At 38.8% G+C, this 288,358-nt stretch overlaps 10 protein-coding genes, 1 long non-coding RNA gene, 1 pseudogene and 9 gene segments (V, D, J or C); 12 read left to right on the plus strand and 9 right to left on the minus strand.

Moving 5' to 3' along the window:
• The first annotated feature begins 8,758 nt into the window (after nt 1-8,758).
• On the plus strand, nt 8,759-9,867 carry LOC127434693 (immunoglobulin kappa variable 3-15-like). The segment is given in 2 exon segments: nt 8,759-8,857; nt 8,961-9,867. Coding segments are annotated over 2 exon segments (399 nt in total).
• An 89-nt stretch (nt 9,868-9,956) lies between these two features.
• Nucleotides 9,957-10,800, plus strand: LOC127434694 (immunoglobulin kappa variable 1D-13-like; annotated as a pseudogene).
• A 997-nt stretch (nt 10,801-11,797) lies between these two features.
• LOC127434550 (Ig kappa-b4 chain C region-like) lies at nt 11,798-13,226 on the minus strand. The segment is given in 3 exon segments: nt 11,798-12,260; nt 13,077-13,128; nt 13,221-13,226. Coding segments are annotated over 3 exon segments (375 nt in total).
• Nucleotides 13,227-13,577: 351 nt separating this feature from the next.
• LOC127434702 (Ig kappa chain V region S211-like) lies at nt 13,578-14,241 on the plus strand. The segment is given in 2 exon segments: nt 13,578-13,724; nt 13,860-14,241. Coding segments are annotated over 2 exon segments (375 nt in total).
• A 4,399-nt stretch (nt 14,242-18,640) lies between these two features.
• Nucleotides 18,641-19,178, plus strand: LOC127434711 (Ig kappa chain V region 3547-like). The segment is given in 2 exon segments: nt 18,641-18,723; nt 18,835-19,178. Coding segments are annotated over 2 exon segments (387 nt in total).
• Nucleotides 19,179-22,943: 3,765 nt separating this feature from the next.
• On the plus strand, nt 22,944-24,656 carry LOC127434708 (Ig kappa chain V region 3381-like). The segment is given in 2 exon segments: nt 22,944-23,069; nt 23,171-24,656. Coding segments are annotated over 2 exon segments (369 nt in total).
• Nucleotides 24,657-36,005: 11,349 nt separating this feature from the next.
• On the minus strand, nt 36,006-37,550 carry LOC127434551 (Ig kappa-b4 chain C region-like). The segment is given in 3 exon segments: nt 36,006-36,464; nt 37,393-37,444; nt 37,545-37,550. Coding segments are annotated over 3 exon segments (375 nt in total).
• Nucleotides 37,427-38,548, plus strand: LOC127434701 (Ig kappa chain V region 3547-like). The segment is given in 2 exon segments: nt 37,427-38,040; nt 38,176-38,548. Coding segments are annotated over 2 exon segments (375 nt in total).
• Nucleotides 38,549-40,052: 1,504 nt separating this feature from the next.
• Nucleotides 40,053-41,806, minus strand: LOC127434710 (Ig lambda-3 chain C region-like). The segment is given in 2 exon segments: nt 40,053-40,482; nt 41,365-41,806. A coding segment is annotated over 1 exon segment (291 nt).
• Nucleotides 41,807-50,389: 8,583 nt separating this feature from the next.
• Nucleotides 50,390-51,041, plus strand: LOC127434698 (Ig kappa chain V region K29-213-like). The segment is given in 2 exon segments: nt 50,390-50,555; nt 50,691-51,041. Coding segments are annotated over 2 exon segments (384 nt in total).
• A 5,848-nt stretch (nt 51,042-56,889) lies between these two features.
• On the minus strand, nt 56,890-69,766 carry LOC127434596 (E3 ubiquitin-protein ligase CHIP-like). Its single transcript, XM_051687436.1, has 8 exons — nt 69,523-69,766; nt 68,741-68,975; nt 68,057-68,255; nt 63,620-63,785; nt 63,447-63,525; nt 62,239-62,295; nt 59,640-59,756; nt 56,890-59,151 (listed from the first exon to the last, which is right to left on the minus strand). The coding sequence occupies exons 2-8, from the start codon at nt 68,852-68,854 to the stop codon at nt 59,026-59,028; spliced, it is 858 nt and encodes a 285-aa protein (XP_051543396.1). The 5' UTR covers nt 68,855-68,975; nt 69,523-69,766; the 3' UTR covers nt 56,890-59,025.
• Nucleotides 69,767-71,338: 1,572 nt separating this feature from the next.
• LOC127434593 (putative RNA-binding protein Luc7-like 1) lies at nt 71,339-87,473 on the minus strand. Of its 3 annotated transcripts, XM_051687431.1 has the most exons (12): nt 87,280-87,430; nt 85,576-85,643; nt 85,221-85,301; nt 83,326-83,420; nt 81,465-81,563; nt 81,143-81,253; nt 76,733-76,876; nt 76,206-76,382; nt 76,011-76,099; nt 75,864-75,893; nt 73,490-73,642; nt 71,339-71,987 (listed from the first exon to the last, which is right to left on the minus strand). In XM_051687431.1, exons 5-12 carry the CDS (start codon nt 81,558-81,560, stop codon nt 71,864-71,866), a joined length of 924 nt encoding a protein of 307 aa, XP_051543391.1. In that variant the 5' UTR covers nt 81,561-81,563; nt 83,326-83,420; nt 85,221-85,301; nt 85,576-85,643; nt 87,280-87,430; the 3' UTR covers nt 71,339-71,863. The 3 variants fall into 3 exon arrangements, with proteins under 3 accessions (XP_051543391.1, XP_051543390.1, XP_051543388.1); XM_051687430.1 differs by lacking the exon at nt 85,221-85,301; XM_051687428.1 differs by lacking the exons at nt 85,221-85,301; nt 85,576-85,643 and having other exon boundaries at nt 87,280-87,473.
• Nucleotides 87,474-90,421: 2,948 nt separating this feature from the next.
• On the plus strand, nt 90,422-105,707 carry LOC127434587 (protein FAM234A-like). Of its 4 annotated transcripts, none has more exons than XM_051687418.1 (13): nt 90,437-90,503; nt 91,668-91,739; nt 95,426-95,700; nt 96,051-96,158; nt 97,949-98,131; nt 98,792-98,937; nt 99,151-99,283; nt 100,579-100,711; nt 101,101-101,241; nt 103,262-103,343; nt 103,426-103,572; nt 103,649-103,736; nt 103,893-105,707. In XM_051687418.1, the coding sequence occupies exons 3-13, from the start codon at nt 95,451-95,453 to the stop codon at nt 104,129-104,131; spliced, it is 1,650 nt and encodes a 549-aa protein (XP_051543378.1). In that variant the 5' UTR covers nt 90,437-90,503; nt 91,668-91,739; nt 95,426-95,450; the 3' UTR covers nt 104,132-105,707. The 4 variants fall into 4 exon arrangements, with proteins under 4 accessions (XP_051543379.1, XP_051543378.1, XP_051543377.1 ...); XM_051687417.1 differs by having other exon boundaries at nt 90,488-90,503; nt 91,604-91,739; XM_051687419.1 differs by lacking the exon at nt 91,668-91,739 and having other exon boundaries at nt 90,422-90,503.
• A 2,631-nt stretch (nt 105,708-108,338) lies between these two features.
• LOC127434603 (cytochrome c oxidase subunit 6B1-like) lies at nt 108,339-110,034 on the plus strand. Of its 2 annotated transcripts, none has more exons than XM_051687444.1 (4): nt 108,339-108,505; nt 108,996-109,140; nt 109,393-109,493; nt 109,780-110,034. In XM_051687444.1, the coding sequence occupies exons 2-4, from the start codon at nt 109,035-109,037 to the stop codon at nt 109,831-109,833; spliced, it is 261 nt and encodes an 86-aa protein (XP_051543404.1). In that variant the 5' UTR covers nt 108,339-108,505; nt 108,996-109,034; the 3' UTR covers nt 109,834-110,034. The 2 variants fall into 2 exon arrangements, with proteins under 2 accessions (XP_051543404.1, XP_051543403.1); XM_051687443.1 differs by having other exon boundaries at nt 108,341-108,505; nt 109,022-109,140.
• A 2,385-nt stretch (nt 110,035-112,419) lies between these two features.
• Nucleotides 112,420-149,584, minus strand: LOC127434580 (katanin-interacting protein-like). 2 transcript variants are annotated; one of them, XM_051687404.1, is made up of 27 exons: nt 149,505-149,584; nt 146,336-146,421; nt 143,971-144,164; nt 142,560-142,654; nt 141,389-141,490; nt 140,972-141,073; nt 140,546-140,765; nt 140,267-140,395; nt 136,191-136,408; nt 135,668-135,741; nt 135,481-135,568; nt 133,748-133,957; nt 133,433-133,570; nt 127,731-128,646; nt 125,633-126,346; nt 124,104-124,312; nt 123,581-123,659; nt 121,317-121,494; nt 121,061-121,226; nt 119,766-119,965; nt 119,508-119,572; nt 118,705-118,815; nt 116,369-116,508; nt 116,068-116,169; nt 115,549-115,709; nt 114,670-114,755; nt 112,420-113,019 (listed from the first exon to the last, which is right to left on the minus strand). In XM_051687404.1, the coding sequence occupies exons 1-27, from the start codon at nt 149,514-149,516 to the stop codon at nt 112,961-112,963; spliced, it is 4,854 nt and encodes a 1,617-aa protein (XP_051543364.1). In that variant the 5' UTR covers nt 149,517-149,584; the 3' UTR covers nt 112,420-112,960. The 2 variants fall into 2 exon arrangements, with proteins under 2 accessions (XP_051543364.1, XP_051543362.1); XM_051687402.1 differs by having other exon boundaries at nt 135,668-135,744.
• A 1,586-nt stretch (nt 149,585-151,170) lies between these two features.
• On the minus strand, nt 151,171-162,408 carry LOC127434594 (DCN1-like protein 3). 3 transcript variants are annotated; one of them, XM_051687433.1, is made up of 4 exons: nt 162,003-162,408; nt 159,024-159,090; nt 156,773-157,338; nt 151,171-153,230 (listed from the first exon to the last, which is right to left on the minus strand). In XM_051687433.1, the coding sequence occupies exons 3-4, from the start codon at nt 157,210-157,212 to the stop codon at nt 152,741-152,743; spliced, it is 930 nt and encodes a 309-aa protein (XP_051543393.1). In that variant the 5' UTR covers nt 157,213-157,338; nt 159,024-159,090; nt 162,003-162,408; the 3' UTR covers nt 151,171-152,740. The 3 variants fall into 3 exon arrangements, with proteins under 3 accessions (XP_051543393.1, XP_051543392.1, XP_051543394.1); XM_051687432.1 differs by having other exon boundaries at nt 159,024-159,094; XM_051687434.1 differs by lacking the exon at nt 159,024-159,090.
• Nucleotides 162,409-162,487: 79 nt separating this feature from the next.
• LOC127434602 (LYR motif containing protein 1-like) lies at nt 162,488-167,845 on the plus strand. The gene is made up of 5 exons (XM_051687442.1): nt 162,488-162,618; nt 165,743-165,901; nt 165,982-166,042; nt 166,184-166,215; nt 166,844-167,845. Exons 2-5 carry the CDS (start codon nt 165,752-165,754, stop codon nt 166,955-166,957), a joined length of 357 nt encoding a protein of 118 aa, XP_051543402.1. The 5' UTR covers nt 162,488-162,618; nt 165,743-165,751; the 3' UTR covers nt 166,958-167,845.
• Nucleotides 167,846-171,021: 3,176 nt separating this feature from the next.
• On the plus strand, nt 171,022-176,865 carry LOC127434585 (uncharacterized). Its single transcript, XM_051687414.1, has 9 exons — nt 171,022-171,410; nt 173,374-173,634; nt 173,752-174,296; nt 174,409-174,490; nt 174,981-175,167; nt 175,409-175,530; nt 175,626-175,854; nt 175,944-176,090; nt 176,286-176,865. Exons 1-9 carry the CDS (start codon nt 171,111-171,113, stop codon nt 176,540-176,542), a joined length of 2,130 nt encoding a protein of 709 aa, XP_051543374.1. The 5' UTR covers nt 171,022-171,110; the 3' UTR covers nt 176,543-176,865.
• A 1,635-nt stretch (nt 176,866-178,500) lies between these two features.
• LOC127434604 (uncharacterized) lies at nt 178,501-180,739 on the minus strand. Its single transcript, XR_007896065.1, has 3 exons — nt 180,526-180,739; nt 180,240-180,397; nt 178,501-179,708 (listed from the first exon to the last, which is right to left on the minus strand). It is a non-coding gene; the product is annotated as an uncharacterized LOC127434604 (long non-coding RNA).
• Nucleotides 180,740-244,199: 63,460 nt separating this feature from the next.
• LOC127434590 (ATP-sensitive inward rectifier potassium channel 12-like) lies at nt 244,200-251,042 on the plus strand. Of its 2 annotated transcripts, XM_051687426.1 has the most exons (2): nt 244,200-245,352; nt 248,229-251,042. In XM_051687426.1, exons 1-2 carry the CDS (start codon nt 244,264-244,266, stop codon nt 248,268-248,270), a joined length of 1,131 nt encoding a protein of 376 aa, XP_051543386.1. In that variant the 5' UTR covers nt 244,200-244,263; the 3' UTR covers nt 248,271-251,042. The 2 variants fall into 2 exon arrangements, with proteins under 2 accessions (XP_051543386.1, XP_051543385.1); XM_051687425.1 differs by lacking the exon at nt 248,229-251,042 and having other exon boundaries at nt 244,200-245,873.
• Nucleotides 251,043-257,915: 6,873 nt separating this feature from the next.
• LOC127434579 (trichohyalin-like) overlaps nt 257,916-288,358 on the minus strand; it is a 69,175-nt gene continuing 38,732 nt past the window's right edge. For 3 of the 5 annotated variants that reach the window (XM_051687398.1, XM_051687400.1, XM_051687401.1), the window contains 18 exons: nt 284,638-284,797; nt 284,197-284,304; nt 279,767-279,823; nt 279,341-279,409; nt 279,154-279,243; nt 277,102-277,211; nt 275,993-276,031; nt 273,492-274,239; nt 272,975-273,091; nt 268,139-271,879; nt 266,879-267,026; nt 266,581-266,686; nt 266,306-266,465; nt 266,009-266,116; nt 265,830-265,916; nt 265,233-265,398; nt 263,647-263,723; nt 257,916-259,162 (listed from right to left, as the gene is read on the minus strand). In XM_051687398.1, coding sequence (XP_051543358.1) covers nt 259,091-259,162; nt 263,647-263,723; nt 265,233-265,398; nt 265,830-265,916; nt 266,009-266,116; nt 266,306-266,465; nt 266,581-266,686; nt 266,879-267,026; nt 268,139-271,879; nt 272,975-273,091; nt 273,492-274,239; nt 275,993-276,031; nt 277,102-277,211; nt 279,154-279,243; nt 279,341-279,409; nt 279,767-279,823; nt 284,197-284,304; nt 284,638-284,797 — 6,163 coding nt within the window. In that variant the 3' untranslated portion in view covers nt 257,916-259,090. Of the gene's footprint in view, nt 259,163-263,399; nt 263,467-263,646; nt 263,724-265,232; nt 265,399-265,829; nt 265,917-266,008; nt 266,117-266,305; nt 266,466-266,580; nt 266,687-266,878; nt 267,027-268,138; nt 271,880-272,974; nt 273,092-273,491; nt 274,240-275,992; nt 276,032-277,101; nt 277,212-279,153; nt 279,244-279,340; nt 279,410-279,766; nt 279,824-284,196; nt 284,305-284,637; nt 284,798-288,358 lie in introns of all 5 variants that reach the window. The other 2 variants (XR_007896062.1, XM_051687399.1) reach the window with 2 other exon arrangements.

Here is a 288,358-nt window from a genome sequence, read left to right on the forward strand (position 1 = left end):
GGCCTGTTTGAAGGCATTCAAACAGAAAACAGCGGTTCCACTGAAACTTTCAGAGGCTCCTGGGGCATATGGCCTCCTCAGCGGTGGCCACCCCGCTCGGGTTGATGCATATGAGACCACTTCAGCACTGGCTTCAGACTCGAGTCCCAAGATGGGCATAGCGCCGTGGGACACATCGCGTGGTCATCACACCGGTCTGTCACCATCTTTGCAGCCCTTGGACCGACCTCTCATTTCTACGGGCAGGTTTTCCCCTAGAACTGGTCTACAGGCACGTCATGGTCATGACAGATGCCTTTAAAACGGACTGGGGCGCTGTTTGCAATGGGCACGCAGCCGCCGGCTTGTGGACGGGCCCACGACTGCATTGGCACATCAACTGCCTCGAGTTGTTGGCAATTCTGCACGCCCTGCGGAGGTTTCAGCCGTTGATCCAGGGCAAGCACGTGTTAGTTCAGACTGACAACTGCCAAGACGGTCTGCACTCTCATTGTATATCACAACTCGCCCGCCGTCTCCTCCTCTGGAGTCAGCAGCACTTTAATTCGCTGCGAACCTAACAAGGTTACCCTCAGGGGGTAGTGGGGACTCCATCCACAGGTGGTCCAGCTGATTTGGAATCGCTTCAGACAGGCACAGGTGCACCTGTTCGCCTCCCAAGAATCCTCACAATGCCCTCTCTGGTACGCCCTGACTGAGGCCCCCCTCGGCATAAACGTGCTGGCACACAGCTGGCCCCCTGACATGCGCAAATATGCGTTTTCCCCCAGTGAGCCTACTTGCACAGACCCTGGGAGGACGAGGAGCAGGTCATCCTGGTAGCACCCTACTGGCCCAACCAGACATGGTTCTCAGACCTCACGCTCCTCGCGACAGCCCCCCCAGCGAATTCCCTTGAGGAAGGACCTTCTTTCTCAGGGATGGGGCACCATCTGGCACCCACGGCCAGACCTCTAGAATCTCCATGTCTGGCCCCTGGACGGGACGCGGAAGACCTAAGCAGTCTACCACCCGCGGTGGTAGACACGATCACTCAGGCTAGGGCCCCCCTCTATGAGGCGCCTGTATGCCTTTTAAGTGGCATCTGTTCACTAAGTGGTGTTCCTCCTGACGGGAAGACCCCCAGAAATGTGCAGTCAGACCAGTGCTTTCCTTCCTGCAGGAGAGGTTGGAAGGGTGGCTGTCCCCTTCCACCTTGAAGGTGTACGTTGCCGCCGTAGCAGCACACCACGATGCAGTCGACGGTATGTCCTTAGGGAAGCACAACCTGATCATCAGGTCCCTGAGAGGTGCCAGGAGGCAGAATCCCTCCAGACCGCGCCTTGTTCCGTCATGGGACCTCTCTTTAGTTCTTCAGGGTCTACAGAGAGCCCCCTTTGAGCATTTGCAGTCAGCTGAGCTAAAGGCACTCTCCTTGAAGACTGCCCTCCTGACTGCACTCACTTCCATCAAGAGGGTAGGAGACCTGCAAGCGTTCTCTGTCAGCGAAACGTGCCTGGAGTTCGGTCCGGGCTACTCTCACGTGATCCTGAGACCCTGACCGGGCTATGTGCCCAAGGTTCCCATGACCCCTTTTAGGGATCAGGTGGTAAACCTGCGAGCACTGCCCCAGGAGGAGGCAGACCCAGCCCTATCATTGCTGTGTCCGGTGCTCACTTTACAAATCTATTTGGATCGCACGCAGAGCTTTAGAATCTCTGAGCAGCTCTTTGTCTGCTTTGGTGCACAGCAGAAAGGAAGAGCTGTCTCCAAGCAGAGGATCGTCTACTGGCTCATTGACACCATAGCTATGGCATATCACGCCCAGGGCGTGCCGCCCCCAGTAAGGCTATGAGCCCATTCCACCAGGGGTGTAGCGGCCTCCTGGGCCCTGGCCAGGTGTGCCTCTCTAACAGACATTTGCAGAGCAGCAGGCTGGGCAGCACAATACAAGCGGATAATCCTGGGATAGCTGGCCGGGTGTATCGCTTGCACATAGTGCCTTCCACCTCCTTTTGAGCTGAAGATGTGCGCCATTTATTCCCTGAAGTGTTCACAAGCTTTGTTCCCTGGTTGACTTCCTCCGAGCCCTGTGGCAGTCGAGTTCGTGGAGAGACTCGCTGCCAGCCCAGTACACATGCTAACTAAGAATCCTGTTCTGGGGTAGGTGCTCCGCATGTGGCGGTTCCCTGTAAGGCTAACCCAGTGCGATATATATCTTCCGCTAATTTGTTTCCCTGTTGGCAAACTGTGTCTTCCTTGGGCAGAACCCCTCTGCCCAAGTCTCCATGTTTGTAGTAACTCCTCCCCCGTTGGGTAGGATCTACCTTGAAGACTCTCTACATGGTTGGAAAGACCATGTGATGTATTCTTCCACTTAAATATCACCCCCTCTCTTTGGGCGAGGTGTGGTCTCCGCGGTGTCTAGACCTGGCGGCCCAGTCAGATAATCCCCCTTCTTTTTTAGGGAGTGGAAAAAGAGAAGGGGAAAAGAGGCCACGACTGGGTCAGCCTGTCTCTATCTTTTTGGTAGTCGACTTGTCCCCAAAGGGCCGTTCGACACTCATAACTATGTTGGTGTGCTGACTATGAGGCACACAGTAGTCTGCCCACCACACACTGCCAGTTCACTTAACACAGTTCAGCCGGTTGTGGTGTTTCGTATAGGGACCCCTAGTGTCACTACATCGACACAATGTAGAGTGAGTGACAGATAGGGAACATCATGGTTATTTGTGTAACCTCCGTTCCCTGATGGAGGGAACAAGACGTTGTGTCCCTCCTGCCACAATGCTGAACTACCCGCTGAAATGGCCGGACCTTATATCGGCTCCTCAGCATAAAACCTGAATGAGTGGTTGCATGCCAGCTCCTTTTATACCCGTATACCCGAGGGAGTGGCATGCAAATACCACTCTCCAATTTTCATTGGCCTTTTATCAAAGACCAGAGGTGTCTCGCGCTCCCAAGAGTGACCCCTAGTGTCACTACATTGACACAGCATCTCATTCCCTCCATCAGAGAACGGAGGTTACACAAGTAACCATGATGTTTTCCAGCATCTTCTGCATATTTGACCCCTTTCCAACAGTGACTGTATGATTTTGAGATTCATCTTTTCACACTGGGAAAAATTGATGGACTCATACACAACTATTACAAAGGGTGAAAACATTCACTGATGCTCAAGAAGGCAACATGATGCTTCAAGAGCCGGGGGGTGTAAACTTTTCACTTACTTTTTCCAGAGCACTGTGAATGTTTAATGGGATGTGTTCAATAAAGACATGAAAGATTATAATTGTTTGTGTGTTTGTCTATACTTGTGATGAAATGAAATTTTATGACCAATTAATGCAGAAAACCAATTAATTCCAAAGGGTTCACATACTTTTTCTTGCCACTGTATGTTCTATCCCCTAATGCTAACCCTCACAGAAAACTTTCTGCATTTTTACATTTAAAAAATCCTTCATTTAGTAAGTTTTTTTTTAAAGCATTTTGCTTTATGAAGACACTTGAGTGTTTGTTTATAGCATAATTATATGTGTATAATATAGAATAGGCTTTATACTCATTTTCTGTCATCTCTTTGTTGTTCTCTCCATCTTCATGGCTGAGTAAATAGACCAGATGTTTCACAAAATATATATCTTAAATCTGCATATCCCTAATCTGTAATGTTTCTTGATATTGTTTAAAGTGTCATGACATGAGGAATCAAATTTTCCTTGATCTTTTGACACATAAGAGGTCATTGTATTATAAAAACCTCCTGTAAGTTTCAGAGCTTAAAATCCTCATTCCTCACTGCAAAAATAGCTTTGCTTAAAGCAGGTTCAACAGCCCGTTTGGAATGTGTGGGGCCTGTGATGTCACAAGGACCAAAAGATATTTGCATATGACTGTCTCTTCAGAAAGACAGATGCCTGCTTTTACATCATTACACCCTTGGCCCCACTCACTGGCTCTCTCAGTCATAAACAAACTGATGAGGAGAGAAGGGCTGATATTGAAGTCTTAAAGGGCAAAAGAGCTAAAAACCTAGCGTTTCAGTCAGAGAGCCAGAGACAGGGTGGAAATTATACTATTTACTAAATTATGACTGTTTCTGGTGAAAAAAAAAAAAACTGTATTAACATTACAAATGTACCTCAGAGAAAAAATGTATATGGTAAAAAAAAAAAAAAAAAAAAAAAAAAAGAGTACGTCATGACCCCTTTATATCATAATATGCTGTGTCGCAGTTCCTACCTGTTCTCTCGTCTGCATTAACAGAGGATCAGAATCAGCTTTATTGCCAAGTATGCTTAAACATACAAGGAATTTGTCTTGATGACAGGAGCTTTCAGTGTACAACAATACAAAAACAGCAGCATGACATAGATAATAAAAAATAAAAATAATTATACACATACGTACATACACAGACACACACATACATGCATACACACATACACATACGTAGTGCAAATCTAATACAGATATGTTATCTGTTATGTACAATGCAAATTTTTGTTTTTGTTTGTTTGTTTGTTTTTTCATTGGAATTAAATGGCAGAAGAGGTTGGATAAATATAAAAAAAGACTAAACTGTGTATTACACATAGTTATTGCTCAATGGGGCAATTTAACTGTTCATGAGATGGATAGCCTAAGGGAAAAAAACTGTTCCTGTGCCTGACGGTTCTGGTGCTCAGGGCTTTGAAGCGTCGGCCAGAAGGCAATAGTTCAAAAAGGTAATGGGCAGGGTGAGTGGAAGTGTATAGTTCTTGAAGGGGGGGCAAGGGGCAACCAATAATCCTCTCAGCAGTCTGAACTGTCCTTTGTAGTCTTCTGATGTCTGATTTCGTAGCTGAACCAAACCAGACAGATACTGAAGTGCAGAGGACAGACTCAATGACTGCTGAGTAGAACTGTATCAGCAGCATCTGTGGCAGGTTGAGCTTCCTCAGCTGGCGAAGGAAGTACAACCTCTGCTGGGCCTTTTTCACAATGGAGTCAATGTGTGTCTCCCACTTCAGGTCATGTGAGATGGTAGTGCCAAGGAACCTGAATGACTCCACTGCTGCCACAGTGCTGTTTAGAATGGTGAGAGGGGACAGTGTTGGGGGGTTCCTCCTAAAGTCCACAATCATCTCCACCATTCTGAGCGTGTTCAGCTCAAGGTTGTTTTGACTGCACCAGACAGCCAGTTGTTCAACCTCCCTTCTGCCGATGACAGTGGTGTTGTTTGCAAACTTCAGGAGCTTGACAGAGGGGTCCTTTGTGATGTAGAGGGAGAAGAGTAGTGGGAAGAGCACACATCCCTGGTGGGCACCAGTGCTGATTGTACAGGTGCTGGAAGTAAGTTTCCCGTCTCACAAGCTGCTGCCTGTCTGTCAGAAAGCTGGTAATCCACTGACGGATAGACATGGGGACAGAGAGTTGGTGTTATTTATTCTGGAGTATAGCTGGGATGATGGTGTTGAAAGCCGAACTGAAGTACACAAAAAGGATCTTTGCATATGTCCCTGGTCTGTCCAGATGTTGCAGGATATGATGCAATCCCATGTTGACTGCATCATCCACAGACCTGTATGCTTGATTAGCAAATTGAAGGGGATCTAGAAAGGGTCCACTGATGTTCTTTAGGTGGGCTAACACCAGTCTCTCAAATGATTTCATGACCACAGACGTCAGGGCGACAGGTCTGTTGTCATTAAGTCCTGTGATTTTTGGTTTCTTTGGGACTGGAATAATGATTGATCATTTGAAGCAGCATGGGACTTCACACTGCTCCAGTGATCTATTGAAGATCTGTGTGAAGATGGGGGTCAGCTGGTTAGCACAGGATCGAAGACACGCTGGTGAGACGCCATCTGGGCCTGAAGCTTTCCCTGTCATTTGTTTCCAAAAGACCCGGCTCACATCATCTTCACAGATCTTAAGTGCAGGTTGAGTAGCAGGATAGGGGAGGAGGGGGGTTGCAGGAGGTGTTGGTGTTTGTGTGAAGTGAAGGTAAGAGTGGGTGTGGGGTGTGAGATTGGGCCTATCAAATCTGCAGTAGAACACATTCAGGTCGTCAGCCAGTTGATGGTCCACCACAGGGTTGGGGGTAGGAGTCCTGTAATTCATAAGTTGTTTCATGCCACTCCACACTGATGCAGGGTTGTTAGCTGAAAATTTGTTTTTCAGCTTCTCAGAGTATCTTCTTTTAGCCACTCTGATTTCCTTGTTCAGTGTGTTCCTGGCCTGATTGTACAATACTTTATCTCCACCCCTGTATGCATCCTATTTGGCCTGACAAAGCTGCCTGAGCTCTGCTGTAAACCACGGTTTGTCGTTGTTGAACTTTAAATAAGTCCTAGTAGGAATGCACATAAGAGATACAGAAACTGATATATGATGTCACAGTATCTGTAAGCTTGTCCAGATATGTGGCTGCAGCCTCAAAAACACTCCAATCCGTGCAACTGAAGCAGACTTGTAATTCCAGCTCTGCTTCATTGGTCCATCTCTTTACAGTCCTTACTACTGGTTTGGCTGATTTTCATTTCTGCCTGTAGGTTGGAAGAAGATGAACCAGACAGTGATCAGTCCCAAAGCTGCTCTAGGGACAGAGCGATATGCATCCTTTATTGTTGTGTAGCAGTGATCCAGTATGTTCTTGTCTCTGTTGGGGCATGCAATGTGCTGTTTGTATTTGGGCAGTTCACGTGTGAGATTTGCTTTGTTAAAATCCCCAAGAATAATAATAACTGAGTCCGGGTATTGTTGTTCTGTGTCTGTGATTTGATCAGTCAGCTGTTGCAGCGCTGTGTTCACACACGCGTCTGGCGCGATATTCACACTCACCAGAATAAACGAGGAAAACTCCCACGGCGAGTAGAACGGCTTGCAGTTAATAAAGAGTGCTTCCAAATTAGGACAGCACATCCTCTTTAACGTTGTTACATCTGTACACCAACTTTCATTGATGTAAAAGCATGTTCCACCGCCTCTCGTTTTCCCCGTTAACTCCGCAATGCGATCCGCTTTGAACAGCTGAAAGCCCGGCAGATGTAATGCGCTGTCCGGAATGGCTTCACTCAGCCAGGTTTCTGTGAAGCACAAGGCAGCAGAGTTTGAAAAGTCCTTGTTTGTGCGGGTGAGCAGATTTTAATCTCCTCAGTTTCTCTCGAATGTAAATCAAACGGCCATTCACAAACATACCGCGAGATACTTGGAAATGAACTGATATTAACGTTAATCACTTTGTCCTCTCAGGCAACAACATTAAATGTTGATTAATTTCAAGACTTACAGTGATAAAAATGATAGGTTAATCTTACCAATCTCTGTTTATCCACTTGGACGTTGCTGTCCTCATTATAATGCATTGTTTTTCATTTTTTGTTCTGCGCCCCAGAACGCTTCCCTCCTTCATTTTGGTCACGTGACTGTGTCTGTGATAGAATTAGAGTAATGTTGGAGGGTAAGCGGTTGACATGTAATCACATGATATAATAAAATACATTTTTGAACTCATTTAAAATGCTAAACCAAAGTTAAATAAAAATGTTTCCTTACATTATTTTTTTAACAAATAAGCTTTTGATTATTTATAACCTTTTATGAAAGAAGGTTTTCAAAGAATGATTTTGGCACAAGAAAAAAATCTGTCCAAACTTGTGGACCTACAGTACAGAAAAAAGTCTTCATCTCGTGTTACAGATGAGCTGGTGCAGTTTATTAGTTGCATAAGTTTTATGAAGATGTCACTTAAATAACTTCATAACTGTCGAACGACTCAATAGAGCAGAAGTGAAACTGGTGTGTTCCAGTTCAGATCATTTAACCAATCAAACAGTGAATCTGAGAGTGTGAGGTGAAAATCACATTTGCATTGTCAGAGTTGAATGATTCTGTTTCTCTCAGAATAGAGCAGCTCTGTCTCCAGTGACCATGTTCAAACCACAATTTTAGTAGTTTAGTTTTACCAGCAATCGCACCTTTTCAGAACTGTTCCATAATTAAAAAGTTTCTCTGTTCGTAAAAGACACTTTGGTTAAAGTTCTGGAACACCAAACAAAGAAATAAAACATGATGAGAACAAAAATCCTCATAGGGACAGAGAGTACAATTGCCCCCTGTAACTGAAGACAAAACTTCAAGCTGCTGTTTTCATTCATTTAGTAAATTAATTATTATAACATTATTCATTGACCAGTTATTCTGATTTGCAGATTCACACTGAAGACATTGAAGCTGACAATGTGAAAGGAGATTGATATTTCACTGCAGAGGGAACCTTAATTAAATGCTTAAAATAAAGTACAGTGCATGTAGATTATTGTTTCCAAAGGAAAAACATATAAAATATATCTTTATAAAAGTTATGCAATATGACCTTAAGGTAAAATTATGTACCCAAAACAATATACTACTGGTAAAAAGGGTCCCCTTGAAGATGCTGCCCCAGTCACGGCCCTTGTAACTTATAAAGGTAGAGTTTAGTACTGTTTCTGCGAATGAATCATTTATATGTTTATTTTATCATTTTTATTTTTACGAGTAAATACAAAAAAAAAAAAAAAAAAAAAAAGAGTATTCCAGAAAATAAAATTGCAGAAAATGAAAGTGCAAAAAACTTCAGGAGTGACAGAAATGAACAATGACTAACATGAGACGTGTAGAAATACAGATAAGAGTCTGCAGCGTTAGAAAGCAGCTGCAAACAAGAAGATTATTTTCATAAAGTCACTTTGCATTGACAGCACATGCATCAGTGATCTGAGAGCATTTATACTGCTGTGAGTTTAACATTTCATCACTGAGACTATTAAGCAGAATACACAATAATTAGAAATGATATTCATTACCATCCTCACGTGTATCATAGCAATCCACTTTCAAGGTAAAATCATGTAAATAGAAATTGGCTAATTTGATTCATTTGCAAGTACAATAAAAAAAAATAAAAAAAATAACTAATTTAATTTCTTCTAAATGTTCCTTAGATTCCACAGGACAGGTCACTGTAACTCAGACTCCCACAGAGAAACATGTTCAGATCGGACACACAGTCACTCTGACCTGTAAAACCAGCAGTTTCATTGGACGCCAGTCAGATGGTGACTGTAAGACTTGTGTTTCCTGGTATCTACAGAAACCTGGAGAAGCTCCAAATAATTTAGTATACAACATCAAAACCCTTCACACTAGAACTCCTTCACGATTCAGTGGCAATGGAGCAGATCATGGAACTGATTTCACTCTGACCATCAGTGGAGTCCAGACTGAAGATGCAGGACATTATTACTGTCAGAGTTACCACTGGATTGACAGTCAAGGTTTATTCACACAGTGATAAAGAGTTGTACAAAAACCATAGCGACTGCACTGATACACTGACAGATACTGCAGCTGCTCACACACACACACACACACACACACACACACACACACACACACAAACGCGCGCACACGCACACATCAGTGGAGACATTAACATTATTATAAAACTGAACTTAGTGTTTCAGTCACAACGAGTGCTGCTTTAAGACTAGAGGATGCTGAGGAATGTAAAAAAGTGGGGGCTCGTCCGGGATTGATCAGACTTGGATTGGCTGGAGCAACTGTAAAGAAAGCGACACACACAAGAAAAAAATCCACAGTAACATATGCCTTGAGGGCGTAACACCAATCCTGCGTGGATACAGGAGTCATTTTTGTCATAATGATGTTTCTGTCATTCATACACAGCTCAAACATCATTAACAGAAAAGCTGAAGATTCAGACAAACTAATCAACAATTTTCAACATGTCAGATGCACACTGTTCATTCTAGACTCATTTGACTTTGTTTGGTTGACAAAAGTTGAAACACTAAAACAGAGAGACTGAGGAATATTTTTAAGGAAGAATGCATGAAAAATTCTCAGTTACATATTGTCTGATCTGCAAAATGTCTTGGTTTTTGAAGGTAATTTAGCGAGTTTAATGTCACATGATCATAATGTATATTAGACTGACAGCATATAAGCTTTTGGAGACTGTTTGCATTATTTTGCATATTCAGCACATGCTTCAGTGATCTGAGAGTGTTTATAGTGCTGTGAGTTTAACACTTCATCACTGAGAACTTTTCTTCATTATAACTGAACAAACAACAACAAGAATGAATTTCATCAGCGTCTGTATCTGGACACTCGTTCTGTCTGTTCAAGGTTCAGTTTAAATATTATTAAAACTCAGTGTTATATGTATGCATGTGTCTGGTAGAAAACAATGTATGTATACTGTATTTTTAAAGTTTCATATCGTTCTTTTCTGATGAACTTTCTTTAACAGAAATTACAGGACAAATTTCTGTGACTCAGACTCCAACAGTAACAACTGTTCAACCAGGAGAATCCATCACTATAAACTGTAAAACTAGCAGAGGAATCGGAGATCGTTCATGGGGCTGTGGTAGCTGTCTCGCCTGGTATCATCAGAAACCTGGAGAAGCTCCTAAACTCCTCATTTACGACATTAGATCACTGCAGTCTGGAACTCCATCTAGATTCAGTGGCAGTGGATCTGATTATGAACTGATTTCACTCTGACCATCAGTGGAGTCCAGACTGAAGATGCAGGACATTATTACTGTCAGAGTGCACACTACATCAGTAATAGCTGGTTGTTCACACAGTGATAAAGAGTCGTACAAAAACCTCTGTCATTCACACTGCACTGATACACTGACAGATACTGCAGCTGCTCACACACACACACACACACACACACACATACACACACACACACACACACACACACACTTGTTTTTATATCATTGTGGGGACTCTCTATAGACATCCATGCATTTTATGGATTTTATACAGATCTACTGATAATTTCTCTCCCCTTACCCTCACAGAAACCTTTTGACATTTTTACATTTTCAAAAAAAACATTGTTTAGTATGTTTAATAAGCCATTTCCCTCATGGGGACCGCTGGCTGGGCCCCACAAGGTAGTATAAATATGTGTACTCATACATACACACACACACACACACACACACACACACACACACATATTGGTACTTCTATCATTACGAGGACTCTCCATAGACATGATTTTTATACTGCACAAACTACATATTCTATCCCCTAAACCTAACCATCATAGAAACCTTTTGGCATTTTTATTATTATGTTTATTTATTTATTTATTTGTTTATTTAATTGATTTTAAGTAATATTGTGTTATTTTGTATGATATTAATGTACAGCACTTTGGTCTATATTGTAGTTTTTAAAGTGCTTTATAAATAAACTTGAACTTGAACATTGTTTAGTGTGTTTTTTAAGCTGTTTGAATTACAGGGACACTAGCGGTGTCCTCATAAACTATATTTATAGCATAATAACCTCGTAATTACTAGTTTATAATCTAAAATATGTGCTTGTAAACCACTCACACACACACACACACACACACACACACACACACACACACCAGTGGAGAACACTGGCATATCTAAAAAATATATTAAATTAATTATATCAATAAATTATATCAATATTAACTTTACACTTTATTTCAGACTTTTGGACCCCACAGTATTTATCTCCTGTATGTTTATATTTCAAAACCTCTTAAAAAATTGTGACATTTACTGAGAACACTGTGTGTATGAGTTTCTTAATTTGACTACATGATCTTGTTTCATAAAGTCTCTGCAGGTGTTTTCACGGTTCATTGAGTGAAGTTTATTTCTAAAGTGTGAACTAAAGCCCTGATCTTATAAATCAGCTGAAATGTTGAAGTACTTTTTCAAATTCAAAAGACACCAAAAGGAAATCAAAATAACTGAATATTATTTCATTTATTGAATTTTGACAACAGAAAACAGCACTGAATAACAAAAGCACACATATACTTGTCTGAATAGAAGTCACTGTTAGTCTCCATGTGAGACATGAGTGAGAAGAGCAGAAGAGAATCCAGAGGATCTACTCAGAACACTGATCTCTCCTCACTTCTCCAGTGACTGACGGCTGGTCTTTCTGTCTGGCCTCACAGCTCACTGTGACCGCCTTCATCCACTCCTCCTGAGAGAGAGTCAGACTGCTGCTCCAGCTGTACAGACCGTCCTTCTCCAGGACCCCAGCACTGCTCTTCTCAGACCTGCTGCTCCCGTCCACCTTCCAGTTCAGGCTCCAGTCTGAGGGGAAGCCCTTGTTGGCCACACACATCAGTGTTGCTGTGTTCTTTGTGGAAATCTCTTCACTGGAGGGCAGCAGGACGCTCACGGCAGGACGAGTGTTGCCTGACAAATACACAATAGACAACTTAAAAAAAGAAAAGATTTCTATCTCCAGATTAAAATGGAATAAATTACATTAATAGATTTTTTTATAATGATAGGCTACTTAATAAAATGTTTTATAATTATTATTATTATCATTTTGATCTATTCGCTCAAAAAAAAAAAAAAAAACTAAAGACTCTGAATGACCAAAATGTCAGTTTGACGATCTGATGAAATGATCAATAAAGTGCACCATAAATTTGTATGTTTGCAGCTAGATTTACACAATAGTTGAAGAATGTCTTTCCGTCATATATTTCTCTTTACATTAAGAAACAATGAAAAAGACATCGCCCGACCTCAACAGTAGGATACAAAATATTCTGTACAATACTTCACTTTTAACAGATAGTTTGATGAAAATTCCTACAGTAATACTTTATATCTTCCATATTACATTAATAAACATTTCATATTGAAGGACCATTTTTATGAACTCATGATAATGTCAGTAATTTAAACAGAGGCATGAACAGCTACAAAAACTGAATCACATCTCACTTCTGTACGAGCAACAAATTCACATGTGCTGACAACAAATACATTAGCCTAAGTGTCTTAAAATTTCACGTTCATTTCTTGAAAAACAGACAAATTATTAAATGATTCTAATCAGGAATTGCAAAAATAATTATAAAAATAATGAATAAATACAAAATAAAAAAGTGAGACAAATCCCTCAACTCATAGTGTTACAATCACACATAAAACACACATTCAACATAATTATGAAACATATGCAACATTAAAAGAATGATTTGCTGATTTACTTACTGCCAACATCCAGTTTGGTGCCGCTGCCGAAAGTGTACCACAGTGATACAAACTAATAGAACAGCTGTACAAAAACCTCTGAGCGCTTCACTAACTGCACTTTAAACACATGATCACAAACACATCTTTACACAACACACATACAAACATACTTTCATTTATTTTATTATTCATATTGTGGACAACTGCTAATAAAAATATGAATAGTTCATAATATGCATTTAAAAAAAAAATATAACATTGTTTTATGATTGCATGTTTTAACTCCTCATAACTCTTGTGATGAAGTCTGTGTTGAATGTTCATGAGAAATCAAAACATTGAAAAAAACTTCCTGAGAATATCCACTGACTGGAATGCAATGTATTTAATAACTTAGAATAAAGACATACTGTTAATATTCATAAATGTAATATTCTTTTAATAATGTATTCTCATCGCTGCTGTTCTCCTGTAACAGTCACATTTGCTGGTGAGAGGAAACAGTTTTGAATGTGTGTCCCACCCCTCTGATTAAAGCACAATATCAGACTGTCTGTTAGTCAGGACTGTCAAACCAACATCACTGTTCCTTCAGTTCTCACTCATTCACAGTAAAGATGACAGCACACGCTCTCATTATCTGCTCTCTTCTGCTTTTCACTGCTGGTGAGAATCTATTTCAGTGCTAATAGTCAGTATATTTTACACATTCAAACTAAAATGATTTTTTAATCTTCAGGTGTCAAATAACTATTCTTGAGATAGTGAAAACTTCTGTGTTTATTATGTCATGTGTTTCAGAGTGTGATGGACAGATCACAGTCACTCAGAGTCCCTCAATAACAGCAGCTCAACCAGGACAAGAACTTAAAATAAACTGTAAAACCAGCAGTAGAGTGTATGGTGGTGTTAGTTTAGCCTGGTACTTACAGAAATCTGGAGAAGCTCCTAAACTCCTCATTTATCTGGCCAACAGAGTGCAGTCTGGAACTCCATCTAGATTCAGTGGCAGTGGATCTGATAGTGATTTCACTCTGACCATCAGTGGAGTCCAGACTGAAGATGCAGGACATTATTACTGTCAGAGTGTACACGAGGTCAGTGGCAGCTATGTGTTCACACAGTGATAAAGAGTCGTACAAAAACCTCTGTCAGTCACACTGCACTGATACACTGACAGATACTGCAGCTGCTCACACTCACACAATAACACTCATTTTTATAATTATTATAATTATTGCATTCATAGTTTTATGTATGAATTTCATAAGTTATCTGTTCCCCTCTAAACTGAACTGAATGAACGATATAACAACTAATATTATTTACTACCCTGCTGTTTGTTTGAACAGTCAAACACTGATGATTGACAATCAAATAAAAGAATAGTAAAACAAAGCTGTGATTCACAGAAAACAATATATCCTTGATGATGGACATCATTAAACTGAACACTGTAAGACTTTAGTTCAGTGTGATCAACTGAAAGTTTCCAGAGATGATAAACAGGACAAACACTGAGCAGATGTGTGTGACACAAACAGCATCATTGATATTGAGTTTTGAACAGTTGATTGAAACATTCAGAAGGTCAGTATGACTGCTGAGATCAGCCTCAGAGTAAACTGATGAATATGATCAAAGCTCATCTCTCCATTAGTCAAACTCAACTGTCTCATTCACACAATAAAGAGTCAAACAGTGAAACTCATATTTGCATCATCAGGGTGGAGTGATTCTGTTCCTCTCAGAATAGAGCAGCTCCATCAGCAGATGTTCACATCGTAATACCATCAACACTTCAAATAAAGATGTGAACTCATTTGTGCAAAAGATCAGATTTCATAGTTTCATTGAAGAACACGAGATGCTCTTTGATACATTCTCAAATCGTGCTGGATAACATGATCATCAGATTTTGAACAAACGTTTGGAGTCCAAACCAGCTCATGCTGTCATTGAAACTAAATGGAAACATTTAAACATACAATTCATGCACATCTTTAAATTCACCTCAAATAGTACACATAATATAATTTGCAGATGTGGAATGTAATGAATTATAACCACTCTCACAAATTTTTCTAAATAAATCATAGTACTTTTGCTTCAGTTGATTAAAAATGATTCAGCTTCACTACATATATTTTTTAGCTTCCACTAATTGCATCCGTACTCCGAAAGGAGATATTCACAAGATGGGGGTTCCCACATTCCTTCTGTTTGATCAGGGTTCCCAGTTTGTCTCTGTTTTCAGAGATCTGTGTGAGACTTGGATGGTAACTCCAAAGGTCACTACAGTTTACCATCCCCAGACCAATATGACGGAACGGGTAAACCATACCTTAAAATACATGATCTCGTCTTATGTTGAAGAAAACCACAAGAAATGGGATGCACACCTTCCCGAGCTGAAGTTTGCCATTAACTCAGCAGTGCAGGAAACAACTGGAGTGTCACCAGATGAACTTCAGCTGGGCCAGAAACTTCAGAGTCCCATAGATCAATTATTTCATTAATTAACTTCCACTAATGATGTGGTCCATCGGCTAAAACAAATGCAATCCAGTGTTGCAGAATGTTCAAAAGGAAACATGTTTTAGACCACAGCTGTCAGCTGATAAAAGGCGAATGCTTCTGTGTAGTTTAAAAAAACGTCAGTTGTTCATTTTGGGTTGATATTACACTTTTTAAATGAATACACTACATGTCTGAGTGTATAGTGCATATTGTGAGTGCATAATGTAGCTATTGTAGGTCATTTGACACACCGCTACTGTGTTTTTATCCAAAAGAGAGATTGTTTGATGTGGTGAGGACATGCGGCCACTGTACCACAAATGGAATTGCTTTGCTTCTCTTTTCTAATAGTAAATATAGGCCTAATTGACAGACTCGTATACACACCCCAGGAGAGAGGAATAAATTAAATTGCCATTTCTGACCACAAGGGGGAGACACAGCAGCTGCAATGCTCGCCAGTGTCAGTTTCTGTCCATCAGTAACCTCTCTGAAACCTTTATAGAAAATTATCAAACATAATCATGAAAAATAAAGAATGAAATAATAATGAATCTGAATTTAAAAGATAAATAAAAACCTGAAATAACCCATTAGAGAACATTCTGTACGTCTGAATGAAGGAACTGCTGAATGTCTCTCCTTGAACACTGAAATTGTGTAATTTACCTAAACATTTAAATCTTTTGAAGATTTGAAGATTTGTTGGATGTGCTAATATTGAAACCAGAACAGAGAGTAGAAAATTACTTAAACATCACACTCTACTTATAAAACTGGATTTAAACATTTATACATTTGTATATACTGTAGGGCCTTTGTTCTATGGTCAAAAGGAGAGACATTGGACTCAGTTTCCCAAGGTCCTTCACAAATTCACAACTGGATGCGAAGTCCCGCCCATGGACCCAGGCTTAAACGCCATTGGTCGAGTGGCCTACGACCGATGACGTCATCTCGTCAACAAAACCCGCGGACAGATGAATTTCGCTCTCTCTGTGCTAAGCTCTGCCTGGCTCTAAAGGGACATCTGTACTGTGCACGTACTGAAGGAGTTTTCCCTCCGTTTGGACTGAGAACAAAGTGACCACGTTTTTCTAACCTCGCCATTTGGCCACGGTAGAGTAAGATTAACTTAGCTTTGTTCAAGTCTTATAGTATACTTATATCAACCGGTTCAGTTTCACTGTAAAGCAAAAGTGAATTCATTTTGAAAAACGGAAAGGCGACCTGTTTCCCTTCTCCCTCTTTTTCATTCAACGTTGACTATCTGCATTCTTCCCCACCGCTGAATCCGAAGAATAAAGCAGAGACGCGTCTTTCCGCTGACGAGCGTAAGACAAGGAACCATCCAGACCGTTTCTCCTGACCGCTCAATGCAACAGGATTTCCAACAGACAAACCTACTGAAATCACACAGGATTTCCCAAGTAAGGCTTGATATCTGGGCAGATTTAGTTTAGAAACTGTGACTTTCCTTGTGAATCTAAATCGTATTTTTGATTCTAAATGCTGATGTTTTGAATATATATATATTTGTATGTTAAACTCTGCTCGCTGTTTCAAGTGGGGATATTTGTTTTAGTTTCTTTTGGGGTTACGTTTGTTTTGTTGAGTGATTTGAACTAGTAATTCAGTCCCGCTGTTACGAGCGGTTACCCTTAACTAAACTGCATGCATTCTTCCTCGCTCCCGCTCGCTCTCACTCTCTTTCTCTCATTGATATTCATTGAGTGAGCGGCGCCGCGGTTTGTGTTCGACTCAGGCTGGTGAACCAAATTCTCCCGCCTGTTTCGTCAGTTCCTTTGTGTGTCCGCTCATTTCCATTCGCACATGGGATCAGCTCCATTTTGGACTTAACCCTCCATTCTGAACCTGATCCTCCATTTTTTTGATTCCTTTGTTACCACACCTGGACACACACACACACACACTATCATATAGCTCCACTGTTAGCTTAGGATATCATTGATTTTATTTTTGGATTATATTCAGATAGTATTGGCTGTGTTCACTGGCTGGCCGCCAAATTCTCCCGCCTGTTCCGTCAGTCCCTTAGTGTGTCCGCTCATTTCCACCCGCACGTGGTATTAGCTCCATTTTGGATTTAACCCTCCATTTTGAACCTGATCCTCCATTTTGATTCCTTGGTTACCACACTGGGACACACACACACACACCCACACACACACTAGCATATAGCTCCACTGTCAGCTTAGGATATCGCTGATTTTAACTGGATTATATTCGGATAGTATTGGCTGTGTTCACTACTGCTTGTTTATAATAAATCTTGTTATATTATAAGTACTCCTGTTTGTTTTTGTTTGAATGTTGTGTTGAAGCCAACCTCTGCCACATGAAGAACTCCCAAGTTACCTCAGAGTACTATTATGTTGTTGGTATTAGAAACTAACTGAAACTAGATTACTGTTGGATTTGTGTATCAAAATAATTGAACTAGGTTTCCCCTTTGATTATTTTGATTAACAATTAAGATACTCAACCTACAGGGTAGATTTTATTCTATGAGACTCAGTCAGTAACTTGCTATCATTTTTCTCTTTTCAAAGAGTGGTGCCCCGAGAATAGAGTTTAATGAATTAAATTCTATTTAATTACTATTTAGCTACTTGATTATTCCATAATTAATAACAATTAATTATTGACCATTTCTGGAGAATAGTTTGTTAAATTCTATTTAGTTATTTAATTGTTATTTGATTATTCCATAATTAATAACAATTAATTATTGATTATTTCTGATAGTAAAACTGATTTAAACAACCAGTAGCACCTACAATACTATACTATTATTATCATTAAATTACAGTGGAATAGATGTTCAGCTGTTTGCTTATTTAATTGTTGAGCTATTTCATGTTGTTCACGCTCAGAAATACCTTGTGACATTACTAAATATTTAGAAATGACCAGAAAAGGACCAGTGGAGTGTTGTGTACAATATTTAAATCCAGAATGAGTCACTTTACATATTCAGCACATGCTTCAGTGATCTGAGAGTGTTTATAGTGCTGTGAGTTTAACACTTCATCAACACACAACACAATCTTCATCATCACACAACACACAACAATGATATTCATCACCTTCTTCATCTGGACTCTCACGGTGTTTGCTCGAGGTTTGTAACATATGACTTTTAAAATTAGAAGTTTAATTGTGTGTTAAGTATACATATTTTGTCAATTTAAAATCAAAACTTCTTGGTTTAATTTATTCTGATTTATTTCAGAGTGTGATGGACAGATCACAGTCACTCAGAGTCCCTCAATAACAGCAGCTCAACCAGGAGAAGTTGTTAAAATAAACTGTAAAACCAGCAGTAACGTCTACTGGGAGAGTACTTATGGCTCCCGCTTAGGCTGGTACTTACAGAAATCTGGAGAAGCTCCTAAACTCCTCATTTATCTGGCCAACAGAGTGCAGTCTGGAACTCCATCTAGATTCAGTGGCAGTGGATCTGATAGTGATTTCACTCTGACCATCAGTGGAGTCCAGACTGAAGATGCAGGACATTATTACTGTCAGAGTGAACACTACATCAACAGTAAAGATGTGTTCACACAGTGATAAAGAGTCATACAAAAACCTCTGTCAGTCACACTGCACTGATACACTGACAGATACTGCAGCTGCTCACACACACACACACACACACACACACACACACACAGTGGAGAAAATGTGCATTGTTGTGAAATGTATATTTGATACAGAATGACAGAATCAAAAATGTTTCTTTGTCCAGCACAGCAGCAGCAGATCACTGCAAAGACATTTATTAAAATATGATGTTAATATGAAGGATCACACTTGATTTAGAGGCTTCAGTTCTCGACAAGAAGCATCAATCTGAACACTTACACAGCAGATGGATCTTTCTGGAACTATTTAAAAACCAGATGAGGACTTTTAAAGAACTTGGGGCGCCATGAAAGCGGGAAAACCCAAGTAATGATGGACAAGAGTTTGTTTGATGTATTTAATGATCTGTGGTTTTCATACTGAGAGAAAATATTGAGATTAATATTATGAACTTTAATTAATTAATTATTCAGTGTAAAAATAATTGATGTAAAAAATCTCACACTAGTTTATTAATTTAGGTGCACTTTGATGGTTTTGATCATGAGTAGAAATAATCACCAGAGAAAACTTTTAGTCGGTCTTGATTAAAGTTTTTCATTCCAGCCACATAAAACATCAGATCTACAGTGCACAATCACAAACAAGACAAGACACACTTCACAGACATCTTACATTAAGAGAACACTCTGTAATACACACACACACTGTAAACAATACATATATACTCTTGTAGACATTACAAACAACATATAAACAATAAACAGTGTACGAGAGTTTGAGAGTGTTGCTATGCAACTGAATTATTCATGTTTCATGGTTAATTTGGCACTGCAAACAGATCTAACAGAAATAAAGATGAACCTACTGTAATACATGACTCAATGCAACCTAACAAACAAACAAACAAACAAACAATCTGTAAACAGACCATTGAATATTAGTAATATTTGTGTATCAATTAACAGTAGCTTATTTTCCTGAACAAATCAATCAACTCTCTAATAATGGTGTATACTGAAACACTCAAACACAATATCGACTACTAGAGTTCAAAGATGACCTCTGACCTTACCCATCATAGAAGCTTTATTGAGGTTTGCTCATTTGTCAGGATTATTAATCATTTCACACTTCAGACGCACACTTCTTCATCTAGACTCATATGAAAAGATTAAAACAAGTTTATATACAGTTCATACAAATTCTCTCCTGCTGACAAATTAGGAGTTAAATAGAATAAAAACAAAGGTCTGCTCATGTTTTTGCTGTATGAATGATTGATTGTCCATCTGTTTCTCCATCAGTTACTCTTGAGTTATCAGTTACTTGTCCACTCAAGAATTCAGCTCCTGAATTAAACATATTAACCACTTCACACAGTATAACCACTAAAGTACTGAAAGACAGTGGACAGGCTCATATAAAGGGAGAGGTGATGTAACATACATGTTGTTCAGGTATTAAAATAGATTCATCTAGTGCTGGAGTCTCTTGTTTGATCAAGTGTGTGTTGATAAAGTGATTTTTCAGGAGTCGCTCAAATGGAAGTTTCTTTAAGACAAGACTTGAGGAGAGTCAAGAGCACCGATATCAAAACTAACTCTAATAGAGAGACAGCTCTTCTTCAAGACACTCGACTCCTCATTTCTCAGAAGAATAATGGAAAAACACATCCAAAAGAATAAAGAGAAGTCTCTCCCTCCCTCTTTCTTTCTATTCTTATTTAACACACAATCACACACTTGACTTCAATACACTCAACCACACAGCACAATTTCACTCAATATCAAAGAACTACAATTCACTTCACAGTCAAACACTTCTTCCTCTCTCCATGGAAAGACACAAACTGAGGGGTTTTGAAGCCTCTCAGTAACCTGTAACATCTGCCTCCACTAATTATCCCTCATAATGAAGCTCATTAGTGGCTTGTACATCTGAAACACCACCAGCAGAGGAAGACAAAGAGAGAGAAAGTGCTGTTCCAAAACAGAAAATACCTGTTGAATTACACAGAGATGGAACAGTATTCAGTTATTGATGTGTGAAAAAAAAATTGAGTGGGCCTTTATATTTGATAGTTCATGTCAGTTAAGGGAAAACGACAGATTTTATTTTATTTAGAGCAGATATATTTGTTAGAGGAGGATTTTAAGCTGTCATAATGGTCATGTTACAATGTACAAAGTTCCACCTACGGGGCATGTTGTGACATTCCACTTTCCTTTTTTCCAGGTAAATGGCAATACAAATTTTTACACTTTATTCATAAAACAAGACCACATATTTGTATCATACATGCGTAAAATTAATGTGAATAAAGAAAAATACTTTGAACCCCAAGTGCATTTACACAAACTAAAGAAAAACAAAAAGTGTTAGTTTGTGTCCCGCTCTCCCCTAATAAAAGTATGCCGTTATATCAAAATGTGTTATGGAAACTGGACTGTTTATTCTACACTCCATTACATGTAAAACACCAAACAATTAAAACAAGGAAGTTTCTAGGATTTTATGCTAAAGGTTAGTCTCACTTAGATTTTTATTTTACACATTTTAATTTCATAACAAAATTTCATCAAATTGAATTGAGTAATCTTTAAAAAAAATAAACAAAATGAGTATTTGAAGTTTCATTAATTTAGTTTAAACTTACACAATTAATTTTGCTGGAATTTTGTCATGAAATTGGAATGCTACATGATCTATGCGTAAATTTCCAATTAAACAATCATAAATAATATGTTTTATATCTTGTATGATGGCCAGAAATATGTTTTTCGGTCACTGATCAGGTGTCCAGGAGTTTTGTAGGGACAAGATGGAAACTCTTACATGGGAAATTTTCCTCACATTAGGCCACCAAAAGAATATGTGAGGAACAAAATCACCTGTTGTTGTGCTCAGATGATGTTGTCTATTTAAAGAGACAGTACAGATTTAGCATGTGTTTTGATAATCAATGTTAATAATTGTAACTAGAACAATTTATGCATGTAAACAATAAACATGTTAGAAATATTTATGCAATATAATAAATGGACACTGTAACCAAAATGTACCTATATGAATTGATATGGAATAAAATCAGAATCGTATCGAGAGCTTGTGAATCAGAATCCAAACAAATCTGGAAATCTGTAACAATACCCAGCCCAATATCAATCTAAAAATGTTTGTACTGGATACTATCCCCACCACAAACCTCAATTGTTCAGGGGTCCCTAAAATATTTCTGTACCCGAGGCCCAAAATTCAATTTTATTGTATAAACCAACAGAGCTCAAATATTCTTCTAAAAATCTTTGTTTGTGTTTTTCAGAAGAAAGAAAGTCATACACATCTGGTATGGTATGAGGGTAAATAAATGATGAGAGAATTTTCATTTTTGGGTGAACTGTCCCTTTAATATCTAAATTACTGCGACACATTTACTGAATGTTCTCACATTTACTGCAAGTTTTAAATGCTCAAACACCATTATGCAGCACACACACACACACATACACACACACACACACACACACACACACACACCATCAGATCTCCTGAAATCCATTGAGTATCATATCTTCAGTGACATTCTGAGCACTTTTATGTGTGTTTTTTTCACACCTGTCCAGACTGTATAATGTCAGTGAGAGCTCTCTGAAGAAATAAACACTATTAATTCTATTGATTGATGTCTGTTTTACTCAAAGAGGGTATTTCCAGAGAGAGTCACTTTGCATTGACATCACACGCTTCAGTGATCAGAGAGTGTTTATAACTGTGAGTCAAACACTTTATAACATATTGCTGTTTTTCATTGTACAAAACCAACAAACACAAAAATGAATTTCTTCATCTTTATTTGGATTCTGGGAGCTTTTATTCCAGGTAACATCAAATGAAATCTTCTCACTGATTTACTTATTTTTAAGACTTTCATATACAGTAAATTTAAAGATTTTGATCAAATGTTATTTTCTCCTGATCAGAATCCAGAGGAGTCACTGTAACTCAGACTGAAGTTGTAACTATAACTGAAGGAAAAACAGCCACTATAGAGTGTAAAACTGATGCTGGAATCAATGGCTGGGGTTTAGCTTGGTATCAGCAGAAACCTGGAGAAGCTCCAAAACTCATCATTTATGGTGTAGATGCTCGGTTTGGTAATAGTTTTCAGAGATTCAGTGGAAATGGACAAAGTGGTGGAACTGATTTCACTCTGACCATCAGTGGAGTCCAGACTGAAGATGCAGCACATTATTACTGTCTGAGTGAACACGTCATCAACAGTAAAGATGTGTTCACACAGTGATAAAGAGTCGTACAAAAACCTCTGTCAGTCACACTGCACTGATACACTGACAGATACTGCAGCTGCTCACACACACACACACACACACACACACCATGTGGAGAATCAAAAAGGACATTTAAACAAGGATTGAACACATATTTTGTTGGTCAGTATTTTTAAAGATAATCATTAGACATCGTGTTGATGTGATCATGATTCTTCAGGAGTAATTAATGGTCTCATGATACTTTCTGTCCATCATTGAACTGAACACCTGATTTCAGATGCTGTGTTCAGTCATTTCTGAACTTGATTTGCTCATCAGACATTTTTCCATCTCTGTTCAATCAATGACTCTGTTTCAAACCCTCCTGAGCTGCTTTGCTGTCTGTAGAATACTAACTAAAAATGAAACCTCTTCAGTGACTGACATGAAACACTGATCCACATGAGACTCATTTTAAACTTTGTGAGATGTTAACATGTTGCCAAACTAATGATGCAACACACTAATAACCTCAAAAATACATAGCACACACAAACACTTGTTAAGGAATTATATTTTAACTGAATATTAAATGAATGACTTTATTTCTTCTGTGGAACACAAAAGGAGATTGTAAGTCTCAGTCACCATTCACATTCATTGCATATTTTCCATTTAATTAAAGCGAATGGTGACTGGGGCTGAAATTCTGTTGAGCATCTCATTTTGTGCAGGGGCGCAACTGCACATTTGCTGAGGGGTATGTGCAGGGATGGATTATGACTTGCAAAGGCCCCGGGGCCAATTATCTCCAAGGACCCCCCTCCCCTCCCACCATTTTTTCCTGTTCTTTCCCTTAGCTGCACATTCACAGTAATAGAAAGTGGAAGTTATGATGATCATGAATATTCAAAACGTTCTTACTCCGCGTCAAATGCCTGCGCTACCCCAGCGCTAAAAAAGCATTTGTACACATTGAACAGGGTTTACAGAGTCAAGATATTTTTCTCAACAAATCTAATATTAGCTACACAATGAATAATCAACAATGACGCAAATTAAGGCGTATGAAACACACTTCTTTAATGAATTAACTGTCAAATATACACGTATTTAATGCATCACATGAATCAAAAAATTATGTCACCATAAAACCACCCTGTTTTCCCCACGCCTGGCCTCAAAATACTGCTCTTATGTGAACCCGTCCTTAAAAATCAAACTAAATAATTAAATCTATAATGCCACATTTGGCACCCGACGATATGAGGGTAAATTAACAATATTTAGAGGTTTTTTTTTTTGTTGTTTTTTTTTGGGATGAATTAATGAATACATTCAGCGGTAAACATATTTAAACCATCTTCGTTAACAAATTAAAATAACTAAGCAAGAAAACACTGAAAAAGATAGGATAAACTGAAACCGAAAGTGAAAACGGAATTAAAAATGGAAAAAAAAACTAAAATTAAAATTAAAACATTGAACATTGACAAACTTAAAATAAAAATAAAAACTAAATTAAAAAAAAATAAATTCACAACTATATTAACCTTGGTCTGAAGCGCCTGTTTTATGTTGTTGCTGTGAGTGGTCTGTGCCTGCCGGTTTGCGGGAGATTTGAGGTACCTGCTCTGAGACTGGCAGCAATGGGAGTTGGATCTTCGTGGAATTATCACCACATTCACAAAAAGTGGTGATATCCTCCTCTTTTTCTTCCCCAGAATGGGAAACGGTAGCAGCCCCTTCCCTTCTAGTGCAAGGCTCTGTGCTAATGCTAGCGATTTCCTCGTTGTTGTTGAAATCCAGTGGGTTTGCAAAGAAATTAGAAATTGATGGAAAACTCTTCAGAAAAATAGCTTCCTTCGCTTCCCTGAACTTTTTGGATTTTCTTTTAAAAGGACCACTTGTTTTCCTTAGATCCATTGTTATGCATTAATTAGCAAACAAAAGTTACGTGAACGTTTCAACATCACTAGTCTAGCGGTAATAGGCATTACAATCTGATTGGACCAGTCATTTCAAGCGCCTTAGCCACTAAAATCTGATTGGACCAGTAAAAACAGAAAAGCTGTAATTTCAAATATACACCCTACTTAATTGGCTGTACTTCTATATTTGAAGGAGGGTCTTTTATAGTCATTCAACCAACTGTATTAAAAGTGTGTAAGTTTTGACAAAGTTTTGACAGAAAATTTTAAATCTTAACCATGCTAACAGACTCTATTTCTCTCTCTCTATGCCCATTTTTTTTATTTCCATTTAGAATAATCAATTTAGGCAAAAGAAAAAAAAGTGATATTCAGGTGGTGGGCACAGCGTCTCCATCTGTCTTTCCCTTCTTTCTTTATACAGTTATAATAATAATTGTATGTACAGGTGTGCTATTTGTACTTGGCACACCTGTACATACAAATGTGTCTATTTTACTATATACATACATACATACACACACACACACACACACACACACACATACATTTGTATCTTATTCACATATCTTTATTTTTATTTTACTATCTGTGTACTGTTGTTGTCTCTGTGCACTAGAAGCTTCTTCTGTCACCAAAACAAATTACTTGTGTGTGCAATCATTTGCAATAAATCTCTTTCTGATTCTGATATAGTACTTTTTCCTATACCCTTCACACAAAGAAGCTCAAAGAGTGGTTCAAATAAATATAATTTGAAACAGGATGGGACAATGGTTCTATAAGAGGTTTGGAGGCATTCATATTCACAGGGCCCAATAGTAACAGGAGTGCCAGTCAGGGAGCCCTCATAGACCAAACGTGTTGTTTAAGAGGCCTTGTATAGGCTATAGGACCCATATATTCAAGCATAAATAAACATTTGGTTTCATTGTTGATGGGTTTTCTGTACCAAACTGGATCGTGCATCCTTAAAACCCATCTGATCTTCATCAAAGTCACAAGTATAGACAAACACAATGTGCTTCAGCTAAAAACACACAATTATAATCTTTCATGTTTTTATTTAACACATCCCGTTAAACATTCAAAGTGCTGTGGAAAAAGTAAGTGAACTTTGTAAGTGACTACCTTGTTGTTGTTACCTGGATTATCCACAACAGTTTTTTAGTTTTGTGAGAGTTGTTCATGAGTCCTTGTTTGTCCTGAGAAGTTAAACTGCCCACTGTTCTTCAGAAAAATCCTCCAGGTCCTGCACATTCTTTGGTTTTCCAGCATCTTCTGCATATTTGACCCCTTTCCAACAGTGACAGTATGATTTTGAGATTCATCTTTTCACACTGGGGACAATTGATGGACTCATACACAACTATTACAAAGGGTGAAAACATTCACTGATGCTCAAGAAGGCAACATGATGCATCAAGAGCCAGGGGGTGTAAACTTTTCACTTACTTTTTCCACAGCACTGTGAATGTTTAATGGGATGTGTTCAATAAAGACATGAAATATTATAATTGTTTGTGTTGTTATATTAAGCACATTGTGTTTGTCTATACTTGTGATGAAATGAAATTTTATGACCAATTAATGCAGAAAACCAATTAATTCCAAAGGGTTTACATACTTTTTCTTGCCACTGTATATTCTATCCCCTAACGCTAACCCTCACAGAAAACTTTGTAGGGCTTTACTGGTTGTTTAGATCAGTGTTACTATCAGAAATAATTGGTAATAATTTCTTTAGTTATTAATTAATATTTAAATTAATTAATTGAATATAACTCATTAAAACCTCATATGGGGCTCCAGTAAATGTAGTGTGCTATGTTTAGGAGCGGGTTTGGTTATTAGCAATAATTAATAATTGTCAAAGATAATTATTAATTATTAAAATCAATAGAACATTGATGAGAATCAATGTTAGCTTTTTTAATCCTTTAAATCAACAATTATCAAAGATAATCGTTAATTGTTAACATCGATGAAATGTAAATTAAAATTAACACTAGCTTATTGATCATTCAAATTCAACAATCATCAAAGATAATGATCAATTATCAAAAAATCAATAGAATATTAATAAGGATTAACATTGATGGGGCACCACCCTGGAAACAGGGACTAATAACCAGACAGTATAACAGTCTCTATATTAGATTGTTTTCTTAGGAAACTCGACATCCGAAGAATATCGATTTTCGGGAAAAAACAATGAACGAAGGCTTGAATCCGAGCACTGACATCCCGTCAGCATGACACAGGCATATGCAAAACAAACCAAAACACTTCTCTTTGTAATATAAACAAAGTTTATTTATGCAGTAATATCAATTAATAATTAATACAATGCAGTCAATAAACTTCCAACTTCCAACTACAAACTAAACAGTGATATGATTAGATATGGGAATCAAAATAATCCTGTAACACATGAGGGTGTGTGTGTGTGTGAGAGAGCGAGTGTGTGTGTGTGTGTGTGTGTGTGTGTGGTTAGTGCGAGAGAGAGAGAGAGAGAATTAAGTGACGGCCCTAAAGCCAATTTCGCGATCGTGGGAGAGAAAGCAGCTGTTAGTTTATCGCTCAGAGACGCGGTGGATGGCTCGTAAAAGTCCCACGTTCTTTGACTCTTTAATGGATAAACTCAGTTTGCCGTTCTCATCCGCGATGGCGGAAATACACAACAGTCCAATTTGGTTGGACCACAATACAGCAAAACAAATTTGTGATAATTAATACCCTGAGTATTAATAATGAGCGGATATGGCGGTCTGTAAACTGTACAAGTAAAAACCTTGAAACACAAGAATAACACACTATAATATTCTATCTCTGCCCAGACGTAAACCTCTTACTTGAATCGTATGAGGATGTAGAATGTGTGTTCATCCGTCCTTTAACTCCGACCCGGTTCCTTGAGGCTCAGGTGATGACAGGAGGCCGTTTCCTCGCTCTGTTGGTGGCTGCTGATTCTCGGCGGGCTGGCAGAGAACTCTTTAGAAATTTTAAATCTCTTCACTTCTGCAGGCAAACGGATGAAGATGCGGATTGCTCGGCGGTCTCATTCGGATCCGTTAGAGTGTTCGGTTGAACACAGAGTAATCTCAACTCGTCCAGCGAGATGGAGATTATATGGCCACAGTTTCAAGTCGGACGTTACTTCCTTGTGCCACGAGGTTGCACCTGAGAGCAGCAATGAGCTACGTCTATACACGGTGAACAAAGTTGCTGGAAGCAAATCCCGGAAGCATTTCAGAGGTATTTCTACTCCTGATGATGTCATGGTTTGAGGGACGTTCTGTTGTGTGCCTCATCCAATAGGAGTTGAGAGTTCGATCCTTTAGTGAGCAAGGCTTCATGGGATTTGTAGTCTGTTTTGGACTCCCTTTGTTTGATTTTGGCGCGATTTTTATCAGTATAATTTATGACCTGGTATGTTGGGGCATGAGTTAGGTTTTTACTACTGTGTTAGGCCTGCCTTTGTCTTCTCTCTGAATACATGAGGCCCAACATCTTTCTGCATTTTTACATTAAAAAAAATCCTTCATTTAGTATGTTTTTTTAAAGCATTTTGATTTATGAGGACACTTGAGTGTTTGTTTATAGCATAATTATATGTGTATAATATAGAATAGGCTTTATACTCATTTTCTATCATCTCTTCGTTGTTCTCTCCATCTTAATGGCTGAGTAAATGGACCAGATGTTTCACAAAATATATATCTTAAATCTGCAATACCCTAATCTGTAATGTTTCTTGATATTGTTTAAAGTGGTCATGACATGAGGAATCAAATTTTCCTTGATCTTTTGACAAATAAGAGTTCATTGTATTATAAAAACCTCCTGTAAGTTTCAGAGCTTAAAATCCTCATTCCTCACTGCAAAAATAGCTTTGCTTAAAGCAGGTTCAACAGCCCGTTTGGAATGTGTGGGGCCTGTGATGTCACAAGGACCAAAAGACATTTGCATATGACTGTCTCTTCAGAAAGACAGATGCCTGCTTTTACATCATTACACCCTTGGCCCCACTCACTGGCTCTCTCAGTCATAAACAAACTGATGAGGAGAGAAGGGCTGATATTGAAGTCTTAAAGGGCAAAAGAGCTAAAAACCTAGCGTTTCAGTCAGAGAGCCAGAGACAGGGTGGGAAATTATAATATTTTACTAAATTATGACTGTTTCTGGTGCAAAAAAAACTGTATTAACATTACAAGTGTACCTCAGAAAAAAAATTAATATGGTAAAAAAAAAAAAGAGTAAGCCATGACCCCTTTAAATCATAATATCCTGTGTGGCAGTTCCTACCTGTTCTCTCGTCTGCATTAACAGAGGATCAGAATCAGAATCAGCTTTATTGCCAAGAATGCTTACACATACAAGGAATTTGTCTTGGTGACAGGAGCTTCCAGTGTACAACAATACAAAAACAGCAGCAAGACATAGATAATAAAAAATAAAAAATAATTATACACATACGTACATACACACAGACACACACATACATGCATACACATACGTAGCGCAAATCTTATACAGATATGTTATCTGTTATGTACAGTGCAGTTTTTTTTCTTTTTTTTTTTTTCATTGTAATGAAATGGCAGATGAGGTTGGATAAATATAAAAAAGACTAAACTGTGTATTGCACATAGTTATTGCTCAATGTGGCAATTTAACTGTTCATGAGATGGATAGCCTGAGGGAAAAAAACTGTTCCTGTGCCTGACGGTTCTGGTGCTCAGAGCACTAAAGCGTCGGCCAGAAGGCAACAGTTCAAAAAGGTAATGGGCAGGGTGAGTGAAAGTGTATAGTTCTTGAAGGGGGGGCAAGGGGCAACCAATAATCCTCTCAGCAGTCTGAACTGTCCTTTGTAGTCTTCTGATGTCTGATTTCGTAGCTGAACCAAAAAAGACAGATACTGAAGTGCAGAGGACAGACTCAATGATAGCTGTGTAGAACTGTATCAGCAGCGCCTGTGGCAGGTTGAGCTTCCTCAGCTGGCGAAGGAAGTACAACCTCTGCAGGGCCTTTTTCACAATGGAGTCAATGTGTGTCTCCCACTTCAGGTCCTGTGAGATGGTAGTGCCCAGGAACCTGAATGACTCCACAGCTGCAACAGTGATGTTTAGAATGGTGAGAGGGGACAGTGTTGGGGGGTTCCTCCTAAAGTCCACAATCTCCACCGTTTTGAGCGTGTTCAGCTCAAAGTTGTTTTGACTGCACCAGACAGCCAGCTGTTCAACCTCCCTTCTGTATGTAGACTAATCTTGGATTAGGCCGATGACAGTGGTGTTGTTTGCAAACTTCAAGAGCTTGACAGAGGGGTCCTTTGCGATGTAGAGGGAGAAGAGTAGTGGGGAGAGCACACATCCCTAGGGGGGCACCAGTGCTGATTGTACAGGTGCTGGAAGTGAGTTTCCCCTGTCTCACAAGCTGCTGCCTGTCTGTCAGAAAGCTGGTAATCCACTGACAGATAGACATGGGGACAGAGAGTTGGTGTAATTTATTCTGGAGTATAGCTGGGATGATGGTGTTGAAAGCCGAAATGAAGTCCACAAAAAGGATCCTTGCATATGTCCCTGGTCTGTCCAGATGTTGCAGGATATGATGCAATCCCATGTTGACTGCATCATCCACAGACCTGTTTGCTCGATAAGCAAATTGAAGGGGATCTAGAAAGGGTCCAGTGATGTTCTTTAGGTGGGCCAACAACAGTCTCTCAAATGATTTCATGACCACAGACGTCAGGGTGACAGGTCTGTAGTCATTAAGTCCTGTGATTTTTGGTTTCTTTTGGACAGGAATAATGATTAAAAGTTTGAAGCTGCATGGGACTTTACACTGCTCCAGTGATCTATTGAAGATCTGTGTGAAGATGGGGGCCAGCTGGTTAGCACAGGATCGAAGACACACTGGTGAGACGCCATCTGGGCCTGAAGCTTTCCTCGTCTTTTGTTTCCAAAAGACCTGGCTCACCTCATCTTCACAGATCTTAAGTGCAGGTTGAGTAGCAGGATGGGGGAGGAGTGGGGTTGCAGGAGGTGTTTTTGTTTGTGTGAAGTAAAGGTCAGAGTGGGTGTGGGGTGTGAGATTGGGCCTTTCAAATCTGCAGTAGAACACATTCAGGTTGTCAGACAGTTGTTGGTCCACAACAGGGTTGGGGGTAAGAGTCCTGTAATTTGTAAGTTGTTTCATGCCACTTCACACTGATGCAGGATTGTTAGCTGAAAAGTTTTTTTTTTCAGCTTCTCAGAGTATCTTCTTTTAGCCACTCTGATTTACCTGTTCAGTGTGTTCCTGGCCTGATTGTACAAGACTTTATCCCCACCCCTGTAAGCATCCTCTTTGGCCTGACGAAGCTGCCTGAGCTCTGCTGTAAACCACTGTAAGGGGGTTTAGAGGAAAGGAGGAGGCGAGAACCGGCTTGACAACTTAAATAATAATTTATTAACCAAAAACACAACCAAAAACACACAACTAAAAACACAGCACAGCTGCCTGCAATTCTCTCTCTCTCTCGAACTGTCGTCCCCGGCCGCCTTTATCCCTCGGGCGCCCCATCAGGCTGATTGGGGACCGGGTGTGTCTCATTCCAACCCGGCCCCGCCCTCCTCAGCTCTACACTCCTCCCGGCGTTGCCTCAGGCCGGGGAGCCCCCGGCATGATCTACATCCCCCCCACCCTTCCTCTCCGGGTGGGGGGCGTGCCTTATGCCCCGACTGAGACAGGAGGGAAAAAAACAACACAAAATGGCGAGAGAAAGGCCAACACGGAGCGGCAGAGAGAGAGAGAGGAGAGAGAGAAAAAGAAACTCACCGGTTCTCTGATGCGCCGTCCCGTGGTCCTCGATCACTACTCCACCCTCTCAGGCGGACTGCGGCCGCTCCTCCCCGGGCGGACCGGAGTCAGACCTCCGACCCCCAACGGACAGAACGCCCCTCCGCGTTCCCGGCGTCCCGTGGGGACTCTCCTCCGCCCCTGGCAGCGGCCCTACCACTCCAGGCGGTCGGGGAGTCACTTCCCTCCTCCCCCCCCCCGCGGACGGCGGTCTTCTCTCGACACCTCCACGTTCCCGGGGGATGGCAGGGCACTCCTCCGCCCCCGGCAGCGGCTCCCTCGCTCCAGGCGGTCGGGGAGTCCCGTCCCCACTCGCCTCGCAGACGGCGGCCGTTCCCCGCGTCCGGGTAGTCGGGCTACTCCGTCCCCCGTCGGACGGCAGCGGCGCTCCCCTGGGTGGACGGCAGTGTCGAGGATCCTGCGACGGGAATCCCTCCTCCTTCCCGGGTTTCGGCACCAGTGTAAGGGGGAGGCGAGAAGCAGCTTCCCTGGTTCAGGTAAGGGTTTATTTTCTCTCTCTCTGCAGCACAAATTACAGTCTCCCAGTCTTTGCGTTATGCACAAAGTTAATCAACAATCACACACCGCTTCACAAAATAAACTCTCATCATTTGTAATAAAAACTCTTTGCTTCTTGCTCGGGTCTGTCGTGCCCAGGCTCTCTCTCCCTCCTATTTGCGGTGTGTCTCTATTTATGCCGCTCTCCCCGTGCTCACTGAAATTAGAGACAGGTGTTAGACATAATTTAGCTCAGGTGTAAGCGCCCTTACCGCTTTTTCTCTCTCCGGAGAGATGCTTGACCACGCCCCCGCTGCCACAACCACGTTTTGTTGTTGTTGAACTTTAAATTAGTCCTAGTAGGAATGCACATATCCTCACAGAAACTGATATATGATGTAACAGTATCTGTAAGCTCGTCCAGGTCTGTGGCTGCAGCCTCAATAACACTCCAATCCGTACAATTGAAGCAGACTTGTAGTTTCAGCTCTGCTTCATTGGTCCATCTCTTTACAGTCCTTACTACTGGCTTGGTTGATTTTCATTTCTGCCTGTAGGTTGGAAGAAGATGAACCAGACAGTGATCAGGGAGTCCCAAAGCTGCTCTAGAGACAGAGCGATATGCATCCTTTATTGTTGTGTAGCAACGATCCAGTATGTTCCTGTCTCTGGTGGGGCATGTAATGTGCTGTTTGTATTTGGGCAGTTCATGTGTGAGATTTGCTTTGTTAAAATCCCCAAGAATAATAATAGCTGAGTCTGGGTATTGTTGTTCTGTGTCTGTGATTTGATCAATTAGCTGTTGCAGCGCTGTGTTCACACACACGTTTGGCGTGATATACACACTCACCAGAATAAACGAGGAAACTCCCGCGGCGAGTAGAACGGCTTGCAGTTAATGAAGAGTGCTTCCAAATTAGGACAGCACATCCTCTTTAACGTTGTTACATCTGTACAACAAATTTCATTGATATTCCACTGCCTCTCGTTTTCCCCGTTAACTCCGTGATGCGATCCGCTCTGAACAGCTGAAAGCCCGGCAGATGTAACACGCTGTCCGGAATGGCTTCACTCAGCCAGGTTTCTGTGAAGCACAAGGCAGCAGAGTTTGAAAAGTCCTTGTTTGTATGGGTGAGGAGATTTTAATCTCCTCAGTTTCTCTCGAATGTAAATCAAACGGCCATTCACAATCATACCGCGACTTTTTTCTTTTTTGAACGGAGATACTTGGAAATGAACATATATTCACGTTAATCACTTTGTCCTCTCAGGCAACAACATTAAATGTTGATTAACATCAAGACTTAGTGATAAAAATGATAGGTTAATCTTACCAATCTCTGTTAATCCACTTGGACATTGCTGTCCTCATTTTAATGCATTGTTTTTCATTTTTTGTTCTGCACACCAGAACGCTTCCCTCCTCCATTTTGGTCATGTGACTGTGTCTGTGACAGACTTAGAGTAATGTTGGAGGGTAAGCGGTTGATATGTAATCACTTGATATAATAAAATACATTTTTGAACTCTTTTAAAATGCTAAACCAAAGTTTAATAAAAATGTTTCCTTACATTATTTTTTAACAAATAAGCTTTTGATTATTTATAACGTTTTATGAAAGAAGGATTTCAAAGAATGATTTTGGCACAAGAAAAAAATCTGTCCAAACTTGTGGACCTACAGTACAGAAAAAAGTCTTCATCTCGTGTTACAGATGAGCTGGTGCAGTTTATTAGTTGCATAAGTTTTATGAAGATGTCACTTAAATAACTTCATAACTGTCGAACGACTCAATAGAGCAGAAGTGAAACTGGTGTGTTCCAGTTCAGATCATTTAACCAATCAAACAGTGAATCTGAGAGTGTGAGGTGAAAATCACATTTGCATTGTCAGAGTTGAATGATTCTGTTTCTCTCAGAATAGAGCAGCTCTGTCTCCAGTGACCATGTTCAAACCACAATTTTAGTAGTTTAGTTTTACCAGCAATCGCACCTTTTCAGAACTGTTCCATAATTAAAAAGTTTCTCAGTTCGTAAGTTCGTGAAGACAAAAAAACTAATTTAATTTCTTCTAAATGTTCCTTAGATTCCACAGGACAGGTCACTGTAACTCAGACTCCCACAGAGAAACATGTTCAGATCGGACACACAGTCACTCTGACCTGTAAAACCAGCAGTTTCATTGGACGCCAGTCAGATGGTGACTGTACGACTTGTGTTTCCTGGTTTCTACAGAAACCTACAAATCATTTAGTATACAACATCAAAACCGTTCACACTGGAACTCCATCACGATTCAGTGGCAATGGAGCAGATCATCAGTGACCATCAGTGGAGTCCAGACTGAAGATGCAGGACATTATTACTGTCAGAGTTACCACTGGATTGACAGTAAAGGTTTATTCACAATGTGATTAAGAGTTGCAAAGAAACCATAGTGACTGCACTGATACACTGACAGATATTGCAGCTGCTCACACACACACACACACACACACACACACACACACTGGTACTTCTATCATTACGAGGACTCTCCACAGACCTAATAATTTTTATACTATATATTCTATCCCCTAAACCTAACCCTCATAGAAACATTTTGGCATTTTTATTATTATGTTTATTTATTTATTTATTTATTGTAGTTTATTTAATTGAGTATTAAGTAATATTGTGTTATTTTGTATGATATTAATGTACAGCACTTTGGTCTATATTGTAGTTTTTAAAGTGCTTTATAAATAAACTTGAACTTGAACATTGTTTAGTGTGTTTTTTAAGCTGTTTGAATTACAGGGACACTAGCGGTGTCCTCATAAACCATATTTATAGCATAATAACCTCGTAATTACTAGTTTGTAATCTAAAAAATTTCCTTGTAAACCACTCACACACACACACACACACACACACACCAGTGGAGAACATTGGCATAGCTAAACAAAATATATTAAATTAATTATATAAATAAATGATATCAATAATAACTTTACATTTTGTTTCAGACTTTTGGACCCCACAGTATTTATCTCCTGCATGTTTATATTTCAAAACCTCTTAATAAATTGTGACATTTACTGAGAACACTGTGTGTATGAGTTTCTTAATTTGACTACATGATCTTGTTTCATAAAGTCTCTGCAGGTGTTTTCACGGTTCATTGAGTGAAGTTTATTTCTAAAGTGTGAACTAAAGCCCTGATCTTATAAATCACCTGAAATGTTAAAGTACTTTCTCAAATTCAAAAGACACCAAAAGGAAATCAAAATAACTGAATATTGTTTCATTTATTGAATTTTGACAACAGAAAACAGCACTGAATAACAAAAGCACACATATACTTGTCTGAATAGAAGTCACTGTTAGTCTCCATGTGAGACATGAGTGAGAAGAGCAGAAGAGAATCCAGAGGATCTACTCAGAACACTGATCTCTCCTCACTTCTCCAGTGACTGACGGCTGGTCTTTCTGTCTGGCCTCACAGCTCACTGTGACCGCCTTCATCCACTCCTCCTGAGAGAGAGTCAGACTGCTGCTCCAGCTGTACAGACCGTCCTTCTCCAGGACCCCAGCACTGCTCTTCTCAGACCTGCTGCTCCCGTCCACCTTCCAGTTCAGGCTCCAGTCTGAGGGGAAGCCCTTGTTGGCCACACACATCAGTGTTGCTGTGTTCTTTGTGGAAATCTCTTCACTGGAGGGCAGCAGGACGCTCACGGCAGGACGAGTGTTGCCTGACAAATACACAATAGACAACTTAGAAAAAAGGAAAGATTTCTTTCTCCATTTTAAAACTAAATTAATTACATTGATAGATTTTTTTTTTTTTTTTTTTTTTTTTTTATGATAGGCTACTTAAAAAAATGTTTATTTTTTATTATTGTCATTTTGATCTGTTCACTCAAAAAAAGACTATTTTTTCCCCCCAAAGACTCTGAATTACCAAAATGTCAGTTTGACGGTCTGATGACATTATCAATAAAGTGCACAATAAATTTGTATGTTTGCAGCTAGATTTACACAAAAGTTGAAGAATGTCTTTCCGTCATATATTTCTCTTTACATTAAGAAACAATGAAAAAGACATCGCCCGACCTCAACAGTAGGATACAAAATATTCTGTACAATACTTCACTTTTAACAGATAGTTTGATGAAAATTCCTACAGTAATACTTTATATCTTCCATATTACATTAATAAACATTTCATATTGAAGGACCATTTTTATGAACTCATGATAATGTCAGTAATTTAAACAGAGGCATGAACAGCTACAAAAACTGAATCACATCTCACTTCTGTACGAGCAACAAATTCACATGTGCTGACAACAAATACATTAACCTAAGTGTCTTAAAATTTCACGTTAATTTCTTGAAAAACAGACAAATTATTAAATGAATCTAATCAGGAATTGAAAAAGATAATTATAAAAATAATGAATAAATAAATAAATCACAACATTAGAAGCAGGTGGGAGTTATAGGCTACATTTTCTTGTTTAGTGACAAGTTGGAAACAGAAAAATATTTGACCAAAACAATTTAAAAAAGTGAGACAAATCCCTCAACTCATAGTGTTACAATCATACATAAAACACACATTCAACATAATTATAAAACATATGCAACATTAAAAGAATGATTTGCTGATTTACTTACTGCCAACATCCAGTTTGGTGCCGCTGCCGAAAGTGTACCACAGTGATACAAACTAATAGAACAGCTGTACAAAAACCTCTGAGCGCTTCACTAACTGCACTTTAAACACATGATCACAAACACATCTTTACACAACACACATACAAACATACCTTCATTTATTTTGTTATTCATACTCTGGACAACTGCTAATAAAAATATGAATAGTTCATAATATGCATTTAAAAATAAAAATATAACATTGTTTTATGATTGCATGTTTTAACTCCTCTTAACTCTTGTGATGAAGTCTGTGTTGAATGTTCATGAGAAATCAAAACATTGAAAAAACTTCCTGAGAATATCCACTGACTGGAATGCAATGTATTTAATAACTTATAATAAAGACATACTGTTAATATTCATAAATGTAATATTCTTTTAATAATGTATTCTCATTGCTGCTGTTCTCCTGTAACAGTCACATTTGCTGGTGAGAGGAAACAGTTTTGAATGTGTGTCCCACCCCTCTGATTAAAGCACAATATCAGACTGTCTGTTAGTCAGGACTGTCAAACCAACATCACTGTTCCTTCAGTTCTCACTCATTCACAGTAAAGATGACAGCACACGCTCTCATTATCTGCTCTCTTCTGCTTTTCACTGCTGGTGAGAATCTATTTCAGTGCTAATAGTCAGTATATTTTACACATTCAAACTAAAATGATTTTTTAATCTTCAGGTGTCAAATAACTGTTCTTGAGATAGTAAAATATTCTGTGTTTATTATTTCATGTGTTTCAGAGTGTGATGGACAGTACACAGTCACTCAGAGTCCCTCAATAACAGCAGCTCAACCAGGACAAGAAGTTAAAATAAACTGTAAAACCAGCAGTGATGTGTATGGTGGTGTTAGTTTAGCCTGGTACTTACAGAAACCTGGAGAAGCTCCTAAACTCCTCATTTATGGAGCCAACAACCTGGAGTCTGGAACTCCATCTAGATTCAGTGGCAGTGGATCTGATAGTGATTTCACTCTGACCATCAGTGGAGTCCAGACTGAAGATGCAGGACATTATTACTGTCAGAGTTTACACTGGCCTGAAAGCATTCGATGGTTTACACAGTGATAAAGAGTCGTACAAAAACCTCTGTCAGTCACTCTGCACTGATACACTGACAGATACTGCAGCTGCTCACACAAACACTAACACACACACACACACACACACACACACACACACACACACAGTCTCCCAATAGTTTATTAATTTAGGTGCACTTTGATGGTTTTGATCATGAGTATAAATAATCACCAGAGAAAACTTTTAGTCGGTCTTGATTAAAGTTTTTCATTCCAGCCACATAAAACATCAGATCTACAGTGCACAATCACAAACAAGACAAGACACACTTCACAGACATCTTACATTAAGAGAACACTCTGTAATACACACACACACTGTAAACAATACATATATACTCTTGTAGACATTACAAACAACATATAAACAATAAACAGTGTACGAGAGTTTGAGAGTGTTGCTATGCAACTGAATTATTCATGTTTCATGGTTAATTTGGCACTGCAAACAGATCTAACAGAAATAAAGATTAACCTACTGTAATACATGACTCAATGCAACCTAACAAACAAACAAACAAACAAACAAACAGTAAACAGACCATTGAATATTAGTAATATTTGTGTATCAATTAACAGTAGCTTATTTTCCTGAACAAATCAATCAGCTCTCTAATAATGGTGTATACTGAAACACTCAAACACAATATCGACTACTAGAGTTCAAAGATGAGGGTGAAATTATTTCTGTTGTTTCTCATAGTGCTGCGGTTCTCTCTCATTGCAACTCTGTCATTTCGATCACCAGAACACCTGTGTGACCATCACACTCATTTACATGAACACACTTTGCATTGGCAGCACATGCTTCAGTTGTCTGGGAGTTTTTAATAGTTCAGTGAGTTTGAACACTGAAGACTGAGAACTTCTTCATCCAGAATCTAAATCCACAGCAATCATGACTTTCATCACCATCTTTATCTGGATGTTAACTAGCTACTGTTTTAGAGGTAAGAACAAATAAAAAATAAACTCATTCTACACTATATGACTGCTCATGTGTGCTATCACACACACACACACACACACACACACACAGTGGACAAACAGGAATTAAGTCAGTTTTATGTAACTGATCTTCTACTGTCACCTCAAATACTTCATTAAACTAAAGTCCAGTTTTCAGCCACAGTTTGTTATAAAATGCCAGTCAAATGACTTCAAATCAGACGAAACACTCCATTCAGCAGAAGTGAAACTGGTGTGTTCTAGTTCAGATCATTTAACCAATCAAACAGTGAATCTGAGAGTGTGAGGTGAAAATCACATTTGCATTGTCAGAGTTGAATGATTCTGTTTCTCTCAGAATAGAGCAGCTCTGTTTTCAGTGACCATGTTCAAACTACAAGAGCATTATTTTAGTTTTACCAGTAAACACACAATTTCAGAATTATTAAAATAGTGAAAACATTGTGAATATCTAAAACTCTACCAAAAGGACTTTAATGAACCATATCATTAACAAAGCACATGTTTTCTCTAAGTATAAAGTCACATTGATTAATGATGCACTTTAACTCAGATGTATCTTGTTCAGAAGCTTTATTGAATGTAACAAACACAACACATTGAAAGATTCAGTAGTAAATCACTGAAGCTGCGAGACACTCAGATACGGCTCATCTTCAGGAGAAGCATCAACATTCAGCGCTCTTAACAGCGACTCTTGCGGAACGAGACCTGATGAAGATCTCCATCATGAGTTACTCTGCAGACGAACACCTCTGCCTCTTCCCAGTGTGCTTTGCTGAGGGTCAGGACACTATTGCGGCTGTAGCGGCCGTCCTGCTCACTCTCTGCACTGGTCAGAACCCCCTCTGTGACCTCTGACCCGTCCAGCGTCCAGCTCAGCAGCGCCCCCTGTGGAGAGTAAGAGCTGATCAGGCAGAGCAGTGCGGCTGAGTCTCCAGAGATCTGCAGAGAGGACGGAGGCAGTAGAGTCATAGAGGGCTTCACTGTGGGACCAGCTGCAGGACACAAACACAACACATTACTAAACACACATAACAACATATTCTGCAGCTCGGTCACACTTCAGATTTTCTTGACTTATCTTTTTGTTCATAGTCTTACTAGGGGTAGAGAAAAAATTAGTCATTTAAAAAAAACTGCAATAAATACTGTAGCAATACGTTTTTATTCCTATTAATATAAATCTGACTATCAACTTTGACTTCATGTGTCATGATCTTGATATCAATATAATATTGTCTTGTCAGGTCTCTGTTAATTCTATGCTGTAAGCGATTTTAGCATTCTGAAGCTTTCATGTGACTGAGCTGTTGAATCAGCCACGCCCCCTTATTCCAAAACCCGCCCTCCAAAAGATACGTTTGAGACCAAAACCGAGCAAAAAGAGCAGTGTTGTTTGTTCCTGTGTAGGAACATTTTTTGCACACTTTTCCAAGAAAAAATAAATAAAATAAATCGCTCACAGCACCTTTAATTCCAGTAGTTCTTATGTATATACAGTATATTCACAGTATATTTCTTAAATATTTGTTTCATGTTTGACAATTCATAGATGAAAATTATCTAATAATGACATTTTCTGTAAATACAGAGAATTGATGTATAAATAAAACAGTATAGAAATAAATAGTGGACATGATAAGCCTGCTATACTGTTAAAAAACTCACAGTGAGTGACAATATCTGAAGTGTATTTGGACAGGACCTTGTACAGAGAGAATAACTTATTTTACATTTCAAAGAGTCCACTGTATCAAACTTTTCATAATTTTGAATAATAAATAAAAAAAATATTGTCTTCAACTGTTTGTTGAAATAATCACAAATCTACAAATATTTAAAAACACACATTTTTGGGATATAATTTGAAAACTTACTTCTGAGCACCAGTTTGGTTCCTCCACCGAACGTGTACCACAGTGTTACATTTTACTGAAACCGTCGTACAAAAACCTCCGTTACACCCTGAATACAAACTACATCAGAGATAGATAAAAAAAAAACAATCTTTTGAACATGACTACCACCCCTGGAGTCGCGAGATTGAATCCAGGGCGTGCTGAGTGACTCCAGCCAGGTCTTCTAAGCAACCAAATTGGCCCCGTTGCTAGGGAGGGTAGGTCACATGAGATAACCTCCTGGTGGTCACAATTAGTGGTTCTCGCTCTCAATGGGGCGCGTGGTAAGTTGTGCGTGGATCGCGGAGAGTAGCATGAGTCTCCACGTGCTGTGAGCCTCTGCAGAGCGAAGGCAACTGAGACTTGTCCTCCACCACCTGGATTGAGGTGAGTAACCGCGCCACCATGAGGACCTACTAAGTAGTGGGAATTGGGCATTCCAAATTGGGAGAAAAGGGGATAAAAAATAAATAAAAACACATACAGCTGACGGAGATCTGCAAGGAGAAATGAGCGAAATCTCTCCGAGTGACATTGTCTGTGCTTACCAAATTCAAACCACTGCCCCCAGTGGCCGAAGCTGGAAGTGTTGTAGACCAGTTTCTGGGTGAAATGTCCACAGGGTGGCACCATAAGAGAGTTGCAGAGGTGGAAAGTAACGAATTACAACTACTCGTTAAAATGAACATTTTTCCAATTTTTCTACTTCAAGTATAAATAATAGTACTTTTACTTGAGTTGATTAAAAATGAAGTATTCAACTTTGCTACAGTTATTTTTCACCACAATTACAAAGTACAAAAAAGGTTTTGGGAAGAAGGTTATAAGCGCAAAATTGGTTAATACACTAAAACGCGCTGTGCGCGGCACGACTGAACACTCAAAATTACATTAAACGATAAAAGAGAAAACATAAACCCATATCTTGGGGTTCTAAAATCTTTTTAAGTCTATCCAAAATATAAATTAAACCTGGAAATAAAGTTTTAGGATTTTGCAGGTGCGATTCACTGAAAAGGGCTAATAGTTGACCGGCTTGTGATGCTCGAATGGCTTGCACATGCAGCGCAAGTCTCATCACACTTTAATAATGTTTAGCCTCCCATTCAGCTGATGAAAACATGCTGCATGATCATGAGGAAGGATTACATCAAGATATAGATTGGAATGCTGGTGCGAAAACTTCATATAAATAAAATAGCCTGCTTCTCTCTCGCTGTTGCTTGTGTGCTAGTGATTACCCCTCTGCGTGATTTTGAAAAATGTACGAAATAATATAAGAAATATTTAAGATTCCACACAATTTCGTGATCAGTACTCAAATAAGCAAATTTGTGACATTAACTGTCTTAACTCATTTTGTATAAAAGGACTGGTTCTGCACATTAGTTTTGTACAGTATGTTAACTTAACAGCCAAAATAATTGGACATACGTGAAAGAGAATAACCTGAAATAGGAATGTGTTTGTCACAATGCACATTATGTAGTTTAGAGACGATTTAGAGACATTTACAAATGTTACAAATGGCTATTTATATTTAAATAAATGTTGTATTCTTAAAATTTTATGTTTGTCCAAGGATCCTCTTGCAGCAATGCAGGTCTTTGGTATTTAGAAGCTGCTAGTTTAGGACCTGTGAGGAGTCTGTTTCTCAAACTAGAGAATGTGATTTACTTGTCTTTTTGTTGTGCATCTGGCCGTCCACTTCCCTCTCCATCCTGGTTAGAGATTCTTTTTTTCAAAACAGTAATGCATGGAATAGCCTTCATCTCTCTAAAACAATGGACTTTAGGAGAAAACAGAATTTCAGGAGAAATGCGTTTCTTTCTGCCTATTTTTAAACCAAAAATTGACTGTTTTGTGTAAATCAACTTGTAAGAACTCAACACCTCAGCAAATAGGGGGGAAAACACTGTATTGTGATTTCCGCATGGTAGCGCACCCATTTTCAATTGTTCTAATAAGAAAATTTTCTTGAGTACCGAATTAGCACTTTAGAATGCATTAAGGAATAGGTGACACATTATTTGTTTGCCATCACAGGTAAAGAAAAAACGGAATAAATACCTCTTAAAACAATTATTTCAAGCCATAATAATAAATTTGCATTGAATGATTTTGCCAGTATTTCTCAATCTAATGCATCCTTGGTGAAAGAAAACATCCTGGTTACTTGCGTAACCTCTGTTCCCTGATGGAGGGAACGAGACGTTGTGTTGATGTAGTGACACTAAGGGTCACTCTTGGGAGCCCGAGACACCTCTGGTCTTTGATAAAAAGCCAATAAAAATTGGCAAGTGGTATTTGCATACCACTCCCCCGGACATACGGGTATAAAAGGAGCTAGTATGCAACCACTCATTCAGGTTTTATGCTGAGGTCCCAACCATTTCAGCGGGTAGTTCAGCATTGTGGCAGGAGGGACACAACATTTCATTCCCTCCATCTGGGAACGAAGGTTACGCAAGTAACCAGGAGATTCCCTATCTGTCACTCACTCGACGTTGTGTCAATGTAGTGACACTAGGGGTCCCTATACAAAACGCTGCAACTGGCTGAACTGTGTTACGTGAACTGCCGGTGTGTGACGGGCAGACCACTGTATGCCTCATAGCCAGCGCACCAGGCCAACACGTAACCTCCCCCAACACTGTTATGAGTGTCGAATGGCCCTTTGGCACAAGTCGACTACCCAAAGGTAGAGATGGGCTAGCCCAGTCGTGGCCTCTTATCCCCTTTTTTTCCACTCCCCCCAAAAAAAGGGGGATTAACCGACTGGGCTGACCAGGTCTAGTCGGGGGGGTGGGGGGGTATTTAAGTGGAAATACGTCACATGGTCTTGCCGAGCTATTTCGGAAGTATGCCATGTGGAGAAGTCCCATGGTAGGTCCTACCCTACGGGGGAGGAGTTACTACAAGCATGGAAACTGGGGCAGAGGGGCCTCTGCTCAAGGAAGACGCAGTTTGCCAACAGGGAAACGAATTAGCGGAAGAAATACGTCTCATGGGGTTACCTACGGGGAACCGCCACATGCAGAGCACCTACCCCAGTACAGGGCTTAGTTAGCACGTGTACTGGGCCAGCAGCGAGCCTCTCTGAAAACTCGTCTGCCACAGGGCTCGGAGAAAATCAACCAGGGAACACAGTTTGTGAACACTACTGGGAGTTAACGGCGCACGTCTTCAGCTCAGGGGAGGTGAAAAGCGCTATGCGCAAGCGATACACCCGGCCGGCTGTCCCAGACTTACCTGCTTGTGTGTGCAACTACATGGGACGAAACCGGTTCCACCCGGAGGTTGTTGAACCTCGCAATGGTGTTGGGTATTGCCCAGCCTGCTGCCCTGCAAATGTCTGTTAGAGAGGCGCCCCTGGTCAAAGCCAGGTTATGGCATCAATGAGCCAGTGGGCGATCCTCTGCTTGGAGACAGCGCTTCCTTTCCGCTGTCCACCAAAGCAGACAAAGAGCTGTTCAGAGACTGATAGATGTGTAAAGCGTGCACCGGACACAGCAATGTCAGGGCTGGGTCTGCCTCCTCCTGGGGCAGCGCTTGCAGGTTTACCACCTGGTCCCTAAAAGGGGTCGTGGAAACCTTGGGCACATAGCCCGGTCGGGGTCTCAGGATCACATGAGAGTAGCCCGGGCCAAACTCCAGACAAGTTTCGCTGACAGAGAACGCTTGCAGGTCTCCTACCCTCTTGATGGAAGTGAGTGCAGTCAGGAGGGCAGTCTTCAAGGAGAGTGCCTTAAGCTCAGCTGACTGCAAAGGCTCAAGGGGGGCTCTCTGTAGACCCTGAAGAACTACAGAGAGGTATGAGGGAATGAGGCATGGTCTGAAGGGATTCAGCCTCCTGGCACCTCTCAGGAACCTGATGATCAGGTCGTGCTTCCCTAAGGACTTACCGTCCACTGTGTCGTGGTGTGCCGCTATAGCAGCTACATACACCTTCAAGGTGGAAGGGGACAGCCGCCCTTCCAACCTCTCCTGCAGGAAGGAAAGCACCGATCCAACTGTGCATCTCCACTTAGCGAACAGGCACCACTTAAAAGGCATACAGGTGCCTCGTAGAGGGGACCCTAGCCTGAGTTATCGTGTCTACCACCGAGGGTGGTAGACCGCTTAGGTTTTCCACGTCCCATCCAGGGGCCAGACATGGAGGTCTGGTCGCGGGTGCCAGAGGTCTGGTCACGGGTGCCAGATGGTGCCCCGTCCCTGAGAAAGAAGGTCCTTCCTCAGGGGAGGAGTGTTAGGTCAGAGAACTATGTCTGGGTGGGCCAGTAGGGTGCTACCAGGACAACCTGCTCGTCATCCTCCCTGATCTTTCACAGGGTTTGTGCAAGTAGGCTTACTGGAGGAAACGCATATTTGCGCAGTCCAGGGGCCAGCTGTGTGCGAGCGCATCTATACCGAGAGGTGTTTCGGTTAGGGCGTACCAGAGCGGGCAGTGGGAGGATTCTTGGGAGGCGAACAGGTCTACCTGTGCCTGTCCAAATTGACTCCAGATCAGCTGGACCGCCTGAGGTTGGAGTCTCCACTCTCCCCTGAGAGTAACCTGCCATGACAGCACATCCGCTGCTGTGTTGGGGTCGCCCGGGTGCTGCTGACTCCAGAGGAGGAGACGGCAGGTGAGTTGTGACATACAACGGGAGCGCAGACTGCCTTGGTGGTTGACATATGCTACCGTTGTCATGTTGTCTGTCCAAAATAACACGTGCTTGCCCTGTATCAATGGCTGGAACCTCCACAGGGTGAGCAGAATTGCCTGCAACTCGAGGCAGTTGATGTGCCAATGCAGCCGCGGGCCCATCCATAAGCCGGCGGCTGCATGCCTGTTGCAAACAGTGCCCCAGCCCGTCTCTGTCATGACCACGACGTGCCTGGAGTCCTGCTCTAGGGGAATGCCTGCCCGTAGAAACTCGAGGTTGGTCCAAGGGCTGAAGAGGTGGTGACAGATCGGCTTGATGACCACACGACCATCAGGACTACCGCCGCGAACCAATCTTGATGCCAGACGCTCGTGAGAATGCGTTTTTACATCAGCATCTTGAACGGGAGTGTGTGTAAAGCCCGGTTCAGTACTCGCAGGTCCAAGATTGGCCGCAACCCACCGCCTTTTTTCGGTACAATGAAGTAGGGGCTGTAAAACCCCTTCTTCATCTCGGCCGGAGGGACAGGTTCTATCGCATCCTTCCGTAGGAAGGTAGCAGCATTTTCGTCCTTCACCGAGGTGAAATGGATACTGCTGAACCTGGGCAGACGCCTGGCGAACTGAATCGCGTAGCCGAGTCGGACGGTCCGGATCAGCCATCGCAATGGATTGGAAAGTGCAAGCTACGCATCCAAGCTCCGAGCGAGGGGGACCAAAGGGACAATCTTGTCAGACGTACCGGCAGGTGGGGCCTCATGGCAGGGCGGATCCCGAGGTGCCACACCATGTTGTGTCCATGCTGAGTCCAGGGACATCGAAGCACTTACCTGGCTCCTTGTGACCACCCCCGGAACAGCCTGGGATGGGGGAGGAAGAGGCCTGTCCTCGTGACCCGTGGAGACTGTCACATCGGGGGTGGATTTGTTTCACAGCTGGGTGCGCAGGGGCAGGGAGACCGGCGTTGGAGCGCCAACCCTGCAAGGATAAAAAGGTGGACGGTGGTCGTGATTACGGCTGTGCACACCGGTTATGTGACCCAGGGAACGAGGAAATCGCTCTTTTGCTGAACTGTTGGGTACCGCAGCAACTTGGGCATGTGGCGAAATAAAATGAAAAAGCAACAAAAGATTCTCCTCCTGGCCCTCCACAAGTGAATGGAGTGGTCTGTTTACCAGCACAAAGGTGGGTTTCGTCGTTGCTGGGTCACCCGTCTCAGGGGTGCTTTGAAGACTTCCATGGGTTCTTGGCAGCCGACCACGAGACGGGTGGTGTCTGCTTCCTGCAGTGGGCTCCATGCCGGGGCTGGGATGAAGGGGCAGGCTGCGGTGGAGCCAGTGCAGTCACTGCAGGGGGATACCCTTCGCGACGAGCAGGATGTGCCGGATAGCCTCCGTCTGCAGCTTCACCATTGAGAACTGCTGGGCAAAGTCCTCGATGGTGTTGCCAAATAGGCCAACCTGGGAGACAGAGGCAGTAAGGAACCGTGCCTTGTCGGCCTCACCCATCTCGACCAGGTTGAGCCAAAGGTGGTGCTCCTTGACCACTAAGGTGGACATCGCCCACCCGAGAGACCGCGCCGTGACCTTCATCGCCTGGAGAGCGAGGTCGGTCACTGAGCGCAGCACCTGCATCAAATCTGGGGCGGAACTACCCTCATGCAGTTCTTTTAGCGCCTTGGCTTGGTGGACCTGCAGGAGAGCCATGGCGTGCAGGGTGGAGCCGGCTTGTCCAGCGGCAATGTAGGCTTTGGCCATCAGGGATGACGTAAACCTACAGGCCTTGGACGGGAGCTTTGGGCATCCACGCCAGGTGGTGGCGCTCTGCGGGCATAGGTGCACCGCAAGCGCCTTATCCACTGGGGGAATCGCCGAATAGTCCCTGGCCGCCCTGCCATTGAGGGTAGTGAGGGCGGGTGAGCTGAAAGATCAGGACCGGGCAGTAAAAGGTGCCTCCCACGATTTTGTCAGCTCCTCGTGCACTTCCAGGAAGAAAGGGACTGGAGCGGGGCGTGGCTGCTTTGAGCAGCACCGCGAGCCCAGGAACCAATCATCGAGCCGCGAGGGTTCAGGAGAGAGCGGAGGGTTCCACTCTAGCCCAACGCTTGCGGCCGCCCAGGAAAGCATGTCCATCATTTCCGCATCAGCCTGTGACTGGGCAATCGTGCCCAAGGGGGGGAGCCCAGCTGAGGCATCTGCATCCGACTGGACGAGCCCGCTCTTCGATGCTGCGCTCAAGAGCTCGTTCTTACGAAAGCAAGCCGCAACCGCAACGTTGCCATGATCATGTTCTCGCAGTGAGTACATGATCCATCCATGAACGCTGTCTCCACTTGGATTGCGCCCAGACACGAAAGACATCGATCGTGACCATCCGAAGTTGAGAGGAAACGACCGCAACCAGGAATAACACACAAACGGAAAGGCATCTTTAAAAAGATGCGTCTTTAAAAAAGACGTTCCGTGTGTGCCGCTCTTTTAGAAAAATATACTCTCTTTTTTCTGCCAAAGCGCCCAGGGGCATTCTCTGCAGTGCACCAGTGCAGAGGAGGGAGAAGCCACTGAAATGCACCGTCAGATCCAGCAGAGGTGAATGAACAGTCAGCTCAGTAAACATTGACCGTTCAGCTCTAAAGAGAAAATCTGAATGAGTGGTTGCATACCAGCTCCTTTTATACCCATATGTCTGGGGGAGTGGCATGCAAATACCACTCGCCAATTTTCATTGGCCTTTTATCAAAGACCAGAGGTGTCTAGGGCTCCCAAGAGTGACCCCTAGTGTCACTACATCGACACAACGTCGAGTGAGTGACAGATAGGGAACATCAATTTCTTTCAAGAACAAAAATGTCTTTGATTTCTAAAAATGGAAGCGTATATACTATATATAATTTAATTTTCATAAAGTAACTTGTAATTACTTGATTAGTTTTTCGGCAAACTACTTATTTACTCTCAAGTCATAATATTTCTCAGTACTTCTACTTGTACTCAAGTTAATTATTTCTTCAGTAGCAGTACCTTTACTTAAGGAAAAAAAATCAGTACTCTTTCCACCACTGAGTTTTAGTTGTAAATGATGTAAAGTCAAAAGGAATGCATATTTTATTAACCCTTCCCCCAAACCCCATCCCCAAATATAACTGTCAGGTGTAAAAATTTAATTTTAGAGCAAAAATTAAAGGATTAGTTCACCCAAAAAAGAAAATTCTCCTATCATTTACTCACCCTCATGCCATCCCGGATGTGCATGACTTTTTCTTCAACAGAACACAAACGAAGATTTTTAGAAGAATTTCTCAGCTCTTTTGGGCCATACAATGCAAGTGAATGGGTGCCATATGACTCCAGTGGTTAAATAAATGTCTCCAGAAGCAATATGATAGATGCAGGTAAGAAACAGATCAGTATTTAGGTCCATTTTTACTATAAATTCTCCTCCCTGCTCAGTCAATGCCCACTTTAACTTTAACTTTCATATTCTTCTTGTGTTTTTGGTATTTCACATTCTGCATGCATGCACCCCCTACTGGGCAGGGAGAAGAATTTATGATAAAAAAAAATAATGGACTTAAATATTGATCTGTTTCTCACCCACACCCATCATATGACTTCTGAAGACATGGATTAAAACACTGGAGTCGTATGGATTACTTTTATGCTGCCTTTATGTGCTTTTTGGCACATTACATTTTTGGCACCCATTTATTTGTATTGTATGGACCAGCAGAGCTGAGATATTCTTCATTTGTGTTCTGCTGAAAGAAAGAAAGTCACACATCTGGGATGGCATGAGGGTGAGTAAATGAGAGAATTTTCATTTTTAGGTGAACTTTTCCTTTAAACCTTCCGAATCGCACCCACCAGTGTTTATGTTATGTGAACACGATTAGTCACAGCTAACATTTAATCCTCATGCACTATTCAGCAGCTGCTCCAAATGGTCCGACTCTGTGATGCGGTTTGGTGACGGCCTCAGTTTGAGTGCTCACATCATCCACTCTTGCACCGGAAAATGACTCAAAATGCCTTAATGATTGGCATTTCTATATTCGCTTAAAGTTCCACATTTAAAATTTGAATGTCTACATTATCTAATACAAAAACACTTTCAAAAAGATGACCTATGACTTCTGATCTTTAACCTCATTCATCATGGTGATCACAGTGATCATTCTACTGTTTCTTATGCTGATGCCGCTCTCTCTCATACTGCATTTAATTGTGCCATTTGGAATACCAGAATCCTTTAGCTTCAGACAAATATGACAAAATGTAAAAATTTTCAGATGCAAACTCATTTTTTTGTTTTGTTTTTGCATTATCTGACGTGACCATCACACTCATTTACATGAACACACTTTGCATTGGCAGCACATGCTTCAGTTGTCTGGGAGTTTTTAATAGTTCAGTGAGTTTGAACACTGAAGACTGAGAACTTCTTCATCCAGAATCTAAATCCACAGCAATCATGACTTTCATCACCATCTTTATCTGGATGTTAACTAGCTACTGTTTTAGAGGTAAGAACAAATAAAAAATAAACTCATTCTACACTATATGATTGATAATGTGAGCTGGAAATAATTTCCTCCTGAATAAAAGAAAAATATTTTATCCACACAGTATACTGATATAATTTTTCTGCCTTCTGTTAGAATCAAGATGTGCAGTGACAGTCACTCAAACACCTGCAGTGAAATCTGTTCATCTTGGAGACACATTTACTATCAGCTGTAAAACCAGCGCTGAAGTTTATCAGAGTTGGGGTTATCAGCCTCTAGCCTGGTATCAGCAGAAACCTGGAGAAGCTCCTAAACTCCTGATAAAAAAAGCAAATGAGTTAGAATCAAATACACCGTCTAGATTCAGTGGCAGTGGATCTAAGAGTGATTTTACACTGACCATCAGTGGAGTCCAGACTGAAGATGCAGGACATTATTACTGTCTGAGTGTACACTGTCCTAGTAGCTGTGTGTTCACACAGTGATAAAGAGTCGTACAAAAACCTCTGTCAGTCAGACTGCACTGATACACTGACAGATACTGCAGCTCCTCATGCAAACACTATCACACAGAGAAACTGAGTGGAGTTCAACTCATATTTGCATCTTCATAAATATTTCATGCAATATCTTTAAATTAAGCATGTCAAATAAAAAAATAAAAAATTCCCTTCTGTCACTCTCACACCAGTACAAAAACTTCCGCCCCGTACAAATATAAAGATATACAGCACCCTAAATGTCTAACGGAGCTGCACTTTAAAATGAACATTCCCACACTCTATTAAGTGTATGTCTCTTTAGACTTAAACTGTCAAGTTTCTAGTTAGGCTGCATTAGTCATGTCATACAGTACATGGGACAAAACAGGCTACAAAACTGAAAGTGAATGAATAATACAAGTTTATGTAGAGGAATTATTCTGGATTAGTCTGTTCAACATGGTCTGAGGCATTCATGTTTGGGTGCAGTCTCATATAGGCAACATTCCAATCAGAACAGACACGTTAGAGCTCAAGTAAATAACACCAGCTTAGGTGACCTTGTTAATTAAATCTAGGATCTCTTCTGACATGTATGGATGTCCAGCCAATGGAAGAATCCGTAAAGACAAACACAGGGACCATGTCCTATCCTAGAGCAAAACATTGATTCAGCATGGTGTCCAGCATGGGGATCCCCATTCAGCCAACATTCTGGTCAGAGAAGACACCTCAAAGCTCAAGATAATAGACATGTGCAAAGGGGAGCTTCTGAATATTTCTGGCCATACAGTGAACCAGATGCTGCTAATGAAAAAACCTCCTATAAAGCTCCCCACATCTGTATGAGTGGTTTGAGGAACCAGATCAGTACATCATGATTCTGTAGAAACGTGGACCATGTCAAAACTTTAAAAGGCATTACTCAAGAACCACAGGAGATCAACTAGATTTTAATTTAATAATTAATTTTCTTTATTTATCACACATTATACATTTGCACATATACGGTGAAATTCTTCTTTTTCACATATCCCAGCTAGGCTGGGGTCAGAGTGCAGGGTCAGCCATGATACAGCGCCCCTGGAGCAGATAGGGTTAAGGGCCTTGCTCAAGGGCCCAACAGTGGCATCTTGGCAGTGCTGGGGCTTGAACCCCCGACCTTCTGATCAGTAACCCAGAGCCTTAACCGCTGAGCTACCACTGCCCTAGATGAGACGTTGACAAAAGATGAGGCTGCAAACATTGCCTTCAGTATGGTGTCCACCACAGGGATCCCCATTAAGGCAACATTCTGGTCAGAAGAGGCATCTTAAAAAGCTAAAGATAATGGACTCATGCAAAGGTGAACTTGTTCATATTTCTGGTTTCACAGTGTACCAGATACTGCTAATAAAATTTTTTTTTTAAAAACTCCTATACGTTCCATTCCAACAATAGATCTGCATGTTTGAAAAGGGCCTTTGATACTAAGTGAAGCCTGACAAGACTCAAGTGAAGTCTTCTGAGAATTCTGAGGCAGCTTCAGCAGAAGAAAGCTGGACTTTTGTGGTCTTGGACAGAAAAAAAAAAAGAAAAAAAAAAAAGACTGGCTCCAGGAGTCTCACATTAAATATTCCTTAAAATACTGGACTGAAAAATATAGTAGTAAAATGTGACAACACAATCAAGAAGGCTTTTCTGGAGTTGATTTTTAATCCGCCACAAGGTTGAGAGGCTTTAACTTATCACTAGTTTATTTATTTAAATGGTCCTGCAGTGTAACAAATTAATTTTTAAAACTCAAAATATTCTTTATAGCCTATCAATTAATACAGTCATAAAAAAAAATATAGGGGAAATCATAAAAAAAAAAAAAAAACACTCATGAAATCTGGCAATCAACAAAGAAAATGCAAAGAAATGAGCATGCACTCCTAAAAATAAAAGGGTTCCCCAAAGAATATTTTGCAAAAGGTTATTAAAAGAATAAACTTTAAAGAATCTTTTGTGCAGTGGGAAGTTTCCATGGATGTTAAAAGTTCCTCCATGCCGATAAAGTATCATTATTTTTAATAGTGTGAGAGGTGTGAATCAGTAATAATATAAAATGAAATATAAATTTCTGCCAGGGTATGCAAACTTTTGAGCACAACTATATATGTGTATATTATATATATGTGTGTGTGTATATTATATATGTGTGTATATATATATGTGTGTGTATATATGTATGTGTATATATAATATATACACATATATAATATACACACACATATATATATATATCTCAATTATATTTTTTATATTTCAAATTTCTTTTCCCTTGTCGACTGTTTCTGTCACTACTAGTGCTGTTTGATTTCAGAAATTATGGAATAGATTCCAGGTTTTTGGAGTTTTTGGATTCCAGTGTAATTTTTTGGATTCTTATTCAAAACACGAGGCAAAGATAAATCTTATAATAAAACTGATAAGCATCATCTATAATTGACAGTATGAATGACAAAAGATCTTGACATAAATTACTAAGAAAATATTGCAATAACAAATATGGGTCAATGCATCAAAATGTGCAATGCCTCAAAAGGATGAATTTGATGGAAAAGTTAACTTACACAAATAATATTAAAAAAGACCATTTCGCCTACACATTGAAATTGTATCATCACTTATTAGTAGAGCTGGGAGTCGAATAAAAATAAGAATCAGTTCTTTCGATTCCAAGGATTGGAAATCAAGGGCTCCAAAATAAATGTAACATTTTATTGTGATAGCATTCACTTAATTTGGATTCAAATGAAGGAAAATATTTAAACGAGATCATTCCATTCCGTAACTAGGAATAAAAGAATGTTTCCTGTGTTTTAGTTTTTTCAAATTTTCAAAAAATTATTAAGGGGTTCCTTTGTTTTACACTTGTAAGTTTTCATTTTGAAAAATGTATTGATGGTGCCATTTTTCACTACCACATACTTTGCAAAAACCAAGGCTTTAGAAACTGAAAAAAGGTCAACTGTTTTCTCAAAATGAGAAAGTAAAAAAAGAAAAGCAACAAAACTTTATTAAGAGAAGAGCTTCTCCCTCTTTGTCTCTCTTATACTTTTTTTTTTTTTTTACTCCTCTGGTCCCCACTTTCTCAATAATCACACAGCAAGATTTCACATCCACACTCAAACTCTGCTTCTTTCTTTTTTTCTTTTTTTTTTTTTGGGGGGGGGGGAGCCATAATTCGAGGGGTTTTTAAAAGCCTCACAGTAACCTGCAGCACCTGTCCTCAATTACCCCAACCCACATCAAATTATCCCATTAGTGAAAATCCCCAAAACCACCAGAAAGAGAGAAAGTGTCTTCCAAAACAAAGCATTGCATAACTGTTCATTGCATGTTTTTAAAAGTCTTTTTATCCAAGAACCATATATATTTCAAAATATTTTCCCTTGTTTTGCTGTTTCCATCACAAATGGTGTTAATCTGTTTGATCCCATACATTTTAGAATAGACTCCGATTCCAGGTTTTCATAATCGACTCCAAGAGTTGATTCCAGACTAATTTTCTCATTTTTAGCAAAGTGAAATACTGTGAAAATAGTGATATGCATGATCTATAATTGACAGTATGAATGATAAAAGATCTTGACATTTTCTAAGTAATAATTAATATTGCAAAAGCAAATATGGGTTTATGCATCCCAATATTTTTTAAACAGTTACCACCTCCCCCTCTGGTGGATGTGCTCATATATTGTTTGTGCATTTGTTTTAAAGTAGTGGTGGTGCCTCTGGTAGGATGGTAGAATTGTGGAAGACTCTTGAAGACAAGGCTTGAGGATCAGGAGCACAGATCAATCAAGCCAGTTCTAATGAGACAGCTTTCCTTAAAGCCCTGGTCAACTGATTCCTCAAAATGAGAATCCCCCTTAAAACCCAAAATAAAACTTTACTAAGAGAACAAAATCTCTCTTATCCCCTCTTTTCCCCACTTTCTCAATAATCACACTCGTCCCTTCACCACACAATATCACATCCACACTCAAACTCCCCAACTTTTTCTTTTCTAAAAAGCCACTAACTAAGAGTATTTAAAAGCCTTGCTGTAACCTGCAACACCTGTGCTCACTAATTAGCCCAACCCACATCAAATTAACCCAGTAGTGAAATACCAAAACCCACCGGGAGGAGGAAGAGAGAGGAGAATTATGTCTGCAGAACAAAAATGGGCTTTTCCCAATCAGTGGGCGTTTGCAAACCATTGAGATTCCCTGCTTTCATTGGATAGTTTAGAAACGCCCATCCTGGTTTGGAAACGCCCATTAATTTGTACTCTGAGATTCCCTTCATTGGATAGTTTAGAAACGCCCATCCCGCCCACAGATCTGAAAACACCCATTACTGTTCTGCAGAGACCTAGAGAGAGAAAAAGTCTTCCAAAACAAAGCATTACACAATAGTTCATTGCATGTTTTTCCACTGATCATGTTAATTTCATGAGGAAACATTCTCACATCAGATCGATCAGATTAGGTCCGGACTTCACTGCCCATCAGTGTGATGTCCACACCAGCTGCAGCGCCCTAAGGACGGCTCTGGCCTTTATCATGGCCAGTGTTCACATATTTGACATACTGCATACTGTATTCTGTACTACAGATGGTGTGCAGTGTGCTACAGTCTTTGAATGTTTCAGATAATGTCAGATAATCATCAGGGCCGGATTGAGACTCCTTGGTGCCCCTGTGCATGAACATATAGAGTTTTCTTATATACAATGATATATATATATATATATATATATATATATATATATATATATATATATATATATATATAAAATCTTCAGTGACTCATGTGCTATTTTCAATGTTTTCTAAAGTCATACAATAGCTGTATGTGAGGAACTGAAATTGCAAAACTGTTTCCTTTGAGACACAAAATGTTCTTCCTCCAGGGGGCACTTGACGATTAGAAAAACGGACCCTCTGTTGATCTGCATTCAAATTTCAGGAAGTTTTTATCTAATTGGAGACATTTTACACGACATAGTACATTTTTAATACAAAAACGATAATTGCAACGATTCATACCTGTGGATGGAAACCCGCTGCAGCACTATCTATACAATATTTTCTTAAACTCCTCATCATTCCAGTAATAATAAACAACTGTGATTGGTCCATCCTGACCACCTCTGAGAAAAGTAACAGGTGCCACGTGACATCACCATTTATGTGCTTCTTCAGCAGCGATAATAAAAAATAAATGAAAGAAACGCAGCCCTGGACCTCTGGACAATAATTTACAGCCGATTAATAATATTAAAACGTTTTGAATAATTACTGAATTAATACAAAAAATGACAATTGCACTGTTTCGTACCTGTGGATGAAAACGCCACAGCAGTATCTATACAATCATTTCTCATCCAGTGATAATAAACGGCTGTGATTGGTCCATCCTATCAGTGCTGAATGTCACGCGATAGTACCATGTATGTGCAGCTCCAGCAGCAGTCTGGACCTCTAGACAGTAATAAAATATTAAAAGTTTTTGAATAAATACTGAATTAGAGATTCAGTGCACTGCACTGTATTGTGAACTGTATTGTAGGTTAAGGGGCCATTCAGACCAAATGCGTTCTTGCACTAAAAAAGCTAGACGCAGTGCAAAGAATACAACAGAACGCAGGGGTCTTGAGATGCGTTTTTAAAAGTTGAAATTCTTTTTAACTTGACATTGCGTCTAAAAAGTGCAAAAAGCAGTGCAAAGGTCAAAGACATCCATCTACTGTATGTTCACATAGCTTGAATTTTCTGTAACTATAACTTTGCAACATAACCAAGGCTTGTGTGTGCAAAGAAAGACTTAATTCAACACATTATGTACAAAAACAAAATAACATTTATTTTAACATGCATCCATCTGTTACACTTCAGTAATATTTGAACTGTGCCAGATGCACAGTTTTGGAAACCGTAATGTCCAGCTACTAGCAAGGGCTGTCTGACCCCAAAAAAAAAAAAAAAAAAAAACTCAATACTGATACTAAACAGGAAAAAATTGTGTATGCGCCAGAAAAATAAACTCAGTTTCCCCAAAGGTAAGATAAAAAAAAAAAAAATCAATAGCCTGATCACTCACCTCTCTCTCTCTAACACAGACATAAAGTGTCACTAACCGTATAATACACCATAACAATGATGATGTCATCTGTATGACACAGATTCTCAAATTGTTTTGATTGGCAGCCAGTAGATGCATTAATGTCAAGATATATGATGTGGATTACACGCTCATTACAAAACTTTATAATCAACATCCTGCTCTAACCCAAGCTTTAGTATCTTAGAAACATTCTACACGTTTATAACTTTTTACACTAGCATCTCGCATTCATTCTGCATATAGATCCCTAAGGTGACTGGTAGTCCCTAAAGAACAAACTCTCTCTCACACACACACACACACACACACCAACCTGCGTAACGCTGACATGTTTCCTCTTCTTAACGAGTGTCTCATTTATGATGTTTTCATTTCACATTCAATAATGAAATTACAGCATTGTCTTTTGCTTTAAACAGTAGGATTATTCAACTGTTTAACTATTATCTCGATGACAGCCAACATTAGCCAATGTTTTAGACTATCTTTGTTGAACATCTGAACAAAAATCAATGTAAAGGAATAACTGAACATGCCTGTTAAAGGGATAGTCCATCCAAAAATGAAAATTCCATCATAATTTACTCACCATCATGTAGTTTCAATTCTGTATGATTTTATTTGCTCTGTTAAACACAAAAGGAGATACTTAGCATAATGTCCAAGCTGTTCTTTTCCATACTACTTCCATACTTTGCATAATGAAAGTGGATTTAAACTGCCAAAAAAACACCATAAACGTTATTACAAAGGTACTTCATACGATGTGTATGCTTTATTTAAAATCTTCTGAATCCATATGACAGCTTTGCACGAGCAAACAGACTGAAATTTGAATAGTAATTCACTGAAAATCTCCCCTCCGCCGTTGTTCTCAAATCTCATTCGCATGCGTGTTCGATTCAAAAACGGTGCCTTAGGACACATCACACCATGTGACACAAATTATGACACTTTGTTGCACGTCTGCAAATCACGACTTCAAATGAGATGTCGAAAGGCAAGATCAATGAATGATGTAAATTTCGGTCTGTTCCTCACACAAAGCTACTGTCTTAAGACTTGAAATATAGCGCACAAGTTGTATGAGCCACTTTTATGATGTCATTGTGTCGTTTTTGGAGCTCAGCAGTATAAATCAACTTTTCTTAAAGGAATTGTTCACCCTAAAATGAAAATTCTGTCAAATTCTGTCATTTACTCACCCTCATGTCGCTCCAAACCTGTACGCATTTCGTTCTCACAATAAAAGTTAATCGGCCCATTGACTTTCATTCTATGCACAGAAACAGTTGAAACATTCTTCAAAACATCTTTTGCGTTCAGGAGAAGAAAGTCATACAGGTTTGGAGTGACATAAGGTTGAGTAAATGATGACAGAATTTTCATTTTTGGGTGAACTATCCCTTTAAATGAAAAGCAGAAGCTTGGTCACTCTGTCAAGGATCTCCTTTTTCATTTCACAAATGAAAGAAAATAATACAGAGGCCTGGAACGACATGAGGACGAGTAAATGATGACAAAATGAGCAATTTTTGTGTGAACTATCCCTTTAAGGCCAGATGAGATAGCATGGGTAACATTCACAGCTACTGCATTGTCATTCCAAGTTAAATCACATTGGAGAGACCGGCGGGGATGATCCAAAAGAGTTTGAAAGAGCGACAGACAGAGAGGCCGATGTGACTCTGTAGGCAAGATATTCCACAGCAGAGCTCCACTGATTAAAGTGCATGAACATACGGGGGTTCATTCATTCTGTGTATCGGGGAACTCTGCTACAGTCCACTCGAGTGTGTGTGTGTGTGTGTGTGTGTGTGTGTGTGTGTGTGTGTGTGTGTGTGTGTGTGAGTGTGAATGTGTGTTTAGTAGTCCTCCACCCAGCCATTCTCCTGGATGAAGGCATCGATCACTTCCTTCATGGCCAGATTGGGGATCAGCTGATCTTGTGTCAGTGAGCTGCGGGTGACCGGGTCAAAATGACCGACACGCTAAAGAGAGAGAGAGAAAATATGAAAGATTTTCATGCTGTTGCTGTTCATGCAGTTATAATCTGATCATTAGGGCTGAATTAAATTGGAATTTTCTGCCGAAATATTACAAAATTATGAATTATATTAAAAATACATTATTTCAGGTTTACAGATCTGTCCACAAGAGGGCACAGCGAATCAATTTAAACCAGTCAGCACTGTGTTATAGTGATTGTTTGCTGCAAAGAACATACAGTATCTGGCTGTTAACAAAAGTGCGAAACATGATAAATTCAAAAGATTTAGCCGGTTCAGATTCACAAATCTAAAGTAAAAAGTAAAACGAGAAAAGAAATGCTTCAACAGACAGTTCCATCTTTCTCTCTCCTGTCCGTCATAATCCATCTCTCATATTTTTTCCATTTTGGAAAATTGCTATAGTTTCGCGTTCCAAACCCAGCGATGTGAGAAGTCCTTAACGGAAAAGGTCGAGACTCTGTGCATACCTGTAGATGCTCCTCTATGTCCTTGCGGTCGTAGGTTATGCCGCTGGGCGTAATACAGGGTTCTCTCATCAGCTCAAAACTGATCTTTCCACACAAGTAGTCTGGAATCTCTCGCTTCTGCACAAAGACACATAATATTATACAAGATAAGCAAATGTTCCTGATCAATTGTTATGCAAACTTTTATGTACTGTTATGTTCACTGTCCAGCAAAAAGTACTTGAAGTATTTAACAATTTCAGTTCATGAGTTTGAATATGAATTTTAATGTGTATCAGAAAATTCCACTAATCCATTAATTCTCTAAAACAGGGGTTTTCAAACTTTGATGCTAAGGACCTCCAAATATGATGATATTCTTGCGAGAGTGTGAATGTGTCAACCTTTTCCCCCTACATTTTTACACTTATTTATTTTCATTTTCTGTGGACCCCCCTAGTCCCCCCAGGACCCCTGCTCTAAAATATTACTCCCCCACAGTTAATATTTGGTCCATAAAATGAAATCGAATTTATTAAATATAATTAAACAGATATAAAATACAGTTGTGCTCAAAAGTTTGCATACCCTGGCAGAAATTGTGAAATTTTGGCATTGATTTTGAAAATATGACTGATCATGCAAAAAACTGTCTTTTATTTAAGGATAGTGATCATATGAAGCCATTTATTATCACATACAGGTGCATCTCAATAAATTAGAATGTCATGGAAAGTTCATTTATTTCAGTAATTCAACTCAAATTGTGAAACTCGTGTATTAAATAAATTCAATGCACACAGACTGAAGTAGTTTAAGTCTTTGGTTCTTTTAATTGTGATGATTTTGGCTCACATTTAACAAAAACCCACCAATTCACTATCTCAAAAAATTAGAATACATCATAAGACCAATAAAAAAAACATTTTTAGTGAATTGTTGGCCTTCTGGAAAGTATGTTCATTTACTGTATGTGTACTCAATACTTGGTAGGGGCTCCTTTTGCTTTAATTACTGCCTCAATTTGGCGTGGCATGGAGGTGATCAGTTTGTGGCACTGCTGAGGTGGTATGGAAGCCCAGGTTTCTTTGACAGTGGCCTTCAGCTCATCTGCATTTTTTGGTCTCTTGTTTCTCATTTTCCTCTTGGCAATACCCCATAGATTCTCTATGGGGTTCAGGTCTGGAGAGTTTGCTGGCCAGTCAAGCACACCAACACCATGGTCATTTAACCAACTTTTGGTGCTTTTGGCAGTGTGGGCAGGTGCCAAATCCTGCTGGAAAATGAAATCAGCATCTTTAAAAAGCTAGTCAGCAGAAGGAAGCATGAAGTGCTCCAAAATTTCTTGGTAAACGGGTGCAGTGACTTTGGTTTTCAAAAAACACAATGGACCAACACCAGCAGATGACATTGCACCCCAAATCATCACAGACTGTGGAAACTTAACACTGGACTTCAAGCAACTTGGGCTATGAGCTTCTCCACCCTTCCTCCAGACTCTAGGACCTTGGTTTCCAAATGAAATACAAAACTTGCTCTCATCTGAAAAGAGGACTTTGGACCACTGGGCAACAGTCCAGTTCTTCTCCTTAGCCCAGGTAAGACGCCTCTGACGTTGTCTGTGGTTCAGGAGTGGCTTAACAAGAGGAATACGACAACTGTAGCCAAATTCCTTGACACGTCTGTGTGTGGTGGCTCTTGATGCCTTGACCCCAGCCTCAGTCCATTCCTTGTGAAGTTCACCCAAATTCTTGAATCGATTTTGCTTGACAATCCTCATAAGGCTGCGGTTCTCTCGGTTGGTTGTGCATCTTTTTCTTCCACACTTTTTCCTTCCACTCAACTTTCTGTTAACATGCTTGGATACAGCACTCTGTGAACAGCCAGCTTCTTTGGCAATGAATGTTTGTGGCTTACCCTCCTTGTGAAGGGTGTCAATGATTGTCTTCTGGACAACTGTCAGATCAGCAGTCTTCCCCATGATTGTGTAGTCTAGTGAACCAAACTGAGAGACCATTTTGAAGGCTCAGGAAACCTTTGCAGGTGTTTTGAGTTGATTAGCTGATTGGCATGTCACCATATTCTAATTTTTTGAGATAGTGAATTGGTGGGTTTTTGTTAAATGTGAGCCAAAATCATCACAATTAAAAGAACCAAAGACTTAAACTACTTCAGTCTGTGTGCATTTAATTTATTTAATACACGAGTTTCACAATTTGAGTTGAATTACTGAAATAAATGAACTTTTCCACAACATTCTAATTTATTGAGATGCACCTGTAGTTGTTTGGCTCCTTTTTAAATCATAATGATAACAGAAATCACCCAAATGGCCCTTATCAAAAGTTTACATACCCTTGAATGTTTGGTCTTGTTACAGACACACAAGGTGACACACACAGGTTTAAATGGCAATTAAATGTTAATTTCCCACACCTGTGGCTTTTTAAATTGCAATTAGTGTCTGTGTATAAATAGTCAATGAGTTTGTTTCTGTTCAGTTCAGTTTCTGGTAATATTCCATATACTGTATGTGTACGATAACATGTTAATGGATAGCAGTTTTTGAGAGATCAGTGTTGAAAAATTTATCACATTTCTTCAGATTTTCTCTCCTTACCTTCCTCTTTTCATCTGCTTGAGAGAAGAGCTCATCCATGTCCATCAAATATTTATCCTAAACAGAGCACAGGAAATGACATCACTACACACAATTCAGAGATTAGGGCTGTGAAATATATTTTTTCAGTTAACGTATTAACATATTTAGTAAAAATAAAATAAAAAAAGGCCTGTGTGTAATTAGTAATAGAGGTCAACCGATATATCGGTTTTACCCATTAATCAGGGCCGATAGTTGCTTTTTGTAACTATTGGTTATTAGCAAAAATCGACACGATAGATGCGATAGTTTTTAATTTCCTCCATGTTCCTCTGTGGCCAAAACCCTTCGTCTGGTGAATCTATAGGCCACAAAAAGCTCAATTTGGTGAATATTTACATATAGAGCATTGTAACGGAGCCAAGACTCAAGACTAATTCACGATTATAAATACAAAATGTTATAAGAAAAACACAGATATGACAATAGACAAGCGATGATCTACTATTCATGAATGATGATCAACTGTTGATGAATTACTGCTCATACAGTATTTATGTACTTTGTACATGTTTACTATATAGTGATTATATTGTAATACATTGTAGATGATTGTGTACGAGAACATGTGTTGTTTTGAGCTGTAAGCACAGACATTTCAAAATAAGAGTCCCTGGCTTGTTCATAATAAAAGTGTCATGTTATGCACCAAACCTTAATTTTTCTGGTTTTATTGGGATTTTGGTTGCACAACAAACACGCATCTGGGATTTTGCTCATTTCTGACTCTTACAGCCTCTGTGTCTGTGCCCGTCACAGTAAGGAAAGACAAAAAAAAAAAATTTTTAACATTCAATTAATACATTTTAAAAACGAATCAGCCGATTGCCTTTCCCACCACCTTAGTAAAAAGTATGTGCAAAATCCACTATCGGTCAACCTCTAATTAGTAAGTTTCCTCATTTGTGTGGATGACGCTCATATGTCGATTTATGCAACAGCACTCTTTAACAAATTCTGTTTTCTCAAGCTGCATCAAAATGCACGGGGCATGAAAACACTGAACTCAAGCCAGCACAACTGTCCACACACTTCACATGTGTAAAGATGCTGCTGACTTGACCTCATTTCAGTTATGTCTAATTGAATATTTTTTAACAACTTTTTATTTTATATTAATGCGTTATATTTAATGAGTCGCTCAAATTTTTATGAATGTGTCTCACGTGTTTGGATTTGATTTTGCTAATCTCGCTTCCATTCTGACTGTCTTCAGAGTCTTTCAATCTGGAGTCCTCCATCTCTCTGATAACACAATTAAACAGACAAAAAGATATTAAAACACACTGATTTAGATCATCATCGCAAAGACAGACAGGACTGACAGATATAGTGTCACCTCTCTTTCTCGTCCAGGATGAGTTTCGTGAGATAAGCATGCAGATCGTTTTCTTGGCTGATTCGTTTCTCTTCTATGCTGTTCCAGCGTTTTTTCTTGGCAATGCGAAGAGCACTCGGAATATCGTCGCCAAAATTCAGACGTTGTTCCTTCGCCAGGTTATAGGCTAAAAAACAGCAGTTGACGTCAAGAAAAATTAAATATTACACAATACAATTTCATCACACTGATGTGGAACAACTGTCAGTCAAAAGTTTGAGCACACCTACTCATTTTGCATTATTACTATTTTCCACATTTTAGAATAATAGTAAAGTCATCAAAACTATGAAATAACACAAGTGTTGAAGAGTTCACCCAAAAGTAAAAATAATTGATCGGTCATCATGTACTCACCCTCTTGTTGTTCCAAACCCATATGACTTTCTTTCTTTTGTGGAACACAATTTTTTTTTAGCATAATGTTAGAAACTGACAGATGACTTTCATTGTATAGAAATAGGTGCAATGAAAGTGAATAGTGACTGAGGCTAACAATCTACTTAACAATCATCTATTATGTTCCATGGAAGGAAGAAAGTCATATGGGTTTGGAACAACATGAGGGTGAGTACATGATGACAGAATGTTCGGGTGAATTATCCATTTCGGGGAAGTCATTAAAACTAATTTTTTAACCACTCCACAGATTTCATATTAGCAAATTATAGTTTTGGCAAGTCGTTTAGGACATCTACTTTGTGCATGACATGAGTAATTTTTCCAACAATTGTTTACAGACAGATTGTTTCACTTTTAATTGACCATATCACAATTCCAGTGTGTCAGAAGTTTACATACACTAAGTTAACTGTGCCTTTAAGCAGCTTGGAAAATTCCAGAAAATGATGTCAAGCCTTTAGACAATTAGCTTCTGATAGGAGGTGTACTGAATTGGAGGTGTACCTGTGGATGTATTTTAAGGCCTACCTTCAAATTTGTGCCTCTTTGCTTGACATCATGGGAAAATCAAAAGAAATCAGCCAAGACCTCAGAAAAAAACATATTGGACCTCCACAAGTCTGGTTCATCCTTGGCAGCAATTTCCAAACACCTGAAGGTACCACGTTCATCTTTACAAACAACAGTATGCAAGTATAAACACAATGGGACCACGTAACCCTCATACCACTCAGGAAGGAGACACATTCTGTCTCCTAGAGATGAATGTAGTTTGGTGTGAAAAATGCAAATCAATCCCAGAACAACAGCAAAGGACCATGTGAAGATGCTGGAGGAAACAGGTAGACAAGTATCTATATCTACAGTAAAACGAGTCCTATTTCAACATAACCTGAAAGGCTGCTCAGTGAGGAAGAAGCCACTGCTCCAAAACCGCCATAAAAAAGCCAGACTTCAGGCTCATACTCATAAAACTACAGTCATGTCTTGGAACTTCTGAATGCAAACAAAACAACTTACATTTCCTACAGTCAGAGAGCATTTCACGAGTACAGATTTTACACAGATGGAAAACTGATAGCTTGGTCCATAATTATGAAAATGCACCATAGTTCTTCCATAGTATCCACAGTTTTAACAATACTTGTAATGGTTCATGGTAACCATAAAACCATGCATGGCTCATCACTACCATGGTTACTAACTATGGTTTCGAATGGCATTTTTGTAATGAAAAAACAGCAGTCTAAATACATTTAGAAAGTTCAGTACAGTACAGTTAGTGTTACTGCAGTAAATCCATGGTACACTTTTTGTAAGCGTTGTGATCTGAGAATTGAAAAGCCTTCGAATTTATGTTTTATCCCGTTTTCTTTGTCAGTGCCGTTTAGAATGTGGGGGCTGTCTGTTTTAAACTAGTTTCACCACCGAGAGTTTTGCAACATACAATTCTGTACCACATTCAAATGGGTTTCACAATCCCCGCCGCCCATGTCACTGGTTCACAAGTGCATTTAAAATAGTCTATGTGGTTGAGACCAGTCTGCGAATTACCGCACCTGCTCTGCCCTCGTGCTGCTATGACTAAGCCATGTTGATAATTGACAAGTGTAGCGCTGTTTCATTCCACTTTTGAAGCAAAAGGCGCTCCAAAACATACAGATGACAGGGGAAGGCTCATTTATATTCACAAGGAAAGCGCTAACTGATTGTTCAGTGAAATATTGCGTTCCCTGCCATCCTGCGTTTCAGAAAAGAGCTTGCGGGCAACTTGAAATGAAGCGAGTTTGACACGTGTTGTTATGCGGTGACATCACTGTGAGTTTGTGCGTATATTTGTGTGTGTGTGGCGGGATTCCTTTTGCAGTGTAGAAAGTGCACAGCTGACTGGGGCTGACAAGCGTTATGTTGTATCAAGAATATTAAATTAACCATGTGAAATCCCTACAGCGGTGCTCATAATTCAGCAGTGGCGCAGCGCTGAGATATATACACTATATTGCCAAAAGTATTCGCTCATCTGCCTTTAGACGCATATGAACTTAAGTGACATCCCATTCTTAATCCATAGGGTTTAATATGACGTCGGCCCACCCTTTGCAGCTATAACAGCTTCAACTCTTCTGGGAAGGCTTTCCACAAGGTTTAGGAGTGTGTTTATGGGAATTTTTGACCATTCTTCCAGAAGCGCATTTGTGAGGTCAGACACTGATGTTGGACGAGAAGGCCTGGCTCGCAGTCTTCGCTCTAATTCATCCCAAAGGTGCTCTATCGGGTTGAGGTCAGGACTCTGTGCAGGCCAGTCAAGTTCTTCCACACCAAACTCGCTCATCCATGTCTTTATGGACCTTGCTTTGTGCACTGGTGCGCAGTCATGTTGGAACAGGAAGGGGTCATCCCCAAACTGTTCCCACAAAGTTGGGAGCATGGAATTGTCCAAAATCTCTTGGTATGCTGAAGCATTCAGAGTTCCTTTCACTGGAACTAAGGGGCCAAGCCCAGCTCCTGAAAAACAACCCCACACCATAATCCCCCCTCCACCAAACTTCACAGTTGGCACAATGCAGTCAGACAAGTACCGTTCTCCTGGCAACCGCCAAACCCAGACTCGTCCATCAGATTGCCAGATGGAGAAGCGTGATTCGTCACTCCAGAGAACGCGTCTCCACTGCTCTAGAGTCCAGTGGCGGTGTGCTTTACACCACTGCATCCGACGCTTTGAATTGCACTTGGTGATGTATGGCTTGGATGCAGCTGCTCGGCCATGGAAACCCATTCCATGAAGCTCTCTACGCACTGTTCTTGAGCTAATCTGAAGGCCACATGAACTTTGGAGGTCTGTAGCGACTGACTCTGCAGAAAGTTGGCGACCTCTGCGCACTATGCGCCTCAGCATCCGCTGACCCTGCTCTGTCATTTTACGTGGCCTACCACTTCGTGGCTGAGTTGCTGTCATTTCCAATCACTTCCACTTTGTTATAATACCACTGACAGTTGACTGTGGAATATTTAGTAGTGAGGAAATTTCATGACTGGACTTGTTGCACAGGTGGCATCCTATCACAGTACCACGCTGGAATTAACTGAGCTCCTGAGAGCGGCCCATTCTTTCACAAATGTTTGTAGAAGCAGTTTTCATGCCTAGGTGCTTCATTTTATACACCTGTGGCCATGGAAGTGATTGGAACACCTGAATTCAATTATTTGGATGGGTGAGCGAATTCTTTTGGCAATATAGTGTATAATATTAACATTTATAACTTTTTTTAACAATGTAAATATTACTTATCTATTATTCTAACTCTTCTTTGAATTTCTGTCATTGTTTTTTTTGTTTTTTATGTACTTTTAATATTCTTTTTTCTCTGAAGCACTGCTGTAGCCCTATCTTTAATTGCCTTACGGGATTAATGAAGTTCTAAACCTAAACCTAGCCCAACTACAGGGTAAAGAACAACTATATGGAATACAAATGTGTGATCTCTCAAATCAAAATATTCTGTATTTCTGTTTTCTATAGAATTTTTATGTGCGTTAGGGCTGCACAATGATGACAAAAAGTGTTGATTATTCAATTAATACAATTCACATCGAAACACTTATTTTGGGTAGATCAACAGCATGTCATATTTATTTGTAGGTTACACATCCAAATCAAGTTGAGAACTGTTTCTGAAAAACTTTATAGCAGTTTTATCAGTGAATGACGACAGTGCCCAAACAGTCAATTTTAAATTGGCCCTCTTAGAAGCATGAAAAACATAATCATTATTAAAAACAGAAGTGAGGAACAGACTTGTGATTGGTTCCAATGCTTAACCGCTGGAAAAACATGTTAAGTGGAACATTTCGATACCTACATGGACTGATATATAAGACATTTGTCACGATTAGTTAATTGTGGCAGCTGTAACTGTAATCTCGATTATCTTTTTGATTAATTGTGCACCCCCCTAGTGTGTGTGTGTGTGTGTGTGTGTGTATGTGTGTTTGTACCTCTCTGCAGGTTGCCAATGGCCTCTTCATAGTTCTCCAGCTCTAGCTGACATTGGCCCAGGAAAAAGTGCGCCTTCACTGATTGGCTGTCAAGCTCGAGGGCATGTTTACAATCGGCTAATGCCTTGTCATGCTGCTGTAGCTTCACGAAGCATAGTGCTCTGTTAGTGTAGTACACGGCCACTGAGGGATTCCGATTCTGCAAACATCATATCAGAGGTACGTTCAGTAAAGTGCATAGTATAGTACAGTAATTTAATAACTTTACAAAACATGACAGGTTATTAATAGGGATTGTTTGCATTGCATTGCTATTTTCTCACAATTTCTTTGGCCATTATTGTTCTCTTGTTGGACGGGACTGTGTGCACAGGATTGAAACCCTGCGAACTGGGACTGGGACTTCTCATTGCAGACATCAAAAGCGATGAGTCTGCGTCTTGTAGTGTTATATTTCTACATAAAAACTACTCTTTAAAGGGATAGTTCACTCAAATATAAAAAAATGCTGTTTGCCTCAAAACAAAGTTTGTAAAGTTGTGATGCACCTGGTTGGTTTAGTTTATGGCTTACAACTCTTTTATGAAGATTTTATGAATTCCTTATGAAAATAAATGAATGGGGGAAATACTTCCGGAACCAAGGCGGCTGAAAAAGTGGGCGGACACTGTTGGCTCTACTCACAATGGCTTTGCTGTAGCAGGTTGCGGCCTCCTGGTATTTGCGGCTGAGGAACAGACGGTTGCCCTGCTCCTTGAGCTCCTGCGCTGAGGAGCTTTTCTCTGGGCTGCTTGACATCTTCTCCACGGGCTCTGCGGTGGCCGCTCCCCCCTGCTTACCAATCCTGTTCCCCGTCTCTTCGGTGAGCACCGGCCTCTCCCGGAAACCCAGATACCTGCCTCGAGTAAACCGTCTCACACTGCAGGAACACATCAAACACACACTTTACACACAAAATGACAACAGTAATGCACATTACACAGATATTAAGCAAGCAGATTACAGTAACACAAACTACATGCATGAAGTCTATGGTAACATGTCACACACACACATCTGCACTAAAGTGAGACATATAAACAACAGTAGCACATAATACAGGCATGTTGACAACATTAACACCTAGTACACACATATTATGAACTACAGTAACACACATCTGAACTATTCTGATAATCTTGTACAGCTGTGACAGATGATTCAGAAGTCATCCATCACGATATTGAGTATAAAATGCATTCATTTTTACTAAACTTAAAGTTAATCATGACAATCAAGTAAAATGTGTACTTAAATGTGTAATTAAACAGAAACTCTACTGACAGACAGACACATTTGGAAGTCTACAGCCACTTTACTAGCTTAAAATCAATTTGAAGTAGCCCGTTGGCAAGAACAACCACTATATGACTTTAAATCATACATTTTAAATAAAATAAACAATAGTCCAGGGCTTTCAGGCGTACCGGGTTTGACTGCTGTACCGACACCTGTCGTTAGCAAACCGGTAGCGACAAAGATGGTGTTGTGATCAGTTTTTTCTCTTGTATCCCGATTAAAACGCTGCCAAACTCATAGTCCAACACAATCATGGCATTAAGATGAGAAATATCTGACGTAAGTCCTGGCGATCGTTACAAACCAGACATTTTAATCGCGGCTGCGAGACGCTAGCATCATCTTTCGTTGTTTTGACTATGCCGTCACAGTGATGTCACAAGACGTGGTGACCGACATCACCCAGCGTAATGACGTATGAAATTATATTTAAACAGAGAATGTTTAGCTGAGACGGGCCACTTCTATTAATATGAATGGGAAGCTCTAGCGCCCAACAGTCAACGGATGTAGAAAAGAAGTCCCGCCTTAAAGTTAAAAGAGCTAATCATCTTTTAGATATAGACATCGCCTGTCAATCAACTCGCTAACGCGCATGCGCATTAGCTATACAAGTTGGGAAAATTGTGTGGTTTAGCGTAATTTGAGGTAAAGAAGCACAATTTCTGATTTCAATATTATCACATTTAATTTCTGGTTTGAAATATTTTCTTTGATCGTAATTTTGACCAACCGTTTTTAAGATTTCAGTCTTTATCCATTCATGTAGATTGGAGCTGCACTGGCATGACTGGAAATAGCCTACCGAGAGTGTTCCAAAGATGGCCTGACTTGCTAGAGAAACTTGGATTTAAAGCAACACTACAGATACAACTACGGTGTACACATTTTAATTATAAATAATAAATATCAGTGTAATAACAAATTAAATAATTGATTAAAATTACATTTAAAAGAAAATTAATTATTAAAAAATATAAATATTAAATAAATACAATCTAAAGATTATAAATATTTAAAAAATATATATAAATAATAATGCGTTTTCAAGCTTTATTTTACTTTCTGATGTAAAAATCATAAAAAATAATTAAAAAAAGTTGGTCTGATGAATTTGTGACTTTTCACTTGAAGTAATTGAACTTAAATGCGAAAAAAATATTGTCACAGACAATATGAATGCAATAAGAAAAGAACGTGATTTTAAAATATTTATGAATTTAATAATGATGCAGAATAATATAAAACAGGACTAATTCTCCATCTGAGCTCTATTACATTCACATTTATGGAATTGGCTGATGCTTTTATAAAAAGTTCAGTCCAACCATAGGAATTTCCCTATCAATAATGACATTTAGTACTGTAAAGTTATAAAAGGTTATTGTACAATACTGGTTAAACGTCATAATATAAATTTGATTAGTAATGCGTTGCATGGGAAACGAACCCATGTCCTTGTTATTGCAAGTTTGCTGAAGACATGTATACCATTTAAACAGATGTCCAAATATATGTTTACTGTATATAGTTAAATGAGAAAAAAAAAAAAATGCTTTATGGTTAATATGGAGTATTTTGATGTCACTAAAAATAGAGGAAGATGCGGTTTTAAAAATAACAGTTGCATCCAGTTTTATCCAAATAACATGTTTTGTTGCAGTTATGCATTCATCAAATACCTTGCATACACATATATAAGAAATGAATAAAGGGTGTCAGATTTTTTAAATACCGAAATACAGTAATGCTGCATGGGTTAAGGGATGAAAACAATGTTTACCTATAAAATGCAAGGCAAAGAAAGCAGTTTGGTGAATATCAAGGACGCAACCGTTTTGCTCATCTATTCATAAAAAAAGGACATAACAGCAAAAGTGACATGACACCTCCAGAGTTTAATAGTTGTATAATAGCCCTCATTAATTACCAGTCAAATACCACTTTAATTCATAAAACCATTTAATGCAAGAAGACAACATGAATCAGAACTGCATTACAAAAGTTCATGTACATTGTAAATCCGAAACAATACGCCGTGAAGAATTCATTTCTTTAGATTCATTAAATGTCTACTCCTCTGCTACCGATATAGAGTGAACAGACTCAGTCTCTTGCTATGGGGAATTCTGCAGCTATATTTAAAGAAAGGGCATTAAAACTGAGCTCAGAACAGAGCTTCCTTCAACATGCACACATCCACTCAGGACAAACAATAAAAATAAAAAACAATTCCTAAAAATAACAGACATTATGTAAGCCAAAAAACAACAACATAAAAGAAAAAAACCTCAGAACATAATTTCTTTTGCTGGACACTGGATGATGCAGGTTTGGTTCACTTTTGATATTGAAGACTACAAAGACTTTGATGAAACAAGGTATGGGCAGTTTACTACGGACAAAGCTCAATGCGATAAATATAAAAGAGTGCATTATGTATGTGAGCGGTATGTAGAGTGACATGATTCAGATCTCTCCGGCTTCTCTGTCATCATGGCGGCGAGATTCTGTCCTCCCGTTCAGCCCGTCTGATCTCCGCTCAGACGATCCGCGCTTGCCGTCACGCTCGCGATCACGGTCCCGTGAAGATCTGAAACACACATGAACAGTGTTACTGCAGGGTAATGGTGTGTTTGTGCCAGCAATGTTGTTTCCAAATTCAAAGGACATAAAACATGGTATTGCATGTTAGATTTACAGTGTTGTGTGCGTAACAGTGCCAAGGAAACTACTTTGATATTGTAGCTTTCCAAGCCACAAGCTACTTAAACAGGTCAAACCATGCTTATGAAAAAGTAGTTACAATGTAAAATACTAACAAAAAGTAGCCAAATACCTTTAATAACCTAAAGGACAATATAGCCATAAAATACACATATCTAATGATATAACTTTCTGATCTAGCACAAAAACAATGAGAATCTCCATTAACAGTAATAAACCCTAAACGCTGATTTATAGGTGTCTCACAATTCGGTTAGATATGAGGTCAATATAACTGAACACTATTTTTAAATGCTTTCTAAATAAAAATATTTTTATGGGATTTTTCTCCCCAATTTGGAATGCCCAATTCCCAATGCACTTTAAGTCCTAGTGGTGGTGTAGTGACTCTCCTCAATCCGGGTGGCGGAGGACGAATCTCAGTTGCGGAGGACGAATCTCATCCGTGCATATCACGTGGCTTGCTGAGCGCGTTACCGTGGAGACGTAGCACATGTGGAGGCTTCACGCTATTCTCCGCGGCATCCACGCACAACTCACCCACCGAGAGCAAACCACATTATAGCAACTACGAGGAGGTTAACCCAACGTGACTCTACCCACCCTAGCAACCGGGCCAATTTGGTTGCTTAGGAAGCCTGGCTGGAGTCACTCAGCACGCCCTGGATTCGAACTTGCGACTCCAGGTGTGGTAGTCAGCGTCTTTAATGCTGAGCTATCCAGGCCCCCAATTATCAAATATTATTTAATGAAATTGCAAACATATTAATCTAATGCAATGTCACTGTTTAAAATGTGTACATTTAACTAGTATTTACATTGAGTTTACAATCATTTTGTGTAACAAGCTCTAAAATGGTTCTGTCCAGTGCACATTAACGACAGGAGTCACCGTTTCTTTACCGCATCTGTGCCAAGTGTTATTAATGTTTCTTTTTACTTTTTTGTAAACTGTAAAGTACAGGAAGAATAAAAGACACATTACTCAATGAAAGTGGAGTGTGTGGATCTCATCTCTGGACAAATGATACAGAGAGGAAAAGTTCAGTTTACATTTTTAAGCACTTTTCAACAAAACAAGGGGACTTTCCAGGTATTCCAGCACTTGAATTACAGAACCCTGTAAACAGAGTGGGGAAAAAGCAACAGATATTTGGACGTTTGATGGGTCATTTAAATTATGATCCCATGGATAACAAATTCCGAAATAGAGTTTTGCCTTGAGGTTTGGTTTGTAATTTATTTTGGTTTGCAATATATTGCCCCATCCCTTCTAATTTACATAAAGTCAAAAATAATAGCAAATAGCAGCATTAAATGCAATATTTCCCCAAATAAGTTGCTTTTTAACACTGATGCGTAACTCACTTGTGTGATTGTTCTCGGCTGTGCCGTGAGCGGGATCTGGAGCGGGAGCGGTGTCGTCGGCGTCTGTCGCGCTCTTTGGAGCGAGAACGCTGCTTCTCCCGAGACGCAGAGCGAGAACGTTTCCGCCTGCGCTCACGGTCACGAGAACGAGACCTAGAAACAGAACAAGAGGAAACACTAATAATAATTTTTTTTAAAACGTGGCATTCATTTACATTGAATCATTTAGCAGATGCTTTTATCCAAACGTGACTTACAAATGAGGAACATGGCAAGCAATTTGTCATACAAAGTTCAACAATATCTGCAGCATTGTACTGCCAAGTTCTCAAGGTGGTTGGAGTAGTACAGGTGCTAGCGCAGAAGAGAAGGATTTTCTGTATTTTTTTTTTTTTTTTTTAAAAGACAACCAACCATTTTCCCCCTCGTTCTAAAGACTACATTGTTTTACAATGCTCCTATTGCCACTTCATCTTAATACTTGATTTGCATCTTTACCTACTCTATTAACTGTCACAAAAGATACAAGCTGGCATGAACATTGAATATTAAATTTATACTGACATTTATTACACAGCTCTCTGAAATACTTGCTTCTGACTGATCAATCCCAGCACAGACTGGTCAAAAAAGTTTTTATAATGACCACTAAACTGTACAACACAAAAAATATGGTGTTAAAACAAGAACACATAGCATGAAACATAAATAAAAAGAGAGGGAGACATGCTAGCTAACTAGTCCATAGGAAAAAAATAACTTGGAATACAGATGAATAAAATATACAGTTCTGAAAAAATTAAGAGACCACAGCAAAATGATCAGTTTCTCTGGATTTACTATTTAAAGGTATGTGTTTGAGTAAAATGAACATTTTTGTTTTATTCTATAAAGTACGGACAACATTTCTCCTAAATATTGTCATTAAGAGCATTTATTTGCAGAAAATGACAACTGGTCAAAATAACAAAAAAGATGCCGTGTTTTCAGACCTCGAATAATGCAAAGAAAACAAGTTCATATTCATTTTTAAACAACACAATACTAATGTTTTAACTTAAGAACAGTTCAGAAATCAATATTTGTTGGAATAACCCTGATTTTCAATCACAGCTTTCATGCGTCTTGGCATGCTCTCTACCAGTCTTTCACATTGCTGTTGGGTGACTTTATGCCACTCCTGGCGCAAAAATTCAAGCAGCTCGGCTTTGTTTGATGGCTTGTGGCCATCCATCTTCCTCTTGATCACATTCCATCTGCTCAATTCCAGCCTTGCTGAAGCACCCCCAGATCATCACCGATCCTCCACCAAATTTCACAGTGGGTGCGAGACACTGTGGGTTGAAGGCCTCTCCAGGTCTCCGTCTAACCATTAGATGACCAGATGGAGATCAGTGATGATCTGGGGGTGCTTCAGCAAGGCTGGAATCGGGCAGATTTCGTCATTGCGAAGGAAGCATGAATCAAGCCATGTACAAGGAAGAAAACTAGCTTCCTTCTGCTCTGACAATGTTCCCCAACTCTGAGGATTGGTTTTTCCAGCAGGACAATGCTCCATGCCACACAGCCAGGTCAATCAAGGTGTGGATGGAGGACCACCAGATCAAGACCCTGTCAAGGCCAGCCCAATCTCCAGACCTGAACCCCATTGAAAACCTCTGAAATGTGATCAAGAGGAAGATGGATGGCCACAAGCCATCAAACAAAGCCGAGCTGCTTGAATTTTTGCACCAGGAGTGGCATAAAGTCACCCAACAGCAATGTGAAAGACTGGTAGAGAGCATGCCAAGACGCATGAAAGCTGTGATTGAAAATCAGGATTATTCCACCAAATATTGATTTCTGAACTCTTCCTAAGTTAAAACATTAGTATTGTGTTGTTTAGAAATGAATATGAACTTGTTTTCTTTGCATTATTCGAGATCTGAAAACACTGCATCTTTTTTGTTATTTTGACCAGTTGTCATTTTCTGCAAATAAATGCTCTAAATGACAATATTTGGGAGAAATGTTGTCCGTACTTTATAGAATAAAACAAAAATGTTCATTTTACTCAAAACACATACCTATAAATAGTAAATCCAGAGAAACTGATCATTTTGCAGTGGTCACAATTTTTTCCAGAGCTGTAAATTAATACTGCAATATTGTTACAAATTTTGTCTTGTTGCAAGGCTATTTTTCTTAGACTATTTAAACTAAACTAAGATAATAAAACAAAATTAACTTAAATCAATGTCCATAGCCATAGTCATGTAATAAGTGAGATAAAGTACTGACAGCTAGTTATCCTCACAAAATAAACCAAATCAGGGAAATAAAAAACCCTGATCATCTGACTTATTTCCAATTTATGTGAATTTGAGCAACTGACCTCTTGCGCTCTCGGCTGCGTGACCTCGTCCTACAGAGAAAAGCAGGGAAGAATATCTTTAGATTCTATGGTATATTTCACAAGAATAATAAATCTCTGACACATATGAAAGTCACTTAACTTGAAAGAATTAGCATAAATCCTTACCGCTTTTTCATTTTCTCCTCTCTCTCCCTCTCTTCTCTTCTCTTCAGTCGCTCCTGGTTTCGCTTCTCCTGTTTTTCCTGCACTGTTTTCTATTGAGAAAGAGAAAAACATAATTAAGTATTCTTTTTTATTTTTTTATTACCACCACCGCCTGCAGACGTTAAAGATGCGTTTTGGTGAGGACTGGTCCGCTACCTTCAGCTGCTCCAACTTCTCTCTGATCTGGATGAAGCCCAGGTGAAGTTTGCCACCAAAGTGGTCGGCGAGGCGCCGGTCGTTGTCATGGAGACCCAGGTAGGCGGAGCACACCTCACAGACACGCAACTTCTGCTGCTGGAAACTGGAGGCAGGCATAGAGTTCCTGTACTCCTCCTGCAAATTACACACAAACACATTGAAGGATCTTCGGATGCAATTTGATTTTCTTCAAAGCTGTGTGAGAATGAGGCTTTGAGAGGGCAAACATGCACCAATTAAGAAATAAACTAGATCTTAACACTGGATGTAATCTGGTCCATGTTCACAAATAAATAAAAAAAAAACACTATTCTGTATTCTAATATTTTTTAATACAGGAAAAAGGTCCTGTCTGGCAAAGAGCGAGAGATTACTTTAAACAATGACTACAAAGTTAACATCGAATAAATTAAATGTGACAGCTTGAGCCAATTCTCCCAGTCTTGTTCAGTTAAACAAACAAACAAAAAAAGGTGGCATCTAACCTCTGCATCCTTCTTCTTAATTCGGACTTTTTCGACCTCCTGTAGAATTTTCTGGGCTTCATCCACATTTCCCTCAGCGCCGAGCTGCTCAGCCTTCGCCAGGAGTTTCCCGATCTCCTCGTTTAACTCATGAACTTTTTCTGCCTGACAACCAAACACACAAAGCCAATGAGACAAAAAATAAAAAAATAAATCACAACTCTGACTCATACACATAGGGGTGGGCGGTAGGACTAAATTCTTAATTACTCGTTCTGTGATATCACGAAACAGTATACGGCTATTTATATCTGGACATTTTTTGACAAGATTATTCATTACACATGAAGGGTAAGTCTGGTATCAATGCAAAAACAGCTTTACATTATGTCATACTAGGGATGGGACGATATGGTCATCTCACGATTCTGTTCGATATACAATAGGAGGTACACGATTCGATATAATCGCGATTCGATATGCCAACACTTACATGACAAAGCATGATAGAAATGTTTTGAAATTTTTTTGCACAAAATGCATTTTATAATTTCTTATCAAAATAAAGTTCTTTAATACACAATATAAATGCTCAAAGTTTAAAAAAGAGTTTCTCATATATCGTTCTCTATAAGAAAAGATCAACAAACAAATAGGCCTTCAAAACTAGTGTGCTACATTCAGGCTGATCAGGTGGAGGACAAGCAATAGAACTGGTCAGAACATGTATGTTTAAGTATATATTTATGTTTTAATCATTCGTTTGTTCAAAGATGTTCTTCGTCGAGGTGGGTGGAAGAATTTTACAAAAACATCACCTCGCTGATGTCCTCAAGCCTAACCTCCACTGGTCATCATAGACACAAGCGACAGTCAGTATTTCATCACTGCATGTTCTTCAAACTCTTGCGATGCCGGTGTGAAGAAGCACCTGATAGTATTCTGATACCGCCTCAAAACGGTGAATTCAAAATTCTCAAATTCTTCCACCCACCTGGACCAAGAACACCATTTAAGATATCTACTGAAGACCAAGTGTGTTCCCATGAACAATGTTCTCAGAAAACTGACTGCTGCCACATTTCCGAGACTGAGTGAGGAAATCTCACAGCTTCTAATCAAACATGTAGCTTGAAATTGTGGCATGTCAATCATAAACATAATTACTGTAAAATACTGTACATTTTTATTATTTGTTATGCTTATTGCATCTGTTCATTTCTCAAAACACATGAATAAAGTGGGCTTTTCTCCAGATTTCTACTAGCCCTAGCTCTGTAAACAGTTGAATCTCAAACTCGAAATTTTTACATCAGAATTCTCCCACAGAGGACTTTTATCTGTGACAGTTTCAGGTTCCTATCAGGTCCCTCACCAGAGACAATCAACCTGAAAGTAAGGGGATATGTAAAAACATTAATGAGAAGTCTCAAACCTGAAATGTTCTGCATGCACACTATACTTAGGTACCCCCTAAAATAATTTAGGACCGAGACTCGAACTCTTCCCATTATAAATTGACCCTAAAGGTGAAACTTTCAGCGATCTTGATCATTACATTAGACTTAAGTTCAAAGTCGAAGGAACAAGAATGTGCAAAATGTTTATTGATGTACATGTACCGTATAATGTGCTCTAGAGATCAGTTTTTGTTCCTAGGAGCAAGGACCATCCTGAGCTGAAATATTGAGGTTTCCGTGAACATCTGTATAGTCAAAATTTGTTGCATGCCATGACATAAAGATGGCCGCCGTGGTTAAACCAAGTAAAATAAAAAAACTGGTTGTTTTGCAATACCAATACATAGAGGTAATCACTTAAAAAAAAAAATGGAAAAATTAAAAATGGTCAATCAACCTATGTTGGACCACTTGAGATGGATTAACCCATTGGTCAATGGCGCCAACCAGCGGTCCGATATTGCTCTGTAACAACCGCACATTCACGTATCAGTACGCTCATCCGGGTTCTTCGAGCCGTCTCTCCTGCTTCTCAGATCACCGTGCGATCTTTTCAAGTAAGCTAATAAAACAATTTCAACTCAAATCAATGTTTCATGTCCATTTATTTGTTTATTTGGCAAGTAGACTTGTAATAGGCTGAATAATGAGCAGTCAGAAGGTCAATTTAACCAAATAAACTCCAACAGAACTCTGACGCAAACCAGAAGTTGACTTGATTTCTTTCCTCTCAAATTACAACGCAAATCAATATGTCCATGCATTTATTTATTTGATTAGTTGGCTGGTTGTTATCGCACAATAAACCCGACGTGAAACTGCACATTCTCTCTTACATAGCTCACCCAAAAATTTACATTTCTGCCAACATTTACTCACCCTCCTCGGTCAAAACAAGTATGACTTTTTTCATCCGTGAAACACAAAAACGAGGGATGAAAGGATCGTGATTGTCTCCAAAAGCACAAAAAAGCACCATGAAAGTCACCCATATTACTCTTGCGCTCTATTTCAATTATTCTGAAGCCATGAATGTTGTGTGAGGAACAGACCAAAACTTAAAGGGGTCATGAAATGGAAAATCTATTTTTCCTTGATATTTAGACAACTGTACTATAAAAACATTCTGTAAATATCAGAACTCAAAACTTCCTCCCCAGTCTAAAAAGAGTGTTTATAGTTCCTACCTTTCTGAAACATATGTTTTGAAAACTGTGTTCGTGATGTCACAAGACATTGCTCAGTTGTATTTACACACCCCACAGTGTGTCATCGCACCCTACGCCCCGCCCACTGCCGTTCAGTTCGCATCGTAAACAGAGGGAGAGAGACGGGCCAAGTGTGACCAACTATTTCTGAACACCAAAGGGGACCCATCTGGACTATTTTGAAGTTGTTTTTTTGTGCACATAACATGCATTAGACAGACGTCTTTGACCATTGGCATGTTTATCGTGCCGCTTTTAAAAGACACTGTCAATTACAACTCAGAAAAGGAGATATCATTCAGCTGCTCTGCGTCTTGCTGTTCAAGCGTCCATCTGTGCTATTTTTAATTGTTTGGATGCGTTTCTGGTGATATGTGCCTCAGTGCACCTACGAGTGTGCATCATGTTTCACCATGCAATGGACTGTGTATGTGAAGTTGAAGTTTAAAGGAGCCGCTGAGGCCAAAACAGAGAGTTTGAGACAGAAGGCCAGAGACAGGATGAAAAATTATCATTTATTACTAAATTATGACGGTTTTGGTACAAAACAAATTTACTGACATTATCAGAGGACCTCAGGGAAGATAATACAATTATTAAAAATAAATAAATATGACCACTTTAAGTGTTAATTCACCTCTTAAATCATTTGACTCTGGCATGTGCATAAAAACGTCTTTGTTTACATAAGAGCAATGCAGCGAGCACTATGGCTGTCAAATTAAAATTCCAAATTCAAATATTTGTCAAATGAAAGAAAAAAAAATGCACATTCGAATGCTAAAAACAAAGCATTAGAATTTTGGATGTGTGCCAAGCACTGACAATGACTTCAGATAGACTGCATTCTAGCGCTAGAAAAGGCTAGACACAGCGCAACAAATACAATTTAACAGAAAGCAGGTGTCTCAAGATGCTTTTTAAAGTTCTTTTTAATTAGAGACAGCATCTAAACAACAGCGCTCCTGCACGAGAAGCTGAATAAACAAAAACAAAGCGAAACAAAGACGTTCGTCTAGTGCAGTTTACATAGAAAATTAAATGGACGGTTTCAAAAGCGTTCGGTGTGAACAGCCCCTTACAGTTGGTGGAGGTACTTGGCCGTTGCGTCTTGCTCTCTCATAAGCATTTCTCAGATTAAGCAATTAGTTTTTTTTTTTTTTTTTTTTTTTTTTTTAAAAAGCTATGTCAGAAAAGATGTTCAACTTGGAAACGTGTGTCTCGAGATTCTCGCGTTCGGTTCCAGTCTGTTGTGTTCCATCTGCTTGAACAGCCCCTGGCCTGGGCTCATAGTCTGAGCCACTTCACCACCGAGTTCAGCCGAATACCACTGCTATCTGGGAATTTTACTACCCTACATACAACTGTAATGAATAAAACACAATGTGGTATTTCGCTGTTATTAGGAAGCTCGAGTCTGGGGTAGTATACTGTGGCATCATTGTAAGTGTAACATCATGTGGACTGCACACAGACAGTATGCTGTGTGAACACATTTTCATTTGAAAAAGCATTGCTTTTGATATGTTTACACTTCTCATCCACAATGGAACGACATTTTCTTCCACAAAAACAGACTTTCGAAAACACTCTCTAGTGCCGCATACTTCAGAAAACGATGTTAGGACACCGAAAATGTATTATTGTTGACGTAGCCAACTTGCAACAGCTATAATTATAAATGCAATGGAACCACTAAGAACAATCGGAACCAAAATTGTTAAATACTTCACGATTTCCAGCACTACATACACTCTACTTACCTTCTGGGCAACCTCAGCGCTGATCTCTTCCTGTGTCTCAGCGAGACGTTTCTTGGCCAACTCGGTCCTGCGGTCGCAGTCAGCAATAAATGACTCCAAGTGATCCACCGCCTAGAGAACATACAACAACAGCAACCAGAATAAACCACAGTCTCTGACATCTAGTATGGTGTCAGAATACTTGCATAAATTAGTGTCTGAGTGTCCAAATCTTGGGACTCTTCAACAAGCACACAATGTCAGATTCGTTCTTTAGTGCTGCAAATTCCTTTAAAAACCTAAAACACAGCAGATTAGCTCTACTGCATAATGTGCCACTTACGTCCAGTTCAAAGAACAGGTCTCTTTCTTTAGAGGCAATCTCATAGTCGGCTCTCAGCGCCAGGTCATGGATCTTAGAGCATTCTCCAAGGTCCATGCGCTAACAAGACAGCAAAAACAGTCAGCTCATCAATATGGAGAATAAGGTGAATAAACAAGCAGTGTACAGTGTTGTGAAAAAGTGTCTGCCCCTTCCTGATTTGTTCTATTTTTGTGTATTTTTCATACTAAATTGTTTTAGATGTTCTGCAGATGTTCTTATACTGCAGATGTTGTTAAACTGTTTATACTTGCTTGCTATGTGTCTAATTTCGAAGTCGCTTTGGATAAAAGTGCCTGCTAAATGACTATATGTAAATATTCAAACAAGATAACGTAAAACAAAGGCAACCTGAGTAAACACAATACAGTTTTCAAATATATATATTTTTTTATTGAAGCAAAAAAGTTATCCAACACCTACTGTATATCGCTCGTGTGAAAAACTAACTGCCCCCTTAAACTTAATGGCTGGTTGTGCCATCGTTAGCAGCAACAACTGCAACTAAACGCTTCCGATAACTGGAGATCAGTCTTTCACAACGCTGTGCTGGAATTTTGGCCCACTCTTCTTTGCAGAACTGCTTTAGTTCAGCCACATTGGACGGTTTTCGAGCATGAACTGCCCATTTAAGGTCCTGCCACAGCATCTCAATCGAGTTCAAGTCAGGACTTTGACTAGGCCACTCCAAAACTTTAATTTTGCTTCTTTTGAGCCATTCAGAGGTGGACTTACTCCTATGCTTTGGATCATTGTCTTGCTGCATAATCCAGTTGCGCTTGAGCTTCAAATCACAGACTGATGACCGGACGTTCTCTTTCAGGATTTTCTGGTAGAGAGCAGAATTCACGTTTCCCTCAATTATTGCAAGTCGCCCTGAAGCAGCAAAGCATCCCCACACCATCACACTACCACCACCATGCTTGACCGTAGGTATGATGTTCTTTTAGTGGAATACTGTGTTTGATTTACGCCAGATGTAACGGGACCCGTCTTCCAAACAGTTCCACTTTCGACTCATCCGTCCACAGAACATTCTCCCAAAAGCTTTGAGGATCATCAAGGTGTGTTTTGAAAAATTCAGATGAGCCTTAATGTTCTTCTGGGTTAGCAGTGCATGGATGCCATTTTTGGCCGGTGTCTTTCTGATAGTGGAGTCATGAACAGTGACCTTTATTGATGCGAGAGAGGCCTGCAGTTCCTTGGATGTTGTCCTTGGCTTTTTTGTGACTTTCTGGATGAGTCGTCGCTGTGCTCTTGGAGGAATTTTGGAAGGTCAACCACTTCTGGGAAGGTTCACTACTGTGCCAGTTTTCTCCATTTGGAGTCCCAGAGCCTTTGAAATAGCTTCCCAGACTGATGTATTTCAATCACCTTTTTCCTCATCATTTCAGGAAATACTTTCGACCTTGGCATAGTGTGCTACTGGGTGAGACCTTTTAGCCAACTTCATGCTGCTGCTGCAACAGGATTGACAGTAATCAGGTCTGGGTGTGTCTAGTCCATCTGAACCCCATTATGAACGCAGTTTCATAGATTTGGGGATTTAGTCACTAAGGGGGCAAATACTTTTTCACACAGGCCCAGTTGGTATTGGGTAACTTTTTTGCTTCAATAAATACCATTACCATTTTAAAAACTGAATTTTGTGTTTACTCAGTTTACTGCCCATGTTTTATGTTAGATTTTATTTGAATGTTTGAAACAATTTAGTATGAGATATCCACAAATACAGAAAAAAATCAGGATGGGGCAAATACTTTTTAACAGCATTACGTCACGTTTTGTGTAGGATCTAGTCCAGTGTGCGCTGGTTCCTCACCGTTCCAGAGAGGATGTCATGCGGGCAGCAGTTGAGCAGGTGCGATTTGCAGACGCGATCGTCTGTGAACTTAACTCTCTGTCTCGATTCATCTCCTGGAAGGACACAGCACATAATTGACATTGAGTAAGATCACACACACTTGTATGTGTCTCACACACACTGCGCCGCTACACACTGCTAACTTTTCGGCCAAGGGTCACAGATTTGTATGTCCTTGCTGTGAAGTTACAGAATCTGAGATATATAGAGTGTGGACAGTATATGCTTTTAATTTTAACAGTCAGGTTATACAAGAAATATATACAAATGTCTTAGTGGAGAAGCTTAACTTTGTAAACCCACTGACCCAAGGCCTGTTTCTTTAACTGGCTCCTTGTTATGAATGTCTAAAATAGAATGGCAACAACTGATCCTGGAGCAGCCCTTGAGGCTGAAGGTCTCTCATTCTGTGAGACTCAGTGCTCAGTCACCAAAAAGATGGATTGATGTTCTCAGTGTCTTTCTACAGTGTTGTCTGTGGTCATTAGGACTGGGCAATACAGCTAAAAAAATTAGTTTTAATATTTTTCAACCTTACCATATTCGTAATACTTCTATATATCTCTTTCACATACATTTGAAAATAAAGGTAAACCGATATATAGTTTTTTTCCCCCCCAATTAATCGGTGCTGACAGTTGGATTTTGTAACTATCAGTTATTGGTAAAAATCTATGGCAAACGTTTTTCTATTCCGCTATGGCCGGCACTGAAGGATTCAACAGCTTTGGTTGTACAGTATAATAGCGGTCTCTATAAGTGAAATATAAACAAACACTGACTGACAACATTCATCCATATTTGTATCCTCACTTCTATGTAAATTTGGTTATTTTGATGTGATAAATCAAGTGTTCTTAATAGAACAGACACAAAAAAAATCCTTTAATTGGTGAATATATGGGCTATGAAAGCTTAATTTGATAAATACTTAAAGGTGCTGCAAGCGAAATTTTCATGGAAAAGTTATGCAAAAATGGTCCTACTCCCTTAAAGATATTAATGAAATTAAGTGTCCTGAGATTTTTCACCAGTCTCTATGACAGCTGTAGACTTTACAAACAGCAAACAAATAAAGTGTCCTCGGACATTGATGCTTTTCACCTGTCAATCATTTTGCTTGTATTCTTAGTGGTGTATTTGAAGCAGATCATTAAGTCTATAATTCATAACCAGTTGAGGGCGCTATTGTGACACTGCTGAACGCTGCTCTTTTGCTCTGTTTTGGTCTCAAAATTATCTTTGGAGGGCGGAGTTTTGGAATGAGGGGGCGTGGCTAATTCAACGGCTTAGTCACGTGAGAACTTCGGAACAATAAAATCGCTTAAAGCACCTTTCAATATATAGCACTGTAATGGAGCCTAGTCTCCATCATTTTCCTGACGTCGTGAAATAAATGTGTATTTCAGCTTGTTCTAAATCCCGTGATATATGTAGCCTTTATGTCTGTGCTCGTCACTCTGTAAATTGATTTTAAAAACTATCTGCCTTTTATGGCCTGATAAAAAGCACACTAAAATCAGTGGGATATTCACAATGCTGCTTAATTTTATATAGCTCACAAAATTTTAACTATATACAGAATAACCATATCACCCAGCCCTAATGTATAGTATATAAAATGTTAAAACTTACAGAGCACAATATCAGGGAGAGATGTCATGTTTCAGAAAGCCATTTTGCATTTTAAGAGAATTACCCTTGTGAGCACATTCAGAATTGCTGGATAATCTAATGCACATATTCAAAGCAACCAATACAAAAAAAAAAGATGATAAAAAAACAAAACAAAGGTTCACCAAATTAAAATAAAACAAATCCAAAACTAAAGTAAAAGGTTATTTTATACACACTGCGAGGTCTCTCCCATTCAGTACCACTCCTGCGGTCCAAGCCTCTAAAAGTTTAAAGGGAAAAGCTTTTCTTGCCCAAACCTGTAATGAGGAAGTTGGGAATGATACACAAGAGTAAAAGTGAAGACGTCGGCGAAGGAATTTGCTTTTCTTTCTTTCCTTTTTTATTCATTTGTGTCAGACTGTTGGAAAGACGCTCAGGCAGAGCATCAGTGTACTACAGCCGCCTGGGCAGAAGCTTCGTATCCTCTCTGCGTTACCAACTAACGTGATGTGTTAAACAGTTACTGCTGGAAAGCAAACAGTATTGTTTTGTTCATATTCATAACAGCTTTAAAAAGCATTGGTGACTCACGGCTCGATGAACATGAGGCTTTTCTGCAACTCCCTTGCAGATGTAGGCTGGCAAAGATACACTGAAACCTTAATGAATAGAATAAAGGGGCCACAATTGTTCAGTCTGTATGAAACAAATGTACGGGAAGCATATGAATTCATCTCAGCATTCACACAGACAGTCGCTTCATTCACACGGAGAGTGAGATTTCTTACAGCCAGTTCAAACTTAATTTAACATATAAGCACATCTGCACAAATCCCTTCTGTTTACTCATTTTAAGTAAAATCGTATCTCACACTTTAAAAGAGATGCTCCCCCAGGTTTAATGTTTGCATCCATTTTGGGAAACAACATATACATTACATAAAACCCTAAATAAAATTTAAAAATATCAATTGATAATTACAATACAAATGCAAAACTTTGTGTACATATTGTTGAATTTAACCCTTGTGCGACCTTCGGGACATTTTAGTTTTTTCAATCATTTTAGCCGTTAATGCCAATGGTATAAATTTTGCCAAATGTGTGAATTTTTTGGGGAATTGTGATATTTCAACCTCAGTTCCTATAATACACTGTGTACACAAAATAGTTACATTCAGAACCTTCAGGACAAAAATGTCCCCGCTGAACCGATTAAAACTGCAATATTTGATCCCAGTGCCATTAAAGCATAAAATCATGAATTCTATTATATTATGCTTTCATTCCGGAGCCCTGGCTTCAAAATTTACATTTAATATTTTCCACCAGGTGGCGCCATTTTTCTCATGTTTAGCCTATGGAGCAAATACATGCTTTTTTCCTATTTTCTGTTTGCTGTATTATAGAGCACTGCAGGCCAACTGAATAAATGATGCAGCTAAAATTGTGTGGGTGTGTTGGTATGGATGTCAGATTGTATTCTAAGGTTGGTGTGTGTGGGTGTGTGTAAAAAAACAACAGTGGCATTATGTAAACAAACTAGCATTTAATGGATTAAAATTCTGAAAATTTATATTTGGTAGTTATGATCAGGCCTGATGTTGATTAAAAAAAATAACTAATTGAAAGTGGAAAATAATATTAATATATAATATTATTACGGCAGTTTTTTGACGCGGAAATTTTTGTCCTGTAATTTTGTCCTCTGAGTAACTTTAAATTGACACACAAGGGTTAAGTGAACACTAGGGGGCATTACAACTTCTAGCTATTTATCAGCTCAATATTAAAATATCGGGCGAATCATCAGCTTCGAAGGCATATATGTATTTCTTCTATGAATAAGCATTTGTACATATCTTTTATATGGTAAATCGAATCAGGATGCATTTTTCACATGATTCATGTACATTTCTTGCAGTGTATCTGGGCTTGAGCAAGGCATTTAACCCCTAGGTTGCTAAAGGCAGATTATGCAGTAAAAGTGTACTACAAGTCACTTTGGATAAGAAAAAGGTTTATTAAAAGAAAAACATGCGAAAAAAAAAAAAAACTAGCTGTATGTGACGTCATCCCTCAATGACGTCACCGCCCCCTTCACGGACACAAACATTAAACTGAGGCATTGCCTTATGGAATGCTGCTGCATTTAGTTAATCTAAAAGCCCTTTCTATATCTGTATTTATATAATACTTATTTATATGTGGCAACAACATTTTGGTTTGCGTTAATCTGAGTGCGCGGCCTTCAGAATACCAGTCAGAACCGTTAGCGCGCGGCTAAACACTCACCATCCCTCGACGTTCCCATCAACTGGTCCAGCAAAGCTCTCATCTGAGCCTGGGCCGACATCCTGATACGATTAACTCACTCTCCGCGCAGAAATAATGACGATTTTGCCGTCAAAAGTCAAGTTTAAACCATCTGCGAAACAGCTCTCGGCCGTGTCTGTCGACGCCTTCACTCACAGAGCGAGAGAATGAACTCAAACGGGTTTTACACCAATCAGTGTGTGCCACGTCATCTTAAAGGGCCCGTAACCAAGAGCACGCACTTTGCATGTGATATTTAGTAGAGACGGGCCACTTCTATTTAAATTAATGGGAGAAATTGGAACGCCCAACCAAGAAGCTCTAGCGTAGAAAAGAAGTCCCGCCTTACAGGTAAAAGTGCCAATCACCTTTTAGATACAGACATCGCCTGTCAATCAACTCGCTTGGGCGCATGCGCATAAGCTATACAAGCCGGGAAAATGGCATGTTTTAGCGTAATATGAAGTAAAGAAGCACAATTTATGATTCCAATATTATAATATTTAATTGCTGATTTGAAACTTGTTCTTTGATAGTAATCTTGACCAACCGCTTTTGAGATTTCGGTGTTTCCCCATTCAAGTAGATAGGAGCTGCACTGACATGAGTGGAAATAGCCTCCCGAGAGCGTTCCAAAGATGGCCGACAGTGGACTGACTTGCTAAAACGACTTTGTGTACATCCATTTCTGATCACATCTATCCAAAACTGTTCTGTTGTGATTTTGAATATTGCATTACGATGAATACTTGTATTGATATACATTGAAGGAAAAGGGATGTTTCATGTTATTTTGATAATTATATTGAACATAAATCATGGTATTGCTAATATATGGAAAATATTGTATTAATAAATGTAAATGTCATCACATATAACCAAATTGTAAAAACTCTAATATAGAAATAGGTCATTATTTTAATACATTAACAGGAATAAAAACAGTAAAGCAAAAAATGAGTGTGAATGTTTGTAAATGCCTTGCATCTTCCTTTTTAATCTTATTATTACAGTTGAAGTCAGAAGTTTACATACACCTTAGCCAAATACATTTAAACTCAGTTTTTCACAATTCCTGACATTTAATCGTAGAAACAATTCCCTGTCTTAGGTCAGTTAGGATCACTTCTTTATTTTTAAGAATGTGAAATGTCAGAATAATAATAGAGAGAATGATTTATTTCAGCTTTTATTTCTTTTATCACATTCCCAGTGGGTCAGAAATTTACATACACTTGGTTAGTATTTGGTAGCATTGCCTTTAAATTGTTTAACTTGGGTCAAATGTTTTGGGTATCCTTCCACAAGCTTCTCACAATAGGTTGCTGGAATTTTGGCCCATTCCTCCAGACAGAACTGGTGTAACTGAGTCAGGTTTGTAGGCCTCCTTGCTCGCACACGCTTTTCCAGTTCTGCCCACAAATTTTCTATCTGATTGAGGTCAGGGCGTTGTGATGACCACTCCAATTCCTTGACTTTGTTGTCCTTAAACCATTTTGCCACATCTTTGGAGGTATGCTTGTTGTCATTGTCCATTTGGAAGACCCATTTGCAACAAAGCTTTAACTTCATGGCTGATGTCTTGAGATGTTGCTTCAATAGATCCACATAATTTTCCTTCCTCATGATGCCATCTATTTTGTGAAGTGCACCAGTTCCTCCTGCAGCAAAGCACCCCCACAACATGATGCTGACACCCCCATGCTTCATGGTTGAGATTGTGTTCTTCGGCTTGCAAGCCTCACCCTTTTCCTCCAAACATAATGATGGTCATTATGGCCAAACAGTTAAATTTTTGTTTCATCAGACCAGAGGACATTTCTTCAAAAAGTAAGATATTTGTCCCCATGTGCACTTGCAAACTGTAGTCTGGTTATTTTATGGTGCAGTGGCTTCTTCCTTGCTGAGCAGCCTTTCAGGTTATGTCAATATAGGACTCGTTTTACTGTGGATATAGATACTTGTCTACCTGTTTCCTCCAGCATCTTCACAAGGTCCTTTGCTGTTTTTCTGGGATTTATTTGCACTTTTTGCACCAAACTACATTCATCTCTAGGAGACAGAATGCATCTCCTTCCTGAACGTGGTACCTTCAGGTGTTTGGAAATTGCTCCCAAGGATGAACCAGATTTGTGGAGGTCCACAATTTTTTTTCTGAGGTCTTGGCTGATTTCTTTTGATTTTCCCGTGATGTCAAGCAAAAAGGCACCAATTTTGAAGGTAGGCCTTAGAAAAACATCCACAGGTACACCTCCAATTCAGTACACCTCCTATCAGAAGCTAAATGACTAATTGTCTAAAGGCTTGACATCATTTTCTGGAATTTTCCAACCTGCTTAAAGGCACAGTTAAATTAGTGTATGTAACTTCTGACCCACTGGAATTGTGATATAGTCAATTAAAAGTGAAACAATCTGTCTGTAAACAATTGTTGGAAAAATTACTCATGTCATGCACAAAGTAGATGTCCTAAATGACTTGTAAAAACTATTGTTTGCTAATATGAAATCTGTGGAGTGGTTAAAAAAATGAGTTTTAATGACTTCAGCCTAAGTGAATGTAAACTTCTTACTCAAATGTATTTGTAATGTATATATATATATATATATATATATATATATATATATACGTATATATTTTTATTTATAGCCTTCTATACCTACTTTGTACACTTGAAACCCCTTTTGAAAGTTCTTTTATGTTGTTTCTGTTTTTTAATTAAATATTTTAGTTTCTTTTTTCCTTCTTTTTTTTTTTTGTAAATGGGACATATTGTACTTATTACAACAATAATAACAATAATAATAATAAACAGTCAGTTCTGAGTCAGTTCGATGTGTGTATTGCTAAGCAGAACACATACATGTATAATATCGTTCATTGAAGTAGGAGCTTAAATTAAATAAGTAAAATTTATGTTTACAAAATGATGTGACACAGAAAAAGCATAAAAATATTTAAAAAAATAATAATAATAATTGAGCTTGAAACAACCTAACACAAAATGATCGATCTAACTTATTTATTAGCTGTAATAAGCTTTCTTAATAAAGCAAAAAAAAAAAAAAAAAATGACGTTAAATGACGTCTACATGACAACGTTCATTCCTTGCGTTCGCTCTTTTTGTCCAGTCGACTTGCCGTACGCGGAAGTGTTGTTGCTAAACCTGCAGACCAGTGAAGGAGCAACTGTCATTCACCAGGTTTGTTTTCATCACACAAAAGGATATTAAAAAGATTTAATTCGTTTAATGGGTTATCTATCAAGTCAACAAGTGAAGCTGACTAGTTCGCTTAAAGAGATTTACATTTTCAGACAAATGTATCAAAGCTTCTAACCTCTACAAAACAATGCTGATTTTTGCTTCTGCTAGACACAAACTTGTACTGTAGTATGACTTTTAAAAGAGTTAGTTGTATCTTGTATAAACTGTACATACAAGAGACAAGTGTATCTATGGTTTATCTATATCTATAATGCCAAAACAGGGTTAGGAATGTGTTTTATGCTCTTAAAGTGACCATGAACATAACAGTTTTATACAGTGATGATGTTTACATTTGTCTGAGCATCTGTGTGTATATATATATATATATATATATATATATATATATATATATATATATATATATATATATATATAATTAAAATATTATTTTGTGTGTTGTGCAGTGATGCTGTGGTTGAAATCTTTTTGTATGCAGTGTTGGGTGTAATGCATGACTTAAGTAATTCATTACTGTAATTAAATTACTTTTTCTTTGAAAGAAGGGATTACTCTCAATTTTTCAGTAATTTAATTACAGTTACTTCTGATGTAATTGCGTTAAATACTGAATAGACTATAGAACAGTTATATATAAAACAATAGTGAATTTAAAATAGAATTTTAGCGTCTAATGTTAAAATGTATGTTTTCTAATTTAACGCCGCCCCTTTAAATTCTTTGGGCAGTTCATGAATAATTTATTTGATTTTATATGATTTATTTGAAATAATTAAAAGAACAGTTTCATGTTTATCCTTGCATTTTTCATCTGGTCGAGGTTGATAAGGGTTTTAGAAAGTAATTAGTAATGCAGTTACTTTTCAGACAGAGTAATTAGTACAGTAATTTAATTACACTGTAGATGTAATTAGTAGTTAGTAATTAATTACTTTTTTAGAGTAACTTACCCAACACTGTTTGTATACTATCCAAATGACAGTTTCCAGAAAGGGGGTGTTTGTTTGGCCAGGGCTCTCTATTTAAACTGGCGTCCTGCAGCATGATTGAGGTTTTTGTTGTTGTGTTTTTGCTAGAACGTTTCATAAATGCTTCAGTTTGACGCAGAACACTCTGGATTGTTGTGTGTGTTATTTAAAGAGTCTGGGTTTACAAGCAGATTGAGGATATGAATCAGAGCTGCTGTCACTGAAGTTGAAGGTTCCAATTCAGGTAGGAGGGACCTTAAGAATAAATGAACCTTTCTTTGTGTCCTTCACTGTAAATACTAATAGTAATCTCAAATTGTAAAAACAAATAGTTTACTCAACTTAAGCATAAGGCTTTAGTATTCTTATTAGTTTTAATTTACTCTCTTAACCCTAAAGTTGTCATTAATAAAAACATTTAAGTGGCCCTAATTAAACAGTACTTGAAATGTCACATTTTGGAGTCATAACTCAAAATAAATACGTTCTTTAAACTTTGGCTTCAAATATTATTAACTCAAAATTATTACGTAGAAAATTGCAGCTGTGTGGAATATCCATAAGTCCTTAGACTTGAATAAATAATGAATGTTTGGCCAAAACAAGGGAACTTATGTAAAAAAAAAAAAAAAAAATTTGTTATTTAAAAAATGTATTTCGTTTTCATTCTTATACGATACGAAACAATACTACTTTATTCATCTCCGGAGGGAAATTGAGGCATTACAGCAGCAGAGACATAGATACCACAAAACAGAACAATAGTACAGTAAATTAATACAGTAAATGCAACACAATACAATAATAAATATGAAAAAACAGCAAAAAAAAATGTAAGTAGGGGCCTGGGTAGCTCAGCGAGTATTGACGCTGATTACCACCCCTGGAGTTTGAATCCAGGGTGTGCTGAGTGACTCCAGCCAGGTCTTCTAAGCAACCAAATTGGCCTGGTTGCTAGGGAGGGTAGAGTCACATGGTGTTACCTCCTTGTGGTCGCGATTAGTGGTTCTCGCTCTCAATGGGGCGTGTGGTAAGTTGTGCATGGATCGTGGAGAGTAGCATGAGCCTCCACATGCTTTGAGTCTCCGTGGTGTCATGCACAACGAGTCACGTGATAAGATGTGTGGATTGACGGTCTCAGAAGCGGACGCAACTGAGACTTGTCCTCCGCCACCCGGATTGAGGTGAGTAACCGCGCCACCACGAGGACCTACTAAGTAGTGGGAATTGGGCATTCCAAATTGGGGAGAAAAGGGGATAAATTTATTTTTTTAAGTAAATAATCAGTCACCATCATCATACTGCAGTAATAATAATAATAGAAATTAAAAAAACTTAACTTGCAGAAATGTTATGTAAGCATGGCGGACAGTGTTAATTTCTGTACAGTGCTTGTAAATCATATCACATACACACACACACACACACAGTGTCATTCCATATATATCCAGCAACATTGCTGCTCATAATAGTGCTACTCAATGCATACAACCCAATAAAAAATATAGATAAATAACAATTTACACAGTATATACACAATTAAAACAGCGTGATTAATATGTGTATACTCTACTGTGCATGCTTCAGTTCAGTGTACTGTTGTACATCCTAATTGCAGCAGATATAAAGAACCTAAAGTAGCTTTCTTTCTTACATCGAGGAATTATGACTATTGTTGTTGTTTTGTTGTAGCTGGTTGATAGTTATGATTTTTCTGAAGTCACCATGAGGGTGATTAGTGTTAACAGGCTCCAACTTCACCAGAGGTAAGTTTAAGCCATTCTTCTTTACTCAATTGAACTTTACATAAGTGCAGATTTATGTGCACAAGAAGTACTGAGTGTATCTTATGTGCCATATGGCTAACCAAGAGTCCAGTCATAATTTCCACTTACTGTTAGACGTGATAATTCCATTTAAATATAAACAACGATAATTTAATCACACATGAGTTAAGTTTACTTGTAACTAGTTAACGTTACATAAAAAAATTAGTTCAGTTTACTTGAGCCAAATAAGTACATTTACTTGCATGTAACACATGCAAACCAATTGACTTGAAATATCCAAGTAAGATCAACTAATTAGATTTTACAGTGTTGAGGATGGTGAGACCAGCTTTAAATTAATGACTAGCTGAAGAACGTTTTGAAGGAGCAGTTTTGTTTACATTTTAAAATGCTTCCATTTCAGTGTCAGATTAATATTGCACTGAAAACCCTAATAAGTTAACTCTACTTAATGGATTGAGTAAACTCATTCCCTCAACTGAACTGAGTAATGGTGTCTCTAAAACTTTTGTATTTAAGTTCACTTAACTTGGTGTTAATATAGAATGAACTTAACTATTTAAGTTCAGGTAACTAGATGCAAGTAGACTTAACTCAGATTTGCTATTTAAATGTTGTTGTTTCAACTTAATAATTTCATTGAATGGACTCAAATTTAGGTCATACAATAACAGCTTAAAGGTATAGTTCACCCAAAAATGTAAATTCTCTCATCATTTACTCACCCTCATGCCATCCCAGATGTGTGTGACTTTATTTCTTCTGCTGAACAAGTTTTTTTTACTATAAATCTCAACTTTCACATTGTTTTTATTTTTTCTCCCCAATTTGGAATGCCCAATTCCCAATGCACTCTAAGTCCTCGTGGTGGCGTAGTGACTCGCCTCAATCCGGGTGGCAGAATACGAATCTCAGTTGCCACCACGTCCGAGACCGTCAATCTGCGCATCTTATCACGTGGCTTGTTGAGCGCGTTACCCCGGAGACATAGCGCGTGTGGAGACTTCACGCTATTCTCCTTAGCATCCACGCACAACTCACCACGTGCCCCACCGAGAGTGAGAACCACATAATAGCGACCACGAGGAGGTTACCCCATGTGACTCTACCCTCCCTAGCAACCGGGCCAATTTGGTTGCTTAGGAGACCTGGCTGGAGTCACTCAGCACGCCTTGGATTCAAACTCGCGACTCCAGGGGTGGTAGTCAGCGTCAATACTCGCTGAGCTACCCAGGCCCCTGGCGATTCACATTCTTTGTGCATATCACCACCTACTGGTCGGGGCTGGTCAAATATGGACTTAAATATTGCTCTGTTTCTCGACCACACCTATCATAAACATCTGGGATGGCATGAGGGTGAATAAATGATGAGAGAATTTTCATTTTTGGGTGAACTATTCCTTTAAATAATGAACATTATAACTGATTCTAGGTCAATCATTTAATAATCTTTTTTCAGATTATTCACAGATATGCCTGTACTTCAGTTCCACACAGAGAACTGAGATCCAACTTGACCAAAGATCGCCCTAATGGTGACATCACACAAACAATCTGCAACAAAACAACATAAATAATGCTACAAAAGAGCTAAAACCTCTATGAATCCTTAATAACAGCTATTTAAATGCCTCCATATGTTCTCTTTGAGAAAGGAGACATAATGAAATAATTAAAGCGCTAGGCATTGTGGGTATTTTGTACTCAATAGCTTGAGTTACTAACACTTCAAATCTTAAGTCTATGGATTTTTAAGAAAAATAAGTTCAAGGAACTTAGATATTTGAGTTATGTGCCCAAAACTTGACATTTCAAGTAATGTTTGATGAAGACAATTTGATTTTTCCAGTAATGACAACAACATTAGTGTTAACAGTCAAAGTAATGTTTGTTATTTACACATCATAGATGTGAACACAAGACTGCTGAATAGGACTTCAAGATGTCAAGCTGAAATGTATTTTTTTTTTTTATTTGTAACTGATTTAGGCTATATGTTTCAGTGTTTGTCTTTATATATATCACATGCATTTTTTAATTGATTTGGTAAGTAGCCATGCAAAACTGCTCTGCTTTGCTTTGGAATCCTGTTTAGCTGTACATTATCTCTAGCATATCTCCTCCTGTCCTCTCCTCAGTGGTCTGGAGTTTTGCTGGTCTGAGATGACAGACACGTCAGGGCATGGTTTTGAGGCGGAGCCTTTGAAGGGTGGAGAGGCAGATGGGGGTGTGTCTAAGGAGAAAAGCTGTGCTGGAAAGCTGGGATTACTGCACCTGACAGGCTGGCGAACAGCTGCATTCCTGCTCTCTCTCTTCCTGTGCATGGCTGTTGTCTTCGCCTTTTCATTCATCCTGCCCTGCCCCGTACGGCCGCAATACCTGTCCACGTGGAGCCTCAAGGTACCTGATGCAGGTGAGACAGCAACACTATGGCCAAATGTAATTCATGGGTTTGAAAACTCCAGTAATTCCAGTGAAAACAAATCCTAATGCTACACCATACAAGAACTTTCTATAGAATTCTGCGCTTCCAACTTTGTTGCAAAAGCATGCAATGTCACTGTGTGATGTAGTATTACGATTTGACCTTACATATTACTAGAATTACTGGAATAACCAAACGTGTATATTAGAATAGGGTGTCCACATACCGTACCTTTGACCATATATATGAAATACCTGAAATCCACCTCTGCTTGTGGAAATATAATTGTAACACTCATGTGTTTCTTATTGAAAACTGAATATGTTTCTCCCCTATAGCCGTGTATGATTTCCTGGATTTTGAGGATGCCAATAAAGACAAAGTTTTGGATGTGATCTTCATGTATAAGGGTGCTGAAGCCAGCCGCAACACGTGCATGAGTGAAGGTGAGCTTATAACACACGCACAAGTTACGGTTACAGGAATCTTTCGTGTTTAACACAAGGCAATCTCTAACGACAGCATTTGCAGCATAATGTTGATAACCACAAAAAACTATTTTGACTTGTCCTTCTTTTATAAAAATAAAAATAAAGCAGTTACAGTAAGGAACTTCCAATGGAAATTATTAGGGCCATTCCATAAACGCTAAAATACACACTGTTTCAAAAGTATAGCTACAGAATGTAAACGTTAGCCTTAAAGTGTTAACATGATTTTAATGTGATAAAATCGCTTGCCTTGATGGTATATTGCGGGTTCAATACAAGTTAAGCTCAATTGACAGAATTTATGGCATAATGTTGATTACCACAAAAAATATTTTAGACTTGTCCCTCCTTTTCTGTAAAAAAAGCAAAAATTGAGGTTCCAGTGAGGCACTTACAATGGAAGTCAATGGGGCCAATCGTAAATGTTAAAATACTCACTGTTTCAAAAGTATAGCCACAAGATGTAAACAAAATGTGTTAACATGATTTTTGTGTAATACAATCGCTTACTAACCTTTTCTGCGTAAAGTTATAGCCAATTGTACAACTTTGTTGCTATGACGACAATGCTGTTAACCCTAAAACATCTGAAGAAATGTTGATTTAAACAACTTTACAGCTCAAATAATGCTTGTGTTTTAATAGAAGAATTAATGTAAGTGCTTTTCTAAAATTATAAGCTTCACATTTCTGCCTTTAAACCCTCCAAAAATTGGCCCCATTGACTTCCATTGTAAGTGCCTCACTGACACTCAAAACGTGCTCAAAGCTGCAGTTTGTAACTTGTGCTCTCTAGCGACATCTGTGGTTGAAACTTAAAATTGCAAGCAATTTGCAGAAGAACACTTTACGTCAGTCGTGTTTCGATGGATGAATCTCATGATTTGAGTTTATCGACTGTGTGTGATCATGACTGGGAGATGTTCAGAGCCGTAACATAACATGCTATTTTCATGTTGATATTATGTTAGAATTAAACATTTAAAACTGACATATTACTTGCTTTGATAAAGATAAACAACACTTCTATTTACATATTTTGAATGAATGAATTTTCACTTACTGCGCTTTTACACAGAGAACAGGAAACTCTCCTCAAACACAACCAGTTACCAGTATATTTTAATATGATTATTCAAGTGTTTTATCTACTAACAATTTTTGTATTATACTACACGTATCAATTTAAGAGGTGAAACTCATGAAAGGGATGATACGAGTTCAATGTAAGACTTCATTATTTTTATAGTGTAAAGTCTCAGTTTATAATGCAAGTGAACCGTAATATTACAATAGTATGTCTATGCAATGCACACAATAACACCGTAAACTAAAAACATAAAACGAGGATTCAATAATGATGGGGATACAATATTAAATATAAAAAGATGAACGACATAAGCCAGCGATTTCGTGCCAAGTCCAACCCGACAGCTGAAAATACAAATCATTTTTATAGGCTTAGCGTAGTGAATCAGGGAAAGGTAATGACATTGTTTTGAACACTGATTGTTTATGTACTCAATCAATAATGCTAATTTGTTAATTTTTAACCAAACAATCTTGCATAGTACAGCTTTAAAAACAAAACTAGTGTGGATGAGTTGAAATATTTTTTTGTGGTATTTTGTGCTATATGGCATTATACCACAAATGCTGTTGATAGAACTTAAGTTGTATTGAACCCGGAACTTTCCTTTAAACACATATGGCAAAATAATTAACATTTGTTTTTGTGTTTTCAGATTTATCACCTCCGTGTCTTGTTTTATTGGCTGTTGATGGGACTGATGGGAAGACGCTTTGGAAGCGACCTTTAGCGGCTGAATTTGATTGGGTGGAGTGTGGGGTGAAGGGGATCGGGTATAAAGGAACAGGATGTTTGGTGGCTCACGCGGACAATCTCACAGCCATTGACAAACAGACAGGTACATGGTAGAGTTTAAACACTCTCAGATGTGAACATATGGAAATAAACAAAGGTTTAGATATTTGCAAAAGTTATGGCATAGATATTGCACTATTTCTCGGTCACTAATCAAATGCAAGCAAATCGTCACATTGACCATTTTTTTTTTTTTTTTTTTTTTTTCATTTTCTCCCCAATTTGGAATGCCCATTTCCAAATGCGCTCTAAGTCCTCGTGGTGGCGTAGTGACTCACCTCAATCCGGGTGGCGGAGGACGAATCTCAGTTGCCTCCGCGTGTGAGACCGTCAATCCGCGCATCTTATCACATGGCTTGTTGAGCGAGTTACCGTGGAGACATAGCGCGTGTGGAGGCTTCACGCTATTCTCCGCGGCATCCACACACAACTCACCACGCGCCCCACCGAGAGCGAGAACCACATTATAGTGACCACGAGGAGGTTACCCCATGTGACTCTACCCTCCCGAGCAACCGGGCCAATTTGGTTGCTTAGGAGACCTGGCTGGAGTCACTCAGCACGCCCTGGATTCGAACTCACGACTCAGGGGTGATAGTCAGCGTCAATACTCGCTGAGCTACCCAGGCCCCCAAAACCGAAGCATTTTGAGTAGGCTCAAGTGACTGTGCTTTAAATGTACATGATGTTTTTACTTAATAAGGTGGGATCGTGTGGCAGCAGTCGCGCTCTTCTGTGATGAACGGAAATCTTCCGCTGATCAGCGTTCCGGATCTGGACTCTGATGGAGCAGAAGACTTTGCTGTGCTTTCATATAATCCTGAAGCACCATCATTCACTCCCATACCGGTAACACACAGATACACAAACTCATTAAAGAAACCGTTCACTCCAAAATTGGCTGTCAACACATGCATACAATAATTAAATGTGAATAATCAAGATTTTTGTTTTTGCATTGTTAATTTTTTTTTAAGGAAAGCAAAATAAATATATACGTAAAACTGAACAATGATTAATTGCACTATAATATCTTTATTCATTATTTCTTCTCTCTATTAGACAGAGCTGGTGTTTTTCTCAGGGAAATCAGGTGATCAGATTGGCTCAAGAGTGGACATCGATCTGAATGGAGTTTTTGATCACCTGCAGTTCAAAATGGCCAGCGAAGCTTCATACCTGCTGTTACTCACAGGTGTGTGACAAACACTGATTTTGGCATTTGTTCTTCCTGTGCTCCTCTAATTTCCCCACAATTACTCCACATTCATAAAGTCAACATGAAATCAAAATGAATCCTATTTACTTTCTTAACACACATTCCTGGTTGTATTGTACTAGATTGTTTGTCTTTTCAATCTTTTATTTAAATGCAATAACTTGCTCTGCCTCTGAAAAAACTCTCCTTTTCGGCTGACGTCACATTTGGATAATGTTATTGATTAATGTAAATCAAAAGCCAAATAGCATTGTTTCAGGCCACTGTTGTTGGTAATGCAGCCTTTCTAAAATCTTGCCAATAGTTAACATTAATTTAATGACAGTTAATGTTAATGTAATAAAGATTACAGCAATAATAGCTAACAGGGATCTATTTAAAAGCCACCTCAGAAGGGATGCAACAAACATGCAAACTCCCATTTAGATCTCTCTCCATTCTGATGCAAAAAACCCACTTTACACCATCCATTTAAAGGGATAGTTCACCCAAAAATGTAAATTGTCTCATCGTTTACTCACCCTCATGCCATACCAGATGTGTATGACTTTCTTTCTTCAGCAGAACACAAATGAAGATTTTTAGAAGAATATTTCAGCTCTGATGGTCCATACAATGAAAGTGAATGGTGATCATCAGACCTTTGTAGCTCCAAAAATCACAAAGGAAACATAAAAGTAATTCATAATACTCCAGTGGGTAAATACATATCTTCAGAAGCAATATAATAGGTGTGGGTTAGAAACAGATCAAAATGTAAGTCCGTTTTTAACAGTAAATCTCCACTTTAACTTTCACTTTCAGATGTGAAAGTAAAACTAAACAGGCACCACATGTGACTTTCAAATGTAAAAGTGAAAGTGGAGATTTATGGTTAAAAAGGACTTAAATTTTGATCTGTTTTTCACCCACACCTATCATATCACTTCAGAAGACATGGATTTAACAGCTGGACTTGAATGGATAACTTTTATGTTTCCTTTATGTGATTTTTGGAGCTACAAAGGTCTGATCAATATTCACTTTTATTGTATGGACCTACAGAGCTGAGATATTCTTCTAAAAATCTTAATTTGTGTTTTGCAGAAGAAAGTAAGTCATACACATCTGGGATGGCATGAGGATGAGTAAATGATGAGAGAATTTTCATTTTTGGGTGAACTATCCCTTTAATTCCTGATGGATAAAATCAAATCATATTACTGAAGTAAAATGGCTTGCAAATGCATTTCATGTTGACTTTAAAACCTGTTCTGTTTCTCTCTGTGCAGACTCTGGTCTTTCTGCGGTGAGTTTGCGGTGGTTGGCGGCTCGGGCTCGGACTGGCCTGGAGTCAGCACTGAAGAAAGAAAACAGCTGGGAGGACAAAGCCGACAGTCACACCGGACTCATCCCCCTCTATCAGTACAAATATTTATGATTGACAGTAGTCAAAGTCAGTTTGGGAGGTTAAAGGGATAGATCACACAAAAATGAAAATTCTCTCATCATTTATTCACCCTCATGTTGTTCCAAACCCAAATGACTTTCTTTCTTCCATGCAACACAAAAGGAGATGTTAGGCAGCATGACAGCCTCAGTCACCATTCACTGTCATTGTATGGAAAAAAAGATGCAATGAAAGTGAATGGTGACTGAGACATTAGTCATTCTGCCTAACATCTCCATCATACGGGTTTATGATGATGGTGAGTAAATGAACTATCCCTTTAAAACATGTTTACTCTTTGTTTTTGCTTAACTATCATCATTGCCAGTTTATTTGAAGATGTCTTTGGTTTGTTTTGCTGTAGGTCTGATTCTCTGAAGCGTGTACTGGTTGTTCATGGAGGTTCTTCTCCGTCACTGCTGGTCCAGACTGACTCCAGCGTGTCATTGCTACACACAGACAAACTTAAGATCACATGGACCACCAATACCAGCACACTGCTCAGGTGCCATAACCAATCAATATGACCCATTCCAGTGGAAGATATTTGTGCATGCTACACTTGCTGGGTTTCCATCCATGTATTTTTATGCAAATTCTGGGATAATGTATAAAAAATGCTGGATGGAAAGATACAAATGCACATGAAAACATATATGCTTGCTTAATGTAGATACATTTTTTTGTTCGATAAGAAGACACATGCATAAACTATGATGAAACACATTTACTGAATATATTCTGAAGCACATCAAAAAAAATTTGCACCAGTTTCCCCAGAAGTGACAATTTTGTTCTCTTAAAGGAATATTCCGGGTTCAATACAAGTTAAGCTCAATCGACATCATTTGTTGCATAATATTGATTACCACAAAAATGTAATTTTACTTGTTGAGCAAAAATCAAGGTTACAGTGAGGCACTTACAATGGAAGTCAATGGGGGCCAATTTTTGAACGTGAAAATACTTACTGTTTCAAAAGTATAGACACAAGATGTAAATATGATTTTACTGTGCTAAAATCACTTACCACATCTGTGTAAAGATATAGCCAATTTTACAGCTTTGTTGCCATGACGATGTAATGTCAACAAACCCTAAAACAACTGAAAAAACAACTATTTACTTTACAGCTCAAATATTACATGAGTTTTAACAGAAGAACTAATGTAAGTGCTTTTATAAAATTATAAGCTTCACATTTCTGCCTTTAAACCCTCAAAAATTGGCCCCATTGACTTCCATTGTAAGTGTCTCACTGTAACTTTGATTTTTGCTTTTTTTAAAGAGCACCTATTATGGTTTTTAAACGTACCTAATTTTGTTTTAAAGGTCTCATACAATAGATTTACATGCATCCAAGGTCAAAAAACACTTTAATTTGCTCATAATTTAAATTGCAGCATTACCTTTTTCCCCCAGTGTCTCAAACGACTCGTTCAATGATCCGTTCAAAAGGATTCATTCTAAACTCCTCCTTTCAGAGAACATACTCTGCTCTGATTGGTCAGATGTCCCAGTCTGTTGTGATTGGTCTACCGCTTAGTGTAGTGTTTGAGGGCGGGTCAAAGCTGTTCACGAGCAGCCAATGAAGACCAGAGGCGGGTTTTTTGTTACCAAATTTCATAGGTTAGTACAGGAAGTAAGTCTGGAATTACTAACGACTCGTTTCAGGTGTTCAGAATCGGTTCTTTCTTTTGGGAGTCAATAACTCCATTTGTCCTGCACTTTGATTTTTGAAACTTTGCAGACTTTTTTACATTCACAAACAGCTATATAACATGCTACATGAAAGGTAATATTTGAAAAACCATAATAGGTGCTCTTTAAAGAAAATGGCATGTGAGTCAGTTTTTTTCTTGTGTTAATCAACATTATGCCACAAATGCTGTCGATTGAGCTTAACTTGTATTGAACCCGAAATATTCCTTTAAACACATGGGACGGAAACGGTGCTTTTTACACAAATAGTTTTTGCGATATTCAGATTTTATGCATAAAATAATCCGGATTTTTTTTTTTTTTTTTTTTGGAATTTCTCCCCTTTTCTCCCTAATTTGGCATGCCCAATTCCAAATGCACTCTAAGTCCTCGTGGTGGCGTAGTGACTCACCTCAATCCGGGTGGCGGAGGACGAATCCCAGTTGCCAACGCGTCTGAGACCGTCAATCCGCGCATCTTATCACGTGGCTTGTTGAGTGCGTTACCGCGGAGACGTAGTGCGTGTGGAGGCTTCATGCTGTTCTCCGCAGCATCCACGCACAACTCGCCACGTGCCCCACCGAGAGCGAACCACATTATAGCGACCACGAGGAGGTTACCCAATTTGACTCTACCCTCCCAGCAAATGGGCCAATTTGGTTGCTTAGGAGACCTGGCTGGAGTCACTCAGCATGCCCTAGATTCGAACTTGTGACTCCAGGGGTGGTAGTCAGCTTCAATACTCGCTGAGCTACCCAGGCCCCAAATCCGCAACTTTGATGGTAACATAGCTGCTGATGCATTTCCATGTGTGCTTTTTCTAGTGTGCCAACATTTGGGCAATTTGACAAAGATGGAATTCCTGACATAATGATAGAGGAAGACCTTGGCAATGAAACCAAAAGAGTGAGTGACAACTTCCCAATGTGACAACTAGTCCCAGTCTCCTCTATAAGGCTTGTTTCACCGGTGTGTGTGTGTGTGTTAGGTGATGATTCTCAGTGGAGGTTCTGGAGATGTCCTGTGGGAGGTGAACCTGTTGTCCTGGATGCAGAGTCCTCGTCCAGCGTCTGTCCTCACACTAAACACCTACTCTGTGTTCATGCTGTGGGGACAGAGTCATGGCAATGAGACAGTAAGATTATACACTCACACAAACACATTTGTAGAAGTAAGACACTGATGTGAGTGTGTTTGTTGTTGACATTCAGATGCATTCATCATTCCTGCTGCATCCACGTTACTCTCAACTGCTGCTTGAACGAAGAAATCCAGTACAGAACATCATCTCCTTTAAAGGTATCTCTTATAACCGTACATGACTCATTACCATAATCAATTGAAAAGGCTCACTCTGTGCTATAGGTACTTATAGTGATATGACCCCTTTAAATGACCACATGTTGTGTATTGGGTTTGTTAAAACTATACGTATCTTTCTGTGTTTGTGTTTAGCAACGCTGTTGGAGCGAGGCCGCCATGCCTGTTACCTCGTCTTGACTGGACCTGACGGCCGGCAGCACGCAGAATCAGGTGGGACGGAGCCGGTGGTTCTGACCAAACGAAAGATCAAAGACGACGTATCAGAAAGTGGAGTTCTGGGTGTAGCAGCAGATGAGCCTATCTCTAAAGACACGGAGGAGTCCGTGAAAGAGGCGTTTAACAGGCTGCGCTTCAGTGACGCACTTTTCTGAAACATAATCACATATAGAGTATATATTTTAACACTAAACATCAACACAAGTCATAAAGGTGTTGCAGCCATAGCTGCTTTCTTTTACTTGCACTTGAGTCTACAATCCAAAACAAGGTTTTGCCTCCAATATTACACTTCCTGCCGGAACATGCAGATCACAATCCCTTGAGTCATGCTGCATTATTCTACGTCATTTATAAACTACTATAAAGCAATTAAAGCTTCTACATAAGGCATAAGGCCATCTTAAATGTATTTTTATAAAAATGTTCACGGAATGAGAAATTATGTTTTGCATAAAGATGTTTTTTTTTTTTTTTGGCAATGTGACATTACATTTATGAAATTAGGCACATTCCCTCCTACCCAAAAATCACTATACTGTAATGCAAAAACATTCTCATAACTGTGCACTACATTACAGTAATGGAAATCAAGTTTGGGCATGAATTAAATTCAGTACAACAAAAATGTACGATGATGTATACTTACAATTGTCCTTTGCACATGTACTTTATTATTAATAAATAATCTTTAATTATTTATTACAGTAATGAGAGTGAGATCTTAATGCATTACAGTAACGAGATTTTAAGTAATGAAAATATTGTCACAGTGCCAAAGTAGGCGTCTTTTTCTTAATGCAAAATATTTTTTGATCGTTTTCGTGAGTTTCACAGATATATGTTTTTGTTCACTGTGCTGTTTTCATTGATAGTGTATTAGTCATTTACATCTGAGAGTTCTGGAGTTTTTCTTGTTGCCGTAGGCTGGAATGATGCCTTCAAGAATGGAGTGCTTAACTCTAAACATCTGCCTTGTGTTTCACATGCACACAAAGCATTGAGCTGTATTTTGCAGAAGCACTGTAAACAAGGTGGGCTTTAGTTAGTTGAGTGTGCCGGACAGAGAGAATGAGTGAATGTTTTAGTTTTGCAGTGCAGTGTAGCTCCTGTATCACACGAGTTTGTTTGTTAATATGGAGACATTAAATTAGCGTGTCATTTAGAGGACTGTATGACATAGTGCTGTATATTTAGTGCCTTAAAAAGAGACTGCAAATTACCTGTGGAAAAAAAAAATCACTACAGATGCTATTACGAGTAATTATATACACATTCTGTCTGTCTGCTGTTTTGAATCTTATATATGATTGGTGTGAGTTTAAGTTGGGATGCAAATATTCAATTGAACCAATGAGCATAATGTTACCTTCAGTTTACCACTGTAAAATCAGAGCTTTATGTTTATGTTGTCTTGGCAGGAAGATCTGCTATTACACCAAAACCAGATGCCTTTGAGTCTAAAGAAGGCAAAATAAATGATAACACTGTGGATTTTATGCAACTGTAGAAGATGTCCAAAACACTTAGATACCTTTATGCATTGTATTTATGGAGTGAGATTTCCTATTATTATTATTATTATCAGTATTAATTGATTGAGATTTACTGATTTTGTAAACCTGTAGATCAGGTCGGGAATTTGCCTTCTGGTGCTTTCTTTACTTATCTGAAAAGTTTATATATAAAACATTGCATTGTTACAACATATAATAAATAAAATGCATTCAATGCAGTTGTTTTTTATTTTAATCGTTTAATATAAACGACAGTTGAAGGGACTGATATTTACCTTAAAGGGTCATGATTTTGAGAAGTGATGTAGGGTACATAGTGTTTGTCACTATGAACTGCAAAATTTTCCTGATCCATGAGATGATCGTGTGTAATGTCTAAAGTTTGATTTTAAGGCAGTTTGATCTCATTTATAATATTTTTTTAAATGTTGCAAATTTAAGTAGCTAATGAAAATCCCTGAAATTAACATTTCTTTCTAGACTAAATACTTATCATTTTCACTGTCCAATAAGTGAAAGGATAGTATTTGGGGTAAAACGCCCCACTGTTGTAGGGGTTAAAGTCCCCTATTAAACACATTGTGTTTTTAAAGTTTTAAGGCGAATAGATTTGTTCTGAAAAGTGTGCTCACATTGACACATCCAATCATAATAGAGATTATTTTGTTTATAGAATACTTGAGATGTCATACAATGTGAAATGTGTTTGAAATTAACAGGTAATGGTTGATATTTTTATGAAGTATTTATTTGAGTAAGCATTATCTTAATTTGTTACTCAAAAGAGCATCTTGGTGTCTCAAAATTATTTGCCTTAGTTGACAAATTTTGCCCTTTAACTATTGCCCCGGTATCTACAGGATATCACTGTAAATCCCCTAGGGGCCTTTTAGCCCAGGTGTTGGGGGAAAAAGGCTCCCTCACCACCTTTTTTTAAAAACTGAATTTTAATCGAAACAACCTTCCGTTATTATTTCTTTTCACACAAATTATGTTGCTCCATCAGTTTTCAATAATTTTCTTTATTTTTATTTATTTTTTTTATTTTTTTTTACCTTGATACATTTTGTGACCAGAAAAAACTACATTTCCTTAAGAAGTGCCTTTAGCCCCCGTTGTACCCTTCAAATGTTATGGGGAAAAGTGGTAAAAAAAAAAAAAAAAGTTTATTAAAAAATAATAATAATAGTAATATATATATATTATTCTTATTGACTTCAAATTAGTATTTGCATGCATTACTGACTCAGAACTGTCTTATGCGGAAATCAGGGGTTTCATGAGTCATGACACTTTAATTCAGGATTCTCTACATGATACTGTAAGCAACAATATACTAGAATATATACATATTGTGAACGAGTAACCTTTATCATTTTATTAATTTATTTATTGGGATAAATTGTTATTTCAGTAATAGTATTTTACTTAACTTACAATGGTCACACTAAAAAAAATAAAAACATTGTAGCCTATTTTTAATATTCACGCATTTCAGTTTCATTACAAAATTCAATCAAATCTAATTAATCTTTAACTAAATTAAATTAATAATTTTGTTCAAGATCATTCAATTCAATTTGACAATGTTAATATGAAACTGAAATACGTACATTTTAAAAGTAGACAACTTGTTTTTTTATTTATTTTTTGAACGCAAAGTTAGCTCATTAATATTTATTAGGACATCCAAGCGTTGTTTGGTTACCTACCTCAGTGGCGTAGACTATTTAATATTCATGAGGCATGTTATTTCGTTTTTTTCTTTTCCTTTTTCTGTACTTTAAAGATATTTTATTATCCAATAGCATTATACAATACGATAATGAAAATGACAAAAGCCGGACCTTATTTCGCTTCCGGTAAAATTACGCCTTTTTGACGTATACATGGCATGACGTGTGTCTGTCACGCGCGCATCAGACACCGCATGCACACGTAGCTCGATGATGCAGAACTTTCCGAGACTTTTCTGGACCACAGAGCCGTTCACGCAAGAAAATAGATGTTTTTGTGTCATTTGGAGAAAAGAAAAATGCAAAACTGCGCATCGTGAATAACAAATGCATTCACTGGTTCGTTTTTGGAGCTGCGCGCGGAGTGCATTTCTGCGTGTTTGGGTTTATAGAAGCGTTTAACCAAAAATCTGATTGTTGTGAAAGACTACAATTAATTGCATCCTAGAGGATATGAACGTGGAAGAAACGTGTCACGTCCGCCCATTGTAAAGACAGCAATACATGGACAGATTCTTAGTGTTATCGCTCTCTATAAAAAAGTTCCCCAAAAAACATAAGTGTCCCGTGGTAAACCAATACCATCTGATACTATCACAGTACTTTTATAAGGCTCTGAACTGCATGCCAAAATTGTTTCCGTTTAAAATACTTTCCATTTGTCGATGAATGTGCCACTGTAACTATTCTTGGACTGTGAACACATGCTGTTTAAATGTTATTTTGACCTCTAAACTCCAGATGGACTTTGTGGTATTATCCTGTTTTAAAAATGCACATTGCATGCCAGTGCAGACATGCGAGTTGTGTACAGTATGCATGCTTATTTGTAAAATGTCAAAAAATAAAAAGCCCAAACCCGAAACGTAACCAAGGGGGAATATATGAAAAATAATGAGGAACCCATAACATTTCCCCAGTTCAGTCTAAAGTTAAATATTAACCTGATGTACAGTACAAAGCACAATTCCTTTTCCGGATATAAAAGCATGCTTTTACAAATTTTGCATTAATGCACATAAAATAAATAGTATGCATTTACTAATTTATCGATAGTCACATGCACGTCTAAGAGAGCGCGTGCTTTCGTGCATCCTCTCTTTTGGATGCATCGCATCTCAGTCATCTCAATGTGACCTGAGTGAGTCCGCCATACCGAATGTAAAGGACTGCACGCCAGCGCACAAGTGCACTTAATATAACACACAAAGCAAGTGGATCAGCATTGTCTGACACTGAACAAAAGTCACTTTCAACAGCCAGACACATCAAAGAGGTAAAGAAACGCATTATAGTGCAATGCTTTTGTTGCACGCGATGATTTAGCGGCTTCTTTAGAAATACTTTACATTATTCTAACTCAAATTAGATGCGGATACTGATTCTCAAAGTAAAAACGAAAGTGAATGCAATGATGAGGACTCATTTACAATTCTTAATATCCATTTATATACAGTAGATTCAAACACAATGCATTAGATGTGCTGTTGTAATCTTGGTGTAATTTTGTAATTCCAATTCATAAGGTTATATTCGGCAAACGCAATATAAAGTATATTAGACAAATATAAAGATATTTAAGAAGCGTGCAGGTGCCGATTTCTAGAATATTTCCTGATTTTGCGCAGCGTGGTGCGAATCATCCATCTAATGTAGCCTATGTTTAGATTACAGATACATTTAAAAGGGACGCATTGGTATTTAATGCATTCACCCGTATAGCTGTGGGAGTCAGATATTGTACTATGTTGTTAATGAAAATACAGATACAGTATCTGAATGTGAATTGAAGGCACTTGCAAGTCATGGCCGAGGATATTCAGCAGAAGCTGGAGAAGTACCGCACGGCACCATTCGATGCCCGTTTTCCGAACCAAAACCAGACGAGAAACTGTTGGCAGAATTACCTGGGTCAGTCCAATTTGCATGTTATTTACAGGACAAATCATATAGGATTGATGTGCATGCACTGGGTTGCTTATACTGATGTATGGGCTATCTGTATGATATTGCATTACTGTTGATTTTAGTGGAAAGCTTCAAGTCTAAAAAGCCATATACAGTGCTTAATACATTATGTATTATTAATATTATTTACATATTGTATTTCTAGTTTGATCAGCTCCACATATACTCATATACATGTGTACTATTTTCTAATAGATTATCATCGATGCTATAAAGCTCTGGATGCCAAAGGTGTTGACACAGCCCCATGTGACTGGTACAAGAGAGTCTACAAGTCACTGTGCCCTCTTTCCTGGGTAAATATTCACCCCTACTTCTGTCCAGAACTTTAAGGGATAGTGCTCCCAAAAATGAAAATACTGTCCTCATGACTCGCCCTAATGTTACGAATCCAAAACCATGACTTACTTTCTTCTATGGAGCACAAAAGATGGTGTTAGGCAGAATAAATGAGTGTTAGCCTCAGTCACCATTAACTATTATTGCATATTTGTTTCCATCCAATGAAACTAGACTAGATCTTTAAGCAGCAGACTCTCAGTCATTTACTCTGAAAGTTTTTTGTTTTTTTTGTTTTTTCAGATCGAGAAATGGGACACTCAGAGAGATGACGGAACATTCCCAGGGAAGATCTGAAGATTGCACGGTCTCTACAGCACTGCATCAGGAAACGTGTCTGTCGTTGGCACCGTCTTGCCTCCAGCTGAACAGGGCCTTATCAATGTTTTATCATAAATGTACCTGTCAAGCTGGTATACAAGATCGATTATTAATGTAATTCCTTATTGAAAGTGTTGCAGATTCTGCATTAAAAATCTCTCAGACATTGAAATGTGATTTTGTTGTTGTGTGGTTCATGGAGTACCCCTTGACAACACAGCTACTCTGATTTTTCACATAGAGAAACGAGCAGTAAAAAAGCTGAGATTACTTAAATGAAATCGATAAGGCCAACTTTAATGGGATTCAGTGTGATCAACTTAATAACAGTGACAACACAATGATAAGTTTGGTCTTGAAGGCTTTTGAGCATGCTCAGTGTGATCACTGAGGAAGCCATTTGTGGCAGAATAATTCTTCTGGAATAGTCATGCACATCATTGGAAGGTCCTAAAAATTCATGGGTCAAAAAATTTGGGATCCTTGTTTGCCTAAGCACTATGAGCTTCATATTGTTGCATCTGAGCTTGGCAATTGTAGAAGCAATTTGTCTGAAGGCAATACCCATAATCCCTTGCACTTGAATTTATTTACAGTAAGCATGTTTGGTCAAAGCATGACAACATATGAGAACACTGTTTAGAATTAATTGATTAAAAAAGGAAAACACTTTATTTACACTCAGCTAAACTTAAAAATGCAAGCTTGTTGAACTTGGGTATACGTGTAGACATAATTTCTGAGTTTGTTGGATTTAAAGGGTTAGTTCACCCAAAAATGAAAATTCTCTCATTATTTACTCACCCTCATGCCATTCCAGATGTGTATGACTTTCTTTCATCTGCTGAACTCAAATGAAGATGTTTAGTAGAATTTCTTAGTGAATAGTGACCAAAACTTTGGAGCTCCAAAAGCACATAAATGCAGCATAAAAATAATCTGTACGACTCCAGTGGTTAAATCCATATCTTCAGAAGTCGATATGATAGGTGTGGGTGAGAAACAGATCAATATTTAAGTCCATTTTTACTATAAATTCTCCCTGCTCAGTTAATCTCCACTTTCACATTCTTCTTGTGTTTTTGGTGATTCACATTCTTCATGCATATCGCCACCTACTGAGCAGGGAGAAGAAATTTAGTTTTATTAAGAGACTTAAATATTGATCTGTTTCTCTCCCACACCTATCATATGACTTCTGAAGAAATGGATTAAACTACTGGAGTCGTATGGATTACTTTTATGCTGCCTTTATGTGCTCTGTGGAGTGTAAAATTTTATTAAATTCCCACTACTTAGTAGGTCCCCATGGTGGCGCGGTTACTCGCCTCAATCTGGGTGGCGAAGGACGAATCTCAGTTGCCTCTACGTCTGAGACCGTCAATCCGTGCATCTTATCACATGGCTTGTTGAGCGCGTTACCGTGGAGACATAGCGTGTGTGGAGGCTTCACGCTATTCTCCATGGCATCCACGCACAACTCACCACACGCCCCACCGAGAGCGAGAACCACATTATAGTGACCACAAGGAGGTAAACCCATGTGACTCTACCCTTCCTAGCAACCGGGCCAATTTGGTTGCTTAGGAGACCTGGCTGGAGTCACTCAGCACATCCTGGATTTGAACTCACGACTCCAGGGGTGATAGTCAGTGTCAATACTCGCTGAGCTACACAGATCCCCTGAATATGTTTATCTTGTTGTGGTCTCAACAGTTTTAGATAAACCCGCCCCTAAATGGCATGTATAAACAAAACAAACTTTTTGGACAGTTTACATGTTGGTCAGATGGTCTCTTTTGGTCCAAGTGGGCGGTTCAGGCCAGAGTAAGCTAAAAAATGGACCAGACTTTACACCACAAGTCAAAAGTCTAGTTAACATAGACTTGGACAGTATAAATTCCAACAAACCATGAACAAAATCAACATTTTTGACCTGAAACTGAAAACTATGCACAGACCGAGTCCATTAATATTAATTTTAGCTTCTAAAACTGTGAGAGTCAGCAGCGCAACATGACAAAACTTGACGGCTTCCTTTATAATCAGCGGTTTACACTGTAAACACATGATTTTAGAACACAATAGACTTCACTCAATAGATTATGATTAGTCCTGATGAACACTGGACAATAGAGAGGGTCCAGTTTACTCAAAGATTAGGAATAATCATCATTAAAATCTGTAGCTATGAGAGTGTTATAAACCTCAATCTCAGTTTAAGCTGCTGAACAGTTTTTCCATCACTAGCATCACCAAACAGAATTGCAAAAATACTGTTTCCAAACAGGTTTCCCAAACACTCCCCCTCATCTTCCATTGTTCGTCCAAACAGCTAGTCTCTCACCAAACTCACGCCTTTGGCTGAGACCCGGCTGCAAGGTTTTTTTTGTGTGTTTGAAATGTTGGGGTGCAGTTCATGTAAATTCGTATTTGGAACGAAACCCGAAACGCAATGCTGTTTGGACCCAGAAATGTGAAAACAGCCTCAATTTCACTGCCATGATGTTCGAGAGCAGACTCCATTGCAAATGCATAATAAAACATTAACAACAAACAAGAGAGGAATATGTGATATTTAATAATAATTATAGTTACTTTAATATGAGGTAAACTGGCAACTCTTGCATATTACTTGTAATAGTGTCTTGAATTATCTGTGAAAGGTTTAAAAAAAAAAAAGAGTGCTGAAATATAGTAAAAATGTCACAGATGTGCTGCATACAAAATTGGACTGCTGTTTAAAATATTACAAATATGTCTTGAAAATGCACAAGCTATCATAAGTGTAACTGACATGAAATGTAAGGTTGTACATGTCATTATGCATTACCAAGTTCATTTCAAAATCAAATGTCATGGTTCAAAGGACACTTACTTTAAACAGAATATCAGACTGTCAACTTAAAAACATTATAACAATAACAAATTAACTAAGCAAATGTACAGCTTTTATAATACATTAGTTACATATAAACGGGAGTGCGTGTCTGTTGGTGAGGCCATTGTATATTCAATGTATCTTTGGACCAAAAAGAAACTGTTATTGCTTTTTTATGCTCCTGTTAACACTTTCATTACCCTTCAACTCTGTCTTACTCTGTCAGTATCGCTGCTTTCCGTGTTTCCGTGCGTCCGTCATGCAGGTTTTGGGCCGCAGAGCTGTAATGAAATATATTCATAGCTTATTCAGAGACTTACAGGAATAAACCTTATTATTAAATTCTAAAAACAACTCTCTGTAACGTGACTAAGAACAATCAGGTGTGTGTGGGTTTACATAGCTATAGTTTAAGGACAAAATTGTCCCCATATGTTGGCTAATTATTAATAAATGAGCATTCTTAAAAATACTATAATTAAGTAATAAGTAATACTATAATTCATATAATTATTTAATTTGTAAATAATATAATTTGCTCATTGATATGATACAAATCTTTTCTTTTTAAAATCAGAAATTTGGGGAATTTTTTTTCACCTTCAAAAATATGTTTGAAAACTATTTTGAAATTAATGATGCATACATTTATTACATGTATTCAAGGAGCAGGAAAAGTATTTTAATACTTTTGACTTGATGGTTACACCACTTGACATTTTTAATTATTAAATACATTTTTTCTATGAATGTATGAATAATGTTCGAAAATGAAATGTTTTAAAGAAGACTTTGAAAGATTTCTCCTTTTAGGGGCCTGGGTATCTCAGCGAGTATTGACGCTGACTATCACCCCTGGAGTCACGAGTTCGAATCCAGGGTGTGCTGAGTGACTCCAGCCAGGTCTCCTAAGCAACCAAATTGGCCCGGTTGCTAGGGAGGGTAGAGTCACATGGGGTAACCTCCTCGTGGTCGCGATTAGTGGTTCTCACTCTCAATGGGGCGTGTGGTAAGTTGTGCATGGATCGTGGAGAGTAGCATGAGGCTCCACATGCTGCGAGTCTCCGCGGTGTCATGCACAACAAGTCACGTTATAAGATGTGCAGATTGACGGTCTCAGAAGTGGAGGCAACTGAGACTTGTCCTCCACCACCCGGATTGAGGTGAGTAACCGCACCACCACGAGGACCTACTAAGTAGTGGGAATTGGGCATTCCAAATTGGGGAGAAAAGGGGATAAAAATAAAAAAATAAAATAAAAAATTTCTCCTTTTTATCATCTATGACAACCCTATTAGTCAATTACCCAAAGTAATGTGTTTAAATAAAAAAATTAATTAATTAAACAAACACTTCTGCATAGCTCCCAAATTAACAAAAATAAAATAAAATGACCTCAAATTAATTTATGTTTTAGTTTGTGATACACATTATATTATTAAAACGTGAAACCTTTAGAATCCGCATCATTAAACATCAAAATGTCCCGAGATAGCGGAAACACCAGACTGGCTAGAGAAATTTAACAATGTTAAACATATTTACATGATATCCATAAACGCTTTAGCTTTGGCATCCATAAAATACTAAAACAAAAACGAACTAAACTGAAACTAGAAAACACAGAAAACACTCAAATTAACAGTCAGATGGTGAAATTGAACGAAAACTAAACGTGACAAATTGAAAATAAAAATTCAGAACTATAATAACCTTGATTTGTGGGTATTTGAAAATGTCCTTGTTAGAAAAATAATGAATAAAAAAGTACATTTAAATTTCCTTTTTTTTAATTCTAAAAATCTGGGTTAGAGTTAGTTTATGTTATTAATAATTCGCTTTATATAAAAATAGAAGTATATAGTCCTTATTTAGGTAGCTAAGTAAATGTGTGTGTGTGTGTGTGTGTGTGTGTGTGTGTGTGTGTGTACCTGGGTCTGCTGTTTGTTTCTTCTTGTGCTGGTGAATAATCTGATTCTCATTGGTCAATTTTACATCCTGGTCCTCCACGTGTTTGCTACAACAACAGACATTAAGTGAGTTTCCCTATCAACATCCAGAAACTTCCATTTACACGGAATGAACTCTGGTTGGTCTCTTTACATGTCAATCAGGCAGTGGACGGTTCTTGGCCAGGATAAACAGTGGAGTCTGACTACACAAGACTAGATGAACACACACACACACACACACACACTCACTCACTCACTCACTCACTCACTCACTCACTCACTCACTCACTCACTCACTCACTCACTCACTGACTCACTCACTGACTCACTCACTCACTGACTCACTCACTCACTGACTCACTGACTCACTGACTCACTCACTGACTCACTCACTGACTCACTCACTGACTCACTCACTGACTCACTCACTGACTCACTCACTCACTCACTCACTGACACACACATTCACACATTCACTCACACACACACACATTCACTCACTCACACACTTACTCACACACACACTCACACATTCACTCACTCACTCACTCACACACACACACACACACACACACACACACACACACACTCACTCACTCACTCACTCACACACACATTCACTCACTCACTCACTCACTCACACACACAACACACTCTCACACACACACCACACAACACACACACACTCACTCACTCACACACTCACTCACAACACACACACACACACACACACACACACACACTTGAGAGTCATCCAGAATCATGTCAAGAACATAAGGAATGAGTGGAAGCTTGGCATCGAGTGCTTTCTTTACGGTATGTACTGAAAGAGGAAAATCAGTATTGATTTCTGTGTACCTGATAATTGTGCTCTTCTCTCGGTGTGTGATGTGCGTGTTGTCTGTGAACAGTATGGTGTGGTACGGTACGACAGGATCCAGGGTTGGCAGAATTCCCCGTGAAACGTTCGTCGCACACTCCAAAATCCCGTTATACACCAACAGATCATCCACTAGAAACTAAACGCAGAAACCAGTGGACTTTATGTTCATGTCAAAAGGTCTCATGCATCTCATGAGAAAAATGCCAATGAGGGAGAACCACTGTTCCCATGAGTCAACATGCACAAACAGAAAGTGCACAACTCAGATTTATTAGCGGATACAAAAGCAGGAGACACATGGATCAGAATGCCAAGACTGAATTTCCATGCCTTCACAGACTGGACCCACGAAGAGCAATTTCTAGACAATAAAATATTTTAGAGCTAAAAAAAAAACGCATCACTTTTGTGTTCATAGGTCTTTGTCTAGCTAGTTTTTCGATTGCGTTCTGAACTGACTGTGTCGAGTGGTTCTTTGCGCGTTTGTGTTTTACCCCAAATTCTTTGACTCCTCGCTGAGGTGTTTTGGAGTAATTCCATAATTTAATCATGGAAACGGTCACTGGCTGGTCAAAGATGACATAAACACGGTTCACCTAAAGGAAAAATAGAAAATACAGAGGGATAAATTATATCAGAATATAAATTTGTACATTCAATCCGCTCAGCATGACATTCAGAAGTTTCCTCAAACGTAAATACAACACTGTTGCGGCACAATGACAAAATCTATAATGCTTAATTTGAATGCACGCAAAAGTTTCTGATAAACTTGCAAACAAAGTTTCTCCTCACCAGTCCAGGCAGTACAGGAGCGAGCCACATGTGCCGGCCATCATGTGTGTTATTGACCCCATCAATCAGTTTGTCAGGCGTGCGGACGTCTCCGCATACGTTATCTAACACGTTCACGCTGTCAGGAAATGCAGCGATGTCTGCAAGGCAAATCGTTAAAGAACACACACGGATACACGGGCAATGTTAAAGGAATATTACGGGTTATTATGTCAGTGGAACTAGAGGTAGATCGATATATTGGTTTTAATTAAATGGTGCCGATAGTTGCTTTTTGGAACTATCGGTTATCGGCAAAACTCAGTGCCGATAGTTTCTTTTTTCTCCATAGGTTCTACAGTATAACAGCGGCCTCTAGAGGTGACATAAAAACAATCACAATATTCATCCATATTTTTCCATTTTTACATCCAATGCAAATGTGGATATTTTGATTAGATAAATCAAATGTTCTAAATTGAAGCGAGGGCATGCAAAAAAAATTTGACTATATGGAAACGTCAGCACATACAGTACATCGTGTCTCCAACTTCATATCTTGTGAATAATAATTATTACAAAAACCTCATCTTGTGTGGGGGCCTGTGTAGCTCAGCGAGTATTGACGCTGACTATCACCCCTGGAGTCGAGAGTTCGAATCCAGGGTGTGCTGAGTGACTCCAGCCAGGTCTCCTAAGCAACCAAATTGGCCCGATTGCTAGGGAGGGTAGTGTCACATGGGGCATCCTCCTTGTGGTCGTGATTAGTGGTTCTCGCTCTCAATGGGGCGTGTGGTAAGTTGTGCATGGATCGTGGAGAGTAGCATGAGCCTCCACATGCTGTGAGTCTCCGCGGTGTCATGCACAACGAGCCACGTGATAAGATGCGCGGATTGACGGTCTCAGAAGCGGAGGCAACTGAGACTTCATCCTCCGCCACCCGGATTGAGGTGAGTAACCGCACCACCACAAGGACTTACTAAGTAGTGGGAATTGGGCATTCCAAACTGGGGAGAAAAGGGGATAAAATGTAAAAAAAAAATAATAATCATCATCTTTTGACTATATAAGCTATAATAATTTGGTAAATCCTTAAATATACAATATTGTAACGAAGCCGAGTCTCCATCTTTTCAAAATAAGAGTCCAGAAATGAGTATGTATATTTCTGGCTTACTCACTGTCCCGCATTATGCTCCAAATCTGCATCTTTTTTTTGGGGTATTACTAGGATTTTGGTTGCAGATTTGATTCACTTTTGACTCCTGTAGCCTCTGTGTATAGAAGCCCTGGAATGCCAATTAAAAAAAGAAAGCAGAAATAAATGATCAATCTATTTATTTGAAAATAAAAATGTGAATAAATAACTAAATAAACACATAAATAATTTATTTAATTCATGTTTAAAAATGTAATTATATTTAACAATAAAACTGTGCATTAATAAATCACATATTTAATTCATGTTTAAAATGCAATTAAATGTAACAATAAAATAGCACTTAATGTAATGTTAATATATTAATATTTTAAATTGCGTTTTAAAAAATAATTTGGCAAATATTTTTCTTTATTGATTTGCCAGTTGCTTTTCTTCATCCATTCTTTATCGTTTTACTTTGGCTTTTCTTTTTCCATTTAACAATCGAGTTTAAAAATGCCACTGGACATTTGACTCGTGAAAGCAACCAATGAACTTTCGACTCGTTTTAAGAAACACCCCTCTTTCAAGTGTCACTCGAAGTAGATGTAAGATGGCCTGTTATAGTTTGTTCACGAGGTATGAGCAGTTTACGAGCTCTACATGAAGCCCGCGCAAAAGAAATTAATGTGAAGCGTAAGTGCCTTGTTACCGCTGCTGTTAAATGCCGATGCTGTCAACAGAACAAGCCTCCCGACCCGTGCCCGGACTGAAAACATCATGATGCAAACGCTTATCTGCACAGCCTGACCTTCCAGATAGTCATCTGTTGATCATTTATTTCTTAATTATTTTTTAAGTCCGTGTCTGTCATAGTAAGGAAAGACTAAGAAAGTGTTTTAACATTCCAACAATCAATTTTATAAACTATCAGCCAATTAATCAGTTATGTTTTCCACCACCTTAGTTATCGGTATCTGCAAAATCCACTCTCGGTGTCTCAGTTTATAAAAACAAAAGGAAATCATGTTTACAGTAATGCATTTATAATAGCAGTCTATGGGGCAAGTGTGCTAGAGGGTTTGATAAAAGAAATGTGATGCTTGTATTTTTGTAAAAGCACTTGCATGAATTGCTCAGGTAAAAATTTTTGTTACTTGAGCTGTAAAGTTGTCTAAATCATCCTTTTGAGTGATGTGTGTGCTCGTAAGGATACTGTTGTCACTAAGAGGTATTTTCTGCTCATTCTGGTCATAGAATTCCAGTCCATTAAGGCCAATGTAGTACAGGTCACCCCACGTCGTCAACAACTGCAACTGGAATATAACTGACACACATTCAGTCAAGGAAAGCACTCGTGAAATCACATGCATGCACAAAATGAACCAAAATACTGCAACTCATTTTTAAAGTCAGTAGCATTTAAAGTAACTAAAGAACAAATATATATTTTCTAATGTTTTGCTTAGCTGTTATACTTGTAATCAAGGTCCAAAATATCTTTTTGACACATGCTAATGATAGGTGAAGGCCATAAATATTTTTACTAGCCACAAAATACTAATTTGTATATGTATAGTATATGTATATGCATCATAAACAAAACCTCAAGGTAAACTGCACCTCACATATTGCAATTTTTTTGTGGCCTAATGTGGGTAATATATCACCTATGTTTTGCCACATGGAGTCCTGGAGAAAAAAAAAAAACTTTGTGATGATGCATTTTTCGCTGAGGAAAACACTGTTAGAAGAGTCCCAACAGATGTTTTCTTCAGTACTGATCCATATTTCAGTTTGTATGAATTTGCTTTGAATTGTGCATGGACGGTCACACTGCATTTGCTAATAAGAGCTAATGTTTTATAAACTTGTAAAAGCCAAAATTTACTTGCATTTGGTGCTTGAAAAGTGCCAATTTTGGACGATGCTTGTAATACTTGAATCAAAAGCATATTAATAGAATCGAATATAAGTGATTTTTGTAATGAATCATATTGTAAACAGAAATGAGGATACATCCACATGGCATTAAAGGTGCTTCATAGTCCATACTGGCCAGCTCATCTCTTCTGTTTCCACCCCTAAAAAAAAAAACATACACACACAATTAACCTCTCATACGTCCCTTTAAAAGCTGAAGTGTGTCATTTCTGCACCAGCAGCATCACCAAACAGAACTGCAAAAATAATTACTGTTTTCAAACAGGTTTCCCTGAATACTACCCCCGTCTACAATTGGCAACTGATTATAATCACATCAAAAGTGTTCTGTACCAGTGAGTGTCATCTGTGTTTTTTCTGGTTCCAGTGAGTGATAGGTTACGGGCGGCACAGCTCACGTTAGACTCCAGATAATCTATAAACAGAATCTCTTGTGCAAAGTCGAAGTGACAATTCCCTGGACCCTTGCGAATGAGAAATCCCTCGTGTGGAGAAATACACAAACCGTCCAGGAACACATGCAGAACCTTCACCTGAGAGGAAACACCAATTTTTATTATAGTTATTATTTGATGAATAGGCATATACAAGGCATAGTTTATTTATTTATTTATTGGATTTTCTCCCCGATTTGGAATGCCCAATTCCCAATGCGCTCTAGGTCCTCATGGTGGCATAGTGACTCGCCTCAATCCGGGTGGCGGAGGATGAATCTCAGTTGCCTCCGCGTCTGACACCGCCAATCCATGCATCTTATCACGTGGCTTGTTGAGTGTGTTACCACGGAGACATAGCGCGTGTGGAGGCTTCACGCTATTCTCCGCAGCATCCACGCACAACTCACCACGTGCCCCACCGAGAGCGAGAACCACATTATAGCGACCACGAGGAGGTTACCCCAACGTGACTCTAGCAACCGGGCCAATCGGTTGCTTAGGAAGCCTGACTGGAGTCACTCAGCACACCCTGGATTCGAACTTGCGACTCCTGGGGTAGTAGTCAACATAGGCATAGTTTATTTACAAAAATGACAAACTCTAAATGCAATAGAGTTACATTTAAAAATGGGCGCTAGTTTTGACACATATCCGGTTTAAGCCCCGCCCACAACCGGTTCTATCCGAATACAGATCCAGATAATTTTGCCATAGCAACAGATACAGATACAGATCATGGCTTTGCTGCACACTCCAGTGGAACTCATGTCACAGTTATATAGATAGGTAGATAGATATAGATAAATAAACGCTGCACATAATTATTTTTACATTTTTAGTTAACAATACCTAATGCATTAACTAATGTTAAGCTATAACATATAGAATATGAAATAGTTAAAACTCCATATTCAAAGTAGTCATAAAATATGTTAACAGTTACAATAATCAAGGAATTGTTTATATTAATTATAAGTGTTTTTTAATCACATCCTTGTCGCCTGCATTTTATAAAAGCAACAGATCAGTCGAGGCTGTGCATTACAGTGAATTTAAAACAGTAAAGGCGGATTTATGAACTTTGTTTTGTGCCCAAACACCCCTTAACCGTGGTAAAATCACTGTAATGTATGACCTATTGTTGTTTATATCTTTATTATGCTTAGAAACAGACTCCAGCTTTATTCTCACCCCTCTGTAAGAGTCTTCGGGTGATTTGTTGTAGTTCCATATCCTGAATCCGGCGATCGTCTGTGACTGACCAAACCGCACGACGAGACTGTGCTCAGAACCGCACGTGAACGGAATCAGCCACATGTGCTTGTCATCTGTCGTGATATTCTGCCCATCAAACAACCTGAGAGACAGAAGAGGATTTAGGAAAACCGAAAAAAAAAAATGTATGTGTATATGCAGCATGTGTTTGAGACAGAGGGTTTTCACTGACTTGTCCAGTGTTCGGAGGTCATTGTTGTACTCAGGGAGGTCATTGAGGTCACGAGGCGACGCTGTTACCATAGAAACATCAACAGGAATACTCTCACCCACTTCACCAACGATCTCTAAACCCGTCAAACCCACATAGTGAGGATCACCCCATGCCATCGCCAGATTTAGCTGTAGGACTTCAGAAACACACACACACACCCAGCAGAATGACAGTTCTGATACATAATAAATATTTAACATCATCAGCTGGAATTTGAAAAAAAAATGTGTATATATATATATATATATATATACACTATATTGCCAAAAGTATTCGCTCATCTGCCTTTAGACGCATATGAACTTAAGTGACATCCCATTCTTAATCCATAGGGTTTAATATGACGTCGGCCCACCCTTTGCAGTTATAACAGCTTCAACTCTTCTGGGAAGGCTTTCCACAAGGTTTAGGAGTGTGTTTATGGGAATTTTTGACCATTCTTCCAGAAGCGCATTTGTGAGGTCAGACACTGATGTTGGACGAGAAGGCCTGGCTCGCAGTCTTCGCTCTAATTCATCCCAAAGGTGCTCTATCGGGTTGAGGTCAGGACTCTGTGCAGGCCAGTCAAGTTCTTCCACACCAAACTCGCTCATCCATGTCTTTATGGACCTTGCTTTGTGCACTGGTGCGCAGTCATGTTGGAACAGGAAGGGGCCATCCCCAAACTGTTCCCACAAAGTTGGGAGCATGGAATTGTCCAAAATCGCTTGGTATGCTGAAGCATTCAGAGTTCCTTTCACTGGAACTAAGGGGCCAAGCCCAGCTCCTGAAAAACAACCCCACACCATAATCCCCCCTCCACCAAACTTCACAGTTGGCACAATGCAGTCAGACAAGTACTGTTCTCCTGGCAACCGCCAAACCCAGACTCGTCAATCAGATTGCCAGATGGAGAAGCGTGATTCGTCACACCAGAGAACGCGTCTCCACTGCTCTAGAGTCCAATGGCGGCGTGCTTTACACCACTACATCCGACGCTTTGCATTGCACTTGGTGATGTATGGCTTGGATGCAGCTGCTCGGCCATGGAAACCCATTCCATGAAGCTCTCTACGCACTGTTCTTGAGCTAATCTGAAGGCCACATTAACTTTGGAGGTCTGTAGCGATTGACTCTGCAGAAAGTTGGCGACCTCTGCGCACTATGCGCCTCAGCATCCGCTGACCCCGCTCTGTCATTTTACGTGGCCTACCACTTTGTGGCTGAGTTGCTGTCATTCCCAATCGCTTCCACTTTGTTATAATACCACTGACAGATGACTGTGGAATATTTAGTAGCGAGGAAATTTCACGACTAGACTTGTTGCACAGGTGGCATCCTATCACAGTACCATGCTGGAATTCACTGAGCTCCTGAGAGCGGCCCATTCTTTCACAAATGTTTGTAGAAGCAGTCTGCATGCCTAGGTGCTTCATTTTATACACCTGTGGCCATGGAAGAGATTGGAACACCTGAATTCAATTATTTGGATGGGTGAGCGAATACTTTTGGCAATATAGTGTATATATATATATATATATATATATAAAATCTGAGTGCAAATAAATTACAATTTACAAAACAGCTAGTTATTTTTACTAAGATTGTCCAGGTCATATTTCACCAAAAATCATAAAAGAAAAATAAGACAAATTATTTATGCAAAATAAAGAAAATTATGCAAATTTTAGGACCATTAAGATGTTTTGCATTGTGACTTTATGCACAATGTACTTCTAAATTTCCATACACATAATGTGAAAAAAAAATACTGCATTTAAAAAGAAATAACAAAAAATCCAACACATTATTTATTTTCAGCCTGCATTAAATATAGTATAACAAATACTACCATTATGCCTACATACAACCATGTTTTTTAAAAGTATAATTTAAATAATACTTCAGTATCTTTCCTGCATTACAGTAATAAGAATCAGATTATTCTGCATTACAGTGTAGAAAATTATGAGGAAAATGTGCTTAATAGTCATGAAAAAAATGTCACAAAGCAAAATTCTTAAAAATCCTAAAAAAATAGGCTTAATTTTCTTTATACAAATTTAATTTCCCCTTTTTTTGGGGGGAAACATGAAACATATGGCAATCTCTTGACAGTTTTTGTAAGGTTCACCCTGATGGTGATTATGTTGTTGTTGTTTTCTTTTTTTTAAGACGGCAATGACAGCTCTAATTAAAATGCATAATGTAATTGATTATGTATTTGTGATTAAGTCACTTACTGGTTCCAGTATAAAGTCCAGTTCTCTCCTCTCCAGTATCGGCACACAGTTCTGCTGCGGGAATTCGGACCGGTCCCATCTAAAAACAAAAACACAATACATGACTCTAGAGCTGCACAATTATAGCAAAAATCATTATTGTTTATTAATTAATTTCGATTAATCGTGTTTACATTAAAATACTTATTCTGTGTAATTCTTGATGTAGGCTACACATCCAAAACTTACATAAGCTTACATGTGAATAAATTACACAAGCAAAGCGAGCAACGGACACATCTGTGATTGGTTACAATGCTCGACCTTTGCAAAAAAAAAAAAAAAACATAAAAACTTTTGATCCCATTAGGGCTAAACAATTACAGATAAATTAAATTCAATAATTGACACTTTTCACAATTAGTTAATTGTAGGAGCTGTATTGCATTCTGGATTATTTATTTGATTAATTGTGCAGCCCTACATGACTCGTATACAAATAATGTTTTGCCTTGGTCACACACACACACACACACACACTCACAGGAGCATCCTCCTCTCTGAATCCGGCCTGTGTAAAGGGCCTTTCCTCTCCTTCACCATCAGCGGTCCGTGGCCTCTGAAGCTCCTCCTCCACCACACTTGCCCCGCCCGTCTCCATCTCACCAGCAAATGTGTCATCAAACTGCGCCATCGCCTCTAGGATGTCATCGTCCGTCGTGAATAGGATAGTATCACCAAAATGATCCAATGCTGAGAAAACATGAGAAAACAATGACCAAATGCCACACACACACGTGACTGCAGCTAAAGTCAACATGAAACAACATCCACAAGCCATTTTACTTCCGTAATGTCACGATTAGTGGTTCTCGCTCTCAATGGGGCATGTGGTAAGATGTGTGTGGATCGCGGAGAGTAGCATGAGCCTCCACATGCTGTGAGTCTCCGCGGTGTCATGCACATCGAGTCACGTGATAAGATGCGCGGAATGACGGTCTCAGAAGCGGAGGCAACTGAGACTTGTCCTCCGCCACCAGGATTGAGGTGAGTAACCGCACCACCACGAGGACCTACTAAGTAGTGGGAATTGTGCATTCAAAATTGGGGAGAAAAGGGGATAAAAAATTAAAAATTAGAAGCTTCACATTTCTGTGTTTAAACACTCCAAAAACTGACCCCACTGACTTCCACTGTAAGTGCCTCACTGTAACCTCGATTTTTGCTATTTTTAAAGAAAAGGAGAAACGAGTCAAAATTAATTTTTTGTGGTAAGCAACATTGTCACATTATGCCAACTTGTATTGAACCCGGAACATCTTTTAAAATTATTTTTCATTTTAGGCTGTGCATTTAATTGCAATAATGAGCATTAGATATTTCTAAATTTCTCATTTTAGAGAAATTAAAATAAATAAATGTATTTATTTATTTATCTACTCAGATTTTGTGATGTTTAATTCACCATTCTGATTGGTGCACATCTATTGCATACTAACGAGATCTCGCCAATCAGAATGCAGAGCACAAAAAAGGTACCAGCAGGAGAGAAAAAAAAAAACAGAAATCACGAAGGTGAATAAAGAAAAAGGCACAAAGAAATAACAAATCCTATCATTTAAGAAAATAAATATTTTTTGATTTTGAACACTAAAATGAATTTTTTAAATGTAAAATGTGTAAATAAGGAAAAACATAAAAAATAGCATTATTATTAAAAATATTATTATTAATATTTTGCATATTGCACAGCCCTAATTCCTTAGGTATTGACTGGATGGTGAAAAGTGTGGGTTTAAAACCAGAATGGTTTAAATATCTATTTGGCTATGATACAACATTCAACAGCTGATGTGGCCTCGGTGACGTCAGCCAAAAAAGAAAGGACATTTTGATAAAAGATTACCAAGACACTTTTTCTTTGGACCGACAAGCACTGATGAATCAAGCACAGTAAGACCAGGAACATGTATTCAGAAAGTAAATGGGGTCAATTTGATTTCATGTTGACGTTAAACTAATTAACAAATGTTTAGCCATCAATTATCTTTTCAGCGATCTTTTCAGCCATACCTCCCGAGAGAGTTCCAGAAGCTTTGGCTATCTCCCCTCTGAAAACACAATGGCCATCGAGAATTATCTCCATTTCTCGAGCTCCTCTAAATGAGTGTATCCTGGACTTATTGTAATTCCAAACACGGATCATTGCAAGGCAACATTCCACACCCAGATCCATGGAGATCACGTGCCTGCGGCCAGGAGTGAACGGAGCCAGCCACAGGTGCATGTCGTCTTGGGTTCGGTTTACGCCATCGATGAGGTTGGTAACGATGCGTGGGTCTTTCCCGTAGGCCGGTAAAATATTGATATCAGGTGGATCGGCCGTGACGTGGACAGGTTTGACTGGCTCACCGGTGGAGGAAAAGATCTCAATGCCGTTGAGGCCAACGTAGTGACGGTCGCCCCACGTTGACATGATATAAATGACGAGGTGGCGACCTTGTGGGAGAACCGGGATTTCAAAGTCTTCATCAGGGTCACCTTCAGGGTCGTCGAAATCAGGGAGCGAAGAGGCGGAGGGACGACGGGGGGTGACGGGCATTGGGCGGGACTGACGCTGAATAAACTCATCGAAGATATCTCCCTCCAAAGCCATGTTGGAGATTCGCCCTCGCTGATGCTGGTTAAACTTCGTTAATGAGTCCCAGGATTCCATTAACGGATCGTCCTGTTCACACCACTGAGATTTGGGTCTTCGGTTACGGACGGACGTCTGGCCGCTCTCCTCTACATTAACAAGCAGAAACAAATGAGAACAAGGCCCCAGCAGATTACAAAAATATCATAGACTATGCAGTCACAAATAGACAGTAAGACAAATATGAACACAATAAAGCTGTAAATCCACTGTGAAGTATCACTGAACATTCTCGAAAATCGAGGTTATAGTGAGGCACTTACAATGGAAGTGAATGGGGCCAATTTTTGGAGGGTTTAAAGGCAGAAATGTGATGCTTATAATTTTATAAAAGCACTTAACATACATTTGTTTAATAACTTTATATTAAAACTTTATTATTTGAGTTGCAAAGTTTAAATGGTTGTTATAGGGTTTTAGGGTTTACACTGTTATGTCGTTATGGCAATGAAGTTGGATATAACTTTACACTGAAAAGGTTAGTAAGTGCTTTTTATCACACTAAAATCATGTTAACACACATATTGTTTACATCTTGTGGCTATACTTGTGAAACCGTGAGTATTTTAATGTTTACGGATTGGCCCCCATTCACTTCCATTGTAAGTGCCTCACTGTAACCCAGATTTTTGCAGTGGTTCGCATATTCACTTTCACTGTTTAGCGCTAAAAACACGTGCCATTGTGAGCGAGCTTCTCACATAGAAGGGCTAAACGTTTATGACAATCGATTATTTCCCTTTATTGTATAGTTATTTTAAATACTTGTGTTCAACTTCATGCCATATTCTTTATGTATACTAGACATCAAAAACATGCTAAGCACTGTTTAGCTGAATTAATTTATTGCTGTTTTATATCTCAGTAAATCAACTTCACATTGGCCTATTTAGTAGCATGACAAAACTAAACTGCTTTTAAATTTTTGAATAAATTGTACACAGAAATTGAGCAATGCGACCACATTAGAACTCTAACATGGTTAAATAGAGAGTTCTGCACTCCCACATAAAGCTATCTACAACGCACAATAAATCACTTATTTACACCACGTCAATTCACTGAATATAATGTGAGCGTTCTAGCTTTCTCGTTTGCATTGTAATTACAATCTATGTCGTAAGCGGGCTGCGCGAACTGGGATGCAGCTTTACACTTAACATGCACCTTAAGACAAGTTTCCAACAGTAAGCAATTTTTCTTTCCATACTGACCGTAAAACTGCAGCGCGACAAGACAATCACAGCCAATCAGAAGACATCTGATATTTAAAATACAGAGAGATTTCACAGTAGGTGGGGCTACCAAGCAAGACAGCACAGAAATAGAAACAAAGTGACCGTCAAAATGTCCTGTCGTTAATTGGCACTGGTTAGGACAAAAACTCAGATGAACGTGGCTAACTAATCGTTTGTCGCTTTATCACGTCACACCAGGTAAGGTCAAGGTGTTTGTGTTTTTTGAGACATGCACCTGTTGCGATGAGGTCACTGCTGTGGATAAATTGCGATTTGTTTAGCGATCTTGCAGAACCTCGCCTGCCACTGATTGGTCGTTCTGCTCTCTCAGCGCGTTCATCCCACAAGTTCAAATCCTGGTCCAACTGATCGCTCAGGTGTCGCTCTGAATGCAATTGTGAATCTTTTTCACGCTCTTGTTTGGTCTCTATTCGACAGTTCAGCCCCAAGTCTGGGTTCAAATCCAACGAGTCGGTGCTGAATTCACGGGACACTGTTCTCTGTGGCCTATCAAGAGGTGCTGTCCCCCTGGGGCTAGAAGCGGCTTTGCAGGCACGTACAGGGTTGCACGATATATCCGGCAGCAACGAGTGTTTGGGTTCGGCTGTATTCTGAAGTTGGAGCCACTGGGGGCGCTCTCGAGACCCCTCAGTTTCATCCGTTACTGTCTGGTTTAGCGGTTGAAGCCAATGTGGAAGCCGACTCGATGACGGTTGGGTGGTCACCGTTTTCACCGCCTCCATTTGTTGTCCTGGAAACCGCCCAGTGGGTAAAGTGAGATCCAACGGGGGCGAGTCCCTCTCTAGAGAGTCTCTTTGCATTGAAGCCGCACAGTTGCCAGGATTAACTAGGTAACTGGCACTTCTATCAGATTGGTCCTGGCTTGTTTCTATTAGGGCAGAGCTGGAATCTGATTGGCCTGAGTTGGACTCCTGAGATTTGTTGTCATGGTTATGAGGGCGGCAGTCCACCAGAGTGTGTCCTGAGGACACAGGACTTGGAGAGGTGCACTCTGGGAGATGTGGTTCTTGGAGTTCAATGGAGGTGCTGTAATCAAAGACTTGGTTTCCGCAGCCCTTCTCCAAATGACCCTCAAAGACCAGAGTGCTGTTTATATACAAGCGCACATGACGAGCACCCACATCAAGATCCTATTGGAAAAACGCACGGATATTAGGGCTGGCCAATATAATGAATATTCACAGTATAGACATATACAGAAAATTATAAATTAAAGGAATATTCCAGGTTCACAAGCGAAGCTCAATTAACAGCATTCATGGAATAATGTAATTTCCACAAAAAATTCTTTGGACTCATCCCTTATTTATATATATATATAAAAAAAAAGCAGCAGTAAAAATCGTGGTTACAGTATGGAAATTGCAATGGAAGTGAATGGGGCCAGTCCATAAACACTAAAATACATACTTTCAAAAGTATAACCATAAGATGTAAACATTATACATGTTAGCTTGATTTTAGTGTAATAAAATTGCTGTGAATATCAGTGTAAAGTTATATCCGACACCAGGTTCCATTGTCATGAAAACATATTTGTAATATTGTATTGAACCTTGAATATTCCTTTAAGAATCATTGTGAATGGCAAAAATGGCATTAGAATTAGTAATTCATTTTGTGAATTCCATTTATTTCCATAAAGCAATTTAAACTGTTCCGTTAAACAATTCTCAACAAATAATTTATTTAATCACTCAAAAATGTTCACAGAAGTCTTCGCGTGGAATTTGTCATATATTTAAAATGTTCTAGTAAAAATATACGTAGGTAAACATTAGGATTGAAATGATTAGTCGACGTTATCGACAACGTCGACTAAAAACTGTCGACAAACATTTTCGTTATCGAACAGTCATTTGATGTCGTTTAATGTAACATGAGATCACAATAAACTCTAATGATGATGTATGAGAGCAGCACTGCAGTTCACGTCTGACTGAGGAGAGGAGGGATTACACAGCTCACAGATGCACACTAAACTTTCCAAACAGCTTCAGGTGATGTAGATCGCAAAGTATGCGGGAATTGAAATGCAAAAATGCCAAATAACTAAATACAGAAACACTCTCGTTGTGGACTAAGCGGAGCCGGAGCTCTTTAAAGGAAACACCATGGCGTTACATCTTTAATGCAGTTATATTTAATGCGTTATAGCTTTATTAAAGTTCAAATAATACGGAAGCAGATCATGTAAATAACTACAAACTCCGAAACTGGCATTTCTCTGTGCGGTCAGCGCCTCTTCTATGAGTGGTGCGAAGTCTCCCGATCTAAGGGGGAGAGAATGAAACTGCACCCGGCTGATGCACACTCTGTCACGGGACGCTCATCCCTCGAGCGTGCATGCTTAATGCAGCTAGATTATAACGTGATGGCTCGTGACTTATTGAGTCATAATATATGTCACTGTGCATTACTTATCATGAAGAAAACTGGCAATACACAGCTTTATTAATAAGAGAGAGTTTGTTTTTTTGTGAGTTAAAGATGGATTGAAGTGAACAGAAAGGTGAGAGAGGGTAGTCTTTGCCACATTATACACTGCAACAAAATACTTTTCTGATTTGTTTTTGATTTGGCTTGTTTTCCAATATAAATATCTAAAACTCCAAATATTTTAAAATATCTAAAAATCCTTAAAAAAAGATGCAATCACCTGAGAAGCAGCATATAAGATATTTAGAGTTGCTTTTAGAGAATAGATCTTGAATAGAAGTATATTTTGTCTTTACTGCACTCGCAGAAGTATAACCATGTGAAAAAATACACTTATATTTAAGATACATTCTCTTAAAGCAAGTATAAATATCTTATATGTTGCTTCTCAAATAAATGTATCTTGTTTTAAGGAATTTTAGACTATTTTAAATGGAAAACAAGACAAAAACACTTGATAACAATAGGATTTTTTACAGTGAATTTCTTTACTGAATTAAACTTAATAAAAAGTATTTTTTCCTTTAATTCAGTGAATATCATTTAGAGGTATTTTTAAAAGATGATTTTGTCCTCTTTATTGTTAGTAAGCACATTTAATACAACCTTTTAAGTCAGGCACAAGCTGAATAATCGGTTAAGGGCTAACGATTAATCGTTGAAATAATCGCTGAATAGTCGAATAATCGTTTGATTAATCGATTATCAAAATAATTGTTATTTGCAGCCCTAGTAAGCATAGATGTTTATTACCATTTATAAACAGATTATTACCATTATTATTACAGTTTATTACCATTTATATAGGTACATATAAATGAAGATATAACCCAGTCCATAAAATATGACATGAAATTTTGTACATAAAAACAAATTAAGTTCCCGTTTAGGAAGGAACAATAAATCTACTTCAAAATTCCCAAAACAATAAATAAACTAGATTTTTTTTCCCGCTTTCTAAAGAGAATGCGAGTGGTGTTTGCTCATACAAAAGTCACTGCTTCAATGCTAGGGTTCTAGGGATCTGTTCTGAGTTTTTACCACTGGTCTCTAGATATGGCTTAAGTCCCTCCTTCAAATGTAAGTCAACAGGCGAAAAGTCTAATTGTGTAGAAAAGTAGCAGCACACCACAACAAGTCACGCAATTTGAGTAATAATTCATGTCCGCAGCACAAACAGTGCCGGTTACATGCCAAAGTTAAATACTTAGGGTCAGAGATTTGTTCAAATCACTGATCCAAAGTATGTACTGTATGAGCAATAGAAAAAGTGATGCTTGCCTTAGCAAACACCGTTAACTCCATAAGCTGGGAATCCAAAACAGAGATACAGGAGATTACATGTTTTACCGGCATCTTGCTAGCAGGGTGATGTCAGCAACAAAACAAGGACAAACACACACACGCACACGCACAAAGAGCCTACCGTTATATTTCTTGGTATCTGTACACATCAGTTAACGTGTAAAGAGATGTAGTTCCCCAACTATTCAAGCTTTAGTCCGGCATACAGTGTGCTTTGTTTAGACTGACAGAGCGCTGGTGTGTGGGGGAGACCACAGCTAAACTCAACTAATCCCTACCGCTAATCTCCAACTGTTCTATATACACACACACACACACACAGAAACAAATACACAATATTCCTCTGGTAAATATAATGTTCACAAGAGTAATGACACAAGAGTCATATCATTAAGAATGCATTTTTTCTTGAGTTCATTGTACTATGAAAATATACTGTACCTTTCAGAACTCAAATCTTCCTCCCAAAATATTTTTTTATGAAGCCCGAGCCACAAAAATGACTCGTTATGAACTTGCGCAACTTTCTGACGTCACAGATGAATGCATCAACACATGGATCTAGGGCTGAGTATTGATTCAGATTTGCCAATTCGATTCACAAGCTCTCAATTCGATTCGATTTCGATTCAATATCGATTTATATGGGTATTTTTCAGTTATGAAGTTCATTTCACTTACATATAAAAGAAATTCACTCACAGCTAATTCTGTTAATTATACACAGGACCTTATAACTAGGTACATTACGAAAATATTAATTTGACAAATTATATTTTATTTGTTTTTCATTATTTTTTGTCACATTTCAGCTTTTAAAAAATGTACAAATCCATGTTTTACCATCAATAAATATGATATTAATTGCATATATTATATTTTAATACATGTTTATTGTTTGATGCATAATTTATACTACTTAGAAGTATTTACATTTATTTGCAGAACGTGGCTAAATATTGGTACTGTCTCTTTAAGAAAACCACAGTTCTGTAAATAGCTGTAAATTAACGCATATTAATGACTCAAATGGCTTCTTTACCTCATCCGTGTTATTTGTGGTCAGAATTAAATGGGTTTTTTTGGGGGGCGGGGGGTGGGTTCAAAAACTGACTGTAAAGAGATTTCTTTGCCAATATAATACTTAATCACTGGTGAGTGAAATCTGAACATTTACATTTACGTTTTTAGTCGCACAGCGCAGAATTATGGTCTCATATGCGAGTGATTTACTCGTATTGTAGAGAGTTGCGCATAGAGTAAGAGATCCATCTTGGGATTTAAAGGTGTCATATGTAATTTTTTTACTGTACTAAATAATAAAATGACCATAATATGTCATTAGAGATTTAGGAAACATGCTAAGTTGAAATACTGGCTTCTCCGATAACAATGCCAATATATATTCAGTATATTCTACTTTGAAGTTTCCATTCCAGGCCGGAATTTCTGTTTATGTTTTGGTCTGCATGATCCCGCCCACTGCCCACTCACCAATAGTATTTCAACACCGCCGGGTTGCAAGATTTGAACAAGTTTGCAGGCAAACAACACAGAGTGCTGCATCATGGAAGCCAGCAAACGAACTGGATCATTAATTATAAACACCAATACAACGATTAGCATAAAATGTGGTAAAGTGTGTCAAACTTTGTGCTGTTCTTGGCTGTGTGTACCCTCTGCAGATCCTTCTGAAGAACCCCAAGGTTATAAATCAGTGGCTGAAGTTTATTTTTAGCAAGATCCCTGATCATTTCAGTCTGATCTTAACAGTTAGAGCAGCAGATAGTTTTATGAATCAGTCACAAAGTGCTGTTACTCATTTCACAAGAAACGGAAGAAGTCTTAAAGGTACAGTAGCAAAAAAAAATAACCAATGGCCCGTTTAATTCTAAGGGTTTTTGGTAAAAAAACATTTCAGGTAAAAATGTAATAAAAATATTTGATCCCTTAAGTTTTGATATAAATTGTGATATATATGATGAATTTAATTTTAGATGTTTGATGGCTGGACAATGTGTTAATAAGCTTTAGTGGCAAGAACATTTGCTGATAAATTGACTTGGATTAAGTGTCTATGTTACTACTGCTTTCAGTAAATGCATTTCAGTGCATGTTATGCGGTAACATTTGGTAAAATTGTTTTATTACTCATAGTCCTGCTGTACTCACATTCAGACTCCGGTTATAATTCCAGATTTTGATCCGGGAGATGCTGAAGTCTGGGGAGCGTTCGACATTCCTGATGATAAAGTAGAGCTGGATGGGTGGGTGGAACGGACACGCCCACATGTGACATGCTTTCGTGGTCTAGACATACAAACAGAATCCATGCTAATTTCAAGTGTCATGCACAAAACACAACATGAGGGAGAGTAAATGATGACAGAATTGTAATTTTTGGGTGACCTATCCTCTACTGTATTATCATCTGTGGATTGTCAAAAAGGACACTTCACCTTGTTCTTTTACCATATAAATACATACTTTAGTTTTCCCGTTGACAAGTGCAGCAAGATTTCCGGGCTGGTGGGCGTTTCGGATGTCCAGGTCGTGTGGAGACACATAGAGCTTTTGATGTTGTGGGCTGAAGAACTGAACTTCTGTGAGCCCGACCTGACTCAGGTGTCCCCAGTTTGACAAGATCTCCATAGTAACATAGAGAGTGGGCTTCACCTGCATTGATGCTTCCCTCCGCTGTTATGGAAACAGAGAACACAAGATGGAGCAATCATGGTCATAAGGTCAGACACTTATTCTCATTGACACTTTTTATGAGCACAAGGTGGCAAAAAGAAAAAGTATTTTTTTTGGGTCAATAACATGACCCTCAATCTTTTGTATAGATCTATACAATAAAAAAAAATAAAAACATAAAAAGTGCAATTCACACTAAAGAACTGCTTGAATACACCTCTTCTTTGATGAACATGTTCAATTTCTGAGTCCAAAGTTTTTTGATATTTTTTTCTGGGGCTTAAATGAAAAAAAGTCATGTGGTGTAACCATCTGGAGACAGTAAAAACATTTTAAAGTCTCATTAAAAGCTGAAATTCTTGAAAAAAGAAATGTTGGCATGTGTAGTGTAGAATAATATTTTATTACTATTTCTTTAACAAAAAAACAAAACATTTTTGTTTTAAAATAATATTAATATTTGATCAACTTTTGTCCAATAAATCGAAGTCATGTGGTGTACCTAATATGTAGGTCGCCTTTTTGTTGTGTTAACAAAAACCATGAAACAGAGAGGAGCCTTTTAGAAAAACTGAGTGTGAATAATTAAAAAAAAAAAAGATATTGACATTATGAAATGGCACATTTTGTTTAGGTCATGGGGTGTAACCCTGAGAAAACGCCTGAATATTCTTGACTCAAAATTAATGATTTTTGTTTAAAAAAAAAAAAAAAAAAGGTATGTTTGAAAAACTATTAAATTAATGATTAAGTTGTGTTCACTTGGTCATTTAAGGTGCAAGGAAAGTACTTTTGTATACATTTAACTTGATGGTTAGACCACATGACATTTTATATTTATTTTTTTATCCCCTTTTCTCCCCAATTTGGAATGCCCAATTCCCACTACTTAGTAGGTCCTCGTTGTGGCGCGGTTACTCACCTCAATCCGGGTGGTGGAGGACAAGTCTCCGTTGCCTCCGCTTCTGAGATCGTCAATCCGTGCATCTTATCAAGTGACTCGTTGTGCATGACACCACGGAGACTCACAGCATGTGGAGGCTCATGCTACTCTCCGTGATCCACGCACAACTTACCACACGCCCCATTGAGAGTGAGAACCACTAATCGTGACCACGAGGAGGTTACCCCATGTGACACTACCCTCCCTAGCAACCGGGCCAATTTGGTTGCTTAGGAGACCTGGCTGGAGTCACTCAGCACACCTTGGATTCGAACTTGCGTCTCCAGGGGTGATAGTCAGCGTCAATACTCATGACATTTTTTAAGTCAAATTAAAGGAATATTCCAGGTTTAAGCTCCAATCGAAAGCATTTGTGGCATAATGTTCCAGTCGATAAACATGGTTGCGACCTGGTAGACCATCTTGGTCAAGCTTGGATTTTCTATGTTCCCAGTGACAGAATCACTGTAGCTTGGGTCACCAAATCCACAAGCACCAAGCTTCAATCAATCACTCCACAGAACCATACAGGAAACGTGACCGTACAGTACTGCAACGATGAAATAAAGTGTATACTCACAGCCAGAGTACAACTGCTGCTGTCAGCGAGACTGGACTGATGATCCGCGTCGATTCTCTCTAGAGCCTTTAACAAACACCTCTGCTGTCTGAGAGAAAGAGAGAGATGGGGAAGTATGGTTCTCAATACCCCTAAATTATAGTGTTCCATATTGTCAGTAGTTGAGGGTTGTGTTTTGACAGAGTACCTGGGTTCCATGAGAGCGATTCTCTGCATAGCTCTGATAACTCCACTCTTATCTTCATCATCATCGTCTTCCTTCTGCTTAGAAACATTCACAAATACATTTAATCTATGTAAAAGTAAATCAGACAAAGGGTGATTCTCACGGAACCTGTCAAGAAAATGTCCCGGTCATATTTAACCCCATATCAAAAAAACAAAAAATATGAAATTATACTTTGCACAATATATTATCAATATCATACAAATCATAATATAAATAAATGCAATATATAATACTGCCATGTAAAACATCCTAAAACAGCAAATATTATACCTTACAAACCATGGTCATACAAAACCCATCAAAAACCAAATAAAAGCACAAAATCTAAGTGATAAATCTCCCGGATTATACCCATGTTACCATTGCTCTATATTAGCATTAATCATCCAATCCACAATCACTCATCTGCTCAATTATACTCTGTAACAGTTGATAAATATGATCGATTTATGCATATAAAAATGAATCATTAAAGCCGTACCAGAGTGTGATAGGACATCGTCCTCTCCTGTCCTTTCCCTGGTGTGTGAGCTTTGGAATCAGGAGTGTGTGTGTTTGACTCTCTCTGTCGGTGTGTTTGCAGTGGCGTGTTTTCTCTCTGTAAGGCCTGAAACACGCTGGCAACCATCTCCTCTGAATCTCTCTCTTCCTGTGCTTTACGCACTGCAGACAGGGGGCGCTCGACGCGACTACATTGGCCTAAAATAAAATAAAAAATGTAAACCATTTTCTGTTCCTTTTAGCGTCAGTTCGCACTTAATACATTTTTTGCATCCGTCTGCGCTGTTTGTGATGTAAACATGCTCTAGATGAATGTCTTTGACTGTTCGCCACATCTAGTTTTTTTTTCAGTGTCTTGCAAGGAGCGACGCGTTTTTTCCCAATGCGCTCTAAGTCTTTGTGGTGGCGTAGTGACTCGCTTCAATCTGGGTGGCGGAGGATGAATCTCAGTTGCCTACGCGTCTGAGACCGTCAATCCGTGCATCTTATCGCATGGCTTGTTGAGCGCGTTACCGCGGAGAAGTAGTGCGTGTGGAGGCTCATGCTATTCTCCGCGGCATCCACGCACAACTCACCACGTGCCCCACCGAGAGCGAGAACACATTATAGCGACCACAAGGATGTTACCCCATGCGACTCTACCCTCCCTAGCAACCGGGCCAATTTGGTTGCGTAGGAGACCTGGCTGGAGTTACTCAGCACGCCCTGGATTCAAACTCGCGACTCCAGGGGTGTTAGTCAGCGTCTTTACTCGCTGAGCTACCCAGGCCCCCGGAGCGACGCGTTTTTTAAAAAGATGCGTCAAGTTAGGAAAAAGTCAACCTGGTCTCATAGAATGAACGTTATTCTATTTACATTTTTGCAAACTGACTTTTAAGTGCCGAATTCTAGGTTTCGCTGCGGTTTCCTTGTGAAATTAACAATAGAGGCGCTACAACAACTGTGCGTTTTATTCGCTGTCACACAAATCACGAGTAAAAGTGCTGATAACTTTCTAAAAACTTATTTTTCACTCTATTACTCACCCTCCACTATGTTATGATATCAAAATCACATTTTAACACTTGTATTACAGACCCACCTACATTTACACACTTACTCCTATTCCATTAGTTTGCGGTAGCTCACCTGATACAGCGTTGGGCTTTAGACTCGACAACCGCGGTTTGACTCCAGCCAAAGATGCACAAAAGTGAAAGTGGCATATAAGCAACATAAACATGGTTGCTTTAGTTTAAAAAAGTAAAATAAAATAAAAAAAATTATTTCAGATTTACACTTTAAAGCACTGTCGGTTAGGTTTAGGCGTTGGCTTAGGGTAAGGATGTCTGTTTTGTTAAACTCTCATTTATCTTTTCGGACACTATTGGTTAGATATATGGTAAAGTTTTAGGTTAGGGAGGTACGTTTTACTTTTTAAAACCTCCATCTAAAATTCACCTTAAATACCTTGTCTGATTACAACCTCATTTCGCTCAGTTTTGGCACCCCTTACATTTCACTTGGAAACTGCAGCCAAACATGTGATAAAGCACGTAATTTCAGTTTTGCAAAAATGTTGCAAAGCTCTGGTAAATTTCATAAGACCAGGCTGAAAAAAGTTGTAATATTCACTGTGCCACTTTTAGCTGTTTTCCAGTGCAAGAATGCGTTTGGTCAGAACGACCCCTTGGACAACAGATTTTTAGATATAAAGATGTGTACAGAAGTCCTTATATTTGTGTGTGAGTTAACATAGTGTCAGATGTCATGCCTTTGTTGGATTTATGCAGCTTCTAGGAGTCAGTTTGCACCATTCACAGACAGCTATAATAAACGCTTTCAAGAAATTACTCAGCACTGGATTTGACAAAATTGGTGAGGTTCATTCCATTGAATATTTGTAATATGAGCAGGCCTGTATGTTCCACTGTTATAATTCAGATTTACCCAACTGTGGTTGGTCAATTTAAATGTCAGTCAGACAGTCTCTTCCTGTCAAAGTGGGCAGTTCTTGTGCAGAATAAGCTGCAAAGTGGACCAGACTTCATGCCGATAGTCAAGCATCAGAATATGTTTGCAAGTACAGTATATGGGTGTTTCTTCAACTTCTGGCATTTTCTTATACTTCGGGTAAAGTTTTGTTAAAAAAAAAAAATCACACTCTCACTGAGTTTATATAATTTGTCTACTGAACAATGTTCTAACAATGTTCATACATGCATCACATGTAATTTGTCATTTTTCCCCAAATGACGGTGATGAAAATACTTTTAACATTTTGAAATAAAATGTCCATCTGCACCATCTTGTTAAGGCAAATATCCTAAATACACACAATTAAATAACATTTACATTTTTTTTACATAATTTGGCAAATTAACAGCTTGATTGGAAATGACACTGAATAAAATATTCTGCTCACAAAGAGATATTTACTTTGATTTTTCTTTGTTTTCTTCAAACATCACTTGTCTCATATTTCATGCTCTTCACTGACACTTCTGTCGACTTGGTTAACAAGTACACTAACTTAAAAAAAAAAAAGAAAAGTTTATTATTGGCTAAATTGTTTGGTGTGATGGAAATGAAGCCACAACTGTAAGATAGTCCTGATTGTTTAAAAATTATAATTAAATAATAAATTACTAACCACTTGCTTGTAAATAGGTGTTATTGTAAAGCTTAGAATCTAGACTTTCAATGCATATAGCTGATCTAATCGATTCTTAAAAAATGCTTTTTAATTTGCTGACAAATTAGAACTGTTTTGTGCTCATCATCTGCAAATTTGTTATAACAACAATTCAATTCAGAGTTAGTTAAACCATAAAAAAGATGAGATATACATGTGTTATATATCGTTGGAAAGGTCTCAGTTAGTAGAATACAATGAGAAAATTTGTTTCGCTCAGAGGCCAACCTGCAGTGAGTATTAGTGTATGAAATTCCCACTGATGCACATAAATATAATCAGGTGTGGCTTTTTGTCACGTTTTCCTTATTACTCCCTGAAATGTATATATAACATAGACAATGACATAGAGTAACTTACAGCAGACTATCCCGATTCAAACGAGCCCAAAACAACATACTGTAATATAATAAGTAGATCTTGAAATATTCCTCAAAGAGTGTACATGGACAGATGATGCACAAAAGGGCGCTCAACATACATTGTGTGTGTGTGTGTGTGTGTGTATGTGTGCACATGTTTGAGGACTTTGTGTGCGCAAACACACATGCACATATTGTGCACATATAAAGGATTGGGATGTTCGTGAACACTTAATATTTCTGTATTTTGTAGTCTAATCCATTCATTTCCAATGGCCGGTCATTTCTGACCGGTGTTCAATCGACTTGACCTACCTTGTCAGATTTTCCAACCGTAGCGCAAAAGACCTTATCAGATTGTCCTTTCAGTCTGAAATGAAGGGGTATGTTCGTGTTGTTAAGCGTGACAAAAATGACACAATATTGATGTGCGCATGCGCAGTAAGCCCTGGTATGACAATCTGACGGGTAGGATAAAACGTTAGGACACCGGGAACACAAGTGTAACAAAGTGAAATAAAACCCAATAAATGTAAAGGAAATGGTCCATTTTTTTTTTCCAGACACCATATGTTGACAAAGTCAAGGAATTTTATTCCAATTGGATAAAGTAAAAAAATAAAATAAAAAGTCGTCTGTGTCAAAATGACCGGAACACAACATAAGGGTTAAACGTGTAAAAAAAAAAAATATATATATATATATATATATATATATATATATATATATATATATATATATATAAAATTGATCTTCATAGTTTCATTTTGAAAGTCTGGGTCTGGGACTAAAACAGTAAAAAGGCTAAAACAGTCAAATCTCTACATAAAAGACATTTGAAAAGTCAAAAAAAAAGAACAATAAAAAACTGATAATGGCTTGGTAAAAAGTTTCCAAGTCAGTTTTAATGTGCCGTTCATAAACAAAAAGAAAAATGTGTAATCTGTAGTTTAATAAAAATCAGCTCCTGGGAGATCAAATTGCCCAAAGCTGAGGGAAGTAACTGTGAGTAGTGCTTACTTGACATGTCCTGTGAACTGTTAGATGCTCTTTCTGTCTGTCTCCTCACTGTGACTGCTTTGGTCGGGATGTACGACTCCACATTTTCCTTCCTTTTCGCTGTGAGAGAGCGCTCAATCTTTCGCCCATCTGTGCACAAAAAGCAAACGTTGAAAATCTGCACAATTTCCACTGGGATAACTTCACGTTCAATACATGACGAATAAAATGACAGATGTTAGTAGTAAATATTGATGTTTGCATCAATAACATCAAAGTCAGACACCAAGTAATCTTCACCTTGAGGGGAGGGGCCAAATTCCAGCATGATGAGGTCACCATGGCTGAGGTGCTTGTTGATTGGCTGGCTTGTGTGTTGGGCAGGAATAGTGAGGTCAGGGAGACTGTCACTGCTCTCCTCTCTCTCGATCTGTTCCTCAATCCATTCTTCCTCCGATTCCTCTCCGGCTGAGTCTCGACTGCTGCGGTTGACGCTGACCTCCAGGCTACGCCGCAGCGCCTAACGCACACACATCGTCACAGTGTGTATTTTGATTTGGTGAGCATACTTGTGTTTCACGGATGAAAGAAAGTCATACGGGTTTTGAATGAGGACGGAATTTTCATTTTTGGTTGAACTATTCCTTTAAGAGCCATGCGAAAGATTCGCTAAGTAATGTTAAAGTGCTCAGTGTATGCTTGTATGAAGTGACATCTCTTACTAACCTTAACCTGGTCAGGGTTTAGAAGAACTCTGTGGACAGGCTCAGGGTCAGCACGGGACTTCAACCCGAGTGAACGTGACACTTTACTGCTGTCACGAGCAGACTGAGAGAGAAAGAAACAGCAGCAATAAAACCAAACACATTGTTCACAATCTTTACATTTTATCTGGAAAGTAGGGTATGTTCAGAATGGCATTATTTTTAAAAGAAAGTAGCATGGAGTATGCACACTGTGGACAGCATGCAATAACTATAACAGATAACAGTGTAGCATCATAGTGTTTTGAAATGTTGTTGCATGCATACTGTTTCATATACCATTTTAAAAAGTAGTTGGCAGTATGAAGTGTGCTGCACAGTTTGCAGTATGCTACTATTCCAATCGAAACATAACCGTAAACACACAAGCATTGCTCACCTCCATATCCGCACTCTCGTACGGCTCAAAATCATCGGAGTATCTGTGCTCTGGTGAAATCTTCACTCGTGCCCCGTTCTCAGTGCAGACGTATACCGATTCCTACGGTAATGTGTATGCAGTTAATTTACAGTTAAAATGTTGAATAAATATGAGTGGTGCTTGCCCAGGCAAAAAGTGTAATACTTAGTAGTCAAATCTTAAACCAAAGAATGTAAAATAGTAAGGTCGTTAACAAATAAAGTTGTCCGAGATGGTAAAACACATTTTAAAACATCTTTGTGTCCATGTTGGTTTCATAATTTTTGGAAAAACAGTAAAAACATTATTTACTAAAAAAATATTTAAAGATTTTAAAATTGTCATGGGGTGTAACCATCAAGTTAATAAATATAATAAGAGTGTACACAACTTAATCATTAATTAAAAAAAATTCAATTAAAAAAAACATTTTATATAATGAATTTTAAAGTCAAGATTAACAATATCAATAAGTTTTCTCAGGGTTACTCCAAATGACTTGGGGGGGAAAAAAATGTGCCTTTCATAAATGTCAAAATACTTGGATTTTTTTTTCTTTTCTTCACAGTCATGAGGGTCTAAAGGGCTCCTCTCGGTTTCATGGATTTTTGTCAGGTACATTTTGGTTACACCACCTGACATTGATTTGGTGGAAAAAGGTTTTTCAAATATTAATAATAAAAAAATAAAAAAATTTTTACTGTTTATTTTTTTAAATAATATTTTTATGAACATTATTTTTTATTTTAATTAAAAAATAATAATAAAACATTATTCTGCGGTACCCTTTTTCCAAGAATTACTGCTTTTAATTCGACTTTTTTTTTTCTGTCTCCGGACAGTTCAACCACATGACATTTTTTACTTTTAAAAAATATAGAAAAACTATCAAAATAACTTTGATCTGAACTTGAAAACATGTTAATCATAGTAGAGGTGTACTCAAGTAGTTATTTTGTGTGAATTGCATTTTTTATGTATTTTTGAATAGCTTGATTATTCAGAAAAAGAAAAAAAAATGAGTGTCACATCATTGATCCAAACACCACTAATTAAGCCATTAAGAGTAACAGGATATGTGTACGTGTATGTGTGTGTGTGTGTGTGTGTGTGTATGTGTGTGTGTGTGTGTGTGTGTGTGTGTGTATACCTTCACCCATTGTCTTCTCTGTATTTTTTCAGGTGCAGTGCGACTCCGTTTCTCTCGATCTAGTATGCACTTTTCTCCACTCAATCTAGAGGAATCTACACAAACACAACCACTTGAACTCATTCAGCAGGTTACAGGAAGTCTCAGTTTGTATATCAGTGACCACGTTTTCCACTTAAGAAAACAGTTTATTCCAGGATTTTTGCAGAAAGTGGCATTCTGAATCATGACGTTAACGAGAACGCAGATTTCTTTACACAGTTTAAGTGATTATGAGAAAGCGGTTTAACAAACCCAGGTTTCTCCCAGAGAACGTGGCAATGTAAACGCACAAGCGGCGTTCTTACAGTTTTTTTAAGCGTGCGCACGTGTGTGAACAGACGTCACAGGATGGAGCCCAACCACATGTCAACACAGCGAAAGGAATTCAACATTTCTGGGAGTACAGTAGGACAAACACATACACCAGTGAAAAATATTGATGTCCCTTACATTCGCGTATAAGCGCTGTACATTGAGTTTTACGTAAGAGGGAAACCCCACTATTGCAGTGCAATTCCACCGTAGGTCACGACAGAAAGTAAAGGAAACAAACACAGAAACTACTCCAGAATATGTGGAAATAAAGCAAAGCAGATTGGATCCCATGTTTGTTATTTACACAAACGTTGCAGGGAAACTAAGTTGCTATGGAGAAAGCTGCTTGTCGCGCGCCAGGGGACCAGCCGCGACTGTCTACTTGGGGACGGAGGGGTCGCTGCCAGCCGCCGAGAGCCGGAGGAACTGCGGCCATCTGCCGAGAAGGGGAGGAGAGGTTCCGTCCGCAAGGGACCAGAGGACTCTCTGCAGTCCGCCGGAGGAGGAGCGAGCTGGCGTCCACCAGAGGGTAGAGGAGCCGTTGAGCAAGTCCTTCTCTCTCTCTCCTCTCTCTGTGTCACAGGAGGTGGGGTGGACCACCGGCAGACAGAACGGCTGGAAGGGCAGCGTCTCCCCTCCAGAGATGGGGGGGGGAGTTAGTCAGAATCGGGTGGGGGGTGAGTAGTGTGACAAGATGGAGGGCGTGGCCGGGCCGTGATGGAGCACGGCCGGTTCTGAATCAGCTGATCAGCGGGAGAGCGAGATAAAGGGCAGCCGGAGACGCCGGTTCGAGAGAGAGACGAACGCGGCCGCGTTGCATATGTGTCTGTGTTTGTTTACGTTTGTTTTAAGTTGAGTTTCTCATTAAAACTTTATGTTTACTGTTCAGCCAGATCCCACCTCATCCTTGCCCATCCTTATACTGTTACACTGCTTAGTGACAAAGCCGTATGTATACAGGAGTAAAGAGTACGCCGCATATACAGTGCATGTAAACAGGAATACCACTTTCTGGTGTCCATGTAAATGTAGTTAGTGTTTGTTGAGTGTGTACCTGCAGTGTGTGTGTTTCTCTGTGCTGGTGCAGGGGCTGCTGTGGAAGGATGAGCTGTTCTCCTGCTGGATCGGTTGCTCTGAGCTGCATTAGTGGTGCTGACATGAGCACCGTTGATGTACAGGTTGAATCCCTGCTCTAAGAGCTCCAACTCTGCCTGCCGCGGGTCCTTCCTCTGAAGTCTTCTTAACACCCTGAGAGACAGCAAGAGAGAAAGATAGGGAAAGTTTGTCAAGACAAACTTTGAAGTTGGCTTGACAAAGCCTTGTCTGAAAGTTTAAACTAGTTTTATCATTTTGAAGTTTGATGAATGTACAGACATTACAGTAAGACAAAATGCCAGCTAGCAAGACTGTCAGACTGTCACACAGATAGTCAGATAAACCGTCAGATAGAATGACAGAATGATCGAACGACAGAGTGACAAAACGACAAACAGATAGAAAGACAGACAGACAGATAGACAGACAGAATGATAGATAAAACAATAGATAGAACGACAGACAGACAGACAAATAGATAGTTTTGATTGTCTGCTGTGCGTAAACTGTAAGTCCGATCAGTTAGAAAAGACACTATTCCAGAACAGTCTGTAGGTCTGGGACGAGTTTGGTGGATGTACAGTACCTTGAAAGCTCTAGGAGGTGTTAGTATAAGAAATGTTGGTCTCAGTTTGGGGATTTACAAAAAAAAAAAAAATTAAGTTTGGGTTAAAATAATAGTATGCTTGCATTGTCAACATTTTGACACAAGCTGATGACAACATTAAAATTATTTATTTTCTTTTTTAGCTTGACAGACCAGAGTCACTATTCCTTTTCATTATATGGCAAATAAAACATGTAAAGGCTTTTTAAAAATTCAGAAAGAAAGTCATATGGGTTTGAGCCATATGGGGGGAGAACTATCCCTTTAATCTCACTCAGTAACTCTTAGAATTTGGCCAAATTAGAATTTCACCATGGCAGTGTACCCGAGGGGTGATTTTATCCCTTTGACTCCCCAATTTGGCATACCCAATTCCCAATACTCTCTAATTCCTTGTGGTGGTGCAGTTACTCGCCTCAATCTTGATGGATCTGAAATCCAATCTCAGTTGCCTCTGCTTCCAAGACAGTCAGCCCGAGCATCTTATCATGAGGCATCTGCCCACAACTCACCACGTGCCCCACTGAAAGCGAGAACCACCATATAGCGAACACAAGGATGGTAACCCACGTGACTCTACCCTCCCTCGCAACTGGACCAATTAGTTGCTTTGGAAGCCTGGATGGAGACCCTCATGACCATAGATATCTATACGTAGATACCTTATAAGCAGATATTCCTATGGACCACGATACGTCAGCGCGTCTGCCATATTGGAAAGGTTAAGAGCCGTCCGTCAATGCATTAAAGTAAATTGACAGATACGGCCTGCAACAGTCTAGAGTCGTTTCCAGTCAACTTTCAAGTGATTTTCCATAAACATTGGGCAATATTTTAGATGATATAAAAATTCCTGACTTTTTCCACACAAATGCAGTTTATGCAGCAGTCTGAGGCTTCTCCTCCATTCACTTGCATTCAAACAGATTCAAACAGCTCTCCTTGTTGACCATTCCAAGAGGGCGCCACAGTTGACATATCCCAACCAGCCGAATGAGGCATCTACATAGGTATTTCTATGCTCAGAACACCCTGGATTCGAATTCGTGACAAAAGGGGTGGTAGCAAAGTTTTTTTAGCAAGTCTGTTCACTCGTCAGCCATCTTTGGGATGCTCCCGGGCAGCTATTTTTCTATGTAAACAAGCAGCATACAAGTGCAGCTCCTACCTACTTGAATGGGAAAAGAGCGAAATCTCCAAAACAGTTGGTCAAGATTACGAGAAAATAACATATTTCAAATCAGCAGTAAAATATGACAACACTGGTATCACAAATTGTGCTTCTTTACCTCAGATTACGGCAAAAAGGCAATTTCACCGGCTTGTTTAGTTAATGCGCATGCACGTGTCGAGTTGATTGACAGGCGACGTTTGTATCTAAAAGGTGATTGGCTCCTTTACCTGTAAGGTAAACCATTCACCATTGGGTGTTCCAATTTCTCCCATTCATTTTAATAGAAGTGGCCCGTCTCTGTTAAATAATCTCTGGTGGTAGTCAGCGTCTTTGCTCGCTCAGCTACCAAGCCCCCCCCCCCCCCCTCCAGTTTATTACCCAATTAGAGCAGCTCATTATTAGACCCCCAATCTTCTTCACATGGACAAGCAGCATTTATACACGTTTCCCATCATGCTGTCTGCTTGACGGAGCTCGGGCACATTTAACCTATTTTTGAGTCATCTGACCTGTGTACGTTCATGTTCATGTGCGTCATCAAACCTGTTTTTGTGCTGCAGGTTGATTAAATATTCATCCAGTTTCTCCTCAGTGGAGGAGTGTTTTCCTCCCCTGCTCCTCCTGATTTCCTGCAGACAACAGAACTTCAGTCAACTCCATCTCAATGTATAACACACTCAAGATGCTAATGAATGTGACTCACTTATCAAAAGATAAAAGAGCTGATGGACTTCTGATACACAAAGTTGCATAGATACAGAGAGACAAATGTGATAGAAGATAGACAGATAGGATGGAGGCAGATACAAAGAGAAACAGACTGGGAAAGTCTTACAGAATCTGCTCTGTTTTTCAATCACATCAACTGGACACTAGAGATGAGAGTAAAAAGAGAAGAAGAGAAAACAGACAGGGAGAGGAGGAAAAGAAAGTGAGATTTAAAAACGAAGAAATCAAACTTTATTAGGAAAATTAGATCTGATTCTGAACTGAGGAGGGCATTATTTCAATAGTATGCATGTCAAGTGTTTCTGTCAGGTGTCCACTGCAAATGACTTTTAACAATCTCAATCAAATCTACTGAAGGTGGGGGGGCCTGTGTTGCTCAGCGAGTATTGTGTGCTGAGTGACTCCAGCCAGGTCTCCTAAGCAACCAAATTGGCCCAGTTGCTAGGGTGGGTAGAGTCACATGGGGTAACCTCCTCGTGGTCGTGATTAGTGGTTCTCGCTCTCAATGGGGCGTGTGGTAAGTTGTGTGTGGATCGTGGAGAGTAGCATGAGCCTCCACATGCTGTGAGTCTCCGCGGTGTCATGCACAACGAGCTGCGTGATAAGATGCGCGGATTGACGGTCTCAGAAGCGGAGGCAACTGAGACTTGTCCTACGCCACCCGGATTGAGGTGGGTAACCGCGCCACCACGAGGACCTACTAAGTAGTGGGAATTGGGGAGAAAAGGGGATAAAAAAAATAAAAATCTACTGAAGGTGCAACACATTTACATTTTTTATCATTAAAAAAAAAAAAAAAAAAATTTAGTATAAGAAAAAAGCTACCTATATATATATATATATATATATATATATATATATATATATATATATAGTGCCTTGCAAAATTATTCAGACCCCTGACCAATTCTCTCATATTACCGAATTACAAATTGTACACTGAAATTTCATTTTGATTGATATTTTATTTTAAAACACTGAAACTCAAAATCAATTATTGTAAGGTGACATTGTTTTTTTGTTGGGAAATATTTTTATGAAAAATAAAAAACTGAAATATCTTGAGTTTAAAACAAGTTAAGCTCAATTGACATCAGTTGTGGCATAATGTGGATAACCACAAAATTAATGTTGACTCGTTCCTCCATTTCCTTATCGCACTAATCATGTACACACACATATTGTTTATGTCTTGTGGCTTTAAAACAGTGAGTATTTTAACATTTACGGATTGACTCCAATCACTTCCACTGTGCCTCACTGAAAAACAGTGTGTTTTTTTTTTTTTTTTTAAGGAGGGACCAGTCAAAATACATTTTTGTGGTAATCAACATTATAGCACTATAGAATTGAACCAGGAATATTCCTTTAAGAAATCATGCTAATGTGCCAATTTGGTACTCAAGAAACCTTTATTCTTGTTAGAACCGTGTAAGTATAGCAATTCAGTTCCATTTTTAATTGCCGAGGTATTGAGTGCGCTTGCATTTCTTATTGGCCAAAAAAGTACTAATTTCTCCCGAAATTCATCAATCTATTGTATTTTATACATGCCAAACACATGCATGGCTGCAAGTTGAGGACTGGATGGACAGAAAGTTTGAAGCACACAGCATTTATTTCAATAGAAATAGTCATTTGTAACATTATCAATGTCTTAACTGTAGTTCTCGATCAATTGAATGCATCCTTGGTGAACAAAAGCATCAATTTCTTTCAGGAACAAAAATGTATTTACAAGCCCATTCAAAACAAGCCCATATATGATTAACCCTTGTGTGACCTTCAGGACATTTTTGTCTTTTTCATTTTTATTTTTTTATAATTTTGTCTGTGCTAATGCCAACAGCATACATTTTCCCAAAGGTGTGTATTTTAAGGGAATTTTGATATTTCAACCTCAGTTCCTATAATACTTCTATAATACACTGTGTACACAAAATAGTTACACTCAGGACCTTCAGGACAAAAATGTCCCCATTGAAACTCATTAAAACTCATTAAAACTGCAATATTTGATCCCAGTGCCATTAAAGCATAAAACCATGAATCCTATGATATTATGCTTTTCATTCCGGAGCCCAGATGGTGCCATTTTTCACATGTTTAGCCTATGGAGCAAATACAAGCTTTTTTCCTATTTTCTGTTTGCTGTATTATAGAGCACTGCAGGACAACTGAATAAATGATGCAGCTAAAATTGTGTGTGTGTGTTGGTATGGATGTCAGAGTTTGTTTCATATTGTACCGAGAAATGTGTGTGTGTGTGTGTGTGTGTGTGTGTGTGTGTGTGTGTAAAAAACAACAGTCGCATTATATAAACAAACTGGCATTTAAACGGTTAAAATCCTGAAAATTAATTAATATTTGGTGGTTATGATCAGGACTGATGTTGGTTAAAAAAATGTACTTACTGAAATTGGAAAATAATATTAATATATAATATTATTATGGCAGTTTTTTGACACGGACATTTTTGTCCTCTAAGGACCTTTTATTTATTGACGCACAAGGGTTAATATTTTGTTATCTAATGCGAAGAGGTTCAATTTTAAGTGTCCAGATAATTTTTGGGGCCACTGTATATTCGTGTATTAAATGTTTTGGCAATGTAAAGGTTTTTACCATGCCAAGAAAGCAAACTGAATCAGGGAAAACACTACAGGCTTGACTGCATGTATGTTTATAACGTGTTATAAAAGGTTTATTAATGGTTTGGTAATGTTTACCTTTTTGCAATGCCGTCAGCTTATTAATTATGAATCATTGCAGATTTAAGTAAAACAGAAGCTGGGGGCATTAGAAAAATAAATATTGATCAGATTACAGATGTTCACATGCTGATAACTAGCCTGTCTGCTAACAGCACACACAAACCTCTCCGTCATTGATAAAACTGAGACACAATTATTCTATCCGCTACATTGTCCATTATTAAACACCCTGAAACAAACGTGTTGAGTTATAAAAGCTGTCAACTTACAGTACATGACATTTCTAGCGCTGAAATCGCTCTTATGTTTGCTGGAGTCGCTGTGTGTTTTTGCGTTCAGTGAGGGCTGGTAACCAAGACAGTCGTTGACCAATCACAGCGCACCGTCTAAACATAAGTCCCACCCATATAGCCATTCTGACCAATCACGGCGCGCCCTCTAAAACAAGCTCCACCCACACAGCTGTTGCGGACAGCGGCTGTGCAACCAGGAGATAGGTTGACCAATCACAGCGCGCCGTCTAAACATAAGTCCCACCCACACAGCTGCAGCCATTCTGACCAATCACATAGAGCCGCCTAAACACAAGCTCCACCCACACAGCTGCACGGGCCTGTATCTAGGACAGATGCCGACCAATCACAACGCGCGTTCTCATTATGGACCCCGCCCACATCGATGAAGCTCAGTCAGATGCAACAGGTGTTAGCAGATGCAAAACTGCACATACTGTAAACGCAACTTGTCTTTATAAACTTTAAAATTGGATATGAATAAAGTTTCATTAAACTATAAATTTGAAAGTCTTCTAAGTTCAAACACTGCAGAAAATCATATCATTTCATATATTCTAACCTACATTCACAAAATGAGAACGCACAAACGTTTTGCGATTTATTGCATCTTGCAGACCTTAAATGGATCGTTCACCCAAAAGTGAAAATTAAGAAACAGAACAATACTTAAGTCCTTTTTTCACTTTCACATGGGGAAGTGAAACTAAACAGGTACCACATGCAACTTTCAGAAGTAAAAGTGAAAGTGGAGATTTATAGTAATTAAAAAAAAAAAAAAAAAAAAAAAAAAGGACTTAAATTTTGATCTGTTTTCCCCCCACACCTGTTATATTGTTTCTGAAGACATCGATTTAACCACTGGAGTCTTACAGATTACTTCTATGCTGCCTTTATGTGCTTTTTGGAGCTACAAAGGTCTGATCACCATTCACTTTCATTGTATGGACCTACAGAGCTGAGATATTCTTCTAAAAATCTTTGTGTTCAGCAGAAGAAAGTCATACATGTCTGGGATGGCATGAGAGTGAGTAAATGATGGGAGAATTTTCAGTTTTGGTTGAACTGTCTCTTTAAGCCTTAAATAGAAGCTCTTTTAAATCTGAAAAACTTCTAAAGCTTTTCAAATTTATGTAAACACCCCAATTTATTTGCATTTCTCTATTTTATCATTGTTATCCTCTCTGCATTATGCATTTGATCGATATTTGCAAATTTGTACCCATGCGAATACAAATTGATAGGGAACGTTGGCATAAAAAAAAATTACAAAAAAAGGGTCATGACATTAAACGGCAAAATCTGCACAAATCAAAGCTATTTGAAAAAAAAAAGAAAAATCCCCCCTACGTTCACTCAGTGAACTAATATGATTTTGATACTTAAAAAGTGAGATTATAATTTTATCCAATCCATTTTAGACATGAAAATTTACTGCATAGTAGAAAATTTGACCCAAATTGAAGTTTGAGGGGAAGAAATACACCGATACATCACTTCTAGTCAAATGACGTGCATTGATCCAAGTAAACATATGAGGGTGAACCTCAAGTATTTTTATATAATTAAAAATGTGTGCATATCCAGCTCAAAATGATTGTATAGATATGATTCACTTAGTAGAGAAATGACAAAATCCAAGTCCAATGTTGAACACATTTTTATTCATTATAAACGGCATCATTTATATAAAACCAGACACAAAATAAAACTAAAATGAAATCACTTGGTATTAAAAAAAAAAAAAAATTTGTAAACTGCAAAATAAAATGAAGAAAAAAGCTCACAGCAGCCCTCAAATTGCAAAAGAATCTGCATTTCCGACACAAGCACTCCTGTCTGGTGAGAATATATGAGCAGACTGAATTCATCGGAGAGACATGAATGTTAAAGAATTAAATAAAGTCAGAAAGGAGCAGGGAAGCACATGAGAAATTACACTTTTTTTTTTTTTCTGCCGTCAGTACATCCAAACAGTCTGTTGTTAAATGGAACCAATATCAATGTCACACAGCCCGCAATTAAATGAAAACTAACCGTTAAAAAAAACCCTAAAACTGATACTCAACGTCCAATACAGTGTTTATGCTGGTATTTGCACGTGTGTGTGGTAAGTGTTGTGTTTGTGGATGAATGTGTTTTGTATTCAAGCTCGGTAGGCAGCTGACGGAATTCCCTTTTCTTTGGCGTGTTGGTCATTCCCAAAAAATATTCGAGGCAGTCGGTAGAATCTTTGCAGAAACCACTCTGGAGGTGTGAAGTAACAAATGTGAACATTAAAACAAATGAAATGAAAAGTTCAGCCAATAATGAAAATTCTGTCATCATTTACTCACCATCATGTTGTTCTAAAGCTGTATGACTTTCTTTTCTTTTTTCTGGAGCACAAAAGGTTAATTTAAGAATGTTTTCCAGTTTGTGAAAGTGAATGGACACAAAAGCTCAATAAAAGTAGCAAAAAAGGTGTCCACACGACTCACGTACCATATTCCAAGTCTTCTGAAGCTGTACAATAGCTATGTGTGAGGAAACGGACCAAAACAAGTCATTACTATATTAGAGTTCATTAAAGATATAGCAATGCCCAATTTGCAAATGAATTGTCATTAATCTGACTGATTCGGTTCACTGATTCAATGATCCGATCGCAACGGTTAAAAGCCCACTGGAGGGGAAGATTATCAGTGAATAACGATTTAAATTTCAGCCTGTTCTCACACAAAGGGATTCAATTACTTTAAAACACTTGGAATATAGTGCACAATTCATATGGACTACTTTTATGGTGTGGTTTTTTACTTTTTTTGTCTCATTTTGGAGCTTGACAGCTCCAAGTCCTCATTCACTTTCATTATATGGAAAAAAGCAAAAAAGGAAAATTCGCTTTTTGTGTTCTACGCAAGAAAGAAAGTAATTTGGAAAGTGAATGATGACAGAATTTTCATCTTTGGGTGAACTATTCCTTTAAAACACCAATAGCGAAAAAATAAAACAATAACTTAAATAAAAGTGCTTAAAAAACAATTAGTTCGGAGCCCTTTCATTAAAACAAAAAAGTCAAAGGGAGCGCACTGGGATGCCCAATGCAATAAGACCAAAAATTTCATAATAATTATAACAATTCACAAATTTGGATGGAGAGTGACGGGCTCAGAAACATCTCCGCACGTCATAGTCCAAAATTCACCGCCCATCCCAAAAAACGAAAACCCTCAAGTTGTCGGCCACATCGAGGCGCTCACACAGTCTGTGGTGGACTCCGTCTCTGTGGTGTCCGCTCGTTCCCTCCTGCGTCTCTCCGTTTCCCATTCCACGAACGAGTCGAACAGGCTGGGCCAGGCCTCTTCCTCACTGTAGTTGCTGAGGTCCTGGCCGACGCTTTGCGTGAAGTTCAGAAACATGTTCCAGGTGTCTCGAGAGATGCCGCGCACAGCGCACGGGTTCTCCGACAGGAAGTCCAGCCAGCGCTCCAGCACTGGGGGCGTGTCCAGTGTGAAGACGAGCCGCCACAGCGCGATGGCGATGGATCGCTGCAGCGAGCGCTGGCCCTCCTCGGCATCCAGACCGAACTGGAACGTGAAACGGTAGAGATCTTTGAAGCTCTCTTCTCCACGAGACTCCTCTAGCAGCACAGAGAAACGCGAGCAGATCCCCGGTATACTGTCGGCCTGGATTGCCTTACAGCCGTCAACAAACTCCCTCCTAGGGCCAGAGAGAAAAAATGTTTTACAAAATGTTTTTGATTTTAAAGTCAACATGAAACAGCATTCACAACCCATTTAAGTGAGTGAAATAGAAAATTCAATTATGGGGGGCACGATTTCATCCATCAGGATTTGATTGGTAGGGCTGGGTAAAAATATAAATTCTCCAATGCATCACAATCTTCATTTGAACGATTTCAATATTGATTCTTAAAGGGACAGTTCACCCAAAAATGAAAATTCTCTCATCATTTACTCACCCTCATGCCATCCCAGATGTGTATGACTTTCTTTCTTCTGCAGAACACAAATGATGATTTTTAGAAGAATATTTCAGCTCGGTAGGTCAATGGAAGTGAATGGATGGCAACATTTTCAAGCTCAAAAATCCACATAAGGGCAAAATAAAAGTACTCCAAACGACTCTGGTGGATAAATCCATGTCTTCAGAAGTGATATGACAGGTTTGAGAAACAGATCAGTATTTAAGTCGTTTTTTACTATAAATTCTCCTCCCTACCCAGTACCTTCTTCTTCTTGTGTTTTTGGTGATTTACATTCTTTGTGCATATCGCCCCCTACTGGGCAGGGAGAAGAATTTATAATAATAAATGACTTAAAAATGTATCTCTTTCTCATCCACACCTATCATATCACTTTTGAAGACATGGATTTAACCACTGGAGTCATATGGATTACTTTTATGGTTCCTTTGTGTGGATTTTGGCACTTCAAAGATTTGTATGGAGCCACAGAGCTTCTAAAAATCATAAATGTGTTCTGCAGGAGAAAATCTGGGACACATCTGGGATGGCATGAGGGTGAGTAAATGATGAGAAAATTTTCATTTTAGGGTGAACTCTCCATTTAAGTCCCAAGATTGATCTTTAACTCTATGTTGCAACACTTTCCAATGCGAGTATATTACTCTCATATGCGACCGAATTTCACAATATGTGTAAATATTTGTTCTTTCAATTTCACTCACCAGTGACTCAGAAATCCTTTTACTGTGTGTTGCAGAACTCCAAACTAAAAAAATAATATTAAAAAAATACGACGGATCCATTGGCTCTTAAACTGAAACATTCAGGAGCCAAATGGCTGTTTTTAGTTGCCAAATTACAGAATTGATGCAGAAGGTTGTTCAGCAAGATGACAGATAGCTGATAACCAATAAATCAAATTGAAATTCCGCATGCAGTTTATGGTGCTACCAAAATACCAATAAAAACCAGGACAAAAATGGTACAAAATTTGGTACATAATGTGGGTCTTTTAATTATAATCAAGCCAGAAATATACCAGGGACTAACATGAAATGTCTCCACTCTTAGGTGCTCAAACAGGTAAGGGAAACAAACTTTGCACTCTTACAATTATTTTACAATATAATCGCTACAAGGTGAACATTCACATAAAAACAATTAGTGGTAAATCATGAACTGTATATCACCGGCGATATAAATGTCCGATAATCCGGTAGTCAGTTGTGAACTCACGATTCACTGTATGATTCGCAGAGAAAGTGACTCTGATTCGAACTGTTAACCTGAGCTCATGAGTTAAAACCTGTTTTGTGAACCTTTCTGGAAGCAAAATGGACATTATAACTGAAATACAGAGAAACAGATATCCGTTTCAATTAGAGTTTGACCTTTAGTGGATCTTGCAGATACCGATTACTACAGTGGTGAAAAAGGCTGATAACCAATTAATCGGCTGACAGTTTTTTATTTTTACTTTGATATTAGAAAAAAAATTCTTAACCTTTTCTTACTATGACCAAAAGTCCAAAATGAATAAAATCCAAGATGCAGTTTATTGTGCAAATATAATCCCAATAATAACCAGAAAAAACGCAGGACAATGAACAAGCCCTTTTGAACAAGGACTTTTATTTTGAAATGGAGACTTGGCTCCGTTACAATACTATATATCTATCTATTTACCAAATTAATCTTTTTATAGCCTATATATTCACCGGATGAGATTTTTTATTATTAATCATAAGCTATTAAGTTAGAGTACCTTTTTATGCATTTTGGCCGTTCGTTTACACGACAACGGCATTTTGGGGCCTGAAAACGCAAACTTTTGAAAACGGGTTTCAAAGTGCAAGTTTTTGAAAACGATGCCGTTATTGTCTCCTTGTAAACATACAAAAACGCGAATTTGTGAAAACGATGACGTCATGCGCACGCATATTATGTGTTCAGTCTATAGGCATGCGCGCAAGTACTTCAAAACAACGCGCGAGACATTCAAAACTACAATGGTGGACTACAGGACTGTGTTTGTGCTGCTCAAGATTTTGAGTTTATTGACGCTTCTCCAGCAAAGTAACTGTAGTAATAAAGCAACCTCATCGTCCATCCAGACAAAATTGCTCGATGCTTTTGCCATCTTCATTGTTTGTATTCACCGCTCTGTGGAAGAACGCTTATGAGCGCAGGTGCGTAGTGTTTCTTTACAAAGTGACATTGCCAACTACTGGCCTGGCATTGCATAATACAGTGCTTTTAGTCGTTTTCGCGGATCCGTGTGAACAGGGATCGTTTTGACAATGTTGTCGTCTGTACGCGAAACTTTTCCAAAACGCAAAGGAAAAACGTTTCAGTTTTTAGTACATCGTTGTCATGTAAACGTACCCATAGTCACATTTTTCTTTTCATGACCTCACTTCAATTAAGAACACTTGATTTATCTAATCAAAATAACCAAATTTACATTGAAGTGAGGATAAAAATATGGATCAATATTATCAGTCAGAGACTGTTTTTATTTCACCTATAGAGGCCGCAGTTATACTGTACAACCAAAGCCGTTCTAACCGTAGAATCCTAAAAGCAAGTCTAAATATATTATATGCTGCTTCTCAGGTGAATGCATCTTTAAGGATTTTTATATATTTTAAAATATTAACATATTTAATATTATACTCAACATTCTCAGATAACAAGATTTTCTTCTGCTGTACAGCAGCTATAATGTATGTTGTTTTAAAGGAGTTTTAGTTATTTATATTGGAAAACAAGCCAAAACAAAAAGAAATCAAAAACTCATTTTGTTGCCGTGTATAATGGGGCGAAGACTACCCTCTCACCTTTTCATAATTAGAGTTTAATGTGATCTCATGTTACGATAAATGAGATCAAACGACCATTCGACAATGAAAATTTTTGTCCACAATTTTTTTATTATCGACGTTGTCGATAACGTCGACTAATCATTTCAGCCTTAGAATCAAATATGAAATCACATCTTTTAAATTCGCTGCCCAGCATTAGCATAGCGCGGGAATTTCTATCCGTTTGGCGGAAACACATTGATGTGGCCAAGTGCAAATGGAATGTGCTTATCCCATCGGATAGCAATCCGATCAGTAAAAACGCATCAAGTGACCAAGTGTAAATAGCCCCTAAAATGTTCAAAACGCATTTCAACCACACAAAAATAAAACGATGATTGGTTCACAATAGGCAGTATTGGGCAGTTAACAAGTACCTGTAATTAGACTAGATTACAAGACACACACACCTTGTAAACTTGCACATTGTAGCAGCCTGGAACTTCCACGCCAGCACCAGCACTTTAAACTCGGCCGGATCGACGCACAGATCGTTGCAGAACCGTTCCATTCCCTCCTCCAAGATGGCATCTTCGTGCTCATCCTTATAACGCAAGAACATCTCCTCAATCCGCGCAAGCGACAAGCCTTCCCCGTTCAGTGTGGGCATCTCCCGCCTCACGTCACCCACTGATGTGGGCGGAGCCATGGTGCCTTCCACGGTGATCTCCGACACTTTGGTGCCATTGAATATGATGTCGGCGGAGGACTTGGTGGAAGCTTCCTCCTTGTGCACGCCTCCCGTTCCGCCACCACCCTTCTTTCCGTGAGATTTCCCAGAATCCTTTTCTCCACTTTTGCTGCCTAAAGAGGACGTGGGGTTTTTACATTTAGTCACACACTGCCCCATGTCTCTCTCGCTCTCTGTCCTGGATTCGTCCTCCTGTCCGTGCTGTCACCTAGACGTCTTCCTTCAGGACCAGAAGGCTCGCGCTAGATGCCGCTGCTCTGGCTGACGGACAGCAGTCACCATGCCCTGAAGGTTACAAATCAAAGATTAAAAATCATGAAACTGTGAGAGTCGATCAATGAGTACATCTAAAGCACTTTCACATACATAGAATTAAGTAATCTGGGTTAAAATTAAAATTGATTGCTCATTTACAAGCTTGATCTGTGCAGTGGTCGTACTCTCGATCTGGGAAAGTCGTGCGAAAATCACATTAGCTGCTATTTATTATGTTATGGATAGGGTTAGGTTTAGGGTTTGGGTTAAAGTTAGGGTTAGATAGGGTTTCTGTGGGAATAAACACAAACTCTGTTTTATCAACCACCAGGCAAAATCTTGATATCAATTGGAAAAGTAATAGGTTTAAAATCGCTTACTAATAATTTCCTGTGCAAAGTTACCAATCCATTTTCACAACTTTGCTACCATGACTAGCCAAGGTAACCCTAAAACTACCATAAAAAGATTTTTTTTTTTGAAAGACAAGAATTAATGTAAGTGCTTTTATAAAATTATAAGCATCACATTTCAGCCTTTAAACCCTCCAAAAATTGGCCCCATTGACTTCCATTGTAAGTGCCTCACTGTAACCTTGATTTTTGCTCTCTTTTTTGAAAGAAAAGGAGGGACGGGTCAAAATGTGGTAATCAACATTTTGCCACAAATGCTGTTGACTGACCCGTCGCTAAGCTCCGCCCCTCTTGGTTACCACTGCTTTCTCTGACAAGCTTGGCAAAACTTCCCATAGGTATGAATGAGGGATTGCTGTGAACCGAGCGGTTTTTGGCAAAATATTCTAATAAACAGAACTGATATTATCCTTAAAGGGATAGTTCACACAAAAAGGAAAACTGTCTCATCATTTACTCATCCTCATGCCCTCCCAGATGTGTATGACTTTCTTTTCACAGAACACAAATTAAGATTTTTAGAAGAATATGTAGGTCCATAATGTTAAAAAAGTTAAAGCTCCAAAAAGCACATAAAGGCATCATCAAAGTCCATAAGACTCCAGTGGTTTAATCCATGTCGTCTGAAGTGATACGATAGGTGTGGGCGAGGAACAGATCAGTATTTAAGTCTTTTTTGCTTGAAATTCTTCTCCCTGCCCAGTAGGGGGCCATATGCATGAAGAATGTGAATCACTAAAACACAAGAACAAGAATGTGAAAGTGATCTGTTTCTCACCCACCCCTATCATATCACCTCAAAAGATACTGATTTAACCACTGGAGTCTTATGGATTACTTTTATGCTACATTTATGTGCTTTTTGCAACTTCAAAGTTCTGGCCACCATTCACTCATATTGTATGGACCTACAGAGCTGAGATATTCTTCTAAAAATCTTTGTTTGTTTTCTGCAGAAGAAAGTCATGCACATCTGGGATGGCATGAGGATGAGTAAATAATGAGAGAATTTAAACTTTTGGGTGAACTATCCCATTAATAGTTGGCCTCTATGGGGTACTGCACAGTGATATGAAGAACTGATATTTCGCATTATAGCTGTTACTATATTGTGTATCTAGCAAGGCTGGAATGCTGTATTGACCAAGCAGCAGTCAGAACCAGAAGTCCAGAGACAAATGTGCCTTGCAGTTTCTTATAGAGTTGGGATCAAGACCTCTTGTCCTCATCAGTATTAGAACAAGGTCAGAGTGAGTTTTTGACCATGGATCAAGTACACGTGTTCTAGCATGGGAAACTCACCCAGGACCCTGCGCAGTGAACAGACGTGTCATCTGAGAAAACTCCATGGAGACAGCCGTGACATTTGCTACCTTGAGTGAAAGAGCGGGAACAGTTTTAATAGACTTATTTTTTCTTTGAATAAACATATAAAACAGACAAATTAAGAGATCAAAATAATTCATTTTTAATCTCATGTTTTTTTCCCCACTTTCTTTAAACAGTGTGCATAATGTGTGGAAGTTTTATAAACTTGTGTTTGGATGTGCAATCTGGCGAGTCTGTTTCCACTAATATTAGTGACTCAAATAATGATTGAATAATAATAAACAATCTTAATGAAAATGCTAAATGATTTACAGTGTAAAAGGATGTGAAACTACTGCACCACACACCCCTCTCTCCTCTAGACACTTTCACACATCTGATCATCACAAGACTGGAAACTGCTTCCTAATGTTATTACTATCTCACAACACAATAGCCACGAGGTCACCTAAATAAAACAGGGTAAACTGGAGCTGGGTTACATTAAAGGTGTTGGATTGCTGTTGTGACCAATTCAACGATTAAATGACATAGTACCCGACAGGGTCATCATTATAGTAACACACACCTGATGTGGATGTTTCCACAGAAAATGTATGTCCCTTATTTTCCTTAAAAAAAAAAAAAAGTGTTCCAGTCAGGCACTTACAATGGAAGTGAATGGGGCCAATCTGTTAACATTAAAATATTCACTTTAAATATTCGCTTTCAATAGTATAGCCATAAGACGAAGACAATAAGCATGTTAACATGATTTTAGCGCGATTAAATTGCTTACTAATCTTTTTTCTGTGAAGTTATATCCAATTTTACAACTTGGTTGCCATGACGACAACGCCCTCAACACGATGCCCCAAACGACCGTAAAACTGACGATTTAAACAACTTTTGCTCATATAATACATGAGTTTTATGAAATTATAAGAGTCACATTTCTGCCTTTAAACCCTCCAAAATTTGTAAGTGCCTTTTTGATTTTTTAAAGAAAATAATTTTTTTTGGTAATCAACATTACGCCACAAATGCTGTCGAATGAGCTTAACTTGTACTGAACCCGGAATATTCCTTTAAAGTCAACATGAAATGGCATTAACAACCCATTTTACATTCGTAATGTGACGTATTTAACGAAAGGAACATGATTTTCAACAATAAAATATCTAGAGCGGGAACCCATCTGGACTTATAAATCGTGGCTGTTATATACCAGAATAGAGCCAGGCGCAAAACAATACTAATAATTGGTTCTTCTTATTTTATACTTCTTGTTTACTGTACATAAGAGAGTGATAAGACACTCCAATTTAAGAGGAATAATCATAAATATATTCAATTACCATGGTACTTACATGGTCCTCCCAAGGTATAGGCCCAACAAAACATGTCATTACCATTAAAAAGATAGTAGATTAGTAGATTTTTGTTAGCATCTACAAGACTTAAAATGTTGTGAAACCTGCATTTACATAGTAAATGTGTGAGTATTTTTGTGAATATTTATGTCATCACAAACCACGGTTAAACCATTGTAAACAGGCTACCCAAAGGCCATGGTAATGCCAATTCCATTACTGTTATGTTAGTGAGAATACACACCGGTTAAAAGTAAATTCAGGTCTGTTTGATGAATATTTATGTCAATTATGCATTTTTGGAGCATCTGTATAATACATTCAGCATTTATGGGCATCTAAATCATATATACAGCACATTTGGGGCATCATAGGTGATTAATATCTATGGTACTCAAAACTGTTGTCATGAATAGGCAGCTTAAAAGATTTTGAGACACAGAGTCTCCATAACTATAAATAGTTAATATATAAACTTTTCCTTTAATTTATTATTGACTGTCAATCTTTACAACAAATACACAGTGTTGGGTGTAATGCATTACTAAGTAATTAATTACTGTAATTCAATTACTTTTTCATTGAGTAAAGAAAGGGATTACTCTTAATTTCAGTAATTTAATTACAGTTACTTCTGATGTAATTGTGTTAAATACTGTATAGCCTATAGCGTATAGCGAGTAAAGACGCTGACTACAACCCCAGGAGTCGTGAGTTTGAATCCAGGGTGTGCTGAGTGACTCCAGCCAGGTCTCCTAAGCAACCAAATTGGCCCGGTTGCTAGGGAGGGTAGAGCCACATGGGGTGACCTCCTTGTGGTCGCTATAATGTGGTTCTCGCTCTCGGTGGGGCGCGTGGTGAGTTGTGCGTGGATGCTGCGGAGAATAGCGTGAAGCCTCCACACGTGCTATGTCTCCACGGTAACGCGCTCAACAAGCCACGTGATAAGATTCGTGGATTGATGGTCTCAGACGCGGAGGCAACTGAGATTCGTCCTCCGCCACCCGGATTTAGAGCGCATTCGGAATTGGGCATTCCAAATTGGGAAGACATTTTTTATTTTATTTAATGCTGCCCCTTTAAATCCTTTGGCCGGTTCATGAATAAATTATTTAATTTTATATGATTTATTTGAAATAATTAAAAGAACAGTTTCATGTCTTTCCTTGTATTTTTCATCTGGTTGAGGTTGATAAGGGTTTTAGAAAGTTATTATTAATAAATAATAAGTAATGCAATTACTTTTCAGACAGAGTCATTAGTACAGTAATCTAATTACACTGTAGAAGGTGTAATTAGTAGTTAGTAATGAATTACTTTTTTTAGAGTAACTTATCCAACACTGCAAATACACTAAATATAAACCTTATAAACCTAACTAACAACCCTATTGTGTTGACATTTGACAAAATATGAGTAATAAAACACTGAATATGACATTTAAAGTCTTTAAAGAGCTGATATCATGTTAGCAAGTTAGCGTCACATGTTGTGTGGATAGTTTGTACGCACTAAACTTCATTTAAAACACTAATATGTGTGGATATAAAACAGACACACAACAGATAGTTGGATTTGTAAGTGGGTTGTGTTGATTTACCTGTGAAATGAGGATGAAATAGATCCGAATCAGCGCATCCCTGCTGTCATGCTAAAGCTAAAGCTAAAGCTAATCCCACTCTCCAACCGAACCGGATCGGTTCCGTTTCTCTGTGTATAAACAGAGGAAATGCTCTTTCTTTGTGTGGTTCCGTTGTTCTTTGGGTCGTTAGATGCTCATCATGGTCATTTCCCCCTCATCGCTTCCTGATCCGAACCGATCCTATCCTGCGCTGGTCCGGACCGAGCTCCGGTAAAACCGCCACCTTTATCAGCTCTCACACGCCTGTGGATTTGTGTTGGGAGTTTAGGGTGATACTGATGGGCTCGGTACGGCAGCAAGGAACCGGAGAGACGCAGATCGGCCGCTGATTTTTCGCCGTTTCTCGTTTGGTTTGGAATTGAGGAATATGCGTAAATGCGACGCAGATGTAGCTGGCATAAACATCCCAAATGTAGGTGGCTGCGTAAGATGTGTGCATCGCTGAGTGTTTCGAAACAGAATCTCTCCGTTGCGTGCACGTCATCATTCGCGAACACGTGTTGACGCTGGAGTGCGGAAGTGATGTATTAACAACACAAGTATTGCTGAAATGCAGCAGGACAAATCAAGATAGGTAATATTTATGATTTTGTCATAAAGTAAAGCGGATACAGCTAGATTTCTAATGAACAAAAGTAATATTATCACTTGTGTGTCAATTTAAAAAAGTTACTCAGAGGTCCTTAGAGGACAAAAATGTCCGCGTCAAAACAAACTGCCATAATAATATTATATATTAATATTATTTTCCACTTTCGATGACTTAGATTTTTTAACCAACATCAGTCCTGATCATAACTACCAAATATTCATTCATTTTCAGGATTGTAATCCTTTAAATGCCAGTTTGTTTATAAAATGCCACTGTAGTTTTTTTACACACACACAAATTTCTTAATACACACATACAAACACACTCTGACATCCACACCAACACACACACACACACACACACACACACACACACACACACAATTTTAGCTGCATCATTTATTCAATTGGCCTGCAGTGCTCTATAATACAGCAAACAGAAAATAGGAAAAAAAGCATGTATTTGCTCCATAGGCTAAACATGAGAAAAATGGCACAATCTCGTGGAAAATATCAAAAAATTAAATTTTGAAGCCAGGGTTCTGGAATGAAAGCATAATATCATAGAATTCATGATTTTATGCTTTAATGGCACTGGGATCAAATATTGCAGTTTTAATGGGTTTCAATGGGGAAATTTTTGTCCTGGGGGGCAGTGGTAGCTCAGCAGTTAAGGCTCTGGGTTACTGATCAGAAGGTCGGGCGTTCAAGCCCCAGCACCGCCAAGATGCCACTGTTGGGCCCTTGAGCAAGGCCCTCGACCCTATCTGCTCCAGGGGCGCTGTATCATGGCTGACCCTGCACTCTGACCCCACCCCAGCCTAGCTGGGATATGTGAAAAAGAGAAATTTCACTGTATATGTGCAAATGTATAATGTGTGATAAATAAAGAAAATTATTAATTAATTATTAAATTATGAAGGTCCTGAGTGTAACTATTTTGTGTACACAGTGTATTATAGATATACACTATATTGCCAAAAGTATTCGCTCACCCATCTAAATAATTGAATTCAGGTGTTCCAATCACTTCCATGGCCACAGGTGTATAAAATGTAGCACCTAGGCATGCAGACTGCTTCTACAAACATTTGTGAAAGAATGGGCCGCTCTCAGGAGCTCAGTGAATTCCAGCGTGGTACTGTGATAGGATGCCACCTGTGCAACAAGTCCAGTCATGAAATTTCCTCGCTACTAAATATTCCACAGTCAACTGTCAGTGGTATTATAACAATGTGGAAATGATTGGGAATGACAGCAACTCAGCCACGAAGTGGTAGGCCACGTAAAATTACAGAGCGGGGTCAGCGGATGCTGAGGCATATAGTGCGCAGAGGTCGCCAACTTTCTGCAGAGTCAATCGCTACAGACCTCCAAAGTTCATGTGGCCTTCAGATTAGCTCAAGAACAGTGCGTAGAGAGCTTCATGGAATGGGTTTCCATGACCGAGCAGCTGCATCCAAGCCATACATCACCAAGTGCAATGCAAAGCGTTGGATGCAGTGGTGTAAAGCACGCCGCCACTGGACTCTAGAGCAGTGGAGACGCGTTCTCTGGAGTGACGAATCACGCTTCTCCATCTGGCAATCTGATGGACGAGTCTGGGTTTGGCGGTTACCAGGAGAACGGTACTTGTCTGACTGCATTGTGCTAACTGTGAAGTTTGGTGGAGGAGGGATTATGGTGTGGGGTTGTTTTTCAGGAGCTGGGCTTGGCCCCTTAGTTCCAGTGAAAGGAACTCTGAATGCTTCAGCATACCAAGAGATTTTGGACAATTCCATGCTCCCAACTTTGTGGGAACAGTTTGGGGATGGCCCCTTCCTGTTCCAACATGACTGCGCACCAGTGCACAAAGCAAGGTCCATAAAGACATGGATGAGCGAGTTTGGTGTGGAAGAACTTGACTGGCCTGCACAGAGTCCTGACCTCAACCCGATAGAGCACCTTTGGGATGAATTAGAGCGAAGACTGCGAGTCAGGCCTTCTCGTCCAACATCAGTGTCTGACCTCACAAATGCGCTTCTGGAAGAATGGTCAAAAATTCCCATAAACACACTCCTAAACCTTGTGGAAAGCCTTCCCAGAAGAGTTGAAGCTGTTATAGCTGCAAAGGGTGGGCCGACGTCATATTAAACCCTATGGATTAAGAATTCATATGCGTTCACTTAAGTTCATATGCGTCTAAAAGCAGATGAGCGAATACTTTTGGCAATATAGTGTATTATAGGAACTGAGGTTGAAATATCAAAATTCCCCCAAAAATACACACCTTTGGCAACATTTATGCCGTTGACATTAACACAGCCAAAATTATTGAAAAGAAAACAAAAATAAAAAATACATAAATGTCCCGAAGGTCGCACAAGGGTTAAATAATTATACGGTATCTCTCTCAGCTTACGCTGTTATGAAGATATTGTAAGCATTAACCTGCATGTTTATCTAACAGTTGCAGAGGTCGTGCAAGATCTAATAATAATAGATTATTTAGCAAAATAATAAAAAATATTCAGAGTAATTCAACAGCAGCATAATACAGATGTACAGTGGGGTCTAAAAGTGTGAGATCACTAGGAAAAATGCCTCTATTTTGTATTAATTTCTAATAAATTTTTTTTTTTCTCATTACAATTTATATTCCGCATAACAATTTGAGTGTGATGCTAGTTAGTGTAATGACAGCATTTAAAATGATTTAAATTATTTTTCAATTAAACATTAAAATTATTAAAATCTATGTCAACACACCCCTATCCTGTATACACTAAATTTAATAAAACATTTTTTAAAATGTGGTTAATTTGTTCAATAGATTTTTTGTTTAATTTTTTATTTTTATTTTTTTGCGGTTCATATAAGTTTGAAAGAAGCAACAACTTAGTTCACCTTTGGTTGATCATAACACCATCATTAGATGAATATAAATCTCTCTCTTAGTTAATTGAGAAATTAGATAAACACTAGTTCCGCATAATGTAATAATGCTTGTTAATTACATTTATTATACAGTTTTAAAATGTTGCATTTTTACATTAGGGGGTCCCTGGGTGTGAAAATGTTAAATATGATATAATGCAATGTATTGTTGTTTGTGGTCATGTTCACAGGTTGTCCTGATGTCTCGTTCAGATGTGCTGTCTCTATACAGGAGGGTCCTGCGCATTGCACGCAGTTGGCAGGCACAGTCCGGTTTGCTACAGGATACAGACATAGAGAGGAAGTACATAACTCAGGAGGCTCGAACCCTTTTCAGACAAAATGAGAAGGTGTGGACTGGCCTGATATCAACTGATCACCTGTACTGTACCTGTAGATCTCTGTCTAATCTATCTTCTGTCTGTTATAGATAACAGAACCAGAATCAATCAAGAGATGCACTGAGGAGTGTGAGGCTCGGATAGAGATAGGTGTGTGTCATATTCAGCTGTTAATTTCATAGCTTTTGATTTTGTTTTTTAGTAAATGTATATTTAAAGATATTTTCATATGAGATTGTAGGGTGAGCAGCTATATTTGTAATGCCTTTTTTTTTTTTTTTTGCATGGCAGGAATGCACTACAGAAACCCTTATCCCAGACCGGTAAGTAAATCGAAATGTCTGCACCTGTCACAAGCTTTCATAATAATATTGCACATTTTTTTGAATAAAATAGAAAAGTGAAGCTAACTAAGAAATGGGCCATATTTCACCCCAAATGCAAAAGGAAAAAAGAAAGAAATATTAAGAATAATAAAAATAAAGCCTAAAAACCTTTTCCATCCTGACGTTATTTGCATGATAATTAAGCACATTTCCCTTCCTATATATAATGCATAAAACAATGCACTTTACACTTCAAAATGCACTTAAAAAATGTTTAATATATATTTTCTCACATTGCATCAGTGTGACTTTGGAGGGAAAATTAGCTTAATTTTCATGAAAATAGTATTGATGTCACAATGCAAAAAAACTTAATGGTCATTAAAAAGGCCTAATTCTCTTGTGCAAAATAAATTCATAATTTTTTCTTTTGATTTGGGAATGAAGAATGCATGAAGAAGGTCTTTGATAAAACATTGCATATTTTTTAATAAAGATTGGCAAGCTACGACCGTGTGTGGGACTTCTCTATTCTTTTGATTTTGTGGTGAATTATGACCTGGACATGTTCTCGACAGTCTTCAAGAATTTCACTCATAAATGTGTTTTATTTCTTCCCTTTCAGATGTATCTTCCTCCAATGGGTCTCGCCACTCAGAAAGGGAGAAAGCTGCGAGCTCAGCAGAAACTGAGGAAACAAGCCAAACCTGTGTACCTACAGTCCCACGATGACACCTGATATACTGTAGACATACACAGACTTTTATTGTACAGATCATAAACTGTTTAGGAAATACAATTCATTTCAATCATTTTTAAGTTGCATGAAGGAAAAATAAAGTCTGCCCATTCATGTTATTCATAACTAAAATGGCAGTATCATGACAACAGGTCAGTCACAATGCAAGTGCATCGGATGAGTGTTGATGTGAACTATTTTGGCTTATGTAAAATGTGTTTTATATTTATTTATTGTTAGCTTTCACAAATAATGTCTCGGGTAATGTTACTTTACGAAGTCTTTTCTACTTTTCAATTAAAGTTTTCATTGATTTAATTACAAATAATTAGTATTTCATGTTTTCTTTAGTGCTGGCTCAAGTAAGAGCAGGGGAGTCATTACACTGATAAGTAAACATCTACAATTCAAATGTCTCAAACAGATTAAAGATAAATTTGGAAGAGTCATTATTGTTTTAGCAGAAATTCAGGGGCAAAGGTTGATTTTGGCTAATATTTACGCACCTAACCCTGATGATCAGGGCTTTTTTTATAGATCTTGAAGGGATGTTGCAAGCCGCTGGCACCCCTCATGATATAATATTGGGAGGAGACTTTAATCTATTGATGGATTCAGTCCTTGATCATAGTGAAGCGAAAGTGTGTAAACCCCCTAGAGCAACACTGACGCTTCACAGCATGTGTAAAAATCTTGGTCTTACAGATATTTGGAGACTTTTGAACCCATCTGGGAGGGACTATACATTCTTTTCATCAGTCTATAAGATTTATTCTAGTATAGATGATGTTGTTTGAAAGTATATCTTTTTTTATATATATATATATGTTTATTTATTTATTTTATTTTTTGTTGGTCTAATGGTTGATGACTACTGTAGTACGTGTTTTGGAGGGTGGAGGGTGTGGGGGAATGTTCAGGGGGAGGGGTTTAATGTATATAACTGATTCCGTATTTTATGTTATATTTGTATGATTTATGTATGGAATCAATAAAAACTTAATAAAAAAATAAAATAATTAGTATTATTAATAATGATAATTCTTTAACTGTTTGTGCATCCTCCTCAAAAATTACCAACTGAATACCTTTAAAGTATTCAGTGCAACTGGAATGCTGAATATTTTAAAGGTAAAGCGTGCTATTTCTTTGAGAACTGCAAAAATAATTAGTTTTCTTTTCTTCTCAACTTTCTGCCAAATTAAACTGGGATAGGAGAATTTTAACATCCAAAAATTACACACAGCAGCTTCAAGCCATTTTTGTTTTATTATGTTTTTGAATTATAAATTAACAATATGCTAACCTGTGCTGTGCGTTTGTACTTTTTTTATTTTTGATGTGCTTGGCATGTTAATGATGTGTTAAAAAGTAACAAGGAATGTTGAGTTCTCTCCGGGTTTGAGTCAGATGATGGGCAGCATGTTGAACAGAACTTTAGGAGTCAACTCACTAATAACCATGTGGTCTCGATCCCAGCGCACTCCCTCGAGGAAAAGCCCTCGGATATAAGCGGTATCCTTCGGCTTCTCATCCATACAAGTTTCCTGCTTACACACCTGAAGAGATGCGCACAGTACAGTTAGCCTTTGAAACAGTCCTACCTTGGCAACTGCAGCCATTGCAATAGTAAAGCTTATGCTCTTTTCTAATGTAAGTCGAAGGAACTCAAGGGCGCAGATTTGGCTTGAACATTGGGGAGGTTGCAGCGTGAAGCATTTACATGTTTCCATTGATCAAGGTGTAAATATTTTGGGGGGGCTTGTACTTAATTGTTTTGATTATTGGGGGGGTTACCTACCCCCATCCCCTCTGTAATCTACGCCTCTGAAGGAACTCTATGTGTTTGGACGGTTTTAAATAGAATTTTACAGAAATTATCCAAAATACAGTAAAACATTGCTACCAGGGCACTTATAATAGTGACACAAATTACTTCGAGAGAATACACATGGTATTTGTTTCATTTTTCTAATCTTGAGAAGTCAAAAGTGGGTTCATGAAGTGGATTCAACTATGTGTCAGCCCACATTCCCAAACAAGGAATGTCAATAGATAAAATAATAAATCACGATTAATTTTGTGATTACAGAAGTTTTAAGAACTTTACATTCTTCATTAAAAATGGCCATTAAAGGGAGCTGTTAAAATGAGAAATATAAAATAAGTTGACATGTTGTATATCTTGATATTTAAAGGGGTTTGGCAATTGTTTACCCAAAAATGTAAATTGTCTCATCATTTACTCACCCTCATGCCATCCCAGTTGTATGTGACTTTCTTTCTTCAGCAGAACACAAATTAAGATTTTTAGAAAGTGATCTCAGCTCTGTAGGTCCATACAATCCAAGTGAACAGGTACCAACATTTTGAAGCTCCAAATAGCACATAAAGGCAGCATAAAAGTAATCCATTCGACTCCAGTGTTTTAATGAATGTCTTCTGAAGCGAAACGATAGGTAAGAAAAAGATCAGTATTTAAAACATTTAACTATAAATCTTCGCTTCTGAGTGTGGAAGTGACACCCTCTTTAGGAGTAACCCCACCCCTTCTGGGGTAACCCCACCCTCTTTTTAAAATTCCACCCCTAATTGGAGATCTATGGCCTGCAGGGTGCTTCTCATTTCTTAATTTGTGCATCCTCGTTTCTTCGCTCCTCCGTTTATGTATGTTTGTGATGCCCTTTTATTTCCTTGTTTCAAGTTTGCATTTGTACTGTTTGTGTTGAAAGTCTGTGTGAAAGTTTTAATTGTCTTGTATTGCAATCTGTAATCTCTGCCAAGGGCACCAACAGAGTCTGGGCTGGCCCTGGGTGAAAGGATTAATCTGGTTATCTGGTATGAGGAAATGGCAAAAGATTATATGCATATAAGTTATGTAACAATTTTTGTTCCTGGGTAGTAAGTGTTATTTCCTAATTGCTTATGCCTCAAAAGTATAGAAAATGGCTATTATTCCCCACAAACTTTGCTTTTGTGATCAGAACAGTGATATTTTGAAATGTGACCTATTTCCAATGAGAAAACGGGTGAATTTGTGTCTTTTCGTTCACATAAAGTCAGAAAAAAAACAACATATGAATCCAAAATCCTTCTTTATCTGTGGTCCGACGAAGACACCGGCTATGACCTTTGCCTCAGACAGCTTAGGGAAGAAGTCTTGAAGGTACTTGAAGGCTGCCGACTCCTTATCTAGAGCTCTGACAAATTGTTTCATAAGGCCCAATTTGATCAGCACCTTCCGGGGGTCCAACAGTGGCACCCACTTGACGTTGTTCCTCCCCATATTGAACTCGGCCCGCTGTGGCCAGTCCCGCCTGTTGTAATGCACCTTGTTGTCCCTGCTGTCCCAAAGGCAAAGATAGCAGGGAAACTTGGTAAAACCGCCTTGGAGACCCATCAGGAATGCCACCATTTTGAAGTCTCCTATGACCCCCCAGCCGTACTCATCATACTTCAAGGCGTCCAGCAAGGTCTTGATGCTGTTGTAATCCTCTTTGAGGTGCACCGAGTGAGCCAGGGGAAGAGACGGGTACTTGTTACCATTATGGACCAGCACGGCTTTGAATATTACTTCAGTATAAATACATGTTCATTTGGATTCATATGTTGTTTTTTTCTGACTTTATGTGAACGAAAATACACAAATTCGCCCGTTTTCTCATTGGAAATAGGTACATTTCAAAATATCACTGTCCTGGTCACAAAAGCAAAGCTTGTGGGGAATAATAGCCATTTTCTATACTTTTGAGGCATAAGCAATTAGGAAATAACACTTACTACCCAGAAAATAAAATAAATAAATAAATAAATAAATTATATATATATATATATATATATATATATATATATATATATATATATATATATATATATATATATATATTTGTTACACATATATATATATATATATATATATATATATATATATATATATATATCTGTTACATATATATACATTTGTTACACAGTGTTATTATTATTACTATTCCCAACCATTTCGACGCGCCACACTACAGTCCAGTAGGTGGCGGAATTGCACCTCAATACTGGTGTGAAGAAGAAGTTGTTACAGCAGAGGAAGAGGAATGCTGTAGGGAAACTGAATTGGTTTTGATTATAGATTTGTATTAGTATCTGTTTCTTTTTCAAAATGGTGATTGGGTGTGCTTATTTTGGATGCCTCAACCTTGCAAAACCCGTTAGATTACGTCCGCGGCCATCATCGCATGAGGAAAGACTAACTTTCCACAGATTTCCCATCAGTGATCCTGAGCGACTGACGCTGTGGCTGCTCGCTACTCGCCGGGATCTCAATACACCCATCGAGTATCTCAAAGTATTGAGGGTCTGCAGTGAACATTTTTCCCCTGCCGACTTCCAACCAACCAAGGGAAACACCCGACGATTTCTGAAATCAACAGCTGTGCCTGTGTTTTTACAGCGAACTGAGGTATGTGAGGAGATGCGAATATACAGTGCTGTGAAAAAGTATTTGCCCCCATCCTGATTTCTTCTGTTTCTGTGTATATCTCACACTAAATTGTTTCAAAAATTCAAACAAAATCTAACATAAAACAAAGGCAGTCTGACTAAACACAAAATACAGTTTTTAAATGAAAGTTATCCATTACCAACTGGGCCTGTGTGAAAAAGTATTTGCCCCCTTAGTGACTAAATCCTCAAATCTATGAAACTGCATTCATAATCGGGTTCAGCTGGACTAGACACACCCAGACCTGATTACTGCCAGTCCTGTTCAATCATCTCAACACCTAAATAGTACTTTTTCACCAGGATGAAGTTGGCCAAAAGGTCTCACCCAGTAGCACACTGTGCCTAGGTCGAAAGAAATTCCTGAAATGATGAGGAAAAAGGTGATTGAAATACATCAGTCTGGGAAGCTATTTCAAAAGCTCTGGGACTCCAAAGCACCACAGTGAGAAATCTGCAAATGGAGAAAACTTGGCACAGTAGTGAACCTTCCTAGAAGTGGCTGACCTTCCAAAGTTCCTCCAAGAGTACAGCGACGACTCATCCAGGAAGTCACAAAAAAGCCATGGACAACATCCAAGGAACTGCAGGCCTCTCTCGCATCAATAAAGGTCACTGTTCATGACTCCACTATCAGAAAGACACCGGCCAAAAATGGCATCCATGCACTGCTAACCCAGAAGAACATTAAGGCTCATCTGAATTTTGCCAAAACACACCTTGATGATCCTCAAATCTTTTGGGAGAATGTTCTGTGGACGGATGAGTCGAAAGTGGAACTGTTTGGAAGACGGGTCCCGTTACATCTGGTGTAAATCAAACACAGTATTCCACTAAAAGAACATCATACCTACAGTGAAGCATGGTGGTGGCAGCATCATGCTGTGGGGATGTTTTTCAGTGGCAGGAACTGGGAGACTAGTCAGGATCGAGGGAAAGATGAATGCAGCAATGTACAGAGACATCCTTGATGAAAACCTGCTCCAGAGAGCTCTGGACCTCAGACTGGGGCGAAGGTTCATCTTCCAACAGGACAACAACCCTAAGCACACAGCCAAGATAACAAAGGAGTGGCTCCGGGACAACTCTGTGAATGTCCTTGAGTGGCCCAGCCAGAGCCCAGACTTGAACCCGATTGAACATCTCTGGAGAGATCTGAAAATGGCTGTGCACCGACGCTCCCCATCCAACCTGATGGAGCTTGAGGTCCTGCAAAGAAGAATGGGAGAAACTGCCCAAAAATAGGTGTGCCAAGCTTGTAGCATCATACTCAAAAAGACTTGAGGCTGTAACTGGTGCCAAAGGTGCTTCAACAAAGTATTGAGCAAAGGCTGTGAATACTTATGGACATGTGATTTTATTTTTTTTCGTTTTTTATTTTTAATAAATTTGCAAAGATTTCAAACAAACTTCTTTCACGTTGTCATTATGGGGTATTGTTTGTAGAATTGAGGAAAATAATTAATCCATTTTGGAATAAGGCTGTAACATAACAAAATGTGGAAAAAGTGAAGCGCTGTGAATACTTTCCGGATGCACTGTATATAATTTAAGGAGGCAGTTAGTTTTTCACATGGGCGATATACAGTAGGTGTTGGATAACTTTTTGCTTCAGTAAAAAAATATATTTGAAAACTGTATATTGTGTTTACTCAGGTAGGCAACCTGTGTTTTATATCTCGTTTGAAGATCTAAAACAAATAGTATGAAAAATACACAAAAATAGAAGAAATCAGGATGGTGTCAGCAAATACTTTCACAGCACTGTATGTTATATTTAATATTATAATATATTACTATTAAATTATTTAATGAATTATTAATGTCATTCTTGTTCAATTATTTGTTTAATTAATTGGTCTCTTTGTTTAATCTCTGCATCTGATTTACAACATATCAAACTGCATGATGGATTGTTGTAGGAGATATATAGTGATCCATTTCAGCCAAGTCAGTACTACCCAGCAGCAGACAACGATGAAAAGACAGAGGTCCTAGGTGCAGGGGCGTTTTTGGCGGGTGTTCCACAATCAACAGTCAGGCAAAAGAACATTGGACAACTTGAGGAAACTCAATCAGAACTCCTTTTGGTGCTTACAAGTCCAGAATCAGTTGGACATCGGACACTTCCATCGACGTCTGGGACATACTTTGCCCTTCCTCCCATACGCTCCTATCAATCAGTAAGTACACACACATACGATTTGTCGTACAGCTTGACTATTGGCCAGTTGTGCTGTTGGTCACATTTGGAATAATGTATTGGTGTTCAAAATCAAAAAATGTATGACTTTTTACAGCTTTCATTAGTTCCTCCATCAGACAAGAAGGAGCTTAGTTTTGTTCCACTAAGTTCAACATCAACTTCAAGTCCAACTGCAGAGGAAGAGGCAGAAGTAGTACACTGGAAAGAAAGAAAATGGATCGTCAACGAGTCCAGTGTGATGGAGATGTTTAGGAGATGTCAAGAATGTGGAGCGCCTGTCACAGAAACCAAAACAGCGACATCAGGGAGCCTCATCCGTGTTCAGTGGGAATGTGATAAAAGACATCATGGGCAGTGGAGTTCATGCTCTGATGTTCGAGGAATGCCTGCAAACAACCTTCTGGTGTCAGCAAGCGCAGTGTTCACCGGAGCAACATATGCAGACATCGCTGATTGGGCTACCCTTCTCAATCTTCAAGTGCCAAATAAAACTACTTTCTATGCACTGCAGTCATCTTACCTCATCCCTGTCATTGATGCTGCATACAGAGAACAGCAGACAACCCTGCTTGATCAATTACGAATACAGAACCTACTCCAGAAGGGAGTGCATTTATCAGGGGACGGGAGATCAGACAGGTAATTAGATATGAAATCTTTTTGTAGATGTCACAAAATTAAAAACAAAAACCTCAGGACTGTAACAACTGTGTTTTTGGTTCTGTTTGCTGTCTCCCTCTACTCCTCACAGCCCAGGAACGTCTGCCAAATATAACACATACAGTTTGATGGATGATACAACCGATAAAATTGTCCACTTTGAGTTGGTGCAAGTGAGTGTGCATGCCAATAATTCAGCAATGTTATGGGAATGCATAATTGAAATGCAGTATTTTTTACCCCTTAGTAAAGTCTTGGAGTAGCTCAAAAAGTAATGTACATTATAGTTTATTCTACACATTATAGCATGTCACTAAAGAGGAAGTTCGTAATAACCTATGTGTAAAATTTCGAATTGGTTATTGAATCAGTGCCTAGACAAACTATTCAGAAAGATGAAATACACTCACAACCACTTTATTAGGCACCAACAATCGTGCCATGGACTAAATCACTGAGATCACATTTTTCCCCATTCTGATGGTTGATGTGAACATTTACTGACCCGTATCTGCATGATTGCATTGCACTGCTGCCAAACGATTGGCTGATTAGATAATCGCACGAATAAGTAGGTGTACGGTATAAAGTGGTCATGAGTGTATGTTTGAACATTATTTGTAATACGGACTTTGTCTCATATTCTATTGTTTTGTTTTACAGGATACAGAAGCATCTAGCTCCATTGCCATGGAGCCGATAGGTTTCAAGAGAGGTCTGAGCAGACTAGTGGAGCAAGGCATTAAAATAGATGTGGTGACCACAGATAGATCCCCATCTATAAGGAAGATTATGCGGGTGGATTATCCAGATATTCACCATGAGTTTGACATCTGCCTTGTGGTCAAGGGTATGTAAATGTTGCATGACAAATGCATCCTAATGAATGAGCATGCACATGTATTGTCTACATACAATATATACAGTAAAGCATATTTATTTCTTATTTCAATTGCAGTTGACAATTGCTGTTTTGCCTGACACAATACTACCTCAATACTGTTATTATTATACTTTGTACTGTATGCATGACTACTCTGACCATACTTGATCATGGATTAAAAAAATGAAAGTTGTACTGTTTTCGGCAGGGTTATTCAAGAAATTGTTATCCGTGTCAAGATACAAGGACAACCACAAACTCCAGCCCTGGATAAAGTGTATATGCAACCATTTGTGGTATTCATGCGCAACATGTGGAGGTGACCCTGATGTAAGTTGTTAAACGTTTTACAGGATATCTGATCCTGAAGTTTCTGACCATTTTAAATTCAAATTGTGCTGTTAAAATTTCTCTGTTCTTATCAGGACTTGACCCAGAAGTGGAAGTCCATTCTTTATCACATTTGTGGTGAACATAGTTGGATTGAAGACGGAAGACAATGCAGATGTCTCCACAACGACCTCAGTCCTGACCAGCAACGACGAAAGAGATGGCTTGAAAAAGAATCCCGTGCCTTCCATACACTGAAGACCCTTGTTTTGGACAAAGGTCTCCTAAAGGACCTGAGGCAAATGGCCCTTTTCAAGCATACAAGTAAGTTATACCAACAGCACAATGTCTTGGTGTACATGGCAAGTGATCAGTGTAGAACACCAGACTGAATATATTCATTCATTTCTCAGGCAAGCTTGAACTGTTCCATTCATTACTAGTAAAGTACTGTCAGAAGAACCTGCACTTTCACAACTCCTCCATGGTAGCTCGTACTCAACTTGCTATCCTTGACTACAATGAAAATGCACATTGTCAACAGGCCACAACAACTTCTGGTAAGTGGTCAACAAACACCAAACTGTGTGAATCAATGGATACAGTACTCAAAATATATTGATATTGTGTGTGTGTGTGTGTGTGTGTGTGTGTTCGCATAAAATAAAGAAATAAAGGTAATGGACAATTTTTAATGTAACAGTTATTAATGGTGTCAGTAGTGAAGGTTTACTATTTATGTTTTCTTTTTGTAGGTGTGCCTCGGTACAATGGGGTGTTCCCTGAGCACTCAAAAGAGTGGGTAGCCAAAAAGCAGTTTGAACCAACTACACAAAAATTTAGGGATGGTCTGGTTCAGAAAGTTCTGGAGCGGCGCAAGGACCCGAATGTTTTTTTCGAAGACCAGTCCTCTCATTTGACCATTTCTAAAATACCACTAAACACTGCACAAGAAACAAAACCAGACAAGCAAGAAGCTATTTCGATTCACCTGTCTGAATTTGGCAAGTAGATTTTTTTTATATCCGTAACATCTCCATCTTCAAGTCTCAGACCGTAAAAATCAGATTTGATCACATTACTATCTATCCATCCCTAGTTGCTAATGCTCTTTTTTTTTTTTTCTACCTTGTGTTCTTTGAATATTTTAATTTCCTGGTTTGATTGAAGCTACACTGATTATAGAGCGACCTTGAGCTTTTGGAAAGGCAATGTATAAATTAAACTTATTATTATCATTCTACGTCTTTTCATTTGTTTTATTTATTTTTTTACTTTCTTATTGGTAGGAACAGTGCCATATAAATCCAGAAATATACACTTTGAATAAAAGACTTGTTTACTGTTATGTCTTTGCTTCTTATTTGTGGAATTGAAAATGTGTAATGTGGAACGGTACCACAGTATACAGAGAGCTGCAGTTATATTACAATGGTGTATAAAGGTAACCCAAGTGATATTATGTGATACCTATAATATGCATGTATAGTGAACAGCCAATGATGTGAAAAAGCAAATGTATCAGGTGTAACAAAGTTTATTTATTTACTAAATACAACCAATTTGAAATTTACAATTTTAAATGTAACACTCTATATCAGTGCAAAACCATCTCCTGCCTCTTTGAAGCCCACATAGGATCCAGACAGGGATGGCTATCTCTCTCTTATGGCATGAACAGCAAAGGAAGAACCTTCCTGTTCCGTCCTCTGAGTTTCCCGCCTTTCAGCATACATTCAAGGACCACCCGGTACGCCCCCAACCTGCACCGACTGTAACAAATTCGTGGAGTGAATGAATTAGTCGAGCTGCATTTGTAACACCACAGTAGTTACACACAAAACATGATATTTAATCTACAGATGGAGTGCCACCAGGGTCATTCAGGCCTTGGATGACGCCTCCAGTTTTTACGAGATTGGTCTTCTTTTAGGCAACGTGGTGCAGGTGTCTCACCGGCTGTCTCACAAACTCTTCCCAGCTGTAGCATTGCAGAAGTCCATTCATGGCAGCAGAGGCTTGGTCAGTGTACGTTCCTCTGCGCTTCCGTGATCGTCACTTCTCACGTGAACATGTCAACGCGCTTGCATCATGCGAGAGGCAGCGTGAACTTGACTCTGTCGTGAACGTGCGTACAACAGTTGGCCAGAGCCGAAGATTTATTGTTAAAGTTTTAAATATTGATCTTTTTCTTACACCTATCATTTCGCTTCAGAAGACATTCATTAATCCACTGGAGTCGTATGGATTCAAAATTTTGGTACCTGTTCACTTGTATTGTATGGACCAACAGAGCTGAGATATGTTTCTAAAAATCTTTGTAGAAGAAAGTCATACACATCTGGGATGGCATGAGGGTGAGTCAATGATGAAAGAATTTGATTTTTGGGTGAGCTATCCCTTTAAGTCTACTTTAAGCCCCCTGGTTGAGAACCACTGAAGTATACATCAGTAAGGATACCTACAGGACATTTGGTCCAGAGTAATGTTAATAACTTAAAGTTGATTTATTTATGTAACGATATAGTCACTAAAAAGTTCACAGTACTATAGCGAGTATACAACAGGATCAGTTCTGTTCACTTACGCTCATGTTATCATTTGTAATTCAGCCTTTCTCTTTTCAGAAGACTGTGATTAGCTACAATTCTGTTTCAAAGTCTCCAGAACATTACTCTGAAATTTAACAATCCTTCCCTGAAAAATGGCAGATAAAAGATGCTTTGCAATGCCACTCTTCATTCCAGCTCATATGGAGTAAAATTGTGTGCAAATCTGATTAACAAAAATCAGTGCTCATGGAAATATCCTCATTTTTATGTAACATTTTGTAAAGCTTGTCTGAGGTTACCAAGGTGGTGGAGCTTAAAGCGTCATTTATGAGACGGTACATACTGTACGTTAAGTTTGATCAACGAAAATAAATATTAAATGACGCAAACTTTTTTTGTACTATATTGGACACTGGCTGAAACTGAAAGCCAATGTAGTCGATGAGGATGGTGTACTTGCGAGCAAAGTACAGTTAGGAAGGACTGCGTGAAATTGAACGCAGATATCCAGAACACTGACGGAGGGTCGTTATCAATCTAGTCCTAACGGGCAAAGAATTTATTTAGTTTTGAAAGTATTTGTTTAGTAAATCAAAGTTTTCCAAAGTAGTAGCGCTGTTGCTGTTTGCTCACCTGTAGAAATTATAGCCTGGCGAGAAAGTCAGACACGTAGCTCCCGAGCGGTTTGAGGGAGGGGTAGGACTTTGCAGCCCACATGGCTGGAACTTTCCCCACGAGCAGACTGTTGAACACAAGGGCGTAGATTTGGCTTGACCATTGGCGGGGTTGCAGCGTGAAACATTTATATGTTTCCATTGATTATGGTATAAATATTGGGGGGGTTGTAATTGCTTGTTTTGATAATTGGGGAGGGGATATACCCCATCCCCCCAGAATCTACGCCCCTGGTTGAACACATCCTCCAGCTCTGCTGACATCACATCCTGCCCTCTAAGTGCTCTCTGGGTATTCAAATAGCTTCTCCGCACCATATGTGATGGCCTGAAAAGCAGTGGACTTCAATTCTCAATATAGCTAACATCTTTAAAACAAGATAAATGGACTTAATTAAGCAGGTAAATCTACTTACCAATGGGGTAAGAAAAATACCCCCCCCCCTCCTTTTGTCACCATTTTGACGTCAAATTGGGGGGCAGTTTTGACAGCATTCCCTCAGCCAACTCATCTATTACTTCCTATGGACACAGACAAACCCGCTGCCAGAAAGACCAATACCATCTGCTTACAATAAACTGCCAGTCATTACTTATGCATGATTTTTATTTCATGGCTCTCTGGAATACTTGATTTTGATTGGTCAATCACGGCATTCAGTGGTCAAATATTTCTGAAAAATGACCACACATCCAGGCTAAAAATAAATGTTCACCAGTCATCTGGGTGCTGCAGGTAATCTTCCTTCCAAAATGCAATGGAGAACTCTGTGACTCCTCCCACCTGTGGTGATTTGGCTCCGCCTCTTGTTTGTCTTGGTAGGGTCAGCAGCACCCTGTCTTAAAGTTGACTGGTCTCGTGGTTGTCCTTGGAGATATTAGCATTGCTATGGAGGCCGAATACTTCAGGCTCGGCACTGATTGGCAGGTTGCGGATGTATTCCACATAGCTCTGTGTAGAAAAGAGACGAGAGGAATAGCTATTCGTTATTCTGTTGAAAACCTCTGCTGTAGCTCTCAAATCTCATTTGCGCATGCTAACATTCAAACTTGGCTCCTTAAGATTTACTGCATCACATTTGATGTCAATGATGCCAAATATCACTAGTTCTTACGTCTATTGTGTCCGATTGTGATGCAAATGTTTTAAATTGATTTTCAATTAATACATTACGTATATAGTGCACAAGTGATGATTTTATGATGCTTTTTGGTCCTTTATGGAACTAAACAGTCCAGGGCCAGAGTATGCTTTGACTGGACAGAAAAGGCATCATTAACAGCGTGACAATTGTTAAAAACATCTCCTTTTGTGTTCCATCGATAAAAAGTAATATGGGTTTGGAATGACATGAGGGTGAGTAAATGATGACTTTTTTGGGGGGTGAACTATTTCTTCAAGAATCAGTAAAAACCAAATGTTGTTTGTTTGTTTTGGATGCATAAAGAAGAGAATGGAGTGTGTGTGATTGTGATTGTGTACCTGGTATGGACCATGTGATGGTACATAGTACAAATCTCCCTCACACACATGGTAGATTTCCTGTTCAATGAGCTCCCAGCTGTAGAAGATGGAGAGGAGAGACATCAGCAGCCTGCGGTCCTTATCATCAGTCACCTGTCCACCATAATTGCACTTGCCTACGGAGAGAGAATGAAATGTAGTTCAGCAAATAGATTCAAGTTCAACAAGAACGTTTGGTATAACAAACAGCAGGAATAGTTGAGATAATGTAAAAAAAAAAAAAGAAGCTCTTTGAAGAGCTTACTTGTTTTTCTGATCTATGCAGTATACTGTTGCAGTGTTTGTCTTGGCAGACGAGTGGATGTGATGAGTGTGTATAAGCCTTTGAAAGACATATTTTAAGGATATGTGGAGTCAGGGCTCTTTGAGATGCGAGACAGCTGTGAGGTGTTGCTCTTTAAGTCATTCAATGGAATCGCAGCGATTTCTGTAGAACTGCAGCTCCTTATAGGGGACTGCAAGAGTTTGTGAGTTGCTCTGCAGGATGGGCGGGTATTCACTGTTACGTAGGAATATCTGGAACAAATAACGCAGCAAAACGCAAGATGAGCAGACAACATGCATCATGTAGATGTTTATCATGAGACATTTTAGAGTCAGGGTCAGAAATCAACCAGGCTTGGGGCAAAAAAAGTGACAAAAATATCACCAGATAAGTAAATTGAGTAAACACACACCTGATACAGCTCAGAGGACTCTTGGGGTGAGTGAAGGTGGGGCAGGCTAGGGAGCCCGCCGGTACAACCCAAGACACAAGATGAGTTACCATTCATCTAAAAACACAAGTGCATAACACACATTGTAAACTACACTTTGACAAAATTGGATGGGAGGATGGGAGCTGAGGGAACAATATAATAGTCAAAAGCGCATACCGGTACTAGCACAAAAGATTTGCATGCTGTCTAGGTAGACAGCTTACTACGGTTTCCAAAAATGTTGTCTAGGTTAGCAGCTCACTACCTTTCCAAGGTAGAAAGCTAACAACGTAAACAGCCACCTATTTCCAAAAATGCTGTCTAGGTAGAAAGCTCACTCAGTAGACAGCTTACTATGATGTCTAAAAATGCTGTCTAGGTAGAAAGCTCACTCAGTAGACAGCTTACTATGATGTCTAAAAATGCTGTCTAGGTAGAAAGCTCACTCAGTAGACAGCTTACCATAATGTCTAAAAATGCTGTCTAGGTATGCAGATCATTATATTTCCCAGGATGAAAGCTCACTCTAGATAGCTCACTGTGATGTCCAAAGCTTGCAATATTTCCCAGGTAAGAAGCACACTATGTAGGCACTAGGCAGCTCACTATACTGTCTAAGAATGCTGTCTAGGTAGGAAGCTAACTACATTTCCCAGGTGGGAAGTTCACTAATTAGACAGTTACCTACTGTACTGTATGTAAAACTGCCTCGGTAGGCAGCTCACTCTGATTCCCTATGTTGTCTAGGGAGGCAACCCACTACGATTCCCAGGTAGGAAGCTCACTATATAGACAGCTCACTACATGTCCTTGATATGAAGCGCTCAAGGTAGACAGCTTACTGTGATGTCCAAAAATGCTGTCTAGGTAAGCAGCCCAGTACATTTCCCACTACTTAGACAGTTACCTACTGTACTCTACGATGGTCAGAAAAACTACCTCGGTGGGCAGCTCACTCTGATTCCCTATGTTGTCTTGGTAGGCAGGTCACTATGATGTCCAAAAATGCTGTCTTGGTAAGCAGTTTTTTATATTTCCCAGGATGAAAGCTCACTATGTAAACAGCTCCCTATGATGTCCAAAAATGTTGTCTAGGTAGGCAGCCAACAACATTTCTGAGGTAGGAAGCACACTACGTAGACAGTTACCTATGATGGTCAGAAAAGCTGTTTTGGTAGATGTTGTATTGGTAGGCAGCTCACTATGATGTCCAAAAAGTTCTGTCTAGGTATACAACTCTATGTTTCAGGTAGGAAGCTCACTCCATAAACAGCTCACTATGATGGCAAAAATGCTGTCTAGGAAGGCAGCTTGCTAAATTTCCCAGGTACTGTAGGAAGTGCACTTTGTAGGCAGCTCACTAAAAATGTAAAAAATACTGTCTAGGAACGCAGCAAACTACATTTCCCAGATATGAAGCTCCCTAGGTCAACAGCTTACTGTGATGTCCAAAAATAAAGATGCTGTCTAGGTAGGCAGCCCACTACATTTCCAAGGTGGGAAGCTCACTACTTACACAGTTACCTACTGTACTGTATGATGGTCAGAAAAGCTGCCTCGGTAGGCAGCTCACTCTGATTCCCTATGTTGTCTTGGTAGGCAGGTCACTATGATGTCAAAAATGCTGTCTAGTTAGGCAGCCCACTATGATTCCCAGGTAGGAAGCTCACTATGTAGACAGCTCACTACATGTCCTTGATATAAAGCTCTCTAGGTAGACAGCTTACTCTGATGTCCAAAAATACTGTCTAGATAGGCAGACCACTACATTTCCCAGATAGGAAGTTTCCTACATGGAGAGTTACCTATGATAGCCAGAAAATATTTACAGTACGTAGGTCTATGTTGGTAGTTTGCTATATTTTCCAGGTAGGAAGCTCTCTGCGTAAACAGCTCACTGTGATGTCAAAAATGCTGTCTAGGTACGCAGCTCGCTGGGTTCTGCAGCTAGCTTCACATGGTGACAACTCCCACTGTAGATCATGCGTAAACGCCAGGCTTTGTGAGCTGTCTCACGCAACAAAAATAAATAAATAAATAATAATAAAAATAAATAAATATATATATTGTTTAGCTTAATAAAAAATAATGTTTATATTATAACAATAAGTCACTGTAAAGCCATAGTCGAAACGACTGACGTATTAAAAACAATTAAAATAATCATAACAACATGAACTTTTAATTGTAGTTGTAATGCCATACTGTGAGCGCACGGTGTCGCTGTTTCACTGGATTTCAGAGCACACATTCACAGTGATGGCCAAACACTAAAAAATGTAACCCAAGTCAAAAATCCAATGTTGACAATTATTACTTTTTATTATTGTGCATTTTAATTAATTATTATTTTTGCATATTAAAATAATTAAACATCACTCTTCCTATGTTTATTAAGTATAAACAGTGTGAGAAAACATTATTTTTTAGATTATTTTAAACTAGACTTTACTATATTTTTCTGATTGAAATAATTATATTGAATATGCATTGTCAAAACGCAAACAATTGTGAAATGTGCAAAGTATTGATGTATCTTGCATTTTAATTACTATTAAAAAGTAATAAAAAGTTTGATATCTATCATGTTGTATAATGCTATTGTTCACTGAATAAAAAATAATAAAAAACTTTAAATTAGAAGTTAATTTTAATGAAGGAGAGATAAAGGTGGCCCACACATGGGGTGCTGGACCCATGTGGGGAGTTTTATTATTTTCATAATAAAAGTCTCATTGCGCACTCACTCTCTCTCTCTCTCTCTCTCTCTCTCTCTCTCTCTCCTTCTCTCCTTGTCCTGATTTAGATTTATAGACACATGTAGCCAGCAGAAACAATGCACTGTTTTAGCACTCTCTATTATGTGTGTATACACACACACACACACACACACACACATATATATATACATACAGGGTTGGGGAGTAATGGAATACATGTAACAGGATTATGTATTTAAAATACAAAATATAAGTAACTGTATTCCACTACAGTTACAATTTAAATAATTGGTAATTAGAATACAGTTACATTCAAAAATTATTTAGATTACTGAAGAGATTACTTTCCATTTTATTGTCATTTGTTTCATTTAATATTTAGTCCTTTCAGATGGAAAACATTTATACATATAAATGATGCGATCCAAAGTGCATTTGAACAGCGGTGAAACACTTTCTTATGATGTGTTTCATTCATACGAGCACACAGAGAAGTACGTTTGAAGTAAGTTTGGAGCAGAAGAAATAGAAATAAACCTTGTGTAAATTGTCAGCTTTACGCTAAGCTAAAATGCTATTTCTAGCCATTTTACATGCACGTTACCAGGCACGATCATATTTTATTATCAAGAAAATTCACGTTGGATCATAATTTCTTTTTTCTAGTAAGACCTTTGATATTAGGGCGAAAATCATATTCTTGATAATAATTTTTGTGTTGTTTCCTGTAAAAATATCTAAAAATCTTTAAAACAAGATCAATTTGATTTATCTTGATTTAGAAACAACACTGCATAAGATATTCAGGTTTTTCAGAGAATGTATTTTTAACGTGTATTTTGTCTTACTGTACTGGCAGAGTTTTTATAGTCAAAACAAGTAAAAAAAATCAACCAGTGCTGAAGAAGTAATCCAAAGTATTTAGAATACGTTACTGACCTTGAGTAATCTAACGAAATATGTTACAAATTACATTTTACAGCATGTATTCTGTAATCTGTAGTGGAATACATTTCAAAAGTAACCCTCCCAACCCTGTATATATATATATATATATATATATATATATATATATATACACACACACACACACACACACACACACACAGTACTGTGCAAAAGTCTTACAATGTTTCGCAAAAGCATTTGTCTTAAGATGGTTATTTATATCTTCAGCTTTAGTGTGTCAACAGGAAATATAAATGTTAGACTCCCAAACATTATTTTTGCAAATAGAAAAGATTAGAATAGAAGAACAGGGAGCCCTGCAACAGATGGCATGTTCCCCACAGAGCCCCCCACTGAACATCGTGTCAGTCTGAGATTACATAAAGAGACAGAAGCAATTGAGACAGCCGAAATAAATAGAAGAACTGTGGTGAATTCTCCAAGAAGCTTGGAACATCCTATCTGCCAACAACCAAGAAAAACTGTCTCCAGGTGTATCTAGGAGAATTGGTGCTGTTTTAAAGGCAAAGGTGGTCACACCAAATATTGATTTAGATTTTTTATGTTTACTGGACTTTGTATGACATTAAGTGATCAATGAAAATTATTTATGTCATTATTTTTAAAGACATCCTCACTATGCAACATTTTTCACAAGTGCATAAAACTTTTGCACAGTACTGTGTGTGTGTGTATATACACTATATTGCCAAAAGTATTCGCTCACCCATCCAAATAATTGAATTCAGGTGTTCCAATCACTTCCATGGCCACAGGTGTATAAAATGAAGCACCTAGGCATGCAGACTGCTTCTACAAACATTTGTGAAAGAATGGGCCGCTCTCAGGAGCTCAGTGAATTCCAGTGTGGTACTGTGATAGGATGCCACCTGTGCAACAAGTCCAGTCGTGAAATTTCCTCGCTACTAAATATTCCACAGTCAACTGTCAGTGGTATTATAACAAAGTGGAAGCGATTGGGAATGACAGCAACTCAGCCATGAAGTGGTAGGCCACGTAAAATGACAGAGTGAGGTCAGCGGATGCTGAGGTGCATAGTGCGCAGAGGTCGCCAACTTTCTGCAGAGTCAGTCACTACGGACCTCCAAAGTTCATGTGGCCTTCAGATTAGCTCAAGAACAGTGCATAGAGAGCTTCATGGAATGGGTTTCCATGGCCGAGCAGCTGCATCCAAGCCATACATCACCAAGTGCAATGCAAAGCGTTGGATGCAGTGGTGTAAAGCACGCCGCCACTGGACTCTAGAGCAGTGGAGACGTGGTCTCTGGAGTGACGAATCACGCTTCTCCATCTGGCAATCTGATGGACGAGTCTGGGTTTGGCGGTTGCCAGGAGAACGGTACTTGTCTGACTGCATTGTGCCAACTGTGAAGTTTGGTGGAGGGGGGGATTATGGTGTGGGGTTGTTTTTCAGGAGCTGGGCTTGGCCCCTTAGTTCCAGTGAAAGGAACTCTGAATGCTTCAGCATACCAAGAGATTTTGGACAATTCCATGCTCCCAAATTTGTGGGAACAGTTTGGGGATGGCCCCTTCCTGTTCCAACATGACTGCGCACCAGTGCACAAAGCAAGGTCCATAAAGACATGGATGAGCGAGTTTGGTGTGGAAGAACATGACTGGCCTGCACAGAGTCCTGACCTCAACCCGATAGAGCACCTTTGGGATGAATTAGAGCGAAGACTGCGAGCCAGGCCTTCTCGTCCAACATCAGTGTCTGACCTCACAAATGCGCTTCTGGAAGAATGGTCAAAAATTCCCATAAACACACTCCTAAACCTTGTGGAAATCCTTCCCAGAAGAGTTGAAGCTGTTATAGCTGCAAAGGGTGGGCCGACGTCATATTAAACCCTATAGATTAAGAATGGGATGTCACTTAATTTCATATGCATCTAAAGGCAGATGAGCGAATACTTTTGGCAATATAGTGTATATATATATATACACAGACACACACCCCAGGTAAAAAGCTCACTATGTAGACAGCTCACTATGATGTCCAAAAATACTTTCTAGGTAGGCAACCAACTACATTTCCCCGGTAGGAAGCTCACAACATAGACAGTTACCTATGATGGTCAGAAAAGTTGTCTAGGTAGGCAGCTTACTATGATGTTCAATAGTGCTGTCTAGGAAGGCAGCATGCTATTATTTCCTAGGTAAGAAGCTGACTATGTAGGCAGCCAACTAAAATGTCCCAAAATGCTGTCTAGGTTGGCAGCTTACTGTATTTCCGAGGTAAAAAGCTTGCTATGTAGACAGCTCACTATGATGTCCAAAAATGCTCTCTAGGTAGGCAGCTCAACATATTTGCCAGGTAAAAAGCTTGCTAGACAGATATAATAATAATAATAATAATAATAATAATAATAATGTTTTATTTATATAGTACCTTTCCACAAGCTCAAGGACACTGTACACTCCATATACATTTAACAGGAAAAAGTACATTAATATACATTTCAAAAGAAGTTACAATCTCAATTACAAAGGGGGAAATAACACATCAATCAGTACTACTCATATAATGCGCGGAGAAAAGATGCGTTTTAAGCTGAGATTTAAAGATAGCATTAGAGGAGATGTCACGGAGGCTCTGAGGAAGAGAGTACCACAGTTTAGGTGTAACTAAACTAAAGGATATCCCACCAAATGTGGAGAGACAAAATCTAGGGATGGACAACAATTTGGAATCAGAAGAATGAAGAGTCCGTGCTGGTGTGTATGGATGTAGCAGATCACATATATAACGAGGTGCCAGATCATTGAGAGCTTAGTGTGTCAGGAGAAGAATTTTTAACTTAATACGACATGAGACAGGCAGCCAGTGAAGACTAAACTAGATGGGAGTAATGTGTGCAGAATGCTTGGTGTTATTGAGAACTCTAGCTGCAGATTTTTGGGTGTATTGTAATCGGGCAATAGTTTTAGCTGGTAGGCCAGTAAAGAGGCAGTTACAGTAGTCGAGATGTGATGATATGAAAGCATGAACTAGTGATTCTGCATCCTTCAAACTGAGAATGGGGCGAAGTCGTGCAATGTGACGTAGATGGAAGAAAGCAGTTTTAGTGATGGTTCTAATGTGAGCTTCAGAAGTAAGAGATGGATCGAAAGTGATTCCCATGATTTGGATATGATGACAGCCAAAACTGATTTTCATAATAAAAGTCTCTCTGCACACACACACTTTCTCTCTCTCTCTCTCTCTCTCGCTCTCTCTCTCTCTGTCCTGATTTAGATCTATTTATAAACACATGGAGCCAGCAGAAACAATACACTGTTTTTAGCACTCTCGATTATATATACATATAATACACTCCATGTTTTCATGTGTGTGTGTGTGTTGTGGTCATGCTGTTGTTAAACCCTTGGAATAAATAACCACAGAACTGGCAAAGGAATTGAGAAAGGACAAGAGTCATTCATCACCAAACCTCTTCTTTCACCTTTAGTAAAGTCTACTATTTAAAAGCAGAGAGAGAGAGAGAGAGAGAGAGAGAGAGAGAGAGAGAGAGAGAGAGAGTAAATCCTGTCTGATATTTCAGTTATTGTGTATCTTAACCATCTGCATCTTAAAGAGAAAGTTCACCCAAATAGGAAAAGCCATGAAGGAAAGAAAGTCATAGGGGTTTAGAACGACATGAGAGTAAGAAAGTATGAAACAATTGTCATTTTGGGTGATCTAACCCTCTAAAACAACCTAGTCTTACAGAATGAATGTTACTATAACTCCATTTTTGCAAACTGACTTTTACATGCCAATTCTATGTTTTGTTTTAGTTTCCTGGCGAAATTAACACTAGATGCGCTACAACAACTGCGTTTTATTCACTTTCACACAAATCACGAAAACAACGGCTGATTATGACTTCATAAACACATATTTTTGCACTATTACTCACACACTACTATGTTATGAGATCTAAACACTTTTACTATAACACATATGAAAATCAATACATTTAACGCTTGTATTACAGACTCACCTACATTTACACACTTATTCCAATGTGATTAGCTTTTGCAGCAGCTCACCTCATAGAGTGTTGGACTTTGGACTCGGAAGACTGTGATTTGAGCGGACACGTGAGATGAGAGCATCATAGAAGTGACACGAAATGACACAGTTTCTTTCTCATTTTGTTTTTGGACACTATCAGATGGGTTTAGGCATTGGTTTATGGTAAGGATGTCTGTGTCAACCTCTCATTTCATTTTAGATCACTATTGGTTAGGTTTAGGTTAATGTTTAAGGTTAGGGAGGTACGTTTTACTCATTAAAACCACCATTTAATATTCACCTTAAAAACCTTTTCTGATTACGACACCATTTCACTTGCTTTTGGCGCCCCCTACTGGACATTTCACTGGGAAACTGCAGCCAGACGTGTAATAAGGCACGTTATTTTGTTTTGCAAAATGTTGCCACGTAATGTTCATGAGACCAGGCTGCTATAAAAAGGACATCATTTCAGCACACTTTTACTAACACAAGATCATCAGTTGAAGTGATCAGACACTGGTGGATAAACCAGCACACACAGATCAACTAACTCCAGCGCAGTCAACATCAAATAAACATGACTTCTGTGTTTACTGCTTTCACGTGTCTAAACAAGGACACTGGATTGCTCTCATTCAAGCTCCACAACTAGATTACAATCCGAGACTGGGCTAGATTACACCACAGATTACACGCATCACGCATGTCGATCAAGAAGACACTGATTGCTGCCACTGAACACAGCAACACCTTGATGTTGAGCCCAAATGTCTCTGTTCTCTGCCGCCACACATCCTCATGTTTTGCAGAAATAAGTCAGAGAGAATTTTGTTACAATAAAGTCAAACTAACTGTTTAAGACCATTCAAGTAAAGTATTTGATGCACGCTCTGAAATCTGTAAAAACACTCCAAACAGCATTTGCCACCAAGTTTACTTTCGTTATGTTATGTATTTCAGAGTAAAACGAGACTTGATTTTATCCATCGGGAATTGAGTGGCTGGTAAACAATGTTCAAGAAGGGACTGGTTGAAAAAAGATTTATAGAGGCAGAACAAATTATAACATTTAAATGAAAGACTACAAAGACACTTTTATTTCTTAACTTGCACCGATGCATTTTGCACAATAATACCAGAAATGTGTATTAATAAGTAGGTAGCAGCCTGATCTCATGAACATTATGTGACCATAGCCACATTTTTGCCAAACGAAATAACGTGCCTTATTACACGTTTGGCTGCAGTTTCCCAGTGAAATGTCCAGCAAGGGGCGCCAAAAGCGAGTGAAATTGTGGTTTTTAAGGGGAATATTAGATTTGCTAAAAATATGTGTTTATAAAATCATAATCATCTGTTGTACTCGTGATTTGTGTGAAAGTGAATAAAACGCACAGTTGTTTTAGCACCTGTTGTGTTCCTAGTGTAGAGTTGTAGTGTTCATTTCAAAAGGAAACTGCAAGGAAACGTAAAAGGGGGCACATAAAAGTCAGTTTGCAGAAATATAGTTATAGTAACATTTATTCTATGAGACTAGGTTGGTGAAAAGGGGCAATTCTGATTTCAAAACAACATTCGCAACATATTTTTGAGGAAAACAAAAATTCCATGTGAATAATAGAACAACCGGAATTGACTGGAATGTGAAATTGGTGGTTACATACCACAATGGATCCAGACCTGAATGCCAGTTTGCTGAAACAATGGCTAAATATCTATTTGGCTATTGGTTAACATTACCAAAAAGCATGCACAAACTATGTGATTTTGTTAAAAGATTAAGAATACTTTTAATTGGGGGCCTGGGCAGCTCAGCAAGTGACACTGTTTACCACACCTGGAGTCGCAAGTTCGAATCCAGGGCGTGCTGAGTGACTCCAGCCAGTCTTCTAAGCAACCAAATTGTCCCGGTTGCTAGGGAGGGTAAATGGGTAACATGGGGTAACCTCCTCGTGGTCGCTATAATGTGGTTCTCGCTCTCGGTGAGTTGTGCGTGGATGCCGCGGAGAATAGCGTGAAGCCTCCACACGTGCTATGTCTCCGTGGTAATGTGCTCAACAAGCCACGTGATAAAATGCACGGATTGACAGTCTCAGATGGGGAGGCAACTGGGATTCATCCTCCACCACCTGGATTGAGGCGAGTCACTTCGCCACCATGAGGACTTAGAGCGCATTGGGAATTGGGCATTCCAAATTGGGGAGTAATGTAATCGTCTTGTACCATACCCCAGTGTTTTCTTTCTTCTGTAGTACACAAAAGTTATTAAAATCTGGGTAGACTTTGGGGTCTGGCGGAAGTAAGCAAAACCACTGAAATCGCTTACAGTACTTTCAATAAACTCTTGATATGAGGTTCCACAAACTACTGAAGTCCAAATCTGAACACATTACATATCACAAATATAATATTGCAATTTCACATCCTTACTTATCAAAGCTCACCAAGTGCTTATATCACATCACAGCTAAACCCAGACTCATGTATAGAACTTGATAAAACATAATATTTCGTGTATGGAGCTCCATAACACATCAGTTCTGGAAATAGAAATGGTTATGAGTGGGAGAGACAGAGCAAGAAAGAGAGATGGAGAGAGAGAGCAGCCTGTAATTAGATGGCTAAAGACTTAATTGTCTATCATCTATGAAGACATTTAGAACACCCTGCTGTTCTCGCATGCAAATACAAAAAGACACATTCCCTCGCATGGCCTCATCTCTTTGTATTAAGTCAGAGAATCACAGTCTTTGTTACTGTCAAACACTAATAGCTTCAACTGATCTCTTAACAGATCTCAGTAAATCCCTCGAGGGGTTATACGCCAGTGGGCTGACAGGGGTCGAGTTCAAGCTATACTGATCAGGGTTTTTGTAAGTCTGTGTGCATTTAAGTGAAATTCAGTAGGGACAAACTTGTATTGCTTAGTTAAAGTAGTACACTTTCATCCCAACCTTTTGAGTTCCTGAACTGAAAGTTCACAGTGTTGAAATTACAGCAATAGTTTACCCCAAAATTTAAATTCTGTCATTTTATACTTATGAGGAACACAAAAGAAGAATAATGAACCTGTTATGTTCCATACAACAAAAGTGAATGGGGACGTAGGCTGTTGAATGACCCCCCAAAAAATCTAGTCTCAGATTCATGTTACTATACCTACATTTTTGCAAAATTATATTTATGTGGCTCGTTGTACGTAATGCGTAATGCGTTTCCTGGTGAAATGAACACTAGAGGCGCTAATGCAACAGTTGCTTTTTCTACCACCCCTGGAGTTTGCGAGGTCGAATCCAGGGTGTGCTGAATGACTCCAGCCAAGTCTCCTAAGCAACCAAATTGTCCCGGTTGCTAGGGAGGGTAGAGTCACATGGGGTAACCTCCTCGTTGTTGCTATAATGTGGTTCTTGCTCTCGGTGGAGCACGTGGTGAGTTGTGCGTGGATGCCGCGGAGAACAGCGTGAAGCCTCCACACGTGCTATGTCTCCGCGGTAACGTGCTCAACAAGCCACGTGATAAGATGTGCGGATTGATGGTCTCAGATGTGGAGGCAACTGAGATTTGTCCTCCATCACCCGGATTGAGGCGAGTCACTACGCCACCACGAGGACTTAGAGCGCATTAGGAATTGGGCATTCCAAATTGGGGAGAAAAACCCCCACAAAAAAACTAAAACAAAACAATGACATTTATTCACTTTCACACAAAGAATAAGTAAAATGGCAGATGATCAGTTTATAAACACTTAATTTTCGCCCTGTTCCTCACACAATGCTATCTAAACATATAAACACTTTTACTATAGCGCATGACTTGTAAGGCGATACATTTGAATGTTTGCATTACTACGTACATTTACAAGACTGTTCAAGTGCGATCAAATTGCGTGGTAGCTCAACTGATAAAGCTTTGCAATTGCGATGTGAAGAACCGGGGTACGAGTCCTGGAGAGCACATGAGTTGACCTGTGACCCGAAAGTGTCATAGAGGCACCACAAAATGACATGGTTGCTTCAGCAATTGCGTTTTTCATCTCACATTTGCTTTGTATGACACTATCGGTTAGGTTTAGGTTTAAGGTTTAGGTTAGGGTGGACTTAAAACTTGATAGAGCATTAACCTTAAAAACGTCATCTGTTTGGGAGAAAATGTAACTCGCTTTTAGTGCCACTTAGTGGCCATTTCACCTCAGAACTGCTACAATAGTTTTAAGGTATCACGTTATATCATTTTGCAAAAATGTCGCCACACTCACTTTTTATTTCATGAGATCCGGCTTAAAAATAGCACCATAAAATTGGTTCATATGACTCGTTTGCAGTATATCCATGTCTTCTGAAGTCATATGATAGCTTCGTTTGAGGAACAGAACTAAATTTAAATAAAAAAATCGTACCTTCTCATGTGCGCAAATACAAACTTGCCGTTTGAACACGTCTGGCAAGTTTGATGTCAATTTCACCAAATGCCACTGGTTCCCGCATGTCTCGTAACTGAATGGGACACCCCAAGTTAAAAGTGCAGAAGTACAAATGGGATTTAAAGGAAAGATTTCAATCCGTTCCTCACACAAAGCTATTGTATGACTTCAGAAGACTTGGAAAGTCATATTTATGATGATTTTATGACATGCTTTTATGTCCTTTTCGGAGCTTGACAGCCCCTGGTCACTATACGTTCGTTGTATGTAAAAGAGCAGCATTAACTGTCTTCAAAACATCTTTTGTGTGAGTGTGTGTGTGTGTGTGTGTGTAATACGGGTTTGGAATAACATGAGAAGTGAGTAAATGACGACAGAATTTTCATTTTCTGGTGAGGTGAGATTATTCTGTTTCAAGGGCAAAAACACAGAAAGAAAATTGAAAAGAAGCTGGACACCTAGTTGCAGTACGTTTTGTAAGTGAGCAAAACAGTCCCCTATTGTCTCATAATGGTTCGCCCATGTTACTTATGGAACCAAAAGATGCAAAAAGAGTAATTGATGTCACTTCAAGATCTTCAAGATAACTATAAATATCGCTTCATCTGCGAGATGTCCTGAGTTCAAATCCCAGACAAGCCCACAATTATATTACATTTGGGTTCAATGGTGTAGAGGTGTAAAGAGTGCTAGAACCACTCTGTCTGTAGTTTTACAGACTTTAGGTCAGTAACATGATAACGACATGAAATATTAATACACGCACGTACCCCGTTCCCCCCAAACACACACACACACACACACACACACACGCATTGAATATTAATGCAGCATTCTTTTCTTGAAGATTGGATGTAAACATGCATGTGTGGTATATGATACATGATCTTGGTTGTTGAGACATGCTGCTTTTGTTTGGGAAGTTCAAACCCTTGAGTTGTCTGTCTTTCTATCCATCTGTCTCTGTCTCTTCTGTCTCTTTCTTGTCCTGAGATCACTTGCGGTGGCTGTGTAAATTTAAGCAGCGATACATCGTAAGTGCTTTCCGTTAATTACGGCTGTGTGCGAGTGTGTACGAGCAATGGAAAACTCATTAATGGGTTGCTTAATATTTCATGCGGGTTCTGTGGGTTTGGTTTACGGGCTGAGTCGGTCGTAGTGGCGATGAGGAGGGTGAGAAAGGGATGCCATCGCCGTGGTTGCGAGTGAAAGTGAGAGAGGGGTGAAACAGAGGAGATGATCACAGCAGTAGCAGCAGTTTCATTAAGTGAGTGATGGAAAAACTCCTCTGTGGCCAGATCCATCAACAACACGTGTGTGCTCATGTGTGTGTGTATTTTCTTAAAGGAATAGTTCAATAGAAAAATAGTATTCTGTTATCATTTACTCACCCTCATGTTGTTCCAAAGCCGTATGACTTCTGTTCTTCTGTGGAGCATAAAAGGATATTTTAAGCAGAAAGTTAGCCTCAGTCACCATTCACTTTCATTGTATAGAAAGTGTGAATAAAATGAACATGAAAGAAATATCCCTTTAACAATGGGACCTATTTTAAGAGCGCTAAGCGTTACACTTTAAGTCATAAGCGCAAAGTCAGCAGGCATGGCAATAAAGTTGAAGTATTTTCGTGCAAGCATGCGCTAAGTCTAGGCGCAAGTGGGTTTGGTGAAATTGTGCGTGCAAAGCGTAAATGGGCTGGGCCAAGTGCAATTTAATTCTGAGGTCCTTCTCCGGTTATTGCACCAATTGCGTCCTATTATATAGTCCATTCCCTGTCAAGAACCAGTGAACAAAGCACATTCATAAGAAGCTGGTAGTGTAAATGTACTGTATGCAAAGAATTAGCAAAATAGACTTACGTTCTTTTGTGCATTAATTGCATCCTTGTCAGGCATATTTATATGACAGTGGCACGATCATTTTATACACATGGAAAATGTGGCTCTCATCAGGATTTGGATTTATGTGCTGTTAAATTATAGAAAATGTAAGTATTATTACACATTTTTATCTACTGACACTCATGGCTAGTATAAACAGTATTCACATTGCTTGTTGAAGCAAACTCCCATTACTCTTTTGATGAGCATCTATATTCCTATGTAAATTCTATAGTAATTTATATATTCACTAAATGTGTTTCCATTGCAGTTTATGCACGTCTTCTTATCAAATAAAATAATTATCCACCTTAAGCGAGTGTATACGTTTTTTAATGTGCATTTTAGTAATTGTTCTAAATCTTGTTTTGCTTTAAGAGCTTTCTTGCTCTCCTGTTCTTTTTCTAAATAACGCTAATTACAAACTCCATCGTTCAATTTGGGTTAAAGTTCATTAAAGTTTCTTTCTCCCATAAGAAATCCCTCACATGATTTCTGCTCATTCCGATGAAACAGACACTCTTTTCTACAGGCAAAGGTCAGAAGGTCATAAGAGTCATTAACACTAAAAGGAAACCTTACACAGAGCGTGATCTCTGAAGGCAGGCTTGCCCTGTCCTTGCACAGCCTGAAATCCAAGTAGCATCACTGAGCCCTTGACCTTGTACATTCTCACTGTCTCACACAGACACACACACTTCAACCCTGTAAAACTCTACATTGATAATAAAAGAGGACGTGAGAGAGAGAAATACTAAGACAGATAAAGGTCTTTAAAGGCTCGCAGCACTCCCAGTTTCCTCTCGGGAGTGACAGTCCTAATGCAGGATGACGTGAACTCTTTCTGTAAAAGGACGACACGGAATAAGAAGAACTGTCTGACTTTGAGTTATAGTGACTCGTGTAAAAGACAGACTGAAAAAGAAATGAAAGACAAAATTATGTAATAAGAGAACGGATAAATTGATGAGCATGATATGGCCAGGGATGGGCACAAATACATGAAAATGTATTTAAAATAAAGTACAAAATATCTCAGTTTAAATGTATCAAAATAAAATACCAAATACTGTGTGGAAAAAAAATTATCTAAATAAAACACAGTATTTTTTATCTTGAAAATACACAAAATACATGTAAAATTGGCCAAATTTTGACATATAGGTTAAAGGCAAATGGACCAATACACTTTTTTAAATATTAAAAAAAATATATATGTTTGAAAACCAATCCTGTTGTGAAAGCATATCTTTATTTACATTTTGTCAAGCAAACAACCAGTAATAAATCCAAAAGTCACATCAAAGTCAATATATACGTTCATGTACTTCCAAATCCATCACAGTTTTACACTGACCTCTTTAATTCAGTAACAAACATGACATTTTCTTTCAAAGCAACAGAATTGGGTGGAATTACAGACAAAATATGAAAATAAAAAAAATATGTACTATAATTGACATATGCAGGCCTACTGATGAGGTCTAATGTACTTATATCATATAACAGAATGTTTTGCATTGCAGTCATATAAAAGGTTCAATAGTTGCTGTAATGTGTAAGGTATGCGTTACCATGTTTTTGAGCACCTGATATAAACAGGGGTGCAACTACACATTTCTGAGCGGGTATGCAAAACTAAATGTTGTGCCCCATGTATCTTTCAAGCCGGGGGTTGGGGGGTGGGATGCGGGTTGTAATGTTGGAGAGGTCAAGGAGGCCGATTGCCCACCTTTAGTGAGCCGCGGGCACCCCCCTTTACATGGCACTCCTATGCATTGCATACCTTGCATATATGGTTTTTGCGCCTCTGGATATAAACTATGGTAGTAGTACCATCTGATGCCATCACTGCACCATGGCACTGCCACGGTACTTTTTTGTAAAAGTTAGGCAATGTAAGGCAATCAATTAAAGACTTTTATATAAAAAGGTACTTGATTATAAACTTAAGTAGTGCAAAATGCCAAACAGCAGCCATCTCTATTCTTCCCAGATAGCACACGTACATCTCCGAGATGTCTGTTTTAGACCTTTTCATCCGGAAAACATCACAATCTAACAAACATCTGCTAAACATCTTTAAAAGATCAGATTTACAAACATTCTAAATCATAATGTCTCAAATACATCTGCTGAATGTCTTATTAACATCCGTGAGGAAAAGTCTTATAGACGTATTGCAGATAGCAAACAGCCAAAAAATTACATCTTCCAGATGTAAACACACACATCAAATAGACGTCTGGGTGAACTCGCTGATGATAGTTAGACTAGCTTGCTAGCTGGCTGCTGACTAGTTTTGATTTCCTCACTGCTGACATGCATTGCATTGGCTGGCGAGACATTGATTTGAACATTTTTCCTTCCTAATGTGTGCAGGACACAATTTCATGAACTCATTGGCAATGTGGCACCTCTATTTGTGTAATCCTGTGTTAAAAAAAACTGTGCATGTATGTATTGTGAATCTGTCTGTGTTTGAGCATCAGGTGTGTGAACTGTGGGGTGTAGCAGCTGTCGTTCATTCCCCTGGTGAAGGTAGTTCAGACGTGTAACCATGGTGATCATCATCAGAGTCTGCAGCGCTTCGGAGGTTTTTAGATCTGATGGTTATGAAGTAATAACTTCATACGCATTACAGGATTACACCAGGTCAGACACAAACACACACACACATCAGGTGTCTGCTCTTGACACAATAACTTTTCTCTGTTGTTTATTAATTACGTGCTTTAAGAAATTGTTGTCATAGGCCGCACACACACACACACACACGCACGCACACGCACGCACGCGCACGCACACGCACGCACACGCACACACACGCACACATACACACACAGACAGATATACGGTATATATACATACACTGGCGTTCAAAAGTTTGGAATAATGTACAGATTTTGCTGTTTCGGAAGGAAATTGGTACTTTAATTCACCAAAGTGGCATTCAACTGATCACAAAGTATAGTCAGGACATTACTGATGTAAAAAACAGCACCATCACTATTTGAAAAAAGTCATTTTTGATCAAATCTAGACAGCAGCCATCACTCCAACACCTTATCCTTGAGTAATCATGATAAATTGATCATTTGGTACTAGAAAACCACTTGCCATTATATCAAACACAGTTGAAAGATATTTGGTTCATTAAATGAAGCTTAACATTGTCTTTGTGTTTGTTTTTGAGTTGCCACAGTATGCAATAGACTGGCATGTCTTAAGGTCAATATTAGGTCAAAAATGGCAAAAAAGAAACAGCTTTCTCTAGAAACTCATCAGTCAATCATTGTTTTGAGGAATGAAGGCCATACAATGCTTTGAAAGATTTCATACAAAGGTGTACACTACAGTCTTCAAAGACAAAGGACAACTGGCTCTAACAAGCACAGAAAGAGATGTGGAAGACCAGATGTACAACTAAACAAGAGGATAAGTACATCAGAGTCTCTAGTTTGAGAAATAGACACCTCACATGTCCTCAGCTGACAGCTTCATTGAATTCTACCTGCTCAACACCAGTTTCATGTACAACAGTAAAGAGAAGACTCAGGGGTGCAGGTCTTATGGGAAGAACTGCAAAGAAAAAGACACTTTTGAAACAGAAAAACAAAAAGAAAAGGTTCGAGTGGGCAAAGAAACACAGACATTGGACAACAGATAATTGGAAAAGCGTGTTATGGATCTTAACCCCATTGAGCTTTTGTGGGATCAGCTAGACTGTAAGGTGCGTGAGAAGTGCCCGACAAGACAGTCACATCTATGTGCTACAGGAAGTGTGTGGTGAAATGTCACCTGAGTATCTGGACAAACTGACAGCTAGAATAACAAGGATCTGCAAAGCTGTCATTGCTGCACGTGGAGGATTTTTTCATGAGAACTCTTTGAAGTAGTTTAAGTGAAATTGTAATAATAATTTTTCATGTTATTAATGTCCTGACTATACATTGTGATCAGTTGAATGCCACTTTGGTGAATAAAACTACCAATTTCTTTCCATAAGAGCAAAATCTGTAGATTATTCCAAACATTTGGCCGCCAGTGTATATATGACCCACAGTACATTAAATACAGGTTGTTTCATTTGCAAAATTGTGAGTTGCCTATTTCACGACAAGTTAATAATTTTGCATATTGACGGGAATAAGTGCAGTTCAGGATAATAATAATAATACATGTCAGTGTCTGATTTTAAGGAGTGTATTGTTCAGCAATACCTGTGTCAAACCTGTATCACTGATGGATAAATAAATGTAAATCTCTGTATTTGTAGGTCTGATCTTAAAATGTTTGTCTCCATATTTTGCCTTTCAGCTGAACTACAGTCATTATTTTTTAATAGCAGGCCATATGTTGTGAAAAGCCAAAACATGCACTAGCAGAACAGAACACAAACATAAAAAAACAATTAGTTATTTTAATTATTTTTTTATTTTTATTTTTATTTATTAAAATAAAATACATTAATTCTGGTAAGATGTTTGGGTATTAAATTGATAGCAGCTGGTAATCGGCAATAACTTTTTAGAAGGTTTAAAGAGATCATTTCATTTACTATGTTCCTCCAAATCTGAATGACATTTTTTTTTCTGTGGAACACAAAAAGACAAATTTTGAGGTATGTTCACACAGCTCGTTTTCATACGATAAAAGTGAAAAGGTTCCAAAAATGCTCTAAAATGACAAAAGCACCATATGACTTATATTCCAAGTTTTCTGAAGTCATCCGATAGCTTTACACAAGGATAATTCAAAACATTTAAAACTTGTCGCATTGAGATTGGTCACGAGGCACACACGAGTGCTTTTTTTCCCTTTTAGGAGCTCATATTTCATCAGATTGCTTTCTATACAAGATTTCTGAATTATATTCATACAGCACCAAAGACCAAATGCACAGAACTGGTGAATATTTGGACAATGTCCTTTACACTTGACAAAGTGACAACACTTTAGAAAGAAACTAATTAGAAAGACCCTTAGTAGAAACAAACAGTGTGTAAATTATATGAGTCAACAGCTCCAAACCATACTGGAGGTTTTTTGTTTGTTTGTTTTTTGTTTTCAATATAAATCTTTTACTAATTGTACCTCTAGTTACTAAGAAATAAAGTTTTCTTTTAAATAGCTATAAGAAGGTATGTTTTGCATGTTATCTAATATCTGGCAATTTAAACTCACTTTATGATACATTTCATATATTGAAGATGATTTTATGGGCTTGATTTATTTATTTATTTATTTATTAACTAACTCTTGTTTTGACTGCAATGCAGTCTGGAGTTGTGAGAGATCTTTGAGATTTGTGTTTCTGGCTGAATAGACAGTCAGAGAGATTGAGAATGTGTGACAGCAAAGGTGCTCTGATAGAAGTCCACTCATCTCCTCCAAACTTTCAGATTTATGCTTTATGACAAGGCAAAGGACAAAGAGAGGGGTCTGTGTGTGTGTGTGTGTGTGTGTGTGTGTGTGTGTGTCTGTGTGTGTGTGTGTGTGTGTGTGTGAGTGTGTCTGTGTGTGTGTTTGTGTGTGTGTGTGTGTGTGAGAGAGTGTGTGTGTGTGTGTGTGTTTGTGTGTAAGTGTGTGTGTGTGTGTGTGTGTGTGAGTGTGTGTGAGTGTGTCTGTGTGTCTCTGTGTGTGTGTGTGAGTGTGTGTATGTGTGTTTGTGTGTGAGTGTGTTTGAGAGTGTGTGTATGTCTGTGTGTGTGTTTGTGTGTGAGTGTGTGTGTGTGTGAGAGAGAGAGTGTGTGTGTGTCTGTCTGTGTGTGTGTGTGTCTGTGTGTGTGTGTTTGTATGTGAGTGTGTGAGAGTGTGTGTGTGTGTGTGTGTGTGAGTGTCTCTGTCTGTGTGTGTGTTTGTGTGTGAGTGTGTGAGAGTGTGTGTGTGTGTGTGTGTCTGTGTGTGTGTGTTTGTGTGTGAGTGTGTGTGTGTGTGTCTGTGTGTGTGTGTTTGTGTGTGAGTGTGTGTGTGTGTCTGTGTGTGTTTGTATGTGAGTGTGTGTGTGTGAGTGTGTCTGTCTGTGTGTGTGTTTGTGTGTGTGTGAGTGTGTGTGTGTCTCTGTGTGTGTGTGTGTGTGAGAGAGAGAGAGAGAGAGAGAAAGTAAGTGTGTGTGTGTGTGTGGGGGGGGGGGGGGGGGTATTTACAAGGGTATTTATAGCATAATACCCTTGCAATTACCAGTTTGTAATTAGGTTACAAACTGGTAATTCAAGGGTATTATGCTATAAATGTGGTTTATGAGGACATTTCTAGTGTCCCCATAATTCAAATCGCTTAAACATACTAAACGATATTTTATTGAAAATGTAAAAATGCAGAAAGTTTTTTGTGAGGGTTAGGTTTAGGGGTAGGGTTAGGGTTAGGGGATAGAATCTATAGTTCATACAGAATAAAAATCATTATGTCTATGGAGAGTCCTCATAATGATAAACGCACCAACGTGTGTGTGTAAGTGTGTGAATGTGTGTGTGTGTGTGTGTGTGTGTGCGTGTGTGTGTGTGTGTATGTATGTATGTATGTGTGTTTGGTCTGTCAGTGCTTGTTTTGTTTAATTGTGTTGCTTTGTAAGATGACAGTGTCCTACAAGATGTCATAAAGTTATGCAAAGGTGTATTTGTGTGTGTGTGTGTGATAAGTGATTTTTTGCATTATGACATTATTTTCATGACAACCTGAAATTAAACACATTTCCCCTCCAATCATCAGGAATTGACTTTTAAAACTCTTTCATAACTGTAAAAAATAATGCTATGTTATTTACTAGATGCTACAATTAATTAAATAAATAATTATGATTACAATTAAAGCTGCTACAATTAACTAATCATGAAGTCTCAATTATAGCATAATATTATAACTGTATTATAACGTGGCGTCAAAATGTTCGATATAATTTTCTATTTAACGTACATTTTTCTTTTTTGCAGCGGTTGATCAGTTCAACCAATCAGAGACATGCCCAATGCTCGCTTCTGTGTATGATTCATTCAAAATGTGCTTTGTTTTTATGCTTCTGAGAGGGCCATTATGACATTTACCATTTAGACAACTAGTCTTGATCTACTGATGTATAAAATAGCAATAAAGTAATTGTTTTGAGTGTGTAAAAAAAAAGAAAGTATTTTAATATAAATTCTATGAATCGAATTTAATTGCAACTGCAACATCAAGAGAAATAATCGACAGTTATGAATTTGGTCACAATCATGCAGCCCTATTAGTTAATCAAAAACAATTGTGGTACATCATTGTAGTACTTCTTGTAGTGAATTATTTAAAGCCCATTTAAAAAATAAAATAAAAACTTTGTGCCCACTTGAGTATTACACAAATGGTAAAGTACCATGGTACTTTTTTTGTAAGGAGATGGCAGTGGAGTTCAGGAGATTTAGGCAGAGGTAAAGTGATAAACCTTCAAGTGATAAACCATCGAAAATCAGTTATTTCATACTGCACTCTACTCTGTCTTTTAAGATATTTCTGCTGCTTTCTTCTCTTTTCTCACTCTATTTCTGCAAGGAGACACACGGCATTGTCTTAATGCCCTGCACACTCACCCAAAATATCAGCACACACCTGGACACCTGTGGCACCTCCACCTGTCCTCGTCCTGTGACTGTGGCGATCTCATATGACGGATCCATCCTCCGCCCACAGCACTGAACATCTACACACTGCAGATACCATGAGCTGATGAGAGACACAGGGCCGTTTCTATCGAGCCACTCACACACATTAATTTAGCTGTTTATATTAGATTAAATTCAACTTCACTGTCATTGTGCAGAGTACAAGTATAGAGACAATGAAGCACAGTTACCATCACAGCAGAAGTGCAGTTAATAATATAGTACAGTATATATAAACTGTCGTAGAATGCATATTGAGTGCAATGAAATACCAATTTGCACTTGAGGTATAGATAGAGGATTTCTTCAACTTTGGGCACTTTTAGCACTGTGGATTTCTAGAAAGTAACTTCTTGTTAAAACATATTTATACACTCAGATTTATGTCATTTTTAATTCCCAAGACATCTCAAATTCTGTATTGTGTTTAATAGAATTCTGTGCTGGAAATGACGTTGATGGAAAGGACATTTTGTATGTTTTTAAAATCAAATGGTCACACGTTCACACGTTTTGCATAATTTGGCAAAATTACAGCTTGATTGGAAATGACGCCCGATAAAAATATTCTGCTCACAAGAGATACTTTACATGAATTATTTTTGTTTTCTTCAAACATCACTTGTCTCATATTTCATGCTCTTCACTGACACATTTGTCAACTTGGTTAACAAGTACACTAACTTTTGAAAAAACTAAAAACTAAAAACAGCTATGACAGGGCAAAATAGTTTGGTGTGGTGAAAATAACACCACAACTGTAAGACAGTCATAGATTTTGAATTGATGGAACTCATTTTCACACAATAAAATAAATTAAAGATGACCGTGAAACTAATATTACATCAAAAAATAAATAAAAAAAAAACCTTGAAAGTAGAGCATATTTAACAATTCCTGCATATGCATGTTTGTCTGCCCATGCAATAGTCACCTCCACGATGCTGGAGTGTTGTGGGTGTGTTTACCAGGGCGTTGCTATGAGGTTGCTAGGGTGCTTTGAGTGGTTTTAGCATGTTTCTCTGCGGTTGCTAGGGTATTGATTGCTTACTGGCCCAAGCTGTGCCGTAGCCATGGACCCACCCAGAATATTGGAGATCATTTTTTGACTGCAAATATATATTTATAAAATAGTTAAAAAAATGTATAAATTCTGCTTTCTGAAAGTGTGAAAGAACTGTTTGAATGCACCGCCTTTCTGTTGCTAAGGAAAATTTGGAGAAATTTTTTTTGGCCCATTCATTTTTATTGAGGCCCACCCAAAAGTAATTTCCTGGCTACTCCCTTGGGCCCAAGTCAAAAGAGTCTGCCCCCAAGTCTTTATAAAATTCTGGTCTCTAGATATGGTCCAAGTCCCTCCTTTAATACAAGTCTATGTGATCTTTTCCAGTTTTTCTTTCCATCTGAATTTGTTTTGAAGTTTGGCCGCTTAGAAAAGTATTTGTCCACTGTGTGATTTGTGGTGTTATTTATGTCCGTACTGTAGCACAAACAGTGTGGGACAAGTTGCCTCAGAAGTTTAATACTTAGTGTTAGGAGTTTGTTCAAATGACTAACCTAAAGTATGAAAAATAGGAATAGTGATGCTTGTGTGTGTGTGTGTGTGACAGAGAGAGAGAGAGAGAGAGAGAGAGAGAGGCACCATGGGTAAGTTCTACTTTTCTGCCCTTAGAAGCACAGATTAATACAACCCAAAACCAGCAGGGGTAAAACACAAGGATGAGCAAACAGAACTGTTCTGATTGTGCATTTCTGTGTGTGTGTGTGTGTGTGTGTGTGTGTATGTGTGTGTGTGTGTGTGTGTGTGTGTGTGAGTGTGTGTGTGTGTGTGTATGTGTGGGCAGGTTTAAGTGGTTTATAAGGACTTTTTTTTTAGGTTATAAACTGGTAATTCAAGGGTATTATGCTATAAATGTGGTTTATGAGGACATTTCTAGTGTCCCCATAATTCACTTAAAAACATACTAAACGATATTTTATTGAAAATGTAAAAATGCAGAAAGTTTTTTGTGAGGGTTAGGTTTAGGGGTAGGGTTAGGGTTAGGGGATAGAATCTATAGTTCGTACAGAATAAAAATCATTATGTCTATGGAGAGTCCTCATAATGATAGCTGCACCAACATGAGTGTGTGTGTGTGTGTGTGTGTGTGTGATACCTGAGCATCAACCCGGGACAGGTAGAGGCAGGCGTATGTGCAGAGGTGGGTAGAGCAGCCAAAAACTTTACACAAGTAAAAGTACAATTACTTTAAAAAAAAAAAAATAATAATAATAATTACTTCAAGTAGAAGTAAAAGTGCTAACATAAATAATTACTTGAGTAAGAGTACAAAAGTATCCAATTAAAAGAGTACTTGTTACTTTCACAAATGACATAATAGATATTCCATTACATAATACACATTTAACATGTATTACAGAATCATTATTATTAATGTAAATTCTGTCATCATTTATCATCATGTTGTTCCAAACCCGTATGATTTTCTTTCTTCAATGCAACACAATAAGGAGATTTTAGACAGAATGTTTGCCTGAGTCAATATTTATTTTCAGTGAATGTGTTTTATATATATATATATATATATATATATATATTGAAAGGGAATGGTGACCAAGACTGTCAGTCTCTAACATTCTGTCTAACATATTTTGTGTTACACAAAATACAAGGGTCACACGGGTTTGGAACGACATGAGAGAAGGGAAATGATGATGGAATATTAAACTATGGCTGAGCTATCACTTTAAAGGAATAGTTTACCCACAAATGAAAATTCTCTCATCATTTACTCACCGTCATGCCATCCCAGATGTGGATGACTTTCTTTCTTCTGCAGAACACAAATTAAGATTTTTAGAAGAATATTTCAGCTCTTAGGTCAGTACAACGTAGGGATGCAACTAACGATTATTTTGATAATCAACTAATCTAACGATTATTAGAACGATTATTCGACTATTCGGGCGACGATTAATCATTAGCTCTTAACCGACTATTCAGCTTGTGCCTCGACTTAAAAGGTTGTATTTAACGTGCTTACTAACAATAAACAGGACAAAATCATCTTTTAAAAATACCTCTAAATGACATCCACTGAATTATAAGAAAAAGTTTAGTAAGTTGAAATCATTAAAAAATTCACTGAAAAAAAAATCCTATTATTAACAATAGTTTTTGTCTTTTTTCCATTTAAATGATCTAAAAATCCTTAAAACAAGATACATTTACTTGAGAAGCAACATATTTAGGCTTGCTTTAAGAGAACGTATCTTAAATAGAAGCATATTTTTCTGCCAGTGCAATAAAGAAAAATACACTCATATAAAAGATATATTCTCTAAAGTCTAAATATCTTATATGCTGCTTCTCAGGTAAACGTATCTTGTTATAAGTAGGCTATTTTTAGATATTTTAAAATATTTAAAGCTACACTATGTAACTTTAGGCCCTCTAGAGGTTAAAAAATAACACTGCATGTGTCTTGCGGAAAAACATTGTTTTGGTCGCGCTTCGGCTCTTCTCCTCTGCGCGGATGAATGTGGTTCGAGGCTTCGGTGTACACATGAAGACAGGACATCTTATCAGAGCGAATGGACAAATAAATAATGAAAGAAAGGAAAAGACGGATATCCGAAAACATGTCATCTGAGCAGATCAGTGTCATATCTTATGCTGTTGTTTTGACTTATTGGAAACATTGATGTTTTGAAATAAATGACGTTACAAAAGTTAGGCAATGTACGTTAACATTAGACACAACGATTGCTAGTCTGATAAAGTTTGGCCAAATAGACCACGGTAGTAACTAATTTATAGATTGTCATTGTTACCAACCAGTGGTCAACATAATTTCAAGACTCACATGTCCTTGGCAAGCCTAGGACTAAAGGATTTATTTATATAAATGATTGCCGTTATAAAGGAAGCACACACGTGTGCTAGCAAGTGAAAAGTTCTGCACTGATTACAGTATAATTATTGTATTTCACTACACACACACACAGACGTGTGATTACACAATTATACATAAACCATATCAATAAAATATCTTACCTGTTAAGTTAGAAAAAAGCCATCTCTGGGTCGCTTTTAAATCCTTTCAGATCTCGGAGTTGTCGCCACTTCTGAAAAGCCAAGCCGATGTTGATTCAAATTTATTACGGACTCTGTCGCTTTCCCTCTTTACTTGTAGACTCTGCTCTGTTTAGGGTTTCTCTGTTTTTACAACCGGTGATTCCATGGTAAATTTTTACAGTAGCCGGATCTTATTTTCTCTGTGTACAGATATGACGTCAACACGCACGGGCGAATGATATATGTATGTATGCAATTTCCCGCGAAATTCATCTCGACAGCTCTAAAATATAAATCATTATGATAAGTTTATCAAAGTGTATTTGGGTAAAGACATGGTTTGGAAGATGAATTTTTGTTGCACTCTCTCATTAATAACATGTTGTTATTTTTTAACGAAAAAAGTTACATAGTGTAGCTTTAAACACTATATATTGTATTCAATATGCTCCAATAATTTTTTTTTCTTCTGCTGTATAGCTCCTATATTGTTTTAAAGGAGATTTAGATATTATTTTTGGAAAACAAGCCAAAAAGACTCATAAAAAACGTATTTTTTATATATTTTTATTATTTTATTTTATTTTTTGCATTGTATAATGGGCTAAGACTACACTCTCTCACCTTTATGTTCACTTCGATCCATCCTTAACTCAAAAAAACAAACTGAACTTATAGTTGTGTGAAACAGCAGGATGTGTTTAATCATGTCAAAAGTGATGTAACTGTGCTGACTAGCTGAAGGAAACTTTTCTTGTCTGTTTGTATTTGCAGAGCAATCTATCTCGGTCACAGACTGTGCACACACACTTGAGATTCGACTGTGTTTTAAACTAATTTTTACAGCTTTCACAGCATTAGACTAAATCACACAAAGAAATGTTGAGGTTATACTTAACCAATCACAGTAAATAATAAATACATAAAAAGGAAATCATTTTGTTTTATATAAAATACATTTTATTTTAATTATAAATTTTGCATACAGAAAATGAAATAATTTTTGGACCATTAAGATTGTTTGCATTGTGACATAATTTTCTCAATCTGATCAGGTATTTTATCACTCCGATCTTCACTTCACTGACACACGAACACCTCCTGGAAACCCCCCCCATCTGCACTTATGATCTGTGAGGAGGATGTGTGCAGGGTCTTTCGGAAACAAAATACTAGGAAAGCTTCAGGACCAGACGGTGCCTGTCTGAAAGTCTGCGCTGACCATCTGGCCCTCAACTTCACACAGATCTTCAATAGATCACTGGAGCAGTGTGAAGTTCCCTGCTGCTTCAAACACTCCACCATCATTCCGGTCCCCAAAACCCCAAAATCACAGGACATAATGACTACAGACCTGTCGCACGTCTGTAGTCATGAAGTCATTTGAGAGACTGGTTTTGGCCTTCCTGAAGGACATCACTGGACCCCTGCTGGAGCCCCTTCAGTTTGCTTACCGAGCAAACAGGTCTGTAGATTATGCTGTCAATATGGGACTGCATTATATCCTGCAACACCTCGACAGACTCAGGACACATTCAAGGATCCTATTTGTGGATTTCAGTTCCGCCTTCAATACCATCATGCCTAATCTTCTCTCAACCAAACTCACACAGCTCTCTGTGCCCACCCTAATCTGTCGATGGATCACCAGCTTTCTGACAGATAGGCAGTAGCTAGTGAGACTGGGGAAACTCACATCCGGGACCCTCACTATTAGCACTGGTGCTCCTCAGGGATGCGTCCTCTTCACTGCTCTTCTCCCTGTACACGAATGACTGCACTGCAAAAGACCCCACAGTCAAGCTCCTGAAGTTTGCAGATGACACCATGGTCACTGGCCTCATCCGCGACGGTGACGAGTCTGCATACAGATGGGAGGTTGATCAGCTGGCTGTCTGGTGCAGTCACAACAACCTTGAGCTGAACATGCTCAAAACAGTGGAGATGATTGTGGACTTCAGGAGAAATCCCCTCACCAGCAGCAGTGGAGTAATTCAGGTTCCTGGGCTCTACCATCTCTTAGGACCTGAAGTGGGACATCCACATAGACTCCATTGTGAAGAAGGCTCAGTAGAGGTTGTACTTCCTTCACCAGCTGAGGAAGTTCAACCTGCCACAGGAGCTGCTGACACGGTTCTCCTCAGCCGTCATTGAGTCTGTCCTCTGCACTTCAATAACTGTCTGGTTTGGTTCAGCCACCAAATCAGACAGAAGGAAACTACAACAGACACTCAGGACTGCTGAGAGGATTATTGGTGCCCCACTGCCCACCCTCCAAGACCTGTATGTCTCCAGAGTGAGGAAACGTGCAGGTAGAATCACTCTGGACCCCACACACCCTGCTCAATCCCTCTTTGAACTGTTGCCCTCTGGCTGGCACTACAGAGCACTGAGTGCCAGGACAGCCAGGCACAAGAACAGGTTTTACTCTCAGGCCAGTTTCCTCATGAACAATTAAACTGCCTCAGGTCTCCCGCATAGTGCAATAATGTAAATACATATCTCATGTACATATGTAAATTCACTCATATTTAATTCAATAACTGTACATACCCCTCTACCTTGCACATACAGTACCACTTGCACATACGCCATACTGTTATATGTCCTATTATTTGTATGCCTATTTATACTCTTACCTTGTTTTATATTCTTTGTCTCACTGTAATGTTCTGTGTGCACATGTTTCTCCTATCACCAAAAAAAAACATTCCTTGTGTACGTGAGAACACTTGGAAATAAAGCTCATTCTGATTATAATTCTGACATCATTATGGCAACAAAGTGGTAAAATTGGCTATAACTTCACACAGAATTTTTTTTTAATTTTATCTCACTAAAATCATGTTTACATGCATATTGTTTACATCTTGTGGCTATACTTTTGAAGAAGTGAGTATTTTAACGTTTACGGACTGGCCCCATTCACTTCCATTGTAAGTGCCTCACTATAATCCAGATGAATTTTTTAAAGAAAAGGAGAGGCAAGTCAAAATAAATGTTTGTGGTAATCAATATTATGCCACAAATGCTGTTGAATATTCCTTTAATGTTCTTTATGCAAAATATAATTTCATTTTCTTTTGATTTTGGGTTGAAATATGTCCTGTATAGATTCAGTAAGAACTGATTTTATAAAGATCTTACAAAATCGCTTGCACTCACACACAAAAACGTGATTGATTTTATATCATAGTGGGGATTTCCATTAACTTTTATTGTTTTAATGCCGAACTAATGATATTTCCTGTCCTCTAACCCTCACACAAACCTTTCTGAATTTGTACATTTTTATAAAGACAATATTTTGTATGTTTATTAAGCCATTTTCCTCATGGGGAACGATGACTGCTACACACAATTTAGGCAAATCCTGACCCACACACACACACACACACACACACACACACACACAGTGATCTGGTATCCTTTCCAGTTACCTTATCTCACACAACTAATTGATATTCCCTCTTCTAAAGATTTGTGTGTGTGTGTGTGTGTGTGTTAATTCAGTAATCCTTTTTGGATATCTGTTACTTGTTATCTTGAAGCTATTGTACATTATTGGCTGCAGTCTGATATGATGGCTCACACACACACACACACACACACACACACACATACACACATGGCAGACCTCCACTGGGCTGCTGATGGGACTGTCACCCCCGCTAGAGATCGTCCGAGCATTTGACACCCCCCATCACACCCCACACAGGGTCTAACAGACACACAACGCACCTTCTGAGTTTTACTGTTGACATGTTTGATGTGACCTTAACATGACCCTTACATAAGCATAAAAGGTGGTTGCATATGCACAAGCTCTGTTCCAAACCCAAGTGAGCTGCTTCAATGTCTGCATAGGGAACTACCTTCTAAGACAGCGTTGTAATTCAATCTAGAGTCAGTTAAACTCTGATAAATTTAAATGGACCAAACCAGGGTTAACTTCTGTAGCAATAAAAGGGAGATGACAGCAAATACTCTTTTTGCATTCCCATAGCACCAACAGCGAAAGGAAAAGTTTCCATGACTTTATAAAAGAGGAAAAAATAGAAAGAGATGAATTATGACTGTCTGAAGAATGATGCCAAATTTCTCAGCACTTCCTCAGCAGATCTGTTTAAAACTATCACAGCAGAGCTGACTCATTATTATTAATAATAATAATAATAATAATAATACCAGGGTAATAACACGAAGAATAATTTTAATTAAATTTACAATAAATAATACAAAATCAAAAATATGAAAAAATGTCATATTCACACTGCTAAATTAAGGCGGAAATGAGTCATCACATAATGTAAACAGAGTCCTTTCCAAGTCTGATGTTAGCATATTTTTAAGCTAATTGCTGTGTCCCAAATGATGCACTATACACTATGCACTCATTCATGTAGTGTATGAATTAATCAAAGTGTAGTATAGTCCCAAATGGAAAACGTAAAGTTTTTTTTCAACTCGGAAGCATTCGGCTTTAACAGCTGGCAGAAGTGACATTTCAAATGCACGTGTTGCAGCTTTAGCACATTAGTTAACCTCAGCTCAACACTTGTGTCTCAAATACCCTTACAAATAACGAAAGTTAATGGCAAATTTGCCACTGATTATTCTCACATGCAAATGAGCTTTGCAGCAAACTTGCAGCAAATTGTCCATTGCTGTCAAAGGTTTGCTGTAGGTTCACAGTTACCAGCAGTGGATAAAAATATTGTTTCTCCGACGCATCGTGATCTTCATTTGAACAATCTCGATAATGATTCTGAAATCCTAAAATCGATCTTTTACTATATGCACAATCCTCTACTACAATGAGAGGAAATCACTCGCATTTACAAACAAATTTTGCGCTATGTGTCTAAAAGTTATACAGTATATTTTGCAACTGGCTGGTAAATGTTTAGATTTCACACACCAGTGATTGTATAGTATAGTGGTGAAATATTCAGCAGCGAGATTCTTTCACAACGTGTTGAGTGTTTAAAGTTGTTCCGTGTAATGTGTGTTCAAAGACGAGGCCCACGCAGCCCATTTGTCACTGAATAGTGGGTCTTTTAATACCCATCCTCTCTTTACAGTCAGTAGTTGAACAAAAGCAACAAAAAATAAACATATAATTCTAATCACACATAGCACAGATAAGATAAAGCCATTCCAGTCCTCTCTGGTTAGCATGCACTCAATTACAGATGCTTTTTATAGAAATGCCGGTTTTCTTAAAGAGACAGTACTGTTTTTTTAGCAGTGTCCAACAAATCAATGTAAATACTTGTAAACAGTACAAATTATGCAATTAAACAATAAACATGTGACCGAAATAAAATATGCAATACAATATCATATTTATTGATTTGAATACATGGATTAATTCATGACCAAAGTGACGAAAAACGAATAAAATATAATTAGTAAGATGTATATTTTCGTAATGTAGTTAGACGGTCTCCTGTATAATTAACAGCATTAGCTGAAAGATAATTTTTTCATATGTAAGCAAAAGGGACATTATAACTGAGATATATGATACCCATATGAATCTAATTGAAATCGAATAGAAATCTTGTGAATCGGAACCGAATCAGGAAATCTGTATTAATTCCCAGCCCCGACCACTACCGGTGAAGTTTATTTTGAAGGGTATGAACATATTCACTCTGTGCTGGGTGATGGTAAAGCATTTAACTCACATTTGTAAGGTGTTGTCATCATTGAAGTTTCACTAGTTGCCACATTTACCACATTTACATTTAGTGCACTACTTCCTCTACAAAATACAATAGAATAGTGTGTAAATATACGATTTAGGCCTCAGCTTTTGATTTTGGACAAAACAATGTTATAAGGCAGCATCATTTTGCTGCTTACTGTTTGAAACAGCTAAATGCTGTTTAGGTAGGCAGCTCAATAGAGCGCAACAGCTGGTTCTGGAAGTAAAAATCCCATTAATTTCTTCCATAGACAAATTGATTTTCAACGCTAACTTGTAAACCTTTAAAGATGATCTACCTTGAGCTCAGAGGTAGCTTATCGATGGTATATGCTTCCGTTGAAGCCATCCATCTGCGTTATTTCAACTGAATAATTTAAAAATAGTCTATAATAGCAGAATTGTTGTTGAACAACATTACCCATGGTCCAGCAGAGGAAGCTTCACCAATCAGAGAACCACGGCCAATGGATCCCGAGAAATAAGACCGTAAGCGACCGCCCACTCCCATACACTCTCAAACTACTTATATTTGTTTTTATCGGAATGTTTCGCAATAAACATAAACTATATTATTTCTTTACTTATAATCAACAACCTCAAATCAATAGTTTTATATATTCCCATTGGTTTATGAAAGACGGTAAGTATTCAGCCTTGTATCTTTGTCTTTTTGTCTGATTTTCAAATATTTCTTTTTGCCTCAAAACAAAGTTTGTGATGTTGTGATTCACCTCGTGGCTGGTTGGTTTTTATTCATGGCTTATAACTCTTTTATGGAGATGTAACGAGGAGGAGGGTGTGGCCGGGCTGTGAGGACGCATGCCCAGCGCTGAATTGCCCTAATCAGCCGGGAGGGGGATAAAGATGAGCTGGAGGCACCAGTTCGAGAGAGACACACGCAGCCGCTGTGTGTGTGTGTATGTCTGTGTGTTTATGTTTGTTTAAGTTGATTTGTCATTAAAGTTATGTTGACTGTTCTGCTGGTTCCCGCCTCCTCCTTGCCCATCCTGAACCCTGTTACATTGGTGCCGGAAGCCCAGGAAGGAGGAGGAATGCGCTGTCATGGAGTTCTCGCCGCTGCCGTCCGCCAGGGGAGGAGCCGCGGCTGTCCGCCAGGGGACGAAGGAGTCGCTGCTGGATGCCGGGAGTTGGAGGAACTGGTGCCATCCGCCAGGAAGGGGAGGAACCGTTACCATCCGCCAGGGTTCGGAGGACTCACTGCCGTCTGCCAGGGGAGGAGTGGCTGTCATCTGCCAGAGGGTGGAGGAGTGGCTGAGGACCAGGCGACAGCGTGTCTGGGGACCGGTGAGTGAGTTTTTCTATCTCTCTCTGTCTCTCCTCCTTGCTCTTTCCCTCTCCCCTCTACCTCCCCTCGTCTCTCCCAGGGCTCCAGAGAGGCGGGAAAGACCTGCCGGCAGAAGGACGGCTGGAAGGGCAACACCTCCCCTCCAGGAAGGGAGGGGAGTACGTCAAGCTGGAGGTTTCCCGTGAGGATGCATGCCCAGCGCTGAATTGCCCTAATCAGCCAGGAGGGGGATAAAGACGAGCCGGAGGCACCAGTTCGAGAGAGAGAGAGAGAGAGACAGAGAGACACATGGCTGCTGTGCGTGTGTCTGTGTGTTTATGTTTAAGTTGATTTATGTCATTAAAGTTATGTTGAATGTTCTGCTGGTTCCCGTATCCTCCTTGCCCATCCTGAACCCCGTTACAGGAGGATTTTATGAAAAGCCCATGCAAAAAATGAATGGGAAAAATCCTTCCAGAACCCGGATGTTGAATAAGTGGGCGGGGCATTATTGTGCTCTATTGAGATGGCAACAGAGCCACAGAAGCAAATACAAGCAGTGACTAGTTGTCTGTAATTTCGATCTCATTGGGCAGAACATTTGGTCACCTGTGACCGTTATAGTGTGCCATGATGCTAACATCAAAACCCCCTCTAAAACCAGTTTAGTTACCAGCTCAGACCGGCAAACCACATTGAGCTTGTTTAGTTATACAGACTTTAAGTAAACAACAATGAGCATGAGAGGATGTAAATGTTTGTGGTATGGCTGGGCAGCTCCATTTCATAACGAAAGATTTAAAATATCAGTATCCATGACAACGGAATGGAGAATCACTAAAGAGACTGGCAATGTGTTGGTGTGATACATTTAAGTGTGTCCATGAGATATACAGAGCAAGAGAGAGGTAACTGTTGGTCACTGTAATGTTGGTTAGTTTTGAAGATGTTGGCTGAATTCATTACAATTGCAGTATTTTGTGACTCATTTTACCCTGCCTGATCTCACAAAAATTATGTAACCATGGCAACATTTTTGCAAAATCATATTACGTTGTTCCTTAAACATATCGTGGCAGTTCCGAGCTGAAATGTCCACTGAGTGGTGCTAAAAGTGAGTTAAATTTTAAGGTTATTGCTCTATTGATTTTTAAATCAACAAAACTGACCTCCCTACCCTAAACCTTAAACCTAAACCAAACCGATAGTGTCAAAAAAGCAAATGTGCCAGCAAAAGTGCAACTGCTGATTGTGGTGCTTCTATTACACTTTTAGCTCACGTGTCGACTTGGGGGGTGGGGTGGTTTGCAGGCAGAAACCAATGTCGAACTACAGTGACCCGATCAAAATGGCTGTTGAAAAGTGCAAGCCGTGCTTTGCTCTGACGATAAGCACTGAATGATTCTAAATCCATGTGCACTGACGTGAACAAAGAGGGAATCAGGGATCCGGACACCAAGCGGAAACCCTGCATTACAGCAAAGCCTGTGAGAACGGAGCTGATGCAACAGCCCAGATATGACTAGGACACACACACACACACACACACATTTTACAGCTCAACAAATCAATGTATCGACACAGTTTACCATACTATAATATCTTATATTTTAAAGCTGTTTATTCTAATGATTATCAAGGCACCATAATGTCTTGTAACATTCAGAATATTTGCAATAATTGTTATAGGAGTCATTTTTACATTTACAAAAACACATTTTGGTAACAATTTCTATGAAGCCCATATTTGTAATGCATTGTAAAGGCATTATACATGCATTATACTGCATTCATAATGTTTCATAATACACCTTATAATAATTTAAAACATCTCATAAATAATTATAACTACAGTTATAATACATTATAAGACTTCCCCTATTCATAGTTATAATTAAGAGTATAATGCATTATGGAGCGGTGGTAGTGCAGTGTGCTAAAGCACAAAACTGCTAAGCAGAAGGTTGCCGGTTTGATCCCCACAGCCACCACCACACTTAACTCCAGGTTGCTCCAGAGGGATTGTCCCTGTAATAAGTGCACTGTAAGTCGCTTTGGATAAAAGCATCTGCCAAATGCATAAATATAAGGTACACAAGCATCATCCAATTGTAACGCAGCAGAAGCTAATAAAGTTAATTGTATAAGTGCTGTACAATGTAAACAGTGAGATGATCATATTATGTGTTCTTTGCCTGCTTTAAGTAAAGTTACAAAAGCAACATCTTCTTATAAAAAGCCATAACATAAACTTGGAACATACATTACAAGTCAAACTTATACAATGTTAGTTAAGTCTCCAAATAAGATTCACAAACATAATGGTTTATTAAACAGAGTCCAGTGCAGAATCAGTTTGATTTGTTTTTTTTATTCTTGGGTGCGTTTACACCCAAGAAGATTGGCTGAATTAATTAACGTGATCAACATACGTATATTTCTCGAAAGAGAGTTTCTGATATACTTTAACCTTGTAGCTTTACAAGTGTTTTTCGTAATATCTCAAAATTTACATTGAATGGGTGTTATTTTGTATTTTGTGCGTGTGTAACGTATATAATTCCCAGCATGAGTTGTAATGTCTTATAACCACTTAAAAATATATTATGGATGTTTATAAGAAGACATTGCTTTTGTCAGTTTACTTAAAGCATACCTGTTATATTTATTACAAATATATATAATACATAATAACTTCTGGAGATAAAATTGGATGTTGCTTGTGTTATAATGCATTATGTGTAAGTATTATAATGTATTATACACTGCGTGCACAATTATTAGGCAAATTGTATTCCTCAGGATTAATTTTTATTGTTGAACAAACACAATGCTCTCAGTCAATCCAAAATGTTATTGAACCTCAAAACTGAATGTTAGACAAAGGAAAAGTGAGTTTTGTCTTTCTCAGGGGAGTATATAAGTGTGCACAATTATTAGGCAGCTAAATTACAAAAAGAACTCAATTGTTTATTCTCAATTTTTAGAGTAAGCGCAACAAATAAGTAACACAAAATTACAATTAAATAACATTTTTGGCCTTTCAAAAATATTCAGGGACCAATATAGTCACCCTTCTTTTCAATAACTGCCATTAGCCTTCCATCCATGGAGTCTGTCAGTTTCTTGATCTGTTCACCATCAACTTTCACTGAAGCAGCAACCACAGCCTCACAAATGCTGTTCAAAGAGGTGTATTGTCTTCCCCCAAGTTTGAGAAGGGCCCACAAGTTCTCAATAGGATTTAAGTCAGGTGAGGAAGGGGGCCAAGTCATTATTTGGGTATTTTTGAGGCCCTTGCTGGCTAGCCAAGCAGTGGAGTACTTGGATGCATGTGATGGAGCATTGTCCTGCATAAAGATCATGGATGCTGAGGACTCCTTCCTGTACCACTGCTTGAAGAAAGTACTTTCCAGAAACTGGCAGTAGGTTTGAGAGTTGAGTTTCAGTCCATCTTCAACTCAAAAAGGTCCAACTATCTCATCCTTAATCATAGCAGCCCATACCAGTACCCCTCCTCCACATTGCTGGCACCTGACTCGAAGTGGTGCCCTGTGTCCATTAGCGATCCAGCCACGGGCCCATCCATCTGGTCCATCAAGAGTCACTCTCATTTCATCTGTCCATAAAACCTTTGAAAAATCTGTCTTCAGGTATTTCTTTGCCCAATCATGACGCTTCAGCTTGTGAATATATTCAGTGGTGGTCGTGTTTCAGCCTTCTTGACCTTGGCCATGTCTCTGAGCACTTGACACCTTGTACTTCTGGACACTCCAGGTAGGTTGCAGTTCTGGAATATGGTAGCATTGGAGGATAATGGGTTCCTGGTAGCTTCACGTTTAATTCTTCTCAAGTCTTTTGCAGTTAATTTGCGCCTTTTCTTCTCCATGCGTTTTTTGCGCCCGAGTTGACTATTCGCAACAAAACGTTTGATTGTCCGGTGGTCACACCTCAATAGTTTAGCTATTTCAAGAGTGTTGCATCCGTCTGAAAGGCATTTTACAATTTTGACTTTTCAGTGCCAGTTAAATCTCTTTTTTAACCCATTTTACCTGAGGTAATGAAGCTGCCTAATAATTATGCACACCTTGATATAAGGTGTTAGTCACTTTCACCACATCCTCCCTCATTACACAAATACATACCACCTGAAAATGACTGAATCCAATAAGCATTCAAATTTATATGGTTTGGAGTTGGAAAATGTGCATGGAAATAATGAAAAGATCAGAATACTCACTTGCCTAAAATTGTGCACACAGTGTAATTGTGGTTACAGTTATTTATGAGAAGTTATAACATATTATATGGTGTATTGTGAGACATTGCTAATGCATTATAATGACTTTACAATGCATTATAAATATGGGCTTCTTAGAAAGTGTTACCCAAATTTTTTGCATGACTTGCAGCAGCAAGCGGAATTGCAAACATAATGAGTGCATTTGCATGCACAAAAATATACTGCTAACTACTAAAAAGCTGCTTATTTAAAAAAAAACGGCTTTCACTTTAGATTTGATATCATCAGGTTATTCTTAGGGTTATTCAAAACACTTGTGCATGTTATATATGCTGGGAAGAACGCAGTAAAAGGTGTTTACATGCAATGCGCAATCACGGTAATGGTCAAAAATCTGCACATGTCGATTGTTTTTTGCTTAAACCTTTTATGACCTTACCCCAGTATAATGCTAAGGCTTTTAAGGCATTTACATTACCTTACACCTTACAAGATTGTGCATGTAAATGCATTCAATGACGAATGTGTTTCCCAAACGCAACCCTCATTTTCCACTGGATGGGCAAACAGATAGTTTCGCCCCAAAAGCACACCATTGGTTGAGCCAGAAGTTGACGTTACTCAGACAAATAGAGCAACGTTTTAAAAATTCAACATTGTTAGCACTTAATTAACAGATGGCTTACGTAGGCTTGGTCCACACTAATATGTTTTTGTTTAAAAACGCAACATTTTCTCTACGTTTTGGCCTTCCGTCCACACAGAGACACCGTTTTTGTCTAGCGAAAACTGAACTTTTTGAAAACGCCCTCCCAAGTGGATAAATTTGTAAACGGTGTCTTTTCATCGTAGTATAGACAGGGAAAACGGAGGTATCTGAAAACGATGGTGTATTTGCAGTCATGTGATCCATCCAGCCCAAAACAATCAAGATGGCGCCCTGTGTTGTAGTGGCATTGTTGTGCCTGCTATTTACTTTGAGATCATTGTTAAAGATTAATGAACAGCTTTTACATTGCATTCCTGCAAATGCGACGTAAAGTTTACACAAACTTGCTGTCTGGTGGCGGAACATGAGGACAATTGTGTTTCAGACTGTACATGGAAATGATGAATGGCCACACTTCTTGTTGTTTTTGCATGCGCAGTAAGAGTATTTATGAATGAATGTTGCATTTATATAGCGATTTTTCGGACACTACACTCAAAGCGCTTTACATAGTGAACAGGGGACTCTCCTCAACCAGTGTGCAGCATCCACCTGGATGATGCGACAGGAGCCATAGGGCACCAGTACACTCACCACACACCAGCTAATGGTGGTGAGGAGAGAGTAGAGTTATAGAGCCAATTTATGGATGGGGATTATTAGGAAGCCATGACTGAGAAGGGCCAATGCAGGGAATTTGGCCAGGACACCAGGGTTACACCTCTACTCTTTTACAAGAAGTGTGCTTGGATTTTTAATGACCACAGAGAGTCAGGACCTCAGTTTAACATCTCATCTGAAGGATGGTACCTTTTTACAGTGTAGTGTCCCCATCACTATACTGGGGCATTAGGAAACACACAGACCACAGGGTGAGCACCCCCTACTGGACTCCCAAACACCTCTTCCAGCAGCAACCTAAGTTTTCCCCAAGAGGTCTCCCATCCAGATACTGACCAGGCTCAACCCTGCTTAGCTCCAGTGGGCAACCAGTCTTGAGCTACGGGGTGATATGGTTGCTGTAAGTGATTTAAATGTTTTCATACATTTCAGTGTGGATGAGGGTGGATGGAGAGCGTTTCGAAAACGAAAATACTGTTTTCAATGTGCACATAGCCTTATGGACTCAAACATACTGACTAGTTTTTGCTGTAGATGTAAGAGATTTCCGCTGTCTTGCTAACTTGCACTATTTTCCAAATTTGCTAAAAAATAAATAAAAACATTAGTCTGTTATATCATACTGTCTCTCTCTCTCTCTCTCTCTCGCTCTCTCTCTGAATGGTGGCATCCAGAACTGCCTGAAGTTAAAACCTTCTTGTCACTTTACCATATGCCTCAGCTAGTCAGCATATGCCTGACCAACCCATTTAATCACACACACACACACACACACACAAGCACAAACACGCAGTGCCAGAGACCTGCTGTGTGAAATGTGTATTACATGCTGTATGTCCATTCACACCACCATAAAGGGATAGTTACCCAAAAATTAACTTTAGTAGAACACAAAAGGGAGTAATTAGACAAAATGTTAGCCTCAGTCACTATTCACTTTCGTTATATGGAAAAAAGATGCAATGTTCCACAAAGGTTTGAAACAACATGCAGCCGAGTAAACAGACTTTTTTAGTAGGCTAACACTTTTATTAGCAGTTTACTTAACCTCAACACAAAACTCATTATATCTCCATAATGTAATGCATTTAAAATATGAAACAGGATATTCAGCTAGAAAAAACAACTGAAGTACAGGACTTGATTTAACATTGACTGGATCATGAAAAGTGAGAATGAAGCCACGTGGGGAGGGGTTAAAAAAGTAAGGGGGATTTGTGATGTAAAGGCAGGTCATTTCAGAGGGAGAGCGAGTTATTACATTTTGATGAAAGATTACAAAGACTTTTTTTGTTTGTTTGAAAAAAGCATAATTAAGCACTCATGAACTGTTCACAGTAAGAGCAAGAATGTGCATTAAGAAAGCAAATATAGCCAAATACATAAGATTGTACAAAAAAGACGAAAAACAGCAGGTGTGAGGAAACACAGTGAACACAGTAAATAAACAAGAAAAATAATCCAGCGCACATAATACATAATTTATTATTACAACGTTTTGGTCACGCAAACTCATTTGCAAGCAGCAGCAGTGTTCAGGATAATTTTTTTCCCCTGTTTATTTAACATTTCTGAAAGTTTTAAAGGTGCATGTAGTAGTTTTTTCCTTATTAAAAAAGTAATTTTGAGACTGCGTATACATTTTTGACCACACACATGAGAGGAAGACTCCAGTCATATCAGTAACCTTATAAAAGCTGTTTATTTTAGATGAAGAGGGTCCCCTCATGGGGGCAGCCATATTGGGATCACATGATCTGATACTATACTACAGACTATCCTTCTGGCTTAATCTCAGTAACCGCCCTGTTACTGGACACTTTAACTTATGGAATAAATGAATCATGGCTGACTGTGAATAGTGAATTTCTACAATGGCATCAGTAACTGAAAAATATTGCATTTGAATGATTTAGCATCCAGGCCCCTAGGTGTCAGTGTAAGTACAAGATAAACAAAATGTTACCGAGTATGTTTAAAGAAAACAAATAAAGTTCTTACCTAAAAATATTAAAGGAATATTCTGGGTTCGATTTCAAGTTATGCTTAATCGACAGCATTTGTGGCACAATATTGATTACCACAGACATTTATTTTGACGCATCCCTCCTGTTCTTTAAAAGCCACAAGACAAACAATTTGCATGCTAACATGATTTTAGTGTGCTAAAATCTCTTACTAACCGCATCTGTGTAAAGTTATAGCCAATTTTACAACTTCGTTGCCATGACAATGTAATGTCACCAAACCCTAAAACCCAAAAATGACTGTAAAAACAACGATTTACTTTACAGCTCAATTAATAGATGCGTTTTAACAGAAGAATTAATGTAAGTGCTTTTATAAAATTATAAGCTTCACATTTCTGTGTTTAAACTGGCCCCATTGACTTCCATTGTAAGTGCCTCACTGTAACCTCAATTTTTGCTTCTTTTTTAAAGAAAAGGAGGGATGAGTCTAAATGTTTACATTTTAATTTTTGTGGTAATCAGCATAATGCCACAAATGCTGTCGATTGAGCTTAACTTGTACTGAACCCGGAATATTCCTTTAAAGTTAATTGTGTAATTTCTGCGCCAGTAACACCACCAAATGGAATTGCAAAAAATTAATATTGTTTCCAAACAGCTCTCTGAATACACCCTTCATCTGCCATTGGTCGAACTAACACATAGTCCGCCCCAAACTCACGCCATTGATTGAAGTAATTGTTTTGGCTCAAAACAAACAGAGGAATTTTGAAAGTGCCACAGAGCTGCAGTGTTTATAGTTTTCGGGCAACTTATGAGTGGTTAATTTCTAACTGTTTCTGCATATTAAGGTAGGATAGGAGAAAGTATTTGGACATCAAAAAATGACACACATTAACTTTAAATAAACTGAAGATTTGCAATTTTCTCAAGTTTCAGAATGTACCTGCCAAACTGGATTTATCAAGAGACCACAATTTTCCTGAAAAAAAAATAACCCCACCTTTAAATATGATAAACGGGAACAGATCAGAATATAGCTAATTTAAATGGTTCCAGTATGTGTGTTTGTGTGTGTGTGTATGTGTGTGTGTGTGTGTGTGTGTATGTGTGTGTATGTGTGTTTGTGTGTGTGTGTGTGTGTATGTGTGAATGTGTGTATGTGTGTGTGTGTGTGTGTGTGTATGTGTGTGTGTGTATGTGTGTGTGTGTGTGTTTGTGTGTGTGTGTGTGTGTGTGTATGTGTGTGTGTGTGTGTGTGTGTGTGTGTGTGTGTGTGAGTGTGTATGTGTGTGTGTGTGTGTGTGTTTGTGTGTATGTGTTTGTGTGTATGTGTTTGTGTGTGTTTGTGTGTATTTGTGTTTGTGTGGGTGTGTGCTTGTGTGCGTGCGTGTGTGTGTGTGTGTGTGTGTCTGTATGTGTGTATATGTGTGTGTGTGTGTGTGTGAGTGTGTGTGGGTGTGTGTGTGTGAGTGTGTTTGTTTGTGTGTATGTGTGTGTGTGTGTGTTTGTGTGTATGTGTTTGTTTGTGTGTATTTGTGTTTGTGTGGGTGTGTGCGTGCATGTGTGTGTGTGTGTGTGTGTGTGTATGTGTGTGTGTGTGTGTGTGTGGGTGTGTGTGAGTGTGTTTGTTTGTGTGTGTGTGTGAGTGTGTTTGTTTGTGTGTGTGTGTGTGTGTGTGTGTGTGTGTCTGAGGGTAAAGTGGAAGCATTCTGGACTAAACTGGGTTCTAGTGGCAGATGGAGTGAACTCCCTGTGAGATTAACCAGCTACAAATAGCACCAGTCACAAACACACACACACACACACACTTGTCAATTCACAAGCACAAACACACACATATCACTCTCTCATTTTGTCTCTTTGAAACACACAAACGTCTCTTAATAAGTGTGTACACATTGTTTAGGAGGCTTTAATAAGCACTCAATGAAGTACACAGCCAAGAATGCATTACACGCACACACACAGGACAAACAGGTGAAAACAACAGCAAAAGAGGACATTCTCTTGTCCAGATTTTCCAGTGATGCTCTGGGGCTGGCACAGACCTGAGCCCCACTCAGAAACGTCCAATCAGAGGGAAGATCCACCCCCAGGAGCCGTCGAAGTGCATCACATCTCAGAGCCGAAGACAGTGGCACTACATTCGTTCACAAGACAGTGACCTGTTTGAGTGTGTGTGCATGACACGTGATTAAAGAGGTAGTTCACCCAAAAATGAAAATTCTCTCATCATTTACTCACCCTCATGCCATCCCAGATGTGTATGATTTTCTTTCTTCTGCAGAACACAAATGAAGATTTTTAGAAGAATATCTCAGCTGTGAAGTTCCATACAATCCAAGTGAATGGTGGCCAGAACTTTGAAGTCACAAAAAGCACATAAAGGCAGCATAAAAGTATTCCATAGGACTCCAGTGGTTTAATCCATGTCTTCAGAAGTGATATGATAAGTGTGGGTGAGAAAAAGATCAATATTTTAACGAAGACCTTTTTTAACGAAGAATGTGAATCACCAAAAACAAAAGAAGAACTCTTAGGAGGGAAGAGAGAGCTTAAAAGGGCTGTTTGAAAGTAGAGATTAATAGTAAAAAAGGACTTAAATATGGTCTGTTCTCATGGATCGTTACAGAAGACATGGATTAAACCAATGGAGCCTTTGGATTACTTTTATGCTGCCTTTATGTGCTTTTTGGAGCTTCAAAGATTTGGTCACCATTCACTTGCATTGTATGGACCTACAGAGCTGAGATATTCTTCTAAAAATCATAATTTGTGTTCTGCAGAAAAAGAAAGTCTTACACATCAGGGATGGCATGAGGGTGAGTAAATGATGAGAGAATTTTCATTTTTGGGTGAACTATCCCTTTAAATTCGAGCCTGTATGTTTGGCACATTATGTGATCAAGAGGTTGTTTGTTTTGCATGTAGTTTGCGCGTATGTACCTATTAGGTATTCACTTTATTAAGAATGGGTACTTCGAGTCTGAAGGGTTGATTTTTAGTAAAAATAAGAGATTTAAAAAATACAATTATCTTTGTTTATGAAGGTCTCTTTAAAACTGAATTGGAAACTTTTTACCTGGCCTTCATCATTTATTTTTGCTACTTTTCAAAGGCCTTTAATGTATAGATTTTACTGTTTTAACCTTGTCCTAGTGCCAGACTCTCAATATTCCATCTCTGCTGAATAATCTCTGCTCCCTTACAAAAATAGAGATGATTACATGGCTACTTGCACCACTGTGATAATTTTAACAAAAAGTGTAATAAACATAAAACAATTCAATAAAAAAAAGAGAGATTTCTACTAGTTATCAGTCCCACAGCCATGATGTAAAGTTTTTTCATAAGTTACTGCATTTGTTAACCAAGTCGACAAAAGTGTCAGTGAATCAAGGGAAATATCACTTCTGAGCAGAATATTTATTTTATTGGGCGTCATTTCCAATTAAGCTGTAATTTTGCCAAGTTACACAAAAAGTGTGAGAATTAGGGATGTACCGATACCATTTTTTTGAGAACATGTACCAGTACTAATACTTCCTTTTCAGTACTCGCCGATACTGTTACCTGAATTCCATATCAACAGTTTATTTCAATTTATCATCAAAATGTTAAATAAATGCAATACTTTAATCAAATAAAAATAGAACAATTAATTTTCAACATATTTTTATCAAATGAAGTGCTTTTATTAGTGCTGTCAGTCGAATAAACTTTTTAATCGCGATTAATTGCATAATTTTTCATAGTTAATCGCGATTAATCGAAAATGTTTAAAGTGCTGAAATTTGACTCTAAATACTAATTTTCATGTCAAAATGCATTTATTTCCTTCTTAGGAAGGAAAACAAATAAATATGTAACAAGAATGCTTTATTAACATTTTTCGAACAAAGCCTTCCACAGTATAAAGAAAGAACTGCAGTAAAACAGCACCAATTCAAGTAAAATTAAACGTTTTTGACTATGACTCACGAGGTTAACTATGACTAATTAAAAGAACTAGCCCCCATAGGTTGAGTATTCATTGCAACAGCAATCCTTTGTTCATTAAATCAAGAGATTGGCGACTGAGACTAACATACTGTCTAACATCTTGTGTGTATCACGGAAGAAAGAAAGTCATAAGGGTTTAGAACAACATTAGGGTGAGTAAACGATGACGGAATTTTAATGTTTGCGTGAACTATCCCTTTAAATATGACGTTAGAAAGATAAAACCATTATTTTTCAATGGAAAAAATGCCACAGCATACTGGAGGTTGAAACAAAAGAGCACTAAATAAGTTACGAACGCTATTAATATCAGTCGTAAGTCATGGAGACACACCGCACACAAGTGGCACCTGAGAATGAGTTCGTGTGGGTCTCTGTCAGTCAGAGGGCTGTTTAGCGCAGCTCAGTGTCAGTCATTACGACTCTGTGGGTGTGAAAAACTATCGGCCATTAGATCCGCACAGCTGTCACCTCTGCGCTCTCTATCTGTCCACAGACTCCCCTCTACGTCAACTTTAACCCAAAACTGACTTGATGCTTGTTATGTTTGATGCTACTGTAGGTCTGCAGAATAATCTGCATTATATGAGGAAGATGTAAGTATAAAACACACAGTAAATTAATGCAATATTTGGCCCAGTGTTTGTTCCATGTATTTGACTGGTAAATCACACATCTGCTGTTGTTTATGCATTCAAAAATTAAATTTCCCTATTCCGCATATGTCATGATAAGACTTTTGCATATTGTTGGTCATGTGCAGCTCATTGGCTATTTGGTTTTAAGGACATTTATGTTGACATTTTGTATGATAAACAATATTGGTACTGTGTCACTTGATCTCCAATATAAATCTATGTCCTCAAGCAAAACCATTTGAAAACTACTGCTGCTTTACTGCACCTTCTAGACTCCTGAGCTATGAAAGAGCAACCTCTGAGCAATAACATTTCTTTTAGGCAGAACTGCACGCAGATAAAGTCACACTTGGTCACTGAATGTCATCTCCATAACAAAACCATCCCTGCAAATGGACCACACAAAAAAGAAACAACAAAATGAAGGTGTGAAAAGAGAGAATGTACAAGAAACAGAGAAGGTGTATTAGAGAAGTCAAAAATTGTAGAGAGAGAGAGAGAGAGAGAGAGAGAGAGAGAGAGAGAGAGAGAGAGGCAGAACAATAGTCTGCATGTGGGAAGACTCTTCTTCTTAAGAATTCACATCTCCAGAAGCTACCACAGTGCGGAGTACAAGTGTGTGTGGGTCAGGTTTTGCCTACATTATCTCTGACATTGTGGAGACCAGCAATCAGCTTAATAAACATACTATATAATGCTTTAATTAAAAATGTAAAAATGTTGAAAGGTTTCTTTGAGGGTTATGTTTAGGGTTAGAGGGTAGAAAATATCATTAGAACAGTATAAAAACAATAGAAGTCAATGGAAAGTCTACATCATTAACAAACCCCTAAGCCTGAATATTACATTTCAGGGTTATTCCATGTCAAATCAACCAAATTTGAGAAATGTCCCCAGTTGACATTTTTCATTTTGCTAATACTTTTTCTGAAGAAAGATAAACATTAATGATGATGAAAACCATGGATGAGGGTCAAAAATGACCATTTTGGTCTATGATTTAGTGCAAAACTACAGGACATTACCTTAAAAAGGTGGCAGCATCATTCTCTTTTTTACACAGAGATAAGTATGTTTTTACTAAAATCAGTTGAAGTACATTTGATCCATTTGTGTGCTTGCTGGGAATCGAACCCATGCTAGTGCCATGATCTACCAGTTGTACCCTAGCAAGCGCATAGCAACATGCCCTTGCAACCACCCTAAACTCCCTAAAAATTGCATAACATTGTGCTAAAAACACTCTGAAAACATTAACAACCACTCAGAACACCCATGAAACTGCATAACAATGTGCTAAAAAGACTCTAAACGTCTTAGCAACTGCATAACAACGCCCTAGCAACCACCCAGAACACCCTAGAAACTGCATTGAATTGTGCTAAAACACTCTAAAAACCTTAGCAATGCCCTAGCAACCACCCAGAACACCCCAGAAACTGCAAAGCAATGTGCTACAAACACTCTGAAAATCTTAGCAACTGCATGACGACACCCTAGCAACCACCCAGAACACCCATGAAACTGCATAGCAATGTGCTAAAAACACTCTAAAAATCTTAGCAACCGTATGATGATGCCCTAGCAACCACCCAGAACACCCTAGAAACCGCATAACATTGTGGTAAAAAAACACTCTGAGAACCTTAGAAACCATATAGCAATGCCCTAGCAACCACCCGGAACACCCTAGAACAGTGGTTCCCAAACTGGGTGCCGCCAGGACTGGCTAGGGTTGCCGCAAAATTTCTGCTCAGTTTAATATTTAAATAGCCACCAGTTAAAAGTACCGGCAGTACAGATTACTGACTCAGTTCGCTGTTTGCCTACATCCAGAAGCTTTTTAAACACTCACATGCGTAAATGCACGTGCTCATTAGAGCTCGTTTCTCGTGGTGAATACAGCTGCACGCGTGAACATTTAAATGCGCTTCTTGACACGATATGAATGTAAACACAGACGTTAATGTATTACAGGAGTGTTAACAGACGAGACAAAACTGCAGTGATGCCCAAACTGTATGACACTATTTACACCAGGGTGCAATTAATATCTACCATTATTTGCACCAGGGTGCAAATAGCATCTGCCTATTAATGTTAGCCATTAATGTATCATGTGATGTAGACAGGACAAAAATCTTTTATCAAAATATCAGATCTGTGCGATGTGTAAATGCAGACTAACAGACGTGCTGAAGCTGTTATAAGCCTATTGTTAATATTAATCAAACATCAGTATTGACAAGAAACAGAGAAAATCACTCACCATCACTGGCTGAAAGCACTGTTGACTCTTCTCTATTTTATTACTCTATTTTATTACTAGCTCTTGAATAATTACTTTAAAAACTTGAAGCACTTGATGGCTACATTATTTTAATTTAATTTGTTAATATTTATATTAATATTAAACTTTTTAAATAAAGGAGTGTTTTCAATCGCATATTTGTTTTTGTTTTTTTTCAGTGGTTGGGGTGCCGTGGGGGAAAAAAACATTATAAAGGGATGCCACAGTTTAAAAAAGTTTGGGAACTACTGCCCCAGAAACTGCATAGCAATTTGCTAAAACCCTCTGAAAACCTTAGCAACCACATAAGCAACGCCCTAGCAACAACACAGAACACCCATGAAACTGCATAGCAATGTGCTAAAAACACTCTAAAAACCTTAGCAACCACATAACAATGCCATAGCAACCACCCAGAACACCCCAGAAACTGCAAAGCAATGTGCTAATACTCCAAAAACCTAATTAACTGCATACCAACACCTTAGCAATCACCCAGAACACCCTAGAAACCACATAACATTGTGGTAAAAACACTATGAAAACCTTAGCAACTATATTGCAACACCCTAATAACCACCTAAAACACACAAGAAACTGCATAGCAATGTGCTAAAAACACTCTAAAACCTTAGCAACCGCATAACAATGCCATAGCAACCACCCAGAACACCCCAGAAACTGCATAGCAATGGGATAAAACACTCTAAAAACCTTAGCAATGCCCTAGCAACCACACAGAACACCCTAGAGACTGCAAAGCAATGTGCTAATATTCCAAAAACCTGATTAACTGCATAGCAACACCTTAGCAATCACCCAGAACACCCTAGAAACCACATAACATTGTGGTAAAACACTATGAAAACCTTAGCAACTATATAGCAACACACTAATAATCACCTAAAACACACAAGAAAATGCACAGCAATGTGCTAAAAACACTCTGAAAACCTTAATAACCGCATAGCAACGCCCAAGCAACCACCCAATACACCCTAGAAACTGTATAGTAATGTATTAAAACACTTTTAAAACCTCAGCAACATCCTAGAAACCACCCAGAACACCCCAGAAACTGCATAGCAATTTGTTAAAAACCCTCTGAAAACCTTAGCAACCATATAGCAACACCCTGGAAACCATTCACAATATTCTAGCATTTTGTGACAAGTTTTGCACTTGTAAGCAACACTCACAATTTCTTCAGAAAGTGTAAAAATCGAGGTATCTATCGCATTCTTTTTATAGGAATACAAAATATCACTGATTACTGTAGCTAAAAATCAGTGAAACAGTGTGAGAGCACTTGGTGTCAGCGCTTTCAACAGGTGTGTGTACGTTTTTAGATTTTAAGGTGCAACAGACAGAATTAACATTCTGTTCCATTACAGTTCCCTTTCTTTTTCCTCTTTCTATCTCTTTACCCGTTTCATTTTTGGAAATCATGATGATTGTGTTCAAAGCTGAGCACTGATCACCATGGAGACCCCGACTCTCTCCAGAAAACACCTAAAAATGCTTCAAACCGTTGACAGCATGCCAATCACCATGGATACTTCAAGTGTTCAGAACCTGCCCGATGGACACACACACACACAAGCACACACAAACACACGCACACAAAGCTTCACAACAGTTTTAATGAAAAGTGACATGTTCACAGTTTTGTGGGTAAAAACAGAAACACTGATGTTTCATAAGTACCAAAGATTCTGCCAGATCCAGCTAAAATGAACCTGTCTTTCTCTTTCCTGTATGAAATAATAATAATAATAATAATAACAATGTTGCAAATGCTTAGAAAGACAAAAACAGTGGTAAGACAAGCATCACTTTTGCTCATAGGGTTAGTGATTTGAACAAACCCCTAACCCAAGTATTAAAGATCGACTCATAACTCAACCTTCACCGTTCATGCTACGCACATGAATGATCAGGCCACTTGTTGAAATGTTAGCATTATTTAACATCACAGTGTACTATCTTTTCTTTATAAATACTGCAGTGACTTGCTAGCAAGTCAGTTCACTGTCGGTCATCTTTTGAACGCTCTCGGGAGGATATTTCCAATCATGCCAGTACAGCTCCTATCTACTTGAATGGAGAAAGACAAAAATCTCAAAAATGATTACGATCAAAGATCATATTTCAAATCAGCAATAAAATCTGACAATACTGGAATCATAAATTGTGATTCTTTACCTCATATTACACTAAGAAACACAATTTTCCAAGCTTGTATAGCTAATGCGCATGCGAGTTCTTGAGTTGATTGACAGGCGATGTCTGTATCTAAAAGGTGATTGGCTCTTTTAACTGTAAGGCGGGACTTCCTTTCTACATCCGTTGACTGTTGGGCGTTCAGAGCTCCTTGGGTGGGCGTTCCAATTTCTCCCGGTCATTTTAATAGAAGTGGCTCATCTCTGCTGAATAATCTCTGCTCCCTTACAAAAATGGAGAGTTTATGGCAAATTCGCCACTGATAATTTTCACATGCAAATGAGCTTTGCGGTAAACTTGCAGCTAATTGTGCATTGTTGCCACTAGCGGTGAAGCGCTGCAAACTTCTGGCAAACATTTGCTGCGAATCACAAGCTTATTTGCATGTGAAAATAAAGAGCAGCAAACTTGTGGCAAGTTTAGGATTTTTTTGTCATGCGGTTGGGTCAAAGTAAATAACACAGTATATTTTGAATGCACCCCTCACTGCTTTATAAATGTAAAATCAAACACACACACACACACACAAATTAATGATAGTTCAGTGAGTGGGTGAATCTCACAAAACCTGTGGAGAGCATTTCTCTGTAATATTTCACCCCAAAAATATAAAAAATAAAAATGTAAAAAATACTTTTTACATTGCAGCCTTATGACAATTAAGAACTTCTTGCATTCTATAATTGCCATAATTGAAAAGGAAAATCTTTCACATTACTGTATTGTGAAAAACGAATGCTATTATTTAACATATTTATACATCATGGTAGTATTTGTTTTACTGACTTTAATTAACACTGATTTAAATTGTATTGCAGTATTTTTGCTCAATTGTATTGCGTTTACAGTGCAATATTTAGGTCAATGATGCGGCGCTAAATGTATTTTTTATTTTTATTTTCAAGACAAATTAATTCATTAAAACTTTTAAATGGAATTTATACAAAACAATTACTTGAATATACCTCTACTATGACAAACTTATTTTCAATTATTGCGTTAAAAGCGATTTAATATTTTTTCTGGGGCTTAAAGTAAAAAATAAGTGGTGTAAATATCCAGACAGTATAATATATATATATATATATATATATATATATATATATATATATATATATATATATATATATATATATAAAACATTAAAAGCTGAAATTCGTGAAAAAAAAATATTATTTGCATGAGAAGTGCAGAATAATGTTTTATTATTAATTCTTAAAAAAGCATTAAAACAATTTAGTTTTAAAATATGATTAATATTTGAAAAAAACTTGCTGTCCACCAAATCAACATCAAGTGGTGTAACCAACATGTAGGTAGTAAAAAATAAATAAATAAAAAACCTGAGAAAAACATCTTGAAATTCATATTTTTGAGAAAAATATTTTTGAAAACTTTGTTGAAATTAATGATTAGGTTGTGTACACTCTCATGGTTCCACATGACATTTAATATAAATATAATAGAAAATATTATAAATATTTTTCAAAATTGTGTGAAACCAACATGGACATAAAGATTGCATTTCTAAGAACTTTAAACTATATTTTAAAGTTTTTTTTTTTTTTTCAGTGTCAATGACCCATTTACACATTACAGTAATGAGAATCTAATGAGAATTAAATAAAAATACCATAAGAATTACAAGAGAATTAATAATGAGAATTACATACAAACTCAAAAGTAAAACATCTCGAGGCATTACAGTAAAGGAATTTGGGACGTAAATGTGCTTAAAGGGATAGTTCACCCAAAAATGAAAATTCTCTCATCATTTACTCACTCTCATGCCATCCCAGATGTGTATGACTTTCTTTCTTCTGCTGAACACAAATGAAGATTTTTAGAAGAATATTTCAGCTCTGTAGGTCCATACAATGCAAGTGAATGGTGACCAAAACTTTGAAGCTCCAAAAAGCACATAAAGGCAGCATAAAAGTAATCCATACGACTCCAGTGGTTTAATCCATGTCTTCTGAAGCCATCCGATCAGTTTTGGGTGAGAACAGACCAAAATATAACTAATTCTTCACTGTACATCTTGCCATTGAAGTCTCTAGGCACGATCATGATTTCAAGCTAGATTACACTTGCTAGTGCTTGATGCATTTGCAGAGCGCTAGGATGTGTAATCAAACTTAAAATAATGATCGCCAAGGAGACTGCTGATGTCAATATTTATTTTGAAAAAGGAGTTATATATAAAACTGATCGGATTGCTTCAGAAGACATGGATTAAACCACTGGAGTCGGTTGGATTACTTTTATGCTGCATTTATGTGCTTTTTGAAGCTTCAAAGTTCTGGTCACCATTCACTTGCATTGTATGGACTTACAGAGCCGAGTTATTTTACTAAAAATCTTCATGTATGTTCTGCAGTAGCAAGAAAGTCATGCACATCTGGGATGGCATGAGAGTGAGTAAATGATGAAAGAATTTTCATTTTTGGTGAACTATTTCTTTAAATGTCATGAAAATAATGTCACAAAAAAGTCTTAATGGTCCTAAAAATCTTCATTTTCTTTACACAACATATATCTTCTATATCTTTTAGCTTATCATTAGATTCTGTGTTGAAATAAGACCTTCAAGTTTCTGTGAGATTCACTGAAACGACAAAACACACATATGAGGTAGACAGAGAAAGTTAGTGAGCCTGTGTGTATGTGTGTGTGTGTGTGTGTGTTTGTGTGTCCATATGACCACAGCAGAGCATCGAGTGACAACACTCTGGAATGCTTGTATCGTGGGAGGGAGAAAAAGGGAGGGAGGGAGAGAGAGAGAGAGAGAGAGAGAAATTAGAAAAGTGCTTTCCTGATAGATGGTGATGGTAAAGATGAAGTGAGCAGGTGCATTGAGAACGTTGCTGTATTCCTCCCTCACTTTTGGGAGAAATGAAGACCTGAGTTACCACAGATAGAAAAGAGCACAGTCTTGGAGTCCTCTTGGAGGACAGAAATGGAAAGAGACATGCTCTTCTGCAAACTGAAATATCTCTTCATGAGTCTCTGTCCATCAAATGCTCATATGATGCTTTTAATTTAAACAGAACTCGATTATCATTTTAAAACAGAGACATTTGGAGTTTGTGGCTGTTTCTCTTTTCCTCATTCGGAATATATCTGTTTTGAAAATGGGAAGAAAGAAAAGGCGAGTGGAAAGGAGGACATGGAGCTGAAACGGACAATGTCTCTGTGTGAGGAAGCGATGGCAGAGCTCTCGAACCCCTTCACGAGCTGCACCAGCTCTCAACAAATGCTCCAGTTTGGATAACGCACCAGAACACCAAAGTGCTCACACACATGCACACACACACACACACACACACACACACACACACACACACACACACAGAGAGAGGACCACTTACAAAACGCAAAGGTAAGCAACATCACTCTAAAATTTTAGCACTCTTTTCAGATTGTCAGATTTTCTATATACTATATTTTTATCTGTTAGGATTTTAATTATATGCACATTAATTATGCATGTACATTTGCATATTAGATTGCATTATGCATATTTAAAAATGCTCTAAAAAGTAACAGCAGAAATGTTATAAAGGGCTAAACATTGTGCAGGTATGTAAGCTTATTATTGCAACTCTAAGAATAAGAGTAAAATTATGGTAATGATCAAAATTTTTGTGTGAAATTAATATTAATTCAATATGAAGTAATTTGCTAATTAAAAATTAATCAATTTATTCAATTAAATGTATTCAGTTAATGAAGTTACAATGAAATATGACAAAAATCTTAGTTAATAAGTTTGAAATTTCAGCATTCAGCTTTGAGGAATAATTCACTGAACGTTATTGAACATCATTTGCTGACCTAATTATAATGACCCCCTATTGAGCAGAACATTTTTAACAGTTTTACAAGCGCTGTCAGTATGAGCATGTTTTAGGAGCTCTATCAATAATCTGAAACACTACAAGAATGATTTTAGTCATTTCGAAGGAAGTAAGGAAAAGCTAAACACATCAGTTCATTAGAAATTCACAATGGACAGATTGACCCTGTAATATTTTGCACGTGTGTGAGCATGTGTCCATATCTCTGACACAGATGCCATTTGTGAAGTACATAATAACACACACGACTACTTAGTTATCTAATTGGGCACCAAAGAGTTCTATTTATATAACTAATTATAATGACTAAAGACTAAGCCAAACCCTAACCCTAAAGGAATTTACAAAAAAAATGTTTTTTTAATTTCAATTCTGTTTATTTATATGGTTAAAGAAAGCACTTTTTTAACATTTGTAACTTTGAGGCGGCCCCCAGATGTCCCAAAAGAGAGGTTTTGTCAGATTTATTCAGTGAGAATGTTGATACAGAACAGAATGCGATATAGTTCCATGTGTATGTGTTAGAAAGACACGGCGGAACAGATTCAAGTGTGTGTTTGAGAGCCTTAATTTGGGCTTTTACCCTTATGAAGAGGTCAAAGCCCTCCTCTGACCCCTGGTGGCTCAGATCTGCTGATATTTCTCCTCCTGTTTAATCCTGATTCACACTTTGTTTAGGTTGAAATGCTAAAGAATAATCACCAGCAGACAGCTGACTATAAAATATGAATATATGGAGAATAAAATCCATGCATATGAATATATTCTCACCAAACGTGCAGAAACACATTACTGAACACTTGGATGATAATCATCTTTTTGAGGCCTAGCTGAGCATGCAAGGTCCTGGTACATGTGCCTATCTGTCCTCTTAATTAGCACTAAAGTGATTTGTGCACTTAACTGTAAGTCGTTCCGGTTGGAAAATGTTTGCTTTTTATTCATAGTCATGCATATGAGTTTCCTTGGTATTAGCCTGTTTCTCTGTGCACAAATTGAAATCTAATAATAATACAGTATTGAAATATAAATAGATCAGAACTTTGTTGATTTAAATATTCAAATATTCATTAAAATGCAGGCTTATTAAAGCTCAATTTAACCGAATTATTAAAGTTTCATGACATTTCTAACCATCTGAATTATAGGTAGACCGATATATCGGTTTGACCGATTAATCGGTGCCGATAGTTACTTTTTGAACTATCGTTATCTGCAAAAATCTATGCCGATAATTTTTTTATCATTTTGTCATTTCAAAATAAGAGTCCCCGGTCTGTTTCGGACATATTTATACTTAAAAGTCCCGTGTTATGCACCAAATTTTGGGATTTTGGCTGAGCAATAAAATGCATCAGGGATTTTATTCATTTAGGACTCTTTGTCTGTGGTCATCATAGTAAGGAAAGAATAATAATTTATAAATCAATTTTAGAAACTATCGGCCTTTCCCATCACCTTAGTTATCATATCGACCTCTAAAATGTATATTAACTAATGATCTAAGCATTACATAATGTATTTATAATTTTAGTTTCTCATTTTTGTTCACGCAATTCATGAAATATATCAAAGTATTACCAATATTGCTGTAGAGAGAGTGTGACAGAGAAAAGAGCATTACTGTAAATACTGGAGAAAACTAGGCCATTAGCAGTGTGCAAGATTCATTCATTAATCAAAACACTGTATGATTCATGTTATGCAAACAGTTCAATTATCATGTTAAAAGCCTGATCAGATATTGCCATATTTCAAAGTTAATAGTCGAAAACTCTGGGCAGTTCATTGCTGAATATGACCAAATCTTGGGGCTTCTGCAGAGACAGATTAAAAAAAAGAAGCAATTTAATACTGCAGTTCATTCAATTATTCATTGAACACACAGATACCTGATTAAAAGCAAGTAAGAGCGAATTTAAGAGTGACAGACAGCAGGTTTACGCATCGTGACTTCAAATAATCTCCATCCTGACATAGGATAGTTAAAGGGATAGTTCATCCAAAAATGAAAATTCTCTCATCATTTACTCACCCTCATGCCATCCCAGATGTGCATGACTTTCTTTCTTCTGCAGAACACAAATGAAGATTTTTAGAAGAATATCTCAGCTCTGTAGATCCATACAATGCAAGTGAATGGTGACCAAAACTTTGAAGCTCCAAAAAGCTCATAAAGGCAGCATAAAAGTAATCCATACGACTCCAGTGGTTTAATCCATGTCTTCTGAAGCCATCCAATCGGTTTTGGGTGAAAACAGACAAACATATAACTCCTTTTCACTATAAATGTGACATCAGTAGTCTTCTTAGCGATCATGATTTTAAGCTCGATTACACTTCCTAGCACCATCTAACACTACATGCATATGTCAAGCACTAGCAAGTCTAATCATGATTATGCTTAAAGACTGCAATGGCAAGATGAACAGTGAAAAGGAGTTATGTTTCGGTCTGTTCTCATCCAAAACCGATTGGATGGCTTCAGAAGACATGGATTAAACCACTGGAGTCGTATGGATTACTTTTATGCTGCCTTTATGAGCATTTTGGAGCTTCAAAGTTTTGGTCACCATTCGCTTGCATTGTATGGACTTACGGAGCTGAGATATTCTTCTAAAATCTTCATTTGTGCACTGCTGAAGAAAGAAAGTCATGCACATCAGGGATGGCATGAGGGTGAGTAAATGATGAGAGAATTTTCATTTTTAAGTGAACTATCCCTTTAAGACTTAGTGTACAAAAATGGTTACTGAACGAATCTCTTTGGTGAACAAATTCAAAAAGCGAATCTAAATGAATATCTTTGGTGAACGGATTTGAAAGATATTACACACATTCAGCATGATTTTCTGTAAGGCTGCTTTGAAGCGATATGCATTGTGAAAAATGCTGCACAAATGAAAATGACTTGAGTCAGTGAAATCTCGTGCCCCTCCTTGGTTGAAAACCCTGGTGCAATCTAATGATGTCATGTTGATTCAGTCATACTAACTAATATTTCTGGGTTAATTTAGATACCACATTAAGTATATTTTTTCGGTTACCAGTGTTTTGTGCTACAAAAACAATCCAATAAATTCTCACAGTCTCGCGATGATGAGGAGTTACTTATTGTACGTTTGAAAATGCCAATAATATTTACTATTAAGTTATAACTTTTCCATTTTAAAATACACCTCTATAAAAAAACTGCTTCAGTTGTGCTTTTAATATTTTTTCAGTATATAGTATATAAGCTACTCTGGATGCACAGTATGCAAATTCTATGTATGCATGGATCATTTGCCTAAGTATGCAGATTTCTCAGGATTACAGATTATTCTAGAGCATTCACAAATGTTCCCTTTCAAACTGCATTATCTGAGACAACTGAAGTAAAAAGGAGGATGATGAGCTTGACCCAGAGAGTTCAGATACGGTGTGTGTACTGTACGAGTATGGTCTTCAGTTCAGGTATCATGTTTTTCTTCCACTAATTGTTCCCCCTCTCTCTTCTACCTGCAGACGGGACAGAGACGCTTCAGTCAGTGTAATTATGTAATGGTGATATCATGTGTCACATCAAACAAACGGGACCTTTATGGAAGAAAACACACAGCACAATTGTGAAATAAGCTTCTGCTTTTTCTCCTGAAGGTTTACCATAGTGGCTCTCTCAGTAACTTTAAGGGTGTAGAGAGGGGTTTTGTCATTAATTAGAGGGGTTTGCTAAGGGAAGGATCACTATTACTATTAAACATAGTTACAGTAGGGGGTTTGTTGTTGAACCCCCAAACCCTAAGAATAAAACTTGGCCCACACTGTTTGTTACAGACATACATGACACCTCAAATCATGAGGCTTGTTGAGAAGAGTTGTGCTATTACTTTTCTAAATGAACAGACTTACAATTTTTGCCTGGCGGACCATAAAACGGGCCACAAATCCCACAGATTGACATTGAAGGAGGGACGAGAGCCATATCTAGAGACTTGGGGGTGGACTAATTTGACATGGACAAGTAAGCATCCACCTAACAATAATCCAGAACACCCTAGGAACCGCATAGTCCCAGCAAACATAGAGCGTTAATGTATAGTTCCTAAAAATGTCACCTACATTCACCGTTAGAGAAAGTTCTGTATTTTACTTTAGATAATATATTAGCCAATATTTAAGATTTATGCTTTGCAATTTCATAAAATTCCTTAAAACTGAATTGTGCGATTTTCAGCTAAATTTAATTAATAAAACGTACAATTTAGTGTGTTTTTATTATTTTATTTTGTTAAAGATTACCCAATACACTTTGATGGAATTTTGCTATGAAATTAAAATGCGTAAATCTTGTAAGTTGTCAAATAATAAATCTCCATGTAACGTTCAAACATCTAGAAAACGAATTGTATGGTTTCAGTTTGGTTTATTCTTGGAAGTATTTTTGAACCATTTCCTAATGTTCTAGGAATGTTTTCTTTTTTCTCATAACCATAAACTAATGTTCCCAAAATGTTGCATATAGGTTTTTGTATGAAAAGCTAATAAGAACTTATAGAGAACGTTGGCTAATGGTTATTTTTAGGATTTATTTATATGTCCATGATCTAACATTCCCAGAACGTTGAGGTTTTAGTTAAGACAACCTAATAAAAACGTACACAGAACGTTCTCTAATCGCACATTTCTCATCATCTACTTATTTTTCATGATTATCCATTTGATTATTTTTCTTAAACATTTCAGAGAGTTTTTTTTATAACAGTGAATGATGTTATGCTTTATGCGGTAACATCTAAATTAACTGGTTCATGAGTTTACTGGTTCATATATACACATTAAGATAAACAGATCTGGCATGATGTCCATAACGGAGCGTTCGAGCACATGACTGGGCTTGAGCTCTGAGATCCCCTACCCCCGCCCCAGTTATGAAATATAAGGGTGGAGATGGGGATGTCGGAAGAATCATTACCTTTGTGAGGGAAGCAGCCGCTAAAATATCTTTAGGATTTGATTGGCACGCCAAGATGAACAAGCTCCTCTCAAACTTAAGTTTGGAACTTTGATTAAAGTAAAAAAACATATTATTTACTATCACCGAATCAACATGAAAAACACATTTTAACAACCTAGTCTCATTCAATAAACATTACTATAACTAAATGTTTGCAAACTGAGTTTTACATGCTGCGTTCTACGTTTCGCCGCAGTTTCCTGGTGAAATGAACACTAGAGGTGCTACAACAACTGCGTGTTTTATTCAGTGTTACATTTACACACTTATTGCAATGTGACTAGCTTGCAGGGTAGCTCATCTCATAGAGTGTTGGAACTTGGACTCGGAAGGATGCAGTTCGAGCTTATTCAAGCACAAAAGTGTCATAAAAGCGACACAAAATAACGTGGTTGCATCAGAAAATGTGCTTTTGGTTTTAGGTTTTGGTGTTGGTTTAGTGTAAGGATGTCTCTCATTTGCTTTTAAGACACTATTGGTAAGGTTTTGGTTAAAGTTTTAGGTTAGGAGGGAATGTTTTACCTTTTAATACTCATGAAAATGGTGCAGTATGACACCATTTCAATAATAAGGCACATCATTTTGTTTTGCACAAATATTGCCATGGTCACATAATGTTCTTGAGATCAGGCCAAATTTGAAGTGTTAGATCAGGTAGAAATTGCCCCTTAACATCAGGACGTTACACTCTAAAAACTTCTCAGAACAAGTGCATAGCAATGCCCTGGGCCTGGTTGCAAGAAACTCCTTAAGTGATAAAAAAAGAGGGTTTTCTTGCAGCAGGTCCTGGCAAACACCCACAGCACTGTGACAGCAACTTCTGCACAGGCAAGCGCCAATTCCGTATTTTCTTCAGAAACTTAAAAATAAAAAATCTTGTTAAAAGTTTGCAGTTTCTGTGGAACTTTATTATGCAGTTGTCAACACGACACCAGCAAATCTAGTTTGGGAAATGTAATATTGAATATTAAATGTGAGGGCATGCATAGGGCACGCGTTTGCGCAGGCATTGTGTTCTCCAGGGAAATTGACATGAACTTGACTTGTGTAAGTGTGACACTTAATGACGTCGCTGTTTCAAGTGTGCCTGTGATCTGCAGAAGCAGGCCAGACAAATGAAGCACGATACCTCGCAGAGCGCTGACTGTATATTTAGATATCAGGCCACAGGGTTTCCTCCCTTCAAAGTCTTTGTTGTACAACAGTCCCGTGACTCTTTCTCTGTCCCATTTTTAGATACGACTTAAAAAGATAGATCACCCGAAAATGAAAATTCTGTCATCCTTTAATAACCCCTATGTGGTTCCCGACCCATTTGACTTTCTTTCTCCTGTGGAACACAAAAGGAGGGTGAGTAAATGCTGACAAAATGTTTGTTTTTGGGTGAACGATTCTTTTAGTATGTTTCTCAATTCTCAACCCTCTTTATAACCCGTATGTTTATTTATCTGTCTATTTCTTCAGCAAATCCCCAGCCCTCCCCCTCCCAACCCACTTTCGATCTCTAGAGAACTGTGAGACTGCACCAATTGCCAATGCCCCATGCACACACTGGTCTCCAGAGTGTCTGAATCATGTGTTTAAAACTCAGGCATCTGTAACACTCGTAAACACACATTGAACTCCCAAAATGTTCAAAACTTGGTTTTGGTGCAGAGGTTTTGGAGGGTAAGAGATTCTCTCCCCTGAGAAAGGACAGAGTCTGTTCATGTGTGTGTGTGTGTGTGTGTGTGTGTGTGTGTGTGCACGTGAATATGCCTGATCTGATAGCTAGAGCATCTCTGTTGTGTTAAGCAAATTAAAAACGGTGCTCTGATCAATAATGTAGAAGATGAGAACAAAAACGCATACATGAGAAACTTGGAAAGAATTCAATGTCCAGCTACTCACACAATATCCAACCTGTACAAGAACTAAGCTGAGATCATAAAGGGAAATTTGACTATCTAGCAACATGTTGTTATTAGTAAACTGGTCAATTCAATGCCACCAAAACCAGGACTGCTTAGAGACCTAATGTAAATGTACAGATATTTGTTCTTACAAGGAATGATTCTGGTTTTAATAATAAATAATAAAGTTAAACTCTACTGACAACATTTGTGGCATAATGTTGATTACCACAGAAAATAATTTCAAATCATTCCTCTTTTTCTAAAGACAAAAATCATGGCATGGGGGCCTGGGTAGCTCAGTGGTAAAGATGCTGGCTACCACCCCTGGAGTTCGCTAGTTCGCTAGTTTGAATCCCAGGGCATGCTGAGTGACTCCAGCCAGGTCTCCTAAGCAACCAAATTGGCCCGGTTGCTAGGGAGGGTAGAGTCACATGGGGTAACCTCCTCGTGGTCGCTATAATGTGGTTCGTTCTCGGTGGGGCATGTGGTGAGTTGAGCGTGGATGCTACGGTGGATGGCGTGAAGCCTCCACACGCTCTATGTCTCCGTGGAAACGCGCTCAACAAGCCACGTGATAAGATGCGTGGGTTGACGGTCTCAGACGCGGAGGCTGCTGGGATTCGTCCTCCACCACCCGGATTGAGGCGAATCACTACGCGACCACGAGGACTTAAAAGTGCATTGGGAATTGGGCATTGGGTGAAAAGGTGAAAAATCCCCCCCAAAAACATTATTAAAGTAAATGTGTCCAATACACAAAACATTAACTACACATTGTTTCAAAAGTACAGCCACAATACTTCACCCAAAAATGTAAATGCTCTCATCATGCCATCCCAGATGTGTATGACTTTCTTTCTTCTGCAGAACACAAATGAAGATTTTTAGAAGAATATCTCAGCTCTGTAGGTCCATACAATGAAAGTGGATGGTGATCAGACATTTGTAGCTCCAAAAAGCACATAAAAGCAGCATAAAAGTAATCCAAATGACTCCAGTGATTTAATCCATGTCTTCAGAAGTGATATGATAGGTGTGGGTGAGAAACACAACAATATTTGAGTCCTTTTTTACTCTAAATCTACACTTTCACTAACAGGCTAAACTAAACAGGCACCACTTGTGACTTTCAGAAGTAAAAGTGAAAGTGGAGAGTTAGAGTCATATGGATTATTTTTATGCTGTCTTTATGAGGTTTTTGGAGCTTCAAAGGTCTGGTCACCATTTGCATTGTATGGACCTACAGAGCTGAAATGTTCTTCTAAAAATCTTTGATTGTGTGCTGCAGAAGAAAGAAAGTCATACACATCTGGGATGGCATGACGGAGTGTAAATGATGAGACAATTGGGTGAACTATTCCTTTAAACGTAATATTGTTTACATGCCTCTAGTGTAATAAAATCACTTACCAACCTGAGCCTCGTTTCCCAAAAGCATCGTAAGCCTGAGAAGATCGTAGAATCCATTTTACAATTCATCTTAGTATTGCGGCCCATTTCCCAAAGTCATTGTTACTTAAGCGGCACTTGAAAATGTTTGTAGCTTTATGAGTGCTTATGCAGACACCTACAGGACAATTGCAATATTACATGTAATACAATTAAATACCTATAGCAATACTTTATGCTGAGACTTTATCCTGTAGAATGACCCTAAAACCACCTTTAAAGCTGAAGTGTGTATTTGTCTGTGTTAAAATACACTCTCCTATCCCAGATTAGTATGCAAACACAACTATACAGTGAGCAGCTTGTACAGTAGGTTGATTTTCCCACACATAAATAAACACTATGGATCTGTAGCTCTTGTTTGTTTGAGCATCAGTTCTGATTGCAGAATTCAATGATATCACCAGATAGTTAGTATATTTAATTAGGGTGATAAAATCGTTTAATTTACATGAACTGTCTAAAAGAACCAATTCACTTAAATTATTTGGTTTTACCAGCGCTACATGATAGAGAGAGGACGGTTTAGGTGAGCGTGTGTGTGATGCTACAGCGCTACTCTTTGGGAAATGTAGCTTGTTACTGGAAAATCAACACAGATGAATAGGAACATAGCCAAACTACTGTCACACTACTGAAAAATGTATTTAAGTTAGTAGCGTGGCTACTTTCAGTTAGTTACGCCCCAACACTGGTGACACTTCTGGAGCAGAAATTACACACTTCAGCTTTTTTTTTATTTTTTTTTTTAATCAATTTATTTGAACATGCATTGATTCTTCATGATAATTTTTGTGTGAAGATAAAAAGGTGCACCAATTTCCAAAACAAGGTGACACTAGTATGTAAATGAATACGCCTGGCATATTAGCGAGCTGCCTGCCTCGACAGCTTTTTAAGGCACCAAGTTTGTCCCAGACACAATGTTTTTTTCCCCAAAAGATAGCCAGCAAGCACCAAGCACCACTTACCTTTTCCTCAGAAAATGCAAAATTCGAATTTCTGTAAATCAGTGCCGGCCCTACCTATTAAGTGACATAAGCGGCTGCACAAGGCCCCCGCAGCCACCAGGGGGCCTCTTTCCACTGTTTCAGTACAGCCGAATAATTATTTGCAATTAGTGTAACTAGCACTGTCCACACAGCCCAGCTATATGCACGTCAATAGTGCAATGGAGCCTGTCAAAACTACTGAAAATATTACACAAGCTTTGTAGGAAAGACATGGAGAGATAAGTATGTAAATTTGACAGGCTTCAGCCCAAGAACTAGTTTGGTGTGTTTGGTTAAGTGTACCTGTAGGTGGGGGGACCCATTTTGGAAATCTGCTTAGGGCCTCTAAAATTAAAGGGCCGACTGTGTCTGTAATTCTTGTATCACAAGTTGCTTTAGATAAAATCTTCTGAAAAGATGAATACTTACAGTGTATGTAAGAACATTATTGTAGTCTCTCTCATATGTCATTCTTGTCTATGTTAACATACATTACTTGACTCATTTCTTTCTTTTTTTGTTTTTCCTCAAGGGTCCTTCAAATCAGAGGGTCTTTAACATTTAGTTGGATTTATCACAATATTACATCTACTGAATGCCCCTGGAGAATTAGTGAGAACTTTAAATACTGTAAAACTCTCAAAAAGAGAGGGAACGAAAGATCGAAAAGATTGGAACGTGGTTGAAGACAATGAGTGTGGGTAGGATCGGTCGTTACAGTGTAGTGTCGACAGAGGAGGATGGTCTACGTTTAACGACCATGCATGGAGGAGGGATGAATGGATATGGCAACGGCAAAATCCACACTCGGCGAAAATGTTGCAACCGTTTCGTGAAAAAAAATGGACAGTGCAATGTGCAGTTCACCAACATGGACGAGAAGTCCCAGCGCTACCTGGCGGACATGTTTACCACCTGTGTGGACATCCGTTGGCGCTACATGCTAATTGTTTTCACGCTAGTCTTTGTGATTTCCTGGTTGGTGTTTGGATTGGCATTTTGGGTGATCGCGCTTCTTCACGGTGACCTCGACAACCCGGCAGGCGACGATAACTTTACGCCGTGTGTCTTGCAGGTGAATGGCTTCATTGCTGCGTTCCTGTTCTCCATTGAGACACAAACGACTATCGGTTACGGTTTCCGTTGCGTAACGGAGGAGTGTCCTCTCGCGGTGTTTCTAGTGGTCTTCCAATCAATCGTGGGCAGCATCATCGACTGCTTCATGATTGGCGCCATCATGGCCAAAATGGCCCGGCCCAAGAAGCGAGCGCAAACTCTACTGTTCTCGAATAACGCTGTCATCGCCATGCGTGATGGAAGACTGTGCTTAATGTGGCGGGTAGGGAACCTACGAAAGAGTCACATCGTAGAGGCGCACGTTCGGGCGCAGCTCATCAAACCACGCGTCACGGCCGAAGGCGAGTACATCCCGCTCGACCAACTGGACATTAATGTTGGTTTCGATAAAGGACTCGACCGCATCTTCCTTGTCTCGCCAATCACCATCCTCCATCAAATCGACAAAGAGAGCCCTCTGTTCGGCATCAGTCAGCAGGACCTCGATAAGGCAGATTTTGAAATCATCGTGATCTTGGAGGGCATGGTGGAAGCTACGGCTATGACGGCTCAGGCTCGAAGCTCGTACCTGGCTAGTGAGATCCTCTGGGGGCATCGATTTGAGTCGGTGCTGTTTGAGGAGAAGAACCAATACAAGGTTGACTACTCACACTTTCATAAGACGTACGAGGTGCCGTCCACTCCTCGCTGTAGTGCCAAGGACATGATGGAAAGCCAATACCTCATCGTGCCCAGCGCAAACTCGTTCTGCTACGAGAATGAGCTGGCGATACTGAGCCACGAAGAGGAAGAGGATGGAAGTCCAGAGAGAATCAAACTGGAGCGAGCAATAAGCCTCAGCCCAGAGAGAACACCGCGACATGACTTCGAGCGGCTGCAGACTCCTCGTTGCATGGAGCAAAGGTCATACCGCCGGGAATCTGAGATATGAACCTGTACTTTGACCTTTTTGATGCTAAGTCAAATTTTGTGTTTCGTTCCTGGAGACACTGGAGTTTCAAAAATGCAGAACAATGCAAAGTGCCATACGGAGAGAGTGAGCGTGTGAATGAGCGAAAACGAATGAATGTTTGAAAGCTGGAGAGAGGATGAATGTTTAGAGGAGATGAGAGCGTTTGAAGAACAGGCCTGAGGGAATCTTTATCCTGCACGGAAAACTTGAATCTCTTCCTTTTTTTTCATGAAAATAGTTTAGCTGTTAAAATCTTGATTCTTAAAGGAATATTCCGGGTTTACGTTGAGCTCAATCGACAGCATTTGTGGCATAATGTTGATTACCACAAATATTTATTCCGACTCGTCCGTCCTTTTCTTTGAAAAAAACAAAACAAAAAAGCAAAATCTGGGTTACAGAGAGACTTACAATGGAAGTGAATAGTTGCCATGACGACGTAATGCTGTAAACCCTGTAATCCCATTACAATGACAATATAAACAACTTTACAGCTCAAGTAATACACAAGCTTCACACTGAAATGCATTTAAACCCTCCAAATATTGGCCCCATTGATTTCCATTGTAAGTGCCTCACTTTAACCTCCATTTTTGCTTTTTGTTTTGTTTTTAAAGAAAAGGACGGACAAGTCAAAATGACTTTTTGAGGTAATTAACATTATACCACAGATGCTGTCGACTGAGCTTAACTTGTATTGAACCTGGAAAATTCCTTTAAAGGAAATGAAAACCTTGGGTGAAACCCTTGTCATTATTTATTCTCACAAATGTTGTTCTAAATCCATATGCAGTTTTTTTCTTATAATAAAGCACACAATTCATGTGCACCCTAATGTAAATTAATCATGGTTTTACTATAACAATATTGTAGTAACCATGACTGTAGTAACCATGGTTAATATTGTGGTTACTATGGTTTTAACTACAAATACCATGGGTAAACTTTGGTTAATGCAGTAAAACCATGGTAAATATTCATGGAGCTTTTTTATTCAATTTATTTTATTTGTTTGCCCTTTTTTGGAGCTTGACAGACATGGTTACTATGATTAGTTGGAAAAGAGCTGTATGAAGATTTAAAAAAAATCCTTTTGTGTTCATGTAAAAAAAAACAAAAAAACAAAAAAAAAAGCAGCAAATGGGTTTGGAACAACATGAGGGTGAGTAAATAATTACAACGGTTTTCTTTTTAGGTTGACTATTTCTTGAAAGTGTAAATATTTCTGCATAGATATATGATTTTGTTTGCGTTATTACTTTCTAGCAAGAGAAAAAAAGTGTTATCTTTAGAAAGGAAAGGACAAATAAAATAGTGTTTTTATTTTTGCATTCAATCCGAGCACAAATGACAAGCAATGCTGGGGCAAACTGTCCCTGGAGTTCCACATACACACTCATGCACAAACACAGATCTGTGGGACATGATCAATTCCCCTTTAAAACTGCACTACCTAGACAGACTAAGTGAACAATGTGAGCACCTGAGTGTGAATGAATGAGTGTGTGTGTGTGTTTGTTTTGTGCAGCTGAGCATGGCCTCATATCAGACACACAAGGAAGAGGTTAAATTACGAACACTCCTAAACTGGCGACAACATGCTCATGAATATATGTTATATAGATCCAGTATATTTATATCAATATATATATATATATATATTGAGTTAGATGCATAGATTATGTAGAGGTTATTAGTTTGCACCACACAACTTGATATAACGGCAGATCTGAGGTCATCACTGATCTTGTTTTAGCAATATTAAAATGACATACTATTTTAAATAATTTGATAAATAACATTATTTTATTTTATATATAATATAATATAAAATATTAACTTTTAATTTTAGCTTTTGTCCCCGAGACAGGTGTGAATACAGACATTTTCCTTCAAATGTCATACTTTATAACCTGTTAACCTCCATCATATAAAGTTCTTGTTGAATTTGTCATGAAGAGAACTTCAATGCGATTCAAGAATGCCAACATGTTATTCTTAACCGAATTAAAAAAAAAAATAAAATTATTCACGCATTACTTGAAATGTAAAGAACGAGATGTCTTGAATATTTGTTGATCTATACACACGGTTGGACTCAGCGTTGTGTGCAATTGGCATTTTAACATCTTCTTATTTCTATTATTGTGACAAAATCCTCAAAATATCTCGACCACATAGCTATATCAATTGGCTACCACAGAAACTTTTACATTTATACAAACAATAAGAAATTGTGTTTACAGTAAATCACTTATAACTGAAGTACAATGGGCAAGACATCGTTAAAAAACCTTGTGAGCTACCTACATAGGCAGCATTTTAAGCTACCTTAGTCTTATAGTATGAATGTTACTATAACTACATTTTTGCAAACTGACTTTTCGTACCGCAGTTTCCTGGTGAAACTTTCACTTTCACACAAATTAAGAGTACAACTGACTTTATAAACACTTGTTTTTCCACACTCTGCTATGATTTGATATCGAAACACTTTTACTATAACACATAATTTGAAAAATGATACATTTTAATTCTTGTATTACAGACCCACCTGCATTTACACACTTATTCCAAAGTGATTAGCTTCTGCGCTAGCTCACTTCATAGAATTTTCGACTTGGAACTTGGAAGACCGAGGCTCGAGCACAGCCAAACACTCAAGCTGACACGGGAGACGAAGTGTCATAGAAGTGACCCGAAATTACGTGGTTGCTTCAGAAAATGTGCTTTTCACTTTGCATGTTGTTTTCGGACACTGTCGGATGGGTTTAGGCACTGGTTTAGGGTAAGGATGTCCTTTTTGTTTACCATTCGTTTGATTTGAGATCACTATTGGTTAGGTTTAGGTTAAAGTTTTAAGTTAGGGAGGAATGTTTTACTCATTATACCTCCATCAAATATTCTCCTTAAATCCTCGTCTGATTACAACAGCATTTCACTCGCTTTTGGCGCCCCCCGCTGGACATTACACTCGGAAACTGCAGCCAAACGTGTAATGAAGCATGTGATTTCGTTTTGCAAAAATGCTGCCAAGGTCATGTAATGTTCATGAGATCAGGGCTGATTTTAAGGCATTGCAGGAGCATCAAAAAGGCATCGTAATTACATTGTCTTCTAAGATACCTTTTTTTTGCAAAATTCTAAAGGCTGCATCAAATGTATCAAAGGGAATTCCAGAATGCACTGTTCAAAACTAAGTGAGAGAAATGTCAATTATAACTGTATTTGATTCAAAACAGAAAGGCATTGATATAAAATAGACAAAAATGTACTATTTAACCCAAAATTAGCTTCTTAGTGAATTGCATCATTATTACAATGCTTCTGCGCATGTCTGGTCCTGAAGCATTTCCAGTAGTTGCATTTATATAACGTGTCTATACAAAAAAAACAAAACAAAAAAAACGCATCCTTTTTGAGTCTAGCTAAAACAGAACAAATAAGACATATGCACAACCTAAAATTAAACAACGAGGTGTCATTACTGGATCCTTTAAATAAGACATTTCTCAATGGACATTACTTAATTTTTGCCATTTCTTTGTGGTATAAATCACCATTATGCCACAAGTGCTGCCGAGTGAACTTAACTTGCACTGAACCCAGAATATTCCTAACAAACACAGAATATTCTGAATATTCTTTTAAGACAGGTTATAAAGCACTGTTGTTTTAAATGTGTTTGACAAATAACCAGACATTTTCTAAGAACAAAGATGTCACCCACAAACAACAAATATGCTAAGAAATGGTCTATAATGCCCTCAACTAAGGCTCTATGTGTTATATTTTTACTTACCTTGTCTATGCAAACGTACATCCACAATGTCCACTCCTGTTATGACCATGTTAAGCAGGTAAATCTGTTAACTTTCATTTGATACGTTCAAGGACACTGCACAACGCACAGCCGGAAATTCATCCACCTAGAAAAGTAGTCCCACCAATAAAGGATTATTTAGGCAACTGTACAGCAAAAATCAGGGACTAAAAACACGTTCTGAGCAAAAACTGTATTTTTAATTTTTTTCGTTCCGGTTCAGAAGTTCCGCAGCCTCCTTTCCAAATAGTAACTGGTTAGAACAAAATAAAAGAACGGTTAATAACGTTCTTTTTAAAATGACAGTACTCTGCGCTAATGGCTGGGTGAAATACCAATTGCTGTGTTGCCAGATCTCGCAACAGAAATGAGACATGGTCTGGAAAAACAAGCCCAACATAAGCCACTTGCCTCACCAAAATTAGCGAAAATAAGAAAATAAATCCAGCAATAAATGGATTTATCAGCATAGAAATCCTAACAAGCAGTTAATTAACAGTTAAGTATAAATTTATATACAGATCTGCTTCTGAGTCAAAACCCAACAGCATCAAATCTGTATCAATGCATCATAACTTTGCTTGTATTTGGATTAGTTGTGCATGTATATGTAGTAATTATACATAGTTGTTAAAAAGGTCTTCATTCACAGAATGTGACATCCACAACGGGCGATTAGGCAAAGAAATGTGTGATGCAGCAGTTTCCATCAGGATCAAAACACATGTTTCATTTTTTCGGGCAACATAAAGTGGTGTAGTTCCGAAAAATGTACTGTGATAAACCCTTTGGCCTTTAGTTCCAAGAAAAAATTATCAGAACAAAATTAACCGGTTATAACCTTTACCAGCATTTAAAAATTCAGTTTTCACTCCGGAACAATTGAAAATCACTTTTTTCCGGTTTTCAGTTACATTCTGCTAAAAAGTTTGTTCATTTTCGGTTTACGTCCCTTGTACCCTTTTTAGTCCCTGGCTAAAATAACACATTTTTGTCAAAGCGCTTTATCAAAACTACGAGCTGAATATTTCAGCTTTTAAACCCTCCAGAAGGTCTTGCCCCATGAAGTTATAATGTAAGTGCACTGTAGGTACAATACTGTATAACCACAATTGTTTTGTGCAATTTTTACAAGCTGAGCAACGAGTAGAAATAATTTTCTGGGGCACTAACAATAATACTATATTTTAGTTGTATTTTATAGTAAAGTCCACCGATAGGAAAAAGGCAAAAGACGTGTGTGTGTGTGTGTGTGTGTGTGTGTGTGTGGGCCACTTGTCTATGACTGTATGACAGTATGAATGGGGAAAGGTCACATTCATGAAGCAATAATGAAAAGATCAAAGCAATACATGATGTGTGATAAAAAAAATAACTTTTCAGTTTTAGGAGTTTGAAGTGAAGCTATGTACTCCCTGAGAAAGCACAGAGCTGTACTGTACTTTTTTTTTTTTTTGTATAAATGTAATAAGTCAAACTCTGATGTTTAAATAGTGCTATATATCAAGCCTTTTCTATGAGATTATTCTACACCTGTGAACACATTCACTTCTTATCCCTTATAAAGAGCAGTGTTGTGTTGAAGATGCACTCAATGAAATATGTATTTTTGGATATAAGGATGAATGATTATAATTACAACAATGCTGTTCGATAAAAGTGAACGATTAAAAAAAATCATGTTGTGTTCATTTGTACTATTTAAATGAAAATGAATGCCGTTTCCTATGGTAAACTCTTTATCATTGGATTAATATCTAAACTAGGTGTATGGAATCCGGATCCCGCCACTTAATACAAAAAAAGAGGCAATTCAGACTTTTTATCTCATAATTATGAGGGTTTTCTTGTGATTGCAAGATATTAAGTTGCAATTTCGAGAAGTAAACTTGCAGTTGTGACTGTATTTGTCCCAATTTTGACTTTATAACTTGCAATTACGAGATATAAAGACGAATTGTGAGTTGAGGGGGATTTTCTCCCCTTTTTTCTCCCCAATTTGGCACGCCCAATTCCCAATGCGCTCTAAGTCTTCGTGGTGGCGTAGTGACAGTCCAGGTGGCGGAGGACGAATCTCAGTTGCCTCGGCGTCTGAGACCGTCAATCTGCGCATCTTATCACGTGGCTTCTTGAGCACGTTACCGTGGAGACATAGTGTGCGTGGACGCTCATGCTACTCTCCACGGCATCCACGCACAACTCACCACGTGCCCCACTGAGAGCGAGAACCACATTATAGTGACCACGAGGAGGTTACCTCATGTGACTCTACCCTCCCTAGCAACCGGGCCAATTGGTTGCTTAGGAAGTCTGACTGGAGTCACTCAGCACGCCCTGGATTCAAACTTGCGACTCCAGGTGTGGTAGTCAGCGTCTTTACTTGCTGAGCTACCCAAGTCCCCTCAATTGTGAGTTTTTATCACGCAATTGCAACTTTATTTTTGCATTTGCAGCGGAATTTCTCGTCATCGTGTCGCGTTCTCTCAATGCAAACAATTAAGGGAAAGAGTATATAACCATACTATATATATACATTTGAATTGAAAGAGTCAACGTTTGTTGCACAACAGAATAAAGCCTGAGAATGCTCGGATGTGCTTTAATTGCCTGTCCAACTTAAGGGACCATCTTAAAATTCCACCCACTGCACTAACATTTTGTAACACTCACAGTTGTGAGATAAAAAGTCAGAATTACCTCTTTATTTTTTTATTACATGGCGGGGTCCGGCTTCCATAGTGATGGAAAGATTCGACAAGGTTAAAGTCGGCAAAACAAAGCATTACCCAGCAGAACACTGGCAAAGAGACCAGAGGCGGTTCTTTTTAAATGGATGTCTATGGAGGAGACCCAGAAAGTACATTTCCAAGATGTCTGTTTTAGATCTTTTCTTGCAGATGAGCAAACAACGTAAAAAAATACGTCCTCCAGATGTAAACACACACATCAGATATATACGTCTGGGTGATGTGCATGGGCTTTTGCGAGGAAACAGCTTGTTGCTTTATGAATTGACCGCCTGACTGCTAATCTCCAACATGATTTGCAATAAACAAACCTTTTGGAGTGAATATGTGTGGAGTTTACTATGATAAAATTGCTGTTTTTTAAACAGATAACAAGGACAAGTCTATACCTGTCTATAGTTAGTAAGAGTTCATTTAGCCAAAAAAGTATCACGGTTTGAGGATTTTGCCGATTGTGCATGTGCGTGCATTTAAACATATGTACATTTCAAGAATTACATATTTATGGGAGATACTGTATTTGAAGTATAATGTCCGCTAAAACGTCTTTCGCCTAAATGTTTATATACAGTATTTATAACACGGTTTAATCTTCAGTCCTGATGCTACTGCTGAAATATAGTTTATGCTATATTTATTCACTATAATACACAGACTTTTGGAGGAGCACGCATGCGCACTAAAGGCCGAAACATACTTCACGCAAGTACGCAAACACAGACGTGAGTGCTTGGCCAACGCATGGTCCCGTTGTACATACATTACGTGCGCTCTTGCGTTGCTCTGGCGGTTACAAACCTCAGACCACGAGAGGGCAATAGATTTTTTAGGCGTGACCCTGAAACCGGTATTTTATAGATCCATGTCCGAAACCAGGAAGATGCTGCCTTCGGAGGCAGGATGAAAATAAGGTGCTTTTCAAACTGTTCGGAGACCAGTTCCTTAAGAGTTCCATTCATCCAAAACAGCTGTCAGTTAAGCCATTAACTGATTAGGCAGCAAGTCAGCTGCTTACGTTTTCGGATGCAGCCTGGATATGGTCGATAGTTGAGGAGTGGGGAGATACATGGAGAAAATACAAGCAAATTTGCACAGTAAAGACATCACTTGGAAGCAGGGGTGGACTGGCTATAGGGAGAACCGGGACTTTTCCCGGTGGACCGGCCACAAGACAGGGCCAAACTGGCAGCGATAAGCTGAAATGGGCTGCCACGTTAAGGCCGTTTCACACAGGATGTGGCAAGCAGTGGAACTGCCACACGGCTGCCATTTTCTCTAGTAGCGGAAGCGTTTTGTGCAGTCAAGGCGGTGCTAGTGTCGTGATTTCAGGGGCGGCTGTTGCCATGGTTACAAAAACTTGCGACGAACATCAGTGTTCTGACCAAAGTACCTGTAGCCGTTCAGCCAATCTGAACCAAAGTTGGATAGATAGCCACAAGTTTTTTTCAGTAAATGTAGGTTGGTAAAACAGTATAAATAGCATTACTCTGAATTAATTGCCCAATTGTACAAAGGTGCCACGGTTTGTTCCTGGCAGGCAGCAGATGCCCTAACCACTGGAGTCCTTTCGATGACGTTTATGCTGACTGTCTGTGATTCGTGGAACTTCAAAAGTGAAATCACCATCCACTTGCATTTTAAGGACCTACACTGAGCTGAGATATTTTTCTATTTTTCTTCAAATGTGTTCTGCTGAAGAAAGAAAGTCATACACACCTGGGATATCATGAGGGTGAGCAAATAATGAGAGAGTTTTCATTTTTGGGTGAACTATCCCTTTAAGGCAAAGGAGCCTGCCAGGAACAACGGATGGGACCTTTCTCCTATCGCGGGCCATTACTGCTCCCTCCTGGCCACTACAAACATTACTTCTAGCACGCAACAGAACTGTGATGCCCTCCAGATTTCGAAATTCTCAAAACTACAAGAACAACAACTAAATAATACTAAACGATGATATTGCTTGCTCTGTCCAACTTAAATATTCTTTTATATCAGTAAACACACAGTTGAGTGTTGCCTGGAGCTGAACGCTGGCAGTAATCCAGTTCCTTCATATGAACTCAGTTACAGATGATTACAGTCCTGAGGAAGCTATCAGATTACTGTCACTAGAGTTCAACATGCAGTCTCATGTGTTCAATTCATCTAATGTAATTCCACAAAACAGGGCTGGATATATTAGAGCAGCTCTGTTAGGAAATACTTTGGGTTCTTACAGCACACTATGGTTGTTTGCATACTAGCATTCTAGCCTATGCTTTGAGCAGTCTGCAAATGTTTTGTGTATACTGCTCAGTGTTCAGTATGTTAGTATTCCATTCTGAGCACACGTGCATTAGTGTTTACATCCAGAAGATGTATTTTTTAAGGTTGTTTGCTCATCTGCAATACGTCTATAAGATGTTTCCTCTTGGATGTCAAAAGGACCGTCTTCTAGACGTTTATGATTCAGAATATTTGTAAATCTGATCTTCTTAAGATGTTTAGCAGATGTTAATTAGAATGAGGTGCTTTCCAAAGATCTAAAAGAGACATCATGGAGATGTATGTGTGCGCAAGGGCGGACTGCGATTAAAAAGTGGCTCTGGACTTTCTGGCCCAGAGCGGCCCACCAAACCTGGCCCGCAACACACCAAACCATAACACACCACCTCGTTGGTTTCATTTTCTGGTTCAATTTCAAATTTCTGTGCTGAAAAAAGACATTTCAATTTACTGATTGTCATGACAACGGGTCCCACCAGTGCAAAAATGGTCATAACTTTTAAAACATCTATAGAACTACTGTAAATGTGATGAGTGGAATTTTTTAGAGAAAGCACTCAAACTAAGCACTTTATAGCTCAGACAAATAACATGTCCGAGAATATTTTTTCCCACCATACAGATGTTAATATGTACATGGACAAGGGAAAGTGTGTATTTTAAGTGCTGTGTCAAGTGAGCATTTCTTCAAGGTTTTAAAGGTCTTTTCTAGAAGTGCAAATGAACTATTGTCTTAGAAACAACAAGTATAATACTAATATATTATATATAGCTATACAAGATCAGAAAATGTCGTTTAAAGTAGTTACATGAAGAAAGTGTGTCACCGCAGGAAACTGATGACAGCGTGTGGTGGTGGTGGAGGCTTGGTTGAGTACCGGCTTGTGAATGGAGAGTGAGATCAGGAGATGAGAACGGTAAGGATCATGACCTGGCAATGATTGTCTCTAACAGCTGTTTGTCATTACAGTGAGAGAGGAGAGGGGTTATAAGAGCGAACCGGACGCCAGTGAGAGGAGAGCTGCCAAGCACACACTGAGACTGTGCTGTTGTTGAGATACATTGAAAAGCAAGTTTGTGTGTTTATATCAAAATTAAAAGTACCTTTTTGAGTTGAATCTCGCCGCCTCACTCTGTGTGAGTTTGTTGCGTCTTTATATCTGCAGTGTTTTCATTTCTTTCCCCAGATTATTAATGAGAAAAAGTGAAAAGCCCAATGCTTTTACAGATGCTGTTTTTTCCATCCTGTAAACAAAGTAAGCCTCAAAGACTGAAACAGCCACAAAGCAATATTTTTCATGACTTATTTTCTGCATTTCTGTCAGACGTGAGCAGGGGCGGACTGAGAAGAGAAATCGGCTCTGGATTTTTCTGCATATCTCGACACCATTTTGCGGCCCTCTTCAACCTGTCGCGGCACGTTCGGCATAACGTGGTGGCCCATTTCAGCTTATCGCGGCCCATTCGGTCCTGTTTTGCAGCTGGCACACCAGGAAAAGTGGTTCTCCCCATAGCCAGTCCGCCCCTGGACGTGAGCATTATTCAGTAAGGTGTATGCGATCTGTATCTAATAATACGCTTCAGCTCCCAGAAATGCTTTGCGCTATTAATAAATTATACAAATTACTATGCACTGCTCATAGCTTTCGTGTTTGCCGATTTTATTTGCGCTGCTTGTATTGTATTTGTTGTAACTTGCAGTTATTTGTAATTTTGTGATTATTCAGAGCTCATCTTATGCTTAATGTGTGTTTTTGGTTGTCACCATTATTGCGATTTGTTTGTCAAATAATGAAGTCCATGCGAGATATGGCGTTGACACGCTTGTTTATGAATGTGCTTGAATGTGTTAGTAATTTCAAATTAAAAGTCATTCTATTCTTTTAACCTTTCAAAGTTTATTCAATTCTCTCTCTGTAATGGGGTCCGTTTGGGAATGTTGGAGCCCAGGGTGGCCGCCTATATCGCAGGTAGGACGGGCTGGCCCTGATCAATACTGTTATTATTTTTTTTATACTTGCACAGCAGCAGGCCGGCCCAAATTACCCAGTGACCCGCCAGGAAAATGCCCGGTGCTCCCGATGACCAGTCCACCCCTGTGTGTGCGATCTGGGCAGTATTTTAATAAAAATAGTACACACTAAGTAATATGAAGTAGTATGCTAGTATTCCCTTCAGAACATAGCTTCTGATATGTTAATTGTCACATATTTCTTACTATTTTAATTTAAAATGTATAAATGCAGTATGCATGCAGTTTGCTAGTATTCCATTCCGAACATAGCCTCTAAAAAATTGTTTTGTTGTTGTTGTATACTGCATACCAGTGGCGTAGCCAAGGGTGGGCCGGAGTGGGCCTGGACCCACCCAAACTAGACCCAGGCCCACCCAGAATATTGGAGATTATTCTTCGACTTCACATATATATTTATAAAATAGTTTAAAAAATGCATAAAATCTGATTTCTGAAAGAACAGTTTGAATGTGCTGCTTTTCTGTTGTTAAGGAAAATTTGGTTTAAAAAAAAAATTTTTTATTGAGGCCACTCAAAAGTCATTTCCTGGCTACACCCTTGCTGCATACTGTTTCACAACCTATTTTAACCTGTTAAACTATGGATATATTTTGGATCTCCACCTAAATTTGCCACAGCCAAATGTGAAAATAGTATACCGTATATACGGCATTGTATGCAGTAAGCAAGTATTCCATATCTAACAGACAATATAAGGGATGTAAATAAAAATAAAGCATGAATTTCTTAAATTATGTCTAAAAAATATGTTATCCAAGCTTTGCAATTTTTGCATCCCCGTTATCAAAATGTTGTAGCCTACATGAATATAGTTTAAAACACTGATTTGTGCGATTTTGTTATTTTCTAGCTATGAATATTGAATGAACAGAAAAATGTAATGATATTTCTAAAATATATATATATATATATATATATATATATATATATATAGTGCTAGCTAGTTTGGGAACAAATGTTGGTCTCTAGTTATTGATAAACGTGTTTCCCGTAAATTAAACACAAATATTTCATTGATCATTTTTCTTACAATACCTTTGCTAACAGAGTTCAGTGGTTGAGGTTAGTGAATGCTGTCAATGTGTAGAAATGGAGAAAATGGAATAGGATATTTACCAACCTGTCTTCCCATCAGGCTGTAAAAATGATGTTACTTCCTGGATGTTACTTTTATGGAATGTTCCATTTTTAATAGGGGGTAAATCAGGAGTAATAGGTTTGCACACATATTGTGTGAAACATTTAGCATACATGTCTGTCCACACATTTTTGTTTGCTTTTACAACCTGAGGTAACCCCGAAATATTTCATTCATTTTTTTCTTCTTTTGCAGCATTGCAAGATTTTAAGAACTAATATTTATACGACTGATCTGACCACAGGTTGATTTTATAAAAAAAAAAAAAAAAAAAAAAAGACCAACTACTTTTATCAAGCAGAATAGGTTCAAAAAACATTTTTATTACAGATCACATTCACACACATCAAAATAAAAATATTCATATTGATAGGCAATTGAATGTAGACATACTGTATATAGATGGATATAAAGAATTTTCTCTAGTAGACCGAGAGAACAGGATAAAGATATTTTCTCTAAAACCAAATACTGTATTTACAAAGCAAGTATTGAATATTATACAGTTAGTTTTCTCTGTTGTGTGTTCAATATGTTCGGAATTCTGGAACAGAAGGAATATGGAATCACATGTTTCAAAATCAGAGCACGTAAATATATTATTGTGACTTTGTCAAAGTGCTTCATATTCATGCAAAGGCCAGTATTAAACAAACTACAAACAATTCCACAGTATAAAAATTCCTCTGTTCAAATGTAATTACTAAGCTCAATATCAGTAGCCAAACAAACATTTTATGCCGCAAGACTGACAGTAGATATCAAGTTTGGTTGCTCTAGATTTCATACATGGAAGCAAAACAAAAGCAATTAAAACAGCAATTTGATTCCCCTCAAGTAAATGATTTCAGCACATTCTACAAATCACCCAAAAACTCTTTGACAGTCAAATATACACTCTACAAAACACTCACACACTGTTTTCTCAAATTACCCAGCTTATATAAACTAAATCATTTCGTCTTAATAAAGTACTATAAAGTCTGAAAAGCATCATCACTTGTGCACACAACCAACTTTACTCATATTTACAATATCATTGGCAAAATAACATCACTCTTTTGACAATTATCTCTCAAAAAATCATGCAAATGTCACCAAAATAGACCAGAACAGCAATCAGTTTTCCAAGAAAAACACACATACACATTTAGCATTCTTTATAAGCAGTGTTTTAAGTGTCAATGTATACTGGTGGTGAGAAGCATTAACTTGCTCATAATATTCATAGAGACCAAAGAAAACATAACAAAATGAGGTTCATTAGAGTTGAAGGTTGGCAAAAAATAATGGTCTGTGTAAATATTGAAACATTGCAATGCCTTAATTCACACAAAACTCCTTTAAAACACCAAAAAGAAAGACTTCTTTTAATTCTTTACCCTGCTTTTGTCTAAGCAAGATCTTAATCAAGAAATACATACATTTAGAATACAAATGGGAACAACAGAAAGAAAGAAAGATGCACGAGAGACATGTTATATCTTCCTGGAGTCTTTCGATTCGAACAGTTTCATTCGCTCCTGGACTGTCAATCCCTCTTTCAAACTCTGAAACAGAGAGATAGAATGAGAGTGATAGAGAACAATGAAAAAACCAGAAAAAATCGTAAAATAAAGGTTCCAAAAAGGGGTTTTCACAGCAATGCCATAGAAGAAAATGTTTTGATTCCCCAAAGAAACTTTTCAGTGAAGAAACATTTAAAAAAAAAACTTTTTCAAGGGGGTCTGGGTAGTTCAGCGAGTATTGACGCTGACTACCACACCTAGAGTCGCGAGTTTGAATCCAGGGTGTTCTGAGTGACTCCAGCCAGGTCTCCTAAGCAACCAAATTGGCCCGGTTGCTAGGGAGGGTAGAGCCAAATGGGGTAACCTCCTCGTGGTCGCTATAATGTGGTTCTCGCTATCGGTGGGGCGTGTGGTGAGTTGTACGCGGATGCCGCGGAGAATAGCGTGAAGCCTCCACACGCGCTACGTCTCCGCGGTAACGCGCTCATGGATTGACGGTCTCAGACGCGGAGGAAACTGAGATTCGTCCTCCGCCACCCGGATTGAGGCGGGTCACTACGCCACCAAGAGGACTTAGAGCGCATTGGGAATTGGCCGTTCCAAATTGGGGAGAAAAAAAAATAAAAAATACTTTTTCCACTACAAAGAACCTTTTGTGCAATTGCAAGGTTCCTTGGATGTTAAAGGTTCTTCATGGAACCATACATGCTGATAAAGAACCTATATTTTAAAATTAATCCTGAAATAAACACTTATAAAGATTTAGCACTAGGCACTATAGGGCTGGGTATCAATACAGAAATCACAATTCTCTTCTGATTAATTTGGGTATATTTCAGTTATAAAATGTTGTTACATGTAAAAGAAATTTGGCAATTATCAATACCAATTTCTACAACAATACACTAACTAAATTGAGTAAACACTGATTCCAGTTATCAAGTAATTATCTGAGCATATATAAGAGAGCAGTGATTGGTTTTCTTGTTGTTTGATTAATATTAACAACATACTAGACAGCAGCAGGTCTATTAGTCGACATTCACACCTCAAGCTCAATATTTTGACACAATTATCTTCACAGTTTTTCATCAAGTTATTGTTTAATTTAGCAATTTAGCGAAAATTGCTTTGCAATGCCACACTTCATTCCAGCCCACAAAGAATATACAAGCAGTTTTTACCACTTTGAGCACAAAATCACAAATATCCCATTAATGTGAAGATCTGTAAAGAGTAAGCAACAGTAACCAAGGGGGCGGGGCTTAGTGAGGGGTCAAGCGTCATCTTCTTTGAACTTGGACCTGATGACCTTATTCAAAGGTCAGATCTGTACAGGTTCACAACATTCAGCTGTGAAAGCATGCACATTGCTTAAAGGGATATTTGGGAGTTTTACTCCAAAAGCCTATTTATTTAAAACAAGAACAAACAAACAAACAAAAACTGTTCATTTTACTTAATTGAATTGTGCAAACTCGTTACCTTAATTCACTTAAGTTAAAATGTAACAAGTTAAACAGAAGTCTCAGTTACTGAAATACTCAGCTGTTCCTTAATTATTCTGAGCCACAGCTACTTAAAGGAATATTCCGGGTTCAATACAAGTTGAGCTCAATTGACAGCATTTACGGCATAATGTTGATTACCACAAACATTTATTTGGACTTGTCCCTCATTTTCTTAAAAACAAAATCTGTTACAGTGAGGCGCTTACAATAGAAGTGAATGGAGGCCAATTTATGAAATAAATGATAAAATACTCACTGCTTCAAAAGAATAGCCACATGACAAACCATATGTGTGTTAACATGATTTTAGTGTGATCAAATCACTTACTAACCGCATCTGTGCAAAGTTGTAGCCAATTTTACAACTTCTTTGCCATGATGATGCAATGTCAACAAAGCCTAAAATCCTAAAACGACTGTAAAAATGACAATTAAACAACTTTTAACAGAATTTAAACCTTCCATTGTAAGTACCTCACTGTAACCTTGATTTTTGCTTTTTTTAAAGAAAAGGAGGGACGAAATGAATTTTTGTGGTAATCAACATCATGCCTCAAATGCTGTCGATTGAGCTTAAAGGATTAGTTCACCCAAAAATGAAAATCTGCTGATCATTTACTCACCCTCAGGCCTTCCAAGATGCATCTGAGTTTCTGTCTTCATCAAAGCAGAATTTAAGAATTTTAGGATTTCTTTTCAGGCCTCCTCCTTTAAACAATGCAAGTGAATGTCCTCCATTTTTTGACGGTCCAAAATGCATATTTAGGGTGCATAAAAATAATCCTACAAATGTTCGCTTCTGTACATCTCTGTGACGTGCGCTCATGAGAGGGATGACGTAAGCTCGTTGGTAAGGTCATGTGTCACGTGGAGGAGGAGTCAGGAAGTGCGTCATTGTTTACAAGAGAAACTTGCACAGAGCACAGACCAAGCACCGTTCACAAACCAAAACAGTCCAAAACAATTTTAAAACAATCTAAAATAAAAAAAAATCATTTCCAAATAATAATAAAAACAATTTAATCAATGACACACTTCCTGACTCCTCCTCCACGTGACACGTGACTTTACCAACGAGCTTACGTCATCCCTCTCATGAGCGCACGTCACAGAGATGTACAGAAGTGAACATTTGTAGTTAAAAAGTATATAAGTATTGTTTTGTTTCTAAAATAATCAAACGTTTGGGTTCAGAAGAACTTTATTTGTCGACTGGAGTCGTGTGGATTATTTTGATGCACCCTAAATATGCATTTTGAACCGTCAATAAATGGAGGACATTCACTTGCATTGTTTAAAGGAGGAGGCCTGAAAAGAAATCCTAAAAGTCTTAAATTCTGCTTTGATGAAGACAGAAACTCAGATGCATCTTGGATGGCCTGAGGGTGAGTAAATTATCAGCAGATTTTCATTTTTGGGTGAACTATTCCTTTAACTTGTATTGAATTGGCAACTAGAAATCCTCTGCCCAGTTTCATTAAACCAAACTAATAATATTTGTGTTATCCCAATGCACTTATTTTAAAGTTTTTTTTCAACTAAGTAACGAAGTACATTTATGTTCCCTTGGTTGCATTAAATTCTGAGTAATGTGAACATGGGAGGATTCAGTAAAACTGAAGTTAACTGTCTTTGTATATTGATTTTGGCTTTCTTCTAAATGTTTTATATCCATGTCAACCCGTCATTGTTTGTACATCTGTTGTTCACAGCTGTTTCACTGTGCAATGAAACCGGTACTGAACTGAACACACGCTGGTGTTGAGTTTCGTTATTATGACACTATTAGATCAGTCCCATTGTCTTCAAGAAGTAAACAGCACTTCAATGCGACACATGGTACTTCATTTCCTCATTTCGTTAAATTATAAAACATTTGGCAAGATTTTGAGGTGCACAAACATGTTATTTAAATTTGAGGACAAATACCCAAAATCTTGGACTTGAGCAGATCAAAGTTGCCCAAGAAACATGCTTTAAAATACTTAAATATCCCTTTAAGTTACGTAATAGACAGGAATCACACTTTAACTCATAAGAAACGTAAAAAACCACAAACACAACGCCATATTCAGACAGTATTGATTTGTATGGGGACGTGAGTTCATTCCAGCATTTGCAGGTGCTAGTCTGCATTTCGTTTCAGTCGGAAGTGGAAATATCAGTGTTTTCATTCAAAATTATTTACTTACCAAATTATCTAACGGAGCTGTGAGGCAGTTCACTTTCCATCTGAGTCAACATCTTACAAAGACGAATTGGCCAAAAATGCATTTTAAAGATTTTTTTTGGCAGCAGCTAAGTGGCTTACTTTCCTCTGTGTAACACGAGAGGCGACATTTCTGAAGAATGTTGATGCTGCTCTTTCCCATGCAATGAAAGTGAATGGGGACTGAGGCTGACATTCTGCCTAAAATCTCTTTTTGTGTTCCACAGAAGAAAGAAAGTCATAAGGGTTTGGAACAACATGAGGGTGAGATGAAATTCTGCCATCATTTTCACTTTTGAGTGAACTATCCCTTTAATTGCTATTCAAATGCACGAGGTTTATTCTTTTGCAGACGTCACCCTGAGAAACAATGTTGTCAGAATAGGGCTAAAGAAAGACTCACAAACGTCACATGAAGGGGGATGCAATCAACATGAAAACAGTAAGAACACATAATCTTCAGGTCAAAACGATCGGTGCTTATTATGTGTCGACCTGCCAGAACCAGGTTAAGTTGCAGGTGAGTTTCAAACATGCAGGATTCAATCTCTCTATATACCTGCTTCACCTGTTGAACCAGACGGGGTCACAGCGGTCAGCTACCCCCAACCAACCCTTCACTCTGCCTGACAGGGTAATATATACGTGTGAGGACAAATGCACGCAAACACAAGTGTACAGTTTCCATACACACCACAGCACATAAACATACACAACCAATGTAACTGTGCACGTAAATCGACAATCAACAGTTGAAAATGACAAAGTATGCATGACACATATAGACACACTCTCTCAATTCTCACCTTTGACCTGACCCCGCGTAACTGTCTGGACTTTTCTTTTTTCAGGAAATCTGGGTTACTCTTCGACTTCATGATGTCTGCAACAAACACAAATACACTTCAGCTCATGCCTATACAGACACACAATCTGGTCTCAGAATCACGTTACTATACCTACATTTTTGCAACCGATTTCTACATGGCTCGTACGTATCGAGACAGTTTCCTATAACAATGACTTTTATTCACTTTCACACAATGCATAAGTAAAATGGCAGATTATCAGTTAATAAACACTTAGTTTTCGGCCTGTTCCTCACAATGCTATCTTATGACATCTAAACACTTCCACTATAGTGCGTGTCTTACATTAACGTTTGCATTACATAACCAACTACATTTACAAGCTTGTTCGAGTGCGAGTGCGGCAGCTCAACTGATAGAGCATTGCACTTGTGATGTAAAGGACCGGGGTACGAGTCCTGAAGAGCACGCGAGTCGACACGTGAACCGAAAGTGTCATAGAAGAATCACAAAATGACGTGGTTACTTTTTCATCTCACATATGCTTTTCTAACACAATCGGTTAGGTTTAGGTTTAAGGTTTAGGGTAGGGAGGTTGGTATTCAGGTTGATAGAGCATAAACCTTAAAAACCTCGTCTGTTTAGGAGAAAATGTAACTCTCTTTTAGCACCACTCAGTGGACACTTCACTTCAGAACTGTAATGAACCACGTAATATCATTTAGCACAAATGCCTAATTACATTAAAGGAATATTCCGGGTTCAATACAAGTTCAGCTCTATCAACAGCATTCTTAACTTGCATTGAACCCGGAATATTCCTTTAACATTAATCGGCATTAAATTACTGCATTTATTTTTGGCAAGATTTTATAAAGGCGTAATGGCTGTTTAGCTATTGGATAACATTAACCTATAGACTGTATGGCGGAGAGAGTTATTACATTTTGATGAAAGATTGCAAAAACAGACATCTTTTTTTAAGAATGTCCCGATACCATTTTTTTGAGAACGACTATGTGTACCGATACTTAATTTTTGGAACTTGCCCATACCGAAGTGTAACGGGTTCAGGATGGGCAAGGAGGAGGCGGGAACTGGCAGAACATAACTTTAATGACATAAATGAACACAGACAGCGCGGCCACGTGCGTCTCTCTCTCTCTCCCGAACTGGCGCCCCCGGCTCATCTTTATCCCCCTCCTAGCTGATTAGGTGACTCAGTGCCGGCCGTGCACCCTCACGGCCCGGTCACGCCCTCCTCCTCATCACAAGAAGCTTTAAAAAGGTATGAGCATTCGGCGTCAGCACAACACTGTCTGCACACATGCAAACTATATATTTATCTCATTAAATCACAGCTTTTGCAGTTCAATAATCTCACTAGGACATGACGTGATTTTAATATGTGGGCTGAATGTTTACATAATGACATTTGTATGTCAGATGGTATCGGTTTTTGAGTAACAGTACATAAGCGCAGTATCGGATAAATTTTTTTTTTTTAATAACTGCCACTAACGAACATGTCTCAAAAAAGTAAAAGGGTCAGTTTGATTTCATTCCGACTTTAAAAGTCTCACCGTATCCTGCGGTAACGGCTCCTCCCTCAGTGTCTAATTCACCGAGCGCTTCTGTAGCAGCCAGTAGTTTCTCTCTCAGCTTGATGATGTCACAATCAGCTTTAGCTTTCACAATGCTCAGCTCCGTGTAAATGTCTTTGTATTTATCTGATGCATACTTCTTATCCTGCAACACACACACAAATCTCAGGTATCAAAACACACTAGCATGATCAGACTTCTTAAAGTTAACATGAAACAGAAGTCACAACCTAGTGTGTCGAAATTTGTGTCAATGTGATGAATTTCCAAATGAAACATTCATAAGAAAAAAAAAATGGAGCAGGACTTGATTTTATCCATCAGGAATTTATTGGATAAAGAAAAGCGGTTGTTGGAGGGGATGTCGGACAAAAACGAAAAGTCGTTTCAGAGTTGGAGCAAGTTACGAAGACAAACATTGTTCTTCTTCTAAATACTGTGCAGATGAATCAAGGACATTAAGATGAAGAATGTGTAATAAAGTAAAAAGGGTCAATTTTGATTTCTGGTTGACTTTAAACACTAAAGAGAATTCATGTGTGTGTGTGTGTGTGCGCGCGTGTGTATATAAATTACCCGAAGTACTGACTGCAGCTCGTCTTTTAGAGAGTTTATTTCCTGTTTGAGGTACTGTATCTCTGACTCCTTCACACGCAACAAAACCTGCAGCAAACAAACATTTACAGTTAGTATGTTTGTGTGTGTTGGAATTTATGATAATTCAGATACCGGAGATTGTGTTGCAAGTACAGTACCTCCAGTTCATAGATGTCTTTGCCCTGAGTCAGCGAGAAAGTTGCTTTGTCTCCACTGACGCAGGAGCGCATTCGAGTGATTTCTTCATTCAGACGATGATTTAGTTCCTTTAAAACAAACACACAAACGTTTGCATTTATGTCATGGTAGGAACCTAATGTCTAAGTTGTCTTAATGTTTTAATTCAAATCTAAAAATCCTTTACTGGTTATGATTAAAGAACAAAGCAAGTAAAGTGGGCGTCTCCATTTAGATAGCAACATATTTGTGTGTATGTTGTGTGTGTGCTGGTTTACCTGGTTGTGTGTGTGTAGTTTGTGGTTCTCTCTCTGGCATTGCCCCAACGCTTGTCTCTCTGCCTCCAGGGCTTGAGCCAGATGTGCGTTCTCTAAACACTTTTGGGAATACTGCTCGGATAAAACCTCCAGCTCACGATGGATAGACTGCAGCTCCTCTCTACATATAGGATATATACACACTTAAACAATTAGATATTTGAACATAGAAACAAACTGAAGAAGAAACAAGAGTGATGTGTGCGGTTATAGTAATCTTCTACACATCCACTCACTCATACTGTCTGCGCAGTTCCTGGATGTCTGGACTCACACCGCTCATTTGTGCCCGCTGTGTTTTCTCCAGTTCCTCTCGATGAGCGTTTTTCATGGCTTCAATTGCTGCACACATAAACAGATCAGTAATCAATAATGCCATCAAACCATCTTCCAGCAGATATCACACAGACGTCAGATAAATATTCTTAATACACATTAAGCAATGATAAGGGTACTCCTCATTAATGAGATATTTACAAAAGATATTATAAAGTGTTAATCGTATGATCTTATATACAGCTATGCTTTCATTACCAGCGATAGTAGCATTGGTTTCCTCCTCCAGCAGTCTTTCTTTCTCCTCTAGAAGTTTCTGGATCTCTCGCTGGTGCTGCCTCTGAATGTCTTCGATCACCTTCTGATGAGTCTCCTCCATCGCTGCAAATCCACGCTCGCATGTCGCCTGTGATCCACATCAAAAATACGTAAACTCAACAAACAGGAGAAGCTTAGCATTACTAGGGCTGGATATTGACACTGATTTCCTGATTCAATTAAATGCTGATTTGAAGTTCTCAGTTCGAACTGATTCAAGGTCTTGATTCGATTTGAATTTGATTTGATTCAATGATGTACATTTTAGTTACAGTGTCATTTGTCAATGACACATGCATTACTAAAATATTATGTCTTCATGAGGGTAAAATGGCAGTTTATTTACTCACCAAAGCACATTTTTACTTGTATTTAGCAATTGGTGGGTGTTCATTTTAAAAACTGTTCACAAATCCACTGAAAAAAGGTACACATTAACAAACTGATCACTGGTATTTTAATAATATATTAATATAATCAAAGCAAGATCACAACTGATCAGAAAATCTATATTTTTACCCAGCCTCTCTATACATACATGCTAACTTTTGCCAACTTCGATGTTTGCACATATCCGAGACCGCAGAAATGGCGAACAGGGTTGGGTGGCACCAAAGATAAAAACATGAATAACCCTGTTTGTCATTTCAGCCTTTGCTCATGAGGTGTGAGAGATGACAGACAGCACAGGGGATAATGGAAAAGCAGCGTGAATGATAGGGGTTAACTAGAGCATCAAATTAATGCATTCAAACACTCACACCAATGCAGAAGACAGAGATTCAAACAAAGCTATTTGTTTCAGGACTGTGTGTGTCTGGAATCATGGTGGTACTCATGAAAACTTTGTGTAATCTAAAGACTGCTAATAAGTACTTCAGCATAGGGTTTGGGGAAATGAGAAAGCATCATGGTGATGAGGCTACAGGATTGCAGTGGTCATACCAGCAAAGAATGATCCAGAATGCACAAAATCAATAAATCTTTTGACTTAAAACAGCCAATACATATCTGCTGTAATCTGGCAAAATCAACAATTATACAAATACTTAAAATCAATAGGTGGGATTATAATTTGTTTTAAATCAACTAAAACCACTGCAACCCAAACTATCAGCAAATGCACTACTGAGGATCCTACAAAGAGCCGTCCTGGAGGTTAACAGGTGTGACATTAAATTTAAAGGTGTAAGGTTAAACCTTGAGGCTGTCCAGGTCTCTCTGGTACTTCTCCTTCAGGCTGGTCAGATCTCCTTCCAGCGGTTTCTGTTCCATCTCCTCTCTCATACTGCTCAGCTGCATCTCCAGCTCCTGGACTCTCAGCAGGGACTCTGAATCCCTGCACACTACCTGACCAGATCCATCTCCATCCTCCATAGGACATACTGTGTTTAACGTGGCACCAGCCTCATCTTTTTTCTCGAATCTATTGCTCCTCTCTTCCAGTGAGCAGATGGTCTGACTGTAGCATTCTTGGAGCTTATGAAGCTCCTCTCTGTTGGCGTGTTCTAATTGCTGGAGCTTGCCCTGAAATTCCTGCTCCAGTTTTCCGACATGCTCCTTGTGCCTCAGCTCAGAGTCTCCCATTTCCAGCAGCAGGGCCTCCAGCCGACGTTGGCTGGTAGCAACACGATCCATTAGGTCCATCTCTCGAGCTATCTTCTCCTGCTCTGCCCTGCCCATCTCGTCAGCGTGCCTGCTCTTCAGCTCCTTTTTGTCCTTTTCAAATGCCTCTTCCAACTGGATCAGGTTCTGCCTTTGCTCCTGCAGCTCCCTCAGCTTATATGTTAGTTCTCCTCGTAGCATGTCGTTCTCCTCCTGCAAGGAGCTGATAGTCTCAATGAAGCTGAGATGTTCTTTCTCTAAACAGCTCTGGTAGTGCTTTTGGATGGCTGCAACCTTCTCAGTGTGTTCCTGGACCAGTGCCGCCATGTTCTGGCTGGTGACTTGGCAAAGAGACAGTTCTCTTGTGTGACCAGCTCTCAACCTGCAAGCAACATACGCAACCTGTGCCTGCATCAGTGCTTCTCGCATGCAAACTGAACTGCATGTTAGAATTCTAGAGTCGCTGTGCCATGAGCTTGTCTGGATGGCTTCAGCAAGTGCAGAGAGTGACCTAGTTTCTCCGTCCTCACGTATCCTCTCAATCTCCCGAGAGAGACTACGGAGGGCTTTGGCTTGCTTCTTGAGCTCAGCAATGAGATTGTCCCAGCCCATTTGCAGATGTGATTCAGATTCAGCACTGTCCAATAAGTGTCGGTGTACAATCTCTGCCGCTAAACTCTGAGCCTCTTTCATCTCAATCTGCTCCATATAGGGGGCAAGTTCAGGATGTGTGACGTCAGTGCAACATCCTTCACTACTATTACTTGCAGTCATGCTTTCAATGTGAGCATGCTTTGATGTGTTAACAGCATCTTTCAGAGCCACGTCCCTTTGCTTCAATGCCTCATTTGCCTTGACCAAGTCCCTTTGAAGCTCATCAAATTTGTCCTGGAAATTCATTGTTAGTTTCTGAAGCGAATACGCAAGCTCTGCACTAATACAGGCATTCTTAATGACATCCTGCAAAAAGGGGCTATTTGCTAGTTTACCTGAATTAGCACTTGTCTTGTTCACTTCTGCTAAGAACATAGTCTCCAGCATAAGTTTCCTAGTAAGTATATCAGCGTAAACGATTGAGAGACCACCATCACAGCTCTTTTTTATGTTTTCTGCATCCTTGTGAATGGAGTTGAGTGCTGACATAATATCAGAGTTCATCTCCTGCAGGGAGAAGCCCATCCTCTCCAGAACTTCAGCCTCAAAAGACAACATTCTGGCAAAGCGCTCTATACTTTCCTTCAGTGACTTCGAACCCATATCTGGGACCTCAGAAGTCTGACACTCCTCATAGGACATGCTGCATTGCCTCAGGTGCATGGTGGCACAAACCAGACATTGTTCCACTTCTGCAAGAGTGCAAATGAGAGATTTAGCAGTGCTGGTGTCATTCTGACTGCTGAGAATTTCTCGAATTCTTACTGTGCAAGACTCAACCAATGCCAAGGCTTTCTCATATTTGTCACTTAAGACTCGACTGTCTAGCTCAACAAAAGTTGTGTTGAGGGATTCCTGATTGGGTTCATCCATTGGTAATTCCTCACAGGTTTTAGTCATCCCGTCTTCCATGGTAGATCTAGTGCTCGTATGTTCCTGCAACTCTGAACAATCAGGCTGTTCCCGAATCTTCTCTGTGAGGTGCCTGAGCTTCTCCTCGGTGGCCAACAGCTTGGCTTCCAGAGCATGTATGATGGAAATGAACTTCTCTGGTTCTTTGCACTGTTGGAATGAACTTACACTGCCTACACTGCTATCTCGGGACAGGATTATGTCATGCATATGGTCCAGGCTCAGATCTTGCGTCAGATCCAAAGATGTATTTTCTGACTGAAACTTGTCTGACTGGTGATATGATTGGCACTGAATGGTGGAAAAGCGAATCCTCTGCCTCTTTACCAAGGACATTTCTGTCTCCGAGCTACTTCTAGCAAGCGAAAGTTGGGAGGAACTTGAGGATGATGAGACATCCAGTTGCATCTCCTTCAAACCATCTAGCACGTCTTCCTGTGAGCGGCAACGTCTCATCCCGAGATCAGTATATCCGAGTCGCAAGGCGTTAAGGTGTTCTTCCAACTCAGCAATCCTGTCCTCTGCAACCACTAATTTTGCCTGCAACTCCTGTTCTGCTCTACGGGACTCTACCAGCCCTGGATAGTAATGCTCCATTTTAGAAAGAAGTTCCTCTTTTTGCTGCAAGTAAAGTTCTGTTTCTTCTAGACTACTACCCAAGGCACCCATTTTAATGAGGGCCTCACTCAAGTCCTGCTCTTTTTGTCTTATTAGCTGCTCATACATCTCCTTTGTCTGCTTCACTTCCTCTTCCTTCTCTTGTAGCACCTGACTTATCCTAGCAAATTCTTCGGAGACATGCTCATATGAGCTCTCAAGAGAATGATAGTCTGTTTCCACTGTCATTAAATGTGCCTGATGTTTCCCTACCTCCTGGTCAGCCTCAGCAATCTGATTAAGGAGTTCCTGACAGCGGTACATAAGTTGGTCACGTTCCTCCTCCAGTCTCTTCACGTTCTCACGTAACATTTCCGACATATCAATCTGTGCCTCCAACTCCAGTTGAAGACGGTGCACCTCCTCTCTGAGTCGCACACTTTCCAGCCCACCACTCCCTCTCAGCAGTGCCTCCACCTGTTCCTGCATCTCTTGCAGCTGCTCCTCTATTTCTTGCCTCCTCTCTTCGGACTCGGCCAACCTCCGGGTTAATCCCTGCCGCTCCCGCTCATGTTTTTCCTCCAGGCATCGCTGCTCTTTCCTCTCTCGTTCCTCTCTCAGACTCTGAGCCTCCTCCATTGAAATCAGATGTCCTGTGGCCTCAGTGAGTCTCTCCTGTAGTCTTTGCACCTCACGGTGCTGGTCCTTCTGCAAAGCTTGCTGTTGTTCTAGCTTTCTCAACTCCTGGCTCTTCTCTAGAAGACTGGCTTCTACTTGCTGAAGACGTTCCTCACTTTCTCGTAACTGTGTGCGCAAAGTCCCCTCATTTCGAGTCCACTCCTCCTCGCGCTCGTGACAGCGAACTCGTTCTATTTTCAGCTCACTACGCATTCGGGCCACTGCCTGCTCACTCGCTACAATCTCCTTCATAGCAACTGTCAGCTTTTCCTCCAAGGTTTCGATCTCAGCCTCATGGTGGCCGATTATATCTTGTGCTTCACTATAGCTACGTCTTAAGCTGTTAACTTTTTGATGGGCCTTATCCTGCCTCCGTCGCTGGGAATCTAGCTCAGTCTTTAGATCTTGGTTTAGCTTGTTGAGGCGCTTCAATGGTGCTCGGTGAACCAAGGTCGAAGCTGCATCAGACGAAAGCTTTGTAGAGGTTGTGTCACTCTTTAAGATATTAAGAGGAAAGTGCAATTAGTAAAATGAAATCTTCTCTTTTACGGCCACATACATGATGCTTAACATCTTCTGGGCTGTGGCTGGGGAATCCAGGAATGTTGAGAGATTCATTTTTGCAGTTATGTACATAAACTTTCCACTGTGCTTTTGGAAGGTGACATCAAAGATGAACAAAATGATGGAAGTGCAAAAAAATGAAGGAAAAATGTGAACGACACAATTAAAAAGGGAATGATGAGTGATCAAAAGAGGCTGTGAAACTATGAAATGCAAACACAATGCCTTTGTGCAGACAGAAAAACAATAGGGAAATTAAAGTGTTAGTTTGGCCAAAATGAAAATTCTGTCATCATGTACTTACCCAAGTATTGTCCCAAACCGGTATGAATTTCTTTCTTTTGTTGAACAAATATATGAGATTTTAGGCAGAATGTTAGGGACTGACAGCTTTAGTCCTCGTTCACTTTCATTGCATGGAAAAAAGTGCAGCGTCAACATTTTTCAAAATGTCTCTTTGAGTTCCAAAGAAGAAAGAAAGCCATATGGGTCTGGAGCACTATGACGGTGAGTAAATCATGAAAATTTTCTTTTTTGGGTGAACTATCCCTTCAGGAGAATTAGAAAGAAGGAACAAATGGAGTAACAACAGACCAGGTTGTTAGATAGAAACTAAAGGAACTGAAGAACATAAAATAATTACCAAAACAAAGGTACCACCACTCAAAATGATGTAATGAAAGAAACAAAAGATGACAAAGATAACAAAAAAACATGCCTCAACACACAAGGAGTAGAAAAGCACAGCCGAAAGCTTGTCCGATTTTTACATTTCTTATCTTTGGAGAATTTGTTGTTTTGTTACAAGCATTTTTACCAAAACCAGTCAGAGCCCAGGGAAAGAAAGACACTGCAGAACAGTTAGTCATGCTGAAATTTCCATTAACACTCAAAAATATATTAGTACAGAAATCAAAAAGCAAGAGCCACAAATCTACAGAAGACTTTGATTTTCAACGTTTCTGACCAAGGTTTAAGAAAACGAACCAATTCCGTATTATGCTGATTTTTTCCCCGATTTTTTACCTGTAGTATGTATCCTTCTCGGGCATTCAGCTCTCTCCCATGAGAATCCTGAAGTTGTTCCTGTAGAACGCTGTTCTGTTGTTGGAGTCTGGCCAGCTCCCTTTGTGCTTGACCCAACTGTGAAACAACATCAGAGGAACTTAATACATTGTTATTAATACGAGAAAATATTTCAGAACTGGTCAATTAATATCGAAGAACAATTTAAACACAAGAATGTTATCATTGGTAACGTAAGGTTGGCAGGTCAGTGCTATCTATAATCATACCTTTGCAGTGAGGTTTTAAAGGGGTAGTTCATCCAAATATGTAAATTAAATCAATTACTCACCCCCACATTAGTCCAAACACATATGACTTAATTCCTTGCTTCTTTTCTTACACTTTCATTGAATGAAAAAAGATGCAATGATAGTGAACGGTGGCTGAAGCTAACATTCTTCCAAACATTTTGTTTTTCAGGTAAACCATCCCTTTAAGGTCCTTTCACTTGGTTCATGTCAACGAAGCTACCAACCTCCTTTTCTAGTATGGTGGTAAGCTCTTGTGGGAGGAGCCTCTCTCCAACAGGTGCATTTGAGGTGTTAGGGGTGGAGCTACCAGTGATTGGCACCTGCTTTTCCTCTCTTAGGGGCGTGGTCTCCACCTGATGCCACCTCTGCTCAATCTCTACTTGGACGTCAGAGTTTCTGCGGTCCACTTGATGACCATCGACCTCCTGCATGTCTCTGGGTTGGTCTCCATCTATTCTCACCTGTTCTTGTGGCACTTTATAGGGGAGCTTTGAAGGGGGTTCAGACGTAGTCGAGGTAGGTGTGGTCTGAAGATGGTGTTCCTGGCACATAGAATTCTGCACCAATTCTTCTTCATCTTGTTGTGGCAATTTGTCAGTATGGCTGTTGATAGTAATGGAGGAGGATGTCAGAGGAGAGGAGGAACTAGAGATGGGAGAGGAAGCAGCTGAGGAGATGGAGGAGGGAGGTGACGTGGAGGTAATGACTGAAGTATCTGCCCTCTTCCTTGAGGGTCGTTTACTCTCATTTTCCTGTCCTGGGCGAAACTCGGCCCAATCGAAGGTTTTTGACCGTCCCTCTCGCTTGGAGATGTGACTCTTGCATTGCTCAGGGGGAGAAATAGGGTCTGTGATGTTCTCATGTGACCTTTTGGCTTCAACTCCAGAGCTGTTAGAGAGTTGTAAAGAGTTTGGAGAGGGCTGGATGAAATTTTGTTCAACATTTGATCTGCTTTGCTCCTCTGGAAGAGAACTGAGAAGACAGAAGATTTTTTACAGAAGAGAAATGTGTTACAGTTGTCTAAATCCACTCATACCTAAACTACTGAAGACAGGTTGGTTGATTAATGGTTAACAGAGTGAGGAAACTATCTGGTCACCGCATGGCATTCAACTGCTGTCAGAAGTGACTGTAAACACTTGTATGTCTGTGCATGCTGGACAGCACGTTCTAAAACCAGCCACTGATGCAATGCTATTTTTTAATCTCCTTTACTGAAGGAGGTGGCGTAACATGGTAACAAGTTAGGGAGAGAAACTGGTGAGTTGTGAACATCCAATCAGTTTTATAAAACAGATTAACAGATGACAGATTATAGCTTTAGAATCTGATTGAATGAGTCTTGTTTGAAGCCACTGTAAAATAGCTTATATACAAACACCCATACTCACACATTCTATATTAAAGCTGCAAGTTGCTACATTGCTTACGTCCGACTACAGTTAGGCTTACACCCTGTCTATATGGCTCGAGGCAGTACACACTGGACACAGTATCGGATTTAGGGATGGGCGACATGTGCAGGTGCCCAGGGCAGCATCTTGCGGGGGCGCGGCGGCATCTTCCGGGGGGGCGGCACGAGGTACCCACACAGACACCCACCCCCCCCTCGGTCAACAACTTTGGGGGCGTGTTGAAGCTGGTTTCGCCCAAGGCACCATACAACACCCCCCCCCCCCGTCAACAACTTTGGGGGCGTGTTGAAGCGGGTTTCGCAAAGGGCGCCATACAAGCTAGAACCGCCACTGACTGGACGCATCAAAACGAACATTCTAACCCATTTATTTGTCTTGTTGGCAGGAGTGCCGGCGCATTTTTTTAATGTGATAATTTACAAAAAGGGTATTTTAAGCTAATATGGAAATGCCATGAACGCTGCGCTTTTGTGACTCATTTTACGTGTTATTGCATTATGTGAGCACTTTTTGAAGAGTGTATGAAGATGAACCGCTTCTGATGCACTCTGACATGCGTGCCGTCTGGGGTGGTTTGCGGCAAACTCCCACAAAAATATAAGCAAGGCTTTCAATAGTAAATGCAAAGCGTTCCGATTTCACTTTAATTTAACAATTGCAAACTGTAATATAATATAATATAATATAATAATGTAATATAAAAATAATAATAATTACACTAATTTCCAACTTAAAAGAAAAAACAGCAATAGCAAAATAATGAAAGGTCATGCATTGTGATATTGTTTGTTGGTGTTAATGTGTTAAATGTTTGAAGGTATTAAAAGCACCTTTACCATTGTAAACAACATTCTGACACAACATGACCATGGTGAAATCGCTAAAACCTCTTGTGGCTTATTGCTTTAGTATACAGACCAAACTCAACCAGTGCCCCAAACCTCACCAGTCTCTTCTACAAACTATTAAAACCAACAAAAATGATTACCATGCATACAGTGTGTAACCTCCTCCCCACGATCAAACGCACAGCGATGTAGCACGCCCAAAATAACCGTGCTTACAATGAGAATGCTGCTAGATTCCATCTCTGTCTCTCTCCATCTATCAATCTTACATTCAAGAGAGTGTCGCCAGTGAGGTTACATCACCATTAACCAATCACAAACGTCTGCATGACACAAGCAAACGAGCACAGGCATTACTGACATGACAGAAGCCAGTACATCACGAAACCACATAACTGAGGTGCCACTCTGACATAACAGCAAACACACACACAGGTTAGAATAAGAACAGGAAATGCCAACCTGGGCATAAGAACTGAAAGTTTCAGAGATACGTTTTTCCTGCGGATGCAGGGACAGAGCAGGAAAAATGCAAGAAAAGAAAGATGATACAGACAAGTTAGGAACTGATTAAAAAAAAGAATAACAATAAAAATAAGAAAGGAGTTGATGCAGGGAGCCTGGGTAGCTCAGTGGTAAAAGACGCTGGCTACCACCCCTGGAGTTTGCTAGTTCGAATACCAGGGCGTGCTGAGTGACTCCAGCCAGGTCTCCTAAGCAACCAAATTGGCCTGGTTGCTAGGGAGGGTAGAGTCACATGGGGTAACCTCCTCGTGGTCGCTATAATGTGGTTCGTTTTCGGTGGGACACGTGGTGAGTTGAGCGTGGATGCCGCGGTGGATGGTGTGAAGTCTCCACACGCGCTAGGTCTCCGTGGCAACGCACTCAACAAGCCATGTGATAAGATGTGCGGATTGACAGTCTCAGACGTGGAGGCAACTGAGATTCGTCCTCCGCCACCACGATTGAGGGGAATCACTACGCGACCACAAGGACTTAAAGCGCATTGGGAATTGGGCATTCCAAATTGGGTGAAAGGGGAAAAAATCCCCACTGCCCCCCACAAAAAAAAAAAAGAGAAAGGAGTTGATGCTTTTGAGGAACCATTTAAAAGTCATTTAAATGAATTTAGGGAGAGGAAAAATGGAAGCTGACATTATACAACAGAAGTGTTGATGTAATCAAATGTTTTATGGAAAGCCAGTCCTGTTTGAAAATGTTTGATACTAATTACGATTACCTTTGCATTTTGTGTTTTGAATCTTAAAATGTGAAGTGTGTAATTTATGCACCACTAGCAGCACCAAATAGAACTGCAAAAATAATGATAGTTTTCAAATGAGTTTTTAAATACATCCCCCCTCATCTCCCTTTGGTCAAACAAAAACTCACACCATTGGTTGAACCAATGTTGTTATGACCAGCCCAGCTGGGCTGCTCAAACAGATTGCAGTTACGTTTGTTGCCATTAGCTGTGCAGACATTATGCGCTTCACATTAAAAATGAAGATAATTCCATACTTACAAGAAAGTCAAATGTGCATGTTGACTTTCTATTTTTTGGTCCTTACCGTGTGACATCCGGGGCAACAGCGGGCCGCATGTTCTTAAGAATGGCCTGAATCCAGTTGCGACGAATCCCAGAGGTCATCGCAGACAGCGTGAACGCCCCCTCTTTACTCTGAGAGGATGATAAGAACGAGACTGATCTTCTAGGGAAAAGCTAAGTGTGGAGATCAGTGAATAAATGCATGCATGTTCAGTGCTTCTTGATATTGCTGTTGAATTCGATTGAATATAAATTCAAGGTTCTCACACCTTGTCTAGTCAATTATAACAACTGCATATGAAAAGCTACAGAGTGTAATTTTATTAAATACTTTCTCCTATCCCAGCTATGCAGAGATAACCGAAAGTAAGCCCTTTTCTGGTCATTTTCAGGCAGCTCAAGCGAAACACTATAATCCTACAGATATAGGGAACGCTCTCCACTGAGGTGTTTAACATTACGTTAGTTTATGCGTGGCATTTTAAGGCATATAGATAGCAGGCTGAAGTTATATTTACAGTTGTAATTCATTTCTTGACACCAACCCCCTGCTGTTCGTCTGTACATGGAGACAGCCAACACTTTCTGCTATTTCTGACATCTTCAAAATAACTTTTAAATAGCATCAGGGAATGATTTTTTCTTTTGCTTTCAGATGAAAGCTTGGTTCATTTTCTATCAAAAGAAAATCAGTTTTTCTAGAACATAATCAGACCCCAGAAATGTCCTCTTCTGTGTTGTGGGAGTCAATGAATGCCTTTTTAATAGGGCAGATTATATCGTACAGTGCTAAGTTGAAGGAAGCTCAAACAGCCCGCCTAAAGAAGCTTACTAGTAATATTTCACATCTGGATGCAACACTGGCCCAGATTCCATCACCTGAGCTTTTAAGGCAATTTTTCAAGAAGTTTGCACTTTTAAATATTTATTTACACATTTATTACTTACTACATAACTACATTTTGCTACGTGTTTTTTTATATGCATAATTTGTATGATTCACTAGTATTTACACTGAGTTTACACGGACATGTATAACATGCATTAAAATTGTGCTGTTCCTTTAAGAGTACCGGCAATTCCGAGAGCAAGTGTTTTACGGTTGAATGAGAAAAGCGGATTAAATTTTCATCCATGCATCCGTGCAATGTGTAATTAGAATGAATGTTTCTTTGAACACACTTTACATGGCAAAAGCAAACTTTACTCGCATTTGTGTACTGACTTGCGTGTAAAGATACTTATTGTACAAGCTCTCAAATTCAGATCAAGGTCTTTTGCAATACTTTTAAAAGACGTCCAACAAGCGTTACACTGGTCTGTAGCCATGCTTTAAAACTGAAAATGTTGTCTGTGGAAAGATGTAAGCAAAATCAGAGTTGACGTCGTTAAATGCAGCGTAAATGTAACTATAGTATATCATGGCTCAACCATGATCCACGACACCTCAGGACCCACTGCAACCAAATAAGGTGCATTTCCTTTAGAGTGCACGCTCATGAGGCACAGCTTCAGTGAAAGGATCTCGGTGCTTAAGTTCTTCTTCACCAGTACACAACTCAAATCACTGGTGAGAGAAATCGTAATATTTACTAGTCAGTGGCTAGTAACATTTTTAGTTGCATAGTGCACATTTGGTCGCATATGCAAACGATTTACTCACAGTGTAGAGGGCTGAATAGCAATGCTTACCTTAGCAAACACCACTAATTAACAACTTTTATCTGTCAAAGTGATTACGGTCCCAAACATTCTGAATTCTGACATATAAATCTACAGATTTGCCCCACAGTGGAGGAAAATGTATTTTACAGACAAACATCAGACGGGGGTATTTTAGAGAGCTGTTATTTTAGAGAGAAGTGATGATGTCACCGCTATGACTGTTGACAGATCAGGTGACATTAGTGATGACACAATACTTAGAGAGGAACAGCGTTAGGATTACAGCAAACATCACCACTGCTTTATTTAGGTGTGAAAACTTACCACTGCTGTCTAGCAGACATGTTTGTCTAGCATCAACACCTCACAAGCACAAGTTATTTTCTATTTAGGCAAGAGCATCACTCACCAAGATTTGGAAGCCATAGTTCCTCTGAACTGGGAATTCAGTCACATCGTAACATGTGGACAGATCAATTTCTCCGTCCAAATCGGAAGCCTGAGGGAGATCAGCAAACAGCCACACATGCAAAATGCGTTAACAGTTCTGAGATAATCAAAACGGTTTGTCTACACACTCTACTGTAAAGACGTACCTCTTCAGCGATGGAGTCCCGATAGAACCTCAAACTCTGATCCGTCAAAACAAACCAGTGTTTCTTCCACTGAGACCGAGAGAGAGAAAAGAAATGACAAATCCAGAAATAAATCTCTGCTGAACTCTTTCCTAACATCCAAAAGTTTTCCAAAGTTTGTGGTTAGGAGAGTGTTTTCGAAAGTCTTTGTTTCCAGTGCTTTTCCAGTGTGAGCCAAAAACGTAGCAAAATAAAGGCATTTTTAGTGTGGACATGGCGAAAAACTGCTGGTGAAAAACGTGGCTTCACTGGACCACAAGCTAGCACTAACCAGTATAAACCAGCATGGGAATTGCACACTTAAGCTGGTCTTTTCAGCAGGGCACACTAAACAGTTTTGTCTCTCCAAACATAAACTCTTAAATGTTTCTTTAAACACAGACTCACCAGTCCATCTTCGTATAGTTTGGTCATCCATCCTTTCTTAAAGTTCAGCAGGTCAGGCTGCAAAGGGATGTGATGAGAGGGGAAAAAGCCCTTAATTTATGAATCTAATATTACAAAATTGCCTTACTTAATAATAAGCAATTGACAATGTACAGTCAGCAGGTCATAATCGCAAAAAACACCCCGATGTGAAGTGGAAGGGTCTTGTAGGGGATTATTTTGACCTACTTTTTACATGGCTAATTAAAGGGAAAGAAGAAAGAAAATATCCCTTTAACAAGTAAATGAATAAATGGACATGAAATATTGATTTGAATAATCACTGATAATCATTTTGAAAGATCCTCCATGGAAGATCATTGTTCAAATGCAAATACAAACAGCTAAAGGAATATTCTGCGCTCAACACAAGTTCGGCTTAATTGACAGCATGTGGCATTATGTTGATTTATTAGTACAAACATCTTCTTTAATAAAGCAAAAATCTGGGTTACAGTGAGACACTTATAATGGAAGTGAATGGGGGCCAATCAGTAAACATTAAAATACTCACTGTTTCAAAATTTTAGCCACAAGACATAAATAATATGAGTGTTAACATGATTTTACTGTGATAAAATCACTTACTAGATATCTGTTTATATTTATATACAATTTTACAACTTTGTTAAACCCTAAAACATCTGTATAAATGATGATTTTAACAACTTCACAACTCAAATAATACACAAGTTTTAACAGAAGAATTAATGTAAGTGTTTTTATAAAATTAGAAGCTTCACATTTTTGCCTTTAAACCCTCCAATTGACTTCCATTGTAAGTGTCTCACTGTAACCTCCATTTGTGCTTTTTTAATGTCACAAATGCTGTCAATTAAATTAAAATTGTACTGAACCCAGAATATTCCTTTAAAGGACTTTATTAAATTAACTTTTCAGTGACAGATAAACACTTCCGAAGGGGACGGAAACAAAAGTATTGTCTATAAATCGCTTCTTTTTCTCCCCAATTTGGAATGCCCAATTCCCAATGCGCTCTAAGTCCTCGTGGTGACGTAGTGACTCGCCTCAATCCGGGTGGCGGAGGACGAATCTCAGTTGCCTCCGCGTCTGAGACCGTCAATCCACGCATCTTATCACGTGGCTTGTTGAGTGCATTACCGCGGAGACCTAATGCGTGTGGAGGCTTCACGCTATTCTCCGCGGCATCCACGCACCCCACCAAGAGCGAGAACCACATTATAGCAACCACGAGGACGTTACCCCATGTGACTCTACCCTCCCTAGCAACCAGGCCAATATGGTTGCTTAGGAAGCCTGACTGGCCCCCTCTATAAATCACTTCTTTAAATCACAGTTTGCTCTCAATGTTTCATATCCAACCACAAAAATGAATCTTACAAAAACAAAATGTCCATTTCATCAATATTTTACCACAAAATCAAAATCAAAAGAAATAAATGATATTTTGCGTAAAGAGCCTATTTTAAGATTGTTTGCATAGTGACATTATTTTCATGATAATTAAGCACACCCACACCATCTGTCAGTATCCAACTATATATTATATACAGTATGTAAAATGAAGTATTCACTTTGTATACTGTACATGTAAAATGCATGTGTAATGATACATGATTTCAATTATAAAGTACAACTGTAGGTACATTTGTTTTAATTAAAACATTGAGAAAGAGGTATTAAAATGAGTCTTTGTCCGCTTTACATAAATGAGAAATTTGGGGGGAAATTGTGATAAATTGCACACAATGCAAAATGATCACAAAATTAGACTTCAAAATATTCTTCAATATAAGTTTTTAGATTTAAGGGTGAAATTTGACCTGATAGTCACTTTAAACTGCACTAAATCTCTCAAATAATTTTTGTCTTGTAAAACAACTATCAAAAATATCAGAAAAGTCCTAACGGCACAGAATAACCAAACTCCAGTATTGCAACAGGCAGTGTTCCCTCACAAAGCCATAAAAATCTATTTTTTAAATGACTCTACAACCTTAAAAACCACAACCATGAATACACACCATCTAATACAGTATCTAATGCTGCACTATAAAGCTGAGTGCTCACACCCATCAGGCGTTTGGTAGTTAACCGTTAGATCACAGTACCTTAGTCTTGTTGAGTTTCATCTGTGACCTGTTCTTCACGCGCTTTTGACTCACATCCCGTCTTTCTGAATGTATGAACATGAATCTGTGTTCTCATAGGTGTGTGTGTGTTTGGGCATGTGTGTTTCGGATCTCGATGTCAGAGGTCCTAACACTCTGAGTGCATGCTATATATAATCAGGGGGTTGGGTTTGCAGACGTGGTAATAACAGCTGAAACACACACACCAGTCCCTCTAAACGGTTAGAGTCTTACAACCACTAAGCAAATAAACGGGCTGCACTCTTAGGAACGTGGCTTATTACATGGCTTGATTCTGATTGGTCAATCGCGGCATTCTGCAGTCAAATATTTCTGTATAATGAGCGCTAAACTGTATAATTGACCGTTGTCCCAGGCAAGCAATTTCCTATATACATATACATGCTAGTTTCATGTGTCTCGTATATTTTATATACCATAAAGCTGTGCTTTTTTCAACTTTGGGCACTTTCATGACCATGGGGTTGATTTTTTAATAAAAGTACCAGCTTTCGGGGGGGCCTGGGTAGCTCAGCGAGTAAAGACGCTGACTACCACACCTGGAGTCGCAAGTTCAAATCCAGGGCGTGCTGAGTGACTCCAGCCAGGCTTCCTAATCAACCAATTGGTAGAGTCACATGGGGTAACTTTCTCGTGGTCGCTATAATGTGGTTCTCGCTCTCGGTGGGGCGGAGAATAGTGTGAAACCCCCACACGCGCCATGTCTCCACGGTAACGCGCTCCACAAGCCACATGATAAGATGCACGGATTGATGGTCTCAAACGCGGAGGCAACTAAGGTTCGTCCTCCGCCACCCAGATTGAGGCGAGTCACTACGCCACCACGAGGACTTAGAGCGCGTTGGGAATTGGCCATTTCAAATTGGGGAGAAAATCCAAAAAACAAAACAAAACAAAAAATACCAGATTTCAACTTTATTCTTTTTGTCATATGAAGGTCTCATTAAAACTGAACTGAAAACTTTTTACCAGGCTAACAATTATTTTTGGTTTGTTTTAAATGCCTTTTATTTATAGCTTTTACTGTTTTAGACTTGTCCCAGACCCAGACGTTCAGTATTAAACTACGAAAATCCATTATTAAAATACAAATTATTGTATGTTTAAAACTACAGTCATCTAAACAAAGAGTGAAATACACATAAACCATTTCAATATCTATTGCGTGAAAATATTTTCAAAAATGCTTCAAAGTAATTTTTCGTTTCCACCACAGCAAACAGTTTTGCCCCTAATAAAGTTTCTTCAAAAGTTAGTGTACTTGTTAACAAAGTGGACAAAAGTGTCAGTGAAAAGCATGAAATATGAGACAAGTGATGTTTGAAGAAAACAAAGAAAAATCAAAGTAAATATCTCTTTGTGAGCAGAATATTTAAATTTGCCATCATTTTCAATCAAGTTGTAATTTTGTCAACTTATGCAAAAAGTGAAAATTAAATTTTTATTTAATTGTGCGTTTTTAGGATGCATAAAATGTTAGCTATGAAATTAACCTTAACAAGACAAAGGAGTCAACTATTTTATTTAAAAAACTTTAAAAATGTCATTTATGGAGCCTGGGTAGCTCAGCGAGTATTGACGCTGGCTACCACCCCTGGAGTCGCGAGTTGTGCTGAGTGACTCCAGCCAGGTCTCCTAAGCAACCAAATAGGCCCGGTTGCTAGGGAGGGTAGAGTCACATGGGGTAACCTCTTCGTGGTCGCTATAATGTGGTTCTCACTCTCGGTGGGGTGCGTGGTGAGTTGTGCGTGGATGCCGCGGAGAATAGCGTGAAGCCTCCACACGCGCTACGTCTCCGCGGTAACGCGCTCGACAAGCCACGTGATAAGATGCACGGATTGACGGTCTCAGATGCGGAGGCAACTGAGATTCGTCCTCCGCCACCCAGATTGAGGCAAGTCACTACGCCACCACGAGGACTTAAAAGCGCATTGGGAATTGGGCATTCCAAATTGGGAAAAAACAAAACAAAAAAAAAAACATTTCCATCAGCCTCATTTCCAGCACAGAATTCTATTAAACACAATACAGAATTTGTGCTGGGAATTTTCATGACTTTCAGAAAAACTGACATAAATCTCTTGTGATGCATGTACATAGACAAAATAAATCATCTTTATTATTTTATAATTTAAGTGCCCGAATTTGAAGAAACACGCCAATATTGAATTACTACCTGATATAACAGCTTATGTAACTGTAATACTTGTGAGGTTAGTTTAGTATCTATTAAAAGTTATATTTATATGGTCTTACAGTCATGAGTGTCTCTGTGGCTCTGCGGTCCAGACTTTTGGCCCTTCTGAAACCAGCTTGTGATGAAACAGCATCTGTTCGGCCTTTACTTGAATCCAATGAAAACTCCTGCAACATATTAAAACAGAAATTAAAAAAAGACTTCAATAAAGCACACGAGGTTATTACTGATGATTATTATGAGGTACAGCCTCCTTCAAATGTCATTATGTCTTATTAAATGAGCCATGTTTGAATTCGATATCAAATTATTACTATTATTTGTATTGATTTTAGTTTTGAAGTGACAACAAAGGGCAATAATAGGACAAAAAATAAAATAAAAACATCCAAAAAAAGGAAGATAATTTTTTTTTTATATTTAATATTGAATTCTATATCAAGTTCTATATTAATACTCATAGTTGCTACAATAAACTAAACTATAATGATGATGAGCACCTGTTTCTGGTTGGAGAGGCGTCTCTCATTGCGTCCTGCTCTCTGATTGGCCGTTCTGGAGAAGGAAGGGGCGGGCTCTGTTGAAGAATTTGTGGTGTCCATTTGCTCCGGAGTGTCGACGGTGTCGTGACATTCAAATCTCTCGATGAACTGAGAGCGCCTGCAGTAAATCCAACAAACACAGAGCTCAAAACACAAACAACAACAACAGTGGAAATAAGACATTATCTTACCGTTCTTTTACACTCTGATATTCTATTTCTGACTCCAAAATAAAGCTCTTATCAGATATTGCCACAAACAATAAATACATTAGTTAATAATAAATAAACATACATCTGTGAACATACTTCAACACTTTTAAATTACAGTATATAATATATATAAAAATGTATAGTTGCATTAAAGGTAAAGTGTGCAATTTCTGTTTCACTAGCAGCACCAAACAGAGTGCAAAAATAATGACAGGTTTCAAAAACTCCCCTTATCTTCCATTGGTCAGTAAAACATCTAGTCCCGCCCCTATTTCACGCCATTGGTTGAGTCACGCTGCTCAAATAGACTGTAATTCCTTTTGGTGCTGCTAGTGATGCAGAAATGACTCACATCACCTTTAAAAATGTGTATCTAAGATGCTCTGTTCGATCTGTAGCATTATTTAAGATAACATTTGTGAGTTGGATAAGATCAGATGGAGGAAGAGAGACAGAAGCAGGAAACAAGCCACCACAGCTATGAGCAGAACCCAAAGAGCAAGAGTGTGTGTGTCCCCATGTACAATCTTATAGTAGGGTTAATAGACTTTATGTCTTTGGGTTAGAAATTGTTTTTGTGTGGGGTCTGTGTAGCTCAGCGAGTATTGACGCTGACTAACACCCCTAGAGTCGCGAGTTCAAATCCAGGGTGTGCTGAGTGACTCCAGCCAGGTCTTCTAAGCAACCAAATTGGCCCGGTTGCTAGGGAGGGTAGTGTTACATGGGGTAACCTCCTCGTGGTTGAGATTAGTGGTTCTTACTCTATGGTAAGTTGTGCATGGATCGCGGAGAGTAGCATGAGCCTCCACGTGCTGTGAGTCTCCGCGGTGTCATGCACAACGAGTCACGTGATAAGATGCACGGACTGACGGTCTCAGAAGCGGAGGCAACTGAGACTTGTTCTCCGCCACCCGGATTGAGGTGAGTAACCGCGCCACCACGAGGACCTACTAAGTAGTGGGAATTGTGCATTCAAAATTGGGAGAAAAGGGGATTAAAAAAAAATAAATTCTTTTATGTGCGTGAATGTGTGTTATAGTCTAGCCCTAGCAGATGGAAGGAAAGTAAGCAGTGGGCGTGGCAGAAGGCGTGGCAGGGCGTGGCACAGGGCAGGAAGGGCAGTTTCAGAAGACTGTCTGAAAAAGAGGAGAAACAGATCAAATGAAAATCAAGAAACTAAATGAGAACAGAGCAGAAATAAAGAGCACTAATCAAACCCGCTTCAAACCTGTACAGCTTTCTTCCGTGAAACACAAAAGGACCTTCTTTTTTCAATCAAAGGAAGTGAATGGTGACTGAGGCTAACATTCTGACAAACATCTCCTTTAGTGTTCCACAGACGAGAGAGAGAAACAAACATGAGGGTGAGTAAATGATGACAGTTTTCATTTTTGGGTGAACTATCCACCAAAAGGGAAGAGAGATCAGTCAGTTTCACACAGTCTTCACTAGGTGACATTAAAGCTGCAAGAATGAGATGAATTTCACGATGAATCTGAGCACTAAAGACACAACATTAGCCAAGAGAAATAGTGGGGGGTGAATCAGCAGGGAGGAAAAGCTCCCGAGTGTCAGTGAAAGATAATTGGATCCTTCCTGTCTGATCCAGCAGGTGGCGAGATAACCTCTACGTTTGCTCAGAGACATAAACATAACAGGCGTGTTGACTTAGAGTGAGCAAATTATGTTTATACTGCACCTGAAATAACTGGCATAACTTCAGTTCGCTGGACTGTGAGGAACTGTGCATCTACTTACTATAAGTCTATGAATTATAAAGGCAAATCAGGCTATAAAACCTGTAAGTATTCTAACAGATATTGAGGTTTGTATGTGTGTTGTAAATGGAGTATATGTGTGTGGCTCTATTCCAAACTCTAGAGAGCTGCCTACCTAGACAGCATTTTTAGGCAACATAGATGCACTTCCAAAGCGAAGGCTGCTAAGGGTTGACAAATTTTTGCAATGTAAATATGGGATTCTTGAGCATTTTATCCCTGATTTACTAAAGGTTTGCATGCATAAAAACATGTAAACTTGATAGCACGTGGCAAAAAGGTCTAAGCTGATCTACTAACGTAGTCTTCTAAGGATGCACAAAATAGTACGTCTTGGCATTTGTGGCATAATTGAATGTTTTAAACATTGTTTTTAACTGGCGAATATATTGCGAAATATTTTACGTGGTGGTTCTATCCAGTGCTCGATTAAAGTGCGCACCAGTACGCCGAACAAGTGTGTTTGGCTCCCACGAAACGAGCAGCGAGCGTAACTTCAACATGGTCGCGATATTTGTGATTTCATTTCAGTATACATCAGTTGTGCAATGGTTTAACGTGTATATAATATTGTATTTTCTAATTTGTGAATTATGAGTTAAGGAGAAGTGTGTCATACATGGATATTCTCATCAACTACTCTTACTTTTGTTAAAAAGCAGGGATTTTATGAGGATAATCCTGTAAATTAACATATTTATATTAATAAATACCATATTAAATAAAAAATAAAATGGTATTTAGTGAGAGCCATACTGTAAGTGAGCGTGCATCTGGTGCAAGTACCACACACAAAAGCCTCCTTTTTTACAGGGTGTGTCCAAAATTTTGCACGTGTAGTTGTTTGCACGATTTGTTTTTATGTAAATCATCCGTGAACCGCCCACACACGCACATGCAATTTGATAGAAGCAAGTTAGTACCCGATATCTGGGATCTTATTAAATCAGAGCGCTTCAATACAGGGTGTTCTGTTCCATCCTGTGGATGTTCCCCTCAAGAGTTTAGCAGCTTAAATACGGGATGACAGGGATCTTCATTTCGTCCTGGCTAATGTGGGACATTTGGCAACCCTATGGCTGCTCCAAACAGTAAGCAGCATTACTATATTTTTAGTTTTCTGAAAAAAATGTGAGTGGAGTTTGCCCGTGCAAAACTCACCACTAGAGGTAGACCGATATATCGGTTTTACCGATTAATCGGTGCCGATAATTGCTTTTTGGAACTATCGGTTATGAGCAAAAATCTATTCCTATAGTTTGTTCATAATTTCTTAATTTCAAAATAAGACTCTCTGGTGTATTTCGGGCTTGCTAATACTTAAAAGTCCCGTGTTATGCACCAAATCTTCATTTTATAAAACTATTGGCCGATTAATCGGTTATTGGCCTTTCCCACCACCTTAGTTATCGATATCGGCAAAATCCACCATCGACTGACCTCTACTCACCACCACGATGCTAACGTGGAAGCCATGACATTGCTATGTGGTCACTAAGGTGTTCTGATTGGTCGTTAGTGCATTGTTATGCGGTTACTTGGGTGTTCAGAGTGATGGTTGTTTATGATAGTCTGGTCCTTGAAAGTCTACGGGATTTTATAGTTTTTTTAATTGTTTAATAACATTTTAAGTGCTCAGTACGGAATTGACGGAAATGATGATTATGCATTTTGTAATGCTTCTTATCA

Source organism: Myxocyprinus asiaticus, chromosome 44 (assembly GCF_019703515.2).
Source record: "Myxocyprinus asiaticus isolate MX2 ecotype Aquarium Trade chromosome 44, UBuf_Myxa_2, whole genome shotgun sequence".
Taxonomy (NCBI): Eukaryota; Metazoa; Chordata; class Actinopteri; order Cypriniformes; family Catostomidae; genus Myxocyprinus; species Myxocyprinus asiaticus.

Excerpts from the sequence above, each read along its gene's own strand:
- LOC127434593 (XM_051687428.1), bottom strand. The coding sequence starts at position 87,340 with ATGTCGGCCCAGGCTCAGATGAGAGCTTTGCTGGACCAGTTGATGGGA. Across the intron at positions 83,421-87,279 it reads GATGGGAACGTCGAGGGATG|GAGATGAATCGAGACAGAGA; the intron begins GTGAGTGTTTAG and ends GTGTCCTTCCAG. Across the intron at positions 81,254-81,464 it reads ACCTGTTCTTTGAACTGGAC|GCGGTGGATCACTTGGAGTC; the intron begins GTAAGTGGCACA and ends TATGTTCTCTAG.
- LOC127434590 (XM_051687425.1), top strand. The coding sequence starts at position 244,264 with ATGAGTGTGGGTAGGATCGGTCGTTACAGTGTAGTGTCGACAGAGGAG.
- LOC127434585 (XM_051687414.1), top strand. The coding sequence starts at position 171,111 with ATGGTGATTGGGTGTGCTTATTTTGGATGCCTCAACCTTGCAAAACCC. Across the intron at positions 175,168-175,408 it reads CATCTGCCTTGTGGTCAAGG|GGTTATTCAAGAAATTGTTA; the intron begins GTATGTAAATGT and ends TGTTTTCGGCAG. Across the intron at positions 175,531-175,625 it reads CATGTGGAGGTGACCCTGAT|GACTTGACCCAGAAGTGGAA; the intron begins GTAAGTTGTTAA and ends TGTTCTTATCAG.
- LOC127434587 (XM_051687419.1), top strand. The coding sequence starts at position 95,451 with ATGACAGACACGTCAGGGCATGGTTTTGAGGCGGAGCCTTTGAAGGGT. Across the intron at positions 98,938-99,150 it reads CATCATTCACTCCCATACCG|ACAGAGCTGGTGTTTTTCTC; the intron begins GTAACACACAGA and ends TCTCTCTATTAG. Across the intron at positions 103,344-103,425 it reads TTGGCAATGAAACCAAAAGA|GTGATGATTCTCAGTGGAGG; the intron begins GTGAGTGACAAC and ends TGTGTGTGTTAG.
- LOC127434603 (XM_051687444.1), top strand. The coding sequence starts at position 109,035 with ATGGCCGAGGATATTCAGCAGAAGCTGGAGAAGTACCGCACGGCACCA. Across the intron at positions 109,141-109,392 it reads CTGTTGGCAGAATTACCTGG|ATTATCATCGATGCTATAAA; the intron begins GTCAGTCCAATT and ends ATTTTCTAATAG. Across the intron at positions 109,494-109,779 it reads CACTGTGCCCTCTTTCCTGG|ATCGAGAAATGGGACACTCA; the intron begins GTAAATATTCAC and ends TTGTTTTTTCAG.
- LOC127434602 (XM_051687442.1), top strand. The coding sequence starts at position 165,752 with ATGTCTCGTTCAGATGTGCTGTCTCTATACAGGAGGGTCCTGCGCATT. Across the intron at positions 166,043-166,183 it reads TGAGGCTCGGATAGAGATAG|GAATGCACTACAGAAACCCT; the intron begins GTGTGTGTCATA and ends TTTGCATGGCAG. Across the intron at positions 166,216-166,843 it reads GAAACCCTTATCCCAGACCG|ATGTATCTTCCTCCAATGGG; the intron begins GTAAGTAAATCG and ends CTTCCCTTTCAG.
- LOC127434594 (XM_051687434.1), bottom strand. The coding sequence starts at position 157,212 with ATGGGGCAGTGTGTGACTAAATGTAAAAACCCCACGTCCTCTTTAGGC. Across the intron at positions 153,231-156,772 it reads ACAATGTGCAAGTTTACAAG|GAGGGAGTTTGTTGACGGCT; the intron begins GTGTGTGTGTCT and ends CTCTGGCCCTAG.
- LOC127434596 (XM_051687436.1), bottom strand. The coding sequence starts at position 68,854 with ATGTCAAGCAGCCCAGAGAAAAGCTCCTCAGCGCAGGAGCTCAAGGAG. Across the intron at positions 63,526-63,619 it reads ATCCTGGACGAGAAAGAGAG|AGAGATGGAGGACTCCAGAT; the intron begins GTGACACTATAT and ends TTGTGTTATCAG. Across the intron at positions 62,296-63,446 it reads GCAAAATCAAATCCAAACAC|GATAAATATTTGATGGACAT; the intron begins GTGAGACACATT and ends TGCTCTGTTTAG.
- LOC127434580 (XM_051687402.1), bottom strand. Across the intron at positions 135,569-135,667 it reads ATCGCTCTCATGGAACCCAG|ACAGCAGAGGTGTTTGTTAA; the intron begins GTACTCTGTCAA and ends TCTTTCTCTCAG. Across the intron at positions 133,958-135,480 it reads GCAGCAGTTGTACTCTGGCT|CGGAGGGAAGCATCAATGCA; the intron begins GTGAGTATACAC and ends TTTCCATAACAG.